The sequence below is a fragment of the Polyodon spathula genome, chromosome 31 (genome assembly GCF_017654505.1).
Source record: "Polyodon spathula isolate WHYD16114869_AA chromosome 31, ASM1765450v1, whole genome shotgun sequence".
Lineage (NCBI taxonomy): Eukaryota > Metazoa > Chordata > Actinopteri > Acipenseriformes > Polyodontidae > Polyodon > Polyodon spathula.
Genome location: NC_054564.1, coordinates 6,384,937 through 6,673,294, shown reverse-complemented (window position 1 = coordinate 6,673,294; position 288,358 = coordinate 6,384,937). Strand labels below are relative to the sequence as shown.

Genomic DNA, 288,358 nt, shown 5'->3' with positions numbered 1-288,358 from the left:
TATCATTGACAACTGAAAAGTGTTTTGAATCTTAGTTTTTGCAATCAACAGATGGGATTTTATGTAGCGATTTACTCTTCAATACTGGAAGTCATTTCCCAGCTAGTGGAACACGAAGAGGTGATGGTCAGTGATTGCTGTCTTGGGAATGAACAACCCCAGCATTTTGTCTGAAGTATAAAATATGTTTATAGTAGCAGCTGTCCCTAAAGGTTAGAAGTGCACAGCAACTATTGCCGAAGCAGTATGCCTTGTAATGTCATTCTGATTCCCTGTTTCAGCCATCACATCCTGGTCACTTTTTTTTTTTTTTTAAACTCCCAAGTTCAAAGCACCTCTGTGGGCCCACTAGAGCTCTCAGAATCATGTCTAACCTCAAGTGCATGTGTGTCCATTAACCTGTCCACGTGCTGGATATTTAATAGTGATCCCAATATATTTTTTGGACAGCCTAATACAGTGCAACATACCCAGATTCTTATGTTCTACTGCACAGTCCAGTTGTATTAAAAAATATATATCTTTTTTAAATGATTTTAATTGGGCTTTTTTTTTTTTTTCGGTTCCGCAATTATTTTGAAACGTTTGGTTGAAACTTTTGTTACTCGAGTTTCTTACAGTTTTACCGAAGCTGATGTTAAACATGACCTTTGACCTTTTTAAAGATCTTGTTGAGGATCGCTGCCAGTTATCAAAGATACAGTACATTCAAAGAGCTTAATATCGGGGGGGGGGGGGGGGGGGGGGGTAAACAAAATAGTTAAATCTGGGCTGCAAATCAACACTGGGTCAGCCTGTGAAAGACCCGCGTTCCTGTTAACAAAAAAACAGGAGGAGCACGTTGAAGCCCTACAGACCTGCAGGGCTCTCCCTCAGGGAAAGTTTGTTTCAAATCCAGGGTGAATGCATTCCTTTTCAGTGTCATTGAACCACTCATGCATCTTGCAGAAGTCAACAGAAACAGTGAAGTTACTAATCTGGTTGTTTTCAAACTGGTTCAGAAACCTCCCAGCCAGCAGATTAGCTCCTCCAGGACGAGCGAGGAGTCTGTCTAGCTCATGCATATCAATAGGAGCCCCGCCCATCTCGTGCACAAAGCAGGACGTGCTCCTCAAGAAGATGAGAAAGGCAGTCTAATCTTACCTGGGACAGGAGCACAATACAGAAAGGTCTGCAAGCCCGAAACAAATAATGGCAATTATGTTATTAACTGATAGTTTTGCATCCTCCCCCTCTCTCATATATATATATCCAGTTGGGTAAGCTGATCAGTACTTGACATGGTCATATTACAAACTATTCATAACTTCAAAACAAGTTTTATGGTCAAGTAGACAGACATTGTGATTATTGTCTTTTGCAGGTTAACCATAATGCAAAAGTATTTCAGGTTATTATTGCACTGATGCATTATAACTCAGGCCTTGTGGGTATATCCTCCTTACCTAAATACAAACATGTAGCCTGAGCAATTTTTCCACCTGTTTTAGTATTTTTTTTTAATTTAAAATATTCTTTGTTTATTAATAAAGGCCCTCTTTCTTTCTTTCTTTCTTTTTCTTGAGCTGCAAACCACTTTCTAACCATTCATACGATAAGCATTTATTAAAATTTTACACACCTTAACAGAAATCTCACAAGTCATGAGATTAAAAACTGCCACAGGATTCTTCGTCGGGTCACAGTAACAAATGTTTTGAAATCCAGCTCCCATGCTTGGATTCTGAAACCTGGAGCCCGCTGGTGTGACTGCAGACAGGAGGCATCCAGGTTATGCACCCAAACCAGATGGATCAGCACTTATACAAGAGTGAGAGACGATACCAGAGAAGCTGGTCCTGGTGAGCGATTGCAAAGGATTAGAAAGGGCGGTGAGGGGTTTGCATTCAAGGTACCGAGCTTGCTTGTGGGGCTCCAGCACTCTTTGTTCTGTATCTGCGTTTGCCTATTCTCCACACACCCGTCTCGCTGATTTGCTTGTTTCTGGGCACCGGGCCAATGGCTCTTCCAAAGCACCTGGCTCTGTTGTGTTTGTCAAGTTAGGATGTTCACCTACAGACGCTGGTAAACTGTGGAACTCAATGGGCCATCTAAGACATTCCTGGTTTAATTCATTAAAAAAAAAAAAAAAAAGACTGCAGTGTGCAAATCGTTTTCGTTTTCTTATAAATCACAAACGTACAACTCTAACTATGAATTCTGCTGTGGAATTTGTACCAATGCTACTTGCAGCTGTTTAAGACCTCACAATATAAGCTGTTTCATTCTTTAGTGCATGCATTCATAACAACATAATTGGGGAAAATGACATTGTTAGACATGTATGGAGTTCCGTCATCACAATCCTATAATTGTGTGCAAAGTGCATGTAGTAAATAGCACAGTAACTACAGTGTAACTGCATGGAGCTAATGCACCTTTTGTGCTAAAAATGTTTAATATTATACAATAGATTATAATAGCCATTCCTATCCAATTTAAAATTTATTAAGAGTCCCTATTACCAGTGTATTGCTTTGCATATGAATGTGCATTCAATACTCAATATTATAACCATATAAGCAGCAGCTTCGTAACAAAAGCCATACATTCTGTATGAATTCAGCTGGTGGCAGTTTGTTTGCCGAAGCTACTAGAGGCGCGGTAGGTTTAATGGGGGGTGGGGGGGGATCCTTATTTCGTCTAATCAAATCTAGCGCTGCAGTTTGAATTGCCTCCTTGGTGAAGGTGTGCAATGTCAGGAAGAGTTAATTCACAGTAAAACATCATTCACGAAGAATCGCTTGTGCTTTCCTACACAACAGAGTTTGTGTGGCACTTTTTGCAAGCTTAAAAAAACCCAAAAAACTGAACATTACTAGTTTTGTAATAAAGTGGTGTTAGCCTCAATTCATTTGACTCTTATCTATTGACAAAAGGAATAAAATAGCATTTCAAAGCAGCATTCGTGTTTATTTTTATGGTCGCTGTAAACATGGGAGTGTTGATTGTAGACCGGTGTGAAAAAACCTTAAGAGAATCATGCTTAATGCTCATTTAAGTCCATTGCTGCTTTTTTTGTCATTGCACAATACATGCCATGAGGAAAAAAAAAAAAACAAGTGTATTCATGAAGAAAAGGGCAGTAACAAGCAGAAATAACAAAAGAGATGGATTATTCCAAGAAGAGTAGCCTTCAGGTTTAGGGTGTGTGTGTTTTGGCGCAGGGCTTTCGCTATAAAGCATTTGGCGTCTGGAATCTCTCACGGAAGTTGTTCTTCGTTGTTGACATTGAAGCTCTGTCACCCAGGATTTAAACCTCTCGGATAGAAGCTCCAATCCACTGTCAATAAACTCCCCATTTAATCCTGAAATCCCTCCATTTAATAAACACTTCATTTATCTTCTCAGCAGCATGATCGGAGCTAATAGTCTCAATGCAATGGACCGTGCCTTTTATATTGTCCCATTACGTGCTTAAGTGCTCAATTAATTTTGCTGAATGTGTCTATTATATAGTAGACCTTCATATGTTGCAGTGGCACCAACAATTCTTCAGACAGCAACACTGTCAATATCAACATTCTATCCCCTATGGTCTCACTGCATGTATAATTGTACCATGTTAATTCTCCTGTCCGTGCTATACTGCATACATGTACCATATTCTGTGCAGAAAAACAGCTTTGAAAATGATTTTAAAAATCATATTTTTAAATGTGTTAGATATATAACAATGTAGGCCCAATAACTTTAATACTTAATGAAAAAGGATCAATATTAAATAAAAAATGAAATACATTGTACTGTATGTATGGCTTGCAGTTGCAGAAAAAATGGAATTTAGTAAAAAAAAAAAAAAAAAGTGTGCTGTTTATAACAGAATGCGATCGGAATTGCTTGCACAGGATTAGAAACATTAATCGTGTTTCTTGTATAATGGACAAAGGTCTCGGGTCATACTAACGCTAACATTTAAAAATGCTTGCACTGAAAGTATTTGTCAAACCCTATTTCATTTTGAAGCAGGTATTTTTCTATAGTGTAGTATTAATTCTAAAAGCTCCTTACTCAGCATGTTTTTTATATTGGTTAACTAGAATACTTTTCATTTTGAGGTGACCTTGATTCGTCATGGATGCTGAAAGAAAATATGTAACGTATCATTTTAAAATACCTTAATAATCCCTCTCAAGTTACTCAGATTGCTTTCCTCTACATCAGTATCATGACTCTTGTGTTGAAACTGAGCCCCTCTGATTACCACTAACAAGCTCGCCAGCGAGTCTCCTAATCTGCATTAGCCCTTTACACTACTTTGCCCACCTGACACCATCCAGGATAGGAACAGATCGGCACGCACAGGCCAGGCAGACATTCCTTATGTGGAGCAGCTTATGAGATTGCTATCTGAAGGGTTTAAGCTCCTTCGTCTGCTTCATGCGTCTGTCTCCTATCTCCTCTCCTCCAGCACCCCTGACAGCTCTCGGAGAGCTTGTCTGTGTGAGAAGATTATCGGAAAGGAGGAAATGAAAAGCGACAAAGTGTGGAACCTCGCAGTAAAAAACAAATGGTCTAATTAAGCAAATTGTTAGTTCAGTTAAGGCTTTATTTAAGTAATTGAGAGCTCGGTTGGAAAGAAAATGTTTTGCATCGCCCAGTAGAATTAACACATTTTTCATCATAAAATCAATTAAAACCTGCTGAAATAATATGTTAATATATTAAATTGCATACTGCTTTCTAGTTTGCTATTATACTTCACGAAAAACTGACAACAATGGAAAAATATGACATTTCAAAATCTAACATGTAACACTGTACTGCTAGTATGGCTTCCGGTAGACTTCTAGAATATTATTTTGTAGTTTCTTTGGTTACATGATAAGAAAAATATCTAAATTGTGTGCTTGTGTTGATCCAAGAAGAGTTCTCCAGTAGTGCTGTGGTTCTGACAGGAAATGTTGTGTAGCCACGCCACCTGGTGGCATTCTGAAGTCTGAGAATGATTTCGATTCTTGCAGTTCTTAGCATTCTGCATCCGATTGGTTTAGCCACTGCAGCATCCACAGAGAATAGATTCAGGTGTGCGGTACACTGGATGCTAGATCTTTCAGAACTACAGACATTTAAAGTGCATTTTGTTTTCGCCCTTTTGAAGTCAAAAAAGCTGGTAGAAATGTTGCCTGGGTAGTGCTGACAAATTCCAGAGTACAGCCCTATTTCCCTTTTCAACTGCTTTTAGAGAGGGTCAGGCGGCAAATATCAGTTAAGTCGTTTGCATTACATTGTGAGCTTGTCAGTTTGACCCTGTTCAAAAGATGAGAAATAAGTTTAAAATTAAAGAGTTAAAGTGAGTTTAAAAATTAAAAATCTTGACTGAAGGGGATATAGACAAGGCATGTAAGAGTTATGTACTGCCACTTTCTGGAAGAAACCAGGAACAGCAGGGTATGAATGCAAACTGTAACTGGATCTTGTGAAAGGACCAGATTCACTGCAGATAAAAGAAACCACGCTTTAATCCACCTCGCTTCAAACAGTTATAAAACAACACTGTGAAATCAAAGGGGGAAAAAAACCCGCTCTGACACATTGTTGCAACGTTTTATTGCAGCCCTGTATTTTGCTTCTTACTGAGTTGTCCTGTAATAAATCCCTACTTTAGCAACATGTATACCCTGAATGTGTAAAAACAGTTCTTTCCTTGTCCCTAAGTCACTTTGAGACGTACAGAGGGTAAACACTTTTTTTTTTTTTCAGAATTCAGATTTTGCAAATTATTCTAAAATACAACACTGTTGTAGATAAACTGCTGCATCCAAGTACCTTTGCTGCAGATCACATGGGGTGATGTTGCCACTACAGCGATGGATAAAGTTTTGCATCACCTAGAATTTTAGGATTGAGACATCATTAAAAGAAAAATACCTATAGGAACATAATTTAGATCTTTTATTTAGTATCATGTAATCGAAGAAACTACCAAATTATATTGCAAAAAGCCGTAATAGTAGTACAGTATTTCATGTTAGATTTCGAAACGTCACATTTTTCAATTCAGTGTTTTGTTTTTTTTAAGTATGTGGGGAAAACTACAAAGCGGTGTGTAATTCAATGTTACCTTAACATTATTCAGCAGGTTTCATTTGACTTTATGAAGCAAAATTGACTTCATTCTATAGGGTGATGCTAAGCTTATGCTGTACACCACTGGAGTGAATTTAAACTGCATGGCATTAAGTGTTAGGGACGAGGAAAGTGGGGCAACTCTTCATCGATAGCATTTTCTTTGCCATATCTGCATATTATACATAGGAAATATGCCAAAGTGTATCTTTGATCATCAACAGAAGAAAAGGGAACGGTGATTAATGTTGCTAGAGCTAATAAGAGGTAGGAAAGAGACTTTCAGGGATGGAAATAAGACGCCTATTGCATAGCAATTTCACCCAGTCCAGGTTTTAATACATGTTTTATTAGCAACAGTGTGTTGGTAACAAGATCAGGTGTGTCTTATTAAACTCATTGTAAAACCAGGAATGGATCAAACTGCTATGCAATGAGTCTTATTCCCATCCCTGACTTTTTATCCTTTGTTCGGACTCCTTTTAAGCTTATATACTTTAATACTTAATGTAAAGTTTTTTGCACAGTAGGTCAGATTGCAGTCAACCCTTTCAAATAATTCTTATCCAGCATTGGAATAAATTCCTTTTTTTTCCATTTCCTTTTTTAAAATCAATTCCCCATTCCAATTCCATTTGAATACATTCCAAGGACGTGGAAGTGGAGTGGGAATTGATTAAAGGAAAATGGAAATTGGTTTTAAAATGGCATTGACCTCAACCCTGCTCTTGTTTCTCTCCACCACAGGAATTGATTCATTACCAGGAAACACATTTTTGAAAGAGATGTGTTGCATTTTAAAATAAATGAATTGGAAAGTCTCAAAGTTTGTAAATCGTGTGGCTCCAGAAACTAATTTCTGGTCTGCCAAAAATAATCAAAAGTGAATATTGTACAAACAAGGGCAGCCCACAAACCAGTTTATCATCTGGCCTGTCTCTGAGCCACGAATTTCCCACAAAACAAATGCACAAGCAGCATTCCAGATTGTGGAGGTGGGAACTTGCTAGACACGATCGTGGGTAAGGAGCTGGCACGAATTGCCACTCTGGGATTTCCAGTTTTAGGTGTTATTTTTATTGGGGCTATTTTCTGACAACCACTGATTTCCACTCAGTCCAGGTGATAGATGAACTTTGAGAATGAGGATGTTAAGGGGGGGGGGGGATCAGGGGCTGTTACGTTCCCCAAGCAAACTCTGGACGTGTCGGGCAGACTTGCAGCCAAGCAGCAAGAGTAATCAAATCCCAGCATCAGAGTTTCAGCACAGTCTTAACACAACTACATTTATGTAGGCATTAAATGTACCTGGCTTCAATACTAGCTGAACATTGATTGAAGACTGACAGGAACATGGGAGTTGTCCAATGTCTGCTGGAAATTTGGTTGCAAGGATTTTCCTGCACGTCGAATCCTAATTACTATCTAGAGTTTCCAGCATTGATTTACATTCTCATCTAAACATTGTCGTGTATCTCCGTCCACTTCTCCACATTGGGGATCAAGTTACACAGCTCTGCTTTTGCATGGTCCGTCCTTGCAACCCTTTTCTCCAGGAAATGTGTTTTACAGTGTGCATCATAAACCCAAATAAGGGAACGCATCCTCAGAGCTGAAATAAAACCTACCTGAATGAAAGCTTACCCCAGTAAATTTGCATAGTAATTTAGCAGATTTCCATTTTACTTTGTGATGCTTACCTATGCTTTGCCATTCTGTCACTATATTTGATTGCACTTTGCTGTGCCTTTTTTTCTAATGGGGAAACTTTTAGCAACACAGAAAGCTGTCACGCACGAAAATTTGTGTGAAATTGAAATAATTGAGATCACTATTGCTGCCTGCTGGATCATCTGTACCCTGAAGCACTTTGCAATTTCAGCTGGTGTGCCACAGTGTATTCTACTCTCCCTGTATTACTAATAGAATTTCTTTAGACCTAGTAGTGGCAGTGAAGATCCGGCCCCTTTTTTGTTCCGTTAGCTTTTTAATTAGGCACGGGCGCTCGGGAGCAGATGCTACAAATCAGTTACGACACCCACAACGCAATGAGTTGCAGGTGTAGGGTAATTGTGGGCTGAAAACAGCAGGCACAGCAGACCAAGTACCTGCAGTAAGGAAGCAGATTTAAAAGGGTGATCGAGCAGAGCAAAGGGGTGCATGGGGCGCGTATGAAAGCAAGGAACAGATGAGACCCCACCCCTCAAAATAGTATATAGATTAAAAAGATTTGCGTGCTTCCTCTTACCATTTTAAGAGTGTTGGCTTGTGCATTCTTTGTATGTGAGGCCCGTGACGATGAAGGGGAACAGGCAAAACTCCTGATGTGATAAGAGGTAGCACTGCAACATGTATGACAGGCTCGATTAGCATACAGCTATGGACTGAAGCAGAGGTTTATAGTGGGAAACTATTGAGTCCAACAGGAGAAGATATTGTCTGAAGCCAAAAACTGAGGGCAATGTAATGCCATTGAACACGATAGCAACCTGAGGGAATGTAGTGTTAGTGTACTTGAAATATCTTCTCTCTTTGTATGTTTAATTAACACTTTGAAAGAGTGCTTTATTGCCATCTCTGGTCAGCAGTGCAGAACTCTTGCAGAAGATGGCTCGTGCCTCGAGGCCCGTATTCCTGCATGCATTCTAACTGTGTTTTTGGAGTGGCAGCATTGCTGAAGAAAGATGTTTTCTATCACCACTTTTTGTTCTATTTACAACTTTTTTCAGTTTTCAAGTTTGTCGAAGCTCATTTTCAGAAAGCCAAGATAAATATCAAGCGAAGGTACTTTTTTAACGAATCATAAGATGTACAAGGCAAACTTACTTTCCAATCAGCCTGTATTTTTAAAACCAAGGCTTAATAACATTGAGTAGAATCTCGGCAGTCATTCGAAAGGGGTTCTTGGAGTTCAATATCTGCCTATCTGGAGAATCCGAAGAGCCTTCCATGGAAATCATGTGACCCTGCAAAGCTCCACCTACTCTTTGTCTACAGAAATCTAAAATTATAGTAACTTGGTATTGAAGGAACAGAACCAAGACCCCACTCAGAATGATTGTTAATATTACAGAACAATATGGGAAGTGTAACTACTTGCTCTATAATGATCATTTCATTATTCTGTGACCCATCTGAACTGTGACCCACAGATTGTGTATTTAGTTTGAAAGGAGCTGTACCTTTTTTTTAAAAAAATAAGTTAACAAACGACATTACAAACTGGAATATTAGTTTCTTTGTTTTATTTGAAATTCCTCAAGAAACATGCCTGAAAGCCATGAAATTTTTTTTTTTTAAATATAAAAATAAGCACATAGCATGACCCATTTCTTTTTTGCGTTGCTATGCATCTTTGATTCGTTTGTCATACCCTTAAACAACCAGACAACAACAACAAAAATAAATATAATGACATATGCCAGATATGCTCATTTGTTTAATCTGTGAGTCGGCCAAACATCATCCTACAATGAATGTCTTTCTGTAAGGAGTTTAAATACACAGCTGCAAACCAACGGCACAAGGAAAAAAAAAGAAAATACTAAAGTGCAAATAAATCACAAAATTCAATCATGCTTGCTTACATCAACAAATCTCCAAAAATGTCATTTTCGTTTGATCAATTTGATTGATTATTCATTTGTTTGATTTTAAATAATTGATTCGTATAAATACAAATATTTGGTCTACAAAGATATGGAAAGATTCAAATGATCCCCTACTTGGGATAAGTGTTTAATTTCAAGTCTTGATAGGAAAGTGTAAATGCCCTATTGTTTTCTAAATCTGCATGGAACTTCAATCATTCTCAGTTATACTTAAACCCTTTCAAACAACAAGGAGTAGAGATGTGCAGAAAATTAGGTTTGCTGCAATTGCATCCACTGTGTGTGTCATTTCAATAAACGACAATTACAGCATTTCACCACACAGTGTCAGTCTATGCTATACAAGAAGACACATTAAAGGGCAAAGCATTCCAATCTTTTGCACACCCCTTCAGGCGTGGGAGCCTTCTTTGTGCAGCCGAATTTTTTATTTTATTTTATTTTTAGCCTGAAAATAATTCTGGGGGTGATTGTCCAATTGTCAGAGTCTTTTGAAAGGGTTTAAATTTTTAAGTTGCAATATCTGCATAAAATAAGACTATAATAACTGTGCTGAGAAAAAATAATCTTGGACCACCTTGCAAAGGGGTGTACAATGGGACCTGCTAAATTTCAGACAGCAGTTTTAGCAGCATCCTATAGGTTTGTATGATTTTACTCATTTCATAAATGCATAAAACTTATATATATATATACTCAGTCAGTTTCTGCATATCCAATTTTATTACAACAAAAATAACTTGTATGCTGGCCTATATCAATTCAAGCAGTCTTGAGAATTTAGAATTAATTTTATGGTGGTCATTTTAGTATGATGTAGTAGTACTTGTAAAGTTTAGATTTGATGCGGACTGTATATAAAATATGCACAGTTTTATTGGAAATAAGGTGTATTACTATATTCTGAGTTCTCTTTTTTCAATCAATTTTTATAGCCTTACTGTGCACAAAGCAAGTTGAATTTTTGTTCGCCCGTGGAAACAGGCAAATCTCAAACTTTTTCTCAATCTCCATGTACCATCACCCATACCGCTGCATGGAGATCAGGCATTGGGTAGATTCATAAAACAGTAGCAGCCTGGTGAAGATGCAGCACGGCAGTGCACTTACTGGTACAGCCCTAGATACCTGTCTTTACAGTGTATCATTTCAATACTGTACATAGTGTTGCAGTTAGTGTGAAGATACACTGCAGTGTACCTGAATCTCATGCATGAAACATAACCTGTTTCGGGACTAATTTTTTCTTCTTTCTATGATCACGATCGGACCAGTTCCAAACCAGTCCGTTGTATCGGTACCTCCTGCAATCAAAAAACGTTGGGATTTCTATCCAACCCGTATTTAACAGTGTTAAATTAAGTCTTGTTTTTGCCTTTGCTGCGGTGAGTTCTGAATTCAGCTGTTGTCGTAACTGGCGACCTTTTTAAAAATTTTATTAAATACGAGCTGAGCGTAGCCAAGATTCACTAGAATGACATGCATGTTCTTCTACGGCCAGCATAGAGCCAGAACATGAGTTCCGTCAGTTGATGACACTGAGAAAATGTCTATGTATCCCGTTGGGAACCATAGCTAGCCCATCCATTTCCAAACTAGACAACTAACCCTATGTGTCTAGCTCTAGCATACACCAGTAATAACCACTGCATCTTCATAAAATAACAGAATATATTAAATAAAATAGAATTAGTAAGTAGGAAAATAAATTAATATTATCACAAATAATGGTTTTAAATAGTTATATGTTTCAAGAAATAAGTGTTGAGTAACTTTTTTTTTCCAACTTTTGCTGCATAGGGAAATGTCCACATTTGAATAATGTTGAATATTCTCATAGTGATGATTCTGTACATTAATTACACTGTAATTGAACATGCATTATCCGAATGTGTAATTCCAAGATGAGAGGTTTTACAACTGGCTAACATCTTTTGAAATATGACATGTGGTTACTGCATAAATGGTTTCATGTAATTACAGTGTAATTAAAGCTGCTTAGTTGTTGCTAAAATTAATTTATTAATGGAAATGTTTAAATAGTCTACTCAAAGGCCTATTGTCATTGTTATACAGCTAGTCAAAAAAAAATAGTCAGTTTCTGTAGAGGCTGCGTAAGAACTTAGATTTAAAATCTCAGACATGCAATTAAGAGTAAAGACCTTGATCCAGACTTTTCAAAATGTTAGTCTGAGATTGGTGTCGGTATTTCTGAATTGGTCAAGTGCAAGCAAGAAAAAAAAATCTCTATTTGACAAACAGAATGAATACCAACATAATAAAATGGCATCTTCAGCTAATATATATATATATATATATATATATTATATATATGATATACTATATATATATATATATATATATATATATATTATATAAATATCGTTTAACTATACTATATTTATCATTTATTTTTGACTAACCAGTAAATAAAAAAACATTTTCTTTTCTTTTATTTAAAAGAAATAATCGAAAGTTTGGAATTTCAAACCTTCACTCCCTTATACGTTTGATAATTGAGGAATATGCAGATATTAAGCTGACTATAAATATATAATATATATATATATATATATATTATTTTTTTGACTAGCTGTATTTGGTCACAGATCTGCTTTGGTAAAAGGTTTAAGGTCTTAAGCGCTTTCTCCAGAGGTGCGTCTCATGACTGCGGAGGGCCGCTCGTCACGCAGGTTCTTGAAGTAGATTTTGAGTCTCTGGGACTCGGAGGGACGTCTCCTGTTGAACTCCACTCTTGTCTGAGGGGTGGAGCAGCGGTCACTCTGCAGCAGCTGGAAGAGGCTGGCCATGTCCGGCCCCATCTTGGACATCAGATCGTTCCTGATGATGCTCACAGTCTCGTCATCACACTCCATGAGGCTGCGGAGCAGCTTGCTGTAGTATCTGTCAACAGAAAGACACCCAAGCGCTTAGCAGGCAAGTCCCAATGCATGTCTACAGACCACTACTTTTACAGTGTCACTGCATTCCATGCTGGTTTTTTACATAACTAATATCAAATCCAGAGGACGGAGAATCTTAAAAGAAATTGATAAAGCATTTCAATATCATTCAATTGTGAGTCTATTCAACGATCGATCGCTGCTGGACTAAATTATACCATATGATGTGTGCCAAACATTGTATGGGATTTATACGAGGCTCTATTTATTTTTACTAACACTGTCGCAAATGATAGAGCAAAAGCAGAGTTGGTAGATTGAAAGCAGAGTGTGAATTTTAAATTATAATACAGGATTTGTAGCCTAGCCCATAGCGCCACCTGGTGGACTTTTTTTTTTTTTTTTTAAATCACTGTTTCCCCAGCAACAACAATAAGCTCTCACATCGGCGTGCAAAGTACAGTGCAGTGCGCCATTGTGGAAACAAACAATATGGAAGACAGTCGGGAATATTGAAGAGGGGACAGGAGGGACTTTTGATCTACCAATGCAGTGCAGAACTGTAATGAGGCGGGGGCCTGCTCACCTGTTGGTGAAGTGGTTGGGCAGCTGAATGACCTCAGTGATGGCCTCGGTGTTGAGCTTGGCGACGCTGCAGATGTCCAGTTTGCTGTAGCACTCCTCCTGCACCTCTGAAATCATCCTCTGGAAGGTGGAGCACCTCCGGATAGTAAGGAACACCTTGGACGTGATGCCGTGAGCAATGCACTTTAAGCTCTCCTTCACAAAGACCTTGCCCTGTCGAGCGCAACACAGCCACACTTACAACAACACCGCAACAACAAAACACTCGCTGGGTCTGGACACCTTGGATAAAGGCATCTGCTAAATAAACAAATAATAAATGAAACTTTTCAAATCAACCCTGTGATTCCATTTCTTTCATACTGCAATATTCAAGTCATGCAAACCGGTTACAGTCCTAATAGTTTAGGAAATGGAACAGAATCAAACGGCCAGGGTTACCTGAGTGTTGAATTTAGCAGCGTTGTAGAGGAAGGACTTGCAGATGTCATACATGCCATCTGTGTCGCAGGTAGAGTTCTCCAAGCAGGCAAAAGCACCACAGCCCACTTGGAGGGCACTGTTCAAGCATCGGACCACTTCAGCTACAAAGAAAGATTACATTTAGAATATCGTATAAGGCTCTGTGCAATACAAGTGTATATCCACCTTGCAAAAGGTAAGAGAGGCTGGGGTAAAGATCAGTTTGCTGCTTATGGCATCCTGTGCTGTGTGAAGAATAATAAAACAGCAGTGCTAATCTTGAAGTGATTTCCAGTTAATGCAAACTATCCTTTGCAAGCCACATGATGAGATGTTTTTTCGATGGCTGTATCACATGAATATCAGGGTGTGCTATATATTATAAACTAATAGCAATCTAATTGTGGATTAAAAGGGCCTAGGTTACACCGGATAGCTAAAATGGTGTTCTAAGTGCCCTTAAGGCATCGTACAACGCCCTTCAATTTGAAAGGAGTCGGGTTTGAAACTCAGTGGCTCTGATTGTTCACCGACATAGTTAACAAAGAAACAGGAGCTTTGTGGTTAAGCAAAAAAAAAAACGACGAGTGATGTGTGATTAAGAGTTCAGACTTCTGCATTAAGTTTGTTTGGAAAGCAAGAAAGAAGGTGTGGTATCAATGTCTGATCCAAGTTTAACTACTAATTTAGGGCCGTTCCTGTTGTTCCAAGGCATAGTTCCATCATGACATCACCTGAGATGACTTTTAGGTTGGGTTTCCTCTAACTGCACTGAATTATCATACTGGCTTAAAATGACATAAAGATAAAGGCTTGTTTTTACAATAACACAAGTATTTCTTGGATTACAGAACAAAACGATTGGAACGCTCTTGAAAGAAGGGCTTGTTCAAGGTATAGACCTCTATTGTGTGGTGCTGGAGAGAACCCCCCCTCAACATAGAGATGTGATCCTTAATGAATCATAAATAAGATCTGGATGATTACCCAGAATAATGGGTGTCAGTGTCTCTGATGTGAGCTGACTAGCCCGGCAGGTTGGGGGCTCAGGAGAAATATAAGCGAAAAGCAAAATCAATAGACAATGAAGAATATTATTGCATCGTTCATTTTTAGCAGTGATTTGAAAAAAAAAAAAAAAAAAAAAAAAATCAACCCACGGAATTAACAATTTTAAGACTACTGCTTGACCCACATTGAGTGTAAACAGAAAAGCTTGGGTATACATTTTAAAGATTTGCAATCAGTTTAGAGATCTTTCACGAAATCAATAGAAAGCAAATAAAATATCTATTAATGGTACTTGTGTGTGTGTTTTAGGCTTTCATGGTATTCATACTGAGGGCTTTAAAGCTCTCTCTTTGATGGTGTAGCAGGATGACTGGCATGTGCCCAGTGTAAAGAGCCTGGCTGCAAACCAGTCACTAGATCTCAACCACTGTACCAGAGCCAGACTCTCTACCTTAGATAAAGGCGTCTGCTAAGTAAACAAATAATAATAATTACCTCATTCACCCTGGAGTCAGTCTGGCACAGACTCTTCTTACTAACCCTGTGCCACAGCAAGAATGTGTACAAAAGCACATTAAAAGGAATGGCCTCTATCAGCACAGCTGGGATGTGGACACGTTTTGTAAATCGCATCATTTTTTTAAAAAAATTTTTTTACCGTTAACTCATAGCATATACTATATTACTTTTGTACAAATTTAATATTTTGCAGTGAAAGGTAGGCAGGTATATATTGAAAGAACATAAACGGACGTCATTAAACAATGTGGAAGCAAACGTGCTGTAAAGCATGTCGGAGAAAGGGCTTTATGGGTGGCTCTGGAGAACAACAGTATGACTGTGTGTGGCTGATCGTTTCTTTATTGAAGTTGGCTCCAGTACTAGGTGTAATGTCTTGGTGAGACTTAATAATACCAGTAATGTTTTTGTCCTGGTTGGCAAATCATCTAATCTAACTAACAGAGTAGTGTAAATACCCAACACTGTTCATCAGTGAGATTAAATGTGCACAACTGTATTTTTACAGGGGTTTTGGATATAAGGTGCTCCCTCTTTATAAGGTGGTCTTTTATACTGTGGAACAGGCTATATGTCGGTACGGTTATGGCTCCCATTTGTCCCATAATGCCATTACACTAACACTAGTATACTTGTTTCAAGAGGAACGCAAACAGCATGGTCTCTTAAATGGGTCTTGAATGCAGCGTTCTAAAAGGCAGCACTGTATTTAGAGAACTACTTGTCCTATTGTGATGAAACTTGCTTAGCAACTTTATAATGTGTCGGACCATATTTGCAAAGACACTTTTTAAAAGGGAATCGAATCGTTTTTAACTAGTGTAAAAACCAGCAAGAAAAAAAAAAAAAAAAAAAAAATCTGAACTGATCTGTCTGTGACTAAATTGAAACACTTTGAAGTTGCCAGACAATTTGCCTTTTGGAATTGAACTTGCATTAAAACAGTAACGGAGCATGGCCGGCAAGAAAGTGTTTTTAGCTAACGTGACGTAACGGTACGGTTTTCCTCTATTGTTATAAAGCATGCTGAAACACTGAGTCACTATGTTTCCATAGCAACTAAGTACAAGAGGCAGTTTTGTAAATACCGGGCACGGTCTGACAAAGCAGCAGTTTTAAAAGACACAGGATTTCACTTCAGTAGACTGGTGTTTTAATTTGAACCCTCGTAAATAAATAAATAATAATAAAATGATAATGCTTGTTTTCAAGTTCAGGAAGCTACTGTGAAACTCCTTGCCAAAGGGAATGACTGTTTAAATCAGTTTAAATGTGCACATTATTGCAAAAATGGGGTATTATTATTATTATTATTATTATTATTATTATTCTTTTTTAAAGTTCAGAGCCATAGGTACTGGATTGTAATGTTCAAGTCTTTTTTTATGTGCATCATTCAGTTGCATTAAGCGATAGCTCTTTAAAAATATTCAATTCCAACACAATCCAACACAAATCAGTAGTTCACACAGCTTCTAAAGCGGAGGCTGGATAAGTATCCGCCACAGTGAAACATACTCCTTTTTCAATCTGCAAATACTGCTGTACAGGCTAGGTAGAATGGGTTACTAATGTGGCAATGCACCACAGGCTACACTATCATTATATCCTTTTATACTCCCTCCTGCTTTGGCGCTGGGCTGTGGGTACCCACTGGTGCTGACCTCCCAGACTGCTCTCAGGCCGGTAGTGATGACCCTGACAGCTGGTCAAGCTCTGCTCTGCTAGCAAGAGTTTCTGAAAGTGATCAACTGCAGACCAGTCCTGCATGAGTGATGTGCCTGTGAAGGCAGCTGAAATGATCTAGAACACTGCAGCACGTCTATATTGGGAGGAGAACAAAGGCTATTGCTATATACAAAACTGCTCCCACGCTCTGTTGTTGCACCGTTTGTTAAATCTCTATTATATATATGTGTGTGTATGTGTGTGTATGTATATATATATATATATATATATATATATATATATATATATATATATATATATATATATATATATATATGTAAAATTGTTGATATATATATTATATTATCACATATAAAAAGCATAAAATAAGCATTAAGTTTTAATTCACAATAATCACCACACTTCAATCCCCCGTATGCATTTAATTATACAAATATGCCTATTAACGAGTCCTCGGTATTGTACAGCAGTGCATTCATTCCATCCATCTGTTTGCTCCACGCGTATTGTGCAAATTAACTCCCTCATCAATCGAGCCACGGTTTTGACCAAGCTCATCAATACTGTCAAAGTGTACGCCTAACTCTGCACGTAGGTATCTACAGCTGTCCCTATGCTCTGAACTGTAATCCTATCCCGTCTGGCAGTGCCACATTCCCTGTAATGCTCCTGACTCTAGGGAATACCGGTACGGATGAAATTACCATAACAAAGTGTTAGTCAAAGCAATTCCAATACAATAATATTTAAACAGTGTACTGCGTTAATATAAAGTAAACAACCCTTCACCGATTCTCTATTCTGTGTAGTTTAACAAACACTGATTTTACTGTTTCTAAATCGCAAACGCGTTATAAAGAAAAAGGCAGCCGCTTACTTGAGCTGTGAATAGAGTCCCGTGTCCTCCGTGGCACTAAAGACTCGTTCTGGTCTATTTCATAAGCAGAGGCAAAAAGTACCAGGAGGAGGATGCCCGTCTTGTGCAGCATTGTTTGTGAAGCACCTTCAAGATTTTTCCCTTTTTTTCTGACAAAGGTTGATTTAATTTTCTTTTGCTTTGTTTTTTTTTTTTCTTTGCTAGACTTCAACGCTTCTATTCGTCCCAATTGCAGCCTTTTTGCTCTTGCATACTGCAGCCACCGCACGTACAGTTTATATAGGCATTTCTTATCTCGGTGGTAATCTGGAGCAAATCAGGAGCCAGCCGCTCCGTCCAATCAAATCTTTGTGTCTCACAACCGTCCATTCACAAACTCAAGAGCAGTGTTTCATTGAATGAATATTTTCCACTAAATTAAACTGCCCTTCCAATATTTTTTTTTTCTTTTTAAGTTAAGCTTTTGTAAAGAAAATTAACCCTTTTGTCTGCAATAGAAACCAAAAATATAGTCGGTGATCAGATTACTTTTTAAAAAGGTCACAGTTTTAGATAGTATTTGAATATTTATTAAAGGGGACTTTGTACCTGAATAAAACGGTTCTGTGTTCTTTCTTTTCCTTATATATATATATTATATATATATATATATATATATATATATATATATATATATATATATATATATATATATATATATATATATATATATATATATATATATATATATATACATGATATTCACACACACACACACACACACACACCTCAGTTGTACCGTTTAGGCTATTCAAGAGACCAACAATGAAAAGCCTGAAAGCATTTATACAAGTAAACCACAAACAATGTCGTTCAAAACAAGATATAGCATTTAAATTGATTCATCTGGGGGGGGGGGGGGGGATAATTAAATAACATGACTTGCAAATGGCACAATACTATACTACAAATATGACTTGAACACTTGCCCATACAGTATATGTACTCTTTTTAAAATAACTGTGCATTGTTATGCATTGCCAGAGGCATTAAACGTGGGTGGATCATGGTTTTTTTTTTTTTTTTTTTTTTTTGCTTGTTTGTTTTGTTTTAACCAGAAATGATGTGCCAAAAAACAGGGTTCCAGGCGTTCAAATATAAAACAGAACCAAGTGTGTTCTGTTTAGAATCATTAGAACCATTGTCATTGTCCTAAGGGGTTCCAAACTGATTACTTCACAATTCGTACCATAAATTAGGGATCCATACGTGAAGCATCTATTGAAGCATTTGATTTCACTTTTTTTTTTTTTATAACGGTATGTTGTACGCATAATTGACTCGAGTGCAACGTTCCTTAATATTATTTTTCCTTTCACAAAACAGTGTTGGAATTGGGATATTATTTAAACTACTTGTTTTACTGTAATTAATGACCAAATAATAATAATAATATAGGAGCAGCCCATACAATTTAACCTGCATTATGTCTATAATTTGGCACGCATGTGGTTAAAAACAAAGGATGCCCAAGTGCTCGTTCCTAACGTTAAAGATTGTCTTCTCATTCAACTCACGTCCCCTGTAGATGGAGGAAGGGAGAAAGGGGGAACCACTGAAAGGAACCGTCTGACACAGAATACAGTATAAGCTTAGTGAATTTAAAAGTCTGTTACCATAACTATAAAGAGCGCCTGTCTCTGCAGTGTTACACGCAGGGCATGCGGTAATGTAACGGGCAGGCTCAATGAAAATGACGAACGCCTGGCCGGCAGAGTTTCACGCTGTGCAGATCCTGGCTGCGATCGTGTGCAATGCTGCAGGTCGTCTTCTCTCGCTGCTGCCGCAAGAAAGATCCGTGCAGGACTCTAGGCTGCTCGGTAAAAGAGGAGGGTGCTTCTGGTTTAATTATCTTTTCTTACACGTGCCTACTCAATTTGGCAATATTAATCTGCCATCATTGTTCCGTCTGTATCGATACATATCTAGGCTATGTATGTATGTGTAGGTATGTACGAGTGAATGTATTGCGTGTTTTAATGCCCGTTGCACATATTCGACGGAGAGTTAATTATGATTCTCCAAATGCTATTGTTTCTTAATTCCTAACCTTTGAATTACATGCGTGTGTGTATAGCTACAGTATACAGTGCATTAGATAGATAGATATTTAGGGTGGGTGTGGGTGTAAAGACCCTCTTTTAAATCTGTCTTTAGCACTGCAGATTTGTGCGCTCAGATGCCCTTTTCCAATAAGGCAGCCGCTTTGCTTTCCCGCAACGGAATGGCGAAGCCCCCACCTCGAAGTAGGTTGCCTGCGCCAAACGTTTCTTCTGTGATCTGTAGGATTGATTTTGACTATCCTAGGAACACAACTAAACAGCAGTTACCTCAGGCGCCACGCACCATGCCGAGGTGCTGGCACGCCGAGTCCGTGTGCAGAGTGCCACAGGCAGGGTTCAGACCTGTGAATGTAAACACATTTACATCAACGCACTTGCATAAGGATGGTGCCTATACTGTCTACACATGCCTGTATATATTTATATTTGGTTAAAAAAAAAAGTTAATCTACACGTGTCTTATAAAGGGGGACCCAAAATGGGTCGGCTGTGGACCCCCAAATTTATCAGAACCGATACATTTTTTACAATATGTGCAACACTGTATTAACGCGAGGTGTGTATCATCCCTATGTTATTCCTGTTGACTGCAGTTTAGGTGAACACATATCTGATCTGCAAGCTTGTTTTGTTGCACGCTGTCTCGGTGGTTATTATCAAAGCAGATCGATTCTGAAGAATCTATTCTTAGAACTAGAGAAATAATGAGGACTATTAACCTAAGGCTCTGTACATCTCTACAGTGTGTAATATAACATCTCCCCCTGTCCGTTTACAATTAATTACCCCTGACGGTATTACATTGCAGTTTACAGAATGTCATTTTGTTGCACTGGGTATAGCTTTTGGCAGAGAATAATGCGCAATTTTGAATTCACTACTCATGTGTTAAAAGGGGCACCCAGAACTTTTTTTTTTTTTAATCTATAGCTGATCTATGCATATGAAAGAAGGTCATATCCTTTTTAGATGCAGGCAAGATATAATGACAAATTATGTCATTATTGATTTGAGGAAAGATATACATAAACAATTAACTCGTGGGCGTCGTGCGTAAAAGACACGTCAAGGAAAGTATGCAGTTAGCTGCAATGGAATTGCTTTGACTTTACAAATGATATAATAGTACGTGCTCCAATGCAATACATATTTGAAAATAGTTTCCTAATGAACAATGAGTTTGTTTTTTGCTCGTTGTTTTGGGCTGTTGTCAACGATACATCGGTCCCATAGACATTCTTAGAGTGATCATAATATGTTACTGTACGCGTTTCGTTTGAGCTCATATGGGATCAAACAATCGACGAACTTTGGGATGTAACAAGAGACCTTAAACGACTCGACATCTGGAAGAGACTAAGTAGTTAATAGGAATTGTTTTAATTTAGCTTTCTCGTGCTTCTGATACGCATCTAACTATGACCCAGCTCTGGAAACAGAGGCTCTCCGAATATGCGCGCAATCAGGAATCAATTCACGCTGTGAAGACTGACACCCATCATTGACCGGTTTCCTGATCTCCGCAATACCATCAGATGTATAGTTGTTAGAAAATATTATTGTGAAGTTAAGCTGTTTTTAGTTTTATAAATGAAAACAGTGATGACAATTGCTGCATTTACCTTTTAAAAGGTTATGGTCAAAAGTGATAAAGTCTCAAACAGTTGAATTTGGTTGCGTGGGCATACGCCCTATTGATTTCCCATCTATGTATTCAAAGCTTTAGCTCCTATAACGTTTTTCATCCGATATACCACTGAGCAGACAGTGCAAGATGTAAGTCAAAAATCGTCCAAACCAAATGAATCTGTATATATAGAATGATGGACGTTAGATTTAGATTTTGAACTGAGTCTATGATGTACAGTATATATGAAAACGCACGCAGGGCATTTGTGAAGTTTAGATTTGGAATTCTGTTTGTACTATTGCACTTTCATCTTGGTCAAGTTAACGGTGCCACACATCATGGAAAGTTTATTGTGGCTTCTTTATAGTGATCCCCATGCAGCCGTGTCGCAGCCCGGAGCAAACGTTTGATTGCGGGTTAAAAATACAAAACACGCATCTTGTTTTGGTTAAGAATTTGAAAGACTTATACCGTTTAGTAACTTGTTTGTTTCTGTTCAACCACTGTTCTGTGGAAAATTGTTTCAGGGCAAATATACGCTCACACACTCGCCCTGCAGAATAGCGTACCATTAAAACAGAGCTGTACGGTATCTGGGTTTCTTAAGTAATTATAATTTGCTTTATCTAAGTTTTTTTTATACATTATATATATATACATTATATATATATATATATATATATATATATATATATATATATATATATATAGAGAGAGAGAGAGAGAGAGAGTTTAGCTACGGCTTTTAAACAGCAGCTGCAAAACAAAGTACAAACGCAACCGTGATGATTTTTTGCTGCCCTCGCTTAGACGAAATAAATAGTACATCTGGTAAAGAAACTCATTGATTGCTTTCACTGACAGACATATTATTATTTGATCTGCCTTCTGGGGCACATAACTGCTTCAAGATTATCAAAGCACGGACATGCTTGTTGACCAAGTCTGTGGTATATCTACATCTAAAATAAGTACACTAATATATATATATATATACATATATATATATATATATATATATATATATATATATATATATATATATACATACATACATACAGGCAGGAATCCAGTATTATATTTCTCAGAATTGATCAGTGTTTATTTTAAAGGGGTGTTTAGTTTATTGATGTAACAGCTGTATTTACCTTGAATTTGATTTTTAGTGGGTGTTTTTTTTTTTTTTTTTTTTTTTGGCAGTAGTATATGTTTAACAAAATTAAGAACTTTCATAGAGCATGACGTTTGTTTTTAAAATCTGTATGTTTTTGACGGGTTATATCCTATCACAGTCGGCCTGCTCTGAACAGGAATGGATTTCAACATTCGGTCCATCCTTTCAAGGTGTGAGGATCCGGTACCCGAGTAAGACAGCTGGTGTTGTACTGGACAAATCGATACAGTTGGATCTAAACGCATATCCAATATATTTTATATGGCAGAGGTGCAGGTTCATTTGTCCAGTGATACCTAGAATATTAGATATTTAATCAATGCAGATATAACAAGGAGACAGTTCTTGAGTGCAGTAGACCCTACTGTGTTTTGAGTACAATAAAAACTACATTGGAACTAATAAGGATCTTAAATATCGTGTAATGCAACATCCTCATTTGGGTATCACCTTGTTTGGGTATCTTTGCATTTTATGTAGGTGCTTTTTATATACAGTTAATACCATGGTACTGGATAACCAAGAAGTAAAGTGCCAGGGGCACTTGCCAGAAGAGGAATGTAATGAAGCAAGGAAGAAGTTAGTAATAAAACCAAATGGCTTGTCTTATATAAGGAGCAACGAGTGCAGGAATTGATTAAACATTGAACAGGAAAAAACCCATTACACAGACCATTTCTCTACGAAATGAATGGCTGTGTATACTGTGGATGAGTCAGGCAGTTGTTAGAAATATAAAGCAGGTAGGGGTATGTTGTAGCTATTTATGGGCACGTTTCTGGAGGTGGGTTATAAAGGTTATGCTTGATGTTTTAATAGGAAACCCTCTTCCGTTAGAATCCAAGGCCGTGCAGGTTTTATAACCCTCAGGTGCGTCACAAACTAAATGAAATCTGCTGCTCACCGCAGCCAGAGAGCTGCTGATTATCACAAACCTGAATAGCGTGCAAAACTTCGGCAAGACAAAACTAGCCTGGAGGAATGAGAAGATGCATAAAAAAAAAAATTAAACTATTGGAAGTTTTTGATCCAGCTGAAATCAATTCTACACTTTAATGTAGTGCCTTGAGGTTTGACGCTGTGCTTTCAGTATTAATGTGTCGTCTTTGAAACCTTCCCCAGGCTTAATGAAATGAGTTTGAATGTGTTGGCAATGGGAGCCTCTTACAGAAGAATGGTCCTTGTGAAGCATCAGTCATTTGTACACTCCTGAATATGGAAGCACCTGCCAGCCAAGCACCTACAGTCAGTTCTCTATCCAAGCATTGTAACTGTCTTGCAACAGGGAGATGCAGCTTTTATATAGTGCACAAATACATGTCAGGGATGCAGTTAATCAGTACTGGAATGGACAGTCTGTTTAGATAAGTGTGTGCTGCATAGTTTTTTCCAGTTTTGAGTCCAACCCCTGTAGAATATGCATCTCGCTGTGTAGTGTACACAGCAAAAACACCAGCTAATACATGAGGTGAGATAGGACTGCTGCACGGTGTATTTGAACAAGTAGCAATGCCACTGCCGACCACTAGAGTGAGACACATTCTGTGCTTGTGGAAATCCTGCCGGCAGGTGATGAGCTGGGTTTAAGAAAAAGTACAGTTGGTTTGATACAGTAGTCTCCGCCTACAGGAACACCAAAGAGAACACTTCGGCTCAGGGATGATCAGGGGCTTAGATCGGCCAGTAGGGTGTCCTCAGCTCACTGCACCCTTGTAGTCTGGCCTGGCGGCTGCGGGCTTGCCTGTAAGCTGCCCAGAGCTGCGTTATCCTCTGAGGTGGCTGCATGGCTGATGGTACATTTAGTTTGTCAGTTTATTAACATACCCTGGTCTATTGCTTTTCTCATACTTATTCTGTTCATTTAATCTGTTGATGCACATGCATCATGACTTAAGTAATACATACATTTGTATTTATTGATTAATTTAATGATTAGCCTTGGTATATTTTGCCCAGTGGTCTTAGAGAACACTTCGCTTGATTCCCGAGGGGTGTCCTCTTAGCCAGAGTCTGCTGTATTAGCAAAAGCCATTTTCGTTGTGTGATCTTTGCTTGTATGGCTGAGACTGGTCAGGTGATCTGTTCTAGACAAGTCCAAACCATACTGGACAAAAGCAGTTCAGAACCCGATCAGAAAACCCACAGTTACTGCAGTTGTCCACCTGGGGGTGCTCTGCCAAGGTAAAAAAAAAAAAAATACTGTTTTCTATATTGGTGTTTTTCTCAAAACTGCACATTTTGAGAGCTTTATTGTGAATGGAAGCGTACAACCAGGAGGCTTTTTAGAATTAATGCAAAATAAAGATTCTTACAAGGGATGAACCAAAAAATTGGAAACTCCATGAATTATTGAGGGAAAAATCATGCATCCATTCTGAACAATTGAAACACCCTGGCCTTGTCACATTGAATTGGTGTCCTCCTGGTGGCCCATGATGACCCTACACTCTTTTAAAGGTGTTCCAGCATGGTTTTATACCTGTACATGCCCCATTGTAGAAACTAAGTTCAGTATAGTTTAATGCATTATTATTCTCCCCCCCCTCCCCTCTTAAAGAAAAGCCTGCTCCTGTTCAACTTCTTTTCTGCGTCACAGGGGTCTGCTAATAACATCACAACGCAAAATGAATTGTATCACATCAGCAGGCTGGTCATTGAGAAAAATCTCATAGTGTTACAAGACCATGTTTCAGTACTGGCATGATCTCCAGGGTGAGATCCTTACTGCTCTGACACGGGTGTTATGTGCAGCAATGAGGCACGGACTGGAACAAGAAATGAAACAAAGATAATTTATTAGAGTTCTAGAGTGTAGGATTGACAGGAGTTTGGAAATGTGGTCACGCTTTGTTTCACTAGATTAGACATCAACATGTAATTTCATCTTTCAGTGGCACACCTGTGTATACACTAGCAACCTATTTATAAACGACAACCCCCCCCCCCCCCCCTCTCCGCTTGTTATTTAACCCCTTAAAGAAGTAGTAGCGTTACACGTCCCCACCTGTTGCTGCAACTGTTTAAATAACATACCTGTCATTTCATTAACATCCTGACATGTCCGCTCTAGTGCACTGATAGTGTGAGGATTATTGCCCACATTGTCAAACGGGCACCACAGCAATAACGATCCATGATGTGGTACAGAACAGAAAAGCCTGAGCACTTATGTTATTTATTCTTTAATCTCTCTTCCTCCTTAGATTTTTAGAGGATCTCAAACCCCAGTGCACTAGAGCAGACATTTTGAAAAAAGCTTTGAAACAGACTTTAAAGTTCTAAGTGTCAAAAGTTGTCAGGATGTTAACAATGAAAAGTTATTTACAGTCGAAGCAGCAAGTGGGGACATATTTTAATTTCAAATGTATTTCATGATGAAACCATTTGAACAGCCACTCAATTCCTTGTGTACCTTAAGGCAACAGGGCTACACTTGAAGACGTCAGTGCCCTAACTTAAGTCCCGCTTTTCTGAAGCCAATGAAAAGCATTTTAGGTTCTGTAGTTGCACGAGTTAGCAGTTTGTAGCTCAGACTAGGTTCCATGAATACTGCTATATTGTTGTGCTGAAGATATTACTTTTTTTTAAACAAGAATTAACACCAGGAAGCGACAGTTTATAATATACTTTAATTTATAAAAATCAGAACAGGACAAAGGCAAAGACCAGTACAACAATGCAAGCACTAGGAAGCTGAGTTCAGTTATATGACCTTTTCATTTTTGAATGTTTTTAATGCACATATTTCTTCGCTGTCTCACCACGCAGTTTAAAAGATTTATTTTTACGGTGAAGCGCCACGTGAAGAGTGTAGGATTGGGAGGAATTTTGGCAAGCGTCTTGTTTTCCTGCAAACTTATGTTACCTGCGTTGATTACAAATAAAAATGCTGGCTTTTATGTGCTTTACTGCTCAAATGTCAAACATTTGCCCCCCCTCCCCTGCAATTACAGACCTTTACGAGTTGCTCAACGACTGCAGTTTGCCGACGTCCTTTTTGAGTTAAATCTGCCTGAACTTGCCCCAGCACATTTTTCCATTTATGTAATGCTGAAATCCCACACAAATTCAGTTTGGCAAGAATTACTTTGCAACTGCTTTGTGTGCAAGCTCCTCTCCCACGGATTCAATACAGGTCAGCCTGTAGACTCAAGCATCTATCTGCAGGGTTCCTTCCCAGTGTCAGCATTGATAAGAGCTGATGTTTAATCAGCTTGCTATACAAACGGTCTCCCCCATTGGCTTCTGCAATTCCAATTAATACCAGACTTGCTTGTTCTGATTAGAACCAGATCCAAGCTATGCATATAAAGAAAAAACGTTTCCAGTCACGTATACAAAGTGTTTTTTTTATTTATCCTAGCAGTGAAATGTTTATATACTGTCCTAAAATGTGTCCATTTTAAAAAAATATCAATGTGACCTCTCTGACTGACTGGAAAAGTCACTGTCACATGATATGAATGAAACGAGGAAGGTTCCACCAACAGAACCACCCAGAATGATGCCAAACACCATTCAATATTAATGGAAATAAAGAAATAAATGACTTGCTCTTTAAGCAGTGACAGTTGAGGTATTTCCTGTGGAGTAATGATTGTCAGGGAGAGTTGGTGACCCAAATGAACAACCAGACGTTTATTAGTTCTCCTGGAAACTATCTTGGCTGAGGTCATTATTGCTATGTTTTTAAATACATTTAAAACCTTTACTCTTGTTTCAGGAGCTCACATTTGGGAGTCTTTCATTCTGCACTGGGACATATGAGCAGAAATCGATGAGATTAATCAATGCTTGTTTTAGTTCCAAACGTTCTGTCAGGTTTAAAATTTAAAGTGTTACCCTTGTGTCTTCTCAAACCGTAATTAATAAGATAACGAGCAAGTAGATTCAAATGTCTTTTGAACAGCTTTTTTTATATTTTCACCTGGCTTTGAGCTTGTCCTGTAGAATCCTAATGCAGGGTCCGAACAGCCGCCTTCAATCCAAACAAAGAAATCATGCGACTATGTGACCTTTTAACTCTGTCTGCCCCGCCTGCTCTGTCTGTATATCTGTGCAAAGTGGGCGGGGCCAGCAGAGTTGAGATGATTTGAACGGGAAAGGCTGTTCAGTGATTCTCCAGACAAATAAAATAATACAAGCTCAATACTCAGGGATGGAACTAAGCGTCTCATTGCATAGCAGTTTAAGCAGACACACCTGAGCTTGTTACCTGTACACCACGGCTAATCAAGCTCTTAGTACTACCTGGAGTGGGTGAAACTGCTATGCAATAGGAGTCTTATTTCCGTCCCTGAATTTACTGGAGTTACAGAATCATTCAGAGTGATTGAATGCAACAGTAAGGGAATATAAAAAAAAAAAAGCAATTCAATTGACATTTGAAGCTACATTCTAATTTTACTGCATTTCAACTGGTTGGGGTAGCTGTCTGCTTGTCTTTTTACGAATGACAGGCAAAATGACACTCAAACTTGCATATGACTAATTGTAGGAATGACAGCTCAGGACTGCTGAAGCATTCTCCACAGTGGTGACTGAAGGATTTCGTATGGTGTTGCCCAAGAAAAACATTGAAGCTGCGTTTTTCCCCCCCTGTAACGCAGCCAGAGAAAATCAGATTACATGAAAGGTGGTGATACATCCCCTCAGTCTGTCCTTCCACCCACAATTAATAAAGCCCCAGTGGGCCTGTGTGCTCTTTCATCAAGAACCTACTGCTGACAACACATTGCCAGGATTCAGCTACTGATGCGTGGCAACTGATTCGCTGAAACTTTCAAGTGGTTTTTGTGATGACTGACACTGTTGTAAATAATGCTTTTGAAGGCAGACATGTTTGCTGATCTACTTTTAACACAACCTAATCAACATTCTTATTAAAAACAACCTTTGCTACGCTTGACAATGGAAAATTGTACTGGTGTGTGCGCTTCGATCTTGTTTAACTGATACATTGTACAAACTGTTTTAATATCTGAGCAGTAGGTGTGACTATCAAGAGTTTGCTAACAAAAAAAGGGGAGGCATTTTACATTAAAACACAGTGTTGACACAAATATACCTTTTTTTTCTGTAGAACTGAAAATATACCATGGTACTATTGCTTTGATTACATTTCATGAAGTCAAGACTACCAAGCTGTAATACTTGACATTATCCAACTTTGTGCTACTTTATCAGCACATTTTAGTACTGTACAACAATATTCTAGTCTTCCATCTTTGTGATATGAATTGGGGGTAGAAATTAGTCGTGAAACTGATAAATGATATTAACCAGAGTGGGATATATAACTGAAGTAATATTAGCAGGAGCTTTCCTCATGACTTCCATTAAACATTTAAATGTGGTGATGCTTGGAGGGTGATATTAAGAGCATGTTTAATAAAATACATTTTAAAATGGTCATAAAATCAAAGGACAATCACATGTTGCTACAAAGAAAGACTAACTTTAAAAAAATAAAATAAAAAAGGAAGAATCCTGTTTTTGCATTTGCAAGCTGGAAATCAATGGAGCAACTAATGCATGTAGCACACAAATCCCATTACAATAATTCACTGTGCAGACTACAGCAAAGCAATGGACCTAAACGACCACAATACCAAGGCAAGCAATGTAATGGGGTGTGCGAAAGCAAGTGATTCCCTGTGCCCAACAGAACAGAGGCAGAGTTGATAGGAGTCATCATGTGCTGTTAGATTCTCGATTTCAGATAGACTGGGCAAGCACCATTAATGACAGGCAACCTGTGTTCTTCATGTTGAAATTGATTGACCTGAAGACCCTGCCCTGCTATGAGCTTTTCTCCTGCAAATGTGCAAGACAAGCCCCCTGATTATGAGCTGCAGTGGTGTTGGCACCGAAACAAAGTGCTCGTCTTCACTGAAGAAAAGAAGCTGTTAACCCTGGAAGTGCTGAATGATTTTCAATGTAAAATGATGGGGGGAGGGCTCAAGTTGCCCTGGCTTGAATGCTGTTGGTAGCTGCCGCTGAATGAAGGTTGACATTATTGTGGGAGTTACATCTTAATCCAATACATACCCTTTTCTCAAGCAAAACATAAATAAAATCCAAACCTTTTGTGATCGTTCCATTAGAGAGAAAGCTCCAAGTATGTAGGGTTAAGCTTTTATAAAGGAAGGAGACAATTGTCAATTTGACTAAACTACACCCTGCTTTACTTCATAACCTGGCAACCAAATGCCCAGAAGCACCATACCAATGTGACGTTAAACTCTAGTAGAGGCAATAGTGAGTTAATGGTGCCACCAGCATGACGATATTCTTGCAGGGAGCTTGATGCATGAAATATCCCATGCCTTGGCCTCTTTGGAAACATCTGTTGAATTAAACTAAATGGGGACAATTTTAAATGTTTTATTGCTTGTCCCCATGCTCTCTATAAAGCATTTTGTTTTCTGTCAATATTAACTTATACCCAACTGTAGTTAGATTTGTCAGACACAATTTTCAACTGATTGTTTGCACACTGTCTATAGTGTGAAATGACGTTTTATTCTTTTTCCCTTTTTTTCCCCCTTCATTTTTGACCCTTTCTTAACTATCTGGTGCCAGATGCGGACCATCTGGATTTCTGTCCCATACACGAATGTGAAGAATATGTCTGGAACAAAGCCCACATCCGTTTCTAAAGACAAATGTTTTCAATTACTAGAGTTTAAATGCTTCAATAGGGGTCGGTAACCTGAAGCGATGGCTTGAAGCATAACATTACACAGTACTTATTCCAGTTCCAAAAAAACACATTTTCAAAATTACTTTGGTGGTTACAGTAATATTTTAATTAAGATCTTTCTTCATTGAAATGTAAAATGATCATAGAAATACTGCAATTGAGGGCTGTAGTTCTGCTGTGGTGCCAAGTTTCAGTGGTAGACCAGCTCAAAACACTGTCAGGGTAACTACGAACTAGCCACAATACCAAACGGTAAAGTGGATACCTGGAACCCCACAGCCTTCTGTTATATATATATATATATATATATATATATATATATATATATATATATATATATATATATATATATATATCTATTATATATATATATTTAACATTTATGTACTGGAATCACATTCATCTAAAGTTCTTGCAAACAGATACCACCACCATTTCCACACTGTGTGTGTTCTTTGTAAAAGAAAGATTCTCCTGTACAAATTAGGCAAAGAATCGTGCAATATGGTGGATCGTTTAAAATATCCCTGTGTACATTTAAATAAAATGACCTTTCAAATAAAATTTACGTTCAACATCATTTCCAAAGTTTTAGTTCGACTGCGTTATGCATGGGGGAGGGATCCTCTTGTGCCTGATCGGCAAATCTGAATGCTCTTTTCTGATGTGCTTGGGAGAAGATAAAGAAACTTATTTTATTTGGTTAGCATCACGCACGTTTACTGTAGCAGCCATAGCGACGTGAGCTTTGTTTGTTTTGCATTTGCTTGAATAAGATAAAGTAAGTGTTAATGAAGGCGCTTGGTAAAAGAGCCCTTTTGAGCTTTGAGATGCCTTCAGGGGCATTGCTGTCCATAGGATACTCACCAGAGTCAGGCTATCGGATTGCTTTCAGATTCGTCATATCGATAGTGCAGGTGGTGTTCCCGTGAGGACATGGGCGACGAGCTGGGAGCGCTTTTAGGGATTTGCATGTTCCTTTCATGAAAACCATGCGCAGAGCTGAAGTGTTCTGGTTTTGGCTTTGATAGCTTGCCACATTTTTCAGTTATGTTGTAAATAAAGTATGCGTTGGCAGCCCAGAGTTCACAGAACTGCACACTTGAATTTCCGTGGGAAACTTATGTGCTGCAACAGCATGATGGCAACCAACACCAAATCTTTTAGTAATTCTCAGTTTTTAATGCAGCAGCAAGCTTTGTTTTCATCAGCTAAACCCTTTTACCTCTAGATTCAAACTGCTTTCTTCCACCTTGAGTTTTCAATATAATGGTGCGCTCACAGCAGCATATTCAATTAAAATACTGAAAAGAGCACGATAAACCATTTACTTGGATATTGCAATTAAAACTGCATGCATTAAAGTACAGCCACTGCTATACATGGCTGTGCCAGTATTCCCCTCCCATGCATTATTTGTTGTTGTTACATGCTTCCAGTGTACATATACGTGTTTCCCTCATGACCTGTACCAGAATTGAAGTTTGGACCCTTTTTTGTCACCAAACAGTACGTTCCCTTTTCAAGTACGAAATGTAACCATTATCGAATGGGTATTTACCTCCTAAAGACCCGAATGCTGAATATTGTATACCAAAGCTGCTCACCAAGCCTGTGATGCAGTCATGACTCTGCCCCCAAGGTACCAAAAGGACTGCACTCACAAATCTCCACGCCATGGTTCCTATAAAGATTGACCTGATCGAAGAGTCTTGTCTAAACCGTACTGAACCGGTGTTAAATATCCGGCAACAGCTTCTGTTTCCTGTTTGGACGCCCTATATAGGGATGTTAACAAACAAGGCAGCCTCTTATTAGCCTTGTAGCATTCCGGTTATCCGGCAATCTTGCCCTTGAGACAGCTTGGGTACACTGACCCATTCGGTAATGGTTACATTTTGTGCTTAAAAGGGAACGTTAGGCTATTATCATAACCCTGGTTCCCTGAAATAGAAATTCAACCATTAACCTTCAAGGCCATTGCGTCCATGATTGCAGCAGGCTTCAAGGAGAGATGACGCTGAGATCTGTGACAGCAGTGCTTTTGATATCACAGGGGCGGAGTCATGACTGGGTCACAGGCTCGTGGGCAGCTTTGGTATACAATATTCAGCGTTCGGGTCTTTAAGAGACAAATACTAATTCAGTATTGGTTACATTTCTATTTCAGGGAACCACTGTTATGATTATAACCGTTTTTGAACGTTGAGCCAAAAGCCCGCTGTAAACGGCGGACGTCCTTTTTTAATGTTTAATTTGAACTTGCTACATTTTATTATTAAGCCTCATGATTTGTCCATTGTACTGCAGGAGATTGAGTTGGCAGATACATATTTTAAAACTAGACTACAACGACAACAAAGAGTACACAAAGAAATAACATTGGAAAATGTGTATATTACATAGTATTCACCCTGTGGTAATGGGATTATTCCTTGATTGACTCGTGCCATGAGCTTGACAGAGAGATGTTGTTCAGTGTGGAGTCGGTGTGTGAAGGGAGATGACTGCTTGGTCACTGGCCATGCATTACCACCTTCACATATCCTGTACAGTGCTCCTGCATTTTAATGAGCGCCAATAACACTCCAGCAAACATCCTGCTCAGTGCGCCTGTGGGATTGTACCTCACCAAGTGCTGAGGGTCAAACTGATAAGGGATATTATTCTGTGACACACAGCCACTCGGTTAATCCAAACAAAGCATTGCCCTTTTCTTTTTTTTCCCCCCCAATGTGCATGCTAATTGAATGCCTTTTTTTCCTGCTTGAAATGGACACAAATAGTTGGAACTTGAAGGTAAAGCATCCTAAAAAGTTGTTTCTTTATAAACCCACAGGTAAACTAACATAGAAAAGGAAGCGCTGCTTCCAAAGCTGGTACTGTAGATTCAAAATCTCATATTGCTCCAGGCACTCTAGAGGAACACTACCATTGTGGAATGCAAACTAATTAGACAGGCAGCAAGGTTTATTAGTGGTATGTGTTAATGTACCATATGTTAACTTTCTGATGCAAAGAAGGCTAAAATAAAAATTAAATTCAGCAAGAGGTTATATGTTTATTTCTCTTATTTTTTTTTAAAAAATCATGAAGAAACTAAACATTTCTACTAAGTGTAGTGTGTACTGGGAAGGCAGCAGCAGGGCTGGTAGGTGACGTAATCACATACAAAGACATAAACCTGATATACGCTCCTTGCAAAGGAGCTGGCTCTTTTGTGCAGCGGTATCGACACTATGCTTTAGTGCGAGTGGTCCCGTATTCACGCCTGCCCTCTCCCTGTGTGTGGATTGCCTCGCCCTGTGTGAGGCGCCTGCCTGCGTTAACCGAGATCTCTACATATGCTTGTGTGACTAATAACATTTAGTAATTAATGGAATACAGCTTTGAAATTTGGGGGAGATGGTGTAGTATGAGGGGGTGAGGTGGGGGATCGGGGGTAGGCATCATATTATAAGTGCAATAAAATATTTTGAGGGTGTTCAAATATGGTCCAAAATCCACAGGCCTTGGCTATTTTTGGCACTAGGCTTTGCCTTGTGTTGGACACCCGTAAGTATGCAGATAATAAAATACATCATATATAATTCGATTAACAGTAGCATTAACCAATATGCAAGCGCTTGTGTAATTTGGGAGTCCAGCACAAGTGATCTTTTTTTTTTTTTTTAGTTTGGCTAGTCTCGGGGTCTGTGAATTTCTGTATGAAATGTAATTCTTTGCAGTTAAAGAGTGAGGTCATGATTGTTTTAGCCTAGGCTGTCACTTCATTACGAATGGATGCCACTGCAGATTAGGCCTCAGTAAAGGAATAGAAACTAGAACACTGTACCCCAGTTTGACGCTGGTTTACTTTTGAAAGACAGAACAGTAAAATTCTGGCTTGTCTGGTTTTTCGCTGAGTCAGACTCACTGCTGGAAGCGACACCACGAGGAAAGCATTACTCATCTGTATCCATGGAAACAGGGCAATTGTAAAATAAAGGAGTTCAGCCCCTCGCAGGCAGCAGACGCTGTAGCATAAAGGCTGTTCCTTTGCAAGGTTTCATTGGCAGTGTCAGTTCAATGGAACGGCTCCATTTACCAACAGCAGTTTGGGGCGTTGTATTGTTGGAGGTGTCGTTCTTCGGAAGCAGCAATAGGGATCCCACAGCAATTTTTGGCAGAGTATGGGTGTGCTGGCTAGCCCACCAGTGAGCTACATTTACCCTCTGTCTGCGTGGGGACTGGGCTCTTGTTAGAAGGATTGCTGAAAAGAATTAGCAATTAGGTTTGTATTCTGCCGTCAAAGTTTGTTACTTAAGCACATGCCACTTCTAGGAGAATTACACGCCACAGTGGTACACAATGCCCTCTATGGTCCAAGTCATCCTGAGATCACACACTACCCTATTCATCCCCAAAGACGGATAAGCCTTCCCATTGATAGGACTTAACCCTCTTCGATTATTATATGTGGTGGAGTGAGAACAGAGTTTCCACTGGGACACTTTGCCACAGTTTGGAAGCGTTTTGCTTAGAGTTTGTCACTCAAATGTTTCTCTTCCACGTCTATAGATGGCATCTTTCATTTTATGATAAAATAATACACAATTCTGATATCAAAATGTCAGTGTGGGAAGGCACACAATAGGTGCGTTGTATTATGGTATTTAAATCATTTCAAGGACCATTTTGAAAAACTTCCAAAAACAATTCGTCATTAAGACAATTTCCCTTGCAGGTTGATATTTTGACAAGGGTTTATAACATTTTAATTTCCTTATTATTATTATTTTTTTTAAAAGCAACATGCAAAACGCCTGAATAAGCTTTTAGTAATAGTTAGAAACGTGTCTGGTCTTTTGAGGCTGCCCTTAGAACAAGATCTGGCTAATTAAATGCAGCAGCCACTGTCTCACTCCTGCAATTCAACAAACATGATCATTAGGACATAATCCCACACCGACGACTCAGGGTGCTTTTATCTTTCATCTTGTTTAGCTAGACCACCAGCAATGATGACCACAGTGTAGTAGCTTTTTCTAGGCTGCACTTGATTCAAAGTGCAAATAAAATGTGAAAAATCGCAAAATTACCTGTGGGAATGATGTTAAGCTAAGGAAGTTAAAAAATAAATAAAGCGTGTTTTTTTTGTATATTTAATGTATCTGCCTGGAGTGATTACCCACAAGAACATAAGAAAAGTTTGGGAAAGAGATGGACCCATCAAGGCTTGTCTTTTGTCATGACACCAACTAAGGGGATTGAAGTGAATAAGACCAAATCCATTTTTTAAATGTTTTTAGATTTGCTACTAGATGTTACCATGTTTTGGATGCAAAAAAAAAAAAAAAAAATAGTGCTTCATTTCTGTCCTGCTCTCCTGTGTTAAATTTGAGTTTAAGTAAAATTTAGGATTCTGTAAACTTCAATGTTATCCTGTCTTTGACATCTTGTTCTTTCGTGCTGTGTTTGCGTGGGCATTTCCAGCCCATCTCCTGAAACTGTCAATCACCTCAGGGTGTCTTGTTAAAATGTTTTCACTATACATGGCTGAGTTATATTTTCTTTTCATTCGTTTTATTTCATTCAATTATCATTTTACTACTGAATGTGGGTGTTCTTTTGCGAATAAAAGCACCCTAATACCTTGAAATATTCAAACTGAACGGTTTCTATGCTTCGATCTCCTCTTTCACTTGGTATTGATAACCCTGCACCTTCAGCAGCAGCAGACAGTGTTAGCGGATATGAGAGGCAGCTAGACTGGGTCTTCAATGGGAGGTTGATAAAAGCTGTACATGTTCATTTTGAGAGTGAAGTTTGAAGGCTGTATGGGCCTTATTTGATAATGTGAGCTTAATAATTATTAACGCTAAAGCTTGGCCAATTCCAAAATGTTTTTATTGACATACATACAGTGCTCCATCATTTGTATTTTATTTTTTGTGCTTTAAAGGGGCAACAAATGAATTCCATATACCGTGCACTTTCTTTGTAGATGTCATGTGTTTAATTTTGAAAGACAGAAATCTTATAGCAAATATTATTCTATACAATGCAGCTCATGGGTAAAGAAAGCTCTCTGTTTGCATTCCTTGCTTTCAGCACTGCCTGCGCTACCACTTCAGGGTCAATGCAGGTCACTGACTGCATCACATGTTATTTGTAGGGGAAGCAGCTGGTTCCTTTTAATTTGTAATTTTTTGTCCAGCTGAAATGACCAAGGAAATTCCCACATGTACAAGCTTTCTTAAATGTACTAAGGTACAAGATTTAAAAAGTGTGTTACTTTAAAAACTGCACATGTGAGAGCTAATAACTAATAGTCTACTATCAAGAAACATGCATTGTCATGTTAGACATTCTTAATACTCATCCCTGTGTCATGTTACTCATGTTCAGTACAATAGCATGTACACTAGAGTCAGCAGCTAGTGTAAATCAGTGACTTTTATTCCTCCCTGATTGATTCCAGAGTGACAGATTGTGTTTATTGGTGGCGCCAAGGGGTCAAAAACAGAATTGGCTACCATGGCAACAGATGAATTATAGATGACTGTCGGGTGACGTGGCCGGTTCTTGAGTCCCTGGAACTGAAGTGCTAAATTGGAAACACACATAGTTACCTTTTGTGAGGTGCATGGATCATTCAGTCTAGGACTGAAGAATGCAGGGAGGTGCCAAGGCCGGCCTGCCTGGAAAATGTCGTCACCCATTAGCGTGAGCACTTGTAGAACGCAGAGTCACTCCGCATATTCCCAGGTCTCACGCCATTGTTTTTGACAACACTTCACAAAAAGCGTTGGCCCATCCTGTCGCTTCCGTGATGCGTGTGGCTGGCAGCAGCAGGGCTTGGTCTCGTTGTGCCACCATCAGCTTGGCACAGGGCCTGTTGTTAAGCACAATAGTTCATGTTGCGTTAATACTGGGGAAGAGCAAGTCAGCGATGAATAATATTCTGTTTTCATACCTGATAAAACCTTGGTGTATTCATCTTGATTCAGTTGATATTCATAAAGTATTATTTTCATATCTTTGATACAGAGAAAGGGGAATATTTGAGCAGAAATTGGGTGGGGTGAGTATTATTATTATTAATAATAAAAGGGCCTTCAGATTTTACCTGATTTAAACATAAACTGGAGTCCTTTTTCATTATTAATAAAAGGAACTATATAAGAACTTCTGATATTTTTTTACCTAAGCTTTAAAGTCATTACCTACAAGATATCATACTGTTCAGAGTATAATAATATAGAACCAGGTTTGATCCTGTTCTGTGTGTCTGCACAGACAAATGCTGATTAAAAGTAACCCCTTTTTAAAAATTCACAAATTCATTAGATTTATTTTTTACCCAAAACAAAGTCAAAACTCCTTATTGCTATTTTTATTAGCGTTTTTTTTTTTGCTCTGAAGTAAGAGCCAGCTTCTCAGTAAGTTGGTAATATTTATTTTCCCAGGACATATAAAAAGTATTTGTATTTATAGATATCTGAAGGCATGACAACCATCCTTTTATTTTTTGTTTGTTGAAATCTTAACCCGTCTAAAAACTGACAACAATTGAAAAACGTGGCATTTAGAAATTTAACATGAAATACTGTACTACTATTATGGCTTCCGGTAGACTTGGTGATTGTAGTTTATTTGATTACATGATGTTGAATAAAAGATCTAAATTATGTTCATGTAGTTTTTAAAATCGATTCAATCTTAATTCTAGGTGATGCAAAACTGCTGACCATAAATGTAGGTGTGAGATTTGGGTAATTGCCTTATAACTGTGTTTTATGCTAAAGTGAGTCTCACTCTGAACACGTAAGACTTGACATTTTGAGCAAATCGTGATTTGCCTATCTTTTAGAAACTAGAACTCAGAAGGACATTGGGTTATTGAGATCGAGATAAGCAAATTGAAATGGGTCACTCTCTGTGACAGGGTTACAAAAAGTCCAATTTTGCCCACACAGTCAAATCATTTGGCAAATGGAATTATCTTGAAATCAAGTCAGAGAAGTAGAATAAATTCCATCAGATACATTTAGAAAAACGTCTTTTTACAAGTACTGTGTCTCTTAAAATGTAGAAGCTTTTTGGTGTGACGCATACTCAGCTAGATGGAAAATTAAAAATAATTATTTAATCAACCTGCAAAGCCTGTGTTTTGTTTTTCTTAATAAACATCTACTTTGATGTCTACTTTGAACAGACATATGGTGACTGTTCTGGTACCCAAATATCAAGATAATTATCTACACAAAAAACACTATTTTTTGGGGTTTTTTTTTTGTTTTGTTTTTTTTACATGTCCTCAATCTACAGACGTGCACAAAATGTATAATAACACTTCTACCCTGTTCCCAACAATTATGGGAAATAAGGGACAGCCAGTCTTGTGTCAAATAATTTTTTTATGAGATAGAGTGGGAATGTGTCACGGCACAGCAACACGAACAGCTTCTTATAAGGTCTAGCGTACGCCAACACAAAGCTGTTTGTCTGGCAATGAAGAATCCCAACAAAACTCAGGGATTTCGTGATCTGCTGGTTTGGTGGGGGGAGTGGTTGCGTGTTCACGCTTGGTAGTTTCCCAACGATGGATGGCGTTCTCACCAGGCTGGGGTCTGGAAGCAGCTTCCAGACTCGCAAAGTCTTATCAGAGCCAACATTTAAAAAAAAAAAAAAAATCTGTTCTCAGTTTAATTCAAGCCTGGGCTTTTCAGTTCCTGGTCTCATATAATTAAAATGGTGTGTTGTCCTCCGAGACCACAAATAATAATAAAAAAAAAAAAGAACAGCAGAAATTGCTCATCTCATTTTTAGGTGTGATGTGGCCGAGACGACAAGGTGATGCATAAAAGTTACAAACTCTGCAAATACGTACCCCTAAGTCAAGATTCAAAGGCATACTTGCTGATATTGGTTGTCTCTTTCAGGTGTCAGATGTCCTTTCAAAGGGGAGAGAATTCAACACATTTTAATGGTCCAGATAGTCCTGATTTAAGTGAGATCTTCTTATTGCCATAATACATTGCCTAATAACAATTTATAATTGTTGCTGTTTTTGTACCTGGAATATACAGGGGCCGGACACAATTAGAAAACTCCTGCCATAACGCTGTCAATGGGGTGTTGTGACACGAGGAGCCTGCAATGTGCGTGCCTAGTCTTGGAGGAACTTGTGACCGTTCCTCCATGACGGTGTTGGAAATCTGCAGACTGCTGTTAGCCAAAATGGATGTTGCCTGTTTTGAAACATTGTTCAGCAGAAATGGAAGAACCTGCCAACCAAGAGCCTAATTTACCAAATTCAAGTCGGAGATTAGATAAACTTTTTTTGGTGCTACAAATTGCATGGGTTTCAATTTTGTCCCTGTGCATCTTGTTGGTACAGCAAGCATTGCTCCTCCAATAAATCAGAAACAATAATCTTTTATTTTTTTGGGGGTGTGTGACAAAAACAACCTCCAACTTCCTGAAGGTTAATTACAAATTAGCCAGCTGGATGCATTTGTTCATGTTTCCTGTCAACATTGCCCTGTGAGATGAATTTCACAATAAAAGAGGCACCCCTGATTAGAACCGGGTAGGAATTCCGAGAAAGGAAACAAAGCGAGCGAGACCCTTCCTGACAATGGCCTTTTTGAAGTCCTTCTAAATGGTTTGTGTTAAAAGCGCCGAGGGATTGCATTCGGAAGCCTCTTCCCCTGCAGTCGACTTCTGTTATTTGATTAACCACTGAACTGTCATTGATCTTTCTCACTGTGCAAGTCAGTATTACTTCTGGACTCTGCACTGCAAAGAGAATGTCTGTGCTGTTAAAGTAGGCATGCTAATGTACAGGAAGAGGGTATTATTGGTTTGCTATTATTATTATAAGAACATAAGAAAATTGACCCATCAGTGGTCACCCAGTTTCTACTAGCTGATTCATCTAAAAACTTTGCCAGTCGGGTCTTCATGGATCCTAGTGGTTCAGCATCAACAACATGGCTAGGTAACCCATTCCATACCCTCACCACTCTGTGACTCTCCACCTATTTTCCAACGGAGTCCTCTGTTTTACTGAAATCCTAGGAACATATCCGCTTCAGGCACTATTATTTATTTATTTTTTAAACTGGAGTTTTAAGGGGTACGAGAAGTTGCTGTGCTAGAAAGTATAGCATCGATACAGCAGGACCCTTATCGTGGTGCACATGCTTTGATCTGTTGCATGGTCATCACATGACACACCCGGTGGATCAGCTTGTTTGAATAACATTTCTTCGAACTCTGTTTTCAGTGTGCCTACTTTTCTTTGTTGCCTGTCTATTTTAAAATAATAATAATAATAATAATAATAATAATAATAATAATAATAATAATAACTACAATACTTTCAGTGTACGCGCAGTATCATTTTTCATGTAAAGGGGTATTTTATCATGTTTTACTATTGATCTGAATTGTTTTGTATATTATTCATTTGTTTTTCTCTGTAAAGCTCTTTTGAGGTGATTTATCACTAAAGGATCTGTATAAAAAATAGATTGATTGATTGATGTATTAGCTTTGTATGTTTATTTTTTGGAAAACTAATAACTGTAACATGCAAAGCAAGAAAAAGGAACGAGGAAGCATCCAGAAGTGCGTTACTAGAAATTAACCAAGAGCCAATTTATATTGCCAGACAATTATGATGATGATGGTGGTGGTACAGCCAGTGTCGCATTAAAATAAGTTCTGGAATCTATAGTTAGCAGGTGGAAGAAGCCCTCCCTCTAATACAGTAACACCATGGTGCTTCAGAATTTATAATGTCTTTCCTTCAGACTGAGCTGTTGACCCGATAGACGGCTGATCTCCAAAACAAATCTATGTTTGACTCAACAGATATACTGTTCCTTAAAAGGTTTCGGGAGGTGTATTCTTCAGTTCAAGTTGCCTACCGTAAAAATATATATGCAACACAAGCTAGGTCACCCAACATGACTCTATAGAAAAAGAGAAGGCACCATCTAGTGAGCTGCCACTTTGGATCAAGTTTCCTTTTGTGTTGCTGGTAATACACTGCTGTGCATTAGATGGCGCTGTCTAACAGAAAGACAGTTGTGTTAATCCATCCAATATTACCATACATATGTCTAGAGGCAGGGGAGTAGATCTGAAGATCAGGTCCTGAATTCCTAGTCAAAACTCCTTAACAAAAACATATATGAGTACTGTAGTTTGTTTGTCACGTAGCTGGCCTTTCAGTAGACTGACTAGTGCTCTCCGGAGATGCTGTTTTGAAACTGCTTCTGTCATTTGTAGTTGAGCAATGTAAGATCATAACCTCACGCGGTGTATTTTCAATGTGAATCGGTTCTCCTTGGATTTCATTTGTATTGCACAGTTTACTCACACTCCATGCAGCCAATTTGCGAGCCTTCGTGACGACTTAAGATTTCTCACTCAAATGCAACCCTTCTAATAACTAGCCTTTTATCATTTGAGCGAACAAATCATATTTAAACACAAAGATGAGTACATGTTTTGCTGCCTCAATAAAAAATAAAGTATTTCCTTGCATTAGTGCTATGCTAATAGCAACAGTATATTGTCTTTTCACCTATCAGCTGAATACAGATTGCAACTTGTTTGTGACTGTAACAGCTTAAGCACCCTTACTATTGTATTCTCAGCCCACACATTAAAATATATCGGATGTCACTGGCATGAGGCCTGTCCTGTTATTAAAGATGTTAGAAGTTAAAGGCAGGGAAATAATGTTCACATTGCATCAGGTTTATTGGAATTGCTGAAGATGTGGACATTAACATATTTTCTTGCATTCTAATTAACATTATTGCCGGTGCCCCTTATATTGTGTTCAGAATATTTTATTTCTTAAGGATATCTGCAAACATTTCAGATACTACGCTGTGTTTTTTATTTTGGTCCCCTCATTACAAAATAATTTGCATTCGAAGGTAGAGAGCAGGGCAACTAGGCTGATCCCAGGACTGAAATGCCATGAGCTATGAGGACAGGGTAAAAAAGAGTGAAACTCTGCAGCCTGGATAAACTCTTTGGTAAATATAATAAGTGATTTATTGCTCTACACTGGTTTTTTTTTCCTGGCTCTTTCATGCTAGCATGTGAGTCCTCTGTATTGCGTGTTTGGAATGAAGAGCTTGGTCGGTCCCCCCCCCCCCCCCCCCCCCCCCCCCCGACATCAAAGGCATCACCCTTGAGGCGAAGTGTTTTAAAACATGCTGTGCCATTGACATGTGTGTTTTACAACCAAGGGGATTAAAACCACTCGCCTGCATTGGCAGCCTAAACATTGACAGAGGTATCAGACCAATGTGTTGCAGAAGGTCTGTCAAAAGTCATTGTCTGCATTGCCTTTTAGTAACACTCCCGCAATTGCATGCAAATGGATTTGAACAGCTGGGTACACTGTAGAAGGTGGACATGCAGGTAAGGGCATGTCTAAAATGTGATTTACAAACCAATTCCAAATAGCACCTGTATTACCCACAGAGATCCAGTGGTACAATAGAAAAGGTTTCAGAGCTCAGAAGCAGACTTCTTGTTTTGTTATTGGAGTTTAGTGTTCCTTGTTTTTTCTGTTGATTATTTCATTTTTCACTCTATTTGCATTACTTCCTGGGTAGAAGGTGCTAGGGCCCCACCTGATAAGCATGTTCCATGGTGTAGTTAGGAAATGATGTAGAGATCTGATTAAACTCTCGCACATGAGGTGACTGGAAAGAGTAGTCCCATCTCGATAGCAGATAAGTGGCCATCATTTGAGTCTGGAAAACCAGCAAATTCCTCTCTGCTTATTGCAATTTTATCAGTCGTTCATCCAGACACTCTTTCAAACTTAGATTGCGACCAGGAATTCTAATACTACGCCCGGTTAAGTTCTGGTTTTCAGGACAAGTGTTTCTTCTTTAAACAGTAGGAGGTAATTAAATACTGAGGCAAACCATTGGCAAAACCGAGGAAAACATGCCGACTAAAATATCCATACTTTTATAAATATTTGATGATTGAGCATTTTCAGCCTGAAATGAGCTACCTATGGCATTGAAAGATCCACTGAACATGAGGGCAAAATATGCTTTTCCCATTTAATGTCAGCCCTGGTTGCATCTTCTAAAGTTATTGTATGTTTTCACTGAAGGTTCCGTGGGCGTCCTCCTATCCCATGACCAAGCCAGCTTCCTCTGTTACACCCAGAAACTTGAATGAGGATGCCGGAGAGCTCCCAACCTCCAGCCCTGCAGTTTTCCAGCTGGATTCGCTGTAGCGCGATGAGAAGAAACAGATTTATGAGTGCAGCTCATCACATTCTAGCTCAATTAATATATCAAGCTGTTGAGATTTGCCACTGTTTTGATCATTAACATTACCCTCTGGACTGAATGTCTGTATACTAGATTCTCTTAGTACTGTTACAGGTTACGGTAAACCAATAGATTCTTAAGAGTGGCTTGGAATTAGAGCCTTACTATATTCCGTACAGTTGGATCGATATTGTACGTTTCTATAAGCGTGTGGTGGCAACCTCCTTACTAAGTTGAGAGTGTATTTCACACGCAATCTTTTCTTTGTCTGGCCTGCCAGCCTGTTGTGCGAACCTTTTGCGGTTTTAAACATTTAGAAGACTTTTTCAGATCTACACTCTCAGCAAAATAAGTGTAGCTGCTGCATTAGGTTCCAATGGGGATGGGTACTGTATAATATTTCTTAGACTATTATATCCCTCAACACCTGGTGGAGGTGTTATGCGAGCGTAGCATGTGAGTTCTGGCACTCTCCCATCCTCCTGGGCAATGCCCTGCTTGTTTTGAAACTGTATAGTCTGACCAAGGAATGCAATAGCAGGTATTTATTCGCTCATAGCATCTGCTGCTACTTCAAGGCCAGCCAACAACTCATACTTTTTACTAATTCTGCAAGACTTCTGTTTGGATGCCGCCTTAAAAGCTTTCCTATGGTCAGCAGAAGATTATGCAGTCAATGGACCGGTACAGCAATTCTTTATTGGTCTATCTACTGGACTGTGATCAGTTTGAAGAGTATATGCAGAATGGCCATTCAATGAAAATTGGTTTTTTGCAAGTCTACTCCAAAAAATATACCTTAAGTGTGCTGCTGATGAAGGCATTAGCTGGAAGGGCTTTTTTTTTCTTCACATATATTTGATTAACCAATATTTTGTGTGCTTAATACATATATCGGTTACAACAGTGGTTCCCAGCCTTTTAAAATGTAGGCGTCACCTTAGTGTTTGAACTACTTGCCATGCAGTTTTTCAGCATTTTGAAACTCATTTTTATGTGCATATGTATAAGTATTCTGTTAACTTCATTAGATCCCTGGGCTTGAATTTCCACTACCAGTCCATCAAGGAATGTTGTCATTTTGCACTCTGAAAGTTCACCTTCCTTTGGTTAAGCATTTATTTATTTATTTATTCACTTTGTGAATGCTTTGTAGATAAATGGCGTCTCATTTTTGCTGGTTTAAGTTTTGTTTGACAAAACCGACCGACAAATAATGCACTGATCCTTTTGGGTTATCCTCGGACCCAATAAGTGTAAATACCATACCATAAATACATTTATAACACAATTTTATTGCACTCAGAGTCGCCAGTCGATGTACATAATAAAAAAAAAAACAAACAAAAGAACAAAACAGAATACAAAGTAGAGGTGGATGGGAAGCAATTTGAAAAAATAAATAAAATGATTGGAGAGAAGTAGTGTTATGAGAATTTTCTTTTGGCATCTAGTCTTGTGAGATATTAAACCTGCATGATTAAACCCAGTGGAGCTGAAATCGACCATTCACGCTGCGGTACAGTTCACAAGTCCAGCAACAAATAGACATTTTTGTTTCACATTAAATTCTATTACTGCATGCAGCTAACCTCTCTAAAACCTATGCTATGGAAAATAGGGGTAGTCCTATCCCTGGCAACACTGTAGCACATTTTATATTGTTAAAAACTGAAAAGAACTAAAACTGGTTTTAATGATTGATTGATTTATTGTTTATTTGTTTTAATTTAGTCATTGCAGCAGAGTTAGGAATATTATATGCAGTGTGCTACTTCTATGTGGATCGAAAAGGCTGGGACAGCTAGATTACGTTTTTGTTTTTTTCCTGAGATGTGAAAACAAGCAGTAGAAAAGAAGTGAATGCTAGTAGATTTATTTATTTTATTATTATTATTATTATTATTATTATTATTATTATTTATTATTATTATTATTTTACATAGTGCTGGTTAAAAATTCTATAATTCTGACAAGACAAATGTGGATTCATAATGTGTAACAGTTATTTAGTTTGCATTTATTTTACAATAGAAAACTGCATCATATAGAGCTGTAATATATATATATATATATATATATATATATATATATATATATATATATATATATATATATATATATATATATATATATATATATATATATATATATATATATTAATTTATAAACACACCCGTAATAAAAGAAAACAGATAAAGGGGGAAAAATTCAGACTATGTACACTATAATATATATCATGTGGTATCAAGCTGTTGAGTTGCTTAGTAATACATATTGTAGTAGCACAACAGGTGATTGTGTAGAAATGGGCTTTCGCAAGAACTGCGCAACCGAATTGTGGGAGTTGTTTGGGGACCACCTGACGTTTACACCACAGGTTAGAAACCACGGAGTTACAACATGGAACATGTGTGGTATTTTTTACATCCACTAGGGGCAGAGTGTTGCATGGGGGACTGGTTTATTTGTGTAAGTGGGTTAGATATGATTCTGAGGGCTCTAAACTCAGCTTTTAAACTTCTGCGTTTTAAAGGTGTGCGAAACACATGGATAGGTAATTGGGTATCATTTCATTAATACCTATAAATATAGGTTTGAAAAAATCTTTCCATCGCTCACTGACAGCTCATAAGTCTGCAGGTTTTAATTACAGTCCTCTGTACTTGGACCATGCATTTGATGGATCTGTGGAAAAAATAAATTGTTTTAAAGATTAAAACAAAAGATACGGTACATTTCTGATCGGGGGAGGGGAAAAAAGATGCCTGGTCACATTTTGTGTTCAGCCCGGATATTAGATCTTATTAATAATCTCTGCATCCACAAGATCTCACATAAAGAAACACGCATCAGTGACCAATGTTTTTTTCCCATATCTTTCATCTTGCAAATAATTAAGCTTTTTGTAATTTGTGGTAAGGTGGTGAAGTCAGATTTTCCATTTCACGAAAAGGCTATCTGTACCACTGGTGCATACTTACATGTCAGCCTTGCAGTAGAGTCAGTTATTTCTCAAACCACAGAGCATTATCTAGGGTAGTGGTTGTCAAACTGGGGGGCACATCTTAACCTATATACGTCCCCACGTGTTGCTACAACAGTTTAAATAAATTACCTGTAATTTATTTTCCTAGTTAACATCCTGAAAACTTTATACACTTATCAACTTTTAAAGTCTGTTTCAAAGCCCTTTCCAAAATGTCCGCTCTAGTGCACTGATAGTATGAGGATTATTGTCCACATTGTCAAACAGGCAACACAGCAATAACGATCCATGATGTGGTGCGGAACAGAAAAGCCAGAGCACTTGTTGTTATGGGTTTTGTTTTTTAAATCGCTCTTCCTGTAGTGATTTAGAGGACAGATCTCAAACCCCAGGGCACTAGAGCGGACATTTTGAAAAGAGCTTAGAAACAGACTTTAAAGTTTTATAAGTATAAAAAGTTGTCAATGCTCACAATGAAAAGAAAAATGACAGGTACGTTATTTAAACAGTGTAGCAACATGTGGGGATGCATAACCCTGTATTTTTCAGAACCCCACTACTTACTCTTTATTCCCATTTGTTGCTTTTCCCTATTTAAATCAACCACTTAAAAATGCTGCAGGAAAAGAAAAAAAGTTTATTTGCTGATATAAGAAGATATCATTGGAAATAAGACTCCAGTTGCATAGCAGTTTGATCCATTCCTGGCTTTACTGTGAGATTAATAAGACACACCTGGGCTTGTTACCTAGACACTGGGGCTACTATTTCCTACTAAAACCTGGAATGGGTGAACCTGCTATGCAATAGGGGTCTTATTTCCATCCCTGCATGATATAGTTATGTATATTGTGGAATATACATGTTGGAGAGCTCTGTTGATGCCACAGGGGTTCTTTATCTACTGGAATGAATTTTTCATTTTACATCATTTAAAAACCATAATGCAATCACCTGTACACAAACCTAATGGCTTCAATCTTACGCCTTCAGATTCATTCAAATGAGATGATTAATCTGTGCATGAAGCCAGTCCTTCCTCTTGACATTTAAATCATCCTACATAGCAATGGTAAACCTTCATTTTCAGGCTTCATCCTCCATGAACAGGCTCTTGTCTTGTCTTTTTTTTTTTAAAGAATGCTTCATTTGTATGTGGTTTGTTGACAGACAGATAATAGCACCCAAGCATGACAGGTATTGTTCCATGAACTGACATGCTTGCCAAACCAGGGTTATAATTGAAATAATAGGGAGGGTACGTGTGGAAAAGTTTACAATGAATTACACTATACACACTTGAATAACATCAGTCAAGCGTGCTCATTCTGTCTTGTGAATGGGGGGCATTCATTGTTATATATACTGTTGATAGCAGGCTAGCTGGGCTGGCTTTTAAAACAGTGATGCATTGCTTTGTCTTCTAGGGTGCCAAACATATTTAAATTCAACTACTGCTAGGTCATAGAATTCATTTAACAGAAATGTTCCCTTGATTATTTTTATTTATTTAGAAGATGCTTTTATCCAAAGCGACAAACACAGACTAGGGGGTGAACTATGCATCGCAACTGTTGCTGCAGAGTCACTTACAATAGGAGCTCGGTTTTAGGCATCATTTGAAGGACAGAGCACAAGAAGGTGAAGCGACTTGCTCGGGATGGCACACAGTGAGCCAGTGGCCGAGCTGGGTTTGAACCTGGAGCCTCCTGGTAACAAGCCCATTATTATTATTATTATTATTATTATTATTATTAGGGTCTAAGTAGTCCGGCAAGTGTTTGGTATATTGGAAAACACATTGGACCATACATCATGCACGATGATCATTAGTGACTGTGAATAAAGTCACGTGGTTTCAGAGTATTGATCAGATAGGAAAACGCCAAAACAAAGCTGTAGATTGATTCGCACCTCACAGTAAACAATAGTTTTTACCAACCAGGTACTTTTCAATTGAAATCATAACACGATCTTTAAACCATCTGGTAGTTGATAACCAAATCTCAGAGCTCTGATCCAGGAGAGAAAAAAAGGGTTGCATCCGGTAAGTTTGTCTCAAATATTACCAGCTGTAGCCTGTACCCTGAGAAACGTGTTATTGCTCTACGTGGTCTTTTTAATTTGGTAGCTTGCACAGCAGACACAAACAAACAAACCAACCGCACACGTTCTTATTAGTCTAATAGTTACATAGAACTAGTGCGTCACGAAGCTGAGTTATAATCCCCTTTTTTATGTTTTACTGGCAGTAGAGATCTGTTTCCCCACAGAATTTAGCTTGTTGCGTTTTCATGCTTGAATATCAAATACATGACTCCCCGCCACCCACGTTTCTTGTGTATAGTAATTATTTAAGGTAAAGTTCTTGTATTTTATTACCTTTTCATTTAATGGGTCATAATAATAATATCAAACACAGATGCCAACAAGTAAATGGTCCATATTTTTTTCACAATGTTTAATAAAAGGTGATTTTTTTTTCATGCTGCAATCGCCTGACAGTTTTGATCAAATGCATGACCGCAGTGCAATGCAATCATAATTAATTGTAATTGTTGTTTGATTGCATCTGTGCATATGTTTATCACACTGCCCAGCTTTTAGAACACACTTAACTAATAGCATACCATGTACTGTGATTTGTTATTAATTATGCCTTTTTTAAGTTTTGTATTTAATATCACCAGTTTATCGGACAACACCTAGATTCAAACCAAAAGTCTAGAAGGGTCTGTGATAAAAGTTTGGAGATTTGTAAGATACCTTTTTTTTAATAGGATTAGTTGAATATAAAATACACAAGCTTTCGAAAATCACAAAGGTCTTCAGGTAAAGGTAAAAAGGTAAAAAGAAAGTTCTACCAGGGCTGGAAATAAGACACCCATTGTTTAGCAGTTCGATCCATTCCTGGTTTTAATATTCTAATTAGACCACCTCAACTTGGTACTTAAGAACATAACAACATAAGAAAGTTTACAAACGAGAGGAGGCCATTCAGCCCATCTTGCTCGTTTGGTTGTTAGTAGCTTATTGATCCCAGAATCTCATCAAGCAGCTTCTTGAAGGATCCCAGGGTGTTGGCTTCAACAACATTACTGGGGAGTTGATTCCAGACCCTCAATTCTCTGTGTAAAAAAGTGCCTCCTATTTTCTTTTCTGAATGCCCCTTTGTCTAATCTTCATTTGTGACTCCTGGTCCTTGTTTCTTTTTTCAGGCTGAAAAAGTCCCTTGGGTCGACACTGTCAATACCTTTTAGAATTTTGAATGTTTGAATTAGGTCACCACGTAGTCTTCTTTGTTCAAGACTGAACAGATTCAATTCTTTTAGCCTGTCTGCATATGACATGCCTTTTAAGCCCGAAATAATTCTGGTCGCTCTTCTTTGCACTCTTTTTAGAGCAGCAATATCTTTTTTTATAGCGAGGTGACCAGAACTGCACACAATATTCAAGATGAGGTCTTACTAGTGCATTGTACAGTTTTAACATTACTTCCCTTGATTTAAATTCAACACTTTTCACAATGTATCCGAGCATTTTGTTAGCCTTTTTTATAGCTTTCCCACATTGTCTAGATGAAGACATTTCTGAGTCAACAAAAACTCCTAGGTCTTTTTCATAGATTCCTTCTCCAATTTCAGTATCTCCCATATGATATTTATAATGTACATTTTTATTTCCTGCGTGCAGTACCTTACACTTTTCTCTATTAAATGTCATTTGCCATGTGTCTGCCCAGTTCTGAATCTTGTCTAGATCATTGTGAATGACCTTTGCTGCTACAACAATGTTTGCCACTCCTCCTACTTTTGTGTCGTCTGCAAATTTAACAAGTTTGCTTACTATACCAGAATCTAAATCATTAATGTAGATTAGGAATAGCAGAGGACCTAATACTGATCCCTGTGGTACACCACTGGTTACCACACTCCATTCTGAGGTTTTTCCTCTAATCAGTACTTTCTGTTTTCTACATGTTAACCACTCCCTAATCCATGTACATGTGTTTCCTTGAATCCCAACTGCGTTCAGTTTGAGAATTAATCTTTTGTGCGGGACTTTGTCAAAAGCTTTCTGGAAATCTAAATAAACCATGTCATATGCTTTGCAATTATCCATTATCGATGTTGCATCCTCAAAAAAATCAAGCAAGTTAGTTAGACACGATCTCCCTTTCCTAAAACCACGTTGACTGTCTCCCAGGACCCTGTTACCATATAGGTAATTTTCCATTTTGGATCTTATTATAGTTTCCATAAGTTTGCATATAATAGAAGTCAGGCTTACTGGTCTGTAGTTACCTGGTTCAGTTTTGTTTCCCTTTTTGTGGATCGGTATTACGTTTGCAATTTTCCAGTCTGTCGGTACAACCCCTGTGTCTAGAGACTGCTGCATGATCTTGGTTAGCGGTTTGTAAATTACTTCTTTCATTTCTTTGAGTACTACTGGGAGGATCTCATCCGGCCCAGGGGATTTGTTTATTTTAAGAGCTCCTAGTCCCTTTTAACACTTCTGCCTCAGTTATGCTAAAGTTATTTAAAACTGGATAGGAACTGGATGACATGTGGGGCATGTTGTCAGTATCTTCCTTTGTAAAAACTTGTGAAAAGTAATCATTTAATATATTTGCTATTTTTTTTTTTTTCTTCATCTACGATTTTGCCATTTGTATCTCTTAAACATTTAATCTCCTCTTTGAATGTTCTGTTGCTGTTGTAATATTGGAAAAACATTTTGGAATTGGTTTTAGCTCCCTTAGCAATGTTCATTTCTATTTCTCTCTTGGCCTTTCTAACTTCCTTTTTGACTTGCATTTGCAGTTCTGTGTACTCTTTCTGCGTACTTTCTTTTTGGTCCTTTTTTAATCGATGTACCTGCAGTCTGTACACCATGGCTAATCAAGCACATATTAAAACCTGGAATGGGTGATACTGCTATGCAGTAGGAGTATTATTTCCACCGCTGTATTCTTGAGGAAACACAAAGCCACTACTTTGTCACTTGGAAATTTCAAGAGACTAGGTTTCAGGCCACTGCATGGCACACCAGGGGAGACTTGGGGTTTGATACAGCAGAGTTGGCTCAGACTAGGTCTTGATGCTGTTTTGCATCGGCCATAAAAACCTTTTTACTGTACTTCTCGTACCTGGACCAGCACAGTTGATCTGATTCTACACAAAGTAATCCTGTTCAGCCTTTGTAGTGTGACAGACAGACTCCGCCAGTGCATTTGGAATGAGTAGCAGATTATTTCAGTCCACGTGTTCTTGACGCGCACAGCTTCATCAGGTGTCTATTAAACTGCTTACAGATATCCTCTAGGCATCATAATAAGGAAGCGCTTCAACACATTTTTGACTGTAGCTGTGCTGACCTGTAGGTGTACAGGAGGTAGTTCAGATCTCCTGGTATTTTAGAGTTAGTCATGGGAGTGCGTTTACAAAGAAGGGGAACACTGCTGCATAAATACATGTCAAGCAATATGGTCTGTTGCTCAACCATGGCTACATTGATATATAATGATTTGTTTTAAATGATGTAAAGGAAAGCTGTCGTCCGTCCGTCCCCCCACTGATCATCTTCTATCTAGCCCAGTAAACAAGACAGACAGACATGAAAGAATGCCAATAGTTGCAATTCTGTCAGGACAAATGTTAGGATTTTTTTAAAAAAATTTTTAACATTTTTATTAGAGAACGGAAATAGCTTTGACCTGACAGGGAAGTAATGTTAAAACTGTACAATGCATTAGTAAGACCTCATCCAGAATATTGTGTTCAGTTCTGGTCACCTCGCTGCTCTAGAAAGAGTGCAAAGAAGAGCGACCAGAATGATTCCTGGTTTAAAAGGCATGTCATATGCAGACAGGCTAAAACAATTGAATCTGTTCAGTCTTGAACAAAGACGACTATGCGACGATCTGATTCAAGCATTCAAAATTGTAAAAGGTATTGACAATGTCGACCCAAGGGACTTTTTCGACCTGAAAAAAAGAAACAAGGACCAGGGGACAAATGGAGATGGAGATGAGTAGAATATCAGAGGTGGTCAGGTAGAGGTTGTTTGTAGTTTTGCCTTCTAGGAAATTCCTTCCTGCAGGATTGGGGCTCTCCAGGACCAGGGTTGGAGACCCCTGATTTAAAACAAGTGACAATACCGAGGACAATAAAATGCCCTAAAAGAGTCCAGCTGTGGCTCGTCCAGGTGGGGTATAGTTTGATCAAATCAGTCACCTGGTATGGTATGGGATATCAATTAAAAAAAAATAAAAAAATAAATTATGTGTTCGTTATAACATGAAACGAGCACGTATGAGATCTGCATTGCAAGTGAAAAGACAAGATTTTCCGGAATGATTTCACTCGCTATTAAATGGGCACGAATTGAGTGCCTATTCTAAGGGGTAATTGTCTTGCAATGCAAATATCGATTGATTGATCTCACAGCCTGGCAGTCATCTCTCTATGCCAGGGGCTTCTCCAAGGAATCAATACTGATCCCGTAATAAACCTAGCCTTTAAATCTTTCAGTCTGTTGGAGAGCACGCTCTTTGATCATGTATCTTCATTGAGGAACACATCCTTTGCTTGATGTAGGAGTCTGTGCATTGATTGCATGTGTGATGACCGCAGAGCATTTAATTTCTAATGATCCTCATCACCGATCAATTGTGGAGATGGAGGCAGGCATGCTGCACCTCCATAATGTGACTCCTACTGGAAATCTCAGTCATCTGAAACTGGTTTATGACTTTTCCTATTTAGGGGGGCATTGTTGGTGCTCCCAGATCAGAGCCACTCTATTGCAGGAAAGCTAGCATCAGGAGCGCTCATGTGGTGAGTGAAGCTGCGTGCATTGCAGTATTAGCTCGACACATTGTATTAATGAACCAGATACTGATATAAAGTAAATATCAGTACTATGCAGGTTATACAGGCTTCTGTCATGTGACCCAAGTTGTCTTGGAGGTAGCCATCGCCACCAGGGTGCAAGTTCAGTACAGTTCGGTGGACGTGATCCACAGCAATGCTTCTGTAACCCTACAGCAGGGCGTTCTTTGTATACTGTGTATATAACTGTGACACTGTATGGAGCTTGAATATATATATTTGGACAGTTTTATGTGTTTCCCACACAAGGCTTATTTGGAAAACCGGGAGTTTATCTACAGAAGCGTCGTTTTACTGGGTTTTTGTACGCTGCAGAAAGTGAATTGGTTTCCATGACAATCCCCATTAACCTGTAATGGTTTCTGGTGTGAAAAAAAGTTAGTTCCGCTTGATTTACCCCACAGCGGGTTTGAAAGCAATGATTCGGCAGGTGTGGGTAACGGCCTTTTCATTTGGTCGTGTTTGTGAAATTACTAGCACGATTAGCTTGCCCCAAAAAAAAAAAAAAAAGTATATTATACAATAAGTAAATGGAAAGTGTGAGAGTGCCTTGCAATGTACAGTACAAGGCAGGATGGGCATCTCCTATACACTGATACAATCTACACACAACTTACTTATAGAATCCAGATGAAGATACTGGCTAGTTTGATCAAATGAATTTAATAATTTTTTTAACTAAGACTAATTTTTGTTTTTTTTAAACTAGACATTTTGACAAATCTGTAACTGATTTGTTGATTTAGTTAACTTCCATATCGTTAAATATTCGCCATAAGATATTTCGTGTTAAACTTCAGAATTTTCATTCACCAAAGTGCTTAGTCAAGTCTGGTAAGGGTTTTTTGAATCTCTTTGCCCAGCATCAAGACTGATTCCAATAGTACAGCTCTAGAGAATTATGACTCTTCCAGAATAATACACAGAGAGCAGTTTCTTTTGTACAGGGAGGTCTTTGTGTTTTGCAATAAAGAATCTGCATGCAATTTAATCTGATATTGTTAGTTTACCTTATTTGATGGGTAATTGCTAGTTTTTTATCTACAGTGTATCAACATTATGATATTCTTGCCTTAACCAGCCAGTCATATAAACGCATTAAATTTAAGCTGTGATGCATGAAATTATTTAGCATACTGTAGCGAGGGGGGAATTTCTAGTACATTAAACAATGAAGTCATCTTTCACTAGGAACATTACTCCCTTAATCCTGTAAATATCCTAACATTTATTTGCAGGGTTCTTATGCTGCTGAAGGCTGTGTTTTAGAATATGTAAGCGCAGTAGTCAGGTATGCACTAAACATTTTAAATAGAAAAATAAAACTGTTTTAATGGCAAATGAAAAGTAAACGCAAACCAGGGATAATGTCGAGTCCCTGGCGTTTGCAACCCCCAGTTTTTTTTTCCAGGTTTGAGTTTTATACAAATGTGCCTTACTACAGACCTGGTGTTTAAAGACACCACTTTATTCCAGTTTAACCAGTGCCTGTTGGTGGTTTGGGTTGCCCACGAGATGCCTTGAGAATGAGCAAGTAAAGCGAACCAATCTAGCACACAGCAGCCTTCTATGACCCCAGGCAAGCCTCATGAAAAATAGCTTTATGATCCCTGTGTCGGCTGCATATGTACACATCTACAGTCATATAGCACACATGTTACACTGTATACAAAAGGCTATACTATGCAGGTCTCCAAATGTATATCTGGTACTACACTGGCTTAAAGAAATCAAGGCTTGCTTTGAGGTGTTCTTGCACTTCCTTGTTCATTACATCTGGAAAGGAGAGTTGTCCCTGGCACTTCAACACCACCCACCCTGTCTTTTAACCAACCATCTGCTTGCCCCCGTGTGACTGACTTGGCAAGCACACTGTCAGCCTTCTTTTACCAAGCGCTCATGTTTTGTAATGAAAATGGGTGTTAGTTGTAACAGGCCTTTCTTTCAAAAGTACACATTTAACACTCCTGTTTAGTGCTGTGGCAGCTATCTGCTTCTTGCTGATAGCTCTGCTTATGTGTGGGCAGCTATTACAGAGGGTGTATCTTGCTATTGTGCTTTAAGTGGCTGTTCTTTGTTCAGGTTAATATTAAGTCTCTTTTGTTTTAAAGCATCTGATAAGCAGTGTATAGCCATACATGTCTGCCAGCTTCCTTCCAAAAGATAACCACTACATCCTGGAATGTTTGTGAATAGGCCGTTTTCATGTGTGACCTACACCTTTTTTTTAATTGCTTTGCATTGTACGGTGTTCGATAACACTTGGGGAAACTGCACTGTACCCCCAGGTGCATTACCCTGTATCGATAGTTATACATTCATGTACGCATACAAACCCACGATGCATTACTGTACTTGTGGAGCTTTTTGCATTGACTCTCGTAAGGCTTCGATGTATTATTTTAAACTCCACATAATATTGGATTTCCACAAACCAGTAAAATTAGGACTACAATAAATGTTGTTTCGTAAGAAATTACAAATCCCCAAACTAGAGAAGCTAGATTCGGAGACCGAACGTGTAAGGATAGAGGACCTTCTTAATATCCTGTTGTGCATGTCCTGCGCAGTGGTCCTCTATAGTGGTTTCAGTTTAATGGGTAGTGTTGTGTGACACACTGTTGTTAGGCATTGTATCCCCTGTCAGTGAGATGAGGTTAAAAGCTCAAACCACAAATGCAAATTTGCTGTGCTCGGGGTCGCCGGTTCGTACCCAGCCTCTGCCCTGACACATCCACTTAGATCATGTCCTGCATACCAACTATTCCAACAAAATTGCCCCTGAAAACACTTCCTTCTGTTTTTATGAAGGGAGGTGGGGATACCATTGTTGCGCAGGGGCTTCATTGCATAACGCCACGCTGGTGTACTTCAACCACCTCAGAAAATCAGCCTTGAGGAGTCTTTCCAGAAGTTGCTTTTGTTGGAAACGTTAGAAGGCATGGGAATTATTGAGCAGAAATGTAGAGTCATACTACAAACACACTTGAGATTCATGTTTTGCTACTCACTGCTTGGTTTTGTCATACTTTTCTATAGTGGTGCAACAGGTATTGCAAATCAAGTAGGGGCACACACAGTGATTTTATTAGCTTGGAGATGTTTTCGGTTTGAAAGCTAGTCACACATACACACAGGCTACAAAACGGACTTCTTTATTTAGAAATATTAAGCTTGATTGGCAGGAACAAATATGTTTGCATTGAAGGATTTATTTGTTCTTTTATTGCCACTGGCGTCGTATTTCCATATTACAAAAGATCATTGACAGCAACGTTGGGGGTGTATTTTATTTTGTTTATTTATTTTTTATTTATTTTTCCTCTTTTTCCATACTTTGTTCTAAACTTCCTGCTTGGACATCATCATACTGTGTTTTTTTTTTTTTTTTTTTTTTTTTTTTTTTTTTTAATTTAAAAGGAAACGTTCGTGCCAACAGCGTGTGTGCATCCAAGCTTGTGGTTTGACTGTTTATACAAGAAGAAGAAAAGACTGGAGAGGAAGTGATTTCCATACGATCCACATCTGATGTGTTTTTTGTTTGTTTGTTTGTTTTTTTAAGTTGTCTTTTGTTGCAATTGCATGCAGATTCCTTATGACTAAATGTAACTCAGTAAAAAAAAAAAAAAAAAAATAAATAAATTAAAGATTTCAAGGGATGTCGTGGAATTATGGAACATCGTGGCATTCTAACAAACAGCTTTAGCACAAGTGCACCCATGTGGTTATAGAAAATGTTCATCTAAGAACAAAGGGCATCTATTTTAAAAACACTTTCAAAGTAGATACAAGTGCTTTTTATTCACCGATAATTCAGATACTAAATAAATTACAGAAACCAGGCATCTTAAAATAAAATTACCAAGTTGTGAGATTTATTAATTGTTTTACTTTAATGTAGTATGCTTTTGTTTTTTACTGTATACCATGTATTATTAATTTCTCTGTATTTCAAGTATTATGTATTTTCTTATTACTGCATCTTGTAAAGCGCTTTGTGATGGCGGTCCGCTATGAAAGGCGCTATATAAAATAAAGATTGATTGATCGATCTTTTATAGGGTGACACCAAACACTTAGATATGTTACACTTGAAAAGCAAACTCTATGTTAACCATGTGTAACTTTAACTGTAGCCTGTAAGTTGATATTGACCAGAAACATGTGTCTCTTTTTTTAAATCAAGAAGGCGTTGAAACATTGCGTGCGCGATGAAGTGCTTGATTAAATGAAAATCCTTCACAACATTGAAAGAAAGTATTCAAAGTTTTGCGGCAGATGAGAAAGATTACTGCGTGCATGCCAGTAAGCCAATACAATTGAAATGGTTAACATCATTTAACTATCTACACATGTCCGGAAGAATAGACAAGAAAAGGCAGTTTCAAAACTTAAAGCGAAGCAGAACATTGTCGATTTGTGATGTACCGCCTTGTGAAAACTCAGTATATGAGAACGATGCTTTATATGTGTCCATCTGACCTTCACACTCTGTCACGCGTGGGTAAACTAGGTCAGGAGTCCCCAAGCTGAGAGCCGAGGGGTCCCTGGGGTGCCGCAAGATAGTTTCGGAGGAGGGCCACAGCGCATAGAGAAATATTTTCTGCAACGTCCCCAATACCTGCCAAATAAATGCTCCCCTTAATTAATTTACAGAACGGTGTTTAGCATAACTGTTTTTCAAATTCAACAAAACTTTTGATCTATCATTCATTTTCTAATATTTATTCCCATTGGCGGCAGTCACAGTATGTAGCGCTATACATTTAAAGGGGGCGTTTGAAAAGCATGGAATGTCACTTTTCAATGTATTTATTTGGCAGGGCTTAAGCCGAGGAATCCCTGAATTAAGTAACTTTCCTGTGTTTAAGGATGACAGACCACTGTGCAATCAAGGGGAGTCTTTCTGACGTTTGTTTATTGAAACTGCTGTGTCCGGTTACTGGATTTGAATGCGAATGGCAGAGGAATGACTCATGTACACCATGTAGAAAAGGCATATTGTAAATATATCTCCTTTCCATTTAGTAATAATCCCCTTCTGTGTATTTTCCCAGTTATTTTGACAGAAGTTTGTTGGGGGACCTAAAAAAAACAGCAACAAAAACATGTTTGGGAAGGAAGCAAAGCAGGAGTGATTTTCAGCGTGCTGTACAGTAGCACACGTGCGCTTGTTCTATTTCGAGCGGATGTGAAGATCTTTAATTTCGAGCTGCAACATTTCCTACCAAATGTAACGCATGTTGCTAAAAACAGCACTTGCAAAGAAAGTAATGTGGAATAACTGGCCCCCTTCCAGACTAAATTAACAGGGAATATGCTTGACAACTCGTTGGCACAGTAGTGAACTTGGGCATTTTGACCTGCTGTTTTGACCTGCTGTTTTGCCAAGCACTCTGCAGAGGTCTTTGCCAGCGTTGATGTGCTTTCACATGTTTAGTTGTACTATTGGGTGTGGATCAAGAATGCAATCTGTAACTTTAAATTCTTTTAATTAGCCCCATGCAAAGCTACTGATGCTAAATATAGCTTGCAGCACACCACCTCCTGTGACTTTCCTTTTGTGGACTTTCCATTTAAACCTTTTTCAGTTTCAAGCGCGTGGTAATGGAAGAGAATCTAGAGAACTGTAATGTGATGTAAAGGTGCTGCAGAGGTTCCTTACTGACAGCCAAGCAACAAGTGATATGCAGATAACCAACATGATATGCATCCCGACGCAGGGTCAGGCTTATTAACAGTTTAAATGCTTGTATCACACAAACAGGTTTTGGTTTACAGTTACCACATGCATGAGATGAAGAAGGCTTTACTTTTTTATGCTGCTTACAATCATCGTGAATTTTCTTGGTGTTTTTCCAGCAATACACTGCAGTGCACTAAAAGGGGCTTAGCTTAGACACCGTTGACTGATCTAGCCTGCATTGCATGCTACTAGTAGTAAGGACCGGCTCTTAGTCAAATTATAGTCAAATCACTAAACACAATATTTGACTAAATAACTCTGATTTGATTGCAATCAAATGTACATCCTTTTAAAAAGGGAACTTTTAAAAAAAAAAAAAAAAAAAAAATCATGTAATCAGAAGCTACTTGGTCTTCAAAGAAACCACGAAGCCTTTTTATGTAGAGTTTTTTGAAAAGGCATTCTTTAAATAACTCTCCAGGGAGTGCTGGAAAAGGGATGAAATGTTTGGTGACACTTTAGTTTAGGGATTCCTTATAAGGGGTTCTAAACAATAACCAAGAAGTTCAAATAAAGCAATGGCGAAAGTGTATAATAACTGTATTGCAAAAACATAGCAGCCCCATAGAATAAGCCAGACAGACATGTAAGGAAAGACCTGAAAAGACCAGGCAATCCATTGAAACCCAGTTATAAACAACAACAAAAAAACAGAATAATGGCAAGTGTAAAATAGTCTTATTTCTAATGCTATTCTATAATTGGTAATAGAAACATCAATAACATGTTTGTGTCGTGTCGTTTTACTGAACTGTGTTGCACAGTGTGGCTACAGTACCTGTGCATTCTGCTTGACCGCCTCTTGTTTCCTCACGTCAATGAAGTTAGACGTGTTCCTACTATCTGTAGCTGTAGTGACACTTCAATGCTTTGCAATAACTGTTACAGTATACTGTATGCGACCAAATAGAATGGAATGACCACCAATTCTACCCAACAAGCATTCTATACTGTACATGAAATAGAACACAAATGTGTATCCATGGTCTTGGCTTGGAAAATAAGTTTCAATATTTTTTTAAAGGGCTTTTTGATGCATTAAGGATGACATTTATAGTACAGTTGCAGATGCTTACTGTAAAGTTACACTCCTCCAAAGCTGGCTCAGGCAAAATAAACTGCAGCAGCCTTTCTCCCTGCTGAAAAGAAACAGAAGTGCATACTTTGTGTGGGAGCCAGAGCCCCCTTTTCTTCATTAAATCCCGTGGTTACTCTGGAATATTCCTAATTTGAAATTTAAAAAAAAGAAAGGATTGTTATTCAAAACACATTGAAGGGGGCCGTCAAGTCAAAAAGGTCCCTTTTTGAAATATCCATTTTTAAATGTCAACTTGTCATTAAAAGAAAAAAAAAAAAAAACTCCCATCTACTTTAACGCTGTAGGTGGGCCAAAAAAAAGACATTGATATTTCCAATAATGAGATTCCTACATTTACCTGTTTTATGGTCTATTATATGTTTTCAATTTAAATCTATAAAAGCCAATTTACTATCTTTTATAGCTTTGAATAAAAAAAAAATGCAGAAGGAATTCGGAGAGTATTTTGGACCTTTACGACGCAAACCAAAACCAGGTGTTAAAAGAAAGTTTCCATTATACAGTAAGCATGCAAATAATCTATGGCATGGTATATTGCAGTATAAATTATTTCTAGCTCTGTGAAAATCAACATTTTTATAATGCAAGAGGAATTTGGAAGTTGCATGTAAGACACACAATATATTCGGCAGGGTTACAAGTCTCGGTTCAGGGTAATTACATTTTATAGAGCTTTCAATTTAAAGACTGCAGTTGGAGAGTAGAGAACGAGAACAGTATGCCAACCTGGTTTGCTAACTGATGCACATGTATTTTTTGGCTGAAAGTCTCCATAAATGAGGGTTTGAGGCGATCCCTGTGTTGGGTCTGGCTAGACACTGTGTCTTGGTGTAGCTGGATGAAAGTGGTTTATTTTAGGCATATCGCATCATAGGTTGAATATAATATAGGGAGGGCTGGGTTCATTAAAATTGGATATTTCCATATACTCTTATTAGTAGAAGATCGTACTGTGTGTTGCATTTTTACATCGAGCTAAAAAAAAAAAAAAATCCAATTTGCAAATAAAATTTGGAACAAAATCCTTTACCACCAATTATTGAGAGTTTAAGAATCTGGGGATTTGTTGTGCCTGTCACACATATTGTTACGTGTACATTGTGCGGAAATAAATACTTTTTCATGATACATGCAGTTTCATTTTGTGCTAATATTTAAATAATTGTAAAAAAAAAAAAAAAAAAAAGAACCGCTCTGAATGATTGAAAGCATTATAAAAGGAACAGGGGAACAGAAAACTAAAAAGAATCAGAATTTGACTCTAGTTGGTGTTTGACGTACCGGCATATAGAATCTTTGTAACCAATCAGAAAAGCCATGGAGTCCAACAGAGTGCTCTTACTCAGTTATGATTTACTACAGTACAACATGCGTGTGGGTAAGAACATGTGTGTATGGACTTGATATTAACAATGAAATAAATGGACACATAGTACAGAAGCCAGTGCATAAACATAAGCTGACATATGTATACACACACACACACACACACACTGGTGGAATATGTACTTGTTTGACCAGTGTTGCAACGGCTTCAAGTCAAGAAGTGATGCTTCTTTTACTGTTCCTACTAAAACTAGTAACATTCTTAAATAACGCAACTTGGCATCTTTTTGCTTAATTGCCTCCTAGATGTCCTATTTTATGAGGTTCCACCCATACCTCCTCTGTTCCATCGATACCTCCTCCTCCCCATGTCCTGCTGTTATTGCTCCCTGGCAATCTGGGAGCTGGCCAAACTGGATTGTAAACTAGTGTGTTTTCTCTGTTAGAGATGTTTGCAAGCATGCTGTAGTACACATTCCTACCTGAAGAGGCTGTCTGTTACAGGACTCGGAGGAGAAATGTCTCCGGGTTAAAAGGATAAGAGTAATTTTACCTCGGGGAATGGTTTGAGGCTTTTATTAACTATCGCCCCTTTTTAGGGATTAACCAAATTCTATCAATTGTCTTACTGCTACACTCCTGAAGTCTTTTGGCTGGTTTTGTTTCGATCCTCTTCCTAGAGTAACGCTGTGAAGAGGCTGGGACTGAAATTAAAAGGTTTAACCACAGAGGCGTGGTCAGGGATCCGTGGAATGTCAAGCTCTGGCAAGTGTGTTAGTGCAAACACATCCTCCCGTCTTTACTGCTGGTGAATTTCTGGAAAGGGTGAACAAGATACTTCAATAAGCATGGTTGTTCGGGGGGGGGGGGGGGGGTCTTTCTTTCCCATATTATGCAGCAAAAAAACAAAGCGCTTTACAAGCTATGAGACTAGGGTGTGTGAGCTATGCATCAGCTGCAGAGTCACTCACAACAACGCCTCACCCCAAAGGGGGAGCACAAGGAGGTTCAGTGACTCGCTCAGGGTCACACAGTGAGTCAGTAGCTGAGCTGGGATTTGAACTGGGGACCTCCTGTTTACAAGCCCCTTTCTTTAACCACTGGACCACACAGCCTCCTATACTCCCCCTGTTGAGCATAGTCTTACTAGTCATCTATGTCTGTATAGTCAGGGGGCTACAAATTAGGGGTGGGAATTTTAAACATTTAGACCTCTAAAGGTTTAAACACTGAATAAAACGCTAGACGTGTAACTGGTCACTTGAAAAATTTCACCAAACATTTTTTTTAATGTGTTAATTTTAGTAATTTATCATCATATACAGCAGTCCGTCACACATCCAACTGCTGTGGTGCCACAGTGAGGGCGGATATTATAAAAAGGAAGGGGTTTGGCAGTTGCCTCTAATTGGTGCAATAGAAAGATTGACACTGGGGCGGGGTTTATTCTCGGCCAATCTGGTGCTTCATTGGTGCACTCTGTGTTCATGCTGTAGTGGGCGTGGCATGGTATCCAGTCCACGGGTTAAAGTTAATATTCAAGCATTTTTTTTCTGATGTTTGTTACATTTTTTTTTTTTTTTTTTTAATAAAATGGCATCTTTAAACAGAATGGGGCAACGCCACATTTGGAAGCATTTTGAGGAACCGTGGTATGTGAATAATAGTGCCAAATACAATTGCCGTACCACAGAAACACAAGTTCAGTGCTTCACCATTTGAAATGAAAACATTCGACGACATGGATTTAGCTCTTACTTTTAAAAGGAATTTATTTATTTTTCAGTATTAATTCAGAGAACGCATAAGTGTAACTAAATTATGTATAGGCTTTAATTTAACAGCACACTTACTACAGCAACTCCCTCCTGGCCGGCCTTCCTGCCTCTGCTATCCGTCCGCTGCAGCTCATCCAAAACTCTGCTGCTCGCCTTGTCTTTTCCCTTCCTCATTTCTCCCGCGATACACCGCTGCTCCGCTCCCTCCACTGGCTCCCTATCACTGCTCGCATCCAATTCAAAACTCTTGTAGTCCTCTATCGTCTACCTTTCTGCTCCCTCCTATCTCCAGACTATTATTTCTCTCTACACCCCCTCCACTCCTCTGCCACCAGCAGATTATCTGTACCCCCCCCTCCACTCCCCTGCTTCCAGATCATCCTCCTTCTCCAACCTCGTCCCTCAGTAATGGAACAACCTACCCAAGGATATCAGGACTGCTTAGTCCCTGACCACCTTCTAACGCCTCCTCAAGAAACACCTGTTCAGACAGCATCTGTAAACTTCACAACTCTCCACTATACTGGACTAGGTGGCGCCCAATTGTACCGGTACTTGCACTGTCTTCCACTTGCACTGATCTTGGTGTCTACTTATAAATAATAAATAATAGATAAATTGTTTACTTTATTGCAAGGATGAATCTACCGATCAACTAATGCCCATAAATGAACCGATCAAAAATTTGAATCGAGTGACAGCCCTAATTTCAATATATACTTTGGTGTGTACATGTGTGTTTTTGTTTCAAGTCTGCAATGTTAAAAACATTATTTGCTTATTTTAAAGTTTCTTGGCTTAGAAAATACTAACCAGAGCTGTCAGTATAATAAAAAGTGTGTGTGCATGTAGATATGGTTTAAACGTTTAAATGCTGACACCTGCATAGCATTTACACATTCACAAAAATGTACCAAAAGCACATCCCTAGTACAAATAAAAAAATATTCCACCCAGTCACTGGGGTAAACCCACAGTTACTGAGTTGCTTCTATAAATCTGGGTGCTTTATTTTTAATGTCACGGTACAGTTTTATTTGATTCAACTGTTTCAAATAACAAAAGATAAAATGTTTTGCACAGCAGTAAACGTTTTATGTTTGTGTTTCTCATAACACTAAAAACTGGGTTCCAGGAAACCATATATTGTATGATACTGTGGGTAGAGCCTTGGTCTGGGCACCATTTCAAGCCAACTGTGTTTTCAACCTAAATCTGAACCAGGTGCAGAATGTAAAAAAAAAAAAAAAAAAACCAAACAAGAAAATGAAATGGCTTGGAGCCGTTGAGCTCTGGATTCAAGCCTGTTTCAGAAACGAGTCCCAAAACGGTCATTTAAATCTCCTGTAAAGTCTAAATTATCACTTCCATTTATAGACAGTAACTGCCCAGTGAATAAGAGTGTGTGTCCAATTGGTCGAAAGATTTCGATCAGACAGCTCTTTGAATTTTATCAAGCGAATGATCAGATTAATTGGAATGGTGACCTATACTAATGGGTTGTTGTTGTTGTTGTTGTCTTGCCAGTGTATTTTTGCTTATAATCTTAAGTTTAAATGATACATTTTACACTTCTCCTTATATATGTAAAATGGCTGATCCAATTGTTATGAAACATTATTGAGCATACGCTAGTGAGGGTGTTCGATTCTGAGGCTGTGTAGGGGTATATTTCTAGATAGGTTTATCCAACTTGGTCAGACCTACATTGTTGCATATTACTGTATCTGGATAAGCACTCATTCAATTGTGATGAAACTTGATATTCACGTTATTGGGAGTATCAGATTAATAGGATGCATGTCTCTCTCTGTCTGTACATCCTAGCCTTCTGTATGTTGCATTTACACTTGTAATCTAGCTATGTTGAACACAAGCTATCCCACATCCTGGAAATCAGTAATGTTAGTATACTTGACCACTGTGAGGCTGTCGTGCATTTACATCTTCATCGTCTCCATGTAAAGACTAGGAGAGGTTTTTTTTTCGTTTTTTTTTCTTCTCCGTCCCCATATGAGGTTGCCATGCATGAAAGGGTTGAATACCACTTATCCAGTTTGAGAGAAAACAGAAATGCACGCATTGAGATATTTTGCTTCATTGTATTTTACAAAAGTTCTGGTGACAATTACGCAGATGCCTGAATACTTTTTTTTTTTTTTTTATTGACTATTGACTCGGTAGTCGTTCCTTTGCAAATATTGTGACGCACGTATTTTTCTAATGGACCTTCAGAAACGATTGATCCCTTGCAGACTTCACTGATCATGAAGACAGGCCCCGTCAGCTTTAGATAAAGGGATGATATGCACAGCGCATCCTCGCACCAGGCATTGATTTCAGGACTAAAGGACATGCAGAGCCAATCTGTGCTCTTTCACCCACTGCCTGTATATAGCTTGCTTAAAGAAACTCCTGTGGCAATACTGATTTTGAATTACGCCTTCTCGCCACAGCTCTCCAGTCATTTGTAAAGGGTTTTAGTCAAACGTCAGGAAATCGAACAAAGTCCTTTATTTAATCAGTTAGGCCTGATCGAGGACCGGTGGGGAGGGAAGCTGAAGGTTTTGCCAGGGGGAATGTATCCAGGCTCAGAAGAGTGCTGCAGGGGCAAGATCTTGGCTGAGGCTTTGTTGAATGGGAAGAGCCACTGAGCACCACTTCCTACTCTGCAGCACGTTTCTTCCTTGGAGGGCTCCCAGTCCCTATATATAGGTGAAACACATTTGAGTGACACAATCCCTGTCTAGTGGGCATCTCTAGCTGTTTCCACTGCCCAGCGTTACAGTTCTCAGGTGCACACTGAGATACGTTCTTCATGAGAATGGTGCTGACTTCCACCAACAGCAAGGCTCAAAATTATTCATTAATTAAAAATCGGTGTGGAGAATTGGAACAGGGTGTGCACGAACCTGAACCCTAAGCCCTTAACCACACCCGTTCTGCATTGAAATGAGGAAGATGTTTGATTATCATAAACACACAATGCAGTTAAGCAACAATGCACTAAAGCCCAGCTTTAGAAAGTGTATGTGGAGAGTTGGAATGTGTATAGCATTCCTCTATTTGGAGTTTACAAAGTGCTTTTTTTGTTCCTGTATGGGAGATGCTAATAACCGATACAGGATCCCTTGTGGGAGAAAATAATTATTAGGGGATTAGCCTGCTATTTTTTTAACCTCTTTTTAAAGAAGCACCGAAAAAGCACAAACTGTGATCAAGATGATTGCATTTGTGCTGTGCTACAATTGCCAAAAAGCCTCTGAATGCCAGCTTGTATTGGTCATTGGTTAAAGCAGCAGTACTGTAACCTGTCGATTTTTACAGTTTTATATGTGATGGATTTGTTCAAAAGAAATGAAGACTTTTCGAATGTTTCAGTGACGGTACATTGATTAGAAGTCTCTTGATTTGTGTTGTAATTGCTTCAGTGCCAATGTTTTTTCTGGCTCAGATTGCAGAATCTGCATTATTAGGAATTATGTGTAACACTTCCCTACTTCCCTAGATCAGATTGTGGACACCCCCCCTACTGTGTCCGCTGAAGGAAACGAGGCATTCATTTGAAAGTCAGCCAACACCGAAGAACATGTGTGCCCAAGCGTAGCACGTCATGCAATACAGCAAGGTAGGAATACTGATAGTAGTATGTGAGCCTGATATTGGTATGTGTCTTTTGTATCAGCAACTTTTAAGCAGATCGTAATTAACACACCATACAACAGCGTCTGCCAGCAAAGCTATACTCCATCTCCCCAAATTCTAAAACATATTAAACCTATAGGATTGCTGACCGTGCCACAGACCTTTTGTTCGTATCCGTTCCAGATTGTGCTGTGGTTTTGGGATGTGGACTGATGGCGTGAATAGTAACAGCAATAATGTTGCCTGTTGCCTCCAGTGTTCTTGATGTATTGAAGCTCAGTTGGAATCGCAGGTGTGTTTGTTGGGACGATTCAGAAATGTTTGCATTATATTTGTGTGTCAGTGTTTGTGCTGCTGGCTGCTGTGTATTAGGGCCAGTCTGTGCTTCATTAAGACTGTGATTATTTGATCTTAATGGCCAAGGAGATATGAACTCAGTCATTTAATAAAGTACTGATTCATAGAATAAGCTGTTTCATATTTACTTTTTGAAGATCCCTTGAACCTCCGAATGTGGGCAGTTGGATTCAGATGCAAGGACATACAATTGTGGCATTGTACTGTGTGTTTGAGTTTCTGAATGCAGAATGAGTTTAGATTGAATCTCTCAATAAAGTATGGCCTTCCCTCTCCAGCCTTCTTGTATTGATTCAGGAGATCAGCCAGCCATTGTAATTTGTGTAATAGTCACTGCCCTCTATCTGCCTAGGGTGAATAGGGCCACATTGGTTATTCATCTGGCCTTTAACGGAATTGCTTTGAGAGACTGCGGTTTCCAAAGGAACAGGAATGGCAAGAAAGATGACCTGTGATGCAATGTGTTGTGCTTGAAGACAATAAGAGTCTTATTTGAAATGGTTTGAAATACTGTAGGTGGGAAATAGAAGTAGCAAGAAAATAAACGTGGATAGGCTCGATATATCCTGTACTGCAATGAGATTTTAAGCTCTCAACCCAGTCTCAGGGATGTAAAATGAGACACCTATTGCATAGCAGTTTCACCCATTTTTTCAAGTTTTTAATATGTGCTTGATTAGCCCCAGTGTAGACGTAATGTAACAAGTTCAGGCATGTCGTTATTAAACTCGTAGTAAAACCAGGAATGGATCAAACTGCTATGCAGTGGGAGTCTTGTTTCCATCCCATGGTATCGCAGCCTCTTTGGTGGTGTCCCGGACGCTCTTCAGGAAGCTCATGACCCCGGAGCCTCCGGTCCCCCGTTCCTCCAGTGAGGAGGGGGCTCGAGTGAGGGTCTCTGCGGAGGGATCGGCTCGGCTCCTCCTCTCCCTCGCCCGGGCTGCCGGGAGGGTGATGAATCGGCTTACCACCACGATGTGATAGTTTCTGAGGGCCACGAGCTGAGCCACGCAACCGTTGAAAGCGCCCCTGAGCTCCGGGTTCCCCGAGTCCAGGACGTAGTGCCGCAGCGACGGCCCTGTGGAGATGTCCAGCACCAGCTGCTTGTGGGAGGAAGGCATGTAGTCTCGCATCCTGTTCAGGAAAGCAGCTGGGGGTATAGAGGAATGAAAGAGGGCTCAGTAACTCGAGCAATTCCAGGTGCAAGCGCACTCTGTAGCACAGGTTTGTCTTCGTTTTCTTCTGATGACCGCAGTCATTGTGAGAGGCTCTTGTGTGTTTTTGATTATGCTGTGTTTGACTATGAGTTAAGGAGTGGCTCTTCTGCTCTATTTGTCTGCCGTGTATCTATCTTAGGTAGGCTAGATCAGCCCACATGTCGTTATATAAGCATGATCGAAATCGCTGTGCTACGTGTCTCTGTCTACCTATGATGGGCAACTAGAACTAAAGAGAGGATTTTGAACTTGCCTGAAATCCATCTAAAAAGAACCATTCAGAGCTATTGCAAACAACTAGAGGCCTGTAAGCAAAAACAAATGCTTTAAGCTCGTAATGAATGCCAGAACAGATGTGTAAATAAGGAGGTACAAAAGTGCTATGACTTACCGCTGTCCTTGCCGTGTCTCACCCCCAGTAACTCATCGAAACAGTGCAGGACGCTGCTCTGAGCTGCACTGCCCCCCGAATAGTGCAACGGGTCTTCCTGCACGCCTTCGTACACCAGCCCCTCTGGCATGGAGGAGTTATCCCTCCAGCTGCCAAAGAGACAAGAGGGACATTGCCATTGGAGAGTTATTTTGTGAGTCACCAAAGCTTTAAAGGTCTGGGCTGGAAATAAGACTCCCGTTGCATAGCAGTTTGATCCATTCCTGGATTTACTACGAGTATAACCCTTTAAGGTGTTAGATGTGTCCCACAAATAAAAATGATGTGGCCTTTCTTATTTGTGCAATGGGGTGCGTGAAACAGGGTTTTGAATTTTACTGACGGGTTGGATTTGGTCATCCAAAGCAGTTTCCTCCTCGTGATACTTGGGAGTCGCTCTCAAATGAAGAAACTGTTTGAAGAACCGTTCAGTTCTGTGTGCACCTTCAGGGGCTAATAAAACACATCTGAGCTTGTTACCTCTGCACTATAACTAATCAAGCTCATTGTAACACCTGGAATTGGGTGAAGCTGCTATGCAATAGGAGTCTTATGGCCATCCCTGTCGTATGTTTTTTCAATGTCTTTTTTCCTGAGTGGCTTTTCTTGCAAACACTTCAATACTGTGTGTTTTTTGTTCATTTATAACCAAATCAAAAATATTGTGCAACCTACCCAGATAGGAAGATACGAATCATTCCGTAAAATGTTGCAGGATCAACGTGAGCTGGAATAAAGATGAGAGACATCTTTAGAGAGGTATGTGCAGCGTTTCCATGCAAAAACCACATTATGTTTTATCGTATTCCATAAGTTGTTTTATTTGATTGAAAATGGTATCGTATAAAATGGCAGTATTGTCACTGTGTGTGTGTGTATAGAATAAAATAGACAGTTACCATGCATTTGCTTCAGAGCTTCGGTCATGCTCTGGATAGACCTGGCCAGGTCCTCTAGCGCCCTCTTGAGGCTCTGGTCATCACATGCAAGCACAGCATTGATCACTGCAGCCACTGCCTAGAACAAGAGCAACAAGCTTTGATTGTTACTTTGAAAGAAAATAATAACAGTCTATGCCATAACATCAAATACATGTTTAGATCTGAAGAACATTAGGAATCCAAGAGAGAAAGCTGTTGTGAAAACTATCCCTAAAATGAGCAGAAAGGAAGATTCTGTGATGGCACACTGTGAATTTTGTGTTTAGTATATCAATACTAAAATGCAGTAAAGTTGTTGTGTTTTATTAAAACTTTTCTTTCTACACATTTGAAGGGCTTTTGTCCAAAACGACATCCTTTTCATTTTTGTACACTGCAGTTATACCTCCTTTCAAACACACACATGCATATTATTTATTAATTATATATATGAATCAGCCTTTAGAAATTCTGGCATGTGATTAGTTAAAATCACATGACCAAAAATAGCTCCAACTATTACCCTGTGGCACTGCTTTGGGCATTAAAGTCCTATGTTGGTAACTATATAGTGCTTGTGGCCATAGTTTCACACTATATATATGTATATAGTATGCGAAACTATGGCCATCTTTAGAGAGGAACATGCAGCATATGCATGCAAAACATGGCTGGCAGTACCTTGAGTCCCGGTACGGCTGCCAGTTCAACCAACAAGGTCACCAGAAAAAAACCTTTGAAACTGTCTCCTCCAGGCATGCACACGATCAGGTCCAGATTCCTGAGAACACATACCTCTGTGAGAAGCTTGATTTGCCATCCTGTCACACCAGCAACACTGCGAGCATTAATAATATAACAAGCGTTTACCAGACACTATACATTTAACACAACACAACTCCATTACATTTGTAATTGTGCAGTTCGTAATGAATTACAATGGAATTGAACCTTGGCACACTTGTGTAATTGTAATTGTGCCATATAATTGACCGGTTTACATTGATTTGTCATTCGATCATTATTCTTGTATTTTTTACCACTCTTTTAGTGAACCCCGTTTGTTAAAAGTTAAATAGATTCTGTATTTGTACCTGTGATTTATAGCTTGGTTGTTTAGAATAAAGAGAGTAAACATGCTAATGTGTGGAGTTGTTTTTTAGGTTGTAACTTGAATTGCAATGGAACAAAATAGCATTTTGATTGCAATTTCAGCAAACCCCCGATTCTAACTGAGCCTCTGGTCTGCGTGTGAGACAGTCCCGGTGTGTGCTACATAGGGCAAGGGTTCCAAATGTTGCGTCCAATCTTGTTCTAATCAAGCTTGTTAAAAGGAAGGCTCTACAGCTGAACCAGTCAGCCCCGGTAATCCTTCCAGACAAACAGCAGCGAGGTGAAGATTCTCTTTTAGTATCAGAACTCCGCCTTGACCGGTATATATTGTTCTCTTTTGGGTTATCAGTGGGCGCGTCATGACAAGACACTGCCACACCATCATTGTTTAGACTAGAAAACGCTCAGAAAAAATAAATGTACAAAATGGAGGTCACACTTACTCTATTTCCAAAGGGCTGATGTGAGATTGCAGGAATGAAAAGTGAAAGTGGGGAGAAAAAATAAATAAAACCACGTTAGCATTTATATTTCATTGTAATGTAACACCGATGAACAGATTTGCTAGAAGTTTGTCTTCCTTCTTTTATTTAATATACCTTAAGTGTACAACTTGTTAAAGACTTCCCAGGAAAGCTGCTTTTTATAACATCATTGAAAAAATCACTTAAAGCATTCCTCTGAAATGGTTCAGTATTGTTTAGCTTAATGGAAGCCCTTGTAGTAGAGATTAAATGGCAGATATACTGGAACGGTATTGGTACCTTGAAGGTCTTAGTCCTCACAATAGTTCCATTATCTTCTCTCTGGAGATCTACAACCCTCATACAATCAGGTAGTAAAACACAAGGGGTCTATGGGAATTTGTCTGGCAAGCGACAGCCTAAAAATTGAAGATTTACTGTGGAAGCCCTTTCACCATTATTTGAACTGCCACAGGATAAGTTTTGCAGAAATACGCTGGACTTTCATCGCTGAATGACTCTCTAGGCCCACTTTTTTGCTCATTTTGAGGTCATATTTCACACTTTGCATCTTTTGTGAAGCGCCATCTTTAAACTATCATCTTTTTAATATTGTTAAATAACACGCTGAAGACTGAAGGTCTTTAAAGCCGCTCAAGTTAAAAAGAAATTCTCCAAAGCAGTAAAAATGACCTTAACTCTTTCTGTCCTGAGCTAATAAACTCTTTTTTGAGCATACGTGAGAACAGGACAAAATTGTTTTTTTTTTTTTACTGATATATTTATGCACTAGATCAGACTGGGACCGTTCTAGTGTCATTTCCGCATAGCATAACATTGCGCTAAGATGAGGTGGGACCTCGAAGACTGAATGGGTTAAAATGAGCAAAAGTGGGCGGAGATAGGATTCTATACCCAAAAACAAGACTGTGTCAATGGACAAGTTCATTTCTGCAAATGCACCCTGTTGTAGGTCCATTAAAGAATCAACTTCCATGGGGAATATTGTAGTTTTGGTCGTTACTTGCAGGCAGAATTCCCACAGTCCTTTGTCTTTTGGGTTCTCAGACTTGGTTATGGAAGGTTTGATAATCTTCAAAACTATGCACATGCTTGCAATTAGCTACCCCCACAATGTGATCCAGCTCCCAGTTTATAGCCTGTTAACCCTTGGCATCCCTGATTATATTAATAAAGACATGCAACAGATTTTATTAAGCAAGGTGCCCTGCTAGTCCAGTCTAAAGGTCTTTTCTTTTCCAATGACGGGGGATATCTTATTTATTTGACCTCCCAGGACTGGTGAAACTCAGCACAGCCTACCCACTGGGGTCTTTTTTCTTCCAGTTGCTCAACGCACCGTCGGCATGAACCAGTATAGGAGGCAGACCAAGTAACTGTGACAACGCACAATATGGGATCGCCAGGTTTCTTGGTAAGATCTGGAACAAGATTTGGTTAAACATCTTGGCTTCAAAATGCCATTTGAATTGATTTATTTTACATTTTGGTTTATAACACTTTGCCACCATTTTCTCTTTGAGCAGTTACTAATTTTCCAGAAACTCTCCTCTTGTTTTCAAATGATATAGTTTCAGTCTACCTTTTATACTGAAAATTAAAAAAAAAAAACACTAACTCAGTAGTTAAGAACACTGAAATAGTTTTTGTAAAATTCAAATGACAAGCATTGCAACTACAAGTCTTTCTAAATGTCTTTCATCTTAAAATAAGCAGACATGCTCGTAGATTTTAGTATGTGACGTCCACTGATTGCTATTCTGTTCGGGCTGGGGTATTGCAATGTGTTGACTGAAAGCAATGGGCGATGTTGATGTTTTACAGATTTGCCTGTATTAATGAATACCGACAGGGCGGCAGTACCTTTATAGTGCCATGCTCCCCCTCCTGCCACACATAGCCCATGGTAATGAAACTCAGAGCCGTGCGTGCCAGCCTCTGCTCCCTGTGCCCCTGCAGGTAACCTGTGTCCAGCAGCGGCAACTGGTAAATAGGGGAAACGTACATTATTTTTATAACTTACACCTCCGTTGATCTGCTGTTTTTGGTATCTGTAGGAAATCATTGGTTTTGTTTGTGGTATAGAGGTACAAGAAGTAGTTTCAAGCTGCATTCCGTGTTTTTTTTTTTTTTTTTTTTTTTTTTTTAAATGCATTTTCTAAAATGAATGGTAAAAAAACTAGCATGTCGCTGTTTAGTTGCAGAACCTGTACATTGGTTCAGGAGTGTCAGGAATCTGTACATCATCTGTGGCCAAATGCTCTGCATCACTATATAGAATTAACATGCTTCATAAAGTGGAATGAAACCTGCAGAATTAATGTTACATTAACATATTCAATTACACACCACTTTTTAGTTTTCCATCTCCTTAATGAAAAACTGGCACATATTAAAATGTGACATTTCATAATCTAGCATGAAAATACTGTACTATTAGTATGGCTTCTGCTAGACTCATCATTTTTTTAGTTTCTTTTGATTATGAGATGTTAAATAAAAGATCTCAATTATGTTCAAAGTTTTTATTATTAATGTCTCAATCATAACATTCTAGATGATGAAAAACTTCTGTCCGTAGATGTACACACATCATGCTGTTTTACTTGCAAAGACACACGGCAGACAGCAGTGGGCACTAAAGTAGAAGACTGAGCAGCTCTGAATGCAAACGATCCATGACAGTAACTTTGTGTTTGTTTGTCAAACCTCTGCATTGAGCTGATGATTATGCTTACCTTGTTAACCTCATTGCGTAGCGTGTGTGCTTCTATCAAGTCGGTGAGGTTTCTGGCAATCTTCATCCAGGGCCGATAATATTCGGGCAGATCTGTCTAATGGAAACGTACCACCCACTTTTACTTCAAGGAGAGCTAACCAAGGTTTTAAAATCCATTATCTTGCATCTTCTCTGTTGTCATTTGCAATGTTATCAGTGGTCCCTTCTTTGTTCTATGCTTTTAATTACTTATAAATCTTTAAAATGTTTCCAGAATTCCAGCACGTCTTATCTTGTGTATAAATGTCACTCTGTGCAAAAAGCCTATGACACTGTTCTAAAGTTAAAAACACAAATTGTAGTCCCTGGGTGCAATCTTAGTTTGTGTGATTCATAATGTTTAATACATTGGAATTGAAAAGCAGGGATTGATCCCAACGCTGCCCTTCCAAGAATGAGAGACACCCTACACAACATGTGAGCTTGCAGACCTCACTGCAGATGAGCTGTGTGTGTGTGCTGTGGGTCAAACACACTCCAGTTGTACACTGACCTAAAAAATAAGCAATTTGAACTGTATAATAATAACATAGCTTATTTGTAGGTTGCGTTGTTAGTTGGTTTTGCCCTGCTGAAAACACTTTTTTTTTTTTTTTCTGGCTCTTCGTGTTTCGTTTGCTTTAAAAAAAGGGTGCTAACTTTTTTATAACCATTAACTAGTATATGGGAATATTTACTAGTGTTTGTCTTGTAAACAGACCGTTTTTAAAAAAAAAAAAAAAAAAAAAAAAAAAAAAAATAAAAATAATAATAATAATTCAGTGTTTATATTGGTATTGCCTTTTGATTTGAAAACAGTAAGACTGAAGTTGATTCATAATAAACAGACATCTAGTATTCTTGGTTATGCTGTATAACCATGTTCAGTTTTGTGTGCACTACTAGCAGCTATGTTTTCTTAAATAACATATAAATTATGTAATGCATTGCTTTTAAACAAGATTTTTCTTATTAATTAGAATGCAGTTTTAACTAATAAAAAGTGTAGTTTTTACCTACCCGTGGCAGAGGAAGCAGAAATCCGTACTCTTCTGAGACGTGGTATTTATTTAAAGTGAACGGGACATTTGAGTTTGTATTTTTGTTGCTGCTTGTCATTGTGGCTTTGCAATGAAATGCTGTCAGTGTGCAAGGCTGAAACACATTGATGTGCACCTGCAGTCAACAACCCCGTGGAGATTTCACTTCACCTTTACACAGAAATGTTACGAAATGTCTGTTTGAGGTGTTTTTTTTGTTCTGTGCTCAGTCGTTATCAGTGACCTTGTGGACCACAGTGGAGTAGAAATGATTAGAAAACTTGGTTCTTATGTACAGCTTGAAGAAAATATACCAGGGTTTGATAATACAGTAAAATTCTGTGAAAACGGTTGAGACAACAGGTTTCGCCCAGTCATCTTTTTCAAGTTCTGGGCCAATCTAGATTCACCCAATTGGACCCAGGCCAGTACCGAAACAAAGTGGTAATTTCAGAATTCGCCCAGAAGCCCATGGCGAAATAAGATTGCCGTGGGCAAAGCTAGACTCGCCAGATCACCAGGTTTCTCCCTTAACATACTGTGTGGTGAGTGTGTGTGTGTGTATTCATGTTAAATTGATTTTTTTTTTCAATTTGTCAGTTTAAGCATATGGGAAACTACAAAGTGATATGTAATTCAATATGTTAACGTAACCAGTATTCATTCAGCAGAATTTGAGTTCATTATACAGGGGTGGTGCTACGTTTTTGGCGGTAGCTGTACAAACTCGAAGCTGACAATGTAAATGCAGCGCTCCGCACCTTGTGGATTCAATAAATAAATCCGTAAGAAATACCAGACAGGACAAATGCTCGGTTAATTGATACTCGACTCTCCTTTTTAACACATGTTTGAGAGCTCTACAGAGTTCACTGGAGTGCTTTTAACTTTTAAAAAGTCATCGGCATGTTACACAATTATACACAAAGTGACTCAAAACAACAAGAAGAATATATAAGTTAAGATAACTGTGAACGGTAGCAAGGTGTTTTTTAAGCTGGTGACTTAACCCCTGAAGAACCAATGATAAGGATACTCTGCAGAAAAGCACAGTGTGTTTTAGTGTTTGTTTTGGGAAGGTGCAGCAGGGAACACAGGATTAGAAATTAATTTCTATTCATAATGCTTGTAACATGTACAGCATGCATATAAGACTTGTTTACTGTTCATTACAGGAGATGCATGTTTTTCTATTTACATGAAATATACAAAAAGGTGTGACATGCTGGGGTGAAATTCTCAATTGAAGTGCAGTACTCGTGTGTGCAGCCAGGTGGAGCAGACCTGTGGTTCATTTTTTCCTGCACATAAACATAAAAAAAATGAGAATTGAGTGACAATGAATACTTTTAAAATGTGTACAGATCGGTACACATTTTGATGTTTTTTTTATACAAAATAAGCCTTAAATAACCAATTCACCATAAACAAAGAAGCTGAAAATACTGAAAGCTTTGCACCCTCTGTGTGTATCGCTGTCGTGTACTGTAATATAACCTTAAGTATGAAGTATAACACTGTGCAGTAATTGCTGTAGAGAGGGTTTTATTTCAAGATATCATAGAAATGGGATGATGTAAAAGCAATTTGTATATGTATATAAAAAAATTTAAATAAACTGTGCTATGAAAAAATTATACAAAAAGGTCCAAGTCGAACAATGCACAGCAGTGGCTGAAATACCCCTCTAATATTTAATGTAACAGGCACTACTCGTTATAACATTATGTACTTGACTTGTCTGCTTATTTCACGCACTGAGTCACCCCTACACCTGTCTACAATAAACCACTTTGCCTCAGTCAGACGAAACCAGTTGTACGTGCTAGATAATTAAGAGGTGAGATATCTTAACCAAAGATGAGATAATTGAGTTGAGAAGGGTTTTCAAGATGTATTATATCTGTTTTTTTGTTTATTTAAGATTCTAAACACCCTTTACCTCGTCTCAGGATTACCCCCCCCCCCCCCCCCCCCCCCCCCCCCCAAAAAAAAAAAGCAGTTGTTGCAATCCAGGTGGATTCTCCAATGCTGTAAAATGCTCTAAAAATCCAGCTAAGGCTTATCTTGGCTGGTATAGGTTGATTCACATAGAGAGCATAAAAATGACCATGGAACTGGGAGGGGGGCGGGAGATTCCGTTTTTATGACTAATGTAGTTTAATTCCTGAAAATGATTCGAGGTGAAACTTTATTCTGACTTAAAAACAAACACTTCTTGAAATAACTCGCTATGTCAACTCGCCTTTCCAGTTTCAGTTCCACAGCTACAAAAATAAGGTTGGCTTATCATTATAAAACCAGCTGAAGATCGTCTTTGTAACTGAGTAACAAATGCCTTCATTGCTGTTTCTCGTTGTTGTCCTGTGCAGGTTGCCAGTGTTACCGAGCTATATTGCGTCTGCCTGGGCCTACCCAGGGCCTGTATTTTACAATATTAGTAATTTCTGTTTTGAAACTGTCCGGTCTTCTGAATATGTCAGGAACAGCCTGTATTAAATATGAATATTAAAAAAGAAATCCACTTGGTATTGTGGATCATTAATTGCTTATTAATAAATCAGAATTGCTCCAGACTACACCTTTTATTATGAGACGTGATTACTGCCCGCCTGCTTACTCTCACGCTAAGGGGACACGTGTGACGCTACAGTTGCAGGTAAAAACATAGGTCTAACATGGCTGTTACATGACAAGTAATTATTTATTATTTATTATATTTCTATAGTGCTTTTTGTACAAAAGTATTGCAAAGCACTGTACAGCACATATCAGAAAAAAGAACAAACCACAATGCATTTGTATAGCATGCCACACATGCACCTGCCACAATCAGACCATTTAAATAACAGGATTTAAATAACAGTATACATATAATAATAATAATAATAATAATAATAATAATAATAATACAAAAGCAGCAATTTACACTAAAACCCACTAAAATAAGAAAGCCATTTTATAAAAGTGCGTTTTTCGTCTTGACTTGAAAACTGTAACGGTCCCAGCTTCCCTGACAAACGAAGACGCAGAGCATTCCATAATTTTGGAGCTCTACAAGAAAAAGCCCTCCCTCCTCCCGTGTTGCTTTTGTTGACCCCGGGAATAACCAGCAGCCCTGCATCCTGTGATTTCAGAGTGTGGTTTGGAAGATACAGGCTCAGTAACTCCTGCAAATAATGGGGTGCTAATCCATTCAGGGCCTTGTAAGTTAACAGAAAAATCTTACAATCAATTCTATACTGCACAGGGAGCCAGTGTAAAGAGGACAAAACGGGTAATATGTTCACTTTTCTTGGTTTTAGTGAGAATTCTGGTGGCATTATTCTGAACAAGCTACAAGCAGGATACCACAGGTTTTGGGACACCAGAACAAACTGCAGAAAAGCGCCTAGAGTGTACATGTTGATAAGGCTTATTAATCAGGCTTAGCCTGAATGCAAACCTGTTTTCAATGAAGAGTTTTGATTAAAGGTAATCAAGCTCCATCGGCGCACATTGCTGGAATGACATTTTCTTTACACACACTCCTGTATTTAAAAATAAATAAATAAATAACAGTGTCTTGACAAAGACTGGGGTGGTAGTTTTATAGGAAGGTTATTGCCAGTAGGATGCAGTCGCTAGCAGTCTAAATGTCATTGATTAACACCCTTCGGGTTGTATCCCTGACTGATTTCAGGAAACACATGAGACCCGTGCCTCCCGTCCCTCTTGTAGCTACAGCTGAGGAGTGGATCTGAAAGATGCAGCCGCTGGTCACTTTTCCTTTGTTGGCTGGGATCGTTATGTACTTGACCACGGTGTTGATGTGGTAGTTTCTCAGTTCCACTAGCGCTGTGATGCATTTGTTGTAGGCGTGGCACAGTTCAGTGCTCCCAGTGGCTATGATGTGGTGGCGGGCCGAGGGCCCAGCAGCTATAGTCTGAATCAGGGCCCTGTGGGCCGGGGGCATGTAGTCCCTCATCCTGTAGAGGTATGGAGCATCTGAAACCAAGAATGAATGGGAGAATGCCGGGGTTAAAGGACCGCTAATTTGAACTACTTCCGTGATGTCTGGCTTTTTTTTTTTTTTTTTTTTTTTTTTTTTTTTTTTTTTTTTTTTTTTTTTTTAACAAGGCTGCTAGTTTACGAGGTAATACAAAAAAAAAAAAAGTCTTTCTCTATGTCTTTGATTTCAATTGATGACATTGAGAAATACTTTTTCGAAATGTGTCAAATAATGTTATTAAACTAGTTATGAGGTATTCTGTTTATATAACAAGTAGTACGGTGATTGGAAAGGACATTATATTTAAGCCTTAATTACACATTTCCTTAGATCTGCCGTTTGGGTTGAAATGAGTACAAGACAGATTCCAAAATGAGATCTGATAAAATGCCAACAGCGTTGGATATGAGAGAGTTATTCAAGCTACACCTCTCCGCTGTTGTACTGTAGTTTTGTTTCATATTAGAGGTTGTGTATTATGATACATGAGCAGAAGCACAACCCTACCATAGTCAAACCCGTGCCGTATCCCCAAAAACTCATCGAAGCACTGGATCGCTGAGCTCTGTGCAGCACTGCCCCCAGAGTAGTGCTTCGGCTCCTCCCATACCCCCTCGTACAGCATGCCTTCGGGCAAAAGCAGGTTGTCTCTCCAGCTGGAAGAAGCAGGAACAATTTCACATCTCGCATACACAGCCCTAAACCTCTGTCACTCTACACGGCCCCACCCCTCTGTCACTCTACACGGCCCCACCCCTCTGTCACTCTACACGGCCCCACCCCTCTGTCACTCTACAGAGCCCCACCCCTCTGTCACTCTACAGAGCCCCACCCCTCTGTCACTCTACACTGCCCCACCCCTCTGTCACAGTCAGTTTAGTACACAATGAGCTGCCATCTAAAGAATGCCATCTAGGAGCTGTGCTGTGGCTCAGGGAGCAAACCAAAAATGTCAATAATGGATGTTATCTTTTTGATATAAAAACTGTGTGTGTGTGTGATTTTATATATATGAATGAAAGTTGTAGAGGGGAGATATATAGGACTAAGGGCTGACTGGGTTAAGGTCATGTGTGAGTTTGATGTATGCTTGATCTTTTAGCTATTTCAGAGTTCAGTATACCAGACAGTGTGTTCATTGCATGTTATTTACTGCGGGTAGTGTAGACAGGGCAGAAGTTTCTGGGCCAGGTGCCAAACAAGGTAATTTGCCTACTTTTAATAAGTAGAACACAGACGGTTGAATTTGGGGGTGGGGGAATTTGCAGATTGTTTCAACACTGAGGTAGAAAGAAAAGGCTGTTCATTTTTAGAGGCAAACCACTGCTTACCCATGCAAAAATGTTCTTAGTTGCCCATAGAAGTCTCCTGGGTCTACATTGTCTGAAAAATAAAATGTTGAAGTACAGTTCTTGATTTGAGATTTGAAGTGAGGGACTGCCGGATGATTCAAGTGAAACCTTTTTTTTTTTTTTTTTTTTTTTTCTGACAACAAAAAGTAGGTTAGTATCACATCCAGAATCTGATTGAATTTTATTTTTGTATGACTTAACGGTTGCATAGTTTAACATCACACTTTATTCCGAGGAACAATTTTTTTTTTTTTTTTTTTTTTTTTGTTTAACAAGTGTACGAACACATGAACTGCACCTACCGTGCATTAGTTTGAACGCTTCTCTCATCTTGTTGAGAGACTTCGCTATATCTAGCAGAGCCCCATGCAAGGAGCTGGTATCGTGCAAGGGCATGGAGTTCAGTGCTGTGGCTATAGCCTGAAACCAAATTATAATTGCATGAATACAGTAAGGCAGAGGTTAACTAACTGCATTACTCCGAATACAGTAAATCTCTGCTTCATTATAATGTTATCCAACCCCAAACCCTAAAGCGGGTTGCAGTTTAAACATCTTTCATCTAGATCACTCTGCAGTGTTTAAAAGACAAGCATTACTTTGCCTTTGCAGCATCAAGTGTTGTCCATCTTTCAATATATTCCCAATCCCTTTGTTTTAATTTACACATAAAATCGTCTGCTTTCTGTGCTCCAGTGTATAGCAACACAAGGTGGTAAAAGCTCCCAATGACGCTGCTAGAGCTGTATGCAAATAAGGTTACTGTGTTGTAACAAAATTCAAGCGTACCTTTATACCCGTGGCTGCAGCCATCTCGACAATCAGAGAAACTAAAAAAAATCCTCTGGCACAGTCACCTCCCGGGAATGTGAATATTGTATCTAAATTCCTAGGATGAAAACACAGAAAATGTGTTATATATATATAGATATATATATATATAGATAGATAGATAGATAGATAGATATATATATTTATATTTATGTGTGTGTGTGTGTTAATGTAACAAAATGAAAAACACTTTGAGAGTGCGTAAGAGGACTTGAAATAAGCAATTGAGCTGTTCTAGTTATGTCAAATTAACAGGTGTTCCGTTTTTGAATCAGTTTGAATTAACTCGCAAAGCAGAACCCCCCCCCCACCACCCCCCCCCCCCCCCCCCCCCCCCCCCCCCAAGTATGTGCTTTAAAAAAAAAAAAAAAAGTCCGATTCAGTTTTTTATTAATTGTTCTGATGAATGCTCGTATCTAAACAAATGTGCACAAGCAGGATTACACATCCCCAGGCAGCATTAATAAAAGTACATGTGTGCTGCTGAACTACTCTGAAAAAGGCTTTAAAGCTGTTTGTAGCAGAATTCCGATCTCATCAATGGCAGGGCAAGTACAATAAACAAACGTTCGTCGTTGGTGTTTGCTTGCTTACCTTATTTCCACAGGTCTTCGATTTCAGATGTTCAGATAGAGAGAAGAGAACGAAACAAAGGAGACACGTTAAAAGAGCAAACGCAGGTTTGCACAGCATGAACAAACACATCGCTACATTATTAACTAACCATTAGCAAGACTGTGTTTTTTTTTTTTTTTTCACCATTTCCGTGACATTAAACATTAATTAAGCTTTGTAATATGTAGTTCCCCTGGGAAATTCCCATTTCTGAAAGAATAGTGTAAATATACTTTTTTTTTTTTTTTTTTTTTTAAGCACAAAATAAATATTGAAAACGTTTGCCTGATTGACGCACTACCTGTTACACTGCATTTAGGAACCTGGCAATCTGTTTAGTTATCTAATAAATTATTAAACACATTCATAGCGCTGTACGATTTCTTTACAATGTCTTCATTGAAAAAGACACCAGCTGCATCAGCGATCAAAAATATTTCTGCTAAAGGTGGACATAAAAAACGAAATATTCTACAATTTAGCATTTACTGTTTTTTCAGGTAAGCATTTAAATATTTAGGAACAATTGTTTTAAAATATGTGTTGAATGTGACCAGGCTATTTTCTGCTTTAATAAATATTATGTTTAATTGTGAAATCTTGAATTTTTTTCGACTGAAATACGCCGTTTTTTTTTTTTTTTTTTTTTTTTTTTTTTTTTTTTTCGTGTTTTTAAAAATGAAGTTTGCTTCGTTTGGGGAAAAAAAAGGTTGTGTTAAATATGGCAAGGCTGAGGTTAGAATCCCATCTCTGCTCAGACAGGTGTAGAATGTGGCCAAGTGCTGAGTGATGTATTGATTCTCAATTAGATCTGGCCAGGTGCTATAAAAGAGAAGCTGAAAAGCCAGTTCATTGGTTCTACAAGCATGGAGGAGAATGTCTGCTCTAAATCCTCTCTCCTGGGCTTGTTAACCAGGGTGAGCAAAACAGGACAAATGACGTAACAGGCTAGTTCAGCCAATCACTCTCTACAGAAGAGCCGAACCATCTCATGATACGTCCCTTTGGCTCAGTAGTCCTTTTGCTTTGCTGGCAGAACACTGCAGGCTTGTCACACACCCGTTGGGATCCTTCCTCTTCCAGTTTGCCAGGACCGAGTCTGCGTAGACCAGTATGGGAGGGAGGCCGAGAAGCTCCGAGATCTCACAGTAGGGTACAGCCAGGCTCCTTGGGAGGACCTGTCGTAAATGACCCAGAGATTGTTGGAATGAATTCAACTTGATATAACAGCTGTATGTGTGTTTTTGTATTGGAATAAAACTGAGTATACTATGTGTGTATTACAATATTTGTAAAACCTACATAACCAGTTTGGGTGGGGCACTTCACTGACTTGCTCAGGGTCACACACAGGAAGTCAGTGGCTGAGCTGGGATTTGAACCCGGGACCTGCTGGTTACAAGCCTGTTTCTTTAACCACTGGACCACCCAGCCACTGTTCTATACTGACAGCAGGAATCGTCCAGACGTAGTAAATATTACTATAAACTTATAAACTAATATGTACAGAAGTTGTCTCAATTTGATAGCTCTTGGTCCTAAAATGATTACATATAAATTGTTGGTAAAAAGGGCATAAGCCTTGCAGCGAGTGATGATGGTCTGTTTTATTTTGGTGTGACTGTAATCGGGTATGTTGTGGTAGAGTGTTGAATTACCGTTTACCATATGTGTTACATATCCGTTTTACATAAAACAATAAAAAATATTAAAGAAAATAAGAACTAATTATCATATCAGTAAAAAATCCAACAAAATCAATATGATGTGCATGTGAAAGGCCTAGGAATACAATACAACATGTCCTGTTTGTTCACACAGTGGAGTGATCTTTTGGTGCTAGACACCTTGCAATTTTAGGGGCCCCCTGGGGGGTGGGGGTGGGGGGGTAAGAACTCGCCTTGCTTGGGTGTTTCACCCCCTCCTGCCAAACGTAGCCCATCGTGATGAAGCCCAGTGCAAGGTGGGCCAGCCTCCGCTCTCTGTGGCCCTGTAGATGGTCAGTGCTCAGTAGAGGCATCTGTGAAGGACATTAGAAGAGTTTATTATTATGACTTCCCCCTTTAAGGGGCTTATGGTGTTCTTATGGCTTAGCTTGGCATCTTAAAGACTTATTTATTTATTTATTTTTTACATATGTAGAGAGCCACTTATCCAGTTATGTGATGAAACTCGGTTTGGACAGTTATGGAGTGTGGGATCCTTGTAGGTGCCTAGTTAAAAAATATTTTGAATTGCTCTGCTTCTGCAATCCACAATGTTTGTGAGCAGGTCAACTTGGTAGCTGGCATTTTCATTTTGGTTCCTCCGTGATGGAACGGATAAGAGGAGGTGAAACTGAAAAAATTCTCGCAATGAATTCAGGCCTGTAAATTCACTTCAGGTGTGATTTGATTCGGTTCACACTCAATGGTTTTCTGTTTCAAAATGTAATGTGCCCAGTTGCCACAGTAGTTCCATGACGCAAAACGGACAAAAAACTATTTAAACTAAGAAAAAGCTGATTCGTTTATCTAGTTTGGAGTCCTACTGTACCTCGTTGACTCTGGAGCGAATCTGATGGTTTTCAATTAAGCCGGGCACATGCTTGGCTATCTCCATCCAGGGCTGGTAATACTCAGGCAGGTCAGTCTGTGAAGGAAGGAAAGTAGGTTAGGTTAGTAAACACCAAGCTAGCAACAGGCCTGTAATCGGAACCTTCCTTTATTTGTGTCCCCTCATTTGTTTGCTTGCTCATGATACCAGGCACCCTTTTAACGTTTGCGGTGAGACATTTGGAAGGACAGAGACAGTGCAAATGGACAAAACCAGAGCAGTGTGAAAGAATCGTAGTGATAATATTTAAGCTAAGAAGTTAATAGCAGCAAAGAAATAAAAAAAAAAAAAAAAAAAAAAAAAAACTCACTTGGCTTCACAAGGCTTATTTAGGTTTTATAGCGCCTTCTCTGTTCTCTATCACACTTTTTTATGCTTTTACTATGGGAAAACTCATAGGGAGCCGAAGAGCCATCTGCTGTACAGTCCTTGTCTAAACATGGCTATCATATCAATAAGACACGTCCTGTTTGACTTTTTCACAAATCTGGAGAAACATATTTGGGGTTTGTTTTTGTGCTGTTCTCAGGGATTGAAATAAGACTGATTGCACAGCAGTATAATCCATTCCGGGTTTTAATGCAAGCTTGATTAGCCACAGGGTATAGGTAACAAGCTCAGTTGGGTCTTGTTAAACTTGTAGATAAACCAGGAACGGATCAAACTGCTATGCAACGGGAGTCTGATTTCCATCCTTGCGTTCTTGTAGAATAATTAGAGTAAGCATGTCTTTTCAGTGCTGGTCTCTCATCCAGTTTAATTTGCAAAGAGGAGTTCAGGGGTTATCAGCGGCTTCAGTGCTTGTGAAAGCAAGTGTATTGGGCTGGAGGGCTGAATAGTTTTGTGGTAGTTTGACACAGGTCTATTTACTTAGTTCAAATGCAAATGACCCAGCTTGCATTCCAAAAGCGCTCCTGTTATGTTTTTAATGCATTTACCTAAAGATTAAACAGCAAAGGAAAAAATGCAAAGTGTGGAGAGCACAGAGGAGGGCATTACATTTGCATGGGAATTTTGCAGTTTTTCTATGATTATACTATGCCTTCATGGCTAGCCATGTTTTTTGTAGATGCTTTACCATGTTTTATCATGCTTTCCAATACTATGTTAAACCTTTATAAAGGTAGCTTGTTGCTATTGCATGAGGACGAAAGTGGAAGTTGACAGGTTTACAGCTAATGGTGGCGAAAAACATCTGTGCCGTCACGCTGCTGTCAGGATAGCGTAGTTGCTAGAAATTCAGATTTGACTCATGATTCTTTTACATGTGTGTTAGCTAAACAAATAATTCTAGCTGACGTATTTCCACTTGCATGTCTTTCTTTAACCTAATATGGTAAAGTACAGCACTTTTTAGAATTCAGATTCATGTTTGCTAAATCTTTGGTAAGACTTCTGAGATTTCTTTTACAATTATGTACATATGTCCATTCCATTATTAGCAAAGGAAAGCAATAACACCTTTCACATGCTGCAGTGCAAAAATGCAAAACACATCTTCAATCTAAATCTACAGTCCTTTATCCTTAAAAACAGTCGATGATTGAATGTGTAGTCATGAGAAAAAGAAAACTAAATCCAGTGATTTAAACAAATATGTTTTATTTCATTACTGCAGTAAATACAAATCATTTTAATGCAGTCGTTTAAACTTGTCGTTTATCAGTTGTTGTATGAACACAATTGACAGAGATGGTCATATTGCATACTTAGAGCTTCTGGTTTTCTGTGTTTTACCCCAAACTTTTCTACTGTCCTTTTAAGAATTCAGTTGATACCTGTTAAGCCATTTCGCATGTCTCAATCAACTGAGAAACACATTCATAATAAAATTGATTTAATAGATTTCATATAACTAAACGGCCTTCATTTTTCATTTACAAGCAGAACGTACAAATGAGATCTCAACATGTTGATAAGCGACTAATCTTTATAAAGCTATAATAAAACAAAATTAAGTATTTTATGCTGGACTCACTTTATTATAATTGCTATGCGTAACTGTATTTACATTAATAAACACAAGTTGCTTCTGCTTTCAAATGAAAAAGTAAGACTTAGGATTTAAAAGCCCATTTAGCTGTTTCACAGACAAAACAACGTGCCTTAAATAAATTGTACTAGAATGCGTTTATCAAACACAAATGGCTTAACAGGTATCAACTGATTTTAAAGCAGAGTAGAAAAGCCTGGGTAAAACACTGAGAATCAGAAGCCCTAGACGTACTGTAATTTGTAAAGTGTTTATTTATTTTTTTCTTACCAGCGGATCTGAAAGAACAAATCCATATTCCTCAGACACGCAGAACTGCTGCAGGTCGATTCCCTGGGTTCGCACCAGCCTGTGCAAGTCTTTGTCCATGGTGTCTTTGAAGTGCAGTGAGCCTGCAGTCCCTCGCCTGGAAAGAGTTCTCATTGTCAGTCTGTGATTTGTATTCAAAGAATGTGGGCTGTCCTGTACTAGCCCAGCATAGCCAGCACTATTAGTAATAAACCACGTGTATTAGTTCCTTCTGGTCGCTTTCACTTAATTTTTTTTTTTTTATTTATTTATTTTTAATTCACATCCTTTTTTTTTGTTTTGTTTCTTCCTCTTTAGTGTTTTATTATTGCGATGTGGAAATGTATTGCCTGTGAATTTACTGGTGTTTCTTACCAACCTGGCTAACCCTGAGAATAAGCACCATTCCCCTCTAAACGACAACTCAGTTAAAACTTGGTGTGGGTGAGAGATATTAGATGTACTTGTTTAATTTTGTCATCCCTTTAAGACCTTTCGAAGCACTCAAAGGAGCTCTCAGAATCATGTCTAATCTCCCAGCACAAACCTGTAGCCCTGCAGTGCTCTACACCCTAACCTACATGTGTTTTAATGTGGGGTTTTTGACTGTATAGATATAATCCTGTAGAACAGGTGTGGTGTCTTAGCTGTCCAACACAGCTGCAGAACAGGATTGCCTTGAAGCCTGCAAGCCAACACCATCATAAAACCGGCCATCTGACAGCAAGAACTGATTACAGGTGCAGCACAATAATGAGTCCGATAAGGTGCGCTACTGATATTCCTAACACTGTTGTGAATGAACATTTTATATGGGGGAGGTTATTGATAGGATGCTTTCCTGCTTGACAATTGACCTTGGAGCTGAATTTTAGAGCTCTGCATATACATTTTAAAATGTTTCTTATGCTGTTTTGCATTAGATGGGAAAACTTTAAACAGAGCTGACAACTAGTTGGCTAATCTATACAGAGCTGGGTTTCAGAAGTATTGTCAATTAAGTATGTTATTGACCTGAATTGTATGTAAACTGTTTCTTTCTTGCAGCTTCTAGTAGTAAACCTGCTAAACCTGCCTAATGCACTAGTTAGACATATCAAGTGGATTAAATAAGGTATGTTGCAATTGACCCAGGAAGTTCTGAACCCAAGGACAGAGTCCTGCCCTGTATATTGATTGTTCATGGTTGGCTGCAAGTATGATCACATGGGAGATGTTCTCCAAAGCCTTACGATTTCTATGATTCTGCTTGCATTCTTAGATTGTGTGGCAATTTATTTTAAAAAGGAGCCAGCAGAGTTCTGTTTTCACTTCCTTTTTTTTCCCCCCAGTTTACAAAACATACGAAAACTCAAGATTCATAGCATGATTGTATGGGGTATTCCTATGTATGGACTTTCCATTTAGGGTCTTAACACAATATAAAGTGCATGTGATATGGTTGCAGTCGCTGGTAATGCAGAACTATGAGTTGAAATGTACAGTTGTAATGCAGAACTAAGAATGGGAATGTTTTGAGTAATCCCCCGAGCATGTCTGCAGACTGGCTGTGTGTAGTGGCTGAAGCACATCTGCAATGTATCTGTGCTGCAGTGCCATGCTTGTTCTGATGAGCAGGAACATACTTGGAGCACAGAGCCAAGGCAATCCTTTAGCCTTCCTCTCATTGCCTTCAGTAGCACTGTCACTACTTCCCTGGTGTGGTGGACTTTATTTTTTTATATTTTGCAGAGGGGTGGGTATGTGTGCATGTCTCCAATTCCTTCGGGAAAATTATAAATAGAAATCTGCAGATAATTCAGGAGGGGATGAGTGGTCATGTAATTACATTGTAATAACTGTAATTACCAGTGGTTCCAGTTCATTGCTTTGCAATTACATGGGAGTGATCCTGTTACCTGATGTAACTAATTACACAAGTACTTACCATGTATAAGCAGCTGTTAACCATCTAGTACCATGTTATTACAGTCTTGTCTGCTGAGTAATCTGAAGTGCTAAAGTCTTACAGGGATAGTGCCTTTTCTTTTTGCCGTCCACTTCAGTTTTCATTATTGCTGCCCAGGATTTTACTGGTACTTTTGAGCAATAATTCGGTTTATCTTTTATGAATTGACGGCCTGTGTTGTCAGTTGCCCAGATGTCCTGCTGGTTTTTCCCCAGATGCATTTTTTACGAGACCAGACTGGTTTTCGGTTGTTCTAATTGCTGCTGATATGAGAGGAGGACACAATCTGAACACATGGGAACAGCTGACTGCTGAAGGACATGACTTGAGAAATTCCAGCTTCCTGTGTGTAAAACAGGAACTGGGAGACATTGTACAATACAAACAGTAAACCATGTGATTTTTATTTTTTTTTTACTCTATTATACGATAATGAACCAGAAGTACAGTCATCAAGCCTCATAAATGTGTCTAAAGGCCAGTCAATAATAGACTAAAGGCTTATGTTTACAAATTTACAGAGTCTATGGATATGTCATCTATTTGGTTGTGGTACCAACTATGTGTGTGGATATAATATATTATATATAATATATAATATATATATATTATATATATATATATGCTGTAATATATATATCTGACATGTACTGTATATCTGTCTAGAGCTATAGGGGAACTACTCTTTCTCTAACGTTAGTATTTAAATTGAAAGCAGGGCACTGTGGTTAATAAAATGAGAATCAAAGAACTGCAGTGACTTATTAGCAGACGATTAGGAATTCTTAAAGTTTCAACAACTGGAGGGGGGAGACCCCTTTTATTTGATTATTGTTTTTGTACATTGTCCATATAATTTTTTTAAAACAATAAAAATGGGGCATCCAAAGACCACACACCTGGAAATGAAACAAATGGCAAAAACACAATAATAATAATAATAATAATAATAATAATAACAACAGTAATAATAGAGTGCAAAACATTACACGTTTAACAAAAGTTATATAAAATAGTCATTCAAGATTATATTTGCTTTTGTAAAAAAAAAAGCAACGTTTGAAGTTAGTAGTCATTCATTTACCGTTTCACTTTGCATTCAAAGTATCAGAAATGCTGTTCTGTGAAACAATGGTATATTCAAATGGAGCGACTAACGTTATATAGGTAGGAAATAATGTAGATCTTTTTTTTTTTAAAGCAGCTAAAATCTATATACCTCGCAGGTCTGGTTTCACAGACCCTGATTAGCACTATTGTTATTTTAGGCACAGTAGTCCAAGATTAGTGTTAATCAGGGGTTGAGAAACCAGTTGAAAAGGATTACGAGTAAAATTAACGTAACATCTCTGCATAAACCAACCATGTTGTCTTTTACAATGGACTGTATAACCAGATATAAAGTGCATGCACCTCTGCAAGATTACTGTAAAGCCATAAATACTTGGCGAATCACACCCATAGAACCTATTTTGCCCCAGGGATGTAGGCGACCTGTCACAATATACAAACTATGTATTGTTAGTGGAATATGATATCTGTGCCAAATGTTTTTTTTTTTTTTTTCATATGTGAAAAACGCATAATAAAAGGCTTGCAAATATTTATAGCTTTACGTATGATACAAATTTCAATTTTAGTATTAGGATCCTTTCTCTAAGGCAATATTTAATAACCCCAAAGTCTCTTATTCTGTCTGGAATAGTAGCTAAGCAGTTCGTATAGAGCATTCGGAGTGCTGTCAGAGAGATAGATGTATACTTGTGATTAAGTGTAGATACTACAAATAGATTCTGATGCAGACATGCATTAAAATATGTACTGGAACTGCTGCTGTTTTGTTATAAAATGATTTTAATTATGATCTTAAAATGTACGAAGCCTGTTTGTCAAGTAACTCCATGGAGACAGCTACTTTATCTCCACACTTATTCTACCACCGATATTTACAGATTCAGTTATTTCCAGACAGCACATATTGCGTTATAGATAATAATAATAATAAAAAAATAATCTCACAATTGATCAAGAATAGAAATGTATGTTAATTCTAATAGAGTACTTGGCCTTCTGGGAATGGGTGTTGAAGCTCGGAAGCACTTGTAAACCACAGTAAGGTCATGTGCTGTTTATTCAGGCGAGTAGTTTCAAGCATGTTTGAGCCAATATCTGCAATCATTTGGAAGCAATAGAACTGATTCAGTATCACACATGCATGGCCGTAACTAGCTATGAGGACCCCAAGGTCATGTCCTTGGTTGTTTTTTTTTTTTGCATCAATACTGATGCTCATGTAAGAATTCCGGTAAAAGTACAAAAGATTCCATAATTTTCTCTGGTTTGCAGTGTTAAAAAGATTTGGAGGTTGAATAGTAAACAATGTATCAATACTGCAGCTACAGCCCGAAACCGAAGTTTGTCCTTGGTGGAATGTCTGCTCTGTTTATAGCCCTGCATGCACGGTAACTTTTTGTGTTGTATTTTTAAGTTTGCCTTTGTCAAGGGAGGTGTAGAAACTTAACAATTCTTTCAGGCCAGTTCTCTTAACTCGCTACCTCACAGGGGTCATTTACTGAGACTACAAAAAGATGGGTTTTCCAAAAGTGACACATCCAGGGTACAAAATAAAATATATCTATTCCGCTTTGATACTGGAGACCGTTCACATCTTATTTATTTTTGGAGAAATGTAAACTCACTTATATGCCAACACCTCCCCTGCACTATGCAATCCCTAGACAGGGGGGGGGGGGGTAATACTGCACAGATCCTAATCTTAAAACATGATTCTTGGAATCAATTTAATAATGTTGCTCAGGATTTTTTATTTTGTACTTGCAGTGTATATTTGTACAGTGTTATTGCAGATGCAGTGAAATGGGGCTGGGATCAGGGGGTCCATTGTTGGTTTGAAATATTATGAGTGTTCTTTAAATTACTTCTGGATCAGAGCTTGTTCAAATGTAGAGACAGCTGCCTGGAAAATGCGTTTGGTTTGTAACTCCTGGCTGTTGCTTGCGAACATGCTGGTAAGAGAGAGGCTTGCACCCTAGTGTTCATGTCATTTCCAAGTACAGTATGGCATGGTATAGGCACTGTAGAACTGTCAGTTGCCCCAGTATGTGGTTCTTGGCTTTATAGTTGTAATCTACAAGCTCATTTCTTTGTTTCAGAACTGTACCAGCTGGTAAGATCAGATGCAGCTGCTTTCCTGAAGGTAATAAGTTTTTTGAGAAGACAGCTAAAAGGCATAGGATCAAAAGGTACACAATTCAAATACACTTTTAAAAAGTCTTTGTGTGACTGAACAGTACAGTAGGCTGGTTACATTAACATCAATCGCTGTTATTACTTAACTCAATCTGGTCTCCAATTAGAAAATAGAATGGACAAGCTTTTCTTATGTAAAATAAAGATATTAAATATAAACCCATTTAGCATATACAGTTTTAAATTGTGTGTTGCAAGTTTATTCAAAATGAAACCATTTGTTTTAGATTTCGTTTCTTTTTTAAAAGCCTGGTCAGCACCTTTTGAGATGTTACCCCTTAGTAAACATATCAACTGCACAAATGAGAAATGGACTTGAATACACTACATTACAAACTCACTCATTTATTGATACAGGGCCCCAGTCCTAATAGACTATTTCATTTTTATTTATTTTTGAAAACATTGGCAGATCTTGTGAGTTGTCGCCTTTTAAAAGAAAATTGCATTGCGTGTTAAAACTTCACCTTATGGTTTTACAAGTGCAGGTGGAGTGTTTACAAGTGAATCAGTGATTAATAAAATCCACTATTGTACAATACATGGGGGTAGGGGGGGACTGGACAGGAAGGCAGATAATGTGCAAAAAAAACTGCTACGACATGATCCAAAACATCATCCAAGAACTGTCAAACAGCCAAGAGAACTAGAGAAAGTTACTGCTTTGATTATATATAATTTGTTTTGACATCTGCCAAGCAGATATATTCCACTGAATTTCTGCCTTATTGCACTTCAGTGGCACGTAGCAATACCCAGATCATCCCATGTATTGCGAGATCAAAATTAGCTCTACTGCAAGCAGAGACACCCCTGACCCAGCAGATCCCTCCACTAATGCAGGGAAATTGGGGAGAAGAAACTTGGGAAAGAAAGAGTGGTTCTGAGTTCAGAGCTGGACTGAAGCAAGACGGATCTGCAGCAAAGTCCATCCTGTTGAAAAGCAAACTGCATTTCTCCAAAAAGTTTCAGAAGTAAAATCAATAACAGGTTTACACTGCATGTGTCCTGACACAGCATTAAATAAAACATCATCATCATAATAATAATAAAAACTTGCACCTCTATCGTATTTAAATTTGCCCATGTGCTACCTGTACATTCCTAGGACTGTGAACATAATTAAAAAAAAAAAAAAAAAAAAAAAAAAACACAAAGAGAAATCCTTTGGCTGGAGGTATTGCATTCCCCGTTCGTCGAGAGATCTTCTAAGAAGAGCGCTGCAGCAGTGTGGGTGATAGTTATAAAACAGCAGTTCGTTTGGATACTTCGTTTGTTCACTCTTTCAGGTATGAACACAGAGTCAAGTCGGTGGCACCAAACCTGCAGGCTAGACCGGTGGGGGAGGGGCAGGTCTCTGAGGCACTGGCTGCTTGACTGGAGGAGGAGGTCTGGAAAAAAGTAAAAACCACAAACACTGAGTGGGTCTTTTCCCAAAATGATTGTGTGGATGAATACTCCCCCCACCCTCCTGTTTTTCTCCCCAATTTATGAGGTCCGATTATGTTCCCTCTCCGCAGCCACTCCCCATAACAGCTGAGGAGAACTGAACTGAAGATCCCACTGCCAGGCCAATCGTCTCTTTACACCCAGCATCTCTACAGCAGACAAGCGGGGTCTGTGCAGTACAGTAAGGAGACAGTCCCTGCTGATTCTACCTCCCAAAGCTGCACGAGAGCCTGAACCAATGTCATGCTCCATGTGGAATCTCCAGCAGAGATCAGCAACTTGGTATAGCCAGGAAGCAAGCCTGCGCTCCCCTGACTGTGTCACTCATCCAGAACAGCACACAGCAGTGCCTTTACCAGGCGGACTCTCAGGGTCCCTGGAGGGTATTTTCAAAAGCGGATGATGAGTAAACATACTTTTTTAAAAGTAATTAACTTGTGCTTTACACAGCGCAGCTCTTACTGCAAGACAGCATGTGTGTGCACCTCTGGAGCAGGAACGGCACTGCGTGCTCAATACACAGAGAATGGAGGCGCACAGACCTTAACGGGGATGTGTGAGGATCCCTGACGGCATACGATGGCACAGCTGCCGTCCGACTTGTTTGCACAACCTGTGTGAAAAAAAAAACAGCACACATGATAATAGGGAGTCGGGCCCGGCTTTACAAACGCACTGTACATGCATTGCCTTCACCGCAGAGCCCAAATCATAGCATTGCACCCAATATTATTAACAGAAGCAATTTGAGTTACTGTGCCCATCAGTCAATTAAACCAAGCATTTTGGTTTGTTTAGAATCTGTCAAAACAATAAAGTGTGAAATCTGTGATAAATCAGTTATTCAATGTTGAATTATTAACTATATCCCTACATTAGGAACTGTCATACTGGTGTAATACAGTGCTTCCTCTGGCTGGAAGTTACAGTAAAATTGTACACATTTTAAAGTGACTCGTTAACTTTCGTCGCACCAGGACAGTAAAAATGAAACCAGGCTTGTAGCCCTGTCTGCAATCTCTTCCAGTAAGCAGAGGAGGCCTCTGGCAGAGCCAACCGTATATTTTAACTTACTCCAGGACAAGGCGTTTTTGGATCATTCCCCTCCATTTACATTTCAGTCAAATTAAAGTCGACAAATACAATAGCAAGCCAAGTCAACCTCCAGCTCTAGCCATTATTACAACACAATCAGCAGACAGTTTTGCCTTTGGATGGTGCTTTGCAGTAAAGCAGTATTACAAAGCAGATATGCTTTACTTTAGCAGTTTGGTATGGCGATAGATACTGCACTTGATCCCAAAGACACTTTCATTGTTGTACACTAATGTTACTAGACAGACTATTGAGCATGCAAGGGTATTCTAGCTGCAGTATATAAGCCAGCGTTTCATAAACCACAAAGCTCGACAAGGAAACTGCATCAGACAACTACTACACAAGCCAGGGGCTGCTTCAGAAGTCATGCACGTTTTACTGGTGGAGAGAAACTGCGGCTTGACATTGGTTATTGCAAATTGTGTCGCTGTCAAACTAAGCAGGCATTTTTATTGGAATAAGTTTTCATGTGGGTGCCTCGTTATTACTTCAGAATAACGTTATGCAGATTCCACAAAAAAGGAAACTGGACATGCATTCTCCAACATGGAAAATCAAATGTTTATAACCCAGTCAATTTGAGGCTAATGGCTCAATTGCCTTTTTTTTTTTTTTTCTTGTGAGATTCACGTTGTAGCTTCATCAAAATAAAACGGATTTCCCCAAAATTAGAACCCCACCCCTTAAAATATATTATATATATATATTTTTAAAAACATCCTTTTTAAGGAAGATGAAGAACAAAAAAATGTGCATGTGTTTTGAGCACTGTATCGCTTCGATACTGGATTAATGCCCACTCAGCTAACGTGTTCACAGTTTCTGAAGAGCTTTGTAGATTTTTGATGCAATGAAGCGGTACGCTGCCGACACAGAGCAACTCCCAGCCAGTCCACATCCCCCCGCATTGAATACAGTTCATTCTCATTACCTCTTCTGGTGGTAATAACTGAACCTGGTGCTTTATACAAAAAATAAAAGAAAGAGAAAATGGAGACTTAGTGATCATGAGACGCAAGCCTGGTTTATCGAAATATGGATAACTGACCCGTAGACGAACAGTCAGGTAATATTAAAAATAAAACAGGAACAAATAGAGTAAGCAGCTCTGTGAAGGGCGTGGGAGCTAGCCATACTTGAATACACTGCTGAGGTTCAGATGTCTCCAATCCTTAGTAACTTTTTCATACAAACCTTTTCTGAACTACCTACTGTATTAGAACTGTACATGGGTTTGTCTGCACTATAGAACAAATCCTGCAGTGCACACTGTAGACATGTCATTAGCTGGAGAATTCAATACTATGTATTCTACACTGTAGTATATACGTATTGCTCTGCTAAAATGAGGTTAGGAGTGAGGTTGTGTGATTCTCAGGACAATACTAAGGCATGGAGTTAATAATTGACTGACAGGTTAAAAGGAAGCTATGCGTGTTCCCACTGCTACTTACCCCTCCTTTGACTATATTGTTGGAGGCACTTCGTGGGGTCTGTCCTCTGCCTGCTGCTGGCTGAGCCCTGCCGTCAGACCTTATGAAAAAAATACATGAAAACCCAATCAATCACACTGCTAAATGCGTACATCATAACCAAATGTCTGCGTCACGATCCAATAGACAGGCATGGTCTACATCAGTGCAGTCTATGATTGTGATAATAAGAAGGCAGCAGGTAAATATGGTTTTATCCACAATCCCCACCTTCTGGTGCTGAAAAATACTCTAAGCAATTCCAAAGTGACAAGATAGAAAGCTACATGTAAATGTAACATACCTACGCAAGGAAAGACACACAGGCAACTCAGTACAGGGCTGGACATAAGACTCCGATTGCATAGCATTTTTTGTTCCATTCCTGCTTTTACTGCGAGTTTAAGTGAGCTTGTTACCCATACACTGCAGCTAATGAAGCTTGTATTAAAACCTGGAGCGGGTGGAACTGCTATGCAATGGCAGTCCAATTTCCATCCATGCATTATAGCCCCTGATTTCATAGTATCAATAAAAACTGGACTAAAGAATTTCCAAACCAAGTTCCAGCACAAGTGGATAAATCAGTCATTGCGTAGTTCATTCCCAAACTTTTGTGTTGTGTAGGAAAGCACCACAGTGTTAATTCACCCCTTGCTCAATGTGACATTATTGAAATGAACATGATCATGTTTCTAACACACACACGCACACAGCGCTCCACTCACTCGTAGGTCTGGGATCTCTTCTTCCTGCAGAATTGCCTCTTCAGCTCATTCCTCCTGAAGAAGGCGAACAAGCCGAGCAGCGAGAGAGGAAGGATGAGGAGGAAGAAGACGAGCAGCCCGTCCCGCAGCGAGTGCTCCTTGTCTGGAGGAGAGAGAGAAGTGCCAGCCTTCATGCAGACAGTCCAGAAAAAAAACACCAGCTGTACCTACTTTATATACGTGGGCACTGGATTCACAGAGCACGCCACACCAAGGAAGGATTCAATATACAGCTATGGCCAAAGGTTTTACATCAGACTAGAACAGTGGTTCCCAAGCTGTGTCCCGCAAGTAAACTCCAGGTGGTCCGCAAACAACTCCCACAATTGGGTTACAAAAAACAATTTCTACACAAAATCACGCGTTGCGCAACTGATATTACTAAGCAACACAACAAATAGCTTTAACCATGTGGTATATAAGATATTTATGAAGTCTGCAATTTCCCCCTTTATCTGTTTTCTTTATAAATGTTTATTTTACAGCTCTCTTTGATGCTATACCAAGCATCACCTTCAAAGCCAGCATTAACTGAAACAGCTTTCTAACATGAAACACATACTAACTAAATAACTTGCACATTATGAAGACACATTTGTCTTGACTTTTTTTTGAGCTAGCATTATTTAAAAAAAACAAATCTACATCTAGCCGTCACGTAAATGCACTGCTTTCTAACCTGTGCTCATTCTGCTGCTTGTGTTCACTAAACTGCAGGGAAATAAATCAATCAATCAATCTGTCTGTCCCAGCCTTTTCGCTCTGCATAAAAGTAGCGCATTGCATTAAATATTCTTAACTCCGTTTGAATAACTTGTAGCTTGAACGATCTAATTGAGCTCCATGGGTTTATTCAGCTAGGTTTAATAGATCTCACAAGACTATATGTCAAAAGGAAATTCTGGTAACAATACTTCTGGAAATAATATGTACAGTCTGCTCTTGACGCAGTCATATTTAACCAAATTGCTATCAATCCCTTTAAATTACACATCACAGCCCACCAGAAGTGCTAAGTAACGTACACTCTCTAATCATTTTTAAAACTTTTCAAATTGCTTCCCACCCCACCTCATCTTTGTACTCAGGTGTTTTTTTTTCTATGCACGTTGAGCATAGTTGACTCAGCAAGTGCACTAAGTTGTTAGAAACGGACGGATTCATTTGCTACACGACGGGGGCAGAGGACGACCCAAGCCCCAACGCATTATTTGTTTTAAATCCTGAAAAAAAATGGCATTTTCAATTTTCTGCAAAGCATTCAGAATGTGAGAAAAAGAAACAATTTTAAAACAGGAACTTTTCCATCAGCAACTTTCAATGTGCAAAATGACAACATTCCTTGCTGACCTGGTAGCGAAGGTTCAAGCTCAGGAATCTCATTTTGAGGTATGTTAGATAAATACTTTCTGCATGTACTTCTGCACATACAAATTTCAAAATGCTGTTGTGAAAAAACGCGTGGCAAGTGGTCTGTGGGAAAAATCCAAACACCAAGGTGGTCCCTGCATTGAAAGGCTGGGGACCACTGCCCCATTAGAATGAACTAGTTTAGAATAATGTTACGTTAACATATTTAATTGCATACCACTTTGCAGTTGTCCATATACTTAAACTGACTTTGAAATAATGGTGACACTTTGAAATCTAACATGAAATACTGTACTACTATTACGGCTTCTGGTAGACTTTTGCAATATCATTTTTTTCTTTGATTACATGATGTTAAATATAAAGATCTAAAAATAGTGTTCATATCGTTCTTCAATCCTAGAATTCTAGGTCATGCTAACCCTTTAGCTCTAGCTGTAGTAGTACTGTGTTATAGTAATTTGTGCTACAAACAGTTCTTTTCACAGTTTTTAAAGTCAAAGTTTAAACATTAAAATGGTAAATGAAGATAAGAATCCTGAATGGAAATCCTAAATATCCTGTTAGTCGCATGATGCATTGTGCACCACTGTAATGTTATATTCTAAAATCCATGCAAAACTTGAAATAAATACTAACTGAAGTCTAACTTTTCATTGAAAACGTGTCTCCCTAAACCAAAGGTTAATCGTTTAAAATTGTTAAAAATTGTAAATTATTTATTTTTTATATGTGCAATTCTACTTACAGAAGAGATGCATTCAGTAATATAAAAGTTGTGTTCTGGCTGTAACACACAATATTAAGAGAGTACCTGGTATACGTTTGATCTGAAGTTCTTCACTGTGTTGTTACTTACCATTGTAAGCGGGCCCACTGTCAATACTACCGCCATACCCCTTGCTTTCACAAAATGGGGGAGCCCAGCCTGTCTCACAATGGCAATTCTTATTGCTGTTACAGACCTAACAGGGAACAACAAGGGGGATTTAGGACATGGGTTATTCCAAACACACTGTTTACACACGTGGCCATAGCCGACCATCTTGACCGACTGCCTTGGTCATTTGTGTGGCCCATTATTTCAGCATACCTTTTGGACTTATTTTTTTTGCAAGATAAAATCCCAGTTGAACAGAACTAATCCCTGTTATAAACAGTACTAAACAGACTTCTTAGTCAAGAATTTCTACATTACTCCTGCAATGCATTTAATACAATGTAACAAAAGCAGTGTTTAACAGCCAGCTTCAGTGCTAGTGTATTGGTTCTCGTGAGCCAAGTTCTTTACCCCGTGCGCATGGCACGTCTTCTCCACGTCGCAGTCGTATTTAAGAACGGACGCGTCCACACATTGGTAATTCAAGCAAACCTTCAGGGGGGGAAAAAAAAAAATATATAAGTGTTTCAGAATTTGATTTTCATTATTAAATACTGTACAAGTATTTCCCTGTACAATTATACACAAATATACACTGATTTTTTTTAAATAAATGAATGCAACAGTAAAGGATTCGTATATGGCCAGGACATCAGATTGGCAAGTGAAATGAACAGAAAGGCAATGCAGCCCCTTTTATTGAAACACAGCAGCTTGTAGGAGGAGCGTCCCCTTCTCTACACAGCGCACGCTCTCTCTCCAAGGCAATAAGAACTGTGTTCTGCTCCGGGGCTGTCTGGGGACTGCACTGTACCTTGCCTTCTTCACACCTGGTTCCTTCGTTCACCATGCCAGGGTCCGGCACATCGGAGCCCAGCAGGAAATCCACTCCCCAGCACTTGGTGTTGCCAATGGGGGTCTGGATGATAGAAGGCTGGATGCCAAACACTGGGAGGGTTTCCACATTCTCACACTGCAGCTTGCCACACATCGCGTTTCTGGAAACAGACAAGGAGCAAAACAATAACATATGGAAGTAAGAGCCGAAGGCCACCAAGTGTAAAACCTGCCCCAGTTTAAACTCTCTCAACAATGCAGACCTGTGTGCAGACCTAAGGAAGTCAAAACTGCTTTAGTAGTAGACCCAATCATAACAGCGGATATCAGGTCTTGTCTCTGAGATATCACGCTAGTTCATGCACAGCTTCACAAAATTCAGGATTGGACAATTTACAAATAGGTGCAGTTTTGACATTTGGCCACTAGGTGGTGATGCAGATACAAATATCACAGCCTGTATCGTTCCCCAGTGTACAAGTGTTCGGATTGTGGACTTAGTCAGACTCACCTGCTTTCACACCTCTTATAGCCATTACCCTGGAAACCACAGTTTCCAAATCTGTCTCCCTTCAGATTGACATCTTTGAAGCAGACTTGAGGAGCAGCCTTGGCTTCTGTGGGGTTAAATAACAAATCATATAACAAAAAAAAAAAACAACAACTTATAAACCAACAGCAACAGATTGCGCTTTAAAATCTGTCATGTGTTAATAGTGCAATGTCTCTGTTAATCATTTGGGATTATCCTGTTACTTCTGATACACAAACATCACAAAGGCTCCCATTAGCAGCAATGCACTGCTTGGGTTTACTTGGAGAACCCTGGAGCTCAATGTTCTTCAGAATTACATTCTTTTTTACTATTCCCTTTTATGATATTTGTAATCATTTTGAGTGCAATTACTCAAACTTTGCATTTCTTTTTAAATGTTGTGTTGCAGGAGTTCAGAACTAACTGCCTGCCATCTTAAAAAGGGCATGGGAAAACCCACCAATGAAGAATTTCCATTTGCTTACTTGGTCCGAAGATAGCCTGGCACTGCCCGTCGTAGTGCTGGCACACCCCATTGTAACAGTAGGCTTTGCTGTTTTTGCAGGGGTGCCCATCCTGCACGAAGACGTCAGGCTGGCAAAGCTGGGACGTCCCGTTGCAATACTCCGGGAGATCACACTCGTTGCTGCTTCCTCGACACACAGTCCCCCCGGGCATGAACTGGGACAGGCAGGGAAACGACATGAGAAACTGGCAGAGCTCCACTCACTGCCACTACAGAGGACGTACACCTGTACCTTCCAACATGGGATTCAAGCAGCAAAATAAATGCATCTGTGGAAATGCATAACTGTGTCTTTACCTTTTGTTTATGTATCACATGCATTAAACTCTCACTATGTACCATATTTAAATGTCTTCCCTAGTCTTTTTGATAGTTCTACTTCAGTGTTTCACACTCTTCCCATCGAATTGATACTGCAGTTTCCACTGCTGTAATCAGCATGGATTTCATTGTGATAACACGGTTCATGTTTCATGGTTCAGACTACAGATCAGTTTGGGTTACTGGGTTTTGCAATAGGGAGTATACTGCGATTACATAGTGGTTTTTATACATATTCTTCTACTAATGTTTGCACGTTTCTGCAAAAGCTTGTGAACTCGTTAATGCGTATACACCTTCATAATGGTGAGGAGACAAAACATGAACAATTTAAGATAACACCCACCCTTATTAATAGATCCCTGATCACTTATAAGTAGGCTTATGATTCTTTGAATGTCAATAAATAAGCCAGGTACTGGTTTTCTACCAACACCATACTGGGCCATGAGTGGAGCTCTGTGCTCATGAAGCCTCCATCACTGCTTCATACCCTACAGCCCCGCTGGCATTCCCTGCAAGTACAGACAAGTGCCAAGCCCATGCCGGTCCCACCAGACACGATCCCAACCTGAAGAGGTACGGCTCCAAGCCAAACGAAACACACAGATATATTGCTGACCAACACTTCAGTGCAGCACGGAAATCCCCAGCAGTTGTGTTAAAACCAACAAAATCTACACTCTGTTAGAAATGCCAGTAACAGCCAGGACTGGTCAGAACTGTTACTGGAGTGGTTTAACTGGGCATGCTGGTGCAAGTAAAGCACGTGCTCCGATTCTTGCCCCAATGACAGGGACAGGGCAGTCTGGCTTTCGGCTTTCTCTTTGCATACTAGTCACCAGTTTAGAGTGTTCAGTTCTCTTACCCGACAATTTTTACAGCAGACTCCGTAAGCACACTCAGCCCCTCGCTTCAGCTTGCATGTCTTTGCTTCACAGCAAGAATCCTTTTCACATTCCTACAGGAGAAGCAAACAGTAATCATCAAAGCAAATCTTTTGGTGGAGGGCTACAGTGCATGGTTCTCAAGCTGACAGTGCTGCGTTTCCTCAGCCCAGCCCCCTATGGCTCGACTTCCACCTTAAAAAAAAAAAAACTACTGTAATTGCAAATGCTGCCACTAGGTGGCCCCTTAGACTGTTTTAACAGCTTCTATCTCCATAAAGACTGCAGAAAGGCTTATATGTACTATTGGACACTTATAGGAAAGCAACTAAGAGCTTTCTAAAAATGTCTTGGACTTTGACCTTTGGTTCAAGGTCAAATGGACAAGTGTCTGTTTTGACAGCTTATAATTTCTTTTAAAAAAACTTGATTATGGCCTTTGAATTCACTTGTACTACACTTTTAAAAGCAACCAGTTGAATAGGCAAACGTCAATCCTTGCGTTTTACAAGGCAGACGAAGCTTCCCCAGAAACTTCCATTCTAGTTGCAACTGCTGCCACTAGGTGGCCTCTTTGTAAAATGTCTCAGTAAAAGGCTCATCAGAATATGCGCTTTGAGATGCGCATCTCTTTTACAAGGTTCACCCTAGGGGCTGAAGCAAATTAAACATTCTGCGATATTCTCACCACAGATACAGGGCCAACAAGAAGAAAAAAACAGCAACGTTATTATAACACTAGCAAGAAACAAGCTGGGTTTAGGTTGAAAAACACAGGGAGGCAACTGGGCCCGTTATCTCCGATTGGAACAAAAGGTTGGGACAGGCTGTGCTGGTTGCCATGCCTACCTTGAGTGAGCCGCAGTCACACTCCTCCCCCACATCCACCAGCTTGTTCCCGCAGAAGGGGGGGCTGTAGGCCTCGTCGGGGTGGGGCAGGTTCAGCAGGCAGCTCCCCCCGTTGTTCACAATCAGCTTCTCAAAGTCGTCAGAGCTGCAGGTACTGAAGTTCCTCGAGCCACTGGGACACACAAAAGAGCATTCAGAAGCTCAGAGTGAAACGCCCCACATTCTCTCCCCTCCCCCACCTCTGAGGGCAAAGCTGGTCACCGAAGCCAGTGAAGCAGCTTCGCTCAGGCCTGCGTTACTGGCAGTTTGTACTCACGTGGCTCCGGAGTTCATGACACAGGCAGACACGCCACAGTGACAGTCTCTCCCGTCATCATGGTTCATTCCCAGGTTGTGCCCCAGCTCGTGGGCAACGATAGACGCAAACATCGGGACATTGTTGTGTGGAAACTGCACGGGAAGAATGCGTACGGAAGGAGTTAGCACGCTCCTTTAAATTTAAAAACACTATCCAAGAAATCCGAGGAATGCCTTACCGCATTAATCCCTCCGCCGTGACTCCTTGAACACACAGTCCCGACAAACGCCATTCCCGCTGTGCCTCCGAAACTCTTCTTTCTAGAAGCGACACAGAGAGAGAATAAACCGCGGACAGCTTAGTACTCCACACTCGGACTGAACCAAACCTCTGGCAACCCTTCCGCGGGATTCTGCGATACACTTTGGACCCACTGCGTTCTTATGGCTCTGAGCCACACAGGATTGTAACTCACAGGATTAACTGGGCACTGTCGTGTCTCCTGCGCCCCGCAAGCTCCTTCTCCCTCCACTGAACGAAGCGCCCCAGCACCTCCCCCGCACTACCATCGATGTTGATTTTATTCTGCTGATTCCAGATCTCCAGCCCCACCAGGACAATGCGTATGTTTAAGGCAATGTACATCTAAAAACAGGACAGGAGACACACGGATTTGAGAGTCTACTAAACCCCCACTTGCAGTCTGGCCAAGCCTTGAGCACTGCCATTTGGAAATGGTGTGTAAAAAAAAAAAAAAAAAGGGAAGGAAAACTGCTTCCAAATGCAGACTGGCTTTCAACAGCAAAGACAGCAGTTTATGAGGCGTTCCTTGCACAACACATTTGAAAGAGGGTTTGTTTTAAGAAATACATAGGAGGATGCTATGGAGTACTGTAGCTACTGCACAAGGACGGTTGAATAACTGATGAGCCGCCAATCCTGGGTTGCTTGCTCATGAGTGAAATAAATACAGCACTCCAGGGACAGGACTCCTATTCCATAGCAGTTTCACCCATTCCATGTTTTAATACAAGCTTATTAGCCACGGTATATACAGCTATAGCCAAAACTTTTGCATCACCTAGAATGTTACGACTGAGACAATTAAATATGAACATCATTTAGATATTTTACTGTAAATCAAACTATCAAATGATATCGCAAAAAAGTCTACCGGAAGCCAAATTAGTAGTACAGTATTTCATGTTAGAGTCTGAAATGTCACAGTTTTCAATTTTTGTCATTTCTTCCTTAAATACATGGAAACTACAAAGCGGTGTGTAATTCAACATGTTACCGTAACGTTATTCAGCAGGTTTCATTCAACTTCATGAAGCACAATTAGTTAATTCTATAGGGCGCTACAAAACTTCTGGCCATAGCTGTAGTTGTGCCTTATTAAAAACTCAAAACCAGGAATGGATCAAACTGCTAAGCAATCAGAATCTTCTTTCCATGCCTGTGCTCTATGAATGTATTCTCTTTATGCAAGTGTTAGCATTATTTTTGTACAGTCTTGGCTCTGTCATATTCGGAGCATGCTGGACCCTGGCAGCTCTGCAGTGCTGAACTCACACTGTCCATGTAGTTGGCAAGCTGAACCATTTCCTCGCGCACGGCAGTCTGGTTCCTGTTCGAAAAATCAAACTGGAAAAAAGAAAGGGAGGAGAGAAAAAAAGAAACACTGCAGTGAGCAAGCAGAACAGCGTCTCTGCCGGATCGCAACACAATTATCTGAGCCAGCATCTCACTGGGTTTGAGAAGATTGTTTTTTTTCACTGATCCACTGCATCTTGCACATTGGCTATACCCACAGGTAACATTTCACAGAGTAATGTGATGTCTGTCAAAACTACATCAGTGTGAAGCTGAAACTCCCACACATCTAGCAGTGGTATGTAAATCAGATCACCTTACAGTACGCACAAATAGCATGCTAGGAAGAGATAAGCCTTGATGGGACGAACAGCCTTTACCTCGTTCCCAAAAACTCTTCCAGAGTTGTTCTATCTCTTACAAGATCGTTCACAAGTGAGCGCGCTCTATTTAGCGGGTGGAGTGTTTTGGGGGAAACTGTTTGTTATAAAATTCGGTGCCTGTTTCGATCCCCCAGCATTATAAAATATGGATCACCTTCTCATACCAAATGCCTGAAAAAAAATAAATAAATAAATAAAAGAGATAAGACTTGGAGACACTTACCCGCTCATTATCCACAACCAGAAATAGCTCCACGTACCGTGTCTGAGGCAACACATCTCTTTTTCTCTTAAGGAAAAAAATAAAATAATAAAATTACATTCTCAAGCAACACAGAATGCATTACTCTAATGTCATATCAATCATTCTACATCAACAAGAGTGATTTAGTTTGTACAACAGTAATTATTAATGACAAATGTAACACTCGCTATAATCAACTCATCAGATCTTAGTCAGGGTTACTCTACTGGGGGTGAAGGGCAAGCCTACCCTCTATCCAAGCGCTGTATATTTGGTCAGTGTAACCTTCATATTCCTAGAAGACTCTTACTCTCAGTAGCTGGGTCATGCTTGGCAGATCAAAGCGGGCTGTGTGCTGCGCGTCTTCTGTCTCTGGGTGTGTGTCCGCCACTCCACAAGCTAAAGGTTGGGACTTGATGTTTTCAAGGCGATAGATAAGGTGCTGAAAGGTAGAGGAAGACTCCAAGGGCTCTATTCCATAGCTGGCATTGGCGGTTTGCAGCATCCCCCTGCGCAAGGAAACATACAGAAAAGGGAATTGCTGAATCACACATGCAAAATACAAAAAGCAAAACACCTAGGCATACAGTTAGTCCAATTTACTGCACTGATTACAGCTGAACAAGGTCATACCAAGGACTAAAGGGGCGGGGGGGATACCGATCAAGTCCTAAAGTCAAGAGAGCCCTTGAAACCAGCTTTAAAAACTGTTATTTGTCCAAGCCACCTTAATGCAAGGCAAGTGGAGAGGTCAAGAGAAAGAGCCAGACTCTGAAACGATGGAGCATTGCTGAGAATTTGAAACACTATTAAGGAATGCGCAAGATGATGCTCTGGCAGTTTAGCATGGAAAAGCACAGGCTGTATGGTCTTCCTCCTGCTGTTTGGATAAGGAAATACTTCACACCCAGTAGTTATAAGCAGGAAGTGAGACAGGCTATCATGTGTTTCCAGGTAATGTTGTGATATCTGGGCCCACTGCCAGCGACAATTCAATACGCTATTTAATTCACTGCACCAACTGAAGATCAAACGCTTAATTATATGAGTACCTCATAAATCTGACCTTAAGGATTTCAATAACTTGTGTGAAACAATCTCTCAGCCATTTGGCTTTCATCACTTTGGAAAGCCTGGTAATTTGTACCAAATGCACATGCCAAGTTTCAGGTAGGTGGTTCTGACATAGCTTGGGCCGTAATTAAAACAAATGACTATATATTTTTTATTTTATGTTGGTGGGGGTGAATAGCAAAACATATGTATTCATGTAGAAAATTACAGAATATGGTAAAAATGAACATGTATTTATTTCTAAAATGGGAAACCCCTTGCTAATTTTTCAGATTTTTAGCTAGTGAACCGTCTTAAGTAATCTTAAAAGTTTGCCACATGGGGATTAACCAGGCATGCTCTTGAAAGTAGTGAGTATTATCAGCTGATGCGTTTGCACATTTCTGTAGAGTTAAGGGCTTTAATTCAATTTAAAAAAAGCACACACACAAAAAAAAAAAAAAACATGTCTTCTAGTGCAAACGCAACAAGGAATCCCAGGTGTGCGTCACCGTTCGGGATCTGTACACAAAGCTTCCCAGATACCATAACACCTTCCTTTAAAACTCCGGTCCGCTTCCTCTCCCCTCTGACCTCAGTGCAGCGCTGACACAGCGACGCTCTTACCTGAGTCCAGAGCAGGTGCTCAGGGCCACCATGGAGTTGGGAATATCCTCCACATAACCCTGGTAATGACAATGGTGCTGAAAGAAACAAAGACAGCAGCTGGGAATCATTTCGTTTCATAGACCGTTTCCCATGGATCGATTGCGTCTCGTTCCTGCTACACTATGAAGCCTGCCCTAGCCATTCAAAAAGAGGTAGGAAAACCACACACAACTTATAAGGGATAAAGCTATAGCTGAAACATTGGGAAGAACGAAAAAAAAAAAAAATATGCACAAATATTTTACCCCACTCTACCCAAATATATATTTTTCATTATACAGTAGACCCTGATAAGGTCGCAGGAATGGATATAAGACTAGATTCCTACTGAATAGCAGTGCCACCCACTTCAGGGTTTACTACAAGCTTCATTAGCCAGAGTGGAAAAGCAGCATCTTAAACTCACAATGAAACCAGGAGTGAATCCCACTGCTATGCAATGGGAGTCTATTGCCATCTCTGTGATCAAATATAAATATCCCATTAACATTGGCAATACTGTTTATATTTTGGTTAGAAAAAATATAGTATAAAAATACACAAGCTGACAACACACACACAGAGTAGAGAGGGAGCAGAGAATTAAGAAACGGCCAACGGCTCTATATCCAAAGAGAATCAGGATCCAGAGAAAAGTAATTGATAAACTGAAAACTCACCATGCCATCTAAAGAAGGCAGAAGACGAAATAGTCAATTAATAAAAGTGAGTTTTTAATGTATTAATTACTTTCCTTCTTTACTATACACGTATACCGGTATATATAGTTTATTTTAAGGTTGGCCTGGTAATTTGATGAGTCAGGGGTTCTGTATATCCCAGACAGCATGTTGAACTGAAGGGCCGCTGTGTCACAAGTCTTTAAGCAATGACAAGGTCCTAAGAAGACGATCAGGAGGTATGGTGACTAACAGGGCAAAGGGCCTTGGGTTGTGGCCATTTCTCTGTGGTTTCTGACTGGAGGGATAATGAAATGCAAGCCCCCGTGCTTCAGGATCCCTCACTCTGCACAGCATCAGTGCGAGACAAACCTTTATACAGGGTTCGTATCCCTGTCAAATGATATGATGAATTGCTCTTTTCTACTTTCACTGCGAGGTCTTGAAAGCCTGCGATTAATTATTGTTTAGTTAGTCCAATAAAGGGGATCACCTCTCCTTCTCTTGACTACCATTTCATCTATCAACGATCCAGCACTATAAAAAACTGATAAATAGTAATACAAGAAAGGTATATAATTCAATGACAAGAGTTTCAACATTTCAATTTTTTTTTTTTTTTTCTGTGCCAGCAATCAATGGCACAAATAAAATGGCCGATTCCAAATTTAAAAAATGAATATCGACGTCAGATCAAAAATGTCATTCTCTTCTATGCGTTAAAAATGGAAAAGTTATATATAGAATGTTTAATCACAGGTCGTGTGTAATCCCAATTACAAAATCTAAAGCATGCATGTGATTGAAGCACTCAAGAGATTGAGGAGGTGCTGTGCTGTACACTGTAGGAGTTGTTCTACAACCCTGCAACACAATGCCAGAAATATTTTTTGAAGGGGGAAGGAACACCAGACTCGTTGAGACTTTCTGCTCTCCGTTTGCTTTCCTTTCAGTGAATTCCGGAAATTCTTCCCGCATTATTTTTTATTTTTTATTTTTTTTGATTTGGCTAGTTCTTGCAAAGTCTGTTTACTGTGTATGTGTAACAGGAGCTTGGCAGCATGTTGTAAAATGTAGCCGACATGCAGCATTGTGAAATTACACAGTGGGTCAGACACACGCCCAAGCCAAAATGTCTTTATCATAAAAAGGCAGTGTTTCCAGTCAAAGGTCTTGAGAGAGAGAGAGAGAGACTAGCTTCCACTTGCAATGCGAAGATAAATGTTTGAACTAAAATTAGCACTTGAAAAATAACCTGTCTCCCATAACTTTATTTATTTATTTATTTATTTATTACACCATTTCCAAACAGGATTAACTTGTCCCTACTTACCTGGGACTTTTACAAATAACAACAGCAGTGGCAGCTTGAGACTTAAGGGCGGGTGGAGGTTTACTAAAATCACTTACCAGAACAGCGCTCCGATTTTAAAATACGTTTTTGAATGCAAACAGGCTGTTATCTTAGTACATAACCAAATGCAGGAGGCTTTACTGTAAACCATTTTTATAAAAACAACTTTTTTCACTTTTCTTTCAATACCGAGATTGACAGCATCATTCATAACTGCCAACTGCTGGAAGTAGTAGCAAAAAACTTTGACTCAAATAAGTCAAATTACCCCAAAAAGGCCTGAAATGTACGCATACTGCAATATATTAAATTTAAAACTTAATAAGCTTTATCAAAAACAGTAAGTCCAAGTGACTGCAGGGCCTCAAATAATGGAATTGAATTAACTGGCAAACACAATTCTTTAAAAAAAAAAGAAAAAAGAAATAAAGGCATGGGTCTCATATAAAATGATAAAATGAGCCAAAAGCGAGAGAAATCATTTTTTTTTTAAACTGATCATGTGTATACAGTTTGCCCTGACATGTACACTTCAGATTAGCACATCAGCAATGCTAGAACACAGAGCTGTCCAACCACACCAGGGAGTTAGAGCCATTGAATAAAACGGAGAAAAAAAAAAAATAGGAGTTGACCAGAGAGCCGACTACATTGTTGCAACCACTGAATACTGAGACACTGCATCAGCGGGCTTCCATTCATTAAACGTTGCATGTTTAAAACACACATTTTGCTGCATTTTGACTGTACTTGCTTCTCCCTAGAATACAGATTTTCCTTGCAGTTTTTTCAAAATGCATTAAATATCTTAAATGAAGATACTTCAATAGCCCTATTGTCAGCTCAATGAGCCATGCACAGTGAGTCGATAGCCATCTGTTGGACCCGTGCTCTCATGTCTTGGCACGCAGAACCAGTGCAAGCTCATGATTGCCTTCACAATCGCCTATTGGAAATAGTTCTACAAATTCATTAAATCACGCGGAGTGTGATGGACAGAAAGCTCCGGTGCCCCACAATCTTCTATTACGCTAAAATGCAACGGTCCGTTTACTTCTATCATTTCTGCATTCTGTGCACGCGGTTGTCAAAAAGCACAGCTCTCGTTGATTGTCCAGTTTGTCTGCATTCCCCTAAATGGTAGTCTGGCAGTCTCTCTCCTCCACAGCAATATCCTCTTTTTGTAAAACAGATTGCTAATGTTACAGAAAGAATGCAAGCAGGTGCATTTTGGAGTTCTTAAATTAGCCTGCAGAGTTCAGAGTTATTTATAAGACGCATTTCAACACAAGGTTTTGTTTTCATTTTTTGGCGGAGCAGCGTTAAACGCTTTGTAACTATGGGCACAGGTCTGAGTCTGTTCGCAGATGGGAAGCAATAAAAGTGTTGTGCCAAATCTTTCTGGGGGCTGCATATCAAAAAGTGTGTTTTATAAAGAGCATGCCACTGTGACCTAAATTGAATCCCCCCCCCGGAGAGTACAACACAAAATGCCTCCTCTGATCTGTAACATGAGTCAACCAAGGATTTAAAGTCCATGTTAGTAGCACTAGCAATGCTATCGCCGATTCTTCTTTTATTATAATATATATATATTTTTATATATATATATATATATATATATATATATATAGATATATATATATATATATATATGTGTTTTTTTTATACTTCATTTGTAATATGCAAATACTTCAAACAACGCTATAGATGAAAAGCTGCTTTTCCTTCCCTGTATCTAATCATATCAGGGGCTGTAGTTTGCCAATGGTCTTGCTCAGCGGTCCTTAAACTTCTCGGACCGCGCCCCCCTTCCTCATGTTTGTAGTGCTTGACGCACGTGCCATCAACATGCCACTGGCTTCTCCGTGTGTCACAGCTGTTGTGTTTTTTTTCTTTTGCACAAACCAGCCAATGATCAAGCGTAATAAGAGCAAACTTGACTGCAAAAAAATAATTTACCGATTGTGTCCAACGCTTGCCAATAAGCCGATATACACCACCAGATGGCAGCGTTCTTCATCCAATAATATATGCAAGCTTAAAAGGCACCAGTGAGATGCACAGCGCCATCTAGAAACTTTGACATGCCAGGAGATGTCAGGAGTAAGATGTGCTTTAGCTTATTTATAGGTTAAGATGTGCACGTATTTTTATTTTTTTATTTATTTATTTAAACCTTCTCAACCTACACCCTACACCCTACTTCTGGTTACCTACAGCTCAGCCTCCAGGATGCAGCAGTTGACCTAAAATGATCCCACACAGGCGAATGGAAGAGGCAACAAGCACTTTGAAACTTCAATGACAGCCCACTCAGCAGACAGGCATACAAATGATTCACTTCCTTCCTATTTCTGTGCGCCCCACTCTTAGAAAAGAGAGCACTGCAGAGGCAGTGGAATCAGCATGCGGAAGGTGAAAGAGGGTATTGAGTGGATATGAGCAGGACACACCCTGAAACCCTACCTGCATCTCAGGCTGCTTGGAGATCAAAGTCCCCTCGTCGGAGTAGGTAAACACAGTGAAGTCCTTTGGGAGAAACTGCCTGCAAAACAAGAGCAAAGCACTTGGCAAAATCAATTAAGAAACAAGCGTGGGACAAGTCCAACATCTTAAGTAGCTTCAAATGGCATTGTTCGTTTTTTAATACTGTTTGTGATCATTACGAGTGTCTCATGTCAGTCCCTCAGATACAGTTTTGCGATCCTCATTCAATAATTGGGGACCCTTATGATAGTGTTCACCCGTCTGCCCATCACGCAGGAGTCACAGGCATGAACTTATATGTACACCAGTCCACCCCCCCCCTAAACCCATGAGTTAGGCAAAGTGGCTCCACGTTAATCACCACATAATATATAAAAAAGAAAGGTTCATGCTAAAATCAATCTGGGGTGGCCAAGACAGAACTGCTGACTAAAAAAAACTGCTCCTTTTCCCCACCCCCACACATTAACTTCCTGTCAACCCTGTATATACTGGCTTCTCAAAGAAAAAACAACCCAGCGTCTATTAAATTATGCATACGCTGGCAACACAGACATTAATTATCTAAAGGGCAGATCTTAACTCTCAGTGCCAAGGAGGTGAATTGTTCAACCTGCACCATGCAGGGATAAGCCACAGAAACATTTAAATAATAATCAGAATAACCTTTCATGCAAGATCCAAAGGCACTAAAACAATAAATAATAAAACACCATGAAAAATAAATTGAAATGGGCACAAAATGATATGAAGAAACTTCTAAAACTTGATAAAGCAATGCTTGATTAGATTCAGAACTGGATATCAGATTCATGCTCATGTTTCTACCGCAGTGTTGAACACTGGTTGCATTTTGCAAGGAGCAATACAAAGAAATCACTGGTACTTACTCGTTCTTTTCCAGGTGGACAATGTGATCCCTCCCTTCTGCTTGTATGACGTACGACACCTGCAAAGCAGAATCAAAAGCATCACCGCCAAGTCTGACCACCTGAAATTCAAGTCAAAACCGGCTGACGTGTTCCAACAATTTCATTTTGAAAGTCACCTGCTCCAGTGTTTGAATGAAGCAGGGTGGCAGAGCACGGGGATCAAACTAAAACTGGACAAAACAGGGAGTAAGTGCGGAACGACAAGCGGGGAGGTAGATAAAAAAAAAAAAAAACCCGATGAAATGACACCTTCAGCGTTGCCAAATTAGCAGGCTTTCTCACTTTCCTCTGGTCCCAATACCTGGAGTGAGTTCAGGCACACACCAACAGGAAAAGGCATTAATCCCCGCAGAGGGGTGTGGGGGGGGGGTTCGGCGAGCCGATGCCAAGGTACCATCTGCCACCGTCACGGTGTGCTGGCAGAACGAAGCACAGGAATGTGAAGACCTTCACGTCTCCAGATCAGGATTCACGGGGGCTGCCATCGGAGTCTTTGAATGACTTTTCTAACATCTCCTCCATGACTTTAAAATGCAAGCTTGACACACAGACAGAAAGACGCTTTATATACTGTCTTGCCAGATTTTAATAGTTAGACAAAAAAATAAGCAGGTTTCATTCCAACTGAACAGTGGTCCTATCTATCTATCTATCTATCATCATCATATATATATATTATATAGATAGATATAATATATATATATATATATATATATATATATATATATATATATATATATATATATATATATATCAATGCAAGTACGCTTGTCACTTTAGCCGAAGTTTAAAAACTTTGCTTTTGACTCTAATCCGATCAATTCAATTGTCTGCAAATATTGTTAACCTTTCAGGTCCTGTATGATTATACTCGAGTATGAGGCCCCTCTGTGTGTGCACGCACTGGTTTGATCAGTCTGTGTTAAGGTGACAGAGTTCAGCTGCTCTTCAGCCCTAGTTGTCTGCCAGAGACATAGAACACAAGTAAAATCAGCTAAAGTATCTTTATAGTAAAGGGTCCAAGCACAGTCTGGCACTTAGCTACTTTGGACTAGATTTCGCTTTACACACAATACTGTTCTAAGATGTTTGCAATATTTGGGCTTGTCTGGAGAATCCTAAATACCAGGAGTAAACAACCTTCCTAATTCCATTCAATTGTGTGACAATGTGACTTGTCAGCTCTGCCAGCCCCACCTACTGTGTCTGCTGAGTGGGGCTGGCAGAGCTGAAAGGCCACACTGTCACGTGATTAGAACAGAGTAAGGAAGGCTATACGGTCCAAGCATTTAGGATTCCGCAGACAAGCTCAAATTTATGCGCAGTAAAAGGTAGATTGAGACTCAAGAACCACTCTGAATGAATGCAAAACACCATTAAATACCGGAAAAAAATAAGAATTAAAAAAACAATTAAAAGCCGCACACCCTAGCTAAACTAAAAGGTAAAAGTGCAATGTAATCATGTGTTCCCATTTTACTTTGCCAGCGTGAAAGTTATTTCCATTATCACTTCTTGGTTTTCTAGAGCCACCACGCTGCTGCAGCAGCTGTGCTTGACAGATGGCTTCTTTAAAAAGCAGCCTACAGCAAACTGCAAACTACTTTTAAATGCCCCCTATTCTGTGGTGAAAACAAGCACTTGACATAGCGAGGAGAGCAGGCAGTGCCGCTGGTGTAACAGGACGGGTCTCTTAATGTGACAAAAGGATAACCCGAAATGGCGATGTAGCTTTTTAACACCACACAGCCAGTTACTCCCATCAGTAATCTCCAGTTTCCCACACCGTGCGATTTGCAAATAGATTAGATTTTAATGCTTTAAGAGTGATCTGGTACACAAGCAAATGCATTTATGGACCCACGCCAAGGGTGCAAAAGGACATAGTTGGTTTCAGAATCATAAACATAAAAATTGCCAAACCAACACCTAAGCACACAGAATCAAGCAAGGACTGCAATTTATTTTAATTGAACTACAAATTAGATATATGTTTGTTATGTAATTTAGACTCATACAAACTGACTCACGTCAGTAAAATGTGTGTTGGCACTTCCTGTTGCTAGAGAATAAAACAGGAAATGGCTAGGATAGTTTAAAGCACTACTGACACAGAAAGGTTAAACACTTCATCTATTGAGAGACTTGCTGCCTTTAAGGACACACTGGGAGGTTTTGGAACCTCAACCTAAAAGACGTCACAATTTCTGGCAGCGAAAGACATTTCATTTGCTAGTCTCTGTCCTCTGGTATGCGGTCAGCTGTCTATGGACCCAATTCTGAATCAGGTGCACAGGCAAGGGCACGTTCTCAGAGAGAGTAAATCAAGGATATAAAAATAGGAGGCAACAAGAAAGCTGTTGGCTGTTCCAACAAGGAGGCAGTGTGGTCCAGTGGTTAAAGTCCAGGGCTTGTAACCAGATCACCGGTTTATATCCCACCTTTGTCACTGAATGACTCACTGTGAGACCCTGAGCAAGTCACTTAACCTCCTTGTGCTCCATCCTGCGGACGTGATGTTAAATCAATGTCCTATTGTAAGTGACTCTGCATATAATGCACAGTTCACAGCCCACCTCGGTAAAGCGCTTTGTGAAGGTGGTCCACTATGAAAGGCGCTATATCAAAATAATTACATTATTATTATTATTATTATTATTATTATTATTATTATTATTCCCAGTAGCGTCCTGCTAGTTTGACATCTAATAGTGTTCCTTTCTGAAACAGTTCCTTTGCACTTGCTTCAGAAAAGGCCATTGCGCACAAACAACATTGTGAGACTATTCTAAATAAACACGCAACTGCAAACGTCAAACTAACTCCTATGTGGATTAACGAATGTTTCCATTTTACAAAGGTTGAACCTATCAGCACAGTACTGCTGCAAGCCCAGTACTAACAGGGGCAAGCCTGGCAACCACCTGTGGAGAATGTAAACCAACTGGTCTGTAAACAAGATACAAAATGTGCTCTTTCAGGTAGAGCGCCAAGGCAAGCCTATGAACTGTAAAGGGCATGTTTAGACTAATGGCAAGACCACCATTTTTTAGGGGGGTGGTCTATTCTAATATACAGAAGCTCTTGCCAGTAGAACGACACTGATGTCTCACTCAATGCAAAACTTTACATTGTCATGGAACATGATGTAGTAAACAGACACAAGTCACTTTATTTTATAGTAAAACGGGACTTTGAATCATGCCAGCATTTTACCTTACACCAAAATAAACACATTTATTGCGTACTTAACTAAAAAAAAAAAAGTTGGATACTCCAGTCTAGCACAGGCCTAGACATTTTAAAGCTCATCTTTGTAGCCCTGAAACTTCATTTAATTTTTTATAGACTTGGCTGTGATGAGCACCGCATTTTGTCAGTCTGCCAGGCCATGCTGGACACTAGACTCACTGCACAATGGGATGTCTCCAGGATAATTCACATGCGTTCGTAGGAAGGAGAACATGTCATTGATAAGAGAACAGTCCAAACCATATCTGTCCTGCAGCTTGTAGCAAAACCTAGAGAAAGCTGTTTGCATCCTAGTGGAAATGCACACGATTGTAACCTCGGCAAATGCTTTGCACTGAAGCACAGGCTGTATGCAAAATCCTTAATGCTTATCCCTTAATCCCTGTGCTTTTGAGCAAGTAGTTCAATATTAACTTTATAGGATGACTATCCTAGCATAACTAGTGGAACAGTTTAATGGAGGGTTTCACGGACCCTAGCACTATTCTCCGATTGCCTGAATTAAGACAGAATTAGCTAGTCCAAGATTAGCAGAAATTAGGGTGTGTGAAACTGTTGGCTAAATGTTAGGTAAGGTAGTCCAAGAAGGGCAAAATATTACTAAGTAAGTAATAGTACTATTACTATTAAAAGTAATAGTACTGGGCTGCTGTTTTGAATGGGGTCCTCTTCCCTATCCTACTATAGCACTCAGATTTTTTATTTATTTATTTATTTATTTTTACAATTATTTGTGTTCATTTCCCAATTTTCTCCCAATTTGGAACGTCCAATTACTATACAACCTGGCTCACCCCCCAACTAACTCAGGAGTGATGAAGACAAGCACCCACGTCCTCCGAAACAAGTGCCATCAGCCGTCCTCTCCCTTTTCACTCTGCAAGAGCCTTTACTGGACTCGGGAGCCCCAGCACTCTGCTGTTTTGAGTGGAGTTCTCTTGCACCTGCATGCAGGTGTGCAGTGATGTAGGAGTTGTAATGTAATACCGTACCTTTTTGGAGACAGCATTGTCAAGGTCCCGTTTTGATTTTCCTATTAACTTTGGAACAGTTACCTCATACGAAGAGAGCTGCGAGGTTTGGTAAAAAGCCGAACCTGTTAATGAAAAGAAAAACAACAGTCAGTGTACAGGTTGACAAAATGTATGCTTCTGTATCCACGACTGCACAAATTTTACAGGGTTGTCTCAAAAGTGATGACTCTATTCTGCTGTAGATCTCCGACCCAAACTTTCCCCAGTTGAGTGCGAGGCAGTAATGACTGAGGAATGGACAAGCAGGTCACATTATTGAAAGTGTTATGGCAGGTGTTTTACATTTTGTCCATGTACAGACTCATCCAAAACCATAAAAACACACAACGGTAATCTATCTAGTGTTACAAAAACACACTTCTGTTACAAGTGTTTCAACTCAATGTTGAACTGAAGACATTGAGAAAGACTTGTAATATTACTGCATATTGCATACATCCATACAAATCCATAAGTCAGACATAAAAGACACTATCATATATTCTGCTGATTAGGATGTTCTCTGTTAAATCTAGCAGCCACACCCCATTGACAGTCTGCACAACACAGCAAAATGATCTGAATTACTTGTGACACTGCAGCACACAATAGGATTAGTACAGTAAAATGGATTGGGCAATTGCTTTGTTTCCAGTACATTAGGTCAGAGCTGCATCTGTGTCACACAGCTTGTTGAAAAGTTCAATAATGTAATCAATATCACAGATTTGAAAGCCACGACCGGCGCTGATGCTGTTAACTCACTTACTCGTTAACTGTGAAACAATGAAGGTCATACTTGAACCTCGTGCTTCTATAGTATACCAAGCATCTAAAGAAACTTATCACACATTTATTTTCGAAAAAATAAGATATATAAATGATGGACATTGACAAAACGTTTTTGGTTTCTTTTTAATCACTCGATCGTTCATCCTTGACCACGACACGCTTGAGTGACTGTGACTGAAGCATGTGCACTTAATCACCTAATTAGTGAGACAGTTGATTGGACACTGGATATGGAGTGATTTCACCTGTTGAATTACAAGCTTGAATAAAAGCAATACATTTTTTTTTAAAAAATCAATATGCCACGTCTGTCAAGACAGCAGCGCCTTCGTGCAATCGGCATGTTGGAGGCTGGACTAGGGCAGTGTGCTGTAGCTCGCCGTCTTGGGTGCTCACAGCCAGCAATTTCATACCTGGCGAGACGGTATAACCAGACACAATGACAGGCCACCAACTGAGCGACGAATAGTCACCACACCTGCCCGAGTTCGACAGATCATTTTGCAGCATCTTTGTGATGTCAATTGTTTATCAGCACAATAAAAAGTCACTGCACCTGCTCTAAAACAGTTTGTCATTTTCCGATCACATCTAGTGAGTTTCATCCAAACATAAGTGATGTTTCTTTTGATGCCCAAACAGAAGTGATACGTTTCTTTTGATGCTCAGTACATATGACAACAGTATGCATAATACTAAAAGTATGTAGGCTACAGCCACAAGTCTGCATCACCTAGAATTTTACAATCGAGACACACAAATAAAAACTATAGGAACATAATTTAGATCTTTTACTTAACATCGTGTAACCAAATAAACTACAAAATTATATTGCAAAAATCTACCGGAATTTCAAAATGTCATTTTTTTTTTTTTTTTTTAATTTGTCAGTTTTTCGTTAGGTGGCCAATATGGAAAACTATAAAGCAGTGTGTATTTCATTCGATTTTATGAAGCACAATTATTTAATTCTACAGGGGGATGCTAAACTTTTGGCCACAGCTGTACAGATAGAATTCTCCCGGAAGACGGGGCCACAGATATGCACACTGAACTTAATTTGTGTGAATGGGATTTTCACCCATGCGTGCCATTGACTGGTGTTCTATTCAGCATGCCATCCACCATGGAAATGCGATGAGCAGAATACATACTCCACATGCTGTGCAGCTGATACTGCAGTTTGACAAATACTAAGTTTTTTTTTTTTTTTTTTTAATGGCAGTGGTTACAGTTCCATTGTTTCTCTACAAAACAGGGAGTTTTTTGTTTTGAGCGGTTTATCACTAGGCAGTAAAGATACTTCCTCTCACAGGAACCCCCAGAGACGTATTACTGCTAGTCCTTTACAAGCGAACAGAGTGACCACAGGGTGTAGAGTCGCACAGTCTACTTGTTGACAGACTGGTTTGTTTTACAGCTTCAGTCCATTTCTTTCTTTACCTGTGCAGCTGAACTGGTCTTACTTCTGCAATGCAAGGCCATATGCTGGAGTCTTGAGAAAAGATTAGTGCTATAAATAATAGATCAAGGTTCTTATCAAAAGGGTTGCATAAACAGATTCAATTTTTCCAGTTTAGTCCCATCATTAATCCCTCCCCAGAGTCATACTTCGATTCCTGCATTAGAAGTTATCTTACATTGTCATGCCACTCACTATTATTACAGTGCAGAATGGGGCGGGAATGTTCATTTTCTAGTTGATTACGATGACAAAAGCATTGTTCAGGTTCATCCCAAACGTGCTCGACTGGATCAGTATCCGGGATTGTGGTGACCATGAAAGACGCAGGCAGTCCATGTCGCGCGCCTCAAACCGTTTGGTTTGGTGGATGGGTGCATTGCCCACTTGAAAGTAACCATCATCTTCATCATCTGGGTGCTATTTAGATAGACTACAGCATTTGTTTGAGAGTAATCAAGGGACCCAGGGTTCACCAGGAGAGCATGCTAAATACAATAATAATAATTTTTATATAGCACCTTTCATAGTGGACCACCATCACAAAGCGCTTTACGAGATATGAGACTAGGGTCAGCATCAGCTGCAGAGTCACTTACAACAACATCTCACCCCAAAGACAGAGCACAAGGAGGTTAAGTGACTTGCACAATGAGTCAGTGGCTGAGCTGGGATTTGAACCGGGGTCCTCCTGGTTACAAGCCTGTTTCTTTAACCACTGTACCACACAGCCTCCTACTGGGTAGACAGGTGCTAATAAAGCAACCACATATGCTGCTTGTGCAACTTATTTCTTTACACAACAGTTTCCCAGCTCAGCAGACCTACAGTTCCTTCACGGAAAGGTTTAATGATTAATTAAGGGTGGCAACAAAGGAAGCGACTGCCTATAACACAAAGCACTTAGGGTTCAAAATGATGGCACTGTAAAACAAAAAGTAAAAAGCTGTGCTGTGTAAAACAAATGCAGAAAGCCCTCGTATACTTTAAGGCATAATAAACGATGTGTTTGTTACTGACAGGGTTAACACTAGTTTACAGCAAAAGGGGATTAGGAGATAAGCTTCTGGAAAAAAGACTGACTATTCTGATTTTAAAACAATAAAACACAGTTTTTTGTCCAGCACTGTTCCAGAAGAGGGGCACTCTGTTCTCCAGCTGTGTTGATAATATTATCATGTCATTGCGCAAAGGCTAATTTGTACTAAAAATCTGTCAAGTTCACCGAGTGCACTGCAGCTCCATATAAAAATGTTTGCACAACAGAGAATTTAACATATTAGGAATCTGAAATGTCTCTAGGAGTCGAGCAGCCATTACAGTCATTAATCAAGTTTGCAGTAAAACCAGGAACAGTCTTATTTCCATCCCTGCATAATGCCTCAACTATACATAGTACAGGTAAAGTTGTAAGGATGACATACAGGTGAACAAACTTGTTCCTCAAAGTGCCCAGGATTCTCCTAATTTCGATAACTTTATAATGTTGTAAAAGAAACCCCCAAAGTTAGGCAGTTTGAGGTACAGAAATGTCGCAGCCAAGTTTCAAGGGTAGGTTTGTAAACATGTAATCTAGTTAATGAGCAGTCAGTGTTTGTTTTTCTTTTGGTGTCTCTTGTGTGGGACACACATCAAGATAAAAATGTTGTGAAGCCCTGCTCTACAGAAGCGAGTTGGGGTTAATAAAGCAGCACGTCGCCTCTGCCCTGTTAGATCACCTCACAAGTAAGCCGACTTACTGGTTTCCAGTCCTTCTGGTCTCGCTAGGCTCTCTAACTCACTATAGGCTCTGTGGAGGAGGCACTTTACTCCAGAACACAGGACTCCTGCGACAGGGTAAGCGTATGCCAAATGTTTGAGACTTATGCAGTGTTTGCTGAAGACAAACTTTGCAATAAAGTATTAGGCAGCTCGAGCCAAAAAAAAAAAAGAGCGCTTTATGTCCCGTAAATCCTCTTAAACTCTCTCTTAGATAACGTGCTCATGCCTAGTCCGAGTGACTCTAAATATTAATAATCCATATCGTTGCGGTTCCACTGCACATACTAGTTTTTACACCTCGTAAAAAAAAAAAATTACCTTCCTGTTCTTCAACAGCTGCGATAACGACTGTAGGGTTTTTCGTGCCCTACAATCTTTTGTGTAGGTCTACGATTGAAAACAATCAGAATGATGCTTATTTTAAGGGAAAAAACAAAAAAAACAAGTGGCTATTCAGGCGCTAAGAGAATCAACAAACACGGCTCTGAAGAAGAAAAAAATCAATAAAAAGTATCAAGCGTGGGACTTATTTGAAGTTGTTAAACTATATAACCTGTATACTGTTTACAGATGAAATGTGTAAAGCGAATACAGGCAGTTCGGTCGTTAACAAAATGTATTAAGCATCAATTGTTATTATTAGTTCACATTGCTCCGAGATGCTAATTTTATTCTGCATCTCAGCTTTGAAGGAATTGTGGAATTTTGACCACCAGCACCCACGACGTCTTTTCCCGTTTTGAACGGGAGGTCTGTACTGATTCGAGCCGGGCTTGCAGAATAAAGGGAGGGTAAGCACTGGAACAGCCTGTTCATAGAGACGGGGTTTGAGACACAGCTGAAACCTTGTGATTAACGGTTATCCCACCGATGCCGATCTAAACAGTAATACTGACACAACACACAATACTATTTTGCCTAAATATTAGTTAACTACTCCCCTTCCTTACTAGAATAATATTGACATTAACAAGAAGACTTGTGTACCCTCATCACGTGAATTGTTAGGTCAATTCTAGCCAAGTTCTAAACTACGATAAACAGGGTGAGTTACGTCTGCTTCTTCGCAGTATTAAAAATAAGCATTTTCCAAATAAGCCCGGATTTCTTTAGAACACAATAGGAAAGTGTGACTCAGAGAAAGCGGTTTATTAAAAAACCGTTCACACTTTTTCAAATATTCAAACAAAGCTATCTTATGCATATCTATTGAAATCAAAGCAGCTATTAGTGCAAAAAAATGTGCAGGCTAAAAATGGAAATGATAAAACAGATTGGTATTAAACACAGTCATTGGAAAAGACGTGTTAGTCAATCAAAGCATGCCCGTTCAAACAGCTTACTTACTTTCACTTGGGATCGCGCAAGAGAGCAAAACACAAAAGGCAAATAACTTCACAGCTCCACGTTGCGTTAACGCTGTTGCACCCATGTTCGTGAAAATTTAAAATAAACGCCGCTGCTCAGTGCTAACAACGCCGATTCCTTCCCAGTAATTATCTTTCCCAGATCCAGGCGTTGGCGTTGCCTATTCCACATATTACAACGCTTATCCCGATCTCATCGAACCGTTTCCTTCATCGCTATGGGTTGTTTTTTGTGCAGTTTCTAGATCTTATTGCGTACTGTTTGAAAAGCAAACACTGTGCGGTTGTAATTGTTTGTTTTAAAAAGCGGACTCCAGTCTTGCTAGTGCCTTCCCGTTGAAATCAGGAGTCTGTATAATTTCCAAAACTGGGCATGCGCGAGTGAAAAGAAAAAAAAAAAAAAAAAGGGTAAGAAAGCGCGTCACCTGTTTTTTTTTTAACCCTACCCTCTCCGGTTGACAGAAACTGGGATGTGTGTCACATGAACTTCTGACTTTAGGTTGCAAATGTAGTGAAGGGAAAAGATGCGTGCAGTCACCGTCAGCTTATTTATTTATTTATTTGCTATAGCAACACTCGCCTAACCGATAAAGGGAACACATGTTTTTGTGAATAAACGTAAACTGAAATTCTGCTTTCTTCCAAATCTACTGAGAAACATTTTCAAGTCGTTAACTCTCGTATTTAATTATTAACCCTATTTTGTTTGAAAGGCTAAATGTTACAAACGAGGAGGGACAGTTTAATGATTATCAAAGGGTTATTGTTATTTTAATGTATTTTAAAATAATTGCTTTTCTCCAAACAAATAATTAGGAGTTTAATACATCCAAATAATGACGATAGAAAAGAAACTACACGTGGTTCAGTTTTTTTTTTTCTTTCTGTGTTGTATTAGTTAGAGGCTACAATACAGCTGGCGAAAACACTGCTAGATATTACTTTTAATACTTGAAAAACATTAGCACAAAAAAGGAGGGCAACTCCTACTTTTAATAAGAAATATAATTTTAAAACATTATTTTAAGAGCAAAACAACACAAATATAGAAAAAAAAGAAAGATTGAAAGAGAAGAATTGACTGTAAAACGATTGTACTGCAGGGTGTTATTGTGTGCTGCAGTTTAGGCCTGTTTGTTGGGATCAATCTCCAAGCTTTATATACACAATAAATTAAAACAGGGTACAGAGACAAGCCGCCTAGGGAGGGTCTTTACCACTGTTACATGTAAAAACGTGGTACACCGTGTACTGCGCTTACCCGGGCATGTACAGCAGTACATCTACCCAGGCTTGGATCCAGGAGAGCCTGACATGTCGCAGTTTGTCAGATCTGACTTTACCATCCCGAAACAGGACCTCGGCCAATAATAATAATAATAAATAATAATAATAATAATAATAATAATAATAATAATGTGCCTATGAAACTCATCAGTTACTAAATCATAGTAAATGCGGTACCTTTCTTGAAGTAAATTAAATCACGTCTGATTAAGAATATAGCAATACAGTATTTAAAGTAATAGAGAGAGAGAGAGAGAGAGAGAGAGAGAGATCGAAAGCGAAATCAACCTCGCTTTTTTTTTTTTTTTAATCAATGCATAAAATATTACAGCAGAGTGCAAACATTGTGAAATCGAGGCATTGCATCTTGCACGACTTGCATTGTGTATAACGCTCGTATTGTGACAGAAACAGTTTTCTTTGGATCGTTAGTCTGGGACTTGTACGACATTCCCTAGGAACATAATCAGCCGATCGAGCCACTCGCTGGGAACGCGTAGCAGCGCTTCCTCTGGCACTGCACTCCGTGAAGAAGCACACACGAGTGAAAGGTTTATGGTAATCTTATGTCATTTCCAGGCATGCGATTATTTTTTTTGTAATTTGGACGCGCGTCTAAAATTAATTTATGCTGCTCCTTCCAATAGTATTGTATTATTATTATTATTATTATTATTATTATTATTATTATTATTATTAAGGCCAGTAGGAATCTAAACTCACCAGCTTGCAAATAAAATATGATTCATTTTACTGCTGTCCGTGAAATTATTTGCGACGGAGATGCAAATGTCGTATGCGCAATGGCTGCACTACAGTGTACGCAAGACTACGGTTTGTTGCAAGCGACGTGTTTAATAGAGATCGCTTTAAACGTGTATCACTTTGATGTTGTGTGTTTAAGACATCGGGCGACACCTGTGATATTTTAAGCGTCATGCCTGTGGTTAATAGTGCATTGGTAAACGTCTTCCGTTGCAAAACATGATGTGATAATATAATATACGTCCTATTGTGTTCTACACTTATAGTGATGGGCTCTGCTGAAGAACAGGTGGACAAGATTTTAAATGGCGAGGCGGTCCAGGTATCCGGCTTTGATTCATCTCCTGAAACTGTTCGATCAGTCGCTATAAGGAAAACGGTCTGCTATATTGTGAGCGCAGTCATCTTCAATGATAAGGTGAGCTATTATCACACGTTCACTGCCAGAAAACACTGTGTAACTATTTTTTTTTTTTTGGTTCCTGGGTAGTAAGTGTTATTTCCTAATTGCTTATGCCTCAAAAGTATAGAAAATGGCTATTATTCCCCACAAACTTTGCTTTTGTGACCAGGACAGTGATATTTTGAAATTTACCTATTTTCCAGAACATTCCAGATAGATTCAGTGCTGAGTAAACTTGGAGTAACTTCTAGAACTTTCTAGAACTTTCCAGTAATATAAATAGTAGTATAAATACAGGGGCCTTAAGCCCACCAGTTCAGTTTAGTTCCAGCTGCCTAAGTGGATACATATCTGCATTTTTCTGGGAGGTCATAGGAGACTTCAAAATGGTGGCATTCCTGATGGGTCTCCAAGGCGGTTTTACCAAGTTTCCCTGCTATCTTTGCCTTTGGGACAGTAGGGACACCAAGGTGCACTAACACAGGCGGGACTGGCCACAGCGGACCGAGTTCTCTGTGGGGAGGAACAACGTCAAGTGGGAGCCACTGGTGGACCCCCGGAAGGTGCTGATGCCACCATTGCACATCAAATTGGGCCTTATGAAACAATTTGTCAGAGCTCTAGATAAGGAATCAGCAGCCTTCAAGTACCTTCAAGACTTCTTCCCTAAGCTGTCTGAGGCAAAGGTCAAAGCCGGTGTCTTCGTCGGACCACAGATAAAGAAGATCCTGGAGTGCAATGAATTCCCCAAGAAGCTCACTAGTAAGGAGAAAGCGGCTTGGAACAGCTTTATCGCAGCGGTTCGGGGCTTCCTGGGCAATCACAAGGCCGAAAACTATGTGGAGCTGGTTGAGACTCTGGTGAAGAACTACGGCACAATGGGCTGTAGGATGTCCCTCAAAGTCCATATCCTTGATGCTCATCTTGATAAATTCAAGGAGAACATGGGAGCGTACTCGGAGGAGCAAGGCAAGCGCTTCCACCAGGATATATTGGACTTTGAACGCCACTACCAAGGACAGTATAACGAGAACATGATGGGAGACTACATTTGGGGGCTGATTCGTGAAAGTGATTTACAGTATAATCGTAAATCTCGAAAAACTACTCATTTCTAAATCTTTTGTAGTCATTTTTGTATTACTTTAGTATAAATACTTGTTAATTTGGATTCATATGTTGTTTTCTCATTGGAAATAGGTACATTTCAAAATATCACTGTCCTGGTCACAAAAGCAAAGTTTGTGGGGAATAATAGCCATTTTCTACACTTTTGAGGCATAAGCAATTAGGAAATAACCCTTACTACCCAGGAACACAAATTGTGTTACATAGTGTTATCAAACTCAATAGAAATACTAATAAGTGACGAGTCAAATACAAATTCTGCTGCCAGTAAGAAACCCAGTTGTTTAACATCAGGGGTGAAGAAAGTGAAATACTGTATTTATAATGTATTGGACTTAAGTTTAGAGAAAGTAAAATGGGGTTGTTATATTGAAAATTAGTTTTGTCTAGCAACAGGTAGCAGCAACATACTACAAACAGTAACATCTGCCTTCTCTTTTTTTTTTTTTTTTATAGTTTTCTGGAATTTTCCAATCCTCCGAGGCAGAAAACAGGACTGTGTAATCGTCATTTGTTTTTCTCAATTACAGAACGAGGTCCTGATGATGCAGGAGGCAAAGAGAGACTGCTATAAGATGTGGTATCTACCGGCTGGAAGAATGGAAGAGAACGAGACCATTGTAGAAGGGATGAGGAGAGAGGTGAAGGAAGAGACTGGACTGGAGTGCAACCCTGTCACCCTGCTGCTTGTCGAGGAAAGCGGTCCCAGTTGGATCAGATTTACATTTCTCGCAGAAGTGACAGGTCAGCAGGCTGATTTGAGTACTAAAACAAAATCAGCATCAGTTTGAATTTTTTTTTTTATTGTTACTATGGAACCCCAAAGAGTATGCTACCAGTAGATTTTCTACTGGCTGTATATTCATGTGGAAATTTTGTATTGTATCTGTAAATTGTTTCTTCATTATCCCCCCCCCCACTAGGTGGCAGTATAAAGACTACAGCAGAAGCTGACTCGGAATCCCTTCAGGCCCAGTGGTGGGACAGAGTTTCTCCCCTTCCTCTGAGAGCCAAGGACATCCTTCATCTCATTGAGGCTGGCGTTAAGTACAGAGAGAGCCCTTGGTTTCCCCACACCCTGCCTGTGGAACTACCATGCTCGGTCGTCTGCGAAAGAGCCATGGTAACATATGCAGAGTCCAATAATGACTTGTGGTTATTGCTTGCCACTGAGGAACACCTTCCAGTCACAGTATCTGGTACCTCTCCCTCTGAGAGATCACATACGGTCAAAGCAGCTGTTTATAGGCTAGTGAAGGAATGCATGCAGCTCTCGCAAGTAAAGATTAAAACCCGGGGTATTTTAGGACTGCAGCATCACGGAAAAAACCCAGGAAATACGGACGGGATCTGTTTTAATACACTGCTGTCTATCGAACACAATTCTACCAGTGGTGCAAGCGATGGGCCTCCTCCAGTACTGAACAGTGACAAGTTCTGCTGGTGGAAGGTAGACAATGACAGTCTGAAAGACAAGATCCTGCAAAGACTGGCTTTGCTTTCTGTTGTTCCTATTCATGCCTTATTTTAAAACTGAAATACTACCGACTCAAGAGATCTACGGCAGTGAAAACACAGATACAGCATGCAAGAACTGAGCCACTAACTTCCATTAAACTTTGCACTGTACTGTCTGTAAAAAATGAAGCGATTTCTATTTAACGAAGAGCTGGGGAACAGGGTTGTTTGCTGGGCTTTGCCTTATTATAATGTACTGTTAATAATCTCAGATGCAGTTAATGGTTAGGAGCAATAGTGTATTTCCACTGTCCACTGTCACCATGCTTAGATGCATGCTAAAATTGTAAAGCACCCTTTGAATGATAATCTGTGCTAAAGAGGGGAATGCAAAGACATTTTACTCACCAACATCATGTCTGATCCATGTGTACTCATTATTCAGCCTGTTTGCATGCAATTCTCACTACAGTGAAACCCACTAGTTTGCAGAAGACTGTTCTCATCAAGAATGGTGACTGCTTCTCACAGCGGAAATCACAAACAGAAACTGAGCGAAAGCAACACTTTGAAACAGGGTTCCTCCATTTTATATCTTTTTTTTGTCTTTAGAATTTACCAGTCACGTCCGAGGTGGTGGGATTAAACGTTGTAAACACCTTTATAAGCTTTATATGGGGGTTAAAAAATTGAAGTGACACTTCTGGATTACACAAGCATATTAAAAGCTTCACCAAACCTTTATAGATGTCAGTCCCATCTAATTGGGGATATGTGGGTTTGAACAACATGTGTTTGTGAAAGCATTAGTGTGCTAAATGCTGCCCATGACTCCAAAGTAAAAAACTGTTTTCAAACCAGTAATGCATCAAAGGCCAGGGACCACAAACCCCTAGCTTTTCCATTGGAAGAAAATGCACTTGCAGGGCACATATCAGAGTACATCTTCTGGAAATGATCCATTAGTATAGCCTTGATTTCTTGTTAAAATCTTTTCCTGTAAATGTATTCCATTTAGAATAATGCACTGCACGTGATAAATCTGGACTATATGACTTTCCCATAAAACACGCTTTCATACACGGTACCAAACCTCGTGAGTCGACAAATTAACACTTATTCAGCACATACTGTGTCTTAAGACAGCAAGTCCAAATGATGGTATGTTGCTGTGTAGTATCAATGGCTTCTTTCCAAACTAAAAGGGCAATTATTTAAATAAAGAAGTTACATTCTCCAATAAAAGAAGATAAAATGTCAAAGTGGTAAGACAAACATAAAACAGGTTCACATGGAATACAAGGCATCATTTTTTTCACAAATAATAGCACAAATCTTAAAATACTAAAATACTAATGGACATATTCTACAACCGCAGACAACAGAAAATAAATCACATTCACACACACACAGAGCGAGACAGAGAATACTGTGATTACATAAATATCATAAAATACTTAAAACATAAAAAAAAAACAGCAGTGTCATAGATCAGCATGGCTTATTTACAACTGTTTTCAACAGACATGGAGAATGACGAGATCACTTGGGCCACTAAAACAACTCTCCTGTAATTTGTGCACAGTCTTGCATAGTCAATGCAAACCTGCAATACTAGTTTTCTTGTAGAAGTATATGAAATTCCTGTATAGCGTATACACACTATGCTGTGCCTTACTGTTCTTCCACAGGGTATTTGACAAAAGCTATTGCTGCCAATTCCTTGCAGAACTCCTCCAGGACTGTAACCCCCTTTAACAGTGTCAGGTGATCCGTCCTAAGTGGAGAACAAAAGAGACAATTTAGCCATTGAAGACTGTTGTCTCTATTACCTTCGTAAATAAAGAGACAACAGAAAACGTGATCAACTCTTCCCTCTTCTACGATGTTTGCATGTTGGACTTACATTGCTTCAGGCTCCAGTCCTATTAGCTGTTCTCTGACAAGCAGCAACTTTCCAGTGAAGTTGGGTATGTGCTGAATTCTCTGCATTAGGTCTCCGATTACCTGCAAATACAGTTTGATTGTTAGCAGAATGGCCCACTGCCCAGCCTTTTGTTTCATTGTTATTTGCACCTATTTTATTGCCACATCCTAATGCAATGTTGCATCGCCAGTTTGCCATCTGTCCCATACTTGGCAGCACTTTACTGTTATCATTCTAATCATCATCAGCTGATCATACTTACCCTCACAAGTACTGAAAACAGGGATCTGCTTCCCGGTGCCAAGTTAATATAGGGGTCCAAGAGATACTCATGCAAGTGAGGATGTGAAAATACAGCAAGCTTTGATACAACTGATGTAATCTGGAGATTCAATTCATAAGGCTGTGAAATAAAGAAATAATTTTAAATATATATTTGTATCTGACATAGTATTTACAGTGGCAACAGATATCTAATGTATTAAAAGTACATCAAAATACACCGTCATGCATTGAAAGGCCAGTGCTAGGGTACCTGATCAAGTATCCTTGTAAGTCTGTCAAACAGAACTTTCAAGAAGTGTCCTTCGTAGAAGTCGGAGGCAGGCGTGGATGACTCTAGTGGTCTCAGCTCTTGTGGCCAGCCCCATTCTCGTGAGTAGGAAGTGCAATCTTGAAACTGGACAGACAGTGAAACATACACTATTACAAGAATGTGCAAAGGAGGACAGGCAATTCTTTCTAATGCTTTTTTTTTCTTTTTTACAAAGATAAATTTGAATTAAAAGGCATTTTATATAAACAGCTTTGGAAGAGTTACTGGTATAGACCTACCAGTGTGTGAGCATCATGCACGTAGGTATCATATCCTGACTCAAGTACATTTTGAGAAGTTTTTGCTTCTTGTGGAACAAGACAGAGAAAGCTGGAATATGAAGGAAACAATTTTAAACAGGCTGCAGTCGACTTTTCTCATCCTTACTGGTGCTGGCCTCATTTTATTTCACTAATAAACTGAGAAGGTATAAGGTAAACACATTCCTAAGGACAGTCTGTTAACTTGAGTTTACACTGCAAACAAATGTGTAACACTTTAATTATTTTGTAAGTAACTAAAACAAAGCCTACTGCAAAGTGGCCAGAAATTATCTGCAAGGAAAGGATCTCAATGAAACGGGTAGCCAGTGATACAGTTGCTAGTGCTAATAAGAAATTGACTTTTTAACTCTTGTAAGCCACAAATGCAAGAATGTATTAACTGGAGTTGTGCCCAAGTGTCCGACACCCTGAGAAAGTCTAGTACACCAGTTCGCAGGAGGTGCAGACTATGAAAAAAATGTATAAAAATCACAAAGTAAACTTCTTACCTATTTACAATGTCACTGACCCCTGTGTTTCCAGTGGGCCGCACTGCTGTTTCTCTGGGGGATAAAGACAGCAGTTGTTCGGAGCCCTGGAAGCCACTCTCGGGGTACATGTCTGTGAAAAAGGGGTCCTCTTCCAACTCCCTGCGAGTAATTTGAAGTTTAGCGGTTACCAGGGAAAAGAGTTTGCTTACAAAGAAAATTCTTATCGGCTACAAACAATCACACAGAAAGCTCCACTTCCATAAAGAAATATTACCGTTTGGGGTTTGCTAACCTCTCTTGAAATATTTCCCACCCAAAAACAATACAAACAAATAATAGTAACATGGTTAATTTATGTATCAGACAAAACTTCATGAATTTTTGATGCGCTTATCTGGACTTCTTTTTAGCAACAGTGACACCTTGTGGCAGCCCACTGTATCACAGAGAGAGAATGCAATTTATAGGAGATGTTTAAATTGTAATAACTTCCACACAACTATCATAATAGAACTGGATTGTGTACTTTTATAAATATTTATATCAATATTTAATATGTATACTACCATTTGACTATTAGAAAGATTCAACAGTGCTATATTAAGTGATGGTGAGAATGCCCTCACGATCACCCCAGGACCTGATGTATATGAGAACGTGAGCAGCGGGAAGCACCTACTCTGTATCATCCAGCTGTTCATGAGCTACAGCATGCCTGTCTTCCAGTCCACATGCGCTGCTAGCTGCAATATAGCTCCTCAGCTCCAGGTTTCTCAGAACCAGGTTGAAGATGATGTGCTCATGGGGCTTCTGCAGCAATTGCTCAAATAACCTCAGTGTTGCAACACTGATCTGAGTAAAATCAAAAATAAAGAAATGCATTAACTAGTAGTTACATGCCTTTTATAATGCTTGATCATGCCGAGGCACATATATAGAAACATACGCCCCACCTCCTCAGATATGTGGTCACAGTGTTCTATGAGATGATATCGTAATACATGGCTTTCACTGTCCATGGGAAGCTCAGGCGCTCTCTGATCTCCTAATAAAAAGAAAACCACCTCTTCTAACATCACGGGAGCCGAGATCTGACGCACTACCAAGGTTAACAGCATCGTGGTGATCAGCACCCCAATTTCTGACCTGGAACAGAAAGTACAATGCTGAAGTTGGTAAATGCATGTATATATAAGCTTTCAAGACCATGTATGCTCCTTCATCGGGCAAAACACCTTGAACAAAAGGATCTCTGCTAAGCATAAAATTAATTTACATAAAGATCATTTAAAATGACATGTCATCACGAGAAGCCCTCTATCACTTTTTATAAATGATTACAATGTGTAGAAGACTCCCATGTGTCCAGCTACTAACTGTACATGGAAAAGAGTGCGTAGAAATACAGAATATGAAATAAATTGGCTTGCCATGTACTCTTACTGCTTCACAAACACCATATGTTTGCATATGTCTGAGACTACTCATGCTAGACACACCCCTAGAAGAGTCAATAAAAACCTAAGAAATAAAGGCTAAAAAAATACTAGAAATTGGTGAGATGCATATGATCAAAGGTATTAGTTTGATCAGAAACAGAAAACAACATAAGTGCCTTACATTTGCAGCAGTTGTGGCTGTATTACTGCAATAAGCCATCTTTCATGTATTGCTTTTGCCAAACTTGAAGCAAGTAACTGATGAAAAAAAAGAAACCAACAATTACTCCATTCCATTTTTTTTAAATGTGTTCAATAATTGTTGACCAAATTATTTATATAATATATATATATATATATATATATATATATATATATATATATATATATATATATATATATATATATATATATATAAAACATGATTTTAAGATTCTGCATCCATTAACTGTTCAGAGGACTGGTTTGTTACAGATTAAGCAGCCCAGTATTGTACAAATAGTACAGTGCACTTCCATTTTGTAAGCACAGAAAAACAAAATCTTGGCTTACCCTATGAGCTTCTTTGAGAAGGTGATCACAGTAATCTACCCACAGTAAAAACGCCTCAAGGTGCTCTCTCCCTGGATACACAGCAGGGTCTTCTGTGCAACGTTTTGAAAACTGGCTTCTGAAACATTTCAAACACAGCATAAAAATATAAAACAACAACAATGCACAATTCAGAACAGCGGTTCCACAAAATCATCTGAATTGTTCTCTTTTCAAATGTTTAGGTGAACCTCTAACGCCAATTTGCGGTTTTTGGTGTCTAATTTCATACAACTCAATAACTGCCATACCAAACTACATGAAAGCACATATATTAAACATTAAAGCACAACAACTAGTCTATCACAGAACTATGCAACAAGTAGAGCACATGCAAAACACTGAATAGCACATATTGTCTAACAGTGACATAAACTCAAACTCCCACTGCACTGGCAATTTCAGGCTATGAGCTTAACTAGTCACAACACAGCTTGTTTGCAGATATCCTAGCGGACATGCTCTCAGGTGTAACTGAGATCACAGTAAAGCCAGCGACGGATTACGCGCTGTGGAATGGGAGTCATTCGGAGTGATATTCAGTTTTCTTTTTTTAAGTTACAATTGTACAGTCTCCAGGGATTGAAATAAGCCTCCTATTGCATTAACCCATCCCAGGTTTTAACATGTGCTTGATTAGCAACCCGTTTATAGTTAACAAGCTCAGTTGTGTCTTATTAAACTCATAGTAAAACCAGAAATGGATCAAACTACTATCCAATGAGAGTCATTTCCATCCCTGGGTTCTGTTCTTTGAAACGTACAGTACATTGTTTGACTGGCCTTCGATGTGAAGCTTAAAGGCTGCTGCACGTACCTCCAGGAAACCCTCTCAACTGTCTCCACGTCCGCAGGGTCTATAGAGGCAGGGACCTGGCTGTAGAGCTCACAGAGCCTGTCTGTGACCAGCTGGCAAAGTGCAGTGCTCTCAGTCAGGTAACTGGCTGTCTCTTGGTTTGGTACACCGACCAATAGCAGCAGGGCTTCACAGGATCTTAGTGCAATTTTGCTTTTCTGAAAAACAGAACCAGATATGTTTTGGATGAAATGAATGCAAGTCTAATTCAGCATCACAATTATGATGCACTTAATTTGATGGAGATCCAATCTAACTATCTGACTAGTACATATGATAATAACAAACATCAACCTCGATATAGATCGATGCTTATTTTTTGGCAGTAGTTTCGTTGTTTTTTGTTTTGTTTTTTTTAGCAGTATTTCGTATTTATTCTGTACACGTACATCCAGCTACGTTATCCAAATGTATTTATGAATTTTACAAAAACGTAGTAATTTAACTGGAGTTACATCAGACTGCAGAATAGCAGAGCTGGCAGGAGGCTGTGTGGTCCAGTGGTTAAAGAAAAGGGCTTGTAACCAGGAGGTTCCCGGATCACTCACTGCATGACCCTGGGCAAGTCACTGAACCTCCGTCTTTCGGGTGAGTCATTGTTGCAAGTGACTCTGCAGCTGATGCATAGATCACACACCCTAGTCTCTGTAAGTCACATGGGATAAAGGCGTTTGCTAAATAAACAAAAAATAATTATACCTGCTGTACATACCTGACTTTTGCTTAAGTTGATTAAGGCTTGGACCAGGTTGGTGTCTGCTTTGTGTGCTAGGGAGGAAGAGGCTGGTCTCTCTTGTGTACCAGAGGAGGGGCCTGCATGTCCAGCAGTCCTGCTACCCAGTGCTGTACAATCACTCAACTGACTCAGTGAAGAAGCAGCAGCTGTACTGGGTTTAGCTGCACTGTGCCGACCCTCTTCGTCCCCTGAGGTAGAATTGTGCCTTTGCTTGCTGACTTCACTCTTGGCCTGGAAAGCCGATGTAAAGGATTGCAATGCAGACACCTCGTATGCTCAGACAACGCTGGTGCAGGACTGACATAAGGACATCAGGACATAAGCCATGCTGGGAATGGGAAGAGCAGTTGGATCTTGCGAGGTTTATATCTTGCTAGTATACCATGGGCCATCAAGGTCTTAAACCAAAATGAATGAACTTGTAGGCACACGTTTGAGGGCTTAGTTGTTTACTAATAGTTTTATAACTTTGGTGTAAAGATCTTGATAAATCTGGCCCCTAGGTTCTTGGGTTAGAATGTGATTGTTGCTCAGTGTTCCTAGTGTTTATTCCATGAGTTTGTCGTGCCTCTCATCCTGATCTCTTGGCTAAGTTTGGAGCACTTCCTTGGGTGAAATGTAAGTAGGCCATTTATTAACTTAAATCCCATCTTAACTTGGTTTTATTTTGTAGGTCGATTTTCATTCTTTTACCCTGCCCTCAGTTTGGAAACTTTGGTTTCCCTTCTCTCTACCTTGTGCAATGTCTTCTTGTAGTGGGGTTATACATGGACACAGTTTCTAAATAGAGCAATACACTGGAAACTGAATTTACCAGACATAAATTTCAAAATAGATCTGTGTAGCCATAAAACAACTATGTTAAGAATGCTGATTAGGGGGTTTAGGAGAAGAACAAAGTTGCTGTTTGACATTTGAGGTGAATGTGAATCGAGTGCCTGTCTGTCTGTCTGAAGGGAGTGCACCTTGGTTGAGCTCAAAAACACACGCCCTGCTTACTAGAGGAAATACTGCTGTTGAATACAATCAGCAAGTTAACAAGAACCAGATGACAACACACCAAGCTCACAGCTTCATGAAGGCATATAAATTAGGCACAGGATAGACACCAAGACACGCTCCATGTCCTCCCTGTGATCTTGAAGGTGTGGCTGACGCGCTCCCAGAGGGAAAGCTCACTGAGCTCTACCTTCACTTCTGTAATGACTAGCGTGACACTATTTTGTATAAAGACAATGCTTAAATAATTTGTGAAACTCGAATATTGGTAAAAGGAACCATGTTAAATTTTTAATTAGTTTGGACATGAAAGACTATGTATTATAAACCACAATATATATTAGTTTTTCATTACACGCATAAGAGCTGAAGTTACTCGAACACATTAACTGCCTTTGCGTGTTTCATTACGCTGGCACGAACAAGAACAGCGGGTGCATGGACTCAGGAATTCGATTTTAGTGGCTGCTTTTATGGCACTAAACTGGCCAAGACCGAAAGAAAGTATTAAAATAAATAAATAAATAAAATACCTCAAGAATGTAATTAAGGAGGTACGGATCCTGTTTCAGTTTATTGCAAATCACATATAGAAACTGGACTTCCTCTCTCTCCGACTGTGATCCTGGAAGAATGCCACACTGTCGAATTAGCTTCTGTTTAAAAAGAAGCAAAAAATAAAATCATAATGATGTATGTTTTTATCATCTCCAGACACTTCCTCAGCTTTCTGCTTCCACCCTTTTGAGGCGGCATAGCCGATGCTCCACAGAACCTCTGCATTTACTTTTTGAAACAGGAATGGTGCAATAAATTAATGAGAAGCTGTTGATTACTGCTTTGCATACCTGTGTCGGTCTGTACACATTGATGATATGAAGCATTGGCTGCTGAATCTGTCCCAAGAGCTTTGTGAAGAATGTGAGGACCTGCTGGTTCATTCCTGGAGGATACTGGTGAAAAAATAAATAAAATAGGGGATCTGTTTTTAGTTTGTTACTTGGGAGATTAATTTAGTAAGCAGCACATTTCCAGTTCATAACTAGGGGTGGTACCTGTGCTTTGCCTAATGTACCGAGAGTCTCCAGGAGCTTGTGCTGCAACAGATACTCCATGCAAGGGCCTGTTTCCTCCTGATGTTGCTCCTCATAAATCAAAATATCCAGCATCTGTTTCAGGCGCCATGGGATGTCTGTCTGCTTAGCTGGGGTCGTTTCATCTGAAAGATCATTTCCATTTGAGGTTTAACCCTGGTAGACTTGCACAGCTTTCCCCCCTACAAGCTGAACCGTGCTCCTCTGTGCTTTATCATGCTTGACTAGACTTTGTCACAGCTGATGTTTTACTGTCTTTTTATTATTGTAATAAAGGTTACACAGAAATACACTTACGCCAATGTCTACAATGGTGGGCAGTGATGGGAAACAGTTGAGATAATGAAAAAAAATAGTAAATACCACGTGAAATTACATATGCCAAAAAACAATTCCTTTTATTTATTTTTTGCATTCACATTAGTTTTATAGATGGTATCATGTTTTACATGAATCTACATATTATAAGCAAGCATTTATTGGGAATCTGAAAAGAAAAACTACAAAATCATTGGTGGATTACAGTTTTCAAACTCAAAAAACTCCTTGACAGCATGAAGTGAATTTGCTTAATGCAACAGACCCTGATGACCATTAATTAGGACTACCTAATGTTATTAATTAAAGTTGTGCAGGGATAATGTGGGTCTTTGAAACCATCCCAAAATGTGTGTGAATGATGAGGGTTTGTATTGACTGGAAGCTCTATATACATGAATGCACATCTTACAACATACTGAAATGAATGAACTGAAATGAAGAATGGAATAGACAAACTTGAAGCAGCAGCAAAGACTGACTGGGTGCTTACCAGAGGTTTCTATGTAATAGTTTGTAATTCCTTTCCAGTGTTCCACAAAGGAATCGTGTAAATTAACTGAGGGCTCTCGCTGGGTAGGAGAAAAAAAAATAATAATAACATTGTTAATGTATCATTATTAATAATAATAATAATACCAACGCCACAGATAAGAAATCGATCATATGGGAAACCCTTGAATACTACCAACACGGTAGAATAGATTTGTTTTTTCCATGTTAAAATGAGCAATACGCACACTAAAAGATGGGAACTAGACCAAACTACATTTGCAAATTTGCCAAAGGCGTTTTCCACGTAAATACGGTAGGTAGACTACGGTATTTGAAATATGTAGGGTCGCCAATGAAGCGAATCGGTGTACTTGCCTATGTCTCCCAGACCTATGCAACCTAAAAAAAGATGTAACTTTTTAAATGACAGTTCGGGGGAATTGTACAATTTAAAAAACAAATACTAAAAAGCCTTTTACTTGCAGTACTTAGTTCCAGCTTCATATATAAATCCAGCAGCGTACCTGCCTTGGCGCAAGGAAAGCTAGCTACCTGTGCTTGTTCGTCTATGAAAAAAACTACCTGTTGATTCTTGGAACTGAAAAATCGGAGACATTCATCAGCAAATATATGACCGTGTAAGACATTAAACTATGTAAACAAAGGATACCAACTGCAATGCTTGATTTGCACACTGAATTTAAAAAATAAAGAACCGCACTTATTTTTACGTGACTTACTACCACCAGGCCATGTTAAAGCCGGGGACAAAAGTGTATTTTCTTGCGGGCGCAGCGAGCTCTAACTCCCTTTTTTAACTTACCGTCTCCAGCGCCTGCTGGAACAGAGATGTCAGCTTGCTGAACACCTCCATCGTCGGTCGACGGCGTTTTTTTTTAACTTTGCTGAAGTAATATTTTTAAATGCATTTATACGGTTCCGACGCCACGATTTAATACACATAAACCACGAAAACAAACTGATGTTCCGTGTTGTGTCAGCTGGCACGGCTGTTTGTTCTTAGAGGCTGGCTTCGGGTGTGGGAGTGTCTTGTGCAGGCAAGAATTTGGAAATGTTGTCAAACGTTACGGTGCCTCCGTCGTGGCTATATGGTGAACTCTAGTCTGAAGTCTCTATATTTCCAACAACAGTAAAACGTGTTTGGCTTTTTAATAATGTATCCTCCCAGCTTTCGTATTTAGAAATGTACCATTTCACGACTTACTGGTATGGCCGTCACAACAAATGTATTAGTCCTGGAAGCGGGCATACACCTTTCCATTATCAGTTATGTGGAAACACACTTTCCCAATTTGTGTGTGGCCTTATGTTAACTAATCCCGTTCGAGCTCTGTTGTAAACTATGTATTGCTAATTTATTTAAACCAGCGCCTGGTTTCAAAATCAATACAAAAACTAAAAAAATAAGGATATTTAGAAGGGAGCTCAATGACATTTCGTTAGTAGGCAGTTTACATATGTATATGTGGTGGTAATATATATATATATGATAAATATATATATATATATATATATATATATGATATATAAATGGATATTTAGAAATACTAACAGAAACTTCAGTAAATACATTGATAAACACATGGTGTCTCAATGTCTTCAATATTTAAATTAATTTCTATATTCCAGTTTTCACCCCCCAAGTAGAAAAGTGTGTATTTATTCATGCAAAACCAAGTCTAATCCCACAGAGAAACGCTAGCTAAACCTAGAAAAGTCCTTTCATAAAAACCAGGTCTGCCCACAGAAGCTTCTCGACCAGAGGAAGACAGACAGCCCCCAAATAGTGCAGTCCTGCTTATATAAACAGTCCTTCTTGATCACAGGCAGGTGTCTCTCATTATTGGCTCAATAGCCAATCAGCCCCCAAGGCATTATGGGAGATGTAGTCCTGCTACCCTTTTTAACCTCAAGACTACATTTTCCTTTATCCTCCCCCTGCTCCATCACAATTATCAAAGAGGACTAACAAGGACTTGACTGGTGATGAAGAAGGCTTTGCCCTTAGATAAATTACCCCAGTAAACTGGAACTTTAAACATGAAAGGTGTCCCTGGTGGTCTTAGCTTCCATACTGTGGTACAAGGTAGGTGTCCACATGCTGGATAATGCCTTTGTTGAGTTCTGCTAGTTCAGCTGCATGACTCTGGGGAAGGTTTGTTAGCATGTCTTGCCTTCCAAGAAGTAAGATACTGCTTTATTTCTGAGATAATTTCACCCCAACAGTGTCTTTGGGGTCAAAGCATCTTACTGGCTGCAAAGCGTGTCAGTCATTAGGGGTGCTGGAAAATGTGAAAGCAAGGCTTGCAAACTGAGATAACCTAATGTAGGACCAGATATCATGTTTTAGAAATATAAACACATGTGTTTCTTTCAAAACTACACATTTGAGACCTGTATGGTAAATGGACGTGTATGGCAGAAAATGATCTGAATAAATGTTTGGTACCCGTGTGGCCATCAGACAGGGAGACCTTTTGTGACATTACATTTACACTTTCCATAGAAAAGAAACATTCAAGTCCTCTTGAAATGGTTAGTGATTTTATTTAAGGTGTAAATACAGTATTTGTCTTTACTGTTACACGTTAATAAAAGCAATTACAGGTCACTCTCGTGAAAGGAATCCATTGCTTCAAAACAGACACAGCATTAGGTGAAAATACCAATATAATACAAAGTTAAATGTTTAATTATTATTTTTAAAAAAAGTACAAAAAAACAAAACGAATGCATGATCCACACGCACAGTAATAATATATTCCTGCAATATATTCTTTCTCTCGCTAGGGCAAGCGGTAGAAAGAGCTGAAGATAGAAGGGAGGGCTGAACTAAACAGGAGCCTTTGTTTCCCATTCCTATAAAAACAAAACAAAAAAAAAAACACAACAGAGTTATAAAACAGATCAATCTAAATATTTAGCTTTAATTCCCAGAGGGGCTATTTTAATGACCTAAACTGTGGCGGAGCTAAATACCGCCACTCTTTAACTCTGTATTAATCCAGCTAGGGGTTCATCAGGAGTGATCTATTGATTACTAACATTACTACATACAACGTCAATCAAGCTTAGAATTGTTAAGGTGGCGTTATTAAGACTGATGACTGTAGATAATTAAAATAGGCCCCCGGCTCTCTAAAAACCGATCATACAACCTTGTGTTGAGATTATTATCGAGCAGGTCATTAAACCGCAACATGAAAAAGCGTTACTGAATCAAGTGAAATGCAAACCTTTCTTCTGAGAATGGAAGAGGTGGTTCTCTTTAGCGAGCTTTTTGCCGAAACTGTTCGTCTCAGTAAGGGACTCAGAAAGCTTCCCTGTAAAAACACAACCAACGATATTACTAACGGTCAGCCATGCTGTTCAAATTAAACCCTTTTTAATGGATGCGTTATTGAAAATGTTATGAATTAAAACTAAATAAGGAAATCATGTTTGTGCCAATAAAATGATATCTGAGTTGCTGGCATTTGTTTTTATGAAGTGGTATTGATTCAAGGAAGGAACAACACACTCAGGCCAGCATTTGGGTTGTAAAAGACTCCTCATTAGGGGCTGGAGCATCTGGCATTCTGACAATCTACCCGTTCAGACCCGTATTACAAGATAAGCACATTTCTAAAGAACAACTGTGTGTCTACAATATAAAAGATTATTTTATGAAACACTGTGCTTGCTAAGACTCTCCTACAAATCGCTACCACTGCAATCCTTCAGATCTCTCATGAAAAAAAAAAATGCCTTGATTATTTTCACCACAACATCCCCAAATCTCAGGGGTAAAGAAGATCTGTGTGGTTTTCACTAGCAGGACTGACAGAGCGATTCTATAGTAGTATTTGAATTGTTTTCTGTGTTCAATACCTCTGACCCTGTGGAGTTGAAAGCCAGCGACTGTCTGAAGGAGGTGTGTTTCACAGCCTTCCCCAGAGACAGAAGGTTCAATTCAGACCCCGCTTTCATCCGTGCTTTGGTTCTGCAGGCTACGTCCAGCTTCTGGACCTTCTCCTCCAGCTTAGGCAAGGCTTTTGTCAAAAAAAGAAGTGTTTAATAGATTACATGTTCTGGTAAATTTCTTATGCTTGTACTAGTCCTGGGTTTTAGAACTTCCCTGCTTTAGTTATATTATTGAAATGACTAGGAGTTTGAAAAAACTGATCACATTCCTCATCACAGCAGGAATGGGCCACACCTGAGGCAATTGGTTCATAGAACTTCTTCAAGCAGCTATAGGAAGGAGCATTTTACTTATAGTATAATTTATCTAATATAATTAAGGTCGTTCCAAAAACCCAGGACTGAGTGCAGGGCTAGTGTGAGTTTCAAGCCATGCTTTTAGTATAAATACTATCCAGGATTTGTTTACAATTTTTACACCCATAAAAAGTGAGACAGTTTGAAACAGGACAAACCAGGGGGGTGCAGCTGAAACGTCCCATTTCTAACTTTGATTTCGTATAGAGAGTTCCATTTACCACCAGTTGCAACAGGGGGAGAAATGCCAGTTGCACCCCCTTGTGGTCATTTCTAGAACCTCATATCAAAAAATATTTTCAAAGGCACTCCATTAGCACCCATAACATGACAACCTTATTAATGTCTTAATATACATATATTTTTAATAATATGTTACACTGCAGCTTCAAGAATCTACAAAATTGCTATATTAATTTCCAGTGATATAGTGGCTTTTTCACTCGATAATATAACACGTGCAAAAATGTTGATATAGACAAGCAAAAATCACATCCAACCGTAATTCAAATACATACACAATCAAAAACAGATGTAGAATAGTTTATTTTCCAATATATAACTACCCATATAAAAATAATAATGCTATATCATAGTGTTGCCAAGAATTTTGTGCAAATAACATGTTTTCCAATGGAAGCACAAAACACTTTTTGGTCTCATTTCAGTATACTATGACAGGGGTTCCCACACTGGGGGCCGTGAGATGGCTTCAGGGGTCTGTAGCACAGAAAATTCTCTCCAAAACGAACCAGACAAAACACTGCTACCCAGACCGGGGGATCAGTTAATTGACACGAATGCTGCTGTAAGGTGCTTGGGGGTTATTTTGAATGCAACACTGGCACCTGCCAGTTCCCTCGCTAACAGTACAGTACCATTATACAACAGAGGAGGTGCTTGTAAGAACGAAATAGATAACATATTCGGGAACTTTCCAGCTCTGAACAGACTGAACAATAGACTGAAGATACTTACTTTGAGAAACGTGTTTGGCAAACACTTCATTGTTGCCGTACCAGTTTGAATCTTTGGAATGCAACACAGCTGTTTGGGTATCATTTCTGGAGTTCTGGAACTGAACAAAAATAATATTACCGAGTGGTGAATCTGTCAGTCAACAGTTACCTCAACTATACTAAATGCTGATGGTTGAAATGCATTATACTATACAGCAATGGGCTCTATTCCCAAAATTTGAAGGACTGCTTTAAGGACTGTTTTTAAGGAACGTTTGTGAATGGGGTCCAATTTGTATAACAGTTAAAAAATAAAACAATAGGGCCTGTTAAAAGAATGTTTTAAAGTTTTACTTAAAAACAGTTTAGAACAGTTTCATCAATAGCCTTTACATAGACGTTCTTTAAAGCTTTGTGAATAGGATCCAATGTAACAAAAAATGCATGCGTTAATATGGAATACCATGTGCTCTAAGACGCCAGTGTTGGAGTATACTGGGTCTGCATGGCTTGCCCCATGCAGCTGATGAAACGGGTCATCGATGTACATGTTGGGAGCTGGAAACCTGCGCCCCATTAGTCCGCTGAAGGAAAAAATACAGCTCAATTTCATAAAGAAAAGCAATCTTTCAAATACATACATATCATGATTGAAGTGAGATTCCTATTGCATAGCAGTTTCACCCATTCCAGGTTTTACTACGAGCTTGATTAGCCCCAGTGTATAGGTAACAAGCTCAGATGAGTCTTATAAAACTGGTGGAATAATCAAACTTCTATGCAATGGGTGTCTTTCCATCCATGCACACATACACATGCACACATACATACATACATGCACACAGGCACACATACATACTGTACATGCATGCATGCATTACCTGAATGAATGTGTAGATGTGGAGTGACCTGGAAGCTCTGTGTTTGTTGGTTCATAGAGCAAACCTGATTCTGACTGGATTAGACTCCCAGCCTGCAGGAGATGAAACCAGCACTCTTTGTGCTCTGCGGAGCTAGCCTGGCAGAAAAGAGGGAACATATTCACTGGCACAGAAGACAGCGCGTTATAAAACAGGAGTCACAGATGCTGAAGACATAGGGCCTCTCACCCCCGATGCAATGATATATCAGAACTGTCGTAACGCAATTCGACTCCTGTGAGGCACATCAACCTGGCCACGGCGCTACTGTAAGTGCTCATATTTTGCGTTACAGGTAACTGGCACTTCTCTGACCCCACACATAGTTTCCTATGGCAGTAGGTGAGCTCCTATTACTTGTAACAAAGGAAGTGGACCAGCAGCACTGGGACAGGACAAAAAACACAAATAAAGTCTGGGAAATGCGATCAATAGCCAAACATAAATGGATCTTGAGACTGCTGAGAATTGTGTTGGTCATCATTCTCTCTGTGTGGTCCTTTTAAGTGTACCACGGACCACAGCTGACATAAAACAGACCTCCACGTGACTGTTTAGACATACCAAAGCAGGTGTTCTCGTTTTGAGGGGCCCACTGTACCTCTAGAACAGCCATGTCGGTGCCGTGCTGCGACACTGTGATCCTGTATCCCTGGGACGTGTCCGGGCCGGGCCTGATCTCGCACCCTGACAGGTGGATGCAGTACTGAGGGCTCTCCTCACACACTGCGTCCCGGGACATTTGCAGGAGGTCATTCTCAACGTGGCACCAGAGGCTCTGCCACTGGCAGTTCATCAGGACGTTGAGAAAACCTGAAAACGAAATCAAAGCCACGAAACAGAGCTGTCAAGGGTTTACAGGCCAAGACACTCCAGTACATTATGGTAAATATCCTCTAGCATTCTCTAGAGGTGTAACCCCCAGCAACTGAAAAATCACAGAAGGGGAAAAGCACATGACCTTCATCTAGGACTCTTGCAGATGTGCTAAAGGATAAGCTCCATCAGCCAAGTTGATAGGAGTTCCCCTGCCTGTTACACTTCCCGTCCTCCCCCTGGCCTCCTCACATTCTCACCCTTGTGTGTGATTTCTGTGCTGTTGAAAGCAGTAGGCTGAGCTGAACTCCCTTCATCCTGTGAACCTGTGTGCAGAACTCCACTTGCCTGTAAGAGAAGAACACTAGAATGCTACTACTGGACCTCACTCCTTCATTTTCAATGATAAATTGTCAATGCAAAAGAAACGATAGTTCACATGCAGCTACAATACTATGAGTAAACTGATGCCACTATAGAATATTCTCTAGTTAAAAGTTTGATCAAACATCAATAGCACGTGACTTACCCTGCAAGAATCACGCTTGTCTGATTTTAGTAAACAGGAAGAACCATGTGCTTCTTTTTCATTGCAGGAGGAACCGCGGACTTCTTCAATGATCTGATACAAAAACAAACCAGCAAGCAAAGTTTAGGCTCCTCCGTCGTCCTCCTTCTACCTATGTCTAGAAAGCATGCCTGTCTGAAAGCATGCAAGTGATCTGCTGGAAACATATTTTCATTCTGCACTACCGTATCAGCCCAGCAGAGGGCAAACTACACACGTTAGTCCAGTTTTAGGACGCAATTACTCTAACTATATACTGTATCAGGAATGCACAGTGAGTGCCAATGTGGCCCAGGTATTCGTTCCAACAATATCCTACTTTAGATAATTAAACCACTTAAAGCATATCCAGGTGTAAGTAAATCGTTTATTATTAGCTTATTATTCACTTCTAGGACCTCTGTCCCTGGTGGTTCAAAAACGAAACTCCAGTTTGAGATTGTAGGCATAAGCAGCAGGTCTGGTATTATGTATGCCTACAATCCATAGAAGGTGTACTCTAATCCTTCTACAGGAGCACAAACGGTCTTTAACCGCGCAGTTGCCCCCTGTGCCTCTCCCTTCTGATGGGACGGTTATACTGTAAACACCTCCAAACCTTCCTCCACTCCTCAGCCTGCTCGTAGCTCTGGAAGCCCATCACCACGCAGTCAGATCCAGCTGTGACCTTCAGCTCGTGCTGCATCTTCTTGTTGTGCTTGGACTTGTAAACCAGCTGGCAGCCTCGCAGGTTGAGCTCCAGGAGGGGCTGCAAGTCCTTCGCACACTTGTAGCACTGGGGAGCAAGCACACTGTTACAGAGCTGATTTGGAAATGTGCACACGAAGTGAGCTAATCTCTAGCGTTTACACCTCGACACATATTGACTGTGCCAAGCTCACAAAGAAGAAGCACAGTCTAGAGCAGGAGTCTCCAGCGCTGGTCCTGGAGAGCTGCAGGGTCTTCTGGTTTTCGTTTCAACCAAGCTCGCAGTTACTTAACTGCACCAGTTACTGGCTTAATTAATCAAGATGAACAGGCGTTCCAGATCTTTAGCCACTGATGATGTAAAGACACCTAGAAAACTTGCAGGACTGGGGCTCTCCAGCACCAGGGTTGGAGATCCCTGGTCTAGAGCAATGCAAAAATGAAACGTTTGTATCACGTTTCCACCTGGCGCTGGATTGAAAATCAGACTTTCTCGTTTCCATCAGCAGCAGATCAAGATTGGATGGTTTTAAACGGGACTCTATCAGTCCCAAAAAGGTGAAAGCTGGCAGGACTCTCCAACAGAAATTCAAAAATGGATGTGCAAAAAAGTTAACTATTACGGCTGAAATAATTTCACCTTTGCTTTTATTTACGTTTACATCTGATGGGATTTTTCCATAGAACACAGTGCCACCCGGTGGTTAAATGTTTGATAAACAGCTTATTTGACCTGTATTTCCTTCACTCTACTATGACCTAATGCAAGAAGTCTCTAGCTCTGACAAACCCAGTAAGAGAAAAACCTAAGGAAAATGAATGGAACAAAACATGTAGTGTTGGCTCGACCACTCATGAAACAAAAACGTCTTCTGATGCCATCAGGATGATTAGCTCTTGAAATCCTGAAGTGAAGCTGGGGGGGATGCTTTGCCAGCCCCCAAAAGGTCAGAATGTAGGGACAGTGGCCACACCTGAAGATGCAATGACATTCTTTCCCTTTACTTCGTTTCTAGTGGGGTCCTGCTTCTGCCCACCTCTCCAGTCATGTGACTCTCCCACTGGAATTTGAGGCCGGGAGTTTCCGACGAGTTTGTTTTTTGCTCTACCCACAAGGCTTTCCTATTAATCCTATTAGAAATCAAATACAGCCAGAAAGCATTTACAGGATCATCAGCTGCGCTATAATGAGGTGTCTAAATGATATCAGACAGGTATAATAATCTTCTAAAAATACAACTGAAGACAGTCCTGCGCATCTTATTACATGTAGCAGTGTAACAGAAGCATTGAGAAAACATTATTAAAAAGCAAGAGGACCCTTTCATTAGATGTTGCTATTCCTCATCACACAAAACAAACAGATAACGGGAGAGCTTTAGTCCAGCAGCGTGCAAGGAAAGTGTCTTTGGGTAGCTATGTGAGGCTGGAAACAGGAAACCAGTGTGATTAATCTGTTGCAGTGATAAACAGTTGGTTAATTGAATACACATTGTATCTCTAAAGGTTATATCTTACCATGCATTGCTATTTTGCAACAGTGTATTATCTTTTCATATCCTAAAAACCAACTTTACTGTTCATTTTTTTTTTCCCCTAAAAAATATTACGCATAAATTAAGGCTAGTTTCACCGATCTCAGATTACCGTAATGTTACCTTAGATTAGGCAGTCCACAATTAGCCCAAACACAAGTACTGTAAAGCCATATCATATCATATATAAATCATATTTTTTGTCATATGCAAAAAAAAAAAAAAAAAAGGCTAGCAAATATTTATGTCTTTACAGTATTAAAGACACCTCGAATAATATTGAGCTATTTTTTGTTTGACTCGGTCCAATCCCACAGCTCTGAGGTTTACTAACTTCAGTTCTAAGATTATCTTTTAAGCTGCTGACTTATAGAACTTTGGCAGCTTGAGCTGTTTCAGTACTGATGGCTTCAATTACTAGTTTTTCTGCAGATGGAAAGAAAAACAGAAGACCTGGTTGAAGAAGTTAAAAGAATTCGGAATAATTCAATTACTGTGGCCCACCCTAAAACAACAGAATGTTAAAAAAAAAAAAAAAAAAAAAGAAGAGACCATTAGACTATTTGGATTACTGAAGAGTTAATGGGTTTATCTAATTTATTCAAAGGCCTTAATCATTCTAGTATTACTTTTTTATTTGCTGTTCTCAAGTTATTTCAATAAAATAAAATAGGCAATTGAGTTACACGTGCATCCAATATATTATATATATATATATATATATATATATATATATATATATATATATATTTCCCGATGTATAATTAGCTAATTTTAAAGGGCTACATATTAATCTTATTAGTTTGGGACTGCAGATGGTGTCTTCAATACAAGGATAATATTAAATGTGGCTTTACACAGACGTCAATAGAAATATGGATGGTATATAAGTGAGGTGGTCTTTGTGCATATAGCCCAGAGGTGGCCAAACCCTGGTCCTGGAGAGCCACAAGCCTGCAGGTTTTCTGGGAGTCATCAACGTCAAATAACCTGGAAAAATCGAAAAGCAGAAGCCCCTGCTGCTCTCCAGGACCAGGACTGGCCACTCCTGACATGGGCAGAAGGGTGGGTGCGTGATTGTGCAGTGCTTTACCAGCAGCAGGTGGTTCCGGACGATGAAGAGCTGCTTGCTCCACTGCCCGAGCCACTTCTTCCTCCAGAGGAAGCCACAGATACGGGACTCAGGCACGGGCCGCAGGAGGCTCAGAGAGGAGGAGCACTGGATGTAATGCGCACGGTCCTTCACGTAGTCCTCCTCCCCTTCCTCCTCCCCATATGACTCATAATGACTGCTGTCCGAGTCCACGCACTCTGAGAGAGGCACAAAGAGCAGAGGGACCTGTTCAATTTAGAGCTCAGATTACAATGGATAAACAGGCTCAACACCGTAATGCCCAAAGGTTTAAACAGTAGTAGGCTGTTACATCATTAATGACATCACATACACGCTAACAGATTTAAATATGTGCAGTTATCATGGCATCAAAAGGCCTGCAAGTATCGCCACTTTTCAAACACATTTTCCCTTGACTAACGTTAGCCTAAACGTTGGGAAGTCGTCTCTTTATGAGCAAAAACTTATATAAAGTAGAGGAGCATTTTGGCTAGCGCTGTTAAAAACCCTGGCTGAAACTTTTGTCTGCTTGCCAGGTTAAGCCAGGGATTTATGTTTTAGAGCATTTTTACAGCACCCTGGTTTGCAGCCTTTCCTAAGAAATAGGCTGACGCCATCAGTCCCTTGGCTGAGCGGTTCATTCAGGCTTCACTGTGCAGGACAGCGCAGTGCACCTGTAGACTGACTTGCTGGGTTAAAAGGCTCTGCCTCTTCATAACAGTCATCGTCTTGAGTTTCCAAGGGATAGCAGGGGACAGTAGGCACAGCATTCTGGAGAATATAAAAAGATAGCATTACATTTAGAACATAATAATGCAAAAAATACAAGATATAAGAAATATATTCTTTTTCAGATTACAATATTGGAATATAAGAAATGTTAAGGTGAAATAAAGAATGTATTTTTACCTTTTTATTTCACTATGCATTACAAAGGCTATTGCTATCCATTTTACAGTTTGTTACAGTTCTGGTATAGTTATGACCCAGACTAACACAGAAAAAAACAACCAAAAAGCAGGTCAAATTGTACACCATTGAAGCACAAAACATTGGGACAGCATATGCATTTACAGGAACGAGCCTTCTATAGACCCTTATATAGGTAATGAACTGAAAGCTACTTTTCAATGCTATTCATGAGCCAACACACATCACCTGAATCCCTTAAGCTTCCACATAACAGGCTGATTTACTGGAATGTGGAAAACTACTATCATTTCCAAAGGTCATTTAGCATGCTGTCTAAAATGAGAAAAACATTCACCGTTGGAATATGGAATATAGGACAATGTCTCTAGATTCTCTTGAGAATGTTGCTGGATTTTGTAAAAGCTACCTCGAGGAATTCAAAGTTACCATTTTTTTGGCTTCTAAAGACATGCGAATAACAGTTTAGTCTTTCTTTTAGGCCTTCTGTTGTTCTCTGCTAATGAAAATCCAAATAAAACCGTCTATAAATAGTGTTCTCTTTCCTATCGCACCGACTATAAACATGCGATATTCCCGTGTCAAAGATTTCTTACTCCCAAAAGTTTAGCTAAAAAAGAAAGAAAAAACAGCCTTGCTCTAAACCCAAACCAGAACGCGGGCTCCAGCTGAAAATGTTGATAACGTCCATTTCAGTCAGATTATTAAAACAGACTAGACAACACTACTAGATTATACATATTTTTACACTACATTCTTCAGCATTCAGCCTCGCCTTTCAAGATACCCCTGCCAATAAATTAGCTTGCAGATAAGTGGAGAGGCTGGCCGTAAGGAAGCCACGGGGCAGGATAGCTGCCCTCCCCTGTTAGATGAAGCCGAAAAGTAGGTGCAGGCTGGGGAGGCAAACTCTAGGCAAATCCCACACAACTGACTGAGTTCAATATCTTTATTCTCCTAGTGAATTCCATCAGTAACACTTACTGTAGCCTGTATCCGAAACAGTGCTGTCTTCAGCGTCACACCATCCTTAAAATGAGAAGAGGTAGTCTTACCTGATTCAGACAAGTTTACTTATAAAAGTGTAGCATTGCTTAGGAAAGCACAGTGAAATAAAAAAAAAGAAAAATATACTAGTTCTGTATTACACCTCAGTTCAAAAGAAAAGTTTTGGATTTCACATTAAATACAAAAGGCATGCATTTTAAAATACAAAGCAGTATGGAAACTTAAATGCTAAGTGCACAGTATTGCCTTGGAGAAAGCTTGTGAAACTGAAGTCTCTATTCCTCTTGAATCCACCCCCCTCTCTCCCTCCTCATCCACCAATAACCTTGACCCCTCCCTCCCCTACTCTATTAAAACGTGTAGGTTTAAAATATGAGATGTTTGCTGTTATATTGACCAACAATTAGCCAAACTTACCTTTAATAAAACTACAACATTTCAAAGACAATTGTTTAAACTTCAAGACTAGAACGCACTGGCATACATTTAGTATGTAAAGATTGGGCATTTCTTCAGAGGAACTTAGCTAACATTCTCAATCAATAACACACTATTTGATAAGAGTTACGTTGCTGTCTTTGAGAAGCTTGGCGTGCCGAAAGGACAACCAAGCCCACCATTGTTTAAATGCAGTTATTTGAGAATACGGTAATAACCTAGTCATGAGGGTTTGGGAAAACACGCCCTTTAATACAGTGGACCTATCATAGGTGGCATTTGGACAACAAAGGTTGTTTATTGGATGTTAATGATTACTACTGTGATTGGCTGTACTGAATTACCTTCCCATTTTCTCCTACAGATTTAAACCTGTGATTCTAATGAAACTTGCACTTTAGCCTAACAAAATTCTTCTGTAAAACTCTCCTAAAAACTCTCTCTCCTAACTTTGCTGATTCTTAATGCTTTTGAATGCTGATTAGTGGAGAAGGTGCTGTTTTGACTAAACCATTTAGCTAAGAGATGGTGCTAATAAAATACTTTTAAGAGACTGTTAATTATACTTTAACCCTATAACCACTGGGACGGGACTACCTTGCTTCGGAAGGACAAAGGACATCGAATCTCTCGCCTTAAAATGAATTTCTACAAAATCTAGAAAGGATCAGATTGAGAAACTACATTCATTGCATGATTGTTGTTGTATCCGAGACTCCTTCGCAAACTTTTCCCCAGGAGGAAGCACTATGCAGTGCTTAAAAATAGGAAATGATTTTTGTTTAAGAGTTTCTGCTGAAATGTGTTATTAATACACGTTTGACTATACTCTGAACGTCAGACAATGCTCATATACATTTGTTAGTGATTGTGTGTCATTGGTTTACTTTTCAAGATGCTGTCTGTATATGTTTGTCTGACACTTAGAGCGCTGGTATTAGCATCTTTGAACCTAAAGGGTATATTAAATATATCATTAAGTGAAACTTTAATCTTTGTATTTTAATGGCATTTCTTTACCCAGAATTGGGGACCTTCGACCTCGCTTGCAAGATATAATAATGAATTGAAATACTTAACTGACTTTCATTTTAATCCTAGGCATTTAAAATGTAATCTTAAAATATACCTCTCAACTTACATTCACCTATGTTGGGGGGGGGGGGGGGGGGGGGGGGGGGGGGGGGGGGGGGGGGGGCAGGTTTAAGGGTTTACACTCAGGTATACCAATGTGTACTAGCATGGCGGTAGACAGCTTGGTCCTAAGCACATTGTCTCAGTTTAAATTGTAAATTTAAAAAAACACCATGTAAAATAAAGCATATATCAGTTCTTAATTTTACTTTAAACTGTAGCAAACGGTCTTTTTTGAAATCTTACAAAACTTAAAACTGCATACAGTATAAACACTTTTTTTTTAATATGCAAACCCTTAACTTTAAAAGTTTCTTAACCCCTTCAGTGAATTGTTTTTTGTACAGGGAAGAAGGAGCTCCTTTATTGAGTATACAAGAGAACAGGACAACATTTTAATTTTTTTTTCACATCTATTTTAAAGGTATACAAAGTGAATGGCTACAATAAATTTTGAGTTGCTCATGAAGTAAAAATGAGAGGTGCATATTTGTTTTTATTCTCACACATCTTGAGCACATCTCTATAAACAGTGCTGTTGATTTCTGCCACCATCCTGCCCAACCCTAGCAGCAATTACCAGCCGTGTCCCAGTCCATGTGAGATTATCTCTGAGATCCCGTGGAACAGTGCTGGATTGTGTCTTTGATAGTTTCCCCAGTGTGTGGGTGTTCTGCCTCTACCACGTTATCATGGAGACATAAATAATTAGAGTATGAAATGTGACTTCCTTTCCGCAGGCCCGTCTCAGAGAATCGCAGCGTGCTGATGGAGTGGTCACGAACTCTCATATAAACACTGCATTCCCTTTCTCAAACATAATGCCTTTTTGAAATGCTTCTCCCCTTGAAAGCTGGAGTAACATGTGACTGTGGGATGCTTTGGCAGCGACTTCAATACCTTATCAACTACACGTCAGCATCTTAACACAAACAGATTTCTGTTGTTTTTTTGTTTTCTTTTCTGTCTCCTAGGCATTGTCTACACATGCAGACAAATCCCTTCTACTCAAACTGCTCAGGGGGCATGGTCAAATCTGTGTAAGCTTTCGGAGAAAAGGTTGAATGTTGAACAAGGGGATTTTACTGTGCGTTGCTGTGTGTGTTCCCTGGAAATAGAATGACAGTGCTGTAGCTCCTTTTTCAGCTTGGGCCTGACAGAAATAAATCATCATTCATGTTGCTGCCTTAGCCTTAGCTGTATTTTCAATTGATTATGGCAATAATTATTTTAAATATTTTCAATCACATTGATCCACAGAAACAGGTGCAGTAAGGGTTCTTTCTTAATTACCCACATGCTGCTTTCACTGGGCTTCACCACACCTCAATAAACTTTAAAAGGGGACTTTACTGTACGAGATTGAAAAGAGGCACTTATTTGAATGTACTGGTAACTAACACTTGGGTCACTGCCTATACCTTGTTAAGTTTCCTATGTGTGCTAAACTATAATGAAAAGTCTTGGCAGGGAATCTTTTTGTACCCTGTGGATTTAGCATTCCTAAAATCAAACAAAAAAACATTAAGCCTGAAGGGGATATTTTTGGTGGATAATACAGTTGGATAATGTTCTAAATTCTAGTATTTTCTCTGTATCGGTATGTTGTGAGTGCGTGCACTCTGGCCCAGTGCTTGTGCACTCATTCTCCTCGCTGAGGGCTGTGGGTACACCTCCCTAAACCGCAGCTCACTCCCGTCCTTTCATTACCGCAGCCGCGCAACTTTGTACTGCATATGCTGTTTGAACAACTGTTGGCCACTCAGCATTTATATCCTTTTACAGATGCCTTCTAATTATGGTGCACCTCGAGGTTTGATTAGGTTTCAGCCATTCCCAAGAGCAAACCCGCTGGTCTCCCTTTCTCAGAGTTAAACACTGAAGACAAAGTAGCTTCAAATGTCCCTCTTGAGATGTCTGCAATCACTCTGCGTGGGTCTTCCTGCAGTTACTCCAATACTGCGTCTAAGATCAAGCCTGCATCTTTACTGCCTGACAGGCATCTAGCTGAAGAGCAGCTCCTGAACCCATTGTCAAAGCACCTTCAAACAAAACTGAATTTTAGTAACTGCAATAACTCTGAATGACTGCAAACATCACAAAAAGGTAAAACTCTTTAAACAAGCCAAAGTGTGTCTGAACCTGGGCACATAAGAGTGCTTGCCAGTTCGGTAATGTTAAGAAAAGATTTAATATGCAATTTGAATATGAATTCATCACATCATGTTAGTTTACATGCAAAAGCATTTAACTGAGTTCACCACCAAACAATACTAATGAATGGGCACAGGCTAGCCAGAGCTGTGAAAGAGCAGCAAGACCTATGTAAAGCATTGTGCCATTCTTGGAGAACACGCACTCAAAGTCAATAGCATCCATCGATGTCTTTCTTTGCCATGATTTAAACACAGCTGCCAGTTATCAAAAGATAACTACTGTTGATTCCAACTCACCACTCTCAGGAGCCACTCAGCTGGTGAAGAAGAGGGTTCTGAATGTTCACTGTCTAACGTGCTCAGAAGATTGCTTCCTGTATGAGAAAATATACATTAGCAATAAGCCCTTTTATTTTTTACCAAATATTTCCTGGGCTATAAGATAAACATGTCGATTTGCACAGGAAATGTGGCCCACTTAAGCAATTAAAAAAAAAAAAAAGAACTGATGGAGGATACCTTCCCCAGCTAGACCGTCACTGCTTTTCCATCCATCCCTTGATATTTACCCAAAGAACTGGGAAAGATTTTCACATGAAAAGGAGACAAAGGGTTCAGCCACTGCCTTCGTTCGTGGAATCATTTCAAATAGGTATCGAACCATGAACTTCAGTTCTATCCATAAAGCCATGGGACATATTGTATATCGAGGGGCAAACAACAAACTAGCTATTGTATTGACAATTTAGTCTGGTACTGGAAGCGCCTATAATATGCTTGATGTTTCCGTGGTTTGATCTGAGGATGAAGTGACTTCCCTGGCAGAACCACCACTTTGCGTAATCGACACACTCGTTTTTTTACACGTCAAAAACCAACCCTGTGCTGTACTACAGTCTGATCTTACCTTGTCAGTTCATGAAACTGTGAATTCTAAAGGGAAAATGTGAACGGAAGCAATTGTCTTACCGCTGTCTGGCACCTGAGCTTCGCTGAGGTCACTGTTTGTAGCACCAGAGGGACAATTCATTATCATGTACTCTGCATCCTCGGCTGCAATAGAAGACAGACCCAGCACAGCATGGGATTAAGATTGTTTCCATTTGCACCAAGAATACAGGCTGTAAAAGCAAATTTCATTCCAAAAACAAACCGAGACTGCCAAACATCAAATAAATAAATAAACTAGTCAAAGACCAGTGCTGCACTTTCATTTTTAACCCCGGAAGGTACACAAGGAAATGAGTGGTAGTTCAAAACGGTTTCTTCTTAAGATACATTTGAGAGCAACTCAAGTATCACAAGGAGGAAACTGACAATTTGAGTGAGGAGATCCCACCTGTCAATAAATTTGAAACCCTGTTTCGTGCCCCTCGTTGCAAAAATAAGAAAGCTAGCATAATTTTATTAATTGCACCTTAAAGGGTCAAGTAAGAAAACCAACAGATTAGTGATTAACATTTCCTAATTGTTTTCCTTACAACATATGCAGAATTTCCAATAACATTAAAACAATGTGTGTGTGTGTGTGTGTGTGTGTGTGAGTGAACTGCAATATGCTAAATACATCAGGATTCTTTTTCTATACTGGAGTGCAGTGATTCAGCCAGAGCTGCACTGTAAATCAACCAGGACCTGAGTCCAGCGATTAAAGTAATTCACCATCGAGAAATGATTGATCATCCTCCTGCTCTCCCAGACATGAGGAAACCTGGCTTCAGTCTGTCTTTTATAAGCATTGAGGGACCTGCTATCTGCTGCATCTTTTAGCTTCTGGAACTACGATTGCTGCAGAAGAGCGAACTTTAAAGCCACTGGGAATTCAGATTTCCTTCTGCCCTTGAATCTCTAGATTTTTTTTATTATTTTAGACAAGCTTAATGGTGTTATTAATTTGCTCCGGCATCTGAATGATTTGAGTAATTTATGGACGCCATTGTCCACCCAACAAACAGATTCCTGTAGCAAAGCAGACAGACAAATATGTATTTGATATACTGTATATTCAACACAACACTGCCTGGCCATTGTGTTGGGACCTGTCTACCCTACTGGGTTTGACATTGCCCTTGTGTGGGGCATGCCCTCCTGATATACCCAGGCTCCCTTGATTACTCGTAAAGAAAAAAACGAACGCTGTATTTAAGCAAAGTTGTGAGTCCAGTCCCCTCAAAAATTCTGCACTTTCACCCTGATGGTGAAGGCTACGTACACTTGAGCATGTTTGGGATGAACTTGACACTAAATTCATCATCACAATCCTCTGCCTACTGCTCCACATTTCTGAAATATTAGACTGAATGGATTAACATCCCTAAAGACACCTTCCAGCACCTTGTGGAGTCTATACCATGTTGTGCTAAGGCTTTGATCGGGGCAAACACAAAGGCCCAAACTGTAACTAGGTACAGTTCCTAATAAAGTGACCATGCAGTGTATACTGCATACAAATTAGGTAAAGCTCAAATTGTCACTGTTTGTGCTAAAGCAAAAGAATCCACTATACAAAAAGGAACAACGAAAAAAGAGTGAATGAATCTTACAGGGTTAAATATGAGAGAACTGCTAACTGTCAATGTCTTATACCATGAAAAAATGCTTTTCAGCTCTGAACATGGCATCACTTTTAGACACTTACTAGACTGGTCCTGCAGTTTGGAAAGCAGATCTGAGATGGACTTCTTTTTGGCTTGAGCAATGTAGCTCAGATTCTCACGGTCCAACACCAGCAGAAAGGACTGCAGGTCAGAGATGAGCTGGTTTAATTCTACTGGAAACAAGAACGAAGTCAAGCAAGAAGAGGCAATAGTGTAAGAGACAACTTGTGATCCTCAACAAACATTGTTTATCAGAACACTGCAACAGTGTAGAGCTTCTAGAATGACAAGGTGGCAGATAGGGGCCGGTTTCACCTCTAGAATGACAAGGTGGCAGATACGGGCCGGTTTCACCTCTAGAATGACAAGGTGGCAGATAGGAGCCTGTTTCAAAATCCAGTTCAGTTATATAGAAGAAAATTAATTGAAAGAATCATTTTTTAAATAATGTAATCATTTAGATTAAAAAAATTATTTAGTCTAGCTGATTTCAACAAAACTATGTTCTGTCTTGAAATATTTTGTGAAACAGACAGAAATAAGATATCTTGCTAGCTGGCAGCCTGCTAAATGCTAGAATCTTGTTTTGTGAAACTTTCCCAGGTTTTAAGGGGTTTTTAGCTGGTGTCCCTGCATCTTAAACAACACACTCATGGGATAATTACACTTTATCAACAGGGGCTCCACACAAAATCTCACTGTATAAGACTGAACCAAACCTAATTTCAATACTACATTAAAAAAGACTTCTAGTCCGCATGTGTGTCTTTGAATTTTATAATATTCTTTCAGTATGACTACATCTATCATCACTGAGCATTTTATAGTAAAGATGAATCTTTTCAGAATGTAAACAAGGCCTGTCTTCTGATGAATTTGAGTAATTGGTAATGAAAATAGATTTAAAAAAAAAAAAAGATATTTGAAACAGGAAAAGGATTTGCGCTAATATGTACAATGACAATCTGCATGTAAATGGTTAACCTCCTGTCAACAAAGACAGCACAATCCCACTTATGTTATCACAGTAAACAGCGATCAAAGGAGGGTTAACTGGGAGAGTGTGTATCAGACAAGCATTGTGCTGCTGCCCCTGTATATATTATTTAGTAAAATAATCCATTCTGCCCCGGCACAGATACACAGACATTGTACTAAAACAAGTGACTTCTTATCATGTTCAATGGCCTTTAATTTCTCTATGAAAAGAACGCCCAAGTCTCACTCTGAATGAAGCCCTCAGACCACTAACACCAGAGTATCTTGCACACTACTCAATTGTTTTAGCATAATTCATGCAATTCTGCAGCAAAACAGCTGAAGTAGCTCCAGTGACTCACTAAGTTACAGGCATACCCTCATCAACCCAAAACAGCCTAATATGGAGACTCAAAACCACAAACAAGAGGGAGACTGGAACATTCTCACAGGGGTTCCTGTACTCCGAATCCTTCTGCACACAGGGCCGTGATTTGGGGCTGCTGGCGGGCTTATTTTTAAAACTGCCTCTCCTCAGTGGCACATCACATTGACCGTGTGGCAGACTGGACAGAGGTGTTAATCCGGATTACAATTTAGATCCAGCTGTCCTCTTTACTTCTGAAAAGTGGAAATGCACATTTGAACATGGGGGGGGGGGGGGGGGGGGGGGGTCCATATGTGCTGTGATGGTAAAAATATATCTTGGCCTTGATGTTTATCCAAGCTGCCTTATGATTAGCTCTGGTTGCTCACACCTAGTATTAAAGAACAGCATACGAATGCACAAAACAAGATGCTAATTTTAAAAGATGCAGGTATGCACAGGGGCCGAGGGACACATTCGGCGTCTTTATCAAGGTCTCCCATTGCAATGAGCTCACTTTTAGCAACAGAGAAATGGGCTGTTTGTGTTACAAAACTTGTAACAATTCAAGCACGCTTTTGGCCTTTTTGTTCCTACTTTTGACAAATTGAAATGGTTATTTTTCTTTCATATGAAAGGATGCACACTGAAGTTTTGATTAAAAACTCAATGGTGTCACTTGAATAATCTGGTTATTTCCCAGGCAGGTTGAAGAGGTGTACTAGTAATGAGCACTATAGTGTAAATATAGCATAGTGCTGCAAGACAGTAATGTAGAAGAGGCAGCTAAAAAACTAATTATTAACATTTATTAATACAGCGCTATTGAAGCAAAAACACAAAAGAACATCAGGTTTTTTTTTGTTTGTTTTGTTTTTTAATCTATGTAATCCAGTTAATCTTTAATTTTAATCTGGTAATGATTTAAAAAAAAAACAAAAAAGAAAAAAAAACACATGCTTGGAATAAAACCTGAACTATCACCTTGTTTTATAATATTCAGAAATGTGACCTTGCGCATGGCTGTGTTTATGCACCCAGCTGAGTTTCAAAACAATTTACAGAGAATTCATTCTGCGCCGTCCAAGGCACGTGCTATGTGCAACCTTTTTTTTTTCCCCTTCAAAACAAAACAAAAATAATGAAAAAAAAAAAATTCAGTAATTAACAAAGCTACGATTTAAGGAGGACATTTTTCACATTTTGGAAATTTTGAAAAGCCCACTCAGTTTTCTCTCAGCACAGGGAAGAGTCTACAGTTTTTTGTTCTTTCCACCATAGCCCTCGTTCTGCATCAGAGGTGAAACGGTCAAGAATGACTTCCATAACATTGCTATAAGGAATCTGTTCAGCTCGACCGCTACCATGTAAATTATACCGACATACCATACTCTCTATGCTTTACACACTCTGCTACCATCATATAGAGTCAAACCTGCTTAACATCACTTCAAAGCAACTGAGAGCACAAATGATGACAATAAGCAGAGTTGACATTATCAGGAGTTCGTCAAGAACCTAACAAACCAAGCGACAGCGTACACATTCAAACCAATGCCATTTCTCTTCTAAGTCCTCGCACTTTCTTGTACGCATTCTTTTGGCAGTTGAAGCCACTTGAGAGTTGTGATCATGGGCACTCAGAACTGCATTCCTGTTTTAATAACCTTGAGTGCCAACCAAAGTGATATATTATAAGGAGCTTGTTTCCATCGACTCCCATAGTGGTCGAACATTTCAGCTGGGTGATAATAAACGTGGTGTGATATTAAGCAGGGTTGACTGTCTATGTTTCTGAATCCATTATTATATTAAAGGCACTAATTCCAGCCCAAGTGGACCAATGAAAATCATTCAACCTCAATGAATTAGTTGTTGTCGGAAAGTCCTTGGAAACGAGCTGTAAAGGAATATGAACGTCATTGGCAAGCCCATCTCCTGCAAATCAGGTTCCCAAAAAATGGGCGAACTTAAGACACAGGACTACATCGGGAATCCTTTTCCCCGTCACATGTGGCTGATGCATCATCAATCACAAGTAGAAGAGACGCCTCCCCAGGGTCCAGCTGGAATCAACCTGAAGTATCAACCTACTGTTTCGATCAACTTAACCTGTATAGAGCAGACCCTTCAAACACGTCTGTGTTACTTACCTGCCCTGTCAGTTAAGCAGAATGCAAGTTAAACAGTGGAGATTGCTAATAATGCTTGTTACGTTCATGCATGGTCTGTTGTATCATTGTAGCTTGCTTTTTGTTTAAAAGCTGCATTTTGATATGTCACTCTTTCTTCTTTTTAAGCACGATCTCGTGCCAAATGAGGTCTGCTTTGAATCCCAACGTCAATGCCTTTGAAAAAAGACTTCAAACCACCTAATTATCCCGGGGCAAGTGTCCCTCAATATCTTAATGAGCTTGGAATGCTTCTTACTACTTGAGAAATTTATCCTGACATCGACTCAACGTCCTGGACAGGGTATGTGACTTGAGCACCCGGCTTTCAAGTATTTACAACACAAAACAAAGAGCGCTTACAGAGACATGTCTAGTTAATGCATTAGGTAAAAAGGCATATGAAATTGGAAGAATCTTATATAAGGTAATATGTACAGCTATGGCCATAAGTTTTGCATCACCTCGAATTTTAGGAACATCATTTAAAAACAAAAATAACTATATGAACATAATTTAGATATTTTATTTAACATCATGTAATCAAAGAAACTACAAAAGTGTATCGTAAGTCATAATATTAGTACCGTTTTTTCATGTTATATTTTGAAATGTCACTTGCAATGCAGACACTAGATTTTATCAGTGCATTAACAGTCCAGCAAGATCTGCTGAAGACATCACCATTCTGTAGGAGGTTGTGTGGCCCAGCAGGTCCCCAGTTCAAATCCCAGCTCAGCCATTGACTCACTGTGTGACCCTGTGCAAGTCACTTAACCTCCTTGTGCTCTGTCTTTCAAGTTAGATGTTGTTGTACATGACTCTGCAGCTGATGCATAGTTCACACACCCTAGTCTCGTATCTTGTAAAGCTCTTTGTGATGGCGGTCCACTATGGGAAAGGTGCTATATAAAAATAAAGATTATTATTACTCACAGAGGACCCCGGTGCAAAGTGACACAGAAATAACAGCCAGCATTGAGTTTATGCTTCTCTTCTGGGACAGTTGTCCTGGGCCTCTGTGTGTTGGGAGCTCCCGTCCACAAGCTTCATAATGGCATGGAAATGCCACAGTTCCAGCCGCACCACGAAACCAATCTGTAAAACTCAATCTCCTCTCATTCCCCAGTATCAAACTGGGGCTGCAGCTGGTTCCATCTGCAGCCTGCAATCTTCAATCCAATCTGCAACTGACTGAACTGGCTGTACCATGTTTTAGTGTGTATAACAGTACTATATATCCACAGCCTTCACGTTCAGCCTACATATCTTTTTTCAACAATCAAACCCTTCGTACTGGACACTCATTAAGCTTGTTGGAGAGGTCGAGTTCTGCCAGCCTGCACTCCTAACTGGGGCTGAGGGAGTTCCAATTGAAATCGATTTGATCTCTGCTGCTGATGGAAACGAATGAGCTACAGTGATTCAGGTTCTTGGTTGAATGGTACCACAGTTAGATTTTCTTATTATGATCTCAACCGATACGCACTGATAAGCCATTCAGGAATCATGGCACCAGATCAGTACAGCTGACTACCCAATCAGGACCACTCTGCAGTATGTGTTCCAGTCCCACAGTGTTGCCGCTGCTGGGAATGCTGGAGTCTGCTAATGGGTCTGCCAGGGTAATGCACTAGTACCCTAATAGTGAAGGATGCTTCTTGTTCTTAGCTATGCTTTATGGTGGTGCCTTGATGCTTAGAACACCTCCCCAATGCCTTGCAATCTTGTATGTTTGTCGTGATTGATTTTACTCCTCTTGACTGCTTTTACAATAACAAACCCCAGCCTGTTTTGTATAACAGACCTCAGACATTGTAAGGATTCCTCTGTTTTAATGAAGTTCGAGGGAACTTGGATCACTCCCCCCCACTCACTGTGTTTAAGTCAGACACTGATTCACTACCACCTGGTGCAAGCTGGATACAGACATGTGTAGTATCGTCTGACTTCCCACACCATTACCATGGATAACAAAGACAAAACCCACCGGCTGTCTGTAAACACAAACACTGGGACCTGCATACTGTGTAAGAATGTAAGCCTGAACAGAGAGATGGCCAGACACATCCATATACTGATGCTTCAATAAGTTAGACTAAAGTCCTCAGTGAGTTTCATAACAATAGGATAAGTGGTTACCTATCTATCTATCTATCTATCTATATATATATATATATATATATAGTGTATGTGTGCCCTGCAGACAGACTATATAAATTTAATAACTTAAAGAATGTCTTTAGCAAGTTTCACCACACAATTGGATAAGCGGTGCTCCAGTTACACTGCATGCAAAACAACTTTTGATGTATGTAAATTGTGACATGCACACACTCCCAGCCTCCTCTCCCATATCCCCGCTACAGGGCAGCCCTCGCCTCCGTGTTGGTGTACTTCAGTGTCTCCTAAGCTTTCTTTATCGGACACGGCGAGTTTAATAATCGTGTAAAATGCACGACCAATGATGTCATTTCGTTTTCAAAGCGAGTTCGCAACGGGACGGTGGATCGTTTCATGAAAAGATACGAATCAGATGAGACTTCCATTAGTTTAACATAAACATTTCTGCGGGCTCAGCCTCTCTGGGGATGGGGATACCGGAGGGGGGGTATTTCCGATTGCTGCTCTGAAGCTATTACATACATTCCTTCACAATGATACAGCTGGAAACCCGACTCCACTCCGTAAGACACAGAGCTGCGGGCTGCAACAGAAGCTTCTGAGAAAGGGGTTGAGCGCCGTGCCAGAATCACATAGCTTTATAATATATAACAGCAACTGTGGTCTGCAAACAAAATCCTGCAATATAACGTCTGCACAGTACACCGATATCAGTCTCTTCCAGGAATGTCTAATGATCTTTCAGCACAAAAGCACCGCACTGTTTACGTAGTTGTGTTTAAACAAACAAACTGTATAATGCAATGCGTTTTATAAGAAAGGGCTAATTGTATATCCTTTAAATAAAGTCTCAAACATTGCTAGTTTTGTCGTACGGTGTTTATCCTTATTCTCCTTAGGTTATATCACATCACCCTTAAGCAGCTCTCGAGAAGACGAGTCGTGCCTCTTTGCCAGTGTGTGTTTATTTTGGCAAATACTGTTTTGGACCAATGAATGCAATAAAGAGGTGTTTTTTTTTTCTAAACTGGAAAATACAGTAATAATAATAATAATAATAATAATAATAATAATAATAATAATAATAATAATAATAACGGTATCGCTCATTGCAGTTGTTGTATCGCCATCATGCTTTCAAAAAACAACCTGACCAAAAAACAAAAAACGTTATTTATGCAAAGGACGTCGACTAAATGCAAGCACGCAGAGTCTAAAAGTCATAGTTGCAGAATCATTCTTTCTGACAAAAAAACAAAACAAAACAAAACAAAACAAAAGCTAAACAATGTGTAGCTCTTTGTCAATTCTGGACACTTTCTCGGAACTTGTAACCCTTTTCCGTTGGGTATTTAGCAGCAAAACTTTGCAAAAAAAGTAGCAAAAGTTTACCTTTTTGTTTGTCCATTGTTGATATGATTCAAGAATATGCAACACCGTGTCTCTTCCAGATGTCACATACTGGAACAGTATTTCGCATACCCTGCGTTCCTTGCTGCTGGCAGGTCTGCTTAGCGTCTGAATGAACTGCAGTCAAGCAGACCAGCTACAGACCGCAACGCGAATAGAACACCCCCTTCGCCTGGCTTCAGAATGGGTACAGTACTGTGCGCACAGACCCCTGAACCAACATATTTCAGGAGGGACATTTTGGGTAAAAAACGAAAATCTCCAGCATAGTGCCATCTAAAGGAAAGCAAGACACTTACAAATTATGTGATGCGGGTATTATAGTATATAAAATAGCAGCACCGTCACGTGAGCAGCTATGTAATTAATAATAATAATAATAATAATAATAATAATAATAATAATAATAATTACAGTACCCAAAGTCCAAAAACTACCATTTGTTTAATTACATTTCTGTTTTGTAAAATGTGTGTAATTATTTCCCTAACTGGATTGCTTTAAGATACAATATTGAAAATTACAAAACATATTTTTTACTAACTGCATTTAATGCAATTTATTCTACAATTCATGGTTTAAAATAAAAGAAATCTCTAATAACAGTTGTTGCCTATATTCAGGTAATTCCCCTATATCAGTTACCTCGTGCAATTAGCAGGCATTGGAATTGGAAACACCTGCCCTATGTAGCAAAAACTTAGGTTTTGTAATACAAATGTGTGCATTGCAGGGATGGAAATAAGACTCCCATTGCATGCATTTCTGGTTTTACTATGAGTTTAACAAGACACAGTGAGCTTGTTGCCTATGCACTGTGGCTAATCAAGCGTGTAGTAAAACCTGGAATGGGTGATTCCGCTATGCAATAGGAGTCTTATTTCCATCTCTGGAGTTCCCTTTTATCTGTTGCAAGTTTCAGGCTCATGGGACAAAACTATAAATTTGTAAGACGGCAGATGATAGGCGTTTGATTGACAGGTGTCCCAAAAGTCCTTTACTGAAGATTCATACATCCACTTTACCTAAAGCTGATCATTAAAGAATGGTGGCCTTCCACCTAACTTACAGTGTTATGGCAGGTGTTTCTAATTATTTGTCCATTCCTGTACCTGTAATAGGCCCTATCCCTATTAAAGAAGAGCATGTTTAACATTAGTAGCACATATCACATTTGTAATGTCATATGAACCATCTTCTATTGTGCTCGCATTATGGTTGTCTACATTATGTAAACTTCTCCAATAGACGAGGGTGGCATTTAACCCCAAAAGCAGGATGCAGGCGTTAGCGTCCCCTTGTATTGCATGCTGTCTGATCTTCCAAGATTAAGATAATGAACAGAAATCGGGTAAGGGTGCTGAAAGCAAGGACAAATCCATTGCTTTTTTGTTGCTGACATTTCTCATAACTTGTAAAGATTTAAGAGTGATAAAGGTATGTAAATATATCACCACTTTTCAACTTCAACCCTGTTAGGGAAAACAGTCTGAATCTTTATTTAAGAATATAATAAACCAGCATCAGACAGTAGCAACCCAACCAATTCAGTTTCTAATAGCATTCTAAAATTACAGTAGCTCCCCCACACAGTCTTTCTAATTGCTAAACACTTCTACAGGTCTTCAGTCTCACTTTCAGAAATAAGCTGTTGAAATAATTTGTCATTGTATAATTACAAATAGAAAACTGATACAAGCTTACAACAGCAGTGTCAGACAAAATCATTTTAATTACACTCCTGTTGAAGAGTTCCAGCTGTTACCTTCTGAGAGTCTGCCTGGTGATCTGTGAAGACTGCAGCTTGGAACCTATGGACAGTGTAAAGCATTAAGCAGTAAACAGCCACAGAGAGATTCTGGACTCAAGTCTTGACAACAGCTATGCAATGCAGCTTTGCAAGGTTCAAGCTGACGTTTACCTTCCCACGTCAAGGTGTGGTTTCCTTTGCTTGCCTGCTTGCTCTTCATCGCCACCTGGTGTTTAATGCTGGATGTAAAGGAATATGGAAGGTAGTTCTGGAAATTCTGCATTGATGTAGGCACGCTTGTGGTCCAGAAACTTTCTAATGTTAACTGGGAACATGGTACACCAACAGGTTTACTATGTACTACTGAGGAGCAACCCAGCGCAATGTGGTGACAACGCATTTAACAAAATAAAGTTATAAATAAATATATGCATGTAATGACCGCTGTGCACGTGGTTATACAGTGTAGCCTGGTGAAGGTCTTATAAATAGTGTGCCATGTTACAAAAATACGAAATATCTCTTCCAATTGCATATATTGTAATTTAAAAGGGCAAGTGGGGTTAATCAGGGCAAGCTCGCCCAGCCTGAAATGCTACACCTGTGATGGTGAAATGGAACAAACATTAAGCAAACTCTGTCAGGAGCAGGAAACGGCCTTTATTGGTACATTCATACTCATAGCTGCAGTTAGAGATTTAAGATATAGAGTGGCTGTGACCCTGGGCAGGTCTGTGTCTATGGGTGCTTTCATTCCTTTTTCTACATAAATATATCATTGTCAGGACTCATTCAATCACATGATATGGTATAGCATAGTAACAGGCCAGCCAAAGATTTCCTGTCCTGCACATTTGTTTTGTGAAGATATTGTTTTGTTTTGTTTTTTTCTCGATTAAAAGAGTGACACTTTTTTCTTCAAGTCGTTCCGTTTCCAGAGTGACAGCCTGTCAAACTCTTTGATGTCCATTCCAAACAAGTGCTCAAAGTCCTCCGGTGACAGATGCCTCTACATAAAAGAAAAAACGAAAACGACAACACATGTTATAATAGACCCAGAAATGATCAAAAATATACAACAGGGTGCTGTAAGATCCAATGATTTCGCTCAAGGTCCGAGTGGCAGTGTGAGAATGCAGGTTATTAACTCTGCACTACAAGTCCATTATTTTCTCTTATAATGGACTTCGAGGCTATGTGGTCAAGTTATGGCTTCTAACCAGGAGGTCCCAGGTTCAAATCCCAGCTCAGCCACTGACTCATTGCGTGACCCTGAGTAAGTCACTGACCCTCCTTGTGCTCCATCTTTTGGGTGAGGCGTTGTTGTGAGTGACTCTGCAGCTGATGCATAGCTCACACACCCTAGTCTCGTATCTTGTAAAGCACTTTGTGATGGTGGTCCACTATGAAAGGCGCCATATAAAGATTATTATTATAAAAAACACAAACTACAGCTCTTAACGCTTAGTCAAGAGCCAATCTGTCAGCTCTGATTTCTTTCGGACGATTTTATCTCCAACTAAGACACTCAAACATTTATCAAGTGTAAAGTTTTCCGTGAGAGCTCCCCCATGTCCAGGTCTCCTACCTCGAGTCTTGTTCTGTCGACTCCCAGGGGGAGTTTGCTACGTCCTCTGTGGGTTACAATTAACATTTCATAAGGATAGATCTGGAAAAAGAGCAGAAATAACAAGCAGTTACACATCTAGCAAAGTTACAGAACATTTCTTTATTGCTTCAAGATTTAATGATAACAAGGCCAATTTGAATTCTATCAAGAATAACCGAAGCTGTCAGTGCAATTATTGGATACGTCCTAATTAAAAAGAAACAGTTTGTGATTTATTTAAAGGAGTGCTCAGGTATGCATATTAATACTGTCCACTTACTGAAAAGATTTAAGGCAACATGTACTGATGATGTCAGCTGTATGTCAAGTGTGATCGTGGTTTTGTGAAAATAAAATGAAACACATCGAATAGTGACAATGCCCATGCAAAGCTGGGAGATTTCTGGACAAGATACTTCGATCTCAGGAAACTCTGGGGGACCTTAGTGTTTCTAGCTAATGAAATAATTCCATTAATCCTACCTGGCATGTCAAAATATCCTTGTTTAGGGTCCCTGAGTGGCTCACCTGGTAAAAGCACAGGTGAGTTGGGCAGGTTGAGTCACACAGTGCAGGTTCGCGTCCTGGCTGTGCAGAGTCGCCAGTCTTTGCTGGGGACTCCGAAGGGAGTGTCACATTGGCTGTGGCACTCCCGTGGGTTAGGTAAGCAAAACCAGCAGGGACTGTTTCTCCTCATCACGCTACAGCAGACCCTGCTGGCCAGGCGCCCAGTGAGCTCAAAGCAGACACCCGTAGGGCTGGTCTTTGTCCTTCAGAGGCCAGTAGCTTTTTGACATCTGAAAATCCAGGATTGCTATAACGTATTTCACTTTTCAAAACCACACACTGGGGACCATGAATGCACAGAACAGGTACGTGTTTATGAAAGTGTTTCATTAGCTACAGCCAATTTGACAAAAGACAGCATTGACAAAACTGGAATGCCATCTTAATTTCTTCACATCGTCAATAAATTTCAGGCTCTGGGTTTAGTGACAGTACCTTCTGTTCAAGCATACTTGGCAGCGAGTTTCCTCTGTCCATCCTTCCCCTTTGTGCATCACCATTCTACAGAGACACACAACATTAAACAGAAAGCCACATCAACTAGATTCACATTGCAGTGCCGAACAGGTAATTAAGAAAACTTGTTTATGTGTTAATCACAATGTTCAGTGGCCTGTTTTAATAACGAGGCAGGGTTATGCATTGGGTTATTGTAAATGAAAACGCACAGCAGTTCTGTTGTACAGCTCTGGCCAAAAGTTTAGCATCCCCCTATATAATTAACTAATGTTGCTTCATAAAGTCGAATGAAACCTGCTGAATAATGTTACGTTAACATATTGAATTACACACCACTTTGTAGTTTTCCATATACTTAATGAAAAACTAAGAAAACAAATTGAAAAATGTGACATTTTTGAAATCGAATATATATATATATATATATATATATATATATATATATATATATATATAGGTGTGTGTGTGTTGAATCATGTCTCAATCCTAAAATTCTAGGTGATGCAAAACGTTTGGCCACAGCTATAGGTGCCCATGCAGACTGTTAGGCTTGTACAGTATAAATGTATTACTGTTTGGAGTGAAAATTTCTTACCTTCATTATTTAAAAGTATGTTGTTAAAAATATACATAAATAAAACAAAGACAGGCTTACCTGAAGACCTGTAAAAATAAATGCAAAAAAAAGAAAAAAGAAAATAATTATGCCTTTTCCACCAAATTTGTGAACGACAGCAATTTTTATGTTACAGATTATAAAAGAGTTATAGTTTACGTATTTTGGCGTATAAAATTGTGATTTTTAAATGGATGACTCTCAAAGTAAATATGAAAATAAATAGCTGTATTATGTTTAATTATCTTCTGTTTTATAAAATAAGAAAGTCGCCTGTTTATTTTACAAAATTGAACTGTATAATTAAATTAATTATAAAGGTGCATAACATTAACGTGGAAATTTCTCCTAAATCATAGAGAGGAGTAAATGAACTTTGAAAATATGGCTATATCTCATCTTCTATAGATCGATATGCAAACAACTCATAACTTGGGCTGTATTTTTTTAAAAAAAAAGCCTTAATTCACAGCATTTCATGTTTTTTTTTTTAAATAAAATAGGCATTCCAAGATATTTCACAATTAAGCAGAAAAAATAGTGATCTCACATTCAAAATGGATCATTTTCTCTAGCGTTATTATACAACAAATGTTCCTAAATATTTAAATGCTTGTCCACCTTTTATTCTATTTTCAACTTCAGTGAATTAACTAAATAAAAATAAAAACAAATGTAAAAAAAAACAACAGACATGTGAAATGTCCTCTTCTTCTGCTGGACAGAGCGGTCTTTAGCAGAAATATTTCCCATCTTTGATGCAGCTGGTGTCTTTTTCGTCAAAGACATTTTAAAGAAATGTTGCAGCTGTAAGAGGGTGTTCAATCGTTTACCGGAAGCAAACTAAACCGGCTGCCAGGTTCCTAAATGCAGTGTAGCAGGTAGTGCCTCAATAAGGCAAACGTCTGCTGTATTTATTTAAAAACAAATATTTACACTATTCTTTCAGAAATGGGAACTTTCACAGGGAACTACTGATTACACAAGCTAGCTGTGAAAAAAAAATACAGCCTTACTCATGAGAAGACGGTCTCTTGAGAAACAACAGTACAGACAATAACCCACAGCAAGGAATCAACAAACAGCTACCATACCTTGTGCCCCGTTATTACTTTCTGGCGATGAAAACTCTGCAGACTGGAGCTGGGGGTGGGGGGTGGCAGACAATGTCAGATACAGGTACAGACATACAGATCATCAACCACTGACCAATACATGACACTCTATGCATTCCAATGCATGGGAATTGAATGAATTGGCATCTCAGCCCATTGAATTAAATGGAAAGACATGGGCTGGATGCGAACTGCAAACCATCTGGTTCAAACATGAAATTCATTCAAGAGGTAAGTGCATGTCTTACACTGTCGTCAGTATTACTTGTAGAAACACATGATATGAATCTCCTTGCTACTCCACCAGCAAACAATAGAACATTGGCAGCATTTAACACATGGGTATCATGACTTAACGCCTCTAATGGATTTCCCCACTCACAAGCCTGTTCTCTTCTAGTACTCTGGGTGCACCCCCTAGCTACCTGTTAATAATGCAATGCAATAGTCAAAGTCTTTAACTGTCATACCCTGGTGAGGCTGTTCCGGCTGCAGACTGGGAGAGAGGCTGATTTGAAGGTGCTTGAAGAGGGAACTGCGTAAAAAAGGCAGGAATTGACAAAAACTGAAAAATGTGACATTTTGAAATCTAACATGAAATACTACTGTACTACTACTGTGGCTTCCGGTAGACTTTTGCAATATCATTATGTAGTTTCTTTGATTACATGATGTTAAATAAAAGATCTAAATAATGTTTATATAAGTTTTTTTTTTTTTTTTTAAATTATGTCTCAATCCTAAAATTATAGGTGATGCTAAACTTTTTGCTGTATTATTAAAATTCACATCTTTCTGTTGAAGAAACACAACGGTTAGTACATACAAATGTTTACAGGTCGTCCACCACGATTTACCACACAATGTGTTACGCAATTTTTGCGTTAGCGTTTAACCGTTTTTTGCCATACTAAATTATTAAAACTCTGATAATTACAACTAATTGGTCCCATTATTAACATGTAACAACAGACATTTAAAAATTTTATTAAGCAAACAATTGTGTGTATATATATATATATATATATATATATATATATATATATATATATATATATATATATATATAGAAACTTGTCATAACTTAATAAAAACACAAGGTTATGTCTTTTAGAGTCTGGTTGACATTGTCTCAGGAAAGGTACAGAAGATTATGGACTATTGTAGCCAATCTGTTTTCCAGTTTTCAGACCAATGACTGCCCAAACAGCACACTCACAAAGACAAAAGAACATTGTGCTGGAGTCCATAGAAACTTCATGAAACACTCACTGTGCATCTGGGTCCTGTCGGGCAGGGAGCGAGTTTTCCGCCGAATGGGTATCGATTTCTCAATTTCTTCCTTCAGGATCAATTTCCCCAGGTTGGATTGGATCTGAAAGAGTTTTTTTTTTTTTTTTAAATGTGTCTCCAGGGATGTGCCTCGCCAGTGGGGTGAAACTAACTAATTGCACAATGCAAATCTACCATGTCAAACTTTTACACGTGCCACCAGCAAAGGAACTCTGTTGAATTACTCCAGGCTTCAGCACCAGCTGGTTGTCCTAGCAACAGGGCGTGGGAACTAGAGGAGCGGCTGCACCCCCTGGCCGGAAGCACAGGGGGTGCTGTGCGCCTGCTGGCGTAATGATAAACCCTGCTAGTCTTGTGAATCTTATGCGACCTGTGCATGCACACACTGCACCTTTTTACATTGCCTTGGGGACCCAAACAACAATAGACTAACAGGGGCAGGATATTTTATAAAACGCAGTTTCAATCCCTCCGGAGTTGGTTAGTAGCTGCAATTACTGGGGGTGCCACTTTGTGGAGCAATACTACCAGCACACGAACTAAGTGACATTCTGGACGTGCCAGATGCACGTTCCCTCATGAATACACTTTCACCATGACCCCGGAGCGCAGGTCAGCCTTTGGAGCTTCTGACTGTCCTTGTCTACAACGACTACTGTAAATAAAATACTCCTGTTCAACCTGCTTTTACAAGTAAACATTTCCATATTGCAGAATTGAAGTGGCTCAGAACAGCTTACTCTGCTTTCGATTTGCTTGCTCTAGGGGTTTTCTGGTAAGCATGCTGTAACTCTTGTAGTAAGACCAGTGGTTGCAGCAAGTCTAGTCTTACTTAAATAGAAAAATAGTTTTTGATGCTGCTTCGTTGTATTAACATGTTTTAACATCTGAGCAACTGAATGCATGACTTCCATCCAAGAGTCTCAGTTTTGCTCAATGGCTTTCACACCCCCACTATAAGCCCTCTTCCAGGGCCACTGCCTATCAGCTCTGTGTGTACCTTGTTCAGCTCTTGTCTCTGAAGTCGCTGCACTTCCTCTGACAGATCTCCGTCGTCATACTCCTCCTCCTCTTCCTCACCTGTTTTTTTAGTAGCCGCCCGTTTCCTCCACTCGGTCTCTGCAGACAGAAAGGGACTCATTCCGAAGCGCATTACCCACATTATGATGGTTAACAAGATATGCCAGCAGCATATATATCACCCCCTAAGAATCTTCCACTTCAGATTTTACTAACAGCTTAAAAGACATGCCCGAGCTACAGCATTCTTAGTGGATAATCAATCTCTCAGCAAACCCTGGAAATGCACTGGGATTCCTATTCATTTAAAGCAGGTCATTTAGGTAAAGATTTTATGCAGGCGTTTGTATTTTTCATATCGATTCCCTTTCCAGAAGGAGTAGATGACTGCATCTAGCTCTTCTTACCCACAGCTGCGAGGGAGGGAGGGCAGGGCCAGTAGTCGGTCTCAATCTTGGAAGGCTTGTTGGGGTCAGGAGGCTGGGCGGCCGGGAACTTGGATGATTCAATGATGAGATCGTCTATGTGTTTACTGAGAGGGATTGCCGTGGAGGGTTCTGAAAGCACAGCCACACAAAAACCACACAAACCAAACAAAAGCAGATTTATTTCACAGCTAATTTATGGAAATATGGCTAGATTTTAATACTGTTTTGCAAATTCATTTTAAAATGATGCACACACACTTTCCATCTAAGACAGGACATTTAACATGTACTGATAGGAATCAGAAATTGTAAGTGAATTAAAAAACATATATCAAGTGCTTCTTTTACTTCCAAAACCATTACATGTTTGTATACAAGAGAAATAAGTATAATTTAGTTATATGTAGATTGTAATATTTCTTGACTGATACAAACTGAATCTAACCAAAAACAACAAAAAAAAAATACATCCATTAAGATAGCTGACATTTTAAACCAGTACCAAGTTTTAATTGCAATACACTGTACCTCCTTTTTTGTAGATCGGGGGTTTCTTGTAGATATTTGCACCGTTATCTGAGAAAAAAAAAAAGGAAGTAGGGTCAGTCCAGTTTAAGTGCACTAATTTCGAAAGAAGTGACACAAATAATATTGAATAATTGAATCAAATTGTATTTCAGGTGCTTTCCATCAAAAGCAAGTCATAGAAGGGGTTGTGCATTCCTCCCTGGTCCAGGCGAGGTGGGAGAACCCAGTAGTGAAGCAACAGACAGCTACACAGCTGCAGGTGGGGCTCGTTTCGGGGGGGGGGGGTGTAGCTCTGAGAATGCTCTACCTGGTCTGTGAAAGTGCTGCATCCCTGCTGCGCTGGAGCTGCGACGGCTGTGAGCTGCAGAAGCCACGGAGGCGCTTCCTGGAGATCTCTGGTCTCCCCACTCTCCCCGCTCCTTGCAGGTGAAATTCTGGGAAGAGAAAGATTATTTGGAAGCATAGATTCAAGAACATCCGCAGAGAGCAATACGCACCACTCCGAGAACGACTGCAAACATCAGCATTGAAAACTAGAAAGAGGTCATCTTCTCGTTTACTTGTTTATAATTGCTATGAGGGGTAGAAAAGGATACAGGTACAGCCATTCACCACATTAACTATTACTATAGTATGCAATAGCAAGGGCAGAAAGTGTCTGTTCAAGTATTACAAAGTAAAGGGACATGTGGAAAAGCAGGGAAACTTCAAAGTTTCTGCAACAATCAACCATGGTGATGATTTATGAGGCTGTATGAATCTTGATCATATAATAAACTAAAGAACTGGGACTACAGCAATTGTCATCCAAGGACTGCTGTAGTTCTCTAAAGATTTAAACGGCTTAGTAAGTTAGTGAAAGAGGAGCTTGATGAAATGTTAGCTGTTTCGTAAGTTTCATTAGTCTCACCCGCTCCTGCTCTTGTTTTTCTTACCTCTGGGGAAAGTGGGGGTGATATCGATCGTGGAGACATGGATCGCTAGGAGAGAAAGAAAGATTCTTTTACACACAACCTTTTTTCAGTAGTGTTTAATTATAAAACAAAATCTGTGTACAAAAGATGAAGGACTCATACTTATTAATAAAACAGCACAGTGCATTTGCTCAAAACATGCCTAATATGTTTGCAGAACGATCAGCAAGCCATTATTAACCTGAACTATACCTGACAGTAGGGGGCATATTTATATTACTAGACAAAGCCAACAGTTTGTACATTTAATCTGCTTAACAAAACACCTTAAAAGTAAAGAATACACTGTGCCTTTGTTTCTAATAATAGCCCTAGTTACTTACAATAGCATAATACTACAGCAAACCTGGGGTATGTTATTCAGCCACACTTCATGCAGTTTACAAATACTGCGAATGTAATTTAAACTCTTACTGCACAGCGGATTGAGCAGTTCCAGCTTTTAGATGTGTTCATGAGATATACCATACACCTATTTATTTTATTTTTAAAGGGACTTACGATGAAGGATTTACAGGAAAATCTGAAAAGGCTCAAACATTTGAAAAAGAAGGACAGCTTTCCTGGTCTGTGTTTTCAGTCTCTTTCAATCAAACAGTGCTATGCAGTACTTGTGGTTGAAGTGAAGAAGTATTCATTTTTGCTTATGCACGAACAAAAGGCTGCTTCCAAAGTAGCAAAGACCAGATCGCTAAGCAAATATCACACATCGAGAGTTTTATAACAAAAAGGTAATTTCCATTATATCCCAAATATCCCGGCATTGATTGCAGCACCATCATAACAGATCATAGATAAGTAAATGCTGGTAATTAAAACAATGCAACAATACAATTTAAGGGAAAAGCCCAACCTCTCTACTTCTGGGTTGGTCTGAGTAATTAAAATGAGGTTCGTAGATCATTAAATCGGGGCGCTCGATGTCTAATATCGCTTTGTCTTTGGGGATGGCGGCCAAGTCCTTGTACCCCAAAACTTGGTTATCCATTCTTGCCTGGAAAATAAAACACAGAGCAGTTACTTTGCATATACATACCGAATACACAATATAGATGATTCCAATTGAAATGCAGACTTGAATGTAGCTGTAGGTTGATAAAGTGAACCCACAAGTCAAACCAGCCAATTGTTGATTTTAATTGTGTAAACTTGCCATGTAAAGATGGAAAATGACAACATGATGAACAGATATTATGTATGTCCTGCAAAATCTTTCCCCTGTAGGATTATTTCACTCAATCTTCTTGCAACTAGCATTCTGATCTTATCTACATGTCAAGGAAATGAGGACGGTTGAAAACGCAAAGTGTTCCAGAGAATCCGAACTGAAGTGAAGCACTCTGATGGCTCACTCTGCTGCACCCCGTGGCTGTAAGCAGTGTGTGTGGTGCTGTGTGTGATGGAAACGAAGCTCCCTGGACGGGTGAATGAAGAAGGTAGCTCTCACCACGATGGTTGCTGCGGGGGAGCCCGGCACACTGGGCCCCCGGGAGGAGCACACACTCCCTGGGGAGGTGTGGCGCTGCTGCTGCTGCTGCTGCACGGGAAAACAAACACTGTGAACTTTTACATACAGCCGACGAATGTGGGTAACTGCTGTAACATCGCTCTGTGTTAGCTTACCTTTTGCATGACTTCAGTTCTAGCAATTTTCTGTACGCTTAATGCCTCGCACCAGTTATTCTATAAGACAAGTAAAAAAGAGAATGGGTCATATTTAACAGCTGCTTCAAACGAACCTAGTTTTCCTCCTTGTTTACCCTTAAAACACTGTGAAACATTACACGAAACTGGAAATGTTTTCAAAAACTACAAAGTGGTATGTCCTTTAATATGATAACGTAACATTGTCCAGCAGGTTTAATTTGGCTTTATGAAGGAAAATTAGTTCTATAGGGTAATAACTTTTGGCCATAGCTGTATATGTTGGACCTAATTAAAATGACTGTCCAATCTGGACGGGCTCAAACTGGTGTGCAACAGAGTACCGCACTGCTACTGCAGATGGCTGGATAATGGATTCCACGTTGTACACACCTGGTAGTGCAAGGTAGATCATTTCAGTAAAGCTCAGTCTCTTGAATCCTCACTGGATGTACAGTTCCTTGGACAATTAAGTGACTTGATTCTGAAATGGAAGAGGATATTTTTAGACTGCATTTACAGATCTCTTGGTCTGCTGCTCCTATTCTGTACTGGGCTTGCCTGACCTGAGCACCACATCACTAGATCCTCAGCTAATGTGTTACTATGTCATTGTAGATATAACTTGCTGTACTCTTAACCTGTTGCATCCAAGTCCCTATTGTATTTTAGTAGCATTATTTGCACTTACTGTAAACAACACTGTATTTAAATATTAAGCTTGCATTGCAACACCTGTAAATTGCCATGGATAAAGGTGCCAAATGTAACATTGTGGAGAACGTGGGTGAGCTGGGGTCCACGCAGGCCATTAAACACACATAATACAGAGTCTGAGGGGCTCAAAGTCATGTGTCATCAGTAATAATATTCTTTATTTTGAAATAGCACCTTTCATAGTGGACCACCATCACAAAGTGCTTTACAAGATATGAGACTAGGGTGTATGAACTATACATTAGCTACAGAGTTACTTACAACCTCTCACCTGAAAGACGGAGCACAAGGAGGTTAAGTGATTTGCTCAAGGTCACACAATGAGTCAGTGGCTGAGCTGGGATTTGAACCAAGGACCTCCTGGTTAGGAGCCCATTTCTTTAAGCACTGGACCAAACAGCCCCCTCTGAAGTTAGACATTGCATTTACTGCTTCAGTAACTATGCATCAGGTATCAGCCAAAGTGTCCTTACAGAATTAAGAGCCAGCCATAACTAGTGATCTGTGACTGCGGGAAGTTTCTTTTAGTTTTGCTGGTAATACATTGTGGTTAATCTAGCCTAGGTGACATATTTCCTATAGGTCCAAAGTTTTGTCAGCTGGAATGGTGGTCCAGACTATCTGCAGCGGGTGAGCAGTGTGGGCTGAGGAGAGAGGGGGGGTGGTTCGGGGTATCCCCCCCTTCCTTGATAACATTTTGGACAACGATTAATCTGACCTAAATTATTAAAATGACATTTCGAATCAATAAAAGAGAAGCATTGGTTAATTTAAAATGACATAATTTGCAACTGGAATTAAGAAATGCATGGAATGTACATGCATATGTTGACAATTATTATTATTTTTTTAAATTTTCACCCAAGCAGTGATCTTACATATATGTTTTATTTTGCAGGCTGTACAATACTTGGGATAATCAGATTTATACGGCATAGAACTAGAACTAAAAGAGTGGCTCCTGAGCACAGCTGAAAACACTTTATCACTTTATCAGAACATACAGAAAACCTAGTACCTGAGTACTTGCAATTAGAATGATTACAAGAATCACAAAAGACAAAAGATATTGAAACCTGAAGCTACATAATCTTTAACTAACCATTCTGACCATTAACAAAAAACACACAGTTAACACGTCAGTAAAGCAGTTGTTGACGGTTCGTAACTTATACAGTGTGACGTAGTATTGTGAAACGATGGGCCTCAACATGCACAGCACTGTGCGAGTTACAAAGACAGAACAGCAGGACTGAATTAAACAGGACCGAGTTTAGTCAGGCGCTGCCAAGCCAGCAAGCGGTATAGAAACCCTTCTGATTCAGAAACAGAATGTATCGACTCAAAACAACATTAGCTTGTTAATCACTAATGCTGTGAACTTATTTTATCTTGTTTTTCCAACCACAAAGCAACTGCTTAGTAATTTACTTTTTTTAAAAGGAAAAATAAAATAAAAACATTTCCAAATCCTTTAAACTAACTAACTACCCAGCCACAACATTTTGAAAACCACGATCCCACAAAATAGACAAGAAGGTTTTTTGGGACACTAACCCTTTTAAATAGCTAGGTTATACCTTTGCATTATCTTTTTGCCTGACAGCATATACATGGTTTAAAAACAGCCACTCCCTTATTTATAAGAGCTGCTTAGATCATGAATTAAACAAGGAGAATCCAAGCGAGGGTGGGGGGTTGGTCCTTGTCTAAGTAAATGTAATGTTCCATTACAGGGAACACAGGGTGTATAATGTGCATGACTCCATCTCATCAGTGTGTGTGTTGATTTATTTTATTGAAGCTGGATGGTTTCGAGAAATTGATTTTTCAATGCCTCACTGTATGGTATGCCTCAATGCACTTCCATACCCCTTGGCTCATTTTTCATGTCATGTATTAAAACATCAAATAAAAATTAAATAAATAAGTGAAACTGGGAAACAGGGCTGCTGTGTTTAACTTGCAGAATAAAAGAGGTAACGATTTATTTAGTATTTTCTAAACAGAGTCAAATTCACTTGGGTTAAGTCATTCAAGATGAAATTGGTGTTTATGATACAGTCCCAAAGATCAAATATGCTGGCGACTTTATTAAACCAGCCAATTACCAATGATTGCAGTGATAAACGCTGATAAACAGCACATAACATGGGATACACAGTTACAAATTCAGAGGGTACAAACCATTCCTTTAACTTCAACACACGTAACTGTTCTACAGTAATTAAATTATGATAAATAAAAAAATAATAATCAATCTACTGTCTTTCAAACAAGTCATTTTAGGAATCACCGCAGTGCCTTTAATGAAAGTCAAACAAATCTAGTCATGCTATTGCAATAAAAACTAATTTGCAACAGGGAGATGCAGCTGTTATATATTCCATCAGGGATGCCATTTGTATTCAACCAATTGCCTGTTTACAGAAACGGATAAGTATGCCTCAATTACAAATGGCAGGTGTTTCCAATATTATGTCCAGGTTGTTTTGACTGACAAAGGCCATATATTGTATTAAGCTGTCAGTCAAACTGATAACAGTGCTGTAAACCAGGTTAGGCAAGTGTTTGTATGTTTTAACATGCATTACGAAATACACCATGCAGCTGTTGCGAGGTTAGCAAACACAGCCTCCCATTAGAACAATGAAATGCAATCAGAATTTGTGACGACAGACTGCTCTCATCCCAATGCATCTGATGGCAATTGTCTGCGTCCTGCGTTACTGCCGTTGCCATGACAACCAGTGATCCCTCGAGGTTTTCATTTCTGGAATACACGGGCAGTTTGGATTGCAAATCACATTGCCCACAGTGTTGCTAATCTCCTCGGGGTACTATCAGTAGATTTACACGTTAAGCCCAGTCACAACTCACTGACCAATTTGAAGCATCCGACCCTGCAGGCAGATTGACAGGGATAGGGCGCTCCATTTTAATCCACGTGTTCCTCCAGACCCGCTGTAATAGAATACTAATATAAATCCTTTGGGAGATGGCTGCTACCAGCCTGTTGTGATTGCATGGTTCAGGTTATAGATCAATTCACATTATCAGAGTTTGGATTAGCCAGTCTGTTAAGCATCTACCCTTGGATAATATTTTCTTATTGTGGTTTTTATTTAATAAATAAATAAACAAATAAATAAATACAATAATATAATAATAATAATAATAATAATAATAATAATAATAATAATAATAATAATAATAATAATAATAATAATAATAATGCCTTTGTGTCTATAATGATCAATCCCGCCATAATTACATTGCAATCCTTGTGTCTGACACTTTATCTCATACAAATACTGATATATAGCCGGTAACGCAGCGTCACTTTCAGAAAGAGAAGACAATCTGTGTTGTGCAGGCGTTATCCATCATGAAGCATGCCTGAATTCAACACACGACATGAAGGTAGTATTGTATAACATACGTCCTTGAGAAACACTCTATTTATACCCAAGCTATAATCAATGTGCAGAAAAAAAGCACTGCAATGAGTTTCAGCTTACTCTTCTCAAGTGAGAAACCGAAGTACTGCAGCAACAGATCATTTTTCTTCTGTCAACATTTACATCATCTATGTATCTGACTACAAAGTAGAAAGTGACAATGGTTTAGCATCTCTCCTGCTTGAACAGTGAAATCCGCAGTGACGTCTGTGCAAATAAATGTTATCCTTTATTAAAACTGAATTTAAAAAAAAAAAAAAACCCACACACACAAAAGGCTTCAGACAAATCACAGAATTCAGGAACTGCGTACTGTAGAATGACGCTGGATTTTTCTTTCTTTGTCACTCCACATTTGTTTGAAGATTAATCTCTGGTGCACTTTCTGTTTCTGTGAAGATGTACTCCATCGTTGCAGAACATGCATTTTCTGAAGATCAAATGTTAACAAGCTACTTGATCTCACCTGTGCTTGATCTCACCTGCCTTTTATAGATAGAAACATGCTACCTAATTACTTTATGTGCTGTGGTTGAAACTCGCTCCAATAGTCTAGTGGTAACCAGATCATATGACCTTACTGCAAATGTACCAGGATGCATCTGTTTGTCCACAGCATGGAGTTGCAATATTTGCAATCCTGTATTAATGGTGAACAGGGGGAGCAGTAAATAATTTTAAAAAGGCTAATGCTGTATCATGGATTGTGAAGCATTAGTTAGACCTCAAATCATAAAGCAGATGATACCAAAATAAATAAATAAATAAATCGCACTGTACCAGATGAAGCCTATTTCTAGATAGGTACCCTTTATAAAGGTTCACCACAGTACTTTGTAGTTTTCCCATGTTTTTCCCATGGTTATACTATGCATTTACTATAGTTTACCCTTGTTTGCCATATTAATTGATATGTTGTACTCTACCTCGCTGGTCTTTACAATGCTTACCTACAGTATGCTTTACCATGCTTTATTGCTTTTACTATGGTGAAGTTTTCTAAGGGACAGACAGAGATGTAGCAACCAACTGGCTCATAGTGGCAACAATTGGATTACTGGCCTTGGGTCCCAAGAAAAAAGCTGGTCTGAGGCCCTGCAGAAGATCAAACATCAGCCAGTCACTGTGGGATTGAGATTTCCCAGTGTGATTTGTCGCCTGGTGGCTGGAGTGTGTAAATAATGAGGCGGAACATTCAGATCTCCTGCCAGTGTCTGTTCTGCCTTCGTGTGCGTCTCAATTCAAGGGCTGGCTCAGTGGGTTTGACTGTGTTCCGCAGGGAGCACGAAGCAACCACACAAACAAACACTGCTTTGGGTTAACAAGCACAGATCTACCTCGTAACAGCTGTACTTACCTGCAGGCTTTCATTCCCCCTCATTGGATTCAGAATTTGTGATCCCCCTCCACACCTTTCCAGTGTAAAGATTTAACGTGTTTGAGTAGTGTACTGTGCTTTAGTCTTACTCGACTGTGCTTTACCCTAGTTCTCTCTGCGCTGTCATGCTTTGATTTACAACAATTTGCAATTATGTTAGTAAACTTTTACAAAAGGTTTTTGAATTAGAAAATAATTTACTGAACAAATGATGCATGACCTTAAACAGTAAGATGACATAGGTACGAAATATCAATGTTATCCTTACAAATGTAGGAAACACCATTTAAAACAAATGTGCTGTTTCTTACATCTACTGGGGGCAGCGTTGCAAGGTGACTTGTTAATGGTTACTGTACTAATACACCTTTTCCACTGGCACACCCGAGCCGCGTGGGTCCCAGACCCTCACAGGTACGGGAGCGTTTTCTCTGGCTATTTGTCCAGCCAAGCGAGAACCAAACCGTGAAACCTCACAACCCATATAACCGCTTCCCTGAGCAGGGCTAGGGACGGTGGTAAATGATTTTCATCATTGTGTCGCTTCAGTGCCATAACCTGTGATCCGTCACTCTCTATTCAAACACAGCACCTCTTAATCCTGCATCATCTGCATGCGACTCGGGCGACCCGAGTTAAGAGAACTTCGAATTTCAGAACAGTACCAAGTAGCCCTTGGCTGGGGAGCTATCGCCTGGCCTTTGAATGAGGCAAAAGAGACTTTGTTTTGAAGAGTATTTTATCACTGGAGCGAATGTAAGCAAAGAAAGTGGATAAGATTATAGCTAGAATTTCCTGATACACATGTAAGAGAGTAAGTAGTGGGGTTTCCGAAAAATATAGGGTTACGCGTCCCCACGTTTTGCTACAACTGTTCAAATAACGCACCTGTCATTTTTCTTTTAGTTGTTAACATCCTGACAACTTTTTACACTTATAACTTTAAAGTCCTTTTCAAAGCTCTTTTCAAAATGTCCGCTCTAGTGCACTGATAGTGTCAGGATTATTGCCCACACTGTCAAACAGGTAACACAGCAATAACGATCGACGCTGTGGTACGGAACAGAAAAGCCCAAGCACTAGTTGTTATGTTTTGTTTTAATCGCTCTTCCTGCAGTGATTTAGAGGACAGATCTCGAACCCCAGTGTACTACAGCTGCCATTTTGAAAAGAGCTTTGAAACAGACTTTAAATTTATAAGTGTCAAAATTTGTCAGGATGTTAACAATTAAAAAAATAAATAATTACAGGCACGTTATTTAAACAGTTGTAGCAACGCGTGGGGACGTATAATGCTATATTTTTCGGAACCCTGCTACTTACTCTTCAAGACCTGAAAAACTGTATTTAATCGAAACATTCTTTAAATAACTTTAGACTTATAGGGGCCATATAAGTCTATTTTCCATTGGAACAGAAGAACAGTAAGAACCCTATAAATGCTGTACAGGATTTCAAACAGCTCCAGTACTGTGGTATTGTATAGTTCTCAAGACGAAGGAAGTCAAGGGCTACTGCATTTGTATTAGCTTTAAAGAATTCAGCTCCCGAGCCCCCACATTCAAACAGAGGGCTATGCAAATACCAGCCAATATAGATTGCGAATACAGAGCCCTGTCTTATCAGTACTATTGTCAAACATTTTCCCTCAGTCTATTACCGGAGACACAAAGCCAGGGAAGATGTCATCTCTTGGAATTTCTCCTGCCTGTTATTTATCCAAATGCTGACAGATTGTGACAGCTGGCTCGAAATCCAACCCAAGCTTGCACACACGGACACGTTTGTTGAATTGCTCAGATATCCGTTTTGTGTTTTGAACATTGTTTCATTGCTGAGATTAATTACACAGCTACGGTTAGCAGATCCTCTGTAGAATGGCTCCTTTAAAAAAAAAAAAAAAAAAAAAACCTCTCATTCATATGGGCAAAGGAGTTACATCATGCTGTATCCTAGAGGTTTGAACACAAAAAGGGTTAGTAGTTTAAAACATATTAGAAAGGGAATTTAAAAGGCTTGATAAGTTTGGGGCAACAGATGGTGGCTTTAATACTGAATAAAGGGGTGAGGGTGCCTTTAAATTGCTGACTTTTTTTTTTTTTTTTTTTTAAAAAAGCCTTTTTTACTGAGGTTTTAGTGTATTTGATAAAGGCTGTAACACAAAAATGACATGTTGACAACTTTGCTATCCCGAGTGGTAACTGTGTAGGCAGGCAAAATGTTAACTTCTCTTATTCCTGCCAGTTAACAGTCGTTACCAGTTGTCATTAAGACCTACATGTTCTCTCTTGCTTTCCATGCTCCTTAAGCCCGATAGCTGCTATCAGCTGCTGCTACTATTTCATGCATTATGCTGCTATCATGTATTATGCTCTTTCCACTGTATTTAATGCACTATTTCATGTATTATGCTGCTATCATGTATTCTGCACTTTCCACTGTATTTAATGTACTATTTCATGTATTATGCTGCTATCATGTATTCTGCACTTTCCACTGTATTTAATGTACTATTTCATGTATTATGCTGCTATCATGTATTCTGCACTTTCCACTGCATCTAATGTATTATGCATTGTTTTTTATTGTATATCATGTATTATGCATTTCTCTGTATTTAAAGTATTATGGATTTTCTTGTATTTACTGCATCTTGTAAAGCGCTTTGTGATGGTGGTCCACTATGAAAGGCACTATATAAAATAAAGATTGACTGATTGATTGATAGAGGCCAATCAGGGTTCAAAGTCCCTCCAGCTAAAACTACACTTGGGAAAGGTTGTTTAAAAAGTAATCCATTACGTTATTTAAGTGGCATTAAGAAAATTGTAGCAAGTTACTTATTACTTAGAAAAACAAGTTAATTAACTAGTTACAGTTACAAAGAATGTAGTTAGTTTTAGTGGAGGGGAGGGGGTGATGTGGCTGTACTTTTCATTCCCAGATTTCAAAAGCCATGCAGGTCTATCTAGGAGACAAAAGAATACTTTTAATAGATAAAGCATACATTTTAATAGGATGAGTTGAGTAAGTCTATAAAACACGCTAGCTTGTCAAGACCACAAGACCTTCATCCGTTCAGTGTGGAGTTTTCACTCCAATTGCCTTCTACACATGTTCAGCCGAGGTATAAAAATGTTGTTGTATTTGCAGATTGCGAACAACAACTTGAAACAGGGGGTGATTTAAAAACACAATCCCTCCAAGCAAAGGACCTGCTTTTGTGCAATGTTATTTCTCTTTGAGATAAATCACAGACCACCATGCCTGCGGAGGCACTCTGTGCCTCGTGAATGCTCTCCGAGCCCGCTGTCTTTTTAAAACCGCTTCCAAACAACCAGGCAGGATTTATCTGCGCCTGTGTTAAGCTGGCTTTTGTGTTTTTCCCGTAGCTGCAAATAACAAAGATTAATTGACAGTGGGAGGTTTTTTTTTTTTGTGCCCGATGCTTCTCCACGTCAGTTGTCAGTGTTTTGCTGACTTCTCTTTCAAATAAGCAGACAGACTTTACCCCAAGTCAAGTGAAAACGAGATGCAATTTAGGCTCAGAGAGACAGTTTCTGAGCTTATGTCCAAGAAGCTGATAATTTATTACCACCTACACCAACGCACAATATTAACCCTCTTGTGAATTACAGCTGGCATGCCCTACATTTAATAAGGCAGCCCAATCCCAGATTATAATCAGCAAAATGATCATCTCTCTGCAAATATACATGCCTCCCATGTTATCCATTGGCACAGTGCTATTGCCTCACATGATATGCCCACTATTTGCCTCTAGAAATACAGACAATGCTGTTCGTTAAAGTGACATATATCTGGACAGGGGGTTTAAAGCAGATGTAAGATATTTAAAATCTATCATGTTATATAGCGTTTATCCCTAATTAAAAATGACAAAGGCGCCTGCTAAATAAATAGCATAACCCATACACTTCAAAATGCACTTGTTAATATTTTCTAATATTTAGTGGATATACACAGCATATAACTCTGTGATTATGGAGATGGAACCCCATACTTTTTTATTAACAGTTTTTAGCTGATAATTACATTTTGTTGCAAATGTGCATCAAATAACGGTTAGTACAGTGTAGCTACAGTCATGTTGCTGCTGTCAAGAGGTAAGAGAAATGGATTGGAATTACTCCTTTAAATCAGTCCCACCTGATTATTCACAGACCCAGATGTTGCGCTTGGAATCCTGAGATGTGTCTTAGCCCAAAGTAAATATAAAATATTGGGAGTGTCACACTTAGTTCTTAGAGGGCTTAAGGAGTACATTTAAAGTTCCTGCCCTGTTGTGCGTTAGCTGAGTTCGGTCTTTTTTGTTCAAGAGTCTCGGATCTGATTACCAGGGGAGAGGTGGGGCTCAGGGCCGAGGTGTTTATTTGAACCTGTCCTGCACTCTGCCAGGCTGAAGTCAGCTGAAACCCTTTCAAAAATTCACAAACCAAAAACGAAAGCTTCAGCATTGTTGCCAGCCAGACTAACGAGATAACATTTTTGTCAGTGTGCCTGCATCAGAGCGTAACAACCACTTCTTAATCCAGTAAAAAAAAAAATAAATAAATAAAAAAATGACAAATGGAATTAGCTAGTGGAAAATGTGAGGTTTATTGTACAATACACATTGGTTTCCATGGAGCCGACCTTTTCAAATTAAGACAAAATCATACATTTGAACAGTCAGCCTCGCTCAGTCCCCCACCCTAACAGAAAAGCCTTATCTGAGGAAAACAAGGCAGGCCAACGCCCACAGCCAGCAGCTGCCTTCGCCATAGCAACGCTTGTCTCATTGGTCCCCTGCTTCCTTTTGCAAATACATCACCTTGGCAGGCTCTCTTCTCCCCATGGAGCTCAGAAGCAGAGAGCCATGTAGGAAGGCTGCACTTTCAGATAAGGACAAGCACTGCCCGTTGTCAATAACCCTGTTGTTCACTGTTATTCGCGGCAGGATCTCTGAGTAATCAAGATATGTACCGAGAACACACACTGTTTCAATGATCAGCTGCAGCGTGCATGAAAAGCATCTTGCAGTTTCGAGTCTCATGGCTGTCACCTTTTCTTAAAGTGCTTGTAACTAGCAAAATAATTCCAAATTCCTCCCCTGTCATGAACTGTCATTCTCGGAGCAGGTTCCAAGTGCATTTAAAAGAAACATATTTGTTACCATTTTGAGACCTGATATCTGGTACTACACTAGGTTAAAGAAATCTCTGTTTGCAAGGCATGCTTTAGGGTAGTGTTGCACATCCTTGATCATTTCGCCAGGAGAGTGAAATTGCCGCCACCCTCTCAACGCCTTCCTTCCCGTCATTAACTGTCCAGCTGCTTCCTACTGGCGTGATTTCAGCCAGTAACAAGATAAGGTCAAATGACTTACAGGAGCTGAGATTTGTGTAACCAGGTTTGCATGACAAACATTGGGCTTAATGTCCTGGAAGTGACTGCCCTTAAAAATCAAGTAGACAAAAGTTGTGGATTGGGCCTTTATCAGTGAACCTCAGTGTAGGTGTTTGGTTGGCAGGTGCTTCCTTCTCCAAGACTGCACAAATCACTGATATTTCTTGCATGAGGCACTGTCTTAAAAGTGATGACTCTATGAGCCGTTCAGGAAAACACGCTTTGCTGCCGATCGCCACCCCCAACTGGTGGAATCACAGAGGAAATGTCACGTTTTCACTATATACAGAGCACTTTTCTGTTTCGCTACAGATTCAGGTCCAAAAAAGGCAGGTGCACTGTTAGTTGAATGGATTGCATTACCGGGTAAGTAAGGTTAGGGTTAAGGCCAGGGTCAGGGCTTTTGATTAGAGTTAGGTCTTTAAAATCAGAGCGTGAAAGCGTGCCTGGACAGGGTTACTAATGTTCACCAAACACAACTGCTATAAACACTACAAAGGATTATGCATTATAAACTCTGAACTTTAACCTGATCAATTTTAACAGGCTGAAATAAATAATTACGACTTGACAGCAATGGAATCAGATTTCAGCGTTTATATCTGCAGATTTATTAAGGCATCAAACTAAGGGCGTCTCTTATTGTAAGAGATGTCATCTTGTGCTACTTGGGTGAGTGGACTGCAAACTAAAACTTATTATAAAATAATGTCTCTTATAATGAGAGCACCCAGCATAGAAACTTACTATTAATCAAGAAATGCTGTTTAGATTTTTTGCAATTTTGCTGTCAGAACATAATGACATCTTTTCACAGGGTAAGATGTACTGAAACCTGACAGAACAGTGATTGGTTAATTTCTCATACGTCAATGTTTTTAAATATGCTAAACCATGTACTGTACTGTACGTGCTAAATCAATACAGTATGGGTTTCTTGCCAGTTTTACAATCTCCCTTTGGGAATCTTTTCAGACTCAATACTACTGCAAATAGTGACAAAGGTAACAAATAATTTCGAGAATATGTTTATAACTCTGCAATATTCTTCTGTCTAAAAAAAACCAGACTAAAAAAAATCTCCTTCCCTACAGCACTGTCACACAAGCCACTGTTGTCACAATGATCACAGGCACATTGGAGACAACATTATTCCATTATACTGGGCTTAAAAAATCTTAAAAAAAAAAAAAAGCATGCACATTAGTTCTTCCCATTTGAGACTTTACTGAATCTTAAAAAGGCATTTAAAGCACGAGGTCTCGAAAAACACTCTCACATTGGCACATGCAACATAACCCATGACCCTTTCTATGTGTTGGAGATATGTAGCTTCTTTCTAAGTATTTTATACTTGAATGTAAGGATATTTTAAACACAACGCCCTAGATTATGCTGCGTATTTATGTGTTGTAGTTAAATCCAATGGTCTAGTTTTATAGGTGTTAATTAAAGGCTGGGGTAAATGGTTTGAATACATGCCCCGCCCTATTGCAGGAATGCTGGCTAGTCTTTAAATGGTAAAGCACTATGAATAGGTGACCACACTGGAAGTGAGGTATTGCAGAGGTCAGAGGGCAGAATCTGTGTTGCTCTTCCTGCAGCATCTGACCTGACCTGACCTCTAGCTTGTCACAACCTGTAGCACAAACTGAAGTGACACGGAAGCAAGAACAGTTTGCTCTTTTCAGATATTCAAGAAGAAGCTTATTAGACCCACATTGAATATACAGCTATAGCCAAACGTTTTGCATCATCATGTAGAATTAATGGTAACACTTTATATTATGGTGCTGCTTATTAATGTTTTATAAATGGTATAAATATATAAGATATGCTTAATAACTATGTTATATAATATTAATAAAGCAGTATAGATGGTTTATAACTATGCAATAGCCATAGAGGAATTACGTTTAAACATCCCAAAGTACAATTGGTGGCTAAAAACAGTCCCCTTTATAAAAATGGTAATTCCATCTATGGCTATCATAAAGTTCAATGAAACCTGCTCAATAATGATGCATATTGAATTACATACCACGTTGTAGTTTTCCATAAAACCAGACAAATTGAAAAAGATGACATTTCAAAATCTAACATGAAATACTGTACTACTATTATGGCTTCCGGTAGACTTTTGCGATATCATTTTGTAGTTTTTTTCATTACATGACGTTACATAAAATATCTAAATTATGCTCATATAGTTTAATAGCCCTATAGTTAAATAATCACATGGTTAATATAAACATTATTTATACTTTGTTTTCATATATTATAACGCTGTAAACCAAGATGCATGTCCTTTACCTAAAACCCACATTCTTTATCACATCACCTACTCTGCTGCATAACATGCGTGTACTTTTAATTAAAATGGTCCTTAAAATCGACCAGTAATCTTCCAGACAAGCAAGTAACTGGAAAGAAGACTTACTTTGCGAGTTACTCTGATGCCTAGTTGTAGTGATGACGTGATTTGTTGAAATCTTGTTCTTTATTTAACTACCTACAGTCCCTGCATGGGTCCTATTTACACAAACTACACAGTGAAAGTATTTAATGCAGTCTTCAAAGTTGGGCCTGTTCATTATTGTAGAACTAAAACAAGGACTGAAGTCAGTTTGAATAGAAGTTTAACCCATTCAGTACCAAATACATTTTTCATTGAAAACACAAGCTGCATTTATGTAATTTCATACATTGCATTTTGACAAAATTAGAGTAAGTTATTGTAACAATCTAGTTAAAGAGAAGATTTCAATAGCAAGTAGACTCCAGTTAAAAAGGCTCCACAAAATTACAAAGTAGCCTGTAATCAAAAGAGGACTATTAACCAAAGCCAGGTGTTACTATGAACTAAGACATGCCTGATAAGAGAAAGAAAGAAAGAAAGAAAGAAAGAAAGAAAGAAAGAAAGAAAGAAAGAAAGAAAGAAAGAAAGAAAGAAAGAAAGAAAGTTTTTGCAACGAGGCAGCACTTAATTAAATTAGTCTGAGACTTTTTGCACAGCATACACTGAAAATAGACCATATCTTGGAGCAGTAATGTTATTCCATGTATGAGAATGGATGTTTACAGCAATCCCAAGGAGTGGAATAACCACAGAACTCCATGAATTGTCATGGAATATTCTGCTTATATAACAAGCGCAATGTAGGCGAAAGAAAGTAAAATTAAACAGCCAAATTCCGAGAATTGTTTTCCTGCTGAGCGATGCGTCATAACTTGAAAAAGTCTCTCTTGTATGAAGTGTAACATCTCCACGCTATTTTATAATTTCATGCACACTAAAAAAATTAAAGACAGCTCTTCAAAAATTATTTTTACCTCGCCAATTTTATCTTGTTTTTTGCATTTATAGTTATTTAATAAAAGGCCAGTTCACAAATCTGTCCATTTATGTGAGATTTCTTTCCCCCACATCATCCACAAGTCTACTTAAACCGCTGAACTGGAATAAGTGAAACTGTGATGATCCTCAGTGCCAGAGACTCATTTTAAAAGCTCTAGACTGAGAGAATCTCTTTGCTTTGGCAGAACTGCATTAGCATTTAAAAAAAAAAAAAAAAAAAAAAAACTTTTACTGCAATCACAGTGGCTGCTTCCATGGAACTACACCACACCTTTTACTGAAAGGCTTTACCTCACAGCTCAGAAGAACTGAAGACTGACCCAGAAGCATCACAGATGATGTGGGCAAGCTACCAGCCCCTGGAGGACAAAGGCCAGTCCTCTGGTGAGCTCGCTGGGTGTTTGACCAGTAGGCACAGGAGCGGCAGAGCCAATTCTGCACTCCCTGTGGAATCCCTAACGGGGACCGGCACAACACCAGGACTCAAACCTGCGCTCCTCTAACTGTGTGACTCTAGACACCATACAGTTGTGCCACTATAGGTGAGCCGCTTGTGGATCCCCAAGAAAAAGCTTCTTATACTGTACATAAATAAAGTCTACAAGCACACAGTGACGTGTGCATTATATAGAAACCAAGTACAGTTTAATGCATTTTGATGATCTAACATAAAGGTCAAAAGCTAATGCATTCAATCCCACAAATGTTCCACTTTTCAGGGAAGCGAGGGCTTGCTGATAAACTGTGTGATTAGTGTAGGTGGAAGCTGAGGAACACTCAGCAATACTGAGGGCCTCTTCCTGATGCTAACTAGCTATGTAAGTACAAGGATGAGTTACTCACACTGCTCCAAAACCTACCAGTTCAGTTTTAATATGCGCATGGAAAGTTTATAATCATGTTAGCCTTTAAATACAACATAAAGAAGATCTAGTATCGATCTTCTTTTCAGTAGTCTACTTTTTTAAAGCTGCAGTTTGACTTCAGGATCCCCGCGCTACATTCTTCCCTAGTTAACCTTTCTGTACACACCATCATCAGAAAGCAAGCCTTGTTGGATTTCCAGTTTGTTTAAATGCTCTTGTTTCATCTGCAGGCTCACCAGCTGCCACACTACCTGCTTTCTCTTCACCTGTGAACTCAATAGGCTTGCTGTCGGCTACCTGCAGCAGCAGGAGGTTATACATGTAACCTGCAACTCAGGGAAGCACCCCAAAAGAGTGTTTTTTTTCATGCATGTGAATAACATTTTGCATGGGCTTACAAGGTAAAAACTGATGACATTTGAGAATGCACCTGGACTCTAACAGTCGAATTATATCCAAAAAGATTTTTCAATTGCATACAATATGTGCAAAAAGCAGATAGAATACAATTATAACATCTGCAACTACAACATTGCTGGGGATAGCAAGCTTGTCGTAAAATCAGCTCCCCAGAACATTTAAATTGACACTGTTTTTTTTCACACTTTCCTATTACAAAAGTAACTGTGGGATCTACATGACACTATAGTATATTATAGGTGTTTTGGGAATCGTACTTTGGAAACTAAATATAATACTGTTCAGTTTGCCTGCATATTGCAGGGGCCACACCTTGGGCTTCCAGGGGTTACTGCTTAAGGCTAGACATCATTGGGAGAGGGAAGGATATATAGGAAACACAGAGCCGAAGGTATTTAAAGACTTTGGGGGGGGGGGGGTTTAAAAGTCTGTTTTAAGGGATAAGTTGGTGTGTGTGTGTGTGTGTGTGTGTGTGTGTGTGTATATATGCATTCTTTAAATGAGTAAGAGTTGTGATATGAACTGATCTTAATAGGTCTCCAGTTAATGGAAGTTGTCCAAAAATGGGAAACTGGACAAAGGTGTGGCAATATCAACAGTGTGTTATGTGCATCGTTTAACTTTCACTGTAAAAAAAAAATAAAACGACCCCTGTTTATAAAATCCAACTAGGGTTCTAACAAACTTCAAACAGCCAGAAAAAAGTCAAGTGAGTTATTTAGAATCTAACAATAAAAATCTAGCTTTTAACCGTGGAAAACCCTGCCGTTTAAGACCTATGGAACGTGATTCCCCACAGCCTTGTGCTAATGAGTTATTTCTACTGCCTTGTCAGTCTGTCCTCACGGTGCATCACAAATTCCCTGTTTACTTGTCCTATCACAAAAAGGCATAGGGAGGGCGCGTCTCGTTTCGTTACCAACACATTTCTGTTATGTAAAACACCAATTAAGGTGTAGCAAAATAAAACCGAATTAACTATGGATTTATAAAAATAAAAAATAAAATAAAAAAATAAATCAATTAAGTCGATACTGACCACTGCCAACAACAAAACAAACACGTTATTCCCATGCCCGCACATTCACTTAAAACGTTGTATCAAATCCCACAACCACGGGGATACAAGCAGAAGCAGATCCTACCCTTGAAACAAAATAAATAATTACAAACGTATTATTATGTCAGGCATAATTACCATTCAGAATTATTGTCTTATGACATTATTATGATTGCATCTTACCTTTCAGCACTTTTTAACCCACTGAAAACGCAATAATTCTATTCTTCGTTAAAAAAAGAAAAACAGCAAAACAGCTAATCCCTTTTCTTTTTAAATCCCACGGCGCGGCGTTTGTTTTTGCGTTTTCACGCACGCCAAACCCTTCTTTCCATTCCGTTACAACGTGGGCAATATGCGTGTTTCACCCGGCAGCTATCAGGGCTGACTACACCAGCAGGATCGGGGCTGCTCTATTTTGATAGCGGCAAAGTGCACTTCTGTCTGTCGTTGCCTCCCTCACAACTGGCTCAATCCATTCTCAATAAACAAGGGGTACTGTGAAAACGTGACATTGCAATATATGTTGCTGCTGTCATAGGCTAGAGATGTACAATTCAACGCGTATTCTAACTGTGCGTGAAACAAGGTTATGTCCCAGTTCATAGCCTAAGAATTACACAACCCATACAAGGCAGGCTTTAAATGCAAAATAAGACATATCTTTTAATCATTCATTTAACAATTGCACACTTGAAAAGGATATATATATATATATATATATATATATATATATATATATATATATATATATATATATAGATAGATAGATAGATAGATAGATAGATAGATAGACAGATATTACATTATTTCACCAGAATATGTAGATGCTGATTAAAAAACGATGGTAAATACATATGCAAATGCCATGCTTTAAAACTAGAGAGACACCAATTAAAAGTACAATGCTCTCCTTCACCAAAGGCAGGTACACCACATATATATTGTAAACGTATACATTAATAAAGTAGCCTATTGCAATTAAAGGTCTATGGAAATACAACATTTAAGCCTAAAAAGATTTCCACGCAAATAAATAATGACCTAGATTAAATTCACCTCCGAGCACGGCCACGGGGTAAATATCAACTGTAACTTAAAACTCGAGCCTAATGGTTGCAGGATTTGCGCAAAACATTTATTTTTGAGTTTTTATTCGAATGCCATTCGTATTGCTGTCTATAGAAAGCATGCAGCTACCTTGCAGTTCCGTCGCCTCGTCAGATATTCGCGCATTGCACTTCCATTAGGAGCCTGTCTCCACGGGCATCCACTCACCGGTTGCCTTGGCAACCCCTTCACTGCTGGTGGAACATAGGGCTGGCTGATGGGGACTAAGCAAATTACTGATTTATTATTACAGGCCTTTTACATACAAGAAGGCAGGAAGTCGGGCGGGTTTTTTTTTTTTTTTTCGTTTATTATCATCCCCCAGCCCATCGGTCCCATGTCTGTATGATGGCCTGCATTATAAATAATAAATATGGTATTATTAGCAATGCAAGACAGCGTTAAAAAAAAAAAAAGAGCAACACATATGAACGCACTGAACTATTCTAGAATGCAGGCGTTGTAATTTTGCTTTTATTTCAAAGACACGCACGTTAAATATATTTGCTTTTTTTTTTTTTTTTTTCTAGTGTCACGTTCATATAAACGACATTTCAGACAAGGCTGTTTCAAGTTTTACAGCCCATTTTTCGCCCCTGCTGGGTTCCTGTAGCGGCTACAGTGTATCGATTTATGCTGCCACTGACGCGAAAAGGTCAGGCGTACCCTGTCTGACCTTCATGATGAAATCTGAACTTGAATGCCCTCGCCACAATTCAGTTTAAAGTAGGATGTAAATAAAGCTTAAAATCAAAAATCACATGACTTTTAACCCTACATTTAATGATTTGTGTGGCTACTGAACAGGTTGTCTTTTTAAAGGTCTCATTCCATCTATAGTATTCAGATGCTTCTTTGTAATTAAGAAAACGTTATTATTATTATTATTATTATTATTATTATTATTATTATTATTATTATTAGTAGTAGTATGCTCTACTTCCTTGCGTACTTCTTTTAATTTTAACGACGCATTTCTATGTGATTGACCACATTTCCAAGCAGCGGTGAAATAATCATCGCGGGACACTGAACTAACCTTTGAGCGGAACCGGCGCGCAGTTAAAATGCAAGGAGGTAATGAGCCACACACACACACACACACACACACACACTAAAATGGCGTGAATGCTAAATGCGGAGAATGTCAGAGATTTGCATCTGCAAGAGAGCTGTGCTTGCAACGCCAAATTCCAAGAACAGGTCTAACTAGCAGCGCTAATTAGAAGCTGTCGGCTGATATGTTTTGCAACAGCAATGGTATATTTCCATAAAACACCTTTTCTGCTGCTGTTTTGATTTGTTGTGCATTTTAAATCAAGCCACTGTAACTGGAAATATTGGAAGATTGTCAAAATAAGCAAATTAGCGATTGCATAATTTAATTAATGCCGAGTTTTATAGGCGACTTTTTAAAAGTTGTTTAAGATGCCCAATTAAAACACAAAGTAGTCAAACCTTTTCACACATAAAAATTGAAATAACCTCTCCCAGAGGTTTTCTTTCAGGTAGGTATATTAAGAATATACATGACAAATGCTGAGGTGTTCTACTATACAGTGCTTAGATTCTTAGATTTATCCAATAAACAGAAACAGAGGCAACACCCTGGGCCTGCCTGTGCCAGGCAGTGGGCAGTTCAAACCATACCAGCTGTGACCTTAAGCCAAAAGACACACATATTGTATCATGCTACTGAATTTCACAAGCCTCACACAAATTTGACTTTCCCTCAGACGGTGCTTTTCGTCATTGATTTATGGTGCAGATTGTTATTACCATGAACAGGTTATGCAAATCCCCTGATAATCTCAAGTACCGGCACTTGTGTTATTCATGATTAAACATTAGTGATACAAAAACACAGCTCCAAATACATCAAGCTTGACACCCATCCGTTCACTGTTCTTGTCAGTGCCTAAATCACGTTTTTACATGCGTCATTTTCAAACAATGCACAGTTTACAGTAAGTAGTACTGGTACTAAAAAAATAGAGGCATAGACTTGACTCCAGTCTTGAATTAACTCCTATTTTTTGGAAAGAGTTCAGAAGTTGTTATACTGCGATATACATATGTAACACAGGCAAAGTATCTTCTTTATAGAAGTAGATCTAGACACTAGCTCTCTAAAAGAGCAACCCCTGAACTCGGGTCAAAGCTCTTTAAAGCACTTGTGTATCAAATACATTAGAAGTTAAATAACTGTGAGTGGACGACGCAGTTGTAAAGACTACCCAAGTTCTTATACACAAAAATAGACTCAATAACGTCATAGTGTAGATCTCCCTTTTAAGATACAGCCCAGTATAATAAACTGGTACATAAATCATTACTGCTAGAGTTACTGCAGACTCCTTTGACCTTCCCAAATATAACAAAATGCCACCTCCAGAGTGGCTTTCAATTAAAAGCCAATTAACTGTTCAAATGTCTTTTCTGATTTCCAAACCTATGCATCTCATATTTCTACTTTCAGTGAAAAGGTTAATTTAATAACCTGTCCTGCACGCGAATGCAAAGTGCACCGAGGAGTTAGGCTTGTTTCCTGTTCAGCTCTGCAGGGAGATCGACTGTAACCTGTTTTCTCTCAGCCCCGAAAACACAAGCCGCAGCAAGAACACGAAGCTGCACACCTACCTGGAACTCGCCCGTGAAAGGCACACAAGTGAAATGGATCGGAAGACAATCCCAGCCCTACCAGGTCCCAGCCCGGATGAAAGACATGCTGTTCCTACAGCCTGACTGTCCAGTTACCTGAGATTCAGTTCTGTAACTTCAAGCCTGCTCTGCAGTCATGCATAACCAAATATTCAAGGGCCTTTCACAGAAGAGGGGGGGATAGAGGGTCTTGACTTCCTTGCGAAAAACAGGCAGCAGCTTAATTTAAACAAACTGGAAAATTACTGCTGCCATTTTTAACTCATTTTAAAAAACAATTCATATTTATTCAGTATTATGTGCTACATGTGTTGTATAAATTAAAAGCATACAGGTGAAGCTGTGTTTGATTCAGTACAGGTTGGGCATTAACTCTGTTTAAAATATATCCGATTGCCTATTAACCTGACTGGGTTGTAATAGTGAACTCTGCACATGCTTGTTAGATCCAGAACTTTGCAGCCAATAGGAAGTTTATTTTTTATTTGTTATGCTGTGCTGCAGTTTGGATACATTATTGAGACACATTTTCAAAGTGTTTACTCCCTGCTGTAATTAACTCCTACTTTTTCTTGACAGGAGACAATTCCATGATCAAAGATCGACACTCAGCATTGTAAGATGTAAAGTGTTGTGTGGGGTGATTGACAGTTTGGCCCAGGATCTCGCCTTCTGGACTAATAGGAGCCCCCATCGTTTGATATGCAACAACCGACGTGGGTCAGAGGTCACCAAGGCTGGGTGACGGAGGACCACCGAGCCCCAGAAGGGAGATACAGTTGCAAACGAGGCGGTGGGGAGGTGGAACAAGTATTGGAAGGTGAGCCTTGAGGAACCAATAGGATTAGCGTAGCGAGCTGATCCCTGCCCCTAGAACTACGGAAAGCCTCAATTGAATGTTACAAGATGAGAAATCTTGAGTGACCTTGAAATGTATCACTGTTTAGTTTTTGATTTGTAAGAACAGTTTTTTCTTCTTTCAACAAGCTAAAGACTGGAGTCAGTGCTTTGAAAACAAGGCCGATTGTTTGAAATAAATACTATTTTACATAATTACACATGGATGACTATTGTACTAGGACTACTACTAATAATAAAATTTACTTATTTTTATGCTAATTGTTTACTCTAAGTATTTTTTAAATATTTGCACTATACACCGCGCCCCAAGACCATCTCTCAAGTCATTTAAACTTTCTGTACATCCAACATGATTAAAGGTGTCTATTTAAAAGGCTTCCCAGTCTAGTAATGCCTCCTTCAACCACAGTTAAAAACTCTGGGCTGATTTGACTCTGAAATAATGCATGTTTTAGTCTGGATTTCAGCACAAGGGTTTGGTGTGTATATTTCAGTATATTTGATCTATTGTTTGCTTGTTGCTTTAGCAGCACAATTAGAGTTCACAGCTGGGCTTGAGCATGGGCTTGGTGCCAAGCCAAATATGCAGACTTGTATTTCAGCTATTTTAGAGGGCAAAGGTGACTAACTAAAAGCAGGGGTGTCCAGTCCCGGTCCTGGAGGGCGATTCCACTCCAGGTTTAACAGGTAAAGTTAATTAACTACTTCAGTGTCTGGAGGGAGGTTTAACTGGTTCAAGCAATTTAGAACAGGGTTGGAACAAAGACCAGCCCTGGAAAGTCAAACTTATATATATACATATTCAAATGAATCCTTTAACACCTCGCAGTAGCTCTAACCCATAGGAGACATCGCCCTCTGCTGAACAACCAGCTCCTTGTCTAAAACTTTTCAAAACAAAGCCCAGATCTGATGAGATCAGTTGATGATCCACCTATCCTGGTGTGGTAAATTACATTTTAAGGTAATATTATTATTATTTTATTTTTTTCTCAGACAACCAAAATCAATCTTGCCATCGCTGGATTTCCAGAGCAGAAGGGCTCGGAATGCTTGTTGTTATTACTGTGTGTTCTTGATAACCTGAAATTCACTCCCACCTGTACCGCTTTCACCTTTCCAAGATATTTTGTAATTCAACACTAGGTGGCAGTGCTTTCCTTTTTAATAACTCAAAACTCACCTGGTAACATGCAGGAAAGCACAGTGGTCACAGCACAGGGTCAGCCGGGGTAAGAGTTTAGCTAGAACCTCATTTCCGACGAAGGTAATTTAATAGTAAATGCATTTGGGTATACATTGTGTGACTCATCACAAACTCAAACAAGACCGCCCACGGTGGCCCTACACCCTGCATTCTATTGTTATGTGTTGTTTTTTTTTTTTTTAAAAGAGAAGCAATCATTTCGTGACACTGAATTTAGGGACTTCATCCTTGTAAAAAAGTGAGTATTCTAGTAATCAACAACTACTTCTCAAGGGCAGTTAAACCCTGGTGTTACCAGTGGGCCTGCCAGACCGTATTACCACCCGCGGGGAGGCTGTTAAACTTGCCAGGGCTTTTCAGCCTCGGTTCTCACCTCCCTGCGGGGAGAGCTACAAAGCGTCCCATACTCGCTGTGCCAACTGAAGGTGAAAATTACACTGGTGTGTGTGTCACCCATTGCGCACCAAAATGCTTTGTACTAACTCAACTTTTTTTGAATGATGCATGCGGAGAAACTCGCGTAATGGGGGTGCAGCGCCGCGGCCCGAAACAGCTGAAACATTACAGTACTGCGGGGTAAAGTTCTGATTTTTAAAAATCTTCTAATGTTTTTTTTTTTTTTTCAAAACGCCACTAAACTTTTTTTTTGTATACCAAACTTCCAAAGAAATAATAATCTGCTATAAAGCTATATTAACCGTTCTCTGTCACGCCTCTGTCTCATTGTGTCGCTCATAATTGCACGGTTTGTCATTCCCCGCTCCATTAAACCCAGACTTACTTTTGCTTTGCGGTCTGGGTTGATTTGCCGTATCGTGCGAGTTGTAGGATTAAGATTCCTGGTCAATTTAAACGCCTTTCATATTTATTTCTCTGCACAAGAGCCGAGTCATAAAAAGCAGAGATTAAAAAGTATTACTGTACCACGTTTCTGTAATATAATACGGCTTCCCAATTTGTCATCATTTTAAATTAGGCGTTAGGAGATTGTTTGATGGCTAGAATCTGTTTGTTCTGTGTAACCATATCCCCGTCAGAGTGCAATTACCTTCGCTTAATTTAGTGAATGCATACACGTCAGGTCTCCCGTTTTGACCAGAACCCTCTCGTTTTAAAGACCAATCTCCCTGTCCGAAAAGAAAAATCTCCCGCCCGAGAACCGTTTAATCAAGGAAGATATTTTATTTTTATTTTTTCCCCCCTATTTTAGATTTGTTCCCTCACAGGCCATCTGGTGGCCAGTCTATTCTCTACCACCTGCTCGGCTAGCGCGACCTGTTGTGAGTTGGATTGACACCCGTGTGTGACTATGAAACACAGTTGCTAAGTCTTGGGCTTTTTTTGAGCTGCGGGTTATGTGATGGACAGGTGTCAATATATAAGCACGTCATTAGAATTTTAGAATCCAACCCCACCAGTTCAAGAAAAACTAGTACTAAAAAAAACCCCACTACAACCACTGAAAGAAATGGAATTTGTATAAACACCTCCACTCCATCTGAAATCGATCGGGCTTGTTTTGGGCTTGTTTCGGAAGGCAGTGCCGCTTTTTCTTTTTTTTTTTTTTTCTCGTGAGACTTGCCAACGCAGGTATGAAACGCAGGTATAGCGTCAGGCGCGAATGTGCAAAATAGCGAAGCGTTGTGTGTCTCCTGTTCGCGGAGTGAAGAAGATTAAATGTGCTTCGAGATTTAATAAAGATTGGACAAATGCGTTTAAGTGCATTCACTAAAGTGGCAAAGGCATTTCTACCTTCCTTTGTAGTGTGTGCAAGATGACCGAGTTGTGCAGCAGGTGGAAAGAACGACCTTAAGTGTCACATGGCATGCAACAAGCATCTAACAAGAAGACGCAGGAGAACCACAGTATGAAGCTGTTAGTCGCTTCGGGACAGCATGAAGTGTTATTGGTAGGTTCATCGCATTTACTTTATTATGATCATTATTTATTTACATTCTGTGTCTCCTAAAGTGTTGAGTGTTTGTGCTTGGACCCTGGACTCAGTTACATGGTATTATTGCAGAGTGTGTGTCCTGCGAATATACATTAAAAAAAAAAAACAGCTATTGAAAGCTTAATTCAAGGCGCGAAGTTAACATATATTCGGTAGCATTTTGTTAACCAAAACTCTTAATTTGATACTAGCTTTTTATGCAGTAGCGTTTTTGCTGATACCTTATGCTGCAGAAGGCCTGTGTATGACCATTTTGCTACCTACTTTCCAGACTGGTAGCAAATCCTTACTGCGCTGCCTTAAAAAACATCTAGCCCTGTGTCAAGCATTTTCATAAACTGTTTGGCCCCTTTTGCATGTCCTGTGCAAGCAGTTGTTTTTAATATGTAACGTATACCTTCCTAAGGGAGGGTGTTTTCATTGCATGGGTGAATTATGCATTGATTCTGCATTTTTGTATTTTTTTTTAGGTCATCAGAGCAGAGACCATGTTTGCAAATTTTGTTGCCCAACACAACTCGGGACTCGGGTCAGGACACCATTCAAGGCCTGCTTTCCTACATGCTGAACAGTGACAGCTGCTGTTATGATGATGCCAACACCTTGAGAGTCTTCAGAGATGGCAAGTCTGCCACTAGGCCATATAACAAGCACCACAAAACAATGCAAGTCAACGGCATCTTCTCTAAGGCTACACTAAAGGACTCTTGTGTTGTTTTCTTGTTTAGTTTCTGAGCATCTATATTTAAAAAGATTCACCGGACCCCTCCCTGCAGGAGGGGGTTAACACCGTCCTGCACCCTCCCCCACGCTGCTTCGCTCGCTTAACACTATCCCTTGCAAAAATCCCGGGACCTTGACAGGTATGTGAATGTCAACCGACATATCCGCAAATAAGCAAAACTCGAAACCAAAGGGAATGTAATTGAATATGAAGATAAACCAACAACATCCACAACAAAAAAGTAACCGGTAGCTACATTTTTAATATTATATACAGTACCAGTCAAAAGTTTGAGTACACCTGCTTGAAACCAGGTTTTTCATGATTATCTATGCTTTTAACTGTATAAATTTGTCTGTAAACACTTAATATTTCATTATATGATATGTGTACTTATATAAGCTGATAATCATAAGTGAATTGCATTCAAAAATTAAATTTTTAAATGAAAATATAAATCTTGCCAATTTCAATGAAATGGTCACCCAAAGCAAGGGGATTTCAGTCTGAAGCCCAAGTCAGTTAAAAGTCTGAAATGTGTATAACACGGTGTTAGAACACTGGCCTAAGTTTAAAAGTGTCTTCGTTAGGTGTTCTCTGAGTTAACTAGCATGTTACCTAATTAACCTTTTGTCACCAATTATTGTTAACAGGCGAGGGTCCATGATTATTATAAGTATAGGTAGCATAGGCACAAGTTTGTCATTCCTGAATGTAAGGGAGCAGAAAATGGTAAAATACGCTCAGTTAAGCAAAGAAAAAAGACATGAAGAAATGAAGGTTAATCTTTAAGACAAATCTCAAGAACTTTGCAAGTGTCTGTAACTGCTGTGGCCAAGACCATCAAACGATTTGAAGAAACTGGCACTCGTGAGGACCGAACAAGGTCAGGCAGGCCAAGGGTGACCTTAGAATCAGAGAACAAGTTCATTCGAGTCTGCGAAACCGGCGATTAACTGCCCCTGAAATACAAGCTCAGCTAAATGCTACTAGAAGTACAGATGTTTCAACATCAACTGTCCAGATTGCGTGAAGCTGGCCTAACTGGAAGAATTGCTGCAAAGAAACCATTGTTAAGAGTGCAGAATAAGAGGAAGAGACTTGCCTGGACCAAAAATCACAGAAACTAGACGTTTGAGGAGTGCAAGTCGATCTTATGGATCAATGAGTCCACATTTGAAATATTTGGGTCCAACCACCGAGTATTTGTAAGACGCAGAGAGGGTGAGCGCATGAGTTACTTGTGTGTGGTTCCCACTCTCAAGCATTTAGGAGGCAGTGTCATGATCTGGGGTTGCTTTGCTGGGACAGAGTTGGTGATCTTTACCAAGTCCATGGCAAGCTCAACCAGCATGGCTATCATAGCATACTTCAGAGGCATGCCATTCCATCAGGATTACAGCTAGTTGGGCAGTCCTTCATTCTTCAGCAAGATAATGACCCAAAACACACCTCAAAGTTATGCAAGAACTATCTGGCCAAGAAGGAAAGTGAAGGACAACTTAATCTAATGACCTGGCCTGCCCAGTCTCTAGACCTCAATCCCATAGAACTTGTATGGGACGAACTGGACAGAAGAGTCAAAGCAAAGCTACCCACAAGTGCCCTACATCTCTGGGAGTTGCTGCAGAAGAGCTGGGAAGACATGTAGGGTGATTTCCTGCAGAAACTTGTTAACTGAATGCCTTGTGTTTGTGAAGCTGTTATTTAGGCAAAGGGTGGTTATTTTGAGGAATCCAAGATTTTCAATGTTCTTGATCATTGCTTTGATACTCCTTATGTTTTGTTTTGTATATTGTAATATGTGTTTTCATTTTCAAGTATTTACAGAAACGTATACGACATAAAACATTGTCAATTATGAAAAAAACCTTGTTTCCAGCAAGTGTACTCAAACTTTTGACTGGTAGTGTAGATCTACAGTAAACCGTAACCAAATGGGGTCATCAAGTGATTATTAGGATGCCAAATAATTAATTGACAGGCTAATTGAAACGTGTTTTTGGTAATTGACTTAATTAACATCATGATGCATTATTTAAGCATTCCCCTAGCGAGCAATTATGGATTTACTGTGTTAAAACACACTGCTTTAACACGTGTGTAGAGCATTTTGCGAAAGTAGGTACTGGGAACCTAGTCTCAATTTGGTTAAGTACGCCACCTGTCCGACTTGGCTAACTCAAAAGGAAACATTGACTTTGAAAAAGGCTTTGACTGAAACTTTTTTTCCGAGTCTTGTTTCTAAATAAACAAGACTTGGTCTGTTCAGGGTGTGCAAAAACCCCTCCCCCCCTCCCCCCCCCCCCCCCCCCCCCCCCCCCCCCCCCCCCGAGCCGGTTCAAATCACACCATGTACACACAAATTTGAAAGGATGAAACAAAAGAAGTGGGTGGAGAAGGAGAACAAAACAAAATGTGATTTTTTTTTTGTAGCGACAGCATTAGGTTCTCTTCTATTCTAAGATGATTGGTTTTTAAGGCACTACTTTCCCACAGGTGTACCCCCCCCCCCCACGGAGTCTATTCAGAGCAAACACAAGAATTTGACTCATTTCCCAAACCAAGCAAAATGATTACTACCTTCACCCTGACGCCTTCATCCTTTCACTAGAGTTTAATACATGGCGGGTCTTATTCCAGCGCTTTGATCTCGCAGCCTGCAGCTTGCAGTTAACACGCAGCAGCTTAACAACTCTGGTCCGGAACTCAAGACACAAGAGCGATTCAGTACTGTCAACAGGCTAATCAACATTCAACTGCATTGTATGCGATACCAGTCTCGGCAGGTGCCACTGCAGAAACCAATTTTTTTAGGGGTTCAGTGGAAGAGCAAATAACCCATCCTGTACTTCTGCATCTCTAGTAAATAGATTTGGGGTGCCTCCTGTCGTCTATCTGTTCATCCCAATATAGCTACTGAGCAAGAAGTCTGATTGGGGTTAAATGAGTAATACATACATCCCTCACTCCCCCCCCCCCCATCTAGGTGTTGTTCATTTCTAGAAAAGATACATTTTGACATTCTGCTGTGTTTGAAACCAGCCACCCTGATCTTCTTTCAATCGAGTATGTTCCCACTGCTTATTGTTTCATTAAAACGACAGTTTGTGGTCATCCAAGTGTCAGGTCTGAAATTCTCAACTTATCGTCAGAGGTATTAAATAACTGGACACCCTTTCAGGCAGTTTAACATGATGTTAAGTACTGAACAACAACTGCAGTGTGAAAAGGGGCTTCATTCTGTGTTGTGCCACAGAATAGCAGCTTAGTAAAAAAACAGCCTCAGGGTGTGTTTTGGACAGAGTGCGCTTGGCAGCTCAAATTATGCAATTTATCTGGGTAAAGCCTCTTAAAGAACAGAAATGATATGGTGCGACTTCAATCACGTAAACCGAGATGCTTAGATTCAGGATAGAAAAAAAAAACAAAAAACCCAGCACTCAAAAGTGCCTCGAACCAATTTAATGCTATTTTCAAATTGGTAAAAATATCTTATTTAAGGAACAAAAGACTTTTAAGAAATAGTTGACGAGGCAATTAAAAAAGCATATTGATATACTGCCAAAAGTTTAAGAACGTTATGCTAAGATTTATATAATGCTCTAGTTAGATAGTGTGTCCAGTTTAGGAAACCTCACTACAAAAGAAGACATTACTGCACTACAGGGAAGGGCAACTCGGCCGATCCCAGGGATTAACGATATGATCTGTGAGGACAAGGGCCAAAATAACTTTTCTATTGATCTTATGATTCCAAATGTTGCTTCACAAAAGGAAAGCATGATGACGCAACAGCTTGACCAACCCTGTTAAAAACTGGTTGAACAGTAGTTGAATCTAAAGACTGGCATGCTTGCAAACATGTGACAATCCATCAGTCTTTTATTATGCCGGACCAAGAGGAAATTAATTTGAGTTAAAATGCAGAAGTTGGTTCAGGTTTCCAAACTTTGTGTTCACTTTGACTGGGATAAAGCCAGCTACAGCATTGGTAGGATTAACACTTCCCATGCAGGAGGTAGAAAGACCCCACATGAGTCTGCTGAATATGGACAGGAGTTGAGTGCTTATCCTAAAACCACTTAGTGTTGTTAAATTCACCTGGGACAAGAGGCGGATTTGATCAACCAGTACCCTGCCGGGATAAACCAATCCCGGACGTTCCTGTATTTTACAGTACCAGGGAATCCCCCAGGATTGCATCTTATTTTTACGGTATATCCCAGCACAAGATAGTTGATGTAATCCAGGCTGATTCTGCACCTCTGTAAAATCCAGTTGTGGTTTACTCCAGAATTATAGTCATCTCCACTTGTGTGTGTCAGGAGGACAGTGGTCGATACAGACATCGCCTGCGTTGCCTATGACCGGCAAGTTCTCGCTCTGTGAAAGATGAGGGCTTGATGTTATCAGCCAATAGCCCTACTACAGGGATCTTATTTAATAGGAGATAATTATTATAATTATTTTACTGTTCCTTAGTGTCTTACATGTTACTGCTTGGTGGGCTGTATCATGCATGTGCAAGAAATGCTTTCTACATTTCTGAACCTTTTACTCGGCTTCCATTAATGCCTTCTCATCCTAATCACTGTGAAGTATTCACCTGGGTTAACTTTATTTTGACCACTAAGGATTTTTTATTTCTTCAATGAAATCGCCTCTTTCCTGCCTCTTTTTTTTCTGTAGAAATATTTGCCTAGATAAAAAAAAAAAAAAAAAAAAAAAAAAAAAAAAAACATAGAATAGCTTATGCCCAAATATATACATTTATTGCTGGATCATATTTCCTTTGCTGTGTCCTTCTCGCTGGGAAGCATTGACAAATACAGTAATATTAATTATATACATTAATTTCGACGTTTACATACTGTAATGACCTTTTCGTTTTAATTAAAATGTTGTTACTTAAAAGGATTTAAGTATAAAAAAATAAATATATTTTTTAATAACAATAAAAATAAAAAAGCTATGAGACAAACCAGTCCTATTTACACTTTGAATACCGTTAAGGTAAAGTCTGTGATTTTCTGTTGCGCTTGGCCCGTTTCTGCTGAGCAAAGCTGATGAAGTCAAAGTGTTTGTGTCTCTCGTTGGGGAAAGGCAATGGGCCTTTGTGGAGCCGTTTTATAAAGTGGACCTCCCTCTGGTGCTCTCTGGTTTGGGACGCTTTCTTCGGCCGCCCCTTCCTCGTGAAAGCAATGTACCAGCCTTCATATTTCGCGTTTTGAAACGCTGTGTAGTTGTTTTCCAAGACAATCTCTGTAAAGAGGCACTCTCTGCTTTTTCCAGATGGCTGAAAAAAAAAGAATAAATATAAATATTAATAAAAAGTATAGCTTATAATTAGGGGTTCTGATTTTCGGCATTAAAAAAAAATAAGGGTACTTATCGGCACTTATTTTCAGGACCATGAAACAGGTAAAAACCGATTAAAACAACCCTCCAGCCCATGTCCCACAATAGAAACAGGTAAATAATCTGTATACACAAACTGTAATGTAATATTAACATCAATAAAGCAAAACGCATTATATGGGGATGTTGAGAAATGGAGTTCAAAATAAAAACAAGTGGAGATTCTGATTTTATTATTCTCAAATAAATGCAGGTAACTTGGAACATTAAATTCAGCAGGTATTTATCAGCAAAAATCGTTTACTGAAAACCGGATACTTACATGACAGAAGCAACATCTGGCCAGCTGTGAGTTCCCAGAAAGCATAATACATTCCAGGACCTGGAGTATATGTGGCTGTATAGCAGGACTATAGAGCCATTCAAAAACATGTTTGCCAGCTCTGTGGATGGTTTGGCTATTAGATTTTTTTTTTTTTTTTGGTCTGGCTACGAAACAGTTAAGATATCTTCATACCACTGTTGCTATGAGTAATGTATTGACTTTAAACCCATTACAATACACAATTTCTCTTTCTGGTCAGAAAACATTGATTCCTTTTTTCCATTTCCCAGCAGGAAGTACACGTTTGACCTTTGAGTCTGAAGACACAGACACAGGGTAAAAACACTGGTATGATTAACGTAGAGCTAAAGGGCAGCTGTATACGGGGCTGGAAATAAGACTCCCATTGCATAGCAGTTTGATCCATTCCTCGTTTTACTATTTAATAAGACACCTGAGCTTGTTACCTATACACTGGGGCTAATAAACCTCCTGGAATGAGTAAAACTGCTGTGCAATAGGAGTCTTATTTCCATCCTTGAATTATTAGATCATACAAAATCCTGGACAGTAGCGATATCACTGTGGTTGCTTTATTATCCGCTGCAAAGCATCCTGAGGCTTCTCCCCTACAGCACAGGTCCATCCACTTGTTAATACCCAGTTTTGTTTGTGCATGTGCCCCTGTTGTAACTTTCCACAGGGATCTCAGCTAAGCTAAAGTAGCAGCTTCTGATCCCAGTACAGTTCCACATGTTAGCCTAGTTCATGCTGTTACTCTTCCTATAGCTGTTGTGATCATAAATCCAGAACAAACTATATATATATATATACAGCTGGATTAGGTAATAATTTAGATGTGGTGGTCTGTGACTATGACCATGCAACAAACAGATAACTTCATAGTACTTCAGTATAGTCCCACAAACAGGAACAGCAGCTACACTATCATATCAAAGCTGTTATTTGTGTTCTGGGTGTTTTCACACTTGGCTTGCAAGTGTTTCAAACATTCAGGTTTCAAATGAATCAAACGGAGCAGGAGTTAACATGTTAAATGCAGTTTCAACACCTTACATAATCAAACACACAGACACACACACACACACACACACAAACAGACATTAAATGCATGAGGAAGCTGGTCCTTGTCTGTCTGTAGGACTGGCTTCTTGCCTCACAACTTAACAGAAAGGACCATTAGTGGAACAGAGATCTCTAACTATTACTTAATATTGCATTTCTGGGAGAGCGCAGTCTATTCTATGTGGGACTATGACGGAGGGAGCAACTATTCTGACCTATAATCTATATCTTAGTGTTACCCACAGACCAGAGTGAGCCATGCTGTATAGCGTGGAGTCTCACAGGCCCTGCCTGATCAGCAAATCATTTCAAAGGAACTCTCATTGTGGCACAGTCCATTTCAAGCTATACTTTCTGAACTTCACCGGAAGAGACTAAAGGGTTACCCCCCCCCAGTTTAGTAACGTCAGGACGTGGTTACCTTACCAGTTTATTATTGCAACAGACACCTGGTTTAAGCTGATACACATAAAAGAGTGAATCAAAAAAATGTTTCTTCAGTGTTGAATCAGCTTGGACGGTTGTTTTGTATTATTGAAATGGCCGATGTATTAAATGTCTATAAGCCCATGCATTTTTTATCTTTTAAAATGTCGTCCCAGAACAGAAGGCAACTATTTTTTTTATTATTATATATATATAAAATTGGCACATGGTAAACTAGTGATGTACACCCCACCGAATTGTACTATCAGTTCAACTTTAAAAAAAAAAAAGGTTCTAATTTGTGATTCCTCATTATAGCATAACCAGAGCGCAGGGTCCTGGTATATCGAAACAGCTATATAAAGATATAAAGCTTAGACCAATATTTCTCACATGTTCCAGCCAAATTCCTAAACACGCTGAGGCTCACACGAGACCTGTTTTGAGCCTATTCAATATTTAAGGCATGGTCTGGGTTTTAAAGGCTTAATGCAGATAAGAAGGTGATTGGCTTGCCTTTCCCACAAGTTTTCCTCTGCGGTTCATGCAAAGGTAGTGTCCACTTTCGGCTCCTTTGATCCGAACCCGGCTGCCAAATGTATCGGTTTCCACATACAGTCTCGCTGCAACAAAATGACAACAGAAATCTGGTATTTTAGTTTGAAATACTTCCGTTTATTTATGTTCCAATACTGTATAATGGAATGTAATTTCACAGCAATGAGGGCTCCTGGACTTATATAGAAATATACTGTTTATTTATTTTTTTATTATCCTATATATATATATATATATATATATATATATATATATATATATATATATATATATATATATATAGCGCTCTGTGATGGAGGTCTCAACTAATGGCTTATTATATAAGTACACAAAATAATAGTTTTCGAACTACAGCAAGAATCACGTTGCACCTGTCGGTATGTTTGTTCTATGGCTTAGGATTCTTACCGAACGTATTCCCATCTTCAGCATTAGCGTTGATCTTTCTGCCCTGGATCTGAACGTGTTTCCCGCTGGTTCTACTGTAGAGCTGGTACACCCGGACCTGCCGACGGCTCAGCTGGTCTGTCACGGCGCCCTGGTCCCTCACATACTGGTTAAAATTAGGAGACGGGTGATTTTCCCCCTTTTTTTTTGCAAAGGGAAACATAAAATCAATTCTGACTGCGCTAAATCAGTTTTTTTTTTAATGTATATAAAATAATTTAAAAAATTACACATGCCAATATAGATGCAGTGTGAGGTTGCGCCTATTGAGCGAAACAAGCGATTTAGATAGATTAATCGAAAATGTACATTAACACATAACGCATTTATTTCACTAATATCGGTTACCTGTTATTATAATATGAACTAATTTAACAAAAATACGTGGAGATGCTAATTGATAATTGTAAGACATTCTTTAGCAAGGAATCTTAAACCAAAAAAAAAAAAAAAAAAAAAAAAAAAAAAAAAAAAAAAAAAAAAAAACATAACACATCTTAAAATTGATGCTGTGAATATGTATATGCTTTCAAATATAAACACATAAACAAATACGTAAATAAATAGACACTTGAAGTGCCGTTTTATAACTTAAAATGTTAAATATATTCCAAGCAAATAAAAATTAACCAATAATGAATTGTGCGACAATAACAATGACACCCATAAACACACAGCACAGGTTAGTAGCCTGCATAACAATGGGTATTATAAAGCACTGGATGCTGATTTTATTCACACAACTCACCTGCGCATTGCACCACAGCACAAGGAAATGGAGAGATCTACAGAAATTTAAAAAAAAACAAAACAATTAAAGACTACATTAAAATCAAATACAGAGGTCTTGGTCTCAGGCAGTGCTCTTTTGCAGAATCTGAAAAGGTAAGGAAATCTCTTACATGTAAATGCAGCCGTGTGCGTACATAGCTGCTGTCCTTCCGGCTGAGTCTGTCCCGCAGTGATTCTCAAATCCCAAAACTGGACCGAAACCCCAAATCAGCACTTCGACTAACTCGATAACATGAATAACTGTGCACAATGTATCCAAACCGTCCGGGGCTGGGCTTAAACACAACCTGCCGTAGCTGAGCAATTACAATAAATTCTCAAATATCATAAATCCATAAAAACGCATGGTAAGGTAATGGCACTTATTACTTCTTTTGTATACCAGTCAATTGAATCGTGCATTCACTGGTTACATAGTGCTAGCCCCGTCAAGCAACGACAAGCCAGTCTGCGCCTGTCATTCACTTTCATCAAAAGTGGGATTATTTTAACTCGAAGAACTTTTCAAATCCATGATCCTTAGCAGTTGCGCTTTGCGCCCGAATCAAAGCGTACGATTCTTCAATGCTCTAAACGAATAATGGCACTATCTGTATTCCATCCGGTATTGCTATAGCCTGTCAATGGGTCCCCACCCCCCTGATCAGTCCGAGGAAAATGTTTCCTTGCCTCTAGCCCCGTGCGGTGATTCACTATTAAACTAGGGTGCGAACTGAAACGGAACGAGGCTGTGGCTTGCGAGAGGGGGTGGGGATGGGGGTTTTGTGGGTGGGTATTTGCCAACGAACTAACTGGTGTCACCCTGGAAAGCCCATCAGTTTTAAAGTGTTGGCTACTGGCTCCCGTGGGGGGCTAATGACATGCTGCGTAGCAAATCCCTGCCCAGAGCCATCTCTTTTGCAAACATTTATCCACGGGCACCTTAAAGGGACAGCGCGCTGATTCCAGTGCATGGAAACCCAGAACGCATTTACCTCGTGTTGGGGATTCTTTACAGCGTTACAATCATACTAGAACACGATCCTAACATATAGGGCTATTTTCCAGAAGTTTCACATGCTTTTGCACTTACAAACCCCCCAAAGTGAGAAATATATATTTATGTATCCATTTCTTTAATTAAGAATATCATCGACATTAAAAAAAGGCACCATGTAGCTTCTACCTTAAGAAAACGTATTACAACATAGAGCTGAACAGACTGCATTAAAACACGTAAATAAAATATCTAGAAACGAATCACCACAATTAGCATCATACTCGGCATACAGTAGCTTACTGAGCGCCAGCGTCTTTAAGTCTCCCGTTTTATAACACTTTCCTAATTGTTGGGGGGTGTGGCAATATATGCATTTAAAACGGATTAAGAAACTACAAGATGCTGAAGGTGCTTTGAATACACTTTCTGCTAATTTAATTCATCATGTCTGTAGATATTTATAGCTGGGGGGTTCGGTTGGCAACACGGCAAACGTGACAGCCAGTGACTCAAGCGCACTGAACACAGCGCAGTATCCCACAGAGAACGTTTTTGTTTGTTTGTTTGTGTTCTATTTGACACCCTTCTACATCTAACGCGATAGAATCACGTAATTTCATTATTCTATGCGTGTGTGTGTGTGTGTGTGTGTGTGTGTGTGTGTGTGTGTGTGTGTGTGTGTGTGTGTACATATTTAGCTTCATTTCCAAGTCCAAATCTGGTAAAATGATGTGTTAATTTGTATTTTTTTTAAACCTTCATTTTGTAATGTTTGGTTCTTTTAGTTCAAATACAAAAGAAAACTAATCTGTACAATACTTACGGTGTTACATATACATTAGCAACAAATTACATACATGTGTAGGTAAAGCTGTTCTAATTTGCTGCTTGACAGTTGGCCTATATTATAGGTATTGACTCAAGCCAAGTGCTTTGAGGACCTCATTCAAACAATTGTCCCCGCTGTTACCGCACTAATTAACCCGAAAATACCTCAGCATTTCCTCACGAAAATGTAATTAAGAGAGATGCTTTCAAACTGGAACAATTACAAGAGACATATCATGTATCTAATCCGAACAGTGTTCGCGATGTCAGGTCCCCATGAAAAACTGCTGGAGCGCGTTTTCTTTGCATTATATCTACCTATAATCACTGATACAAAAGCAGTCAAAGCTCTAGTTGGTTTGGTATAGCTACGGTAACGCGAAAGGGAAATGGCCCAATGAAATAACAGGTGATTTCCTGATTAGTTTGTTAAAAAAATAGAGAAAAATAACAATATTGTCCGACTTTATATCCTAATCTTCATTATAGGTTTACACAACAAACTATTGTATAATGTAAAGTTTAGTTTAATAAGTGCGGATTTACTAAATAAAGTTAATTAGAATGCACCCCTAACTATTAATATAATGTTGTAAAAAAAAAAAAAAAAAAAAAAGTATTTTGTTCAACGTTGATTCTGTCAAGTTTGTTTCAGTATTTCTACAGTTAATGAGAATTTATGTTTTTTGGCTTCGGTCCTAGTGAAGGTATAACAAACAGATTCCTAACCATTAACTTCAGGGTAAGAAACAACTAAGGTCATTTGTAACAGTCAAATTATTATTATTTTTTTTCCTATTACAAGGCCAATATTTTCATGGGTAAATGCCTAGTAATGTTGGCCAATAGTACGTAACATTTTCACCTGTTACTTTCTATATTGCTGAAGACCAAAACTACCTAGAAATGTCTCTGTGCTGTATTGTTAAGACATTATGAAATAGGCAGCACAGCTGATGTCTTCCCTGCCTCTACCACAGAACACAATACCTGCACTAGACATGAGAGAGTGGAATACAATTTATATCACTGAATCCCAAAGCTGTTCACTGACCCTGTGCTGCACAGACAGCCATTTATAATAATGTTTCTGGATCCTGGTCCCAGGGGAACACTGCCCAACCCCAAGAGATGTTCCAACCAAGCCCTCAATTACACAACCGAACCCTTAATTGAACTAATAATTAGCCAAATCTGAGCTTTTTAATTATTTTAAACAGATGGAGATTTCACTTTAGGTATAAAATTGTATAATGAACATAAATTCTTCAACTTTTTATAAGCTACTCTATTTAAAAAGCTCAGATTAGACAAATTATTAGTTCAGTTAAGGGTTCAATTATGTAATTGAGTGCTTGGTTGGAACAAAAACCAGCAGTGGAGTGTTTCCCCAGGACCAGGGTTGAGAACCACTGGTTTAGACTACAGAAGGAATATTAAAATTCCTATTTTCTGTGTTGGTGGGAGCCATTTTAACACTTCCCTTTTCCAGTTAGGGAGAAAGGCATCCTGCATCAGACAAATAAATACATATACAAATATGATTTCTGCTTTACAGTGATACTAAAGCAAATGAAACCTAGGCAGAAGCTTCTCTTACAAGGTTCACCATCTCACGGAATTTTCATAAACTCACAATGATAGTGTCTCGGCATATCCTTTTCATTTTCGTTCAGTTTCCTTAGGAATACTGCATACCCTCTGAATTTGCTTTTTTAAATCCGTTTACTGTCCTATAATGTGCCTTTAAATCAGAGTGTATTACTGGTTACCTTCTCAATAATATCTGGTATATTAAATGCAGAGTATTTGACCTTTACCTCTGAACAAGGTACAATTTCTGTACTGAGGCCAGTATAAAAATAAGCCCTCTTTCAGATGGGAAGAAAGGACTAGGTGCACACTGCAAGTGCGCCCCTAGTGGTCACAAATCCAAACATCACGTGGTGGTTTTATTTCAACTTACATGTAAAATATTACAGTTGGAAATAATCAATAATGTTAAGTTTATTATCAGTGATAACCACTAGTAGATTTCATAGCCCTATCACACCCCTTTCAAAGACAAGCGCACTGGGATCTCTGAGCTGGTAAAGACAGGTCCTTATGATTGCCAACAGGAAGGCTCTGATTCTCAGCGTTAGGGAAAACAAAACCACTTGACCGTGAAAATGGACCATCCAGAAAGACAAGCAAAAGTAGTCCTTGGCAGGACCATACTGGCTGATATGGGTCGCCACTAACGCATCATCAGAAAACTGCTGTCTGACAGGGAGAAGGAAAAAAAAAGATTCCATCAGTAAAAAAAAAAATGGGGGAAATAATATGGGGCACTTTAAATAAAAGAAGAAATAAGATCCAACGTTAGCGTCCTCTGTACACGGTACTGTTGCATTGCTGGTTTGTCTTATTTGCATGAATGTCATCGCTTGTCTACATGCTTAAGGAATGCATTGCAATCCCCCAGAACCAGACTGTATATCAATACAGACGTTTGAAAACTAGATTTCAAAACAACAAAGCATGAAAAAGTAATTCTTAACACAACAAGGTCTATTTTAATCATAGTGGTGGATCTTAACACCCTCAGCCTAAAATGTATTTATAAAGAGTTTCAAATACAGCCGCTATTGGGAGAAAGGGAATTTTGCAGTGGGGGACGGCAGACTTTCCTGAGCTTTGCAGTGGGAGATGTCCGGGAGGCTGTGGAGAGGGGGGTGCACTTGTGTTTGTAGCAGCTTCCCTCACCACTGTGGAATTCACAGTTCCTGAACAGGCAAACTTGGATGTCTGAGAGCTTGCAGAGGCTGAGCTCCGTGTCTCGGCACATCGGGCATGTGCAGAAATGCAGCCTCATGAAACCCAGAATCCAGCTGTAATCCCCCGCTTACAAAGTGCAGGCAGGATCTGAACACATGCAACCTGATCATATTTAATGGTGTCTCTTCAAGCTTAATCTTCTTAAGCCTTTATGGAAATCACTCTAGTAGCCGGTAGCCACCTTTACATTGCTAACATTTAAATACATAAAACATATTGCACTGGTAATATTAACATTGCAGTTGCTCAACAGTATTATTGTACATATACAGCTATGGCCATAAGTTTTGCATTACCTAGAATTTTAGTATTGAGACATACTTTAGAAAAAAAAAACTATATGAAGATAATTTAGATATTTTATTTAACATCATGTAATCAAAGAAACTACAACATGATATCGCAAACATATACTGGAAGCCATAATAGTAGTACAGTATTTCATATTAGATTTCGAAATGTCACATTTTAAAATTGTCAGTTTTTTTCGTTAAGTAAATGGAGAACTACATTCCATATGTTAACGTAACATTATTCAAGCAGGTTTCACTTGACTTTATGAAGCAGAATTAGTTAATTGTGTAAGGTGATGCAAAAGTATTGGCCCTAGCTGTTTATTCTAACTCTTTGTGGAATAAAAATAAAATAAAAGCAATTTGTGTCTTAATTCCAGGTACAGCTAATAGCTGGATAAACCCTAATCTTTTCCTAGCAATGAAATTGCTGTTCCGTTTATATTCAGGCTTGCTGACTGGTTATTGCATTGAATATCAGACACTGTTTTATGTTCTATATATAAAGATATGCACTAGCAAAAACATTTACAAATGTCTTTTCATCTTGACCTAAGGGTTTACCTCAGAGCCACATGAATTAGTCCTATAGAAAGTTCATTTGAGTGCCGCTAATAAATACCCATGTGACCAAATACTAGCACAGAGGTGACACGGTGTTGCTTCCCTGCTTTTCAAAGTGACTGGTACAGCTGATGTCTAAAATAGTCCTTACCCCAACATTTGCAAACCAGCTTTTTAAAATGATGGTATGGGGCTGCCACTGATAGATTGAAACCCCAGTAGTAACAAATTCATATTTTCAGAGTAACACTTTACAGTAAGTTTTGCTAATTACTGTCTATTTACATAGACGTTACCCAGTAAATTCATATGTGCTTACACAAGTACAGTGTTATTATGCATAGTTACAATGTACTTAATGTGTACATTTTTCTGCATGATATAACGCTAACCCAAATCCAAACCTTAACCCTAATCCTATCCCTAACTCAAACCCTAACTCGAACCCTGACCTTTTTCTGATACAATAGTCTACTTACATATATCGTGCAACATGATTTACATGTTAAGTACACTGTAACTGTGCATTAGAGACAATCTAAAGTGTTACCATTTTCAGACATCAAAGGCACCACAATGTTATAATCCAATACACACTAGCAAACCAGTGCAATACCATGGTACCATATCAGTAACAGTCAGCTATCAGGGGCCCTGTGCAATCTTTGTTCCAGTCTACTGTCTTGCCGTTACAAACCTAAATACAAGTCTAGGAAATAACTAATAATGTACAGATCTTTGCTCATTTTCAGGACAAGACATTTAAATTATTTAATCGGTTATCCAAGGATCATCTCTTTGTAAAGTTTTGTCAATTAAATGTCGTCGTCTTCTTCTTCTTCTTCTTCTTCTTCTTCTTCTTCTTCTTCTTCTTCTTCTTCTTCTTCTTCTCATAAACAAGTTGTAATACATAATCTGATCTACATCTACATAACAGAAGTAATTCCACTTAATATGTCTGTCTGCATTTCAGACTGGGTCAAATGAAGGTGGGGAAGTACCTACCACCCTCAAGAAAGCCATTCTACCATATGGCTGGCATTCCCAGTACAAGTGCATGCTATCTTTGCACTTTAGACAGTGTGTTCCTTTTTCGCTGTGATTGATCGTTGCTCTATAACATTTCTTCTGAGCTGTGTTCCCACAGAGCTAGACACTTTGTTTTAAAACAAGAGACCGGTGGTAAGTGGTTAAAAATGGGCAGTACAGAAAGTACTACGCGAGCGCCTCTTGCAAAAGGCTAGCCGGCCATTTGACCCAGCTGACAAAGCTATAAATTTTAACTAAGACCCCTTTTATCTCCAATCAGGAGTGATCTAGCCCTTCTTCAAAGTGATAATCAACACTTAGCCGATGATGGACAACCAGAAAGAATTTATTTATAAAAAGAATGCCCCCCCCCCCATCCAAGCCAATTTGTTTGTGTGCTTTGCCTGGGTCAACAACAAGGGACCCACAAGAACTGCCACGGCTCTCATTGAGTTTTCAAAGCCGGGGTTTTTTTCTTAGCTGGTAGAAGGTAAGACCTGGAGGTGGAGGTGGAGTTGGAGTTGGAGAGGGGAGCAAACCAGTGGAGGAACCAACTAAAAACAGCAGTCATATTGGTGTGAGGTAGTGCTTCTGTTACCAACTGGGGCTGCAAGCTCACTGACGGTTTATGTAACATTCAGGATACTGGAACACACCAAGATAATGATATGTCCCATTTATTCTTACATCGAGATCAGGCAGATAACCGTATCAGCAAGATATATTTAACCTCCTGATCAATATTACAAAAGGCAGTGTAGTCCATGCATCTGAGAATGAATTCAGTACTGGGATAAGCCGGTAGAGATGTCTGTAATGCTTAATATTTAGCCTTCTGTGTGTGGCCCCATAGTTACGGTATAGATACAACTGGGTTAAAAAGAAAGAAAGAAGTCACTGTGGTTGATCTCTAGTTTTGTTTTATATTTTGTATTGCATTGCATTTTGCTATCTGTACGGTGCAAGCTTTTCATGCTAGACATACAAACCACATACCATCTTAACCTCTTTCTCATTCTAACTAGGGGAACACTGTGGTACAATCTTGTCCCAGGACACTGTAACAGAAGGCTGGCAGACTTGTGCAAAAAGTTTGCAATTACAAGTACTCTAGACTACTGTAAATCATTGAAAATAGAGGTTGTTGAAAATTAATGAAATATTTAATGAACTAGTAACCACACTTTCAGACAGCCTATTGTCTATATGAATAGCTGTAACTATGTTTAATATGTGCATATCATGGGCCAGTGATTCTGTGTATCTGTTATTCTTAAGGAGCAAAATGTCAGTGAGCAATGAACATGCTAAAGACACAGATGTAACAGGGTTAGACCCCAGGTCATGTAGAAGGCATATTTCTCAAGACACCCTTAACATGGTTCTGGCAGCTTTTGTCATCCGGGTGATCGACACACACATTTTAAGACATAATGTATAGAGGGTCATTAAAAAAAAAAAAAAGAATGAATAATTCTCATCTTACAACAAAAACTCAAATGTTAGGTGTAAATGAAATATGGTAGGTACTATAGCATAATATTTTGATATTTACTGCATGCATTAAGCACACCAGAACATTCTAAAATGTGACCTCACCATGACCATTCTAAAACGTGACCTCACAAAGAACATTCTAAAACGTGACCTCACAAAGAACATTCTAAAATGTGACCTCACCATGAATATTTGACAAAAAAACCATTTATTTCAGATTTGCTATGCCCTCAAAATCCATGTGAAATCTATTCCCATGGGGGACATCAGCCTTTTTATTTGACTGTTTTTAAATTACAGCCTTTGAAAAAAGTGAAATACAATATAATTCACATGAAAACATCTATTTTATTTACCTGAAAAATGAAAAGATGCGGCGGTCAGTGTTATAAACGAGGTTATAGTGATTACATACTGTGTCATACTATGCAATGGATTTTATTATTAATACAAATATTTCTGTTAAATTATAAACTTTGCATTTCTATTTTTGGTAACACCTTGCATTGTCTCTAATTACTGTGTAATTGCAGAGTAGTTACTTAGTAAATACATGTGTGCTTACACATCGTTACAATGTTATTATGCATAGTTACTATGTGCTTAATGGGTCATTTGTTTTGCATGACAAAAGCCCTAACTCTAAACCTAACTCTTTTCTGATACAAGTGTGTACTTACATATATCATTCAAAAAGATTTACACATTAAGTACATTATAACTATGCACAATAACATTGTAATTATGTGTAAGCACAGATGTATTTACTAGAACAAAGTAATTAGTGACACTTCATGTAAAGGGCGACCCTATTTTCAGTGACTGTATTAGATGATTGTGCCTCCCATTGTGTAAAGTTTGTGGGGTCCGTTAAAGATTTCCCAGACATGATCAGTTTCTCTAGCTTTGTTCTGATTTTGAAATGTCTTTAAATCAATAATGGTGTAGTTAAGATATGAGTGAATTGTTCCAAAATGATCCGTACAAAAGGCACACCTTCCAAAGAACATACAGTACATCTCTTCACATGCAACAATAAATGAACACAAGTCAACTGGGTGTTCGGCATGGGGACTGTGCTGGAATCCTCCAAATGGTTCCAGAGTTTTAGTGCAGTGTCAAAAGAAGACCTGCCATTTGTGTCACTTGATGAGCAGAGCGAAGACCGTGTTTTGTGGGGTCGGGGGTCCAGGTTAAGTAGATCACTTAAATATGCAGGAGCATGACAAATTTCTACATCAGAAGCAAAACCTTTTTAACCCCTAAAAGCCTACAGACGTTTTGACATGCATGGTGTGCAAGGTAAGTCATGCAGTCAGAGGAGTGCAGGTTTGCGTCCTCAGTTACTTATTCACTGACTAGCCTATAGTCAATGTATTGGTCAATTACGTGAAGGTTGTTTGCTGTGTCTTCCCAAACTGTAGTTTCCTTGACGAATCCAGTGTTGTCAGTTGAATTGTATAATGAATCCATTAAAAGATCTAGGGCAAGTATTAGAAATGTTTTAAGAAACACAATGGGATCTGTCCCAGCAAGGCTGCAGTTTGAAGAGCTCTTTGCTCTACAGCACAGGACCTCCTACTGGGAGACAAACACATTAGTGTAACAGCTGCACACTCCCCCCGTGAGCGCTGCTGGCTGGACTTCACACCTGATCAACAGTGAGGCTGAGCTTCCGGAGGGGTTTTCCATTTTCTCTCGCCGGGAAGTAAACTCAGAGACCCTCCTTGTACGAGCAACAGCACCAGCAGTGAAAGTGCTGTGGCATTGCAGGCCGAGCGACTGCACTTCAACCACACATAGAATCCGCCCTTCCACTTTCTCTGAGAGACAGATATGGAATTTGGGACCTGCTGGAAAACTTTGTGCTCTGGTATTTATGGTACTAGCAGTAGTAGCAGAAAACAATTTGGGGGAACTTGTTAATAAAAGTTAGCAACCTGCTAAAACCTTTTGTTGTTTTTGTAGCAATGTTTATTTCACAACAGGGATACTTTTAGGGCTAATATTCTTACTTGCATGCATTAATGTTGTGAACCTGATTTCTGGACTACCTGCATTGCTATTGACAATTTGGATTACATTTATTAACACTGATGTTGTCGTTTTAAAAAACCCGGAATGCATTACCAGGAGCTCTCATGTTCTACTAGGCATCTCTAACAGAGCTCTCCTGCCCCTGTAGCTGTGAGAATCAGCTTGATTCTTTGTACAGAAATGATCTGCTTGAGGTAACTCTTACCTGTTCTCTGACCTCCAAAGGACCTAAAAAGAGGGCTGTCCTGCAATCTTTCAGCACATCTTTTAACTTTGAATCCCCCCTCTGCCTCTCTGCCTCTCTCTCTCAACATTTTCTACCTTCAATCTTGTGCTTTATCTACCAACCCAAGCTAAACTCCCAATCAGTGTTTTTATTGCAACAGACCGTTTTATAGAAGAATCAGGCCAGCTTGGGTTTCAGACCCCTTTTTCTCAAACCCATCAGACAGAGATATTTAGGTATATAATTACAAAAGCAAACAAGATAAAAGGAAGACACACTGGGACCTCAAACTAAGGGTTCTGCATTGACCCACAACTTTGTTTTTTGAAAGTTTGTTTTTTCAAGCAAAGAGGAACAAATTACATTTATGGATTTTATTTTACATAGAGAGACACATACCAAAACTTTATAAGAAAAATGACCCATTGGTAAATGCAAAGCACAAGAAAGAAATCCAGTGATGGTGTATAGTTTAACAATGGTGTATTTATATCCGACACATTAGCCCAATTCAACGCAAATATCAGAAACTATTATTACAATTGACAGGCATGTGGAGAGTGGAAACTGTGTGTTTGCACATACTTTAAATGTAGGTTTACGTGTATTATATTTACCGAAAAATCTTTTTTGAGATTTACTAGACCAAAACTATCACAAATGATGCAATGGTCTCTTTTTTTTTCTTCCTAGTTTGATATATCAAAGGTTAAACGAAATATGAATATTATCATCTTTCAAATTCAAATTAGTTTCGGTTTGCATACTAAGTAGCGGAAATGTATTAATTTTTTTGCGTTATTTTTGAGGAGTCAAAAGCTTACAGTTGCGTTCACGATCGCACACAAAGCAATGGAAGTAATTGGCTTAGCTTAGCTGGTGTGGGAAGGTCAGAGGGGTCAGGGACAGAGCAGAGCAACTAGACACCTCAAGAGACAGCACTTAAACACTTAAACAAATAAAGTCCAGCTCCTGTTTCCACTCACAGACTGTCACCAGGTTCCAAAGCAGGTCATTCCAGCAGCCATCTCCTTTGTCACGCCAAAGACATTTAACTAGATTGGGGGGGGGGGTGGAAGAAGAAAATGTCACCTGTTTTCGTAATCGTTTCGATGCCTTTTATCTTATCACTTCAAAAGTAAGGGATTGTTTCAGTTACATTTTTCACGTATAAGTTTTGTACATTACTCCTATGAAATCCAGTTGAATTTGCTTGTAGAATAAAATAAGCCATGCTGGTACACATAGAGAAATCCTGCAAAGCGCTGGCAGTGAATTTGATTAACTTTCTTTCCACGGCATTTGAGGTAAGATTTACTGCCGCAGGGCTCCGTCCTTGGACCGCTCGTGTTTCTTATCTACATCAATGACTAATTAGGAGATAATTAGCAAACTTGTCAAATTTGCAGATGACACAAAGCTTGTGGGAGTGGCAGACCTGCTAACAGCCACCTAGGAACTCCAAACATATTTAAATCAAGTACAGAACTGGGCAGAAACATGGCAAATGAAATTCAATGTCAATGAATGTAAAGTGTTACACGCCGGTCACAAAAATGTAAGCTCCAAATACCAAATTGAATCTAGAACAGGCTCACCAAGAGCAAGACCTTAGTGTGAATACAGACTCATCGCTGTCACCAGCCACACAGTGTGGGGAAGCCATCAGAAAGGCAAACACGATGCTTAGGTATACAACCTAAAGCGTAGAGTACAAATCCAAGGCTGTATAATGCACTGGTGAAACTGCACTGAGAAGAATGTGTCCAATTCTGGTCACCACAGCACCAAAGGGACATTGTGGCCCTGGAGAGAGTCCAAAGAACAGCAACCAGGCTTATTACAGGACACACAAGAGTGAGCTACAAAGACATGTTGAAACATGCTGAAACATGGAAATGATTTAGCCTGGAAGGAAAGAAGATTGAGGGAGGAGGAAAGGAGGCACTTCTTCACACAGGGGGTGGTATGGAATGGACTATTTAGTCACATTGTGGAGACAGAAACACTTGGGATCCTTTAAGACTCAACTTGACAAAGTTCCAAGATCAATCAGCTACTAGGAACCGCACAAGCTCAGATGAGCCGAACAGCCTCCTCTCGTTGGTAAATTGTCTTATGTTTTTACTCAGTTAATTTATTAGCTTTATATCTTACAGCAATGATTATGATTTAAAATAATGTTCCCAAAATGTATCTCATCTACCACTTGTTACATGACTAAGAGGTTGATTAAATGAATATAAACCCTATAGGATAACCATGGCTTGAAAACCTTTTTTTACAGTTATCAGGGAATCCCCGGTTTATTTTGAACGGTAATCCAAGCAACTAGGAATATGTGTTTTGAGCTACTCAACTTTATTCCCAATGTCTATATGAAAAATCCAGCTATGGTTTAACAAATCAAGCTGTTGTTAAAGTTTGTCTCTGTGTTGGAAAGAGTACTTGATAAAACGACGTGAGGTCACCAATCATACAGTAAATGAGACATGCTTCCCTGCAGTCCAAGGCCGTTGGTGCTTGTGGATGTGTGTGGAGGGGGAGCACATTGCAGATAGTTACTGTAAGCTGTGCTTGGTTATTTTTGTCCAACTTTTGCAGCTGATGTCTGTGCAGAAGTTTGCCTCAAGCAAAGATAAGTGTATTCTGATCAGGGGTCTTTTGTGTAAAAAAAAACCTGAAACCTACCTTTATTTTCCGTCTGCTGTCTTACAGGAAATCGTCCAGTCACTTATTTTTCTGGCTTCTCTCTTTTAGGACAATGCAATCTTTACTTCCAATAATAATAAGAACCAAAGACTGTCTTGTACTCAATCAGTGCAAGCCATAACTGTCGTCTAATAAAATATACCATGGAAGGTTTACCATGGTAAAAACTTAGTAAAGTATAGGGGAATACAGTGATGAGTATGATAGTGTTATAAAAAAATATGGTTAAGCAAGGCAAAGTATATTAAATGTGTATCATAAGGACACAAAAGCAGCATCCCTGATTAGATTTTGGGCATATCAAAGTTGCATGTCCAAGTGAAAGCAATAAAACATCAATCTGCAAAGACTCTGAAGCTTTCACATCTAGTTTTGTACAGTTTAATAATTCCTAATAGCTGGGGTGAAATAGTTCATTCCAGAGGACAAAGGGCTAATTATTCAAAGTAATTTGGGATACACTAACAGGTACATTAACCACACTGCTTACGCTTTTGTTACATTGTTTACAATGTCGGGCCAATAACATGCTAATGTATTCCATCCTTACAATCACAGAGTTCTCGGCTAAACGAACACATCAATATCAGTGGATGGTAACCACAGTGTAACTACATGTTTTTAGTGTATCTCTATTTTTAAGTGTTTCCCAAATATAGTAAATATTAAATGAAGTATCATGCACATTCTGCTAGCAGACTGTTGGTCATGCAAGGTCATAACTAACACTGCAACTTTACCGAAAGACCCTCATCCCTCCTATTTCCAGATCTGTCAGGTGGCAGTTCAGCTTAAGTTGAGGGCTCCACAGCAGGGATAAACACAGGCTGTCTATCACTGTGCTTTCCCAAGCCCTTGGCGGTCACTGTCACATTTCTATTAAAACAGCAGCCGTGTTAATGGACGCAGGCAGGGCATTCACAAGAAGAGGGGTCCAGGGATCCTCTCATCTACATAAACCAACACAGATCCCCTCCAGACCCTGGATAAACTGGAGCTTTAGATGAACTGTAACCCAGTGGGCAGTGGGTATGAACTGAACAGGGAGCCATTTGGAATCCCAGTGCGACATCATTAAGCCTTTGTCAGCATATTCCAGGTCACAAGAGGCTTCCCAGAACCCAACTGAAAGCCAAACTCATCTATACTGCACCATCCTCTATAGTGTAACTGACCCTGCTTTCTTTGTGCTTGTTGGACAATTTAGTATAGTGGAGGTAGAGTACACTGTTATTACACATGCCGATGTTATAAATGCAATACTGTAAAGATATTATTGGATATACGTTTTTGATTACATGAAAAGATGAAATACATCCAAAGAACACACAGAACACATTGCATCTGAGTCTGGAACCTTCCATGGAAATGATACATTTGTTAGACTGATGAGTCACCAATATCAGACTAGTGGTGCGTTTGCAAAAATTAGTTTCGGACTGAAAAATGCACTTCTCCAAAGATTTCTGATTTCATATAGATTTCTGTGTACGGACCAGCACAGCTTATCCAGTAATACTAAAATAAACTTTATTTTATTATTGCTGTATTTACTACCATGGAGGGTCCTTCTAAGACTCTCAGTAGTAGTATATATAATGATGAATGAACCATCTTAAACATCCATTTCCTTAAAATGGTCCATTAAGAATACTTGCCTCTTCTATATAGTTTTGAGGAGGCGGGGGTGGGAATCTGTTCATTCCCTGTATGTTAAGGAGTGTTTCCAGTGGCACTGGAACACTTTTTAAAGTGGGGGTGCTGAAAGCCATTGAACAAAACCGTAACCCCTGAATATGATGGAAGCCATGCAAAGCCAGGGCGTGCTTCCGCACCCCCAGCACCCCTAGTTCCAGCGCCCTTGTGTGTTTCTCACTATAGAGTCAGATCCTCCAAATGATGTTTTTTAACTATCAAAATTACAAGAGAGCAGAGAAAAGGTAAATGTGAACACTATAGCTGTACAGGATTAATATTTGGTAACTCAGAGAAACATTAGTATGAATATAATGTACTTGTTGTATTTCTGTTTTTATTTCTAAATAAAGTATAATAACAGTTTATAAACGTTGGCTGGTTACAAAACAGGAACTTCTCCCTGGTTTGATTTCTTGAGCGACATCCTTGTTGCTTTTGAAAGTTTTCTTCGGGGCTGACTGTCTTATAATCAAATGAAACAAAAATGATAATCAGAAGGGATTTTTTTTAAATGCAATTTTTACTAGATGTGTTTGCATTAAACAATTGCAAACAGTAATCATAGTTTTGTAATTTGTTACATTTTTAAAAGTAGTTATAGTGATAAAATGTAATCCAAGCATAAGCTTTTATTTATTATTTTAAGCTAATAATAATAATAATAATAATAATAATAATAATAATAATAATAATAATAATAATATATAATAATAACACTCTTAAGTGTTTCCATATTACCTTCATATCAAAGACAGAACAGCTATTAAGGGTAGATTTAACCCATGATAATGTTTTTCTTTAAGCAAATAAATAAGAAAACAAATAACAAAACAGTAAAGAACCCCTGCAAGGCTCCTTTCTAAACCCTTCCAGCAGACATGTTGTTGTTCTCCAATACACACTGCAAAGCCACAAGACACCTGTACCGCAAAAGGAAGGTGACAATTAAATCCAGTTTAGGGCATTCGACATAACCAACCATCGAGTTGTCCTCCACCTCCTCCCAATCTGTCACACACTGTGAGCAAAAGTGTAAATCTGAATAGGAAACAACAAGGTTTATTCAAAGCCCTGTTAAAAACAATGAGCTCCTAGCGGCATGGTTTTGATGCCTGGCTAATTGTTTGCTGGTATTTAACACAGGTTTGGGCAGTGTGAGGTGGCTACGCAGCTGTGAGTAGCCTGAGGGAATACAGCTGCAGACAATAACTAGCTTTGCTGATCATTCAGGTGCTACAATGTAGGTACACTCAAGAGGATTAATTCTACAGGCACTTTCAAACTGAGGGGAGGGCCAGCCTTTTCTCATTGAAAGGTGCTTGATGAAAACAGTTTCAGGTATTCCCAGACTTGGCGACAAAGGAAAGGGCAATTTCCTGAATTATAACTTGCAAAACCACAGAATTAGACGTTGGCTGGTTGGTTGCTTTTTTACTTTTGTCCTCAAAGTAACTTGATCTTTCTCACCCGGCTCATTGGCCTTTGTTTGCTTGCACACTATAATTTAGCATTATCTTTTTTTTTTTTAAATCAACCAACCTAAAATTGTGCAATCGTTCCATTATCCAATGCGCTGTACATATACCAAAACATAATGATATATATATATATATAAAAAAACAAGACAGACACAAAATTAGGGCGCACCCTACTTTGTATTTGTCAATACTTGTTGGTCTCTACTTACTTTGCATGGATACTCAAAAATGTTAGTCTGCTGAGATTTCTATATTGTCCAAAATGTTAGTCAAAAACGACAATACAGTGGCACTACAGTTGGCATGCATTACTCCAGCAATGCTGCCATTAAAAAGTGATAGCAGTTAGTGAAATGGTCTCACAGTGGCGGTATACTGCATTTCATTTTCTGACTTGCCAATAGCATCCTAATAATGAAGCATTGCAATCCAATGATGCCTTGCACTGCTATGGTATTGTATCAGGACCGATGAACTGCCATTGCTTTGGAAATGCCTTTGTATTCTCAAAACAAATATGTAGGATTGACCCCTATCTGTTTCTAAGCTTTTGTCTTGTTTGAAGGTGTGAAAAACGATCCTTTAAATAAAGGTACGTACCTCTTGTTAGTGTTTATAATGGTCCCCCCCTTATCCTGCATCTTTGAGTGCTTTGCTTTTTACATGAATTCAAGTTATGTGAATATTTTAAAATGCAACACTATAAACTGTTGCATTCTGGAACCTTTGATGATGATTCACGTGTTCTGAGCGTAGCTGAGCATCAGCATCAGCAATTTCTATAGTGTTTATATCTGCATATTGCAAACTGAAGCATACAATACAACCAGAGAACTACAAAAAATGTTACTACAGCAGAAAAAAAGAGGACCAGTGATACTATAGCGAATACCAGTAAGAACATGGATTTTAAAACCTTGGTTTGACATTCCTTTAAGTGGTTAATAATATCTTTAGAAGAGCAAAGAGTTCACATCAAAGGCTGAACAGCCAGATTGTAACAGTTGTGTAGCACAGACAAATGTACGTGCTGTAAAACTTAACAAGGTGTGAATGCCCTCCAATTGCCCTGTCTCTGCAGGGCACAGGCTGTTCAACTTATCAACAGGGGCACTCTGAGAGGGACAGGGCGCCAAACCTGGGAGGTTTTGAGAGCGCTTCGAAACTCTTTTCATGTTTTGAAAGGAAACATCAGGTGCTTGCATTGAACACTCACTTCATTATACGCTTTATTTTATGATCTATATTTTTAACCCTTTAACCTCCAGCCATTTGTGCCATAGCTGATGGCCAACACAATTGTTATCAACACAAAAGAATCCCGAGTCTGCCTTCTGTGCGTCGACTTTGAATAGAAAAAAAAAAAAAAAGAACCCGCCTCTTGCTGATCTTCTGTTTTCCAGACTTTCAATTTGACTCTGAGAGGTCATTTCCTGAGTTAGAGAATTAGACCCCACCTGTGCCTTGCACTGCTGTACCGCACTGCACCTGTCACTATGTGGGGCCATGAGGGATCCTTTTATATGCAACACAGGAGGTGAAGTCGCTACAGCAGAGTGTCATCCGAGTCAAAGCAAGAAACGGAAGAAAAAACAGCAGCAGATACTAGAGTCGTGAGATTGTTAGGTGAACAAGTGTTAACAAATTAATTTTAAAGCCTTGGCCGTTACACATTAAATGACTGCACGAGTGTGTCGGAAGGTTCTGGTGTGAACAATTCTAGTGATTAAAAAGGAGAGCACTAATAGCTCAAACCACATTTCAGAATCTATTTTCTTACTGCGTTCTCCTCCCACAGACCGTCACCTATAATCATGGGAGGACAGGAACCAACCTCGATTAATCTGTTACGGGAAGCACAAGCCAAGAGTGTAAAACAGGCAAGATTGCAGAGTACTTGTGCAAATGACACTGTGAGTCATGACAATGGATCATTCATTCAGAACTTCAAGCACTCAATTGGAAGATTAGTGCCAAATGTGTGTGTGTGTGTATATATATATATATATATATATATATATATATATATATATATATATATATATATATATATATATATATATACACACACACACACACACACACACACACACACACACAATTAGTCCAAATATTTTATTACAAAGTTTTTTTTTTGATGTCTACTGAAAATATATTGTAAGAAGTCATTTTAACTTACTGAAGAATCAGTTTGCCCGGAGATGCAGAGCTGGGATGGCACAATGTCTCCAAGATAACTTCTACCCCTGGCAGCTATGCTGGATGGGCACTACTCTACCAGCGGCTTATGCTATTGCCAATTACACCCTTGTGATGTGTACATTCATTACTGGTAACGTGCTTATATATGAAACACCAATACATAAAGAAAACTCTTCTAGCCACAAAGCTTTAACTCATAAGTTATTCTTTTCTTTTTTTTTTAAAGAATTAAATAATTTTGGATATTTATAAAATTATAGTAACTAGACCACAAACTCTGGCCAACTTGGTTTCTGTCTTGATTATCAAACTTGAATTATTCTGTCAAAACAACGTATTATATAGGGCCCAATACTGGGTGATTTAAAAGTCTGCAAAACAAAAATCTACCAAAGGGTCTTGCGTGAAAGAGCAGACAACACTTTAATTTCTGGTTTGTTTCTGTAGCGGCAAAAGCATGCATTTGGTTACTTACCGGAGAATTCCAAAATTGTTGCAAAAGCAGAAAGGGCTCATTTAAAACAGCATTTTCTTAAACCCACTGTGAGCTTTGAACACCAATATCAGGTTAGCAACAGATCCTGTTAGCATAGGGAGGGGCTGCCTTTACTAGACATGGGCTTGCTTTAAAAACCAGGCATGCCACCTCCAGCATTGCGATACAGAGAGATTCTGACAGCCTGCAGTTTTATCTGGGTCTGTCACGAGTCCCAGTCGAAAGGGATTCGATTTCAATTCGCTGTTGATGGAAACAAAGTGGACCGATCTCAGATTGCAGATAGAAGCGTCTCAATTTCACACAAATTGCACATTTAAAATGCATGCTCCTTGTGACGCACAGAAATTTCAGCATCAATGCCCGTTTAATACATGCAATTTAATATTTTGAATCCCATGTCAAGCAACCACAAATTAGCCTCACTAACTCTGTGCTGTCTACTCAGTAAGATAAACCCTTGTCCGCTAGCCGCTGGTGTTAGCGGCAGCTTGCAGCTGACATTATTTTCTTAACCCTGAAAAGGGGAGACTATATCTTTATGCGGATTTTCAGTGGGAGAGACAGTGTCCCTAGATGGCCGTCATCAGCCCATCGCTCCCCTTTAATCAAGCCCCATTCAGTGTCACCATGAACGGCCAGCAGGCCCACTGTTCTGATAACAGGTATGAGCGAGAAGGGGGACCGGGTTTAGGAGACCACCCTCTCTGCTTCATTCCACACCCCACAGGGGACTTGTTTTTGTCCCAGGCCAAACATGAGCAAAATTGAAAGGCTGAAACCAGATAAGACAGACAAGTTAAGATACTACACATAGAATGTGAGAGTGACCACTGAAATTGTCTGAGGTTTGCCAGGATCAAGGCTCCGGTTCAGGAAGGACAGACGCCAGTCTACACTAGGCAAACTGGCATGGTAAATAGAAGCATAACTTTCTGTAGAATGGAGGAGACAATAACAAAGGAAACTGGTTTAAAACTCACCTTTGGGGCTTTCAGAATTAAGGCAATTTGAGCAACATAATCAGCGATAGCATGCAAAATATCCTTAATAAAAACATATTTAATCATACAGAAACTGCTGAATAGCTAAGAGTTACATACTATAATATATGGGGCTGCAAGATGCCAGCTTGTTATGCAGAACACTATTTGCTACATGGTTAACAACTTAAGACCAGGGGCACATTTGCACCCCTCCTCAATGTGAATACTTGACATGAGAATAACTTTTTTTTTTTTTTTTTTTTTTTTTTTTTTTAAAAAGTGACAATTAAGTAGGAGCACATGCAAAATTTTACAACAGCCAAGTAAGACAACAAGGATAAAAAACTGTATTGCTTAGACTTAATTGTCACCCCATTAAATCATTAATTCCACCAGTGCCCTCTGCAGTGCCAAGGTGGAATGTCAAGGAAAGTTAAATGAAACACAGTAAACTTTGTATTAACGTCAGCAGAAAACAGTCATGCTACTGCAAACTCAGTATCGTTAACAGCACAATATAATAAAGAGATGTATGTTCAGTTCCAGTAAAACATCCATGTTTGTGGAATTCCAGATGGAGTTTGTAATTAAAACAAAACACAAACACCCCATTTAACAAGATTATATTTTTATTACTCTTCTTTTTTTTGGTTAACAGCTTAACACATGGAAAACATGCACAGCAAGAGTTGTATAACAATATTAAATGGAGTTAGAATTACTGGATAGAAAGACTGTAGAAAATAATCGAAACATACAAAAAGTCGGCAGGGAGGGGGCCCTCATTGTAGAATAATTTACAGAACAGGTTATGTTCCTGGTCATCTTCCACGCAATTTTTCAGTACCTATTTCATAAAAGGAAATATGTTTATCAATCATTAGAACGACACTAAATGTAAATATTGTATACCATTATATGTAGTTGACAGTGCCTATAAAATCTACCTTGCTTGAGTGGTCTGAAAACTACTTATTTTTAATGTGTGTACTTCCCATGCTGCTGTTGCAAGAGACAGACAAGTACCTGAAAGACACTGCAACTACTTCTTGGCAGCTGGTTTCCTTCCTCTTCCTTTGCCCTAAAACATTCAAAAATAAGTCATCTTCTGCTCTACACGAGAGAATCAGCAAGGTTTATTACAGCCAATGCAAACTGAGGCATGTAGGCCTTTAATACAACAGGTATTCAAGTAGAACGCAAGGTTTTTAAGTGCATATAAAAAAAAAAAGCTTGACAGGGGGTTCAATCAGGTCGGGGTGTCAGAGTGAAGTTTGACCTCCTATGGGTGCATCAAAAGACTGGTATTAAACTGTGCAAAGACTATGCATCAGTTATGTACAGATTGCTTGAAGCTTTACCTTTTTAGGTGGGCTTTCCTCCTCTGAAGCCAGTCTTCATCATGCAAAAAACAATTCAATATATCAAGCCAGTGGGAACCATAAAATATACATCTAGCCCTGCACACGTACAAAACTACATTTAGCTTGACTAAAACATTCCAACAATAAAAGCCTACACTTGCATACTTACACACATACTACAGTGCCCAAAAGTATACAAGACAATGTAAAAATATCTGCAAAAATTACTTGATAGAAAAAAAAAACTTGGTATCTCCTTTGCCATTAGTGTGCTGAACTTGACCAAATTAAACCTATGACCAGATCTGACTTACTTACCTCTGATTTTGTGGGATCACACCTGGTATTGACAAATCCATTTCTCCTAGTTACACACATGCTTTGTGCTGGTACCCCAGAATCAAAATGGCAATGCTTTATAATGAATTACAGCGCCAGAGTAAGATTTATCAAACCTCCTCCCTCCTGCAAATACAATATTTGTACCAAACACAAAGCATGTAAAAACCAAACAGGTGTTAACATTGTGGCTGATGAAGACCCCATCCCTCCTCAACAAATACTTACTCTTCCTCCTCATCATCCTCCTCGTCAGTCTTCTTTCTCTGTGGGAGGGAAAAAGAAAAAACCCAGCTAATATTGCAATACATTAGTCAGATTACTACAGTATGTACTGTAGACATCGATGTCCAGACATCACAATTCTGTGAACAAAAGTAGCCCTACAGATTTCCCACCGGATTAGATTAATTCTAGCAAAATAAGTATTGAATCTTCAGAACTGCTGAATAAAACAAGACATGCTAATAAGCCTTTGTGAAGTTTGTGGGTCCACACAGTTATAACCTGGGGTGGAGATAGGTGATTATTGGGAGAGATGACATCAAAATGACAAACTGTAGTTTTTTTTAAACCTTGCTGCTGCATAAACCACTTTTGCAAAGGAATTCATTCACACCTTGGTTGGTGCAGATTTTTTACTGGAGGCTGCCCTCTTTACTGGTTTGGGAGGACTTTCCTCAATTTCCTCATCCATGTCTTCATCATCCTCCTCCTCCTCTTCACCATCCTCTTCGTCAAAGGATAAGTCTTCCTCCACTGCAAATGCAAGTATCCGAATACAAGTCAAACAATATTCATTTGAATATTTGGTTACTTGTCCCAGCACTAACACACACACACATATATATATCTCCCATCTCATAGGTGTGGTTTCATTGATGAAAAAAGATACTCTACTGTTCAATTAATCCGTATAAAATAACACAAACTTCCCATTGACATATCAAATTCCAAACACACTTACATATATGTTGTCCACTGATATAGACCGGGCCAGAACCAGCTTTAAGCCTAAAAGTAACCCGGGAGGGGAGTTCAATTCCGGATATAGTCACCTGCAAAAACAAAACCATAGTGTTTCATTAAAACGACAGTTTAACAGAACTATGGGTAATTGATAGGGGCTGAGCTGCACATATTTAAAGAGTGCTAAAATCAGTCCTTACCGTTGGCATGACTGAACTCTTCAATGTGGCAAGCGGGACCGGCTTCGCATCAGCACCCTCTCCCTCGCCAGGCACGATTTCGACCACATTGAACTCCTCTTTGGCTTCTGCGCCCAAGCAGATCTGCAGCGAAACAACAGTCGCAGTTTAAACATGTTACACTACATTAAAATAAAATAAAATGAAATGCAACACGTATACAAGTTTCCTGGGTATTTTGCATACAGGTGTACTCTTTGCGAAAACCGTCATTGGTTCCGTTATGGTAAATAATAATTCTAATAGGATATATTTTTAATCATACCGTCCTCAAAGCCAGTTGGTGTTGATATTTCGTATCATCTGATACAAAGGTAGCCGTCTTGCTTTTGTCATTCAATTCGCACCCTGTGGAATTGAAAACATTAATATACCATCACTGCAAAAAAAAAAAGTGTCACAAAATTGTGAAAACCGACAAAAACCAAAGTTCACTTTCGAAGTTGTGATTTAACACAACCACGTGACAATTATTTAGCTAAAACGTTTGTTTGCGCCGCCACACACACACACACAAAAAGCAAAACAAACACGTTGCATTTTTCCAGGCTTACTCAACAATTCCTATCCTCCTACCCCATATCAGAGAAAGAGGCTTCTCCATTTTGCTGGTGTTTGACGTCATTGTCTTCGAGATAACTGCAAAACAGAAGACGATGTTTAAAAAAAAAAATCACACACAACGTGCGAATTACTGTTCCGTTAATAACACAACTGAACTTTTAACACGGTTTAAACAGAGGGAAAACAACCTGAATTAATGCAGACGTTGTATCAGAGCCTGGCAAACGCGTGTTCCTTACACGGCAGCTGGCACGAAAAAACACCCGAGGACGCTAATTGGGGTCAGTCTAATTAGCACCGAAGTGCGGGAAAACTTTAATTTTTTTTTTTTTTAATTATTATTATTTTTATTATTTTAAATGGGGTGCGTTTATAACCTGTTAACATAAATAAATAAATGTATTGCATACTTTACAATAGCTACATATTCTGTACCTGCACCGCGACATTTACATGGTACTTCGGTCTGAGAAGCCTGTGTCTTGAATGCGGGTTTATCAATTTGCTAGTGACATTTTACAAAGTTATTTGCGTCGACGCTGTTAACGCCGGGAAGCGCTGGGCTCCAGCGATTCTCCTCTGGGACAGTACAGTCTGGCTTGTCCTCATAAGCGTCGCAAGCGAAATCTTTGATAACGCGTCGGACCACACCTGGGTGTGAAATTGACAGGCTAGAATCCTTCTTTGTGTCGACGCTGCTGAGCTTCAGTTTCAAATTATATCCTTGGCTGTGATGCATTTACCGGTCAATGAATTCAAGTAATCCTTCACTTTAGCTGGAGAAAGACTGAGTCGCAGTAATTCCTCTGCTTTTTGCTTTTCCGTTTGGCTTAGCCGGCGAGACTAGACAAAAAACAAACAAACAAACACACAAAAAAAACGAATCAGTATTTTACAAAACTTTTGATGAAAAGAGAGCACTTTGTTGACAGACACGTTTGTTTACATTGTCCATGGTCGTTTTTAATCCATGGGTTTCCAAAGTTGGTTCTTCCACCCCACCTGATCTTTGTTCCAACCTGGTGTAGTGTCAGAAAGTGGTACATCGTCAGAATGTGGTAGGGGACGGGACGACGACTCGTTGTTGATCTTTTGCTGCCATCTTGTGGTCATTTGGCAGTGATGCGCCACATTACTACCACATGCAAATACAGTTTAAAAAACAGACATTTCAAGGCAATCTGGAGACAATTACTACACATAGTTCAACTTGTGTTTTAGCAACTGTAGTTAAAATATCGTGATCTCAGATTACAACACACAGGATATGGCTTAAAAAGACGAGACCTTTAAAAAATGTGTGTATTGTGTGTAGTGATTGGTATTACCTGTAAAATGTTATTATTAGCATGCAACAAAGTTAATTTAAAAAGACAGTTTTACTTTTTTTTTTTTTTTTTTTTAAAACTGTGTTTTCTTGGAATGGGCGTTTATATCGCAGCAGCAGTAGCACAATCAGTCAGAGTAACCAGCTGCTGAAACAGCCTTAGTGACAGATAGCGTAAGCCGGATCTGAATGGTGCAGGGGTGCAACTTACTACCAGCATGTCTAACCCTACATGCCAGTTATAAAAATGATTGATTATGACACAGTACAAAACTACATGCGTGTGTGTTCCCAGAAACGAATGCGCGCACCCTGCTACTGCGACTGTATTTGTGAATCAGTTATATTTAAAAGAAGAAAGAAAAAACAAACAAAAAAAAACAAAACCCTACCTTTGATTTGGCCGAACCCCGAGCCTGGTCTTTTTCTCGCTTGGCCATAGTGTTTGCAGACGAAAGACACGCAGGTATAGACGAATTTGGGGTGATAAGCGATATTCTTCGTGGATAACGTCTTGTTTCTCGTCTCAGCCTTCCTGCTTGAACCAATGACGAATTTCGCATGGGTCTCTGCTTCCAACTGTCTAATTGCATCCTGAAGCTCATTAAAATCGCTAAATTGTTGCCCAACTGTTAGTACGTTTTCCATTGTGGAAATACCACTGTTGCGATAAATTTAAAATTAATATCTGTTCTTTTCTCATTCAAAAGTACACATCTGCACCTTTTTTTTTTAAATTTGAGGTAGACTATCCCGCAAATTGGTAAGTCTCACCGTGCGAATAAGGGAAATCAATGAATATTATCATTGGCACGTCAGATACAATGTTATCCGCACGACAGCGAGTCTGTGAACAGCGCCTCCTGTTGCAATGAATTGTAGTTGCTAATTTGTCACGTCCGGTGTTGCTAACACTAATGTGCACAATTTACGAAAAACACCGCTTAGTTTTGACAGATGTGACCGTTTGCTTACAAACACAGCGAGTTACAGTTCTACACAACCGTCCGATCACATTAAATTGCAGGATTTATTTTTTCTATTTTTATTATTATTATTTTTTTTGTTACACCGGAAATAGTAACATTTTAAGTTCGCCGAAAGTTGAAAGGAGAAAGTTGAACGCTATGGATTTGGAAGGGCTGCTTGGGACTTTGGTGAGAGAGACAAATAAAATACTGGTGCTTTTGCTTATGAAAGAGCATACATACGATTAAAACACAATGTTGGGTGCTAATTAGCCCACGTGTCGTATCTGTGTGAGGAAGGATCCTCTTTTCTTCAAGCTAGCATGTTATGGAGTGGATAGTATATTCCATCCTATAAAACCCAACACGCAAACATCTGGACAGGTTGTTTATCTTTGATACTGGCAGTCAGTGATTCTTAATATTTAGGTCAGCTGCCCTAAAGGAAAATTCAATCGAATGTATGTTTTTATTTGCAGGGTGCCGGCGGGGCAGTGTCTGCCGCCAATGCACTGTCTCTGCCTGCAGAATCCTATGGGAATGATGTAAGTATTTATTTATTTAGTTAGCATTATAATTACGTCCTTTATCGTTTATGCACGACGAGAACCTATTGACACCGTGCATGCAGTGCAAGGTGTATGCAGAACACGAGAGGTTGTTTTAGTTTTGTTATTAGTTTATGTCAGATGCCTTTATTCAAAACGACTTATAAGTGTTGCAGTGAAAAAAAAAATAAAAACAATATTTAAATACAGTGCAGTTTAGTGTAAGTGCAAATAGCTGTACGGTACAATGTGAGATTAAGACAATTTGTATCTACAGTGACATGATAGTGCATCTGCTCAGCACCCAGTAGCATGGTGCTGAGGTCGGCTAAGTTAAGTGCATAGGGAGGGGTCGGTCAAGACATCTGCTAATGCATTCTAAACGGAAGGCTGTGAGGACGGCAGCTGTTTCCACCAGAGGGGTTATGGATGAGAAGGAATACTGTATCATGAATAAAAGCAAAGTTTTTTTTTTTTTGTTTTTGTGTTGTAAGAATTTATTTTTTATTTATTTATTTTTAAACAATGTGACCCGTTTTCAGCCTCAACTGGAACTGATGTGGGCTAAGAAGGCATATGACCACGCTGAAATCTATTTTAATGTAAGTTAAATCGTTTATTTTATCATTGGGTACGATTTTAGACATGCAATATGTGATAAAATGCTTCAGGTGTTTTAGTGTAAGTTAGACCCACGGTATTGGGCAGTGCAGGCAACTGCTGAGAACTAGTGAGCCAATTGTGTTACACTTGGTGTGGACATTCCTTAGCACAAACCTTTGGGGGGTGTAATAGTGACCTGCTCACATCAACTGTGGGATTGTGCCTTAAGCAGTTTTACAGCACACTGTTCATCCTATGTTTTGTACTAACCTTGAGGAACCTGCACATGGTATTTATTGGATTATATTCCAAGTGCTGTGATATAGGTTACCAGGGTCTGTCTGTATTGGGATTCCGACACCTGTAATATGGGCAGTTCCACAAATTAGGCAACCTCAGAGTCAGCATTTCAGAATGATCCTAAGAATAGATTTAGGGTGTCATTTTGAAGGCAGTTTAGTTTTTTTTTTTTAATGTTTAGGTTATTTGTGTAATAAGTAAATGGTTTGACACACACTAAACTGAATGCAACCGTATGATAATTGACATCCAGGGATATATTGTGATGTACTGAAGTGTTTCTGCTGCTTAATAAGCCCTTGTAAGTAATTCTGTTAAAATGTATTCTGTTAAGTTATATTTTATCATTTGTACCAAGCAATTGTAGGTGTGTACATCAGACGCCATACAAATGTATTATGAGTTACAATCAGGGAGGATAGACTGCTTCTGTTGTAATGTATTGATAAGGGTCTGATCAAAGAATACATAGAAATAGTTGTACATAAGTCCTCAAACATCAGATATTTTGATACCATCCCAGCGTGGATGAAAAATTCAGTTAGTCAGAGTATGTCTGACACCATGGTTATTTTTCGAGCATTTCTCCCTAATCAAGAAAGATGGACAAATTATTTCTATCTGAATTGGTCCTGATTCATTCACGTACTGTGCCAGAGTAAAAAGCCACTTTGTGATTATGTTAATCAGAAATGTACGTCTGAAATTGTGGAACTGCCCATCTGTTACTTACATACAGTTGTATGATTTATTTAAATTTGCAGCTCATCTCATCAGTTGATCCCAGATTCCTTAAGCTCACAAAAGTCGACGACCAGATCTTCACTGAATTCAAGAAGACCTTCGGTGACATGAATATCAACGTCTTAAACCCAGATGATCTCAAATCGGAAGAAGCCAAACAGGTGAGGTCTCCAGTATCTCAAACCTTTCAACCAGTACAGTAAGCTTGTGGGCGTGACTCGTGGTGCAGAGATTTTAAAATGCATTTCATTTGCTTTCTGTAGAAGTGGAGGCCATTCTGTCTCCAGTTTGACGGAATTGTAGAAGACTACAACTACGGCACATTGCTGCGACTGGACTGCCAAAAAGATTATACCGAGGAGAACACGATTTTTGGTAAGCAGCCACGTGTATGTGCGTGGAGCTTCAGCGATCTAGTTCATTACTTTCTGAGCAGACTTTGCAAAAGAGGCCTGTGCTGATCTAGGATTAGTTTAGGACACATGCAGGGAATACAGTTACAGTACATCATGGTGGCTAAGGGAATAGGATTTAGTTGTCAACTGTGGAATAGAAACTAGTAAGCAGATTAACGATTTTAAACTCCACTTCTGTGCAAACTGTCTGTGTTGGTTAGTGACATACATCCTCTGCCCCACGTCTGGCCATAGCTGTACATGGAAGCCTTGGTGTGGGCCAAGATATTTATAAATCTCTGCATTACTACACACCAGCATAGTAAATTGTGATCGTAACACTGACAAAGACCTCGTTGTTTTTTGATAGATTTTTTTCTAAAATAGAAACACATGCTGTATTCATGTACCTGTTTGCCCTGTTGTACTGCAGGTCAGCTTGTCTGGAATAATTAAGAATCGCAATTAAAAGCAAGTTTCTTTTCAGCCACCAGGATCCAGTTTTTTGCAGTTGAAATCTCCAGGAACAGAGAGGGCTACAACAATGTTGTCTACGAGTCCGCTTCCAAAAGCAAGAACCAGAAACGGAGCTGATCCCTGTCCTCGAGAACTTTTCTCAAGCGACCTTTTTGACAAAGACGTTTCTAGGAGTTCATTCTGAAAGAAACAGGTGCAATGCTTTGCATGAAATCCCAGAGTTGCAAATTAGTAGCTTGCAATTCTTTTTCAAATCAGTGGACTTCAAAGTGTTTACCGCCACGCCAAGTTAAATATATATTTTTTTTCTTTTAGGAAGAAAACAAAACATTGTTAGAAACTAAGTTAACTCCCTATAATATGTCCAATTGAACAATATAATACTGTGTAACAAAAATGTTTGTTTTTTTTGTTCCTGGGTAGTAAGTGTTATTTCCTAATTGCTTATGCCTCAAAAGTATAGAAAATGGCTATTGTATGTATTTACAGTATAATTGTAAATCTCGAAAAACTACTCACTTCTAAATCTTTTGTAGTCATCTTTGTATTACTTTAGTATAAATACATGTTAATTTGGATTCGTTGTTTTTTCTGACTATATGAACGAAAAGACACACATTTGCCCATTTTCCCATTGGAAATAGTGATATTTTGAAATATCACTGTCCTGGTCACAAAAGCAAAGTTTGTGGGGAATAATAGCCATTTTCTATACTTTTGAGGCATAAGCAATTAGGAAATAACACTTACTACCCAGGAACAAAAATTGTGTTACATAGTGTAATCAGATTTAATTTTGTTAAGTGAGAGTTCAAGTTAGAATGAAGACCCTGCTGCCCTTGAAGACTGGAGTCTGAAACCCCTGCTCTAAGATCTTGCATGCTGCTAGACATGTCAGTCATATGCAGTTTTTAATGCATTGTGTTATAGAGGCCCTATGGTGGTTGGGCTATAATACAGGTATGCATCATTTGGTGAAATCAAAAAAATAAACTAGCTTGAGAGCAAAGACTTTAACTAACAGATATGACAGTCTTGATATAAGCAAGTCAAAGACTTAATATAAAAACATGATTCTTTTGTCTTGCCGGTTGATAAAGTAGTTATAATGCTCTTGCCCTCAGCCAGTGAAATGTAAATTATAAGGAAGACAGTACTTTGCATATCTTATAAGTGGCAGTGTCTTTAACTGACAGCAGGGATCACTGTGGTATTTAAAAGAACAGTGAAACAAGAAAGAATACATTCTAAAAGGAGTATAATACAAAATGGATTATCTATAAAGAATGTTGCAGTGTTAAAACTTACCAGCTGGAGGTTATTAACTTTACATATTATAAACCTAATCAAGAATACAGCTGCACCAACCCCTGATGGATTCAACAGTGAGAAAATCAACTGCAAACATCAGATGTCAACGTGTCACAGCTCTGTTGTCCTAATAAAAATATACATATTAAAAAAAAAAGGTTTAAAACTTTGTCAAAACTTCAGTGTAATTATTAACATGTTTAGAGTCTTTCAGAAAAACGGGGACCCTTCTGTGCTTCTCATGCCTGTCCAATCGATCTGTCTGTCGCACTCTACATAGTGAATTTTTACTGTCTTGATTTTTTTTTTTTTTTACACCAAACCTTTTATTATACATGCCAAGCTGTTTCAGAATGCATCGGTCTATGATCTGCTAGAACTTTATTTTATACAGATGTGCTTAACCTTTCAGTTACTGTGCGATTACTATGAGATTATAAAAGGACCCTCTGTATGTGTGTGCAAAACCACTTTTCCCTAATGACAAGTACACACAAATATCATGTAAGTACAAACCATCAGCGTTTATTTGCAGTTACAATGCTTACACTATATGCAGCAGACACCCATACAAGTCAGCCAGCTATCTGTTCACTCAATGAATCCACCAACACACAATCAACCAAAACAGACATTCACATCAGGGAACAAGAAAAAAACAAAAACATGAGTGTTGACATGGTTAGGAGGAGAGCTAGTCTTCACAAACAATTAGCAGCAGCAGTTAGGGAGAATGGTACAAGTTGCTAATATAATTCTTTCCCTCTTAGATCTACCTTAATTCTCTTTTTCAGAAATATGCATTCAATAATTAAAAGTGTGATTTGTATTTATTTTTATTTGTATTTAAGATTTAAATAACAGTCCCAGTGACTTCTTGTTAGAAAGATCTTTAGTAAGACCCTCAACTCGAGTTTCTGGTTAAAAACAGATGGACATGTGAATTGAGGGTCCAAGGCCTGAGTTAATGGAAGGTCTCCCTAACAAATTCAGCTGCACTTCAACTATAAAGGTACATGGGCATTTACAACAGGTTAGCATTCTGAAATGTACTTTTTTTTTTAAATCCCTTCCTCCTCCTTCACCCCTCCACATTTCCCTATCCAATTTCACTCATTCTCAATTCCAACATCAAACCTTAATTCACCTTTATATTCTTCACACACATACACAACCCCTCACTTAAGCATTGTTGAACTACTAGACTCTGTAAAAATTTCAATCACACGTTTTTTGTTTCAAATTGAAATTGTTATAAACATTGTTCAAAATGTTATGAAAAAATGTACACATTTTTTACAAGGCAGGCGACGGCAGGGCACTATTCCTCCTCAGTCCGTGGACCCCAAACAACAAAAGCACCCTGCCCTTTTTTGGGAGGGAGGGAGGGAGGTTTCACCTCCTTGGGTAGCGGAGCACAGCTTTGCACCCTGACCTCTGAAGTCTGACTTTAAGATTAAAAGGCAGGGTTGGAGATCAGAAGTGAATGCTTTGGAAACGCGCCCGTCCCTTCTCAGCCAAACCAAAGAAGCGCTGCTCTGCACAGACAGGGTCTGGGGAATGTCAGCTCATCATGTCGTTGCTGTTCACACCGTAGGTCGAATTCTTCATGGAGTCGTTTACTTCTCTTCTAAATACTGAAAGGTTCTGTGTAAACCTGGGGGAAAAAAAAGGCGGCTTAAGTTCGGGAGGAAACAATGCATCCTCTAAATTAGAGACCTCAATCGTACCACTCTGAGGTTGGCACAGTGATGGTCAATGAATTAGGACATTTTACAAAAAACAAAACAAAAAAAAAAACACTTGCTCAAAAATCAGTTTCAGACATACAGCCAACGACTTGATGGATACAAGAACAGCTGCACAGATTTACACAAGCAATCTTGTAATATGTATCAGTACATTTCTAGGACTAATATTTTATTAGATGCGTTTTAATACACCTACTCAATTGTCAAAGACACATTTAAAACCTATTTCACTATAAAAACACAACATTCAGATGGCAATGTCCTTTACAAGGTGTATTGGCTGAATTAGAATTGGGATCAGGCAGGCAATCAGGAACAACTCAACGCGTTGCAATCAGCCTTTTAATAATTAATTTTAGCAATAACTCAATAACCTTTTTTGTAATAGTCTGTGTTAAGGGGCTTTTGAAGTATGGGAGCTGCTCTTCAGTTCTCCTTGCCTGCTTTAGACGCCTGTAAAGTACACAAGTTCAGCTAAAAAAAAAAGTGTCTTGACAGGGTACAAGTAAGCAACAGCACCAGCTACTGCACAGCAGTGTATTGCCAGCAAAAGAAGAGACCACTGGGTGGTGCTGGCTTTCACTTATATACAGACCCAGCTCTAGCCGGTGTTACATATACAGGCAACTAGAACTGAGGAGAAAGCACCTTGGAAATAAAGGAATTTAAGCAACACAGTATTTGAGCAATTGCTAAACGAATCACTTGATTACAAACAAATAATAATAATAATATGAAGCAACTTACTTAAACTCTACAAACTTAAAAGGTAAGTACAGACCTGTCTCTGTTTTTTGTCAGTAAGTTGCGTTCAATGCTTTCCATAAGATTTTCAAAACATAAATGCATGGCTTGCTGCTTTTCTGGAGGTTGGCTGTTCACTATGCTGTTTCTCAAATCAGCAAAATACTAGAAATGCATACAAAAACAAACAAAAAAACAAAACAAGGTTATTACAAAATGCTTCTGGACAGGGAACTCAATTAATCCGCTTCTACATTTGAGTGTTCGTAGCTGACAGAATCATTGTATTAAATCTCACCCACTGTGCACTTCCATTTGCTATATAGGTCTTGAGTGTTCAGTTCTGAAACCTGCAGTTTCATTTGAAAACTGATCTGCTAGTACAGTAGTGCACCTCTGTTTGCAAGCCATACTTTCACTAAGTGTTGCCCTTATTCGATCATTTCTCCTGGAGGGTGAAGTGAGGTCCCAATCCTTTCAACAGTTTCAATCCTGTCATTAAGCAACTGGCTGCTTTCACCCTAGATGAAATGACCTGTAACAGATTTCCTGAGTTTTCGTTAACCCCCAATATAGCATTGGATGTTTTCAAATGAAAACGTTTGCTTGTGTTTCTTTCAGATTTGAGACCTATGCAGATCAATCGAAGTGTAAAAAACATGCACGATGGAATCATTTTGTTAGCTACAGTCACTTTTAGCCAAAGTAACACACCTTATGCCGTCCACACAGAAGCTTAAGTACTGATCAAAGCATGCTTAGGACAGCATTAAAAAACACAAATCACAGAATTGAGATGGCTATTCACATCTGATAACAGTCCCCCAACCTCGCAGAACTGAAATCCTGTTTTTATGTTGAATTTAAACACATTCTAATAGTAGATCATTTTGAATCAGATGGAATTCGTTCCATATTACAATATAAAATCTCTCGGGGGGGAGTAAAAGAAAACCATCTGATACCCCATCAAAAGGAAGGAAAGTTACTGTATACCATTTTGTATGGTAGAATGCATGTTATTTTTTCAGATGTCATTTAAGCATTGGTTTCCGTTGCAGGATATCTTTTTCACAGAATGGATATGAACAGGGACATTTTTACCCAGGACATTTCAAGCAGTGCTTGTTTGTCTGTTTGAATGACTGTCCCCAGCACTATGGACAGGTGCAAGTCTTCCACAGCTGTGGAATTGTATCCCTTCAAGGAAAAACAATGTATGTAACGATTATACTTCTGTGCTGGTTGAAACAGTGTTTCTGCACTTCATTTATACGCTAGCGCACTTTTAACAGCGAACCAGGTTTCAAACCTGCCGAAGGAAAGCAGAGATAGATCACCTTCTCGTTTAGTAGAATCAAACCAAGCAATGGACGAGACATTGACCACTGATTTCTGCAGTCCTCGAATATTATAATATTGAGTACAGTCGACAGCATCTGAAAAGGAGAGAACAATGTGATTGCACACGGTTTCAACATTACATAAAAACGTAAGAAATAAACAATTCACTGTTAAGGATTTGTCGAACTTCCAGTACATCTTACTGGGTATAGATGTCATTACGTCTATAAAACATAGGGCACAAAGTAACCCCCCACTCCCCAAAAGAAAACTCCACTAACACTTCACGTTTAGAACTAGTTCCCGAGGTAAAATCTTCACTTTTATAATATATAAACAAAATAAAAAAACTGTAGCGCTGAATACGAAAAGTTATTCAAGGCCAGAACTGTTATAACTGTATCAACCAAATGCAAAAGAAAAAAAAAAAAAAGATTTTCTTGGTGTAAAAATTAATAAAAAGGTTTAAGAACACCAGCGCTCTTCAGCGTACCAGATTTGTTTTTCATTTCTCCAGTAATACAGGATCGACGGCTCAGACAAAACAAGATCAAATAAATAAAAAAAAAAAAAAAAAAAAAAGCATTGTCTTCCTCCTTACCTGCTGTATCATTTCTGGGTGCTGCTGCATGATGAGCAGGAACCGGTCGCTCTCCTGTGCCATCGGGGTTGACCTCTTCTTTGTGCTGCGTGACAGCTGCTTAAATAAATATGTAACTATATGGTCTAAACTGGAGCAGCACCCTGTGCATACCATCGTGTCTAATGAGAAAGAAAGAAAGAAAGCAGTACGATTAACACAGTATTTCTATTACAATAACATGTAGACCCCTCGCCATGTTACAGGCGTCCATACCCTGAAAAAGAGGTTCGCTAACAAGTGAACAGTTCCATTAAAATGATAGTCGACCCCAACATAGCCTTTGACATCCAAAAATGTTTTGATACTATGAATAAGCAAGTGCTAACTAAATGCTTTAAAATCCTTACTTCTTATTAGCATTAGCAACATAGTGTCTTTTCTTTGTTTGGTGTTGTATTTGAATTAAAGCATTAAACAAACAGTAAAAGCTGTTGCTGTTTCCTGTTACCTACTTCCTGTGCTGTAGGCAACTAACACTCTGATAGTTTTGCTACAATGTTGTGATTAGGTACAAGGAAAAAGCCATTTTTATTTATTTGTGTCTAGTTATAGCGTTGTACTTTTCAAAATACACACACAAAAAAAACAATTACGATTTTAAATAAATAAATAAGTAAACCGCAATTTTAGGGGAGCAGTGATAAACATGTCTAAGTATAGCAATACAATGTTTCTAAAGCCTTGGTTCTCTCTCCTTCTAACATGCATGCCTGTGACTGGTATGTGGGATTCACTGTAATTACCAAGTGCCGCGAGTCCTTCGGAGATGGATGAGAGAATGTACATGATTACATGGGGCTCCAGGCTGGCAATGAAGTTCATGTGGTCCTGGGTGAGAACTTCCAGCAGGGAATAGTATGACTGGCTGAGTTTGGGGTAATCCTAGATCGGAAAGGAACAGCACATTGCACTTCAAAACCTGCCTCTGTTTGGTAAAGCCTAAAAATGTAGGGCTGGGTTCATATGCATTTTTCAAATTATATCCATTATTAATAGATATAATTACTAAACCAAATAAGTACATATAGCTGTGTTGAGTGAATCCGGAAATTATTAAATCTTGCACCCATTCAAAAAAATATAATAAAACAATAATACAAAAATTCACTGATAACATGTACCCCACCGTACAATAGCTGTAAATCCAACATTAGAGCCATCAGGACTTTGAAAAAGTAAATCACCATGAACTACAGTAATCACATGTAAAAATGTAATATTCCCCATGCTTTATTACAACTGGATAAGCAGTTCTCTAGACAAGTAAAAGTGTGACACAGACAGTCTCCATATACTCCCTGACTCTGATACTAACTTGTGCTAAAGAATTCTTCATTACAATTGGATAAGCGGTTCTGTGTGACACACAGGCAGACAATCGCTTTACCATGTTTCGCCTCCACTAGGATAGGCAGGTCTCAAAATACACACGTACGACTCTGAAATGCGACACAGACGTGTTTCCAGCGGGGGAATAAACGCACATCATACTCACCAGTAAATCACTGTGAGGGATTGATAGGAGGAGCTTAATAAACGTCTGTAAGGCGTTATCTAGTGCATCGTCCCCATAAAGTCGGAAAACACCAAAGTTCACGTAATTGCCACTTAGCACGGCTTTTAACATGGAGAAGCAGATAGAGATTCCTTTGAGTTTTAGTGCATACACCTGATCCTTCGGCACTTCTCCTAGCGTTAAAATACGATTGCCTAAGAAAAATACATTTTACAAAAATAATAGTTATGCGAAAGAGTTAAGAATACATTATGCTTACAATTGTGATATAAAAATAACTATGAAACATCTGATTGCTGATGTAAAACATCCAACAGAAATAATCTATTAAAGACATTAATCCTAATAATTTTTTTTTGGTGTATAGATAATGCAAATATCTGACAATTATCAAACAAACACGTCCAGCATTTACAACAGTGTATGGAGTTTGAGTGAAAGGCTTACCATACATAGTAATTATCTTGCTGGTTTCCCTGAAAAGGAGGATTCCATTGGGAGATGACACATCAAACTGTAATCTTTGAGACCTTCAAACAAAACACACTGATGTCAGTAACATGTATCCCGCCACGGCAGTAAATCAGAGCCATCAGTGTAATGAAAACGCTGATGACCATGACAGAATCTCACCAGGACGTGCGGCACAGTATAGAAGAATTCCAAACTAAATGTTTCATTTGAGAAGCGACTCTCCAGATCTGTGCAAAAATTAAAGTGTGACATGCATACAGACTGATGGATGATGGTACAGACAGACACCTCCAAATACCCCCAGAATCTGAATCTCCATAAGGAATGGTAAATATTCTTAACCCTTTGCGGTCCATTTATTCAGAATGCGTCAGGCTCGTCAGGTCCAAATGATTTTATGTAATTAAATAACATTACACAACACACGCTGTTTAAATTGAAGTTATATTATTCCCAGTAAAAGCTGGTTTAAAAGGCACTGCACAGCAACATGACACTCAACACTGCATCTCCAGCCCTGCCCCACCACTACTTCTTCGCTGTATTTATCACATACATCTTTCGAGTTGTACATACTGACACATCCATCTCCTGATCTCTCCCATTATTCCCCAGACTGCTCACTAATGTCATCCCAGTCATTATTTTATTCCATTAACATCTCAAAAAAGCTTGGCAAACGTCTGCGATTTTCTTTGAGTGCTGGATGCGGAAACTGTCATCTTGATTTTTGGTGTCTGTGGTAAAGGGACGATGCATATTGCTCAGATCCAACTAAGGACCTGTGAATGATGTCTTTTTGATGGTTGGACCTGGTCCGACACAGGACCACAAAGGGCTAATACCAAGTTTTAGACAAGTGGCTCTCCAGATACATGGAAAACTGTAAACCATTCACATTTACTATACCCCCTTTGCTCTAGGGTAGTTAAGAGCAGTTTCAGTATAGCTGCACACACACACACTTACCTGTTGTGAACCAGCTCTGCCATAAGCTTTAGAACAGGTGTAGTGCAAGCTGGGTCATGGTACCACAGTCCGATTGCTCTTTGCAGTATCGGCATGTAGGCTGGATAGCTACAGGGCAGAAGCTAAGGAAAACTGAGTGAACGGACAGAGGGGCAAGACAATGTCCCTTGATATTCTGCTGAGCAAAACTCAACAACATTAGCTTCTTGTATTATAACTAAAACATAATTAAGGTGAAGGTTTATATTTAAAAAAAAAAAAAAAAAAAAAACTTTAGTGGCTAATGCCGTTAATACTAATTTTGTATTAACAGCAATAGCCACTAAAGTTTTTTTTTTTTTTTTTAATTTAGATTAGTATCAGGAAAATATACATTGTGTGACACAGATAAGAGCACCTACAGTACCTTGCTATACCTGCGTACGTTAAGGTTTACAGTCTATTCTATGGGGTTTCTTTCAGCCTATCAGTATGTGTGCTGTATAGGCTATGTTGGTGCTGTGGAATGTTACTTTTGCAGTCCCATTAAGGGTGTGTCCGGTGACATTTGTATCCAATCGCATTTCACACAAACATCCCTTGCATCTGTGACTGCAAAACTGTTAAGACAATTGCAGCTTATGATAAAGAAAGCTGTACATTTTTGCACAAATCGGACAAGCGGTTCTCTAGAATTAAGGTTCTTTTGCTTTATGAAATTTTGCCTGACTATTAAACAGTATGAAGGATACATCCAGTCAAAGAGCATCATGAAGCTGGTCTTGGCGTTGAAAGCAAAGGCGATTCCTCTCAAATCTCTCACCAGTCCCACCAATGTACTCTGAAGAAAGAATGAAGCAAATCAGCAATCAGCCTAAACTGAGGGGCAGGCGATGTTATTATGTCTAATAGAAGAGATCATATATAGATGATAGAATAAGAGATTCTCTACACACAATGTACTACCTTATTAGAAATCACCAATCCTGTAGGCAGGACCTACTATTAAAAAAAGTATTTCGTACACAGAATACTATGTACTGGAATTGACAAATCACTGGTTGATTTTTCTTTGTAATTTGTAACAAACAAATCTGCTATGCTGCACAGTCAGAGCAGCCGAACACAATGCAGCTGGGCTTTGTCTTAGACGTCACTTACTTTTGCTTCTTGCTCGTTGAATGTGTTGGTGCTAAACATCTGAGCCACAGTTTCGAACGCTGCCGTTAAAGGAAGCATGAACTGTTCAAATTGATCCTCATCTTCTCCTGCAGTCCAAGAACATGTAGGAGAGACAGCAACAAACACTAAGAAACACTGTACCGAAGAGAATACTGCAGTATAAACTGGGTTCTGATACACAACCGAAATTCAAAACCCATTTACCAAATCCCAGACAGCACTCGAGTTTTCCACCCTTTAAGTGATTTACATGCTTTTGCCATGTCCAACTGGATAAATACAATGAACTAGCTGGGTTCAGATACATTTCATTAGATTGTTATTTTTTTGTACATGATGTGATTTAAAAGAAATATAATACAGGGTGAAAAAAAAAAAAGCTGAAATGATTGCATTTAAATCACTTAAAAAACAAACACAATTTTAAAAACAAAATTAAACATATTACTAGAGCAATGTTGTACTTGCATTGCATGTAAATACAAGACCTATGATGATGCTAATTTAAAATGGTACAAGGCACCGGTAACATTTCATAAAATAATCTAAATTAGAGCCATCATTAGGATGGAAGTGATGACGTACCTATATATAATACAGTATAAAATAATGTTTAAAAAAACAGTTATAGTTTTTCATTAAAACATCCAATAATGAATAAGAATAGTAAATAAAGCGTCAGTTACCGTTACCTAAATCCACCATGAGCAGCCTTCCCAGGGCTGTGTAGAAGGTGGTGCGGCAGCGCATGTCACTCAAGTTTGATTGATTGTTAATGCCCAGAAATGAGAAGTGCTCACTCTAACGAGAAAACAAACAAAAAAGTTACTCCGAGACAAGACCCGACCCAGGTTAGAAAACACAGTTTACAGAAAATATCACTTTGACCCCCTCACCATTATGGTTTTAATAAATAAAATCTCATCCACCAGACATTCAATACTATTAAAAATATTAATTCAGACACGTATACTATAACATGAGACATCTCATTTATAGATTCTTTAAATGTATAACCCCCCGCAGAAAAATGTAGTCTGCTTCATTTTACAACTTTTTAAATCAATTGCTTGGGCACCCCATTATTCACAGTCAATACTATCACTGCAATAGCCAAACACTGAAACAGCACAGCACAATAAGGTTCACTCGACAGTCTTGCAGTGTAAAGCACTGCATTTTTGTTAGTTGTTCTATATTTAAAATGGCAAAAACGTGTCAATACTTACTGTGTGGTTATTCAGCATGAACTGAACAGCGCTGAGTTTCACTAGTTTTCTAACGCTGCTATAAGTGCAAAGAAAGTCAAGGAAAAGGGCAAAACAGAACGCAATACCATGCTGAAACAAAACAAACCTAAAACAAACAAAACAAATCCTAAAACTTAACTCAAAGTTCACGAAGACAATTTGCATGAGGGAATCGTTCAGCCTGTCATGTATTCGTATACAGGACACCTGAACCTGAAAAAAAAAAAAAATTAATAAATGCAAAGGCAAATACTGAGACAAAGTCTTTTTCCATGTCTTTCTGTATACAGAATACACACTGTGCAGTTTATATTTCACGGACGACAGTAATGGATTTAAAAGAAAAGTATCTTTTTTTTTTTAAATAAAGGATATCCAATAGACAGATCATTGAGAAGCTGCAGAGTCTTGGAGGTGATAGGTTCACATCTTCCCCAGTATTTCAGGTTGGTGATTCTTGAGGGGGAAAAAAAAAAAAAAAAAAACTTTAAAAAAACATTTATAAACATTCTAAAACAAAAACTGTGCAGGTTTTACATAGCTATCCATGCCAAAGACACTGTAGGGATTATTTATAAAAAAAGACATATTTAAGGTATCGTAACTTGCTCTTATAATTAAGTTACATTTTTAATTTCCAATTTCTTGTCTGTTTTTAAACATTTTCTTTTAGGGCTATACAGCTGTGGCCAAAAGTTTTGCATCACCTACAATTTTACAACTGAGAAATAAAAAAAAACTATGACCATAATTTATTTAACATCCTGTAATCAAATAAAACTACAGAAATATACTGTTAAAGTCTATCCGAAGCAGTAATAGTAGTACAGTATTTGAGGTTAGATTTCAAAATGTCACATTTTAGGATTATTTTCAGTTTTTCATTAAGCACATTGAAAACTACAAAACGGTATGTAATTTCAATATGATAACGTAGCATTATTCAGCAGGTTTCATTCAACTTTATGAAGTAAAATTAGTTAAATTCTATAAGATGACACAAAACCTTCGGCTACAGTGTAGATGTGACATACCCTGACATGAAAGATGTAAAGTGTAGCATTTAAATACCTGCAAGGAGAGTTCAATACATGTTCTTATAAAATTACCATTAACAAATTCCCCTTTACCATAAATCACATAGGACAATGCGAGCCATCCACATTGGGTATGATCTTCTTACTTTATACCTAGAAACTACACTTTTAAAAACAGGCCAAGTTCAGTTTTACAGCTAAAGCAATCGATTGGAAACTCGTTGGCATTCCGAAAGGAGACTCCACCCTTTAATCTCATACGACACCAGTTTGACCAGTTAAATATGTCTCTCTGTCCACAAACCCTTGTCGTTTCTTTGTTTGGTCCTCCTCCTCCCTGCCTCCACCCTGCAGTGTGCCTTGTCTAGTGGGAAGGTGGCCCCATTTGCACTTGTCCTGCCTGCTGGCCGAGTCATTCTTAATCACACTGCATCCATCTCAGCTCGGCCAGCATAGGGGCGGCTATTGAGCTCCAATGGATAAAGCCATGGGCCAGATTGTAATGTGATTGTATTAGGTATCTGTGGGTTATCATGTTCATGTCAGGCATAACTGTTTGCTAATTGTTCATGTGCCATCAGGCATATCGAAAACCAATAAACTGTTATTTTTACTACTAAGTGGATTTCTGAAATAACAAATACATCAATGAAAGCAGCGCTTTGCAGCAGGTTGCTTGCTTGCCTGTGAGATCAAATCCTACGTACATTTTCCCAATGAATACACTCAGGACCATCGTCTCGTCATTCAGCCCCAGAACCTCAGACAAACGTCGATAAAGCTGCAGAAAACACAAACACACACCAAAAACAAATTCAACATTGATGAATGCTAACTCGGGGATGGAAAGAAGATGACCACTGCACGGCACTTTGATTTACTCCTGGTTTTACTAAGAGTTCACTAAGACACACATGAGCTTGTGACCTATATACTGTTGCTGGTATTAAAACCTGGAATGGGTGAAACTGCTGTGCAGTAGAAGTCTTATGTCCATCCCTGTAACTGCTGTTTAAATCACATATTTGCTTAAAGTCAAGCACTGTCAACACCAGTTAATTAAGGTGATAAAACTAAAAGCTCTACTTGTTAGGAGAACAATGACAAAGTTAGCAAACAAAGCTATGACGAAATTGACAAAAAAAAAAAAAAGTAAACTGGAGCACTAGCGTTACACTGTGTATTTCAAACCACTTATCTCTTTAGTTCACATTGTCAAGGACTCTGCACAGTATAAAGGAAAGTTCAATTAAATTCAGACAATATTTCCAATATACAAAGTGCAAAAAGAAAGTTCAGTTCAGTTACTACTGAATCAAACAAATAACTAGAAGAGCTGTAATTGATTAGCAAAGCAGTTGTTCCATTTTGGCACACATTCCTTCCTTTCCCCATTGTTTGAGCTTTAATAATAATAACAACAATACCTAAACACTGAACCTACAAAAGAAGCCTCACAAAACCCTTTCAGTGAGGCACACACAAGGCAAGAGCTCTTGATCTTGAGCTAATCATCCACTCGTTTGGGCTTATTTGCAATACTAAGCATTTAATATTATAAATGTTTATTTTAAGCACAAAGTTGACATTGTCGGTTTCATTTTATGTTACCATGGAAGAAAAAGGTAAGAAAATAGTGCTAATAAAAACAAACACTAATTGCTTTTATGTCATGTAAGTTTAATAAAAAAAAGAAAGTTTTAAACTTAAAATGAGTGTGCACAACTTAAACCTTAACGTTCTGTTAATAAAAAAGTTTAAAATGACTCTGTGTCTTCTATGGGAATCAAATGTCTGGCAACTTCTTGTTTTTCAAAAGATGATTGTTTTACACACGGGGTGTATTTATAATTCGCTGGATCGCCATGTTTGTCTCCATCAACACCAGATCACAAAGTAACAGCTGTAGTTACTGCGATGAGTATTGACTATGTCTGTATGTTTTCTGCAGAGAATACGGCTTTCCAAACGCCTTGTATCCTCCTGATCCATAATCAGGGGTTCACATAACCGCTAAGCATGCAGACCAATACAAAAAAAATGCTGATTTAGTTATTGTTGTATAAGACGTGAGCGTATCGTCAGTACATTTTTAACAGAAAAGCATTTCTAACAAAGGCAGAGCCACATCTCATGGTTTGAAGGTGAGCTGTACATGCCTAATGTATGGGGATTATTCCAGGAGAGTGGGGGTCTACAGGGTTTGTCAACAATGTCCGTGATCAACACCCCCCCATCCCCGTTGCTCTCTCCACAAGTAAAGCAGAAAAGAAATATATAAGGTTCTTAATTTTTCACCAGCGCCTTCCTTCTGTTCCATTATTTTCTCCATGTTCTGCAATGTGAACTGCACCATAACTGTTTCATTCACAGTACTGTACTTGTTTAAGGACCAATGAAAGAGCAACTTGCCAAGACAGACGTCTGCAAGCACCAACGGGGTACGCAATGTAAAAACAACTGCCTTATTTGTTCAGTTGTTTTTCTGTTACTTTGCCGAGAATGATTTATGTAATAAATTTAGCAGTGTTACACTGCAGAAACACTTTACACCAACTGTCAGAAATATGTTAATAGCTTTATCAGTTTTTAATCAGTCTTCTCTATACAGATCATAAATGCAGCTTAAAATGAATGTGTGGTGTGCGTTTGATCACATCAGTAGCCCCGGGGGAAGTAGTAAAAGCGGAAATCCGCCAATTAGCTGAGATTTTTCATCGCTGATATTACAACCTGAAATCCTCCCTCAGAGTTCAGAGCAGCCCCTGAGCTTCATGTCATCCATGGGGTGAAAATCAGGTTGTATATATTTCAGCACCCCAGACTGTATTTTTAATAACAGTTAAAAAGAAATAGTATAGCCAATCTTAAGGTGGCATCATTTCATATGATACCAACTATCTAATACCACTATCTGATACAAAGAAAGATGGCTGTATCACATCAGTAGCTGGGTCAGTAGCTCCGTCCTTTCGATGAGACGTAAAACCCAGGTCCTATTGTAAGTGACTCTGCAGCAGCAGCAGCAGTTAATGATGCATAGTTCACCCCCTAGTCTCTAAATCGCTTTGGATAAAAGCGTCTGCTAAATGACCACTTCATAATAATAATAATGGTGCTGAGTGAAACAAGGTATACTTTCCTACACTGCCTGTCAGTTTGCCTGTTCGCAGCAGTCTTTCTATCACAGACTGCTGACAGCACTAAATTACCTTAGAGGATTTCTGCACCTGGTCTCCGATGTAAATTTTCCGGAACTGTTCGAAAAAGCTGAGCATGGCCAGTTCCAGTTTTTCATTTCCTGCCTGAGCCAGACGAGAGTCTGTCAGATTCATCAGCTGCAGTACTCTGGAAATGAAAACGTTCACAGGGTAAGGGCTGGGGCACTATTTCTGTTACAGGTAATGAATGCAGCTTTGAAATCATGCACACCTATGTGGGTTCAATTCACATGGCAAGACAACACGGGTAAAGTTGATAATTCCAATTAATATATACATTGCATCTGACACATTTTTCTATTGTCTTAACATGGAAACAGTAATATAGCCTAGCCTGCCTGTATTCTACAAGGTAAACTAAAGCCGCCTTCACACCAGACTATACTTATATAAATGGGAAATGGATTGGTTTGATCTTTCTTGCTCGCTCACTTGCATGTGCAAACTGCAATGGACGGAGAGGTAGTTACTGTTGCGTTTGGTGTTACTCCTTGAGTACAGGCAGTTCCTTGTGCCATGTGACCAGTGTGAGGAGGACTTAAGCTGGTTACTCTGGGTAATAAAGTATGCAGGTTCCTATTTTTCAGCCTCTGGAATACTTACCGACAGACTAGCTCTCCATCCATTGCATCTTGTTCATCTGTACTTGCAAAAGAAACTCTCCCGCCGATAACAGCGCCGATGATGTACACCAACCAGGTCAATCGCCCTGAGCATATTGAGAGAAAAAACATTACAAGCATTAACTACTTTAGACTGGCTGCTGTTGTCTTTGGGATATTTTAAGGAATAGTGCTTCCCAGGAATGGCATGCACCAGAGAACAGAAACACAGCTTAAAATACTGAGACATCAAACATGCAAAGGTCTGCAACTTTGATTCTATTCCACAAGCTGTATATAAATAAAATCTTTATTTTTATATAGCACCTTTCATAGTGGATTACCACCACAAAGCGCATTACAAGATACAAGACTTGGGTGTGTGAGCTATGCATCAGCTGCAGAGTCACTTACAACAACGTCTCACCTGAAAGACGAAGCACAAGGAGGTTAACAGGGTCACACAGTGAGTCAGTGGATGAGCCGGATTTGAACCTCCTGGTTACAAGCCCGTTTCCTTAACCACTGGACCACACTGCCTCCTTTTATATGTCATTTTACACAGTAATGTTTTTTTTTTTTTACATTTTAATTAAGTTTGCAATCATTCTAAGTGGTTTTAATTTAATTTACTTGAATACTGTTCAGGAGCTGTTCTTGAAACTGAACACGCTGTAACTAACAGAGCCCTTCTCAAAGTTCCATGTTCGCTTTCATCTTCTGACATAACTTCTCTGCTCATTTCTTGCAAAGACGCCACGTATCTAAATTTTGTTCATTGCGGTTTTCTTTTGAAATTAATTATTTTCCTCATTTTTGTTTGACAGTTTTGAAAACATGTCTGGAAACGAGTAGCCATCGCACTGATAAAATCAATGAAAATGGCAGGGTATGGGATTTGTAGTTTATAACAGTGGGCAGTAGACACTAAAAAACTACATTCTTAGAGTACGTTATGATTGACCTACGAGGGTTTAGATCCAACTGAAGTATTTTTATACTTTCAACTGAAAAAAAAAAAAGTTTATTTTTTATAGTCAACCTTTAAGAATTTCTAGTCGCACATGTGCGCCTAAATTAAAATGTAAGTTCGCACAAGTATTTTTTTTTTTTGTCTCATATGCGGAATATTTTCATCAGTGCTGCTGGACAACACAGAAGGCTCTCCCCATCAGCCATAACAAAAACTGTTGTATGCTTATATATTAGTGCTTGTTCTGATTGTCCCGAGATCCACCCGTGGATCATATTGGCCATGACTGGTATATGTAATGCAGGCTAGATCAGTCTCTATGTTAGTAAGCACCAGCACAATCTAGCGCACAGCAGTGTATTGCCAGAAAAATTAAAAGAAACCTGTTTCCAAAGTGGCAGAGCACTAGATGGCGTTGGCCCTCTATAAACACAATTTGGCTGATCAAGCCTATGTTACAAATACCTTAACTTGTTCCATCCTAGTTCATATGTATTTTAGTAGTATTATTTGCATTGAAAACTATAATGTATTTAAATATTAAGCTTCTAAGCCTTTACTGCCCTGTAACACCTGTACATTGTCTTGGATAAAGGCGTCTTCTAAATAAATAAATAATAATCTCTAGCAGTCAACTTGTTCTGAAGATCAGTTCCTGAACTCAGGTGACAGCACCTTTAACACAGGAAAAAAAAAAACAACAGTATTTGAGAGACTACAATATGAACCACCCAGAATAACTGCAAACTTCGTGATGCACATACTGGTACTACCCAGATGCAGTATGCCTTGCACTGCCTTTACCTTCCTGCACTGCAACGTCCATCGCGCTGGCGTTGCTCGACTGCAGCAACTCCTGATACGACTGCGCCGACTGGTCAAAGAGCTGCACCAGCAGAGCGCACGTCTTCTCATACTCGCAGCGGCCGATGGTGGACAGCTGATCCAGCTGCTGCTGGACGAGGCCAGCGTCATCCAGGGGATCCTCCAGGCCATCTCTGCAACAGACACCCGCGACCAAGCCGTTATTAACAGAAGTCTTTCAATAAAGCATGTGTTCCTTGTAAAAGGTAAAGAAGTTACCAAGTAGCTTCCAAAGTCACTTAAACTGCTTTCTTTCATTCCCTTTACTATTTTCTGGAGTTTGCATCACTCTGCTCCAATATCAAGTTACCATGTTATCTAAATCTGCCTTTACAGGTTGAACCTCAAAAATAATACAAAGAGACCATTCATGTAAACAATGGTGACAACGATGCATCAAGCTGTCCAGTGTCCCCCTTACCGTAGTATGATGTGCACAGATTCCAGGCGAGAGGTGATGTATGCTTTAGTGACCTCGGGTGTGTATGTCTCGAGCAGGTGCGGTTCTGTTGCTTTCACGTATGGCACGGAGGCTGCCAGCCGCTGCCAGAGGCTCAGAAGGTAATGCACGCTGTTTGGGGCAAACTCCCAGTGCTGAAACAAATAAGGAACTTCTTAAAAAGGAGTTCTGATTTTAAAATCAACTCTCTTAGCACTAGAAATATATATTTTTAATAAAATCACTTGTCCCCCTTTTTTCTGTTAAAGATCTTTTTGCTGTTACATATTTCGATAAGGAAGGTTTAGATAGTTAAAAAAAAATCAATGCTACAGGTGAAGTGTCTGCTGCTACCTGGTGCCTCCTTACACCCCCTCGACTCTTCCTCTACAGGTTGACTGGTCATGCCTTCCCTCCACTCTCCATCCTCCTGTACCTGCTCCTTCTCTTCCCTAGCTCTGTGGTGGAACCAGCTACTGGAGAACTTCAGGACTGCTCCGCCTCTCACTGCTTTCCACCGCCCCCTCAAGAACCAGCTGTTTAGACTGCACTTGCAGATCTTTTGATCTACCCCTCCTGCTGTGCACTGGACTTGCCTGATCTACACACCCCGTTACTGGACCCTCAGCTGCTTCTGCAATATCCTTGCACTACTAATGTCACTGAAAATATAACAACTTCTTGTAATCCTGAAGTCGCCCTGAATAAAGGTGTCTGCCAAATAAATAAATCAATCATTTCATGAGTTTGTAATTCACGCTCACTGGCATTGTCGAGCTGCAATCAGCCCGTGTGACCTACAGCAAAGGATGCTACAGTTGAGTTCTGGTACCAGGGTCCCAGAATAAGTTTCAGAAGTGCTCCTACATCTCAAACAGTTTAAGACTTTATAACATAAAAAAATGACATTGTGATTAGTTGCAATTATGTGCTAGTAATTAGTCCTACTTGTGCAATTTTTCCTGACCAGGTCTGCCTGGTTAACGAATGGTCAAACAAATCGCATTAATTCATGTAAATAAGGTAGACAAGAAGCCACATTTTCTGTCCATTAGACTCAAAAGTTTGTGCTTTATATTCTCCCCTTCTTTCCTAGCTCTCATGCTACTGAACCCCTACCTGCAAGCTGGTCACTGTGAAGTTTGCTATTAATCGAATGACCTCGGGGTAGTTCTCCACCTTGACCAGCTCTCCCAGCTGGTAGTTGCTTTTCAGTCTGGCCAGCAGCCTGCAGAACTCGTGGTAATTGTTGGGATCCGACAAGCTCTGAAAAAGAAATTTACTGTTGGGTAGAAACAGCTTGCTTGCAGGACATCCTTAAACGGCGATATGAACACCTATCATGATATTCTTTTTAAAATAAATAATTGAACCGATAGAGGCAAGGTCAGCTGATGAATTGTGCATTTGCCCAGTCCACAGAAGAGTCTGTAGCTAACAAAATCACTTCACAATTATCTGTCAATCACTTGAGTTTGTTACACAGGCTTTAAAATGTGGTGTTTTAAAAGAAACATGTTATAGAAAACATGTAATTTCATTTTACAACATTAGGTTAAAGAAAGTTCTCAGTTTGTTTGTCCTATTTTCAGGGAATCTATTACTTCCTAGGTCACTTCACCTGTCATCGGGGTCAAAGCAAGTCTGTCACCAGGGGGAGCAGCAGCGGATTGACTAATAGACAGGAAATAATGCTCTGAAGGGGTGAAGACAATTTCACTCTGCATTCAAATGGCTGAGGAAATGCAAGAATACCTGAAAGCATGCCATGCAAACAGAGATTTATTTAACCTTGTGTAGTACCAGAGATCATGTTTTAAAATTAAAATACATGTTTCTTTCAAAATTGCATATCTGAGACATTTGTTTGCTAAAACCACTTCAAAAAGGTACCTCCTTCACCATTACAGACTACCTTACACACACGATTTACCTGGGGGTTTTCCAGAATCCTTTTGACTCCGTCTACTAGATGCGACAGGAATTTAGCTCTCTCCGCATTGTTGAACAGGGATCTTCGAACTGAAGCGATTTGCACCAAGCATGACAAGACCTGAGAAGTGCAAAAGGCAACAGCTTTCATTTTTAATATATCCATTTACTAATGAAATAAGTTCAGTTAGGGACAATCTATACAAGTAAAAAATAATAATAACTTCAGAGAAAGATATCAGCAAATCACACTTCTATTTTATTATAGCGATAGAACAATGCTCTAATGAGAACGGTCGGGGTTGGATAATAATAATGAATTATTGCAAACTCACCAGGGGTGAAAGCGAAGGAGGAATGGAATGATACAGATCAAAAAAGAGCTGCAGCGTTGAAGAATCCAAAAATGCTGCAACAAGAGAAAAAAAAAACAAACAATTAAACACACACACTAAACCTGTTTTTTAAATATTAAAAAAAGGACTAAAAACTGTTGCTTGAAAAACATGAAAGGAACACTCCCATTGCATAGCTGTTTAATAGGACACACCTGAGTTTGTTACCTATAGACTAATCAAGCTCGTAGTAAAACATGGAATGGGCGAAGCTGTTATGCTATAGGAGTCTTATTTCCAGCCCTGCAACACTAAAGGTGTAATTAATGCTTCCAGGTACGCTAGCTAATCGCTTTCGATACTGTAGAGAAATCTTACTATGAAAAATGAGTGCTCAATACATGCAAAATAATTACCAATGTCAATTTGTCAAACAAGTTACTTATTTTGTACACAATAATGCATTTAACAAGCACATCAAAAAGTTATTTCTTCAACTATATTAATAGTGTTGATATGACATGTTGCTGACTATCAAAGCACGACTGAAGAGCAGAAGGAATTCATCCTCACCTGACCTCCAGCTGGTTGGAATTTGTACCGTGCACAAGTCGTCTGATGACTCATCGGTTGAAGTGCCAATGAAGTCAAAGTTCAGACAGTTGTGGGACAGTTTCAGAAGCTGCATGAGGAGACCATGCTGGCTCTCGTCATTCAAATTCAGATTTTTGCCCGATGCCTGGAATCATATTACACAAGATTAAAACGGCGAGAGTCAAATTATATACCCCTTTCACTCCACTAAACAAGTTCTACTCTACAACAAGGGGCTTAAGTGTTAAATCCAATAAAACATCATTTTTACCCCTGAACAGAATTTTTTTAAATTAGGTTAAACACAATTTCCCCTGTAAATGGTGTGAAAAAAAAGTTAGAGTTGCCGTTTAACCCGACAGATCAGTTTATTGAGCGATTATAAATCAGTGACACTTTAAACCTTCTTTTGTAATCAATAGTATATTAAGATGATGTTTTGTTTCTTATGACACACTATAATCCGACTGGCATCTAATCTATATCTGTATGCACAGAATAAAAGCCTGGTTAAACGCTAGTGCCCAGTACTCCCGATAGATTGTGATGTATACAGGGGGTTCACATTAAATGTTGTACCACTCCTACTGTTGGGATAAAACAAAGAACAAATCTAGTCATTTTCTAATGGAAGTAAATTAACTTGGGGTGCTACTGCACTTGTGGGATACGCTTGTGCTTTATACAGTGCTCTATTCGGAGATACAGAGATAGTCGTAGTTGGTAATGTTAACCCATCACACGCCTGGTTTATTCAGCAGAGCCCAGATTAACAACGCTTACCTGTTTTAATAAATTGCATGACAGTGTGAAGATATCGAAGAGCGAGGAGTCTCTGAATGAGGAGGCGATCTTCCTATGCTTTGTGAGGGGGTGTGTTGTGTCCGCCTGGAAAACAGAGCAAATAAAACCCAGCACAACAATAAGATGACCAGCTTTTGCAACCAATTTTATTATTACTCCATTTAGTTAGACAGTCAATTCTCAATTCTCCATGGGCGGATTAACCCTGCTTGCAAAAAAGGAATAAAAACACAGGCATGCAGTTATACTTTACTCATTTTTTAGGCATGCACTGGCTTTATTATTAGATAAGTGACTCTGTGCCACTGTGACTGCACGCATGTCAGCAAGTAAACTCACTGACAGTGACATTGTGAAGAGCGTCCAAGGACAGACAACTGAGTCAAGTGAAAGTGAAGGGGAGGGGAAAGAGACGTTTCGGGAGGATTGCATTCCTCACAGTACAGGCCCGCACCCTGCCTTCAAACACTGCTTGATTACTACAGCAGAAGCCAAAATCGATGAAAGAATCAAGGATGACAGACTACTTTAAGAAACTATAAAGTACAGTATGCTGTACTGTTTTTTTTCTTTTTAAATAGGTTTTGCATTATCCATGTTTTAGTTTTATCCAGCTCTTCCATAACCCTGGATAATGGAGAGTTGACTGCACTAGTACAGTGATGCATTCTTCAGTTCATACTGGGCAACTCATAAAAGCACAGGGAATTAAAACAAAAACATTACAGAACATAGAGTCTATTCAGTTGATCTAAAATGAAGCTGACCTAAAAAAGGCAGTTGTTTAAATCATTAAAAAGAAAGGTACTAGTCTCAACCAGTCAGGTTCCAATTAGATTCCCTCAAAAAGAGAACAAGACTTTAAACAGCAGCACGAACTTCAAGTCGCTTCAGCTTTCCATATATATATATATAATACATATATATTTTTTTTTAAATAATATTTTAAATGACGGCAGTGTTTAGATCTGTCGAGATCAACTGAACAGAAACGATCTTTTTCATTTCATTAAAGTCACGGCACACAGGAGCGCGTACAGTGCTGATAAACATCTGTGGTTTGTCTATGAGCAAGCACTGCCCATGACTTGCTAAACACGAAGCACACACGCTAAGCATGTGCTCCTGTTTGTAAAGAAAGAAAACGATATTCTGTAATAAGTGTTTTACTCCAAGGTGAATTATGCAACACTGCATAAACAATTAAAAGGCATATTAATGGGATGATGTACGTGGGGATGAAATCCTAGTCTTGTAGTGGTAGACTTTTCAAATCCTCAGATTCCAGATACAAACACACACACACACACACACACACACACAACAGTAATATCTCCTTAGCTCTGTGTATTTGCTATTCACACACTTTAAATAATGTTTATATAACAGGGGCGACTGAATACAGGACATTTTTTTTTTTTTTTTAATCACAAGTGCTGCAGTAATTCCACGCTAAATCAAATTAGGAAGGCTGCTCTGAAAAATGACAAAGTAGCAGAACGTGATTATGTTAGATCTTCTAAAGATTCCTCAAGCCACAATGCATTGTACCCTGCAATACTGTAGTTCATAATTCATAACTTAAAAAAAAAAAGACAGAAAGCCCACTTGTGAGTAGCCCCTTGTGTATATCTGGACCTTTTGTAACACAGACACTTTTTTTTTTTAGTTTTATATTTTTATAATGCAACACACTGTACACAGTATACAAAAAGGCCACGTGCAGGTGCTGAGCAGTCATGAAAAAGTATTTGTGTGCTGAATGGCATGATTAAAAAATAATTTAAAAAAAATACACATTCAAGTATCTAAATCTTACCTTGGCCTTTCTCTTTATTCAGGTAGGTCAAAGTGACTCTCACAAGAGAACCTGGGCTCAGTCTCATTACTGAGGTGTCATCTGGAGCAAACAGCAGAATGCAGTTTGAAAATTATACTGTCAAAGCCAAAAAAAAAAAAAAAAAAAAACTGGGAGGCAATTGCCCCACTTTCTCTTGTCTAAAAATATATATATTTTAAATAAAAAAAAAGTCTGTTCTATTTGCTTCAGATGGCAGGATGGATTCTGCATGCATACACCTTTTTGACCTTTCAACTCTGCCTTTATAACCTCAAATGACTTTCTGTAATGAGGAAATCTAAGGCAGTGAACAGGTCTGTCTATTACACAGCTCCACGATGGGGCCCAATTCAATGACCATTTTTTCCACCCCTAGGAAAAAGCACTTTTGTAAGTTTATGAAATAAAAAAGGGAGGAATATTTACTTGGATTTAGCCATCACACAACTGACCCCGTCTGCAGTAATAAAATAGAGGCAGCATGTAGATCTGCCACTGTTTAGATCATTAAAATAGGACACAATAAGCCAAAGGCTGGTGGTAGTCTTTGGAGAGCCTGAAATTCACACCCTTGCCATCTCAACTATCCAATAATGTAAAATCATTAGACTTGCGGAAAAGCGATCCTGTTATGAATAAATCTCTTCTACCTCTTCCAAACTCACAGCACAGCCCTTAATTAGAAGACTCAATAAAGCCTACAGATGTTTAAAAATACCAGATATACATCTGAATGGGATGGTATAGCAAGAAATGTATACGTTTGGAAGCCCCTGTGATATAAAACATTACAGTATGCCATCTAAAGGAGATTTAAAAATAAATAAATAGATAAAAAATCCAAAACACAATGCATTGCCACCATGTTGCATGTTTAAGTGCTACAACTTTTGGAAATGTAGCCGCCACATTAAAATGCTTGCATCTGCATTTGGGAATCCAACTGTAACGTACGCATTTCAGACAAAATATGATTGGACGAGAAGTGATGTTGCCACCACACACATTACCTCATGGACTTAGGATCTGCTGGCAATGCATGTTCATCTTTTCAAATATTCTTTATATCACTGTTGCGCCACTTTTTGCACAGCCAGCAATTCACACAACACAAAGATTAGATGTAGCAAAGTTAGTGAAAAAGTCCTTAACTTCTCAATTTGTCCAAACACTATTGGCAGACACAGTGCATTGTAACTTAAAACTACGGGTCACATGCTGTCTTTACATATAAGAAACAATTTGCACTGCCGCCGGCAGAAATAAGCCTCCAAAACTGGCTCGATTAGCCACAGCGCATAGGTAACAAGCTCAGGTGTGCCCATAGTAAACCCAGAACTGGATCAAACTGTTATGCAATGGGAGTCTAATTTCCATCACTGATTGGCCCTTCTCCTAGAACATTTGTGGTAACCAGCCTTACGCTGTATGTTCATAAAAGGTCACGGTTATGATTATCTGATGGTTGTTTTTTTCCTAAGAACTCCCATAGTGGTTTCCATAGCTTATGAAAAAAAAATGTCTAGTGATGTTCAGCTCCTCTCTAATTCCTATAAAGAGAATACATTTGGTTTTGGGGAACTAAAATCAGGTAAGCAATATGCACCACCCCTCAAACTTTAGGGATAGAGGGTGCTGTTATATGCTATGTAATTAAATTGGAAAATGACTTCATTCAATTCCTCCTTCTGCTGTGGGAGAGCAGGGTGATGGGCTTTATATTTAAAAGACGATAAAGAAAAGCGTGTGTGAGAAAGAGAGAACTAGGGATAAAAAGTCACCAATTATGGCAGTTAAATTATGTTTTATGATAAGTTAGAATTATTATCTGCTAGATGATAACTGAACTATAAACAGATACTAAAAAAAAAGTTTTTTTGCACGTGTTTTGGTAAAGTTTCTCAGCATTACTGAAATAGAGTCACTGATCAGGACATTGCTTTTAAAGTTTGAGCAATGACGGGAAAGTTAGTGAGCTGCAAAGCAACTGAAATGCCGAGAATATTCAAGTACTCTTTGGGAAAAAGAAATTTAAAAAGCCCTTACCCATAAAGCAGGCCAGCAAACACAAGCACACACGAAAACCACAAGAGAAAATGAAAAATGAGACACTTACTTCACTGAAGAACGCTGAAGCACTTACTTGGTTTATTTCATTAGTTAGCTGAGACAGAATCGTTACTCCTATGATGCAGTGTTCAACACTGTCCTGAAATTGCAGAGAGCGCACAGTTAATATTGCACAATAAATCATCTGGGTGACACAGTGTTTTATACACTTGTTTTTCAGCTCTGTACGATATGGCTTAGGTGACATGATGGGAAGCAAGCCTGGTGGACTTCACATCATGCAACATACACCGGCCCAGGCCCGGAGCTGAAAAGCAGAGTTGATGGATATTGATTCAGTCTTACAGGATTAAACAGGGCAGAGATTTATGAAGCAAGTTTCCGTGGCTCCTCAGAGACTGCTGGCTGTAAGATTTCTATTCGTCAGCAGGTTCATTTTCGACAGTTTGTAAGCAGGCATGCAGAGAATAAAATATGTCTATATGTATACTCTGGTTATTGCTGTAGAACTATAAAAATGTGTATTTGTTAGTGCTGGGACAAACACAGGATTTCCATGTTTGCTCAATTTAAATATTTGTTTTCAAAAAGTAACAAAAGCCATTACATTACTCAGGACGCAGCCAGAGACGGCATAACAGCAGGGGCAGGGTGCTTACGGCCCGTGTGTGCCTTTATTTTATAGCAAGACATTGCACTATGCAACATGCTCAAGTAAAAACATATCCCAGGGGTAAAGAATATGTTGCGTATGCCTTCCCTTACCCAGTGAATTAACTACAAAACAAAAATGATGCCAAATAGCAGTTTAAGTTAAACGTTGTTTTGTTTCTTCACAAAATAGTACATAAAGTTGACAGTGCATTTAATTTTATTTATTTTTTTCATTCCTTGCCATTTTTTCAAAGCAAACAGTGGCCATCGACACGTTTTCAGAAAGTAACAACATGAGATTTACTTGTGCCTTTTTGTAGCCCAACATGCAAACGAAAACCGAAATTTAACTTTAAACACTTCAAAATAAAACAAAAACGTGGAAATGGCCTTGTAAAATGAAGGTGAACACAACCCACCATTTTGGTTCTTATTAAATTACATTCCACAAAAAAAATACGTACAGTCTAAGTAAAAATCACTACACAACATTTCCAGCAAGTTGGGCACTGTTTAAGCAATGCATTTCAGAATGACGTGCTTGCCTTTTCTCTTTCCCGTGAGATTCGGACTCGCTCTAAAGCCGCACAACGCTTTTTTGACCCTGATGGTCTTCCATAGAGATCACTATGCGTGCGCATAATCTGGTTTGTTTACTTTTTGCTGTCAAAAACTTTTATATAGAGGCTCGAGGTGCTGTGTTGATCCTGTGTTTTTTTTTATATATATTAAATCACACTGAGCTCTTTTTCATTTTTTTAAAACTGTTGTGCAACTTCTGGTGAGATGTTAAATAAGTACAAGGTATTTTTGTCATTTCTAGTGAATAAGAAAACATATGATTTTTGAAAAAAAACATCTAAAAAAAATCCTTTTTTTTTTTTTAATATTCAGATATTTTTCCAGCACTAATATTTACCAAACCACTTGGGTTCACTTTCTGAATAAACGAGAAGCGGATGATCAACCCATCAAAGCTTGTCCCTTTCTAACACAGCATTTGCCCCAACTAAAGAGATCTAATTAAATTCATCTGGATGTTCCTGGTGTCTTGAATATAAATTACTTACCTAATTATTTATAAACTCTACAGCTATGGCCAAACGTTTTGCATCACTCTATAGAATGAACACAAGTCGAATGAAACCTGCTTAATATTGTTAACATATTGAATTACATCCTGCTCTGTAGTTTTCCATATACTTAACGGAAAACTAACAATTTGATGTTCCATTTTGAAATCTAACATACTATACTACTATTATGGCTTCCGGTAGACGTTTGCGATATCATTTTGAACTTAAAATAAAAATATCAAAATGATCATCATACACATACACACACATGTATATATAATTATGTCTCAATTCTAAAATTCTACGTGATGCAAAAACCTTTGGCCAAAGCTGTATACTTTCATAACTTATCATTTTGCTGAAAACAAAATGAGGAAGATTTGGTCATAGCTGTATGTGTAAAAAACGTGCTTCCTACCCTCTGTTCAGATCTTGCACTCAGCCTCCAATCATGCCCTTTTGTCTGACTCGCTTAGCCAAGATGAAGTAACTGCAATGCATATTTCAATGCCATGTTGAAAACTCATCTACCTGTAGGAATCTTGTCACGTCCACAATGACATTCCTGAAGACGTAATCTTCTTTCTGGCAGTCGAACCAGCCCAGCTTGGTAATTCTGGCATACAACTGGATAAGAGCCTGCGTTACAAAGGCTGCCAACTTCGGCCTGGTTGCAAGATAATTAAGAACATAATTCCCTGCAAAGAGAGAGAGAGACACAAGACGCTAACATTAGACCCATCTCAAACCAGGCTCTTTTCAAAGCAGAAATATGAGATGAAAAGTAACACATTGAAAATTCAGGGATAGCAACGCTCCCAGTCCTGGGTTTCACAACTCAATAAAGTACATTACTTGAATGATACAGCTGCATGAGCAACTTCTGTAAGTAAACCTACACACAGATTTATTAATGCTGCGATGCGCACGATCAGTTCAGAGCAGATTTAACCCTTTGTGGTCCACTGATTCCGCGCTTGTCAGGCGCGTCAGGTCCAATTTATTTTCACACGCGCTATTTATTTTACATGCGCTGTTTAAAACATGTATTTTTTCAGGTTTAAAAAGGCACCGAATCGCAAAAGTACACTTAGTACTGCATCTCCAGCCAAGCTCCACCCCTTGTTCGCTGTATTTTTCACATACCTCTTTATAGACGTGCATACTGATAAATCCTCTCCTGATCACTCATTTTATCACCAAACTCCTCAATAGTGCGATCCAAGTCATTATTTTATTACTTTGACATCTCAAAAAGCTCTGCAAATGTCTGTGATATTCTTTGAGTGCCGGATGCACAAGCAGCTACAGTGCCGTGAAAAAGTATGTGCCCCCTGTCTGATTTTCTGCATTTTTGCACATTTTTCACATTGAATTTGGTCAGATCTTTTTGTGAGTTGTAGTACTATATAGAGGGAGTCTGAGAGAAAAAAAAAAATGACACCAAAGTTTGGTGCTTCTTTCATTTGTTTGGTGTGCAAGGTAATCAAACGTGCAATCTTCAGGTGTGAAAAAGTTATTGCCCCCCCTAGTTAATTCAACCCAATTAAAGGATAATTAACCCAATTAATTTGGTCATAAATTTCCCTAGTTTAGCCCCAGTCAATATAAACCATCGTTAGTCCCGATACTTTGGTTAGCAATCAGGCCTGATTTGGGCCAGCCCTGACCAATATAAATCTGACTAACTTTAGCCCGTACCATAATGAAGTTGTCAGCACACAGGTTCTAGAGGCACATCACGCCACGATCAAAAGAAATTCCTGAAGTTGTTGATGCCTATCAGTCTGGAAAGGGTTACAAAGCCATTTCTAAGGCTCAGGGGCTCCATCAAACCACAGTCAGAGCCAAATTGTCCGAATGGAGAAAGTTTGGTACAGTAGTAAATTCTCAGGAGTGGCTGTCTGCCAAAATCTCTCCAACAGCAAGGCGTAAAATCGTCCTGGAAGTCACAAAGAACCCTAGAACAACATCCAGGGATCTGCAGGCCTCTCTTGCCTTGGCTAAAGTCAGTGTTCATGGCTCCACCATCAGAAAGACACTGGGCAAAAATGGGATTCATGGCAGAGTAGCAAGGCAGAAACCACTGCTCACTAAGAAGAACATGAATGCCCGTCTCAAGTTTGCCAAAAAGCACCTGGATGACCTAAACCCCATTGCGAAGTTGTGGCAGGACCTGAAACAAGCAGTTTATGCTCAAAAATCCACAATGTCACAGAGTTGAAGCAGTTCTGCATGAAGGAGTGGGCTAAAATTTCTCCCCGGCGCTGTGAGAGACTGATCAATAACTACAGGAAGTGCTTGGTTGCAGTTATTGCTGCTAAAGGTGGCAGAACCAGTTATTGAGTCTAAGGGGATGATTACTTTTTCACACGGGGCCACTGGGTGTTGCATAACTTTCTTTAATAAATGAAACAAGAATCAAAATTGTGTGTTATTTGTTCACTCAGGGTCCCTTTTATCTAATATCAGATTTTGGTTGAAGATCTGATAAAATTCAGTGTCAAAAATATGCAAAAATGCAGAAAATCAGAGAGGGGGGCAAATACACTGCCGTGAAGAAGTATCTCCTTTGTTTGTGTCCGTGTTATCTCTGTGGTGTATGGGGCTATCAGATACGCCCGTTTTTTGTTCTCTGCTTCATTCGGCTCCTATTGGTCTCACTCGGCCATTGAAAGGTTTTCTCTGCTTTTTCCAGAGAAAAAAAACGACTAGAGACCTGTGCTTGATGCCTTTTTGACAATGTTGGACAGGGTCCGACATCGGACTGGAAAGGGAGAAAACTAATGTCGGACCGCAAAGAGTTAAACTTCAATAATATTCTGAAACAAGCGAAGTTCCCCTGGAATAAGGAACTGTAAAATACAATATAATTATTTACTCAGTTTAAACCAAGGAACTTTCAACACCCAATAGCAAGGGCATACGCATTATGCATTATTGTTTACTTACGAATATCAACGCGGTGTTCCAGGGGCAGAGGGTTGCTTGTGCGTGAAATCAGTTTGGAAAGACAAGTGGCTGCCAACAGCTGCGAGTAAGATGACTGCAAGAAAAAACAATAAATAAATCATCACCACACTGCAGACAACTTCTAGTACTGGGACTGCATGGACTACAAATAAAAAAGCTGGTATATATTTTGCAATTATAACATCCACGTTATGGCATTTGAGCATCTCAACCTACTGTTCAGTATACAGTAGTGTGAACCACACCCATCTCCTTTTAAAGACAGAGCAGGAACTGGATAGTCAGACTTAAAGCCTGAAGGTGGATCTACACTGGAAGAGAGCGACCAAGCAAACAATATAGTGACTGTAATGTATGGGTGTGTGCTATTTTTCCCCGCCAGTCACCGAGTGACTAGAGTGAAACAGACCAATCAGAAGCAAAATCAGATCCCAACCCACTCACAAAACCACACCCAGGATCAGCTTCAGCCATTTCCATGCCCCAGCTCCAGGGTAAGCCCCACCTGCAACAGCTTTAATTCATTATGGAGTGCTGGGACTGTGGGAGAAGGTGGACAAGAAGGGGAAATGATGTAAATAGCTGTTTTTGTACTGTTTTGTGGGTGGCAGGGGTGTTTTGTGTTGTATTATTGCGAGTGTGATTGTGCGCGTCAGCAGGACCTCTCTCTCTCCTGGGTGTGTGGCGACTTTGCTTTCTCTTTGGTGTGTGTTGGCTTTGCTTGCTTATTCTGTAGGCTATATGCTGCACGAGTGGTGTTGTGAATAGGTCACCTCTGTCTTGTGTGGGATTGGGTGGGAGAACAGTAAGAGGGATAAGGACAGGGTCACGTGACAGTTTCTGCTAAAATATTCGCTTTTGATGCAGATGCAAAATTCGCACATGTCGCTCGCTTCCACTGTAGATCCATCTTGAGCATCTACACCTTCTGATCACCATCAACACTCATGGTGATTGAGAACTTCAAGTACTTCTGTAAGCGGCATCTTTGGACAACACAGTAGCCAAGGCAAAAGTTACTTAACACATCTAAAGCTATGGCCAAAAGTTTTGCATCACTCTTCGAATGAAACCTGCTGAATAATGTTAAGTAAACACATTAAATTACATACCACTTTATGGTTTCCCTGTATACTTCACAAGACTTTTGGCCATAGCTGTATGTGGTGAAGAATCTGCAGCAGGAAACTTTAAACTTCAAGCAAACACTAACATTGCATAAAAGTGAGATGCTTGCAGTTGAAAAGTAACTTGAGGGGAATTGGTAGATAAAGCGACATTGTTAAATCAGGCACTAAAACACAGATGATCAAATTGCTGAATTTTCTGGTGTATAAAATGTGGAACTGGGTTCTGCTAAGATTATTTAGAGCACTGTACAGATCCAGGAAATCCACCCAAATTGAATTAACTATTAGGGTTAATCGGGGGGATACCACAGATAGATTATAAAATTCAGATAGTAAGCACTGTGGAAGCCACAGGAGGACTTCAGTGTCCAGCGGCTTCCACAAAGAAAGAAGAGAAATTTCCGAGGCAGAAAGAAAACTTACACTTCCTCTTTCTAGCAGTAGCTGGCATTTGCTGAGGCAATCTGGGCTGTTGGTGAACTCCACCAGAGCCTTTTCTGCCTGCAGTCGCGTAGCTGAGTCAGTTGTTTCGTAAAGTTGCTTGCACAGGATCTCTAGCTGGGCTAGGCTCTGCAAAAGAGAAACATGTGTGCTTGAAACAGATCAGCAGCCTTGTGGACACACACAGCAGGTATGCAAATCAAAAACAAATGTCCATGGCACATTTTCAGAGAGGAATAGAATAATTCTAACAGTATATACTGTAGCACGAGTCTTCCCAGAAAAATAATTCAACTGGTTTTCCTGCAACAACGTTGTCATTTTAGTCTCACTCCCTTTTCACTTGCTTCAGAGCCCAACTAATCTTTTTAGTAAGAGAACTGAAGCATACACCAAAATAGAAATCCATTATAAGCCAGGATTTACAATTAGATTTTGCGAAAATTACAAAACTGCTGAAGCAAAGGGAGTCTTATTTCAGAAATTCTTACAGTAGACAAAACTTTTCATGAAGTAGGTTCAAATGTCATTGTAATTATACCGAGAAGTGTAAGCTCTTTCTTCCTCCCCTACCCCCCGTCCTGGTCTGAAACTCTGCCTCCACCTCACTACTCTGCTCTGCGCCTCATAGTTGCTCTGCCTCCTGGCTCTCCCCTGTCACCCTCTCTTCTCTTCCTCCTTCCTCATCTCGTGCTTCAGCTCAAACAACCTCCTTCCTCCCCCTCCCTTTCAGATGAGGGAAATGATTCCCCTAACGGGCGGCTCGATCTTCCACCCACCCGTATTCAACTCGGTCTCTCCTGCCTACTCTGTCCTCTTGTCCACTCCTCCTCCTTTCTCTTGGCCTCTCCCACCCTCCTCTCTGTCCCCTCTGAGACTAATGTTCTAACGACTTCGTTCCCTCAGAACTCCTCCCTCTCTCTCTACTAATCCAAGCCCTTTTGCGTAACTCCCTAAGATTTTGCGAGAATTACAACTGCTGAAGCAAAGGGAGTCTTATTTCAGAAATTCTTACAGTAGACAAAACTTTTCATGAAGTAGGTTCAAATGTCATTGTAATTACATTGAGAGAGAGAGAGAGAGAGAGAGAGAGAGAGAGAGAGAGAGAGAGAGAGAGAGAGAGAGAGAGAGAGCTGGCAGAATGGAAGGGCCATAGTGCCACATAATTAGTATGGAACAAGGAGTGCTGTCCCAGGCAGTTAAATGCAGATTAAAGAATAATGATATTGGAGCAACAGAGCCCAGAACCTGTCAGAATAACTGCAACCACCATGACATTTGAAGCTACATCCAAGTCAACAAAACACGTATGTTACTGTTATGCTACTGGAATACACTGGACGAGAGTATTTGGCTACCCTCTCTGTGAAAGATAGTGGTGTTAACTCTACAAAAAACAGTAAAACACAACCATATAAAATGGTCACCTTGCCTAATGCATTAAGTACTGTGTATTACAGAAGACAGACACGCTGCAGAGGTTATTGTGCAAGTCTAAAAGTAGCCTGAAGCAGCCTGGTCGGCTCTCTCTTAAATGGGGACCTGACGTCCTGAATATGAACCTGTGTTTGCTATAAAGCATTCCAAACCAGAGAAGGTGGGGAAGCTCCCTGTAGCAACAGACTCACTTTTTAAACCAAAGAGATAACTGCACTACTAGGGTGTGCTGCCCATGTGAGATAAGAGCTTTTCCTTGACTATAGGACAGGGCATCTAACATTTGGTAGCTCTTTAAAATGATGGAGTTCCTGAAATATCTTTCAAGCAATAAAATACACCGGTTTGTCAAATAAATGAAAAGCAAACCCTATTTATTTTAGCAAATGCGCCTCCCTGATATCTGGCTGATGTTTACAACTATATATGTCAATTCTGTATTATATATGTTTCTTATAAAATTCTCAAGTTTGGTCTTTTGGGGGTGGGGGTGGACAGGGTTCTTAAATGCTGGAACCATCCCAAAAACACAAAGCTTACAATACAGTAACACAGGGTTTACCGCAATGCCCAACCAGCAAGTGTATTAATCTGAAGTGTGGAAGAAGTCGAAGGATGGACCATACTGATATGTGCTGTTTAAACAAGCCTCGGATGCATCTGTTAGCTCAGATAATGGAGACATGTGTCCTCTGAAGCAGCCCAGGCTACGACCAACCAACACTTGTATCTGCTTAAAAAGAAAGATGAACTAAACCACGAAATTAAACAAACTGCCTCTTACAAGGACAAGTGCATGTGTTTAGTACTCTGACATATACTATAACTTCACTTTGACACTTGAAAGTTACAGCAACCCTCCCAAAGGGTACAGTGCACTTAAACTTAAAGGATATGATACCACAACACATACCTTGATACATATCTTAATGGACTACTGTTTAAAATTATGTGTGTGTCTTTCATATAATATGAGACTGATGAAGTGGCAGCATTCATATTACTGTAATTCACTTTCAACTGATTTGATGATGGACTATTTTGTTAAAAGGCTTAACTGAAATGAGAGATAGCAAGTACAGTATATAGTGGAGTAACCCTCGTTTCCTGTGCTGAACATGGCATTAGCTTCAATATTCATTTTTTTTTTTTTTTTTGTTGTACTTAAGCTGTCCATGTCAAACAACGTTGTATATGTACTGTAAAAATAATTTTAAGAAGTCATATGCTATTTTGCTTTCTGAGCTGAAGCTGTAAGACTTGCGTGGAGTGTAAAATACGCTCTACTGCTGCAGATAGCAGCAGCACAGCATGGCTACTTCACTCACAGAGAGCAACGTAAGCCACTTTCACACTGGCATGCTCTTTCCGGGTCAGGACCTGGTGTCATGCGGGTCAGGTACGTGATTTCACACTGCTTTTGATAAAGCAGGGTTGACCTGGGTGAGAGACGCAAGCACACAATGCGTGTATCAACGCCCCGGAAGCAGCTTGTTACGGATGATTCCATCCAAGCTTCTCTGGATTGAACCATCAGCCCAAAATATTGATTAGAGCAAACGTTTGTTCATCCCTGCTGCAATCTAGCTTACGGTGTGCATCAATCAACAAAAATATGGCTAAAGAGAATAAACAGAAAAACCCTTGTGGAAGTGAAACCTTAATGCAGGCGTGGCTGTTTGCTATTTCGTCGGATTACGAAGGGCCTTCATGCATTTTGTCTCGCTCAAAGCGGGTAGACCTACATCCTGAGGTGGGTTGCTAAGACCCGGGTACGACCTAGTTATGTGGTTTCACACCATGCAGGATTGTGACCCAGGTAGCGAGAACTAGTGTGAAATTTTTTTAAGAGAAGGGAGGAAGCAGTGTCCTTACAGTGCAATGTGCCTATGGGGAATGCCTTGAACGTATGCACAATGTAGTAATCAAGAACAGCTCAGAGTTAAACATACCGAGCATCAAAAGGAACTTATCACTATTAACACATTTTATTTAAAAAAAAAAAAAAAGTACACAAATGCAAATGATGGACATTGACGAAATGTTTTTGGTTTCTTTTTAATCACTCGATCGTTCATCCTTGACCACGACACGCTTGAGTGACTGTGACTGAAGCATGTGCACTTAATCACCTAATTAGTGAGGCAGTTGATTGGACACTGGATATGGAGTGATTTCACCTGTTGAATTGCAAGCTAGAATAAAAGCAATAAAGAAAAAAAAAAAAAAATCAATATTCCACGTCTGAAGAGAGCAGCGCCTTCGTGCAATCAGCATGTTGATGGCTGGACTATGGCAGTGAACTGTGGCTCACCATCTTGGGTGCTCACAGACAGCAATTTCAAACCTGGCGAGACTGTATAACCAGACGCTCTGTCATGACAGGCCACGAACTGGGAGACCAAGAGTCACAACACCTGCCCAAGATCGACAGATCATTTTGCAGCATCTTTGTGATGTCAATTGTTAATCAGCACGATAAAGTCACTGCGCCTGCTCTAAAACACTTTCTCATTTTTCAATCACATCTACTGAATTTTATCCAAATATAAGTGATAAGTTTCTTTTGTCGTTCAAATATAAGCGATATGTTTCTTTTGATGCTCAGTATCTACATCTACACTTTCTGTCCAGCACAGAGAGAAATGGGGACTATTACAGAGTATCCCCAAGGAAGCATTGAAAACAAAACAATATCAATGGAAGACTACTGACGCATGTATGTATGTTTAAGGGAAAGGAAACAGATCTTCAATCCATATGACTATTGATAGAAAATACAAATACATAAACAACCAAATCCAGTCACTTTAGATAACTTCTAAGGTTTATTTTAATGACTTGTGTGGTATACATTTCAACACAGACAAACTAAGAGCAGTCAAAAACAACAGGTTTTACTGTATTGCTCCCTGTAATAATAATATTTTTGTGAAGGTTTTCTTGGTAGTGCATTAGCCTAACTGCTACTCAGTTTACATTAGTATAACTGCTGGGCTGCATAATATTTATAAGCTTTAACACTACTGAAATATCTGAATATATGTTTCATTTTTTCATCGTTTTGCCGTGTCCTTATTTAACCGGGAACCCTTTGATCTTACTCGCTGTCTTGCTAACGGTGGGGATAAAATTTGCTTCATGATGATTGATGTTGACGGTTTGTTACAATCCCAGAAAAACAACCCTTGTTGTTAAACAAAGTGTCGAATTCTGACAGCATTAACATACAATATATACATTTAATACAACCTAAAACTTTTGGTTGTGTTTTTTTAGTTGCGTTTTTTTTTTTGTTTCATTTTTGTAAAATATAATATTTCAAGACCTTTTTAAGCATAATGACACCCTTGAAGGCGACGGTTGTACAGTAGCGATACAGCCCACTAACGCTGAAGGAGGTCAGCACAACCCACGCCTTCTGCTATCTTACTGCTCATGTATTCTTATCTGAACAAGACTAGACGTTTAGTTCTGAAACAAATGCACGTTCTGTACGAAGCATACCTGTCCGTTTTTTTAAAATGAAATGTGTATTACCTAACAATACTATACAGTCCATATTATTATTAAGCAAACTTGTTTTTATTACTGTTTGAGCACCTGTCTGTGGTAGTATAACTCAATTACCTCGATCACCATACCTTCACTTACATACGTTTGCATAGCATTTGTATTATTTGAATACCTAAATCCAGTATTTAAAAGCATGGTAGGTGCTACAGCCTATTAGCATCACTAAGCTCAAATGACACGAGTAACTTTCCTATATGCAAAAATGTGTTACAAAATTAATTTCTTAAATAAACATTGTTTTAATTACGATGTAACGACGTTTTGCAATATACTACATTCTGCATGTATATGGCGGGAGAGACAGACCACAAGTTCTCTAACAGTTCAGTCTGAAGCGACTGAATGAGATCATTAGAACGCTGTATCATCATACATCGGCGCATTTATTCTTTATTTTTTTTTAATAACGTAAACTAAACAGTTGAAAGCCGTGCAGTATCATTTACCCAAAACAAGTAGAAAAGAGTTTAAAAAAAAAAAAAAAAAAAAAAAAAGAGCGAGAATACCCCAAATGTCCAGCAGGCCAAACCTGGCTGTATGCGGTGTTGTTTACTTGCAGAACCGATTTCTGGACTCCTCGCTCGGCTTAACGTCCCAGTCAGTACCGCACAGCCGTGTTAAACACTCAAACTCGTTTAGGTACACTTTGCTTTCTTTCAATTCCCTCACCCTCAAGCGAAAACAAGCAAGGATCATGATGTGACAGGCCACAAGTCAACATTCCCCGCAGCAATCTTAATCGCACCCACAACAAAACATGTAAACCACACCGGATTTCTGTTTCCCCAATGCACTGCGAAATATTTTTTAGCATTGCATCCTCCTGTGTTTCTTAAAAAAAAAAAAAAAAAAAAACATAAATGAACTAAGTGCATCGTTAAATATCTTTTTTCTTAATTCCAAAAACATAAACCCGGGTTACCTGCACATGATCCGCCATTTTGCTCCATTCATGCTCCCCTCACTCCCCCGGGCACAGAGCATGCGCGGAAGTGCCCAAATTCTACAGAACAGTTACGCAGTTGCCGCTGCTGGTTCGCTGTGGTTTGCAATGCAACCGGAAACTGCGTATTGTTCCAGAATAGCAGATCCAACCGCTTTCTCACCAAAGCCGACAACGGCGCTTTGTTTACACGGTTCTTAAAGTGAACGCACGCCAATTCCGCTGCACAGAGCAGGCAGGAGCACTCCGCTTTCACCGGTGGCTCTGCTTATCTCTTGCACTTGCAACCTGCTTAGATTGTCCTAATGCACCGTAGCATAGGGGACAGAAACGTTACAGCCGTTCTACTCAATTTAAAAGAGTTAAAAAAAAAAAAAAACATTTTTATGTATTAAATATATGCATTAAACGCTTTCCTAATTTAAATATATTTTATACTTTGTTGTAACCCCGTATCCAATATTTAATTAGGTATAACCTAAACAGAAACAGCGTTTATTGCTTTTTACGTTTAAAAAAACAGGTTCTAATGTATTCTTTATTTCGTGCTACTGTTGTCCGTTGCATGCAACCTTCAAAAGGGTTGCCTAGTTCTGTTTGCATTGTTATTTACAACTGTGTTAGTGCAGCCGTATCACTTGTCAACGGTGATTTGTGTATTTAAGCCCATTACTGCACGTGTCTGAGGACAGTATTGCCTTTCGGCATAGAGCAGACCTCACAACAATGGATCTGTTGAATGCCACATGCTGTGTCAACGGCAGTGCACACAGGGAATGGCGTGCATGTTAGGTACATTCTAGATACACCTGCAGTTCATGGAGCAGGCATTTTATAATGGAGCCAGTTCAACACATGTGACTCATGGAGCGCCAGAACCGGTCTCTTATTTTAAGGCAGTTGGTGAGCTTGAAAGACATCTGGGACAAGTGGTTGCTTTTGGTAAAAGTTACAAACATCTTCAGCAAACAAAATTAACACAAACTTAAATTAGTTTAATCTCTCTCTCTCTCTCTCTCTCTCTCTCTCTCTCTCTCTCTCTCTCTCTCTATATATATATAGTACATATAGTCTAAATGTGGTAACGGTAAATAAAACTAAAGCGCCATTATAGTGTCCTTTCGTCTATTGTGTTATAAGTAGCTATAGAAGTGGGAGTGACGTTTTGAAAGGTAATTCTATCTTCCACGACCTCTCCCGTTATATTATAACTCCATTCCATTCGCTGCCAAAGTCAGTATTTACACTGTGGATGATTAAGAGATTAAACTGTATTCAATTAATTGATCCCACTTGAGGTCACAGCGTTCGATCCCTGAACTAGTGCTGCCACCTCGTGGCACAATGCTGCAAGAGAAATACACGGCGCACGTCTACAGGTGTAAAATCGGTTTTGGTTTCGTCTTTATAACGATATCCATTGATATCAGCAGTTTCAGCGCCTCTAAATTAAAATCTGTCTATAGCCTCGTGTATTGATTTTCCTGAAGAATGCTGTATCTTCTGAATTGTAAATGAGGGCTAAATTATCTACACACCCTTTACCTGGCAGCAGCCACAGTTGTGAGACGGCTGAAACAGCGAGGGGAGGGACTGTGGGCATGCAAGTGCTGAAGCCGCAGCTGGATGCGAACGAGGGCTGTTTTCAATCATTTCGGCTGTTATAAAAACATACCAACCTATATCAACTCAAGAGATTCAGGGAGAGCGGCGGCTTCAAAGGAGCTGAAGCCGGATCTGTGTGGGATTAGCTTCACTGCCGTCTGCAGCACGGCGTGATTGGAAGACCCCTTCTGGCATTCCTCATGCCCAAGTCTGTCTGGCTGTTTTCTACAGTTAAACTTGCTTTAGACCCCTGCATGAAATGAAGCGAAGGAGAATACCTGGAGCGAGAAACGCCGGGGAATAATGAGCAGAGAGGTGTTCATTCAAAGACTGAGCTGGGTTGCGAAGATACCAGCGGGAGAAGCTGCAGCAACTGCTGAACAGTAAAAAAAAAAAAAAAAGCATTTGAGAGAGAAAACAGAAAATACAAGTTATAACAACATAGCGATGACAGACTTTTAAATAACTTTTCGATTGCAGGTTACACCGTGATACATTCCTTTGCTAATGATAAGAGATATATGTAGGATTACGATACATGTCCTGATCTGTGTGGGATTAGCTTCACTGCCGTCTGCAGCACGGCGTGATTGGAAGACCCCTTCTGGCATTCCTCATGCCCAAGTCTGTCTGGCTGTTTTCTACAGTTAAACTTGCTTTAGACCCCTGCATGAAATGAAGCGAAGGAGAATACCTGGAGCGAGAAACGCCGGGGAATAATGAGCAGAGAGGTGTTCATTCAAAGACTGAGCTGGGTTGCGAAGATACCAGCGGGAGAAGCTGCAGCAACTGCTGAACAGTAAAAAAAAAAAAAAAAAAAAAAAGCATTTGAGAGAGAAAACAGAAAATACAAGTTATAACAACATAGCGATGACAGACTTTTAAATAACTTTTCGATTGCAGGTTACACCGTGATACATTCCTTTGCTAATGATAAGAGATACAGACAGTAGCAGCGGGCTGTTGGCTGCAATGGTTTATTGCAGACTCTTGTTTTTATTGGCTTGTGTCTGTCTGGGAGACAGTTTCCCTAACCCCAGACAGGGCGATGGCTTTGCTGTAGTCAGTACTGAACAAGACGGTGCCACAGATTGCCACCTGTGTGCCCTGGATCTGTGCCCGGTAGCTGTGGACTGCAGGGCTGGGCTGGTATTGGACCGCTGTGGCTGTTGCAAAGAGTGTGGTAATATCGAGGCTCAGCCGTGTGATTTGGACAGCACCAATAGTTTTTACGACCTTGGGGGGACAACCTCGAGTGCAGGATGAACATCTCAGTCCTGGAGCACGGGGAGGTGCCGGAGCCGCAGTGCGTGTGTGTCTCTCAGGAGGCGGTGTGCGGGTCAGACGGCAGGACCTACGAGAACGTCTGTAAATTTAAAGAAGCGGCACTCGGGCAGACGAGCGTTATCAGCACCGGGCCATGTTTAACAGGTAAGAGGTATTGTTTAAATAGCAGTGCAAACTCCAAACAATTTGCAGCATCGTTTTATATAAATATTACAATCTTTAATAACCTGTGTAATTCATGTTCAGTCCTGTACATTAACGGTTTAGGAGATACTTTACCTTTTGTCAATGCGCTCTACTTAATCAGGAACCTTGTTGGTTGTCCAGTTTGTTTACATCACCTGAAAATAGTTTCAGATACACAAGCTGCATCTGTAAAACACGATATCTTTGGAATATTTATGACACGTTGATTAACAATTACACATGGATTTTCCCTTACAAAAAAATGAAATTTAAACCTTTGCAAAAAAAAAAAGTTGATGCATCTAACCCAAAGTTAAAACACATTTATACAACAAATCTTATTAACAACAAAGACAATATCACTTTAAACAGTCCTAATGTCTAGATTTTTTTTTTTGTTGTTGTTGCAAAAAAGATCAACAGGTTATGTATGTGTTTATTTTAGAAAATAAATAAATAAATAAATAATGTTAGTCAAACCTGATGGTATAGATTAGCATGTGCATTATTGTATAACTGGAGTGGAGTATTTTACAACTAAAAACAGATGTGCTTAACTTTCACCCAGCGTCACTAATTGATTCCAGCTGGCGTTGCGCTCTCTAATAGGATGTACAGGTATTTACTTGTGAATCAAAGCACTCCTTCTCTAAATTCAATTGCTGTCCTGGAAGACAGCAACAATACACAGTCACACTCCATCTGTTATGAAAAACATGAGCCATTCACTAAATGAAGAAAACATATCTAATAAACCTTGGGGCAAGATTGCATGTACAGTGTGTGTGTGTGTGTGTGTGTGTTGTGTGTGTGTGTGTGTGTGTGTGTGTGTGTGTGTGTGTGTGTGTGTATATATATATATATATATATATATATATATATATATATATTATAATATATATTTGTTCACCGTTAAGGTCCATATAAGTTCAGTGGCATTCCATCCGTTAATTCATCCATTAATTCAAGTTAATTCTGTATAGAAGTAGGATGAATTACAGAAACTGTTATATTATCATAACTTCCCAAACTTGCTGGTAATTTCATATTTTGTTGTTGTCATTTTTCAATGCCTAACCAATCAATTTTTTTCTTCTTTACAATTGTTTAAGAAGTTTCTGTGAAAAAAAAAAAAAAGTGCTCTTTTATTTAAACATCATGTAATCAAAGAAACTACAAAATGATATCGCAAGAGTCTACCGGAAGCCATAATAGCAGTACGGTATGTTCATTTTAGATTTCAGAATGTCACATTTTTACTTGTTTCGTTATGTATATGGAAAACTGCAAAGCGGTATGCCATTCGATATATTAACATTATTCAGCAGGATTCATTCAACTTTATGAAGCAAAAATTAGTTAATTCTATAGGATGACGCAACAATTTTGGCCATAGCTGCACATCTGAGCATTAACTGTATCACTATTTGCATAATTTAATTAGGTCGTTTGTGTCCCCTACCACGGTTTGGAAAAACTACACCCACTACACAGCGCATAAGAGTGGGTCCCTCATGCCACTTTGCAAAATACCTTCGAGGCTTTAATTTTAATGATGTAAACCGTTAAGATCATTAAAGTGAAGGTCCAGTGTGTTCTGCAGTGTACCTCCGCTCAGCACTTGCACAACACACTGTCAAACTAATAAAACTAATCTCAGTTTGTGTGTGGTTATATGATGCAGCTCTGCAATGCCGCCTGGTCATTTCCTGTGAGCTTACCACTGTCTTTGTGCTGCAAGAGCCCCTTTTCTCATGCGTCGGATGTATTTTATCAGAACGGATCCAGATTGAATCATTACAGAGGAGCAACTGTATACAACAGCATCCACGGGGAACTGCAGCTTGGATTACAGGAATGATATATGTTATATAAAATGATAATACATACGTTTCATATTTACTGTGTACGCAGAATGTATTTTAAAATTCGGAAGCTCCAACCTAGCAAGCACATGCAATGCCTTTAGTGTGTCAAACGGGGAAGTGCAATTTGTATGCATCACGTTATACCGGAATCAGTAATCCCAAAAGTGTGTGCAGGATGCTGCAGGTGTTTCCAATTATGTGTACTGGTATCTGACTCAGTTAGTTTGCTGGGAAACTTGCTGGCTTACTTAAAACAGTGATTATCAAGTCAATTAAGTGTAGTGCAATCTGCAGATCAATAAGCTTTCTTGCAAGCATATGGTAGGGTCAATTTAAGGATACTTGGTGGTTATTTAGAGAGGACATTAGGACGGTCAATCCAGCCATGTTCAGAAGGATTGGAAAAAAAGGGGACATTTGCCTTGAAGTCAGTCCAGTGCGTAAGACATTAACCAAACTGTTGTATTTTGTTCTTTTTTTCTTCCCAACTCCTGTTTCTGAAGTGCCACGTATAGAGCATCCACTCCAGGACCATGTTAACATGACGGGCAATGACATCATCTTCCTGTGTGAAGTCTTTGCGTTTCCCATGGCGATGATAGAATGGAGAAAGGATGGCGACGACAGCAGTCTCCCTGGCGATGATCCTCATATCTCTGTGCAGGTACACAAAAGTGTCTTGGAAGTATAAATACATTTTCCGTATTCCATTGGTGCTTTCGTCTTTGTTCGCGACGGGAGTTATGGAATCTCTATAGAAGTGCACTGTAAATTTACCATATATCGATTTAATTCCACATAGCATGTTTTGTTGGTCGCACCTTGTTATACGGTAAGTATTGTATTACATTTCAAGATTACATGTGTATGATGTATAGTTGACCATCTTGTTGTTAGATATAAAATCTTTGGCCTAGAACATTATAGTGTAGCATGCACGGGGGAAGGCAGCAGCAGGGCTGGTAGGTGACATAATCGCACACAAAGACATAAGCCTGATATAAGCTCCTTGCAGCGGTATCGGTGCTATGCTTCAGTGCGAGAGGTCCTGGGTTCGCTCCCGCCCTCCACCTGTGTGTGGATTGCCTCGCCCTGTCGATGAGCCTGCCTGCAGGAACCGAGATTGCTGCAATATATATAATGGGGCCGAGAGTGCTTTAGAGTTTTTACTGAGACTATCAGAATCTGGGGAGATAAGGAGATGCCTGCCAGTTTGTCTTTAGCAGTGGTGTAGTCGAGCCGAAACACAGTTCCAGTACTTTTTTCTATAGACAGAACCTTGTCTTAAGAATTAACGTAAGAATCTTTACCGATTTGTTATGAAAATGTTTTTATGGTGCCCGACTGGTCTCATTTCGGTGCCTGGCCACCAGTGAAGCAATCTATTTTCCGTGGGGAAATCAAATTAGTCTTTCCATCGAATAGGCACTAGGAACAAAAAAAACAAAAAAAAAACAGTTCCAGTTCCAGTTTTGATGGAACACTCCGAATCTGAGTCTCTGATACTGGCTTGTGTTTCAAATGTTTTTCAGAGTCAGGAGTCACACAAACTCAAAAAGATATTAAGGATCAGGGAACATTGAGATATTGTCTTGGAAGGGTGAGATTAAAAAGAGTCTATTCTAATATTAGTGACTTAGAACTCCTATGATTGGTTTATGTTTGTTGAAAGAAAAAGAGACGGTGAAGGGCAGAGGTGAATTTTGTAAACGGGCATTGAGATGGGTAAATAATGAGTGGAAAAATGATTGTAAGTTGTTTACAGATGGGGAAAAAAAAACAAAAAACAAAAAAACAAGTGTAATGGCAGGGTTGCAGCAGCTTATTATATACCAGAATTTGAGGTGGGAAAGCATGTTCGTATTACAGATGATGTGTCAGTCATGACAGCAGAATTGATTAGTTTGGCATTGCAATGGATTGTAGATGTCAAGGTGCATAGGGCTGTCATCTTTTCAGATTCCTTATTGGGATTACAGGCAATTAAAATGGAGCGGAGGTTGATAGAAGAGGTGTAGGTGGTTTAAATGAATATTATAGAATTATTGAGAAACAGATTATTAATGAATGGCAGAATACAAGAGATAAAGAAAAAAGGGTAGGACATTGTATAAGGCTCAGAGTAAGGCTAAAATAAGGGAAGGGTGGAATAGGAAGGAGGAAGCAGCATTAATGAGACTTCTTATAGGGCATTCAGCATTAAAGGAATGCCTGTATAGAATCGGAGTGCGAGAATGGGTTACATGTGGAATGTAGTGTAAAGGAAACGGTGGAGCAAATGATGATTGAGTGTGGTAGATATAGGAAGGTGAGCGAAGATATGTGGAAAGAATTAAGGGATTGCAATATTTCCAATAATTTAAAAAAAAATATGGTATAGGTGTTGGAAGAAAAATAGAAAAGGTATTATTGGATGTATCGCAAAATATATGAGTAAAACCGGAAGATTCAAGAATATTTAACATACATTTCGAAAGGTTGTGGCCACTGCAGTTTTAATAGCCAAATCTGAACAGTAGGTGGCGACAAAAAGTTTCGAGAGAAACTTGTTGGCCATAACAGAAGAGTCACACACATCCTTAGCATAATTGTAAAATATATCGGGCAGTACAGAAACCCGGGCTTTGGCACAAACAAATATTTAATATATATTACAAAAGCGTAAATAAGTGCTACATGTTTATTTAATATAAAATAAATAAAAATAAAAAAAAAAAAAAACACTGGTAAGTAATGCTAGAAACTATTTGTGTATGTGCTTTGCTTGTGTTTTTTTCTCACAATTTACTGTACCACAAACACTGTTTTTTGTCTTTTTTTTTGTCTGATGAGATCAAATGCGACAGGTCCAGGAACAAAAAAAAAGATATTCGCAGTGAAAATAAATTCAAAACAGATGGTCTTTAAAAATAAATTCAAAAAGGGCCTGTCCACCCTACATAACCGATCTCGAACCATTCTCCAAACCCTTCTAATGAACCCAGCTCAAAGTGTCCACACTGAAGTACCGTTTCATGTTGAGTTGATCTTAATCCATCCACACCATGTATCCCACCATGCACTGTGTTTTATTTTAAAATAATGTGTTATGCCCCATATTAACAGAGGTCCATATTGCTAAATAAATAAAAAAAAAAACAAGTATTTTGGAAACAGTAAATGCAAACACACAAGTAGGGTTTGAAGTTTTCTGGTTTCCTTTTTAATCTGGTAATGTCCCTTTCAACAAATTGAGCTGATTCTGTTTCATAATTAAACTCTGATAAAGCTGTTAATTACAATGTAAAATTATGTGAGTTTTTCATCCCCGATCCTACTTTTAACTCGCATTTCATTTTTGCAGTCGCCTAATTTGACGTTGTGCTTTTGTTATTTTTCCCCACTAGTGTAACAGAGATGTCCTGACAGATTTATTTATTTAAGCATACAAATGAATACCCAGTGCAGAGTGTACACTGATAGCAAGTCCTTCAGGTGCCTGCACAATACGCCAGTATTTTGCCAAACACATCACAAAGCATTTTGGGATATTGGAGGATATATTAAAAAGTGTAGTTTGGTATCACAGCGTCCACACTTCTGATAAACCGCACTATCTGCTGCGATCTAATTAGAACCGGATTCGAGACCCCTTGAGGTGGTCTTGCGTTCGGTTCTCAGGTATGGTATTAAACGCTGTGTAGTGTAGATGCACACTGTATTTAGCACTTTTAAGACGGTTTAAAGGCGACTAATATGGTTCAAATTCAATATGGTTTTTAAAAAAAAAAAAAAAAAAAAAAAAACAACTTTTGTTTCTAGTTCAGAGGAGGTCCCATGAAGTACGAGCAGTCAAGCTGGCGGCAAATCGAAAGAGTGAGAAAAGAAGACACGGGCACTTACCACTGTGTGGCGCATAACAGACCGGCGCTCGGTAACAGCCTCGGCTGTGCTGGCAGTCCTTGAGGAAGGTAAAGAAAAGCGCTGTTGCGTGTATTTAATAAACATACAGAAAATAAAAGGTTGAACAAAACACAAACACTGTTACAAAATAAACGGCACGCGGGCCAAAACAAATAGACAGACAGACAAACTGTGGACGAACAGAACACAAGTACCGTGCTGGCACTTCCAACACGCAATAGCAATTGTAATTGTAATTAATCTCCTCTCTCTTACCTGTTCTCCACACACCAAACCCTCAACATATAACACAGAAATACACAGGGGCGGGGCAACATTGCCACAGTCACTTATAAACAAATTTACAATGACGACCTGGCAAGAGGCTCCCATCATCACAGCTAACAACATAAAACACAATACGTCAGTAAATAATCAATCATAAAACACAATGCATCAGTAAACAATCAATCATAAAACATAAAACTTTGCAGGCACAGATGTCAGTCAGCAATGAGTTGACCCTGCGATTGAAAGCAACTTCAGAAATTAACCGTTCTAATTTAAATTTGTGTTGAAACTCATTCCAGTCATTGCTGCTGCAAATTAATATGAGTGACGAGTGACGGCTGTTTAATTCACAGTGGCCAGCAAGCCTCAAGGTGGGAGAAGGCATTAGTGCGTGACGCTAAAACGTCCTTAGATCATGTAAACAAACTGGTAAAGCAACACATTTTTGGTTAAGCAAAGTGCACAGAAGGATTGTTGGACACTGTAGCTTTAAATGATAACAAATAGGCAGTTTTAGCACTGTAGGAAACCAGGTGTGGTGTATATCAGCTGACTGTGTTTCAGAACTGGGATAATTGTACATTGCTTAGGTAAAGAACTTGCTCTAATTTTCTGTTTTCTTTTTGTTCCAGATGTTGCTTCTTCTATTTCACCTGCAAATACGACAGAAGCGGTCATCTCTGAGCACACAGAAGATTACTATGATTATTAGTCTATTAACGAAGAGCGAGACTCAGCTACCAACCCTTCCTCCTTTCAACTTCAGTCATTGGAATTTAATTAGCAGATGATTCTAGTTGAAAGCCATTGACTGAAGAAACATAGGTTAGCTCAGCTTACAGATATAAGAGCCAGAGCTATCTGGTGATAAGAAATAATCCCACAACATTTAAGTAATATTGTAGTAAGAAACACTGAGATTGTATAAGTTAAGGGGACAGGAAAAAAAAAATCGTTAAAGTAGTGCTCTTTGTATGCCACAGCTATAGGAATGAAACAATACATACAAGTCTGTTTAGTGTACTGCTGTCGGGAACGCGTCCTACGCACAACGCCAGTATGGACACCATTTGAATGATTACAACAGTGGTGCTTTTTAGATCGCCCATTGTTTTGATCAGTTGAGTACACCCTGATATATTTTGTGGGGGAAATAATGTTGGGGTGTGGGATGTTTGGAACCCACAACCCTGTACTGAAAATACAGCTGAACTAAATGTGCTTTTTACGCCTTTTTTGATATGTTGGATTTGACATCCAGTCATCTCGTTGGCACCGGGAGAAATCTGGCAACCTGCTGACACTCAACAGCACATGTTTTTAATATGCTCTTCTGAAAGTTTCTGAACGCTCGGAATGCTGTCAAAAGTATAAAGGAAAAAAAAATCTGCTTCCCATTATGGGAACGGCAATTACTCATGGCTTCAGCTGACAGAAATAAAAGCGTCTCTTCAACGTAATTTATGATCTGGAAGCTTTGTAACTTGCGGACCAGTCTCGCCGCTTTTCAATTTTTATTTATTTTTTACATTTTCTTTTACCATTCAAGGTGCGCACTGATAAAAACAGACCACATTCTGTTAAAATTGCTTTGTGCAAGAGATCAGAGATTTATTTACACAGCCGTCACAGGATGACAGCACACAATAATAAAAAAAAAGAAAAGGGGGGGGGGGGCTTGCAACCGCAAAGGCGCAGGGACATTTTCAAAAGACACAAAACAATTTTTAACAAATTAGAACTAGCAAGGAATTGCTCAGAGCAATATTTTACCTGCTTATTACTAAAACGGTCTCTAGATGTTGTAAAACAGAGAAGAAATACCATATTAACAAGTCAGTCAACCCCCACCACAGCTGGAAATTCAAGATTCTTCAGTATGGTGAAAAGGGTGATATATCAACAGCAAGTACAGAATAGCATAGACTAACATATCTATATGCACCTTCATATATATCCATACGGATGCACAGTGTAATGAATTGGCATATCATTGAATTGAATGGAAAGACAGGAGCTGGATGTGAACCGCAAACCACAGGGTTCAAAGACGAAGGTCTTACCAGAGCAAGCTCTGCTGTCAAGAGGCAAGTATGGGTCTTATGTTGATATCAGTATTAACTGCTCAGCCGCTAGGAGGAGATTCATCACAAGAGACAGAGGCACACCTCCACATGCACACACAATTCAGAAAACATGCTACATGGTGTTATCACAATTAGATAGTTTTTTCCCTTCTAGATTTATGGAAACATGTACAGTGAGACATAAGGACGGACAAAATATTTTCCCAATTGCCAGTGATGTCTGCTACAGGGGAACCATTTAATGTTCGTCAAGCATCGTAACTCAAATGCTGAGCAAATGTTTTTTTTTCGTGCTCTGGATGCCTGTTCATTTTGGGCATGACAGTTCCAGGGGTGAGGTAGGTGGCGCTGTGGTGCTGTTGTGACTATAAACAGTGTGCTCGCTCACTGCATTGAAGTGTGTCTACTGTTGTGACTTTGAAGAACCAGAGGAAACAGGAACCCCACCACAGAAGTTTT

The 288,358-nt window shown here is 39.2% G+C and overlaps 13 protein-coding genes across 29 annotated transcripts; 3 read left to right on the top strand and 10 right to left on the bottom strand.

Annotated features, from left to right (window-relative positions):
• Positions 1 to 12,299: 12,299 nt before the first annotated feature.
• On the bottom strand, positions 12,300 to 18,002 carry LOC121303201 (stanniocalcin-1-like). The gene is made up of 4 exons (XM_041233757.1): positions 17,766 to 18,002; positions 13,649 to 13,791; positions 13,209 to 13,420; positions 12,300 to 12,623 (listed from the first exon to the last, which is right to left on the bottom strand). Exons 1-4 carry the CDS (start codon positions 17,875 to 17,877, stop codon positions 12,356 to 12,358), a joined length of 735 nt encoding a protein of 244 aa, XP_041089691.1. The 5' UTR covers positions 17,878 to 18,002; the 3' UTR covers positions 12,300 to 12,355.
• Positions 18,003 to 68,161: 50,159 nt separating this feature from the next.
• Positions 68,162 to 75,610, bottom strand: ido1 (indoleamine 2,3-dioxygenase 1). Its single transcript, XM_041233462.1, has 10 exons — positions 75,466 to 75,610; positions 74,426 to 74,521; positions 73,551 to 73,670; positions 72,990 to 73,108; positions 71,646 to 71,660; positions 70,771 to 70,870; positions 70,069 to 70,186; positions 69,845 to 69,896; positions 69,131 to 69,279; positions 68,162 to 68,672 (listed from the first exon to the last, which is right to left on the bottom strand). The coding sequence occupies exons 1-10, from the start codon at positions 75,562 to 75,564 to the stop codon at positions 68,281 to 68,283; spliced, it is 1,260 nt and encodes a 419-aa protein (XP_041089396.1). The 5' UTR covers positions 75,565 to 75,610; the 3' UTR covers positions 68,162 to 68,280.
• Positions 75,611 to 78,706: 3,096 nt separating this feature from the next.
• LOC121303059 (indoleamine 2,3-dioxygenase 1-like) lies at positions 78,707 to 87,361 on the bottom strand. The gene is made up of 10 exons (XM_041233460.1): positions 87,133 to 87,361; positions 84,810 to 84,905; positions 84,175 to 84,294; positions 83,334 to 83,452; positions 82,254 to 82,268; positions 81,618 to 81,717; positions 81,131 to 81,248; positions 80,808 to 80,859; positions 79,984 to 80,132; positions 78,707 to 79,472 (listed from the first exon to the last, which is right to left on the bottom strand). The coding sequence occupies exons 1-10, from the start codon at positions 87,283 to 87,285 to the stop codon at positions 79,117 to 79,119; spliced, it is 1,278 nt and encodes a 425-aa protein (XP_041089394.1). The 5' UTR covers positions 87,286 to 87,361; the 3' UTR covers positions 78,707 to 79,116.
• A 2,522-nt stretch (positions 87,362 to 89,883) lies between these two features.
• LOC121303217 (disintegrin and metalloproteinase domain-containing protein 9-like) lies at positions 89,884 to 123,046 on the bottom strand. Of its 2 annotated transcripts, XM_041233783.1 has the most exons (23): positions 122,666 to 123,046; positions 117,283 to 117,386; positions 112,997 to 113,055; positions 112,086 to 112,164; positions 107,562 to 107,638; positions 106,192 to 106,390; positions 105,861 to 105,926; positions 105,234 to 105,305; positions 104,134 to 104,303; positions 103,897 to 103,978; positions 103,677 to 103,810; positions 103,361 to 103,532; positions 102,493 to 102,585; positions 101,263 to 101,458; positions 100,754 to 100,859; positions 100,220 to 100,403; positions 99,817 to 99,897; positions 99,385 to 99,490; positions 97,116 to 97,257; positions 96,370 to 96,448; positions 95,847 to 95,876; positions 94,360 to 94,430; positions 89,884 to 93,759 (listed from the first exon to the last, which is right to left on the bottom strand). In XM_041233783.1, the coding sequence occupies exons 1-23, from the start codon at positions 122,748 to 122,750 to the stop codon at positions 93,699 to 93,701; spliced, it is 2,448 nt and encodes an 815-aa protein (XP_041089717.1). In that variant the 5' UTR covers positions 122,751 to 123,046; the 3' UTR covers positions 89,884 to 93,698. The 2 variants fall into 2 exon arrangements, with proteins under 2 accessions (XP_041089717.1, XP_041089718.1); XM_041233784.1 differs by lacking the exon at positions 95,847 to 95,876.
• On the top strand, positions 120,251 to 128,275 carry LOC121303219 (8-oxo-dGDP phosphatase NUDT18-like). Of its 3 annotated transcripts, none has more exons than XM_041233788.1 (4): positions 120,251 to 121,393; positions 125,004 to 125,155; positions 126,799 to 127,012; positions 127,192 to 128,275. In XM_041233788.1, exons 2-4 carry the CDS (start codon positions 125,006 to 125,008, stop codon positions 127,797 to 127,799), a joined length of 972 nt encoding a protein of 323 aa, XP_041089722.1. In that variant the 5' UTR covers positions 120,251 to 121,393; positions 125,004 to 125,005; the 3' UTR covers positions 127,800 to 128,275. The 3 variants fall into 3 exon arrangements, with proteins under 3 accessions (XP_041089722.1, XP_041089721.1, XP_041089720.1); XM_041233787.1 differs by lacking the exon at positions 120,251 to 121,393 and adding an exon at positions 124,121 to 124,523; XM_041233786.1 differs by lacking the exon at positions 120,251 to 121,393 and adding an exon at positions 124,122 to 124,530.
• A 686-nt stretch (positions 128,276 to 128,961) lies between these two features.
• On the bottom strand, positions 128,962 to 138,574 carry fhip2b (FHF complex subunit HOOK interacting protein 2B). The gene is made up of 17 exons (XM_041233785.1): positions 138,354 to 138,574; positions 137,529 to 137,607; positions 136,679 to 136,842; positions 136,472 to 136,576; positions 136,157 to 136,279; positions 134,601 to 134,855; positions 133,850 to 134,046; positions 132,994 to 133,111; positions 132,623 to 132,699; positions 131,956 to 132,148; positions 131,682 to 131,854; positions 131,021 to 131,161; positions 130,488 to 130,578; positions 130,189 to 130,332; positions 129,916 to 130,056; positions 129,633 to 129,733; positions 128,962 to 129,503 (listed from the first exon to the last, which is right to left on the bottom strand). The coding sequence occupies exons 1-17, from the start codon at positions 138,402 to 138,404 to the stop codon at positions 129,401 to 129,403; spliced, it is 2,256 nt and encodes a 751-aa protein (XP_041089719.1). The 5' UTR covers positions 138,405 to 138,574; the 3' UTR covers positions 128,962 to 129,400.
• A 1,510-nt stretch (positions 138,575 to 140,084) lies between these two features.
• Positions 140,085 to 163,902, bottom strand: LOC121303231 (actin filament-associated protein 1-like 2). 4 transcript variants are annotated; one of them, XM_041233799.1, is made up of 16 exons: positions 163,706 to 163,902; positions 156,715 to 156,846; positions 155,046 to 155,129; positions 154,374 to 154,450; positions 149,085 to 149,181; positions 148,390 to 148,607; positions 145,673 to 145,849; positions 145,036 to 145,128; positions 144,767 to 144,854; positions 144,292 to 144,503; positions 143,652 to 143,788; positions 143,234 to 143,354; positions 142,790 to 142,889; positions 141,422 to 141,582; positions 140,788 to 140,874; positions 140,085 to 140,410 (listed from the first exon to the last, which is right to left on the bottom strand). In XM_041233799.1, exons 1-16 carry the CDS (start codon positions 163,719 to 163,721, stop codon positions 140,384 to 140,386), a joined length of 1,827 nt encoding a protein of 608 aa, XP_041089733.1. In that variant the 5' UTR covers positions 163,722 to 163,902; the 3' UTR covers positions 140,085 to 140,383. The 4 variants fall into 4 exon arrangements, with proteins under 4 accessions (XP_041089733.1, XP_041089736.1, XP_041089734.1 ...); XM_041233802.1 differs by having other exon boundaries at positions 149,097 to 149,181; XM_041233800.1 differs by having other exon boundaries at positions 156,715 to 156,843.
• A 2,214-nt stretch (positions 163,903 to 166,116) lies between these two features.
• Positions 166,117 to 193,614, bottom strand: LOC121303194 (dematin-like). Of its 4 annotated transcripts, none has more exons than XM_041233738.1 (17): positions 193,596 to 193,614; positions 176,120 to 176,210; positions 175,706 to 175,765; positions 175,530 to 175,619; positions 174,936 to 175,076; positions 174,044 to 174,088; positions 173,416 to 173,542; positions 173,109 to 173,156; positions 172,560 to 172,709; positions 172,133 to 172,251; positions 171,112 to 171,214; positions 170,310 to 170,374; positions 169,819 to 169,867; positions 168,764 to 168,771; positions 168,085 to 168,150; positions 167,062 to 167,142; positions 166,117 to 166,482 (listed from the first exon to the last, which is right to left on the bottom strand). In XM_041233738.1, the coding sequence occupies exons 3-17, from the start codon at positions 175,712 to 175,714 to the stop codon at positions 166,369 to 166,371; spliced, it is 1,215 nt and encodes a 404-aa protein (XP_041089672.1). In that variant the 5' UTR covers positions 175,715 to 175,765; positions 176,120 to 176,210; positions 193,596 to 193,614; the 3' UTR covers positions 166,117 to 166,368. The 4 variants fall into 4 exon arrangements, with proteins under 4 accessions (XP_041089672.1, XP_041089673.1, XP_041089671.1 ...); XM_041233739.1 differs by lacking the exon at positions 193,596 to 193,614 and adding an exon at positions 192,579 to 192,801 and having other exon boundaries at positions 175,530 to 175,616; XM_041233737.1 differs by lacking the exon at positions 193,596 to 193,614 and adding an exon at positions 192,579 to 192,800.
• Positions 193,615 to 205,911: 12,297 nt separating this feature from the next.
• Positions 205,912 to 210,799, bottom strand: fgf17 (fibroblast growth factor 17). Its single transcript, XM_041233437.1, has 5 exons — positions 210,744 to 210,799; positions 209,864 to 209,900; positions 209,077 to 209,254; positions 208,627 to 208,733; positions 205,912 to 206,211 (listed from the first exon to the last, which is right to left on the bottom strand). The coding sequence occupies exons 1-5, from the start codon at positions 210,797 to 210,799 to the stop codon at positions 205,924 to 205,926; spliced, it is 666 nt and encodes a 221-aa protein (XP_041089371.1). The 3' UTR covers positions 205,912 to 205,923.
• Positions 210,800 to 230,366: 19,567 nt separating this feature from the next.
• Positions 230,367 to 235,385, bottom strand: npm2b (nucleophosmin/nucleoplasmin, 2b). 5 transcript variants are annotated; one of them, XM_041233474.1, is made up of 11 exons: positions 234,947 to 235,027; positions 233,879 to 234,070; positions 233,240 to 233,302; positions 232,929 to 233,011; positions 232,625 to 232,747; positions 232,423 to 232,513; positions 232,075 to 232,214; positions 231,684 to 231,721; positions 231,114 to 231,147; positions 230,779 to 230,833; positions 230,367 to 230,599 (listed from the first exon to the last, which is right to left on the bottom strand). In XM_041233474.1, exons 2-10 carry the CDS (start codon positions 233,964 to 233,966, stop codon positions 230,795 to 230,797), a joined length of 699 nt encoding a protein of 232 aa, XP_041089408.1. In that variant the 5' UTR covers positions 233,967 to 234,070; positions 234,947 to 235,027; the 3' UTR covers positions 230,367 to 230,599; positions 230,779 to 230,794. The 5 variants fall into 5 exon arrangements, with proteins under 5 accessions (XP_041089408.1, XP_041089407.1, XP_041089406.1 ...); XM_041233473.1 differs by having other exon boundaries at positions 233,971 to 234,070; positions 234,947 to 235,021; XM_041233472.1 differs by lacking the exon at positions 233,879 to 234,070 and having other exon boundaries at positions 234,947 to 235,385.
• Positions 235,386 to 235,493: 108 nt separating this feature from the next.
• On the top strand, positions 235,494 to 239,022 carry LOC121303179 (protein PBDC1-like). The gene is made up of 6 exons (XM_041233699.1): positions 235,494 to 235,711; positions 236,002 to 236,067; positions 236,613 to 236,672; positions 237,738 to 237,878; positions 237,981 to 238,092; positions 238,600 to 239,022. The coding sequence occupies exons 1-6, from the start codon at positions 235,682 to 235,684 to the stop codon at positions 238,704 to 238,706; spliced, it is 516 nt and encodes a 171-aa protein (XP_041089633.1). The 5' UTR covers positions 235,494 to 235,681; the 3' UTR covers positions 238,707 to 239,022.
• Positions 239,023 to 240,396: 1,374 nt separating this feature from the next.
• LOC121303155 (exportin-7) lies at positions 240,397 to 276,725 on the bottom strand. Of its 4 annotated transcripts, none has more exons than XM_041233656.1 (28): positions 276,673 to 276,705; positions 270,720 to 270,866; positions 269,146 to 269,239; positions 266,725 to 266,891; positions 264,537 to 264,602; positions 260,533 to 260,637; positions 259,729 to 259,894; positions 259,156 to 259,229; positions 258,822 to 258,941; positions 258,008 to 258,154; positions 256,871 to 257,043; positions 256,390 to 256,583; positions 254,614 to 254,719; positions 254,002 to 254,137; positions 251,497 to 251,570; positions 250,128 to 250,208; positions 249,732 to 249,795; positions 249,195 to 249,303; positions 248,482 to 248,588; positions 248,073 to 248,161; positions 247,342 to 247,449; positions 246,346 to 246,428; positions 245,878 to 246,092; positions 245,126 to 245,264; positions 244,341 to 244,501; positions 243,736 to 243,834; positions 242,433 to 242,560; positions 240,397 to 241,557 (listed from the first exon to the last, which is right to left on the bottom strand). In XM_041233656.1, exons 1-28 carry the CDS (start codon positions 276,688 to 276,690, stop codon positions 241,464 to 241,466), a joined length of 3,264 nt encoding a protein of 1,087 aa, XP_041089590.1. In that variant the 5' UTR covers positions 276,691 to 276,705; the 3' UTR covers positions 240,397 to 241,463. The 4 variants fall into 4 exon arrangements, with proteins under 4 accessions (XP_041089590.1, XP_041089587.1, XP_041089588.1 ...); XM_041233653.1 differs by having other exon boundaries at positions 240,399 to 241,557; positions 249,189 to 249,303; positions 264,510 to 264,602; positions 276,673 to 276,725; XM_041233654.1 differs by having other exon boundaries at positions 240,399 to 241,557; positions 264,510 to 264,602; positions 276,673 to 276,725.
• Positions 276,726 to 279,471: 2,746 nt separating this feature from the next.
• LOC121303209 (kazal-type serine protease inhibitor domain-containing protein 1-like) lies at positions 279,472 to 287,256 on the top strand. Its single transcript, XM_041233763.1, has 4 exons — positions 279,472 to 279,729; positions 282,143 to 282,303; positions 285,441 to 285,589; positions 286,445 to 287,256. Exons 1-3 carry the CDS (start codon positions 279,561 to 279,563, stop codon positions 285,582 to 285,584), a joined length of 474 nt encoding a protein of 157 aa, XP_041089697.1. The 5' UTR covers positions 279,472 to 279,560; the 3' UTR covers positions 285,585 to 285,589; positions 286,445 to 287,256.
• The last annotated feature ends 1,102 nt before the right edge of the window (positions 287,257 to 288,358 follow it).

Excerpts from the sequence above, each read along its gene's own strand:
- LOC121303201 (XM_041233757.1), bottom strand. The coding sequence starts at position 17,877 with ATGCTGCACAAGACGGGCATCCTCCTCCTGGTACTTTTTGCCTCTGCT. Across the intron at positions 13,792-17,765 it reads GGACTCTATTCACAGCTCAA|CTGAAGTGGTCCGATGCTTG; the intron begins GTAAGCGGCTGC and ends CTTTCTTTGTAG. Across the intron at positions 13,421-13,648 it reads CTGCTAAATTCAACACTCAG|GGCAAGGTCTTTGTGAAGGA; the intron begins GTAACCCTGGCC and ends TGCGCTCGACAG.
- ido1 (XM_041233462.1), bottom strand. The coding sequence starts at position 75,564 with ATGACAAGCAGCAACAAAAATACAAACTCAAATGTCCCGTTCACTTTA. Across the intron at positions 74,522-75,465 it reads TTCTGCTTCCTCTGCCACGG|ACAGATCTGCCCGAATATTA; the intron begins GTAGGTAAAAAC and ends CGTTTCCATTAG. Across the intron at positions 68,673-69,130 it reads GAGACACGGCAAGGACAGCG|CTGCTTTCCTGAACAGGATG; the intron begins GTAAGTCATAGC and ends CTATACCCCCAG.
- LOC121303059 (XM_041233460.1), bottom strand. The coding sequence starts at position 87,285 with ATGAGAACTCTTTCCAGGCGAGGGACTGCAGGCTCACTGCACTTCAAA. Across the intron at positions 83,453-84,174 it reads GGGTGAAACACCCAAGCAAG|GTCCTCCCAAGGAGCCTGGC; the intron begins GCGAGTTCTTAC and ends CATTTACGACAG. Across the intron at positions 80,133-80,807 it reads CTAAGAACATTTTTGCATGG|CTGGAGAGACAACCTGCTTT; the intron begins GTAAGCAGTGGT and ends TGCTTCTTCCAG.
- LOC121303217 (XM_041233783.1), bottom strand. The coding sequence starts at position 122,750 with ATGGGTGCAACAGCGTTAACGCAACGTGGAGCTGTGAAGTTATTTGCC. Across the intron at positions 112,165-112,996 it reads GTCCACCTGGAAAAGAACGA|GCAGTTTCTCCCAAAGGACT; the intron begins GTAAGTACCAGT and ends CTTGTTTTGCAG. Across the intron at positions 102,586-103,360 it reads GTGACTGCGGCTCACTCAAG|GAATGTGAAAAGGATTCTTG; the intron begins GTAGGCATGGCA and ends CTTCTCCTGTAG.
- LOC121303219 (XM_041233788.1), top strand. The coding sequence starts at position 125,006 with ATGGGCTCTGCTGAAGAACAGGTGGACAAGATTTTAAATGGCGAGGCG. Across the intron at positions 125,156-126,798 it reads CAGTCATCTTCAATGATAAG|AACGAGGTCCTGATGATGCA; the intron begins GTGAGCTATTAT and ends TCTCAATTACAG. Across the intron at positions 127,013-127,191 it reads ATTTCTCGCAGAAGTGACAG|GTGGCAGTATAAAGACTACA; the intron begins GTCAGCAGGCTG and ends CCCCCCCACTAG.
- fhip2b (XM_041233785.1), bottom strand. The coding sequence starts at position 138,404 with ATGGAGGTGTTCAGCAAGCTGACATCTCTGTTCCAGCAGGCGCTGGAG. Across the intron at positions 132,700-132,993 it reads TTCTCAAAGAAGCTCATAGG|TTACTTGCTTCAAGTTTGGC; the intron begins GTAAGCCAAGAT and ends TTTTTTCATCAG. Across the intron at positions 129,734-129,915 it reads TGTTTTCAGTACTTGTGAGG|GTAATCGGAGACCTAATGCA; the intron begins GTAAGTATGATC and ends CTGTATTTGCAG.
- LOC121303231 (XM_041233799.1), bottom strand. Across the intron at positions 144,504-144,766 it reads CACAGAAATCACACACAAGG|GTTTTCTCAACGTCCTGATG; the intron begins GTGAGAATGTGA and ends TTTCGTTTTCAG. Across the intron at positions 143,355-143,651 it reads ACATCTACACATTCATTCAG|CGGACTAATGGGGCGCAGGT; the intron begins GTAATGCATGCA and ends TTTTTCCTTCAG.
- LOC121303194 (XM_041233738.1), bottom strand. Across the intron at positions 173,157-173,415 it reads GCAGCACTTTCACAGACCAG|ATAACGGTGCAAATATCTAC; the intron begins GTAGAGCATTCT and ends TTTTTTTCTCAG. Across the intron at positions 166,483-167,061 it reads TCGACAGAACAAGACTCGAG|AGGCATCTGTCACCGGAGGA; the intron begins GTAGGAGACCTG and ends TCTTTTATGTAG.
- fgf17 (XM_041233437.1), bottom strand. The coding sequence starts at position 210,799 with ATGGCTCTGGGCAGGGATTTGCTACGCAGCATGTCATTAGCCCCCCAC. Across the intron at positions 209,901-210,743 it reads TTAGCCCCCCACGGGAGCCA|ATCTCTCCATTTCCTTGTGC; the intron begins GTAGCCAACACT and ends AAATTTCTGTAG. Across the intron at positions 206,212-208,626 it reads GAGGAAAACTTGTGGGAAAG|CCATCTGGAAAAAGCAGAGA; the intron begins GCAAGCCAATCA and ends TTTTTTTTTCAG.
- npm2b (XM_041233472.1), bottom strand. The coding sequence starts at position 235,202 with ATGGAAAACGTACTAACAGTTGGGCAACAATTTAGCGATTTTAATGAG. Across the intron at positions 233,303-234,946 it reads GGGGTTCGGCCAAATCAAAG|TTATCTCGAAGACAATGACG; the intron begins GTAGGGTTTTGT and ends TCTGTTTTGCAG. Across the intron at positions 231,148-231,683 it reads GAGGATGATGAGGAGGAAGA|ACTGGCTTCAGAGGAGGAAA; the intron begins GTAAGTATTTGT and ends TGCATGATGAAG.
- LOC121303179 (XM_041233699.1), top strand. The coding sequence starts at position 235,682 with ATGGATTTGGAAGGGCTGCTTGGGACTTTG. Across the intron at positions 236,068-236,612 it reads CAGAATCCTATGGGAATGAT|CCTCAACTGGAACTGATGTG; the intron begins GTAAGTATTTAT and ends ACCCGTTTTCAG. Across the intron at positions 238,093-238,599 it reads CGAGGAGAACACGATTTTTG|CCACCAGGATCCAGTTTTTT; the intron begins GTAAGCAGCCAC and ends GTTTCTTTTCAG.
- LOC121303155 (XM_041233653.1), bottom strand. Across the intron at positions 269,240-270,719 it reads TACTGCTAGAAAGAGGAAGT|TCATCTTACTCGCAGCTGTT; the intron begins GTAAGTTTTCTT and ends TTTTTCTTGCAG. Across the intron at positions 246,429-247,341 it reads GCAGAGCTGGTTCACAACAG|GTCTCAAAGATTACAGTTTG; the intron begins GTAAGTGTGTGT and ends TTTTGTTTGAAG.
- LOC121303209 (XM_041233763.1), top strand. The coding sequence starts at position 279,561 with ATGAACATCTCAGTCCTGGAGCACGGGGAGGTGCCGGAGCCGCAGTGC. Across the intron at positions 279,730-282,142 it reads CACCGGGCCATGTTTAACAG|TGCCACGTATAGAGCATCCA; the intron begins GTAAGAGGTATT and ends CTGTTTCTGAAG. Across the intron at positions 282,304-285,440 it reads ATCCTCATATCTCTGTGCAG|TTCAGAGGAGGTCCCATGAA; the intron begins GTACACAAAAGT and ends TTTTGTTTCTAG.